The sequence below is a fragment of the Conger conger genome, chromosome 12 (genome assembly GCF_963514075.1).
Source record: "Conger conger chromosome 12, fConCon1.1, whole genome shotgun sequence".
In the NCBI taxonomy this organism is placed as follows: domain Eukaryota; kingdom Metazoa; phylum Chordata; class Actinopteri; order Anguilliformes; family Congridae; genus Conger; species Conger conger.
Genome location: NC_083771.1, coordinates 39,494,016 through 39,750,755, shown reverse-complemented (window position 1 = coordinate 39,750,755; position 256,740 = coordinate 39,494,016). Strand labels below are relative to the sequence as shown.

The 256,740-nt window shown below is 39.9% G+C and overlaps 5 protein-coding genes across 7 annotated transcripts; 3 read left to right on the top strand and 2 right to left on the bottom strand.

Moving 5' to 3' along the window:
* Positions 1-17,159: 17,159 nt before the first annotated feature.
* On the bottom strand, positions 17,160-23,125 carry wdr54 (WD repeat domain 54). 2 transcript variants are annotated; one of them, XM_061263281.1, is made up of 10 exons: positions 22,578-23,125; positions 20,379-20,618; positions 19,964-20,026; positions 19,827-19,893; positions 19,619-19,675; positions 19,314-19,441; positions 19,081-19,181; positions 18,754-18,916; positions 18,497-18,571; positions 17,160-18,414 (listed from the first exon to the last, which is right to left on the bottom strand). In XM_061263281.1, exons 2-10 carry the CDS (start codon positions 20,601-20,603, stop codon positions 18,283-18,285), a joined length of 1,011 nt encoding a protein of 336 aa, XP_061119265.1. In that variant the 5' UTR covers positions 20,604-20,618; positions 22,578-23,125; the 3' UTR covers positions 17,160-18,282. The 2 variants fall into 2 exon arrangements, with proteins under 2 accessions (XP_061119265.1, XP_061119266.1); XM_061263282.1 differs by having other exon boundaries at positions 22,990-23,048.
* A 270-nt stretch (positions 23,126-23,395) lies between these two features.
* LOC133142206 (uncharacterized) lies at positions 23,396-29,060 on the top strand. Its single transcript, XM_061263280.1, has 4 exons — positions 23,396-23,527; positions 23,939-24,199; positions 25,292-25,501; positions 26,843-29,060. The coding sequence occupies exons 2-4, from the start codon at positions 23,954-23,956 to the stop codon at positions 27,659-27,661; spliced, it is 1,275 nt and encodes a 424-aa protein (XP_061119264.1). The 5' UTR covers positions 23,396-23,527; positions 23,939-23,953; the 3' UTR covers positions 27,662-29,060.
* A 7,553-nt stretch (positions 29,061-36,613) lies between these two features.
* On the bottom strand, positions 36,614-40,416 carry LOC133142006 (aquaporin-3-like). Its single transcript, XM_061262914.1, has 6 exons — positions 40,309-40,416; positions 38,588-38,714; positions 37,888-38,025; positions 37,585-37,703; positions 37,084-37,301; positions 36,614-36,818 (listed from the first exon to the last, which is right to left on the bottom strand). The coding sequence occupies exons 1-6, from the start codon at positions 40,414-40,416 to the stop codon at positions 36,614-36,616; spliced, it is 915 nt and encodes a 304-aa protein (XP_061118898.1).
* A 77,384-nt stretch (positions 40,417-117,800) lies between these two features.
* Positions 117,801-227,147, top strand: LOC133105450 (netrin receptor UNC5D-like). Of its 2 annotated transcripts, none has more exons than XM_061215577.1 (16): positions 117,801-118,098; positions 183,321-183,533; positions 187,610-187,753; positions 188,345-188,448; positions 193,681-193,861; positions 194,387-194,554; positions 198,057-198,221; positions 200,990-201,094; positions 203,715-204,095; positions 206,060-206,144; positions 212,816-212,987; positions 214,997-215,224; positions 218,970-219,119; positions 220,470-220,634; positions 221,204-221,382; positions 224,527-227,147. In XM_061215577.1, exons 1-16 carry the CDS (start codon positions 118,014-118,016, stop codon positions 224,711-224,713), a joined length of 2,712 nt encoding a protein of 903 aa, XP_061071561.1. In that variant the 5' UTR covers positions 117,801-118,013; the 3' UTR covers positions 224,714-227,147. The 2 variants fall into 2 exon arrangements, with proteins under 2 accessions (XP_061071561.1, XP_061071560.1); XM_061215576.1 differs by having other exon boundaries at positions 200,990-201,175.
* Positions 227,148-236,561: 9,414 nt separating this feature from the next.
* Positions 236,562-254,031, top strand: LOC133105669 (tumor necrosis factor receptor superfamily member 10B-like). Its single transcript, XM_061215930.1, has 10 exons — positions 236,562-236,745; positions 244,990-245,152; positions 245,556-245,684; positions 246,419-246,530; positions 246,630-246,769; positions 246,937-247,029; positions 248,097-248,137; positions 250,289-250,561; positions 251,243-251,267; positions 251,724-254,031. The coding sequence occupies exons 1-10, from the start codon at positions 236,692-236,694 to the stop codon at positions 252,014-252,016; spliced, it is 1,323 nt and encodes a 440-aa protein (XP_061071914.1). The 5' UTR covers positions 236,562-236,691; the 3' UTR covers positions 252,017-254,031.
* The last annotated feature ends 2,709 nt before the right edge of the window (positions 254,032-256,740 follow it).

The following is a 256,740-nucleotide window of genomic DNA, read 5'->3' as shown; positions in this document are numbered from 1 at the left end:
CCACAGGTGTCGCTTGTTTTTATTGTTTTATTGTAGCCTACATACATCATCGTTTAGTAGCGTGGCAATAATAATAATAATAATAATAATAATAATAATAATAATAATAATAATAAGTAGAAAGTAGTAATAACATAATAATAATTATTATTATTCGAATTATTATTATTATTATTATTATTATTTAAATATATTTTTTAATAAGTTTTGTCATATTAGTAGTAGTATGGCTGTTATTATTAATTATATTTATATTTATTAATAATATATTCCTGTTTCAGAGTAACATAATGACCTCTATTGGTAGGTTTCAGCATTGCACAAAGCTGCCAAAGGATAACGTAGGTAAAAATGTATTTTCCGCTCATGGATTCATACTAGTAGGCTGCCAGAGCAGACTTGACACAAGATGTGTAAGCATGTTAATAAAGTATCTAAACAGTTAATACATTGGCAACATTAACCTGTGTACACACAGGGACCTGGACCAGGGTTCCAGCTGTATAATGCTGGGACACTTTATTTTCTATCCCAGCTCAGTAAGGCATGGAATGCCAATGCCCATCTCTGGCACGCGCCCTGAGAAAGCAATGCCCTCTGGCTCCCTTGGCACAGGCGGAATAGAGCCCAGCAGAATGACGCGGCTACAGTACACAGGGGAGTGGGGAGGAAGGGAGGATGTGGACCTTGGAACAGCTCCCAGCCTGAGCTCACAGGAGGAGTGCACTTCAAGCAGAGACCATAGCAACCATGGCCGCCTCCAAACCAGCAAGGCAACCACTTATTTCTATGGTTACATTATTGGCCCAAGAAGGGGGGTCCTGTGGAGCAGGCTCATTTTGCTTTTACTTATGCCCCTTGGTTTAGCACCACATATCATTCCCCTGGTGTGTATGGTGTGCACATACTGGAAAGGCACAGTAGCCATTCAATGACACCTTCACCCAAACAAGAATCCATTCCTTACCAAATCCAAGCCAAAATCAGGGCAGGCATCAACATTTCAGCAGGTGGGAGGCTAGATACTGCACAGTTGATGTGAAATATAATGAGCCTACACATTTGGATGGTTGTGACAGCGCCCCATCTCCCTCGCACTGAACTGGGGGACCCAGACAACCGTGCAGTCAGCACACAGTGTGCTCAAAAAAGCTCAAAGCAGTCAGCCTGAAAGTGAGCTTGTGACTGCTAAATCGAGCGGATGGGCTGGCGTTCTGCCTGAGCACTGGGGGTCTCCATGCCATGTCCAGCCCTGTGACAAAGGCCCCCATTTCATTAAACAAAACATCCCCTGGTCCTCCTCTGCTGTCTCCAAAAGCCACTACCACACAGTACCCTTGCTTTCTAAGTTGTGTTACTCTCCTTTCCCTGGGCCGATGTGCACATGACATATGCTATCCAACGTAGGTTTGCTTAGGATAATTATTGTAACAAATAATTGATAAAATCCCAAATCCAATAATAATTGTCCCACTGGCTGTTGTTGGTGAAGTGTGCGATGTATTGTGTGCTGAAAGAGTCTGTTTAACGTTGTGTAATGTACTCTGCCCTGGAATCGGTAGCTGAGTATGACCCCTGAACTCTATAAAGGGGGTGTGGTTCCATGGCGGGAGAAGAAGTACAGGGCAGAAACGGTGAAAGCTGAAAGAGGGAGATCCAATTTTAACTATCGGAGTTATTATTTGTACACCTACTAAACTCTACTAGCATTAGCCAGCTAGATGCTGGTATGCCACCATGGGACTTTTGTGAATGTTTCCGGGATACAGGTAGGCCATTCCGCTCAGTCATTGCATCCCTGCTCACCTAGAGGGTATACTGCCAGCTATAGTGAGGAATAAATCAGGCTATTGCCAACCCTAGACTGGTAAGTTGCGAGTCGGGATTCTGGTGAACTGTAGTGTTTTTGTAATTCACTTCTGAAAATAAAGTTAGGCGTCTCTTTAGCCATAGCTGGTCATTATAGTTGCCATATTCAGTGAGCACTCCCAGAGAAGAGTAGACCTCTCCTTTTATAGGTCAGGTTCAGCAGAATTATCTCCAAAAAGAGTGCAAGGTTCAATCAATATTCTCTCACTAAGATTTACACAGAATTCACAAGTAACTTCTTCGCAAGTGCAAGAGTGTTACATTTGGAGATCAAAACTCATTTCACGAAACCCTGCCAAACTAAATACATGACTGACAGACAATCTACATTATCCTCCACAGCAGGTTCTGTCCCATCCACCAGTAATGCCCCTGAGAGACAAGTTACTTGGCTCTATGACACCACTATCCATTCTCAAAGCAGAACAAACCTTCTTGAGTCTGGTGACACATCTGTTTATGGCTCCACAGGGTCAGGATCTCGGAACTGAGCTGTTGCCACGCCAAGCAACCAAGTATCAATTTCAACTTGAGATCTCCCAAGGGTCTTATCTTGATGAACAGAACATTCTGTATGAGGCAGATGATTGTAACCTGGGCATGAGCCCAACCTGGCTCTCTGAAGCCTTGAGACGCTCATAGACTGTAGCTGTTGTTTAGCCATTAAAACTTTGGCATGCGATGAAATCCTGGATTCAGGGGACCTGTTTTCTGGAGATGACCAAATCCTCAAAAATTTGATTTTTGAGTGTCCAGAATGCAGGAAGTCAAGCTGTGGTATGAATGGCAAAAAGGCTCCATTTTGGTCTTATTTGGCAGCAACACCCCGTCCGAAAATAAGTTATAGTACTGTTTAACAAACATTTGTTTGATGAATTGCCACAATAAAGGCTTCTTCAAAAAAAACTATTTACATGATGGGAAATGTGGCAATTGGCTTTTTCTTTGCTTCCCAATACAAACATTTTATCTGCAATCAAGCCAAAGGCAATGCCTGCTATAGAATATGTCACCATGCGGCAAAATGTATTACACTAGAATGTGCTGAAAAATACTCTCACCTTTTGCACACAGAGTGAGATTGTTATTTTTCCATTGTCAAGTCCTGGTATTGACCGGGTGTGTCAAAACACAAAGGCAGCACTTCTCACTACAGCAATGCAAAATCCTGAGCTGCCTGCCGCCCCCAACACAACACCTCCAGCCTGAAGTTCGGTGCAGTGACTCAACTGGCATGTCAACAATGTTGCTTCAGTATTCCCAATTTCAAGTTTTGGGTGGCTCATTACAAACAGGTCTCACCCATTTGTTATTAACTACTTATGGGTGCTTCAAATGCTGGTGTGTGGTGGTCTTGTCTTTCCCACAACCCTGTCCCACCCTTCCCATCGTACAGGTGCCCAGGAAATAGCTTCTGATTGTTTTACTTGCTACTAGCTACAGCAGTCAAAATGATTGGTCATTGCGTGACACCACTACTTCATAAACTCTTCAAACATGCGATGACTGTTGGTAAGGAATGTGATAATGTAACCTGGTTCTGTTCAGATAGACACACTGATGTGTGGTACAAAAAAAAGAGTGCACATTGACTAGAGGTTTGAAAAGGAATAAAATCCTATTTAGCTATCTATTTAGGCTTATGTGGCCCATATCGTCTTCAAATATCTGTCTGCCTTCCTCCCACTGGGAGACCATCCTACATACTCTCTCATTTTGGCCTTCTGTAGCCACCCCCTCTCCGTGTGGCAATGTGCAAAATTTAGCAAATGTAGGAAGAAATGCCATTTTAATGTTTTCACTTAAAGACAAATGAATCAAGTGCAGAGCAGCAGAACAAGGTTTTGTGTAATACCTTTTGTTTAATAAAGTGGTTAACAGTTCTCTCTCCCCCACCCCACCATTACTCCTTTCGCCTCTCACTCTCTTTCACCCCCTCGCAGCTGTTGTGAAGGTGGGCTATGCTCAGGGCAACTCATTGTGCCTCTTAATTCTAATTTAATTAAATCAATGTCGACAAGTTGAAGCTGTGCAGAAGGATCTCATTAAAGCCAACCAGGAAGCTGTGGATCACAGCGCGGCACCAGAATGGCGTCGACTTCCTTTCCGTGAACAACATTGTGCTTGTGTACCTGCGACTGTGACACCTGCAATCCTTGCCTGTGTTCACCTGAAAGCCCTCATCAGGCCCGACAAGAAGGGGGATGCCAAAATGTTTGAGAACGAAATGGACTGAGGATTGAGTTCTGTCAGGGCTTCGTCTGCCAATGAGCCACTACGGCGAAACTCGGAGCTAATCACATGCGTCACTGGCTCCTTCCTGAAAAGGAACCAGACTCAGAAATGTCAAGGCAAACAGCTGCCTCTCACAAGCCAGTCAGGTTTACTGATTTCAACTTTCTTGCAGGGATGGATTTTTGAATCTCACACAGGGGCCCTGTTCACACATGCAGCCTCACTCTAAAATGTTATGTAACTTTACCATCTAAGGGTCATGTGTGAGTAACAGCCAAAGTCAGCATTCGAGCTGCTCCGGCTATCTTCCGGCCTCAACCTAGCAAGATAAATATACTGCAAGCATGAATGCTGCATTTAGTGAGAACCAAGCCAAAACATGAAGACTTCAAGCATGCAAATCACAACTTGTTTCAGAAAGACATCAAACCAGTTCTTGTACATTGATGCTGACTACCACAAAAAAAGAACAACAATGTAACTGAAGCATGCACCAAACAAACAATAGGATGACTTACCAACTAGCTACACAGAAACCGACATGCTGTCACCATCACACATGAAAGTCATATATGTAAATAAACGTTTCTAAGGTTCCTGTAGATGAATGTACACATTAATGGCAGCATTTTAGCTGTTACGATTTACTAGGATTTTCTTAATCACTGACCAGCTTAATAGCTAGCTTCTCTGGTTAGTAAGACAAAATGAGGAAGCCAGACTGTATACATATTGGTTTTTCTCTTGACCTACTTCCATCAGTCCATATTTACCAGCCTCTTGTTCAGACAACAGAACTAGCACTGTCATATGCAAATGCTATCAATCTGCTACAATAATAGGTAGCTGTTGGTTGTGTGAACAAGATCAGCCACTAATTGTTGTCAGTAATGCTAATACAGCAATGCCCGCCCCATGCACCTTCACTTTCCATGTTTACGTTACACTTCAGGAGTACATTTTGATCTCTGACAGCTATGGATCGACATCAAATTTCCTAGGCCATCTTACCAGGACATGCGACTGGATTCAGGACACAGGTCTGACATAACCAGACATGGTGACAGAGACAAGGAAAGAGTGCACACCCCTGTGAGAAAACATTATTGAGATTATTATAGGAAGCGATGGAAGACAGGGAAGTGAACAAATAAACTACAGACTACAGCATAACCAAGGCTGTACAGACATTCTGCCTGATGCAATGATGCAAGATGGTGAACAGGAGATATGATTTAAAAAAAACCCACAAAAACAGTGTGCCTGAGGTCTTTGCTCCCAGAAGGCTGATGCTATGTGTGAGCAGCAGTTGGTCAATATGGCTTGTGTAATGTGCAGACCTTGCTGCAGTCACCCTGGGGCCAGAGAACACAATGTATCCTGCTGGTTGTCTGGAGTGCCACAGTGGAGGGCACATGTATGAGAGTTTCAATTAAAAGAAGAGAGAACACTCATTCCTCATATCTGACTCCATATGTGCACATTATGTAGCTATGCACGCATAAAAGGCATGACCAAGTGAAGAGCAAAATTGAGATGGGGAAAAAAATGTGAGAAATATTCTTACTCTGATACCCCCCTGTGTTCCCCCATAACCCCTAATCCTGCATTTCACCAGAGACCCTCCAGGTCCCAACCATTTTTGAGGGCAGTGCAATGTGACGAGAACAGAGGTATTTGACAGGTGCTTCAACGAATGCTGTGAGATGTTTTCATCAGAGAGCAATGTACTCCCCAAGCACCTGTCCTCATTTCATTTCCATCCCTCCGGCAGTTTCCCAACCCCCTCCCTCTATCCCGAACCCCGATCTGGACAACCGAACCCATTGTCGTTCTTTCACACGACTGCCTGTCCTCGTGCCCCCTTGTCCAATGGTCGGGTCTCCCTTGCCCCCGCTCTAACACTGCTCTTTGTACACAGACACACTGCTGAACAACAACAGCAGTGGCCAAAAAAAAAAAGAGAAAAAAGGGAGAGCTGTCCGACTGCCATGGCTCTCTGAGCAGGGTTCTCTCAGAGCTCAATTCCCCAACAGGGACATGTAACGTGTCATTTCAAACAGGCACACTGATGTGTTGTCGGGCTTGTGTGTGTCATTTGCTTGTGAGTACGTGCATAGGCTTGAGACGTTCCATCTCGGACAGAGCTCTGACTGTTGGCGGGGAGAACAATCGAGACATCATTCCCCTCTCCTCAAGTATCGGGGTATTCAGAGTTTACAGGGAGATGTTGCTCAATCGAAAGGCATGCCTTCTTGTACGGCTTCCAGCTGAGTAGGGCCAGCGGGGCTCTGGACACTTTATCAGGCTGGAATGTTTGGAGCACCATGGGACTGAAAACCTCCAGTCGCCATTGCAAATTCACTCTCGCTCCCGCTAGCAACAGAGTCCCCGGAACTGCATTCACGCACAAGTGAGCGGTTTGAATTCCAAGATTGATAAAATAAATCCATATTTCAGGACAGTCAGGTGGAGAGTTGATATAATCTTTTGGTGAAGAGTGCTGACACAATTGAAGGGGACACTTCAGGTGAAAAGGAAATTATGCCACTTCAAGTAATGCGGTTCAAACCCTGTCCCTGTTATCTCTCATTTTCTGCAGAAGCAATAGATTTTTTCAGTTCAGAGACTGCAACAAATGACCTTCATACATTAGTTTCACATTAGTAACAGTATGTGAAATTGCAGAAACAACTGTAACAGACATCCTCATCAAAGTACATTATTAATGATAGTTAGGCTTTTATGCAGGTTCCATTACAAGCTCTCGGTTTACTCAGTCCATAGTCAATTATAAGAATATTGATAAAAAAAAGTAATTTTACTCAATTGTACAGTTACTGCAAAGCGAAGCTGCATAAATACAGCAAGACTACATTTAGCCTACACAAGGAAATGAAACATAATTATAAGATTTGGTGAAGGTCTTTGCAGTGCTTAATTCCTCACTCACATTCCACCTAGGGCTCCCTTAAATTTAGCGGACTCTATCAACAAGCTGCTCCTACACTCACGTAAAAGTAGCCTACTGTATCGCAATGAAATCAGTCCAGTCTGCCAGACGGTTGATATTCTGTAAGTCACACATGATTACCTTTTATTAGAGATACAATTGGGTTTTATATATGAACGACGTTACAATAACAATGACAAAGAGATTAAATCTTGTTCCCCCTATTTTGCATATTTAATATAACCCAGCTTGAGATTGAATTGATTTACAGGCTGTGTGCAGTTGCAAAGCTCACCCAACACTTAAATTGATTATATTATTACGTATTATTATTATTATTATTATTATTATTATTATTATTATTATTATTATAGCATAATAATAGATCAAAATGTAAAAACAGAACAAAATTAAAAGATGATGACAAAATGCAATCACACCATCTTAACGGTACGTTTAATCGCAAACTATAGCAGGCTAATTGACCAATGATGCAAATTCAAATGTCGAAGCATAACCTTTCTATCAGTAAAAAGGAATCAGGATACAAAAATGTCATATGATATGATAAAAACATGTATTTCATGTAGGTCAGTGGAACTTATGCAGCTTGTTGTAACTCACAATTAATTGCATAATAGCAGACAACATGAAACACAAAAGCCTATCACTATATTTTAACAAAGGCTGGCATTTTTCAATGCACACAAAAGAAGCGACGATAGGCCTAATCAAAAACAGCCCTACTGGTATAGATTAATATAGTTTTTAATAGGCTATTATTATTATAAGTATTGTTCTCATCATGAATGTTGTCCGCTAAATGCGAAAAAAAAGTGAAGGCAGTGAGTTCCAAGTATTGGCATGCAGTAGCCTCAAGTCATCATTGTAAACGTCACAGTGTCTACTTGAGTAAAAAACTAAGGAGACCATGGGTGGAACGACATTCTTTTGCGTAAGCGAAGTGTAACGCGCTTGCCTTACCTTCAACCGGTAATTCACCTTAGAAATCGATCTCGGAGTTATTAGTCACGGCTTCCACTTTTAGATCCAATCCTTCACTACACCCTCCTCCCTCCCTTACACGGTCTTGGATTCCTGCTGTATTTCTTCTGTTCTTTCTTCTGCTCTTCTCTGCCCTTCTGACTACGATGTCTAGAACTTGCAGTCACTCTAGCTTCAACTCCGTTGCTAGCTGGCGTTCGGGTCATTGGAACTTGACCCGCAGCGATTCGGCGTCTATCGCTTTTCTTGTCCACTAGCTACTCCAGATCCAGAGGTTCGCACAACGCCGTAGCCAAACGCTGCTGATTTCCCACCGATTCTAGCTCAAACGAAGAATGCAATGTTTGAACAGTCTATAGCCTACTGCCAAATCTAGAAACGATAATCTTGCAGATGATGGTTGATTATTATTGTGTCTGTGTGCTGTGGTGCTGATGCGAGTTTCCATGTCCTTTTGTTGCCTCCACGCCTTAAAAGGGGGTACATGCGGGCGAGTTTATTTCTCTCACTTCACTCAATACGGACAGGCTAGTTGATGTCTATTGTTTTCCATTGACAACTTATAAATGATTACATGTCTGTGCTTTATTTCCTGACTGTTTTGGGGGGGTCGATGATATTATAGCCTAAAGCTATTGTTGTCAGTTAGCCAACAAGTGAATCTAAATTAAGTAGCTTTCAAATTTATCTAAATTAAGTCGCCTCGTCTATGTTTGCCTTACTAAATATTTGTAAAAAGCTAACGCTATTTAAAGGACATTGTTTCTCTTAACGAAATATTCATCGACAGCAGCTAGAGAGCACATCTGAGATATCGAAAGACAGCCCTTTGTTTCACTGAAGCCCTTTCAAATGTGTTTTCTCCTGTTATAGTTGCATTTCATTCTCGCAGTGCCTGATTGCCAAGCGAGACTCTTTATCACCTCACCAAAATTTGCCCGGAGAGTTCTGTCCTGGCTTCTCTGGTGGCGTTGTCTCTGTGGTTGCTGCGCCCAGTTGTACCAGCTCTTGTTCAGTGAAACACTGCCGCCCTCTTCTCCGTCACTCACAGTCACTGCCACGCCCCTCCATTCATAAAGTGGATCACCAGCCCTTGCCTTCTCACTGTACTCAAAACATAGGTCTAGTGCACGATTACAGCGAGCTCAGTACATGTTTAATTTTATCACGCAGTCTTTCGGAGTTAAGTTATTTGTAGCTAGAGCCTATACCGCGCGATGTTCTAATACAAATACCTTTCCAAATGAAATTAGGTCCACACCAAATAAAATACTATTTTATAATATACTCTTCTTTTTTATTAGTTATGCTACAATAATTATGACATGAGCTGACATTCTAGGGGTATACAGTAGTCTGACAGTTGTCATACACAAGCTCACACTTGCTAAAATTAATTAGATTAATTAGTGGTTGAAATAATAATGATTTACAGTGTTTGCAAAAGTATGTATTAAAAAATGTTGACAAGCTCATTCTATCACAATATCACCTCCGTCAGCACTACTGTATATTTGATGTGACTCTGTGAACAAAACCCTGGGTAACTGTTTTGGTCTGAAAATATGTAACTGTTCCAGCCACAATTAGGCTATCTGCTGTCCAATATGTGATGTAATAGCATACCCCCTGCAGTCACAGCCTGGCTTGAATATTAGTTCCAGGACATGTATAGGTTGCAGCATATTATGAGATTGTTTACTTGTTAAGCAGGTGTGATCACCACATCCCTTAAATGATTCGAAAAATGCATTGTAGTGATTCAATGTCCTGTATTAAAGAGAGCCCATTGATATACTGTAGAGAGCATGTCATTTCCTCTTTGAAGGAAAAAAACTAACAAAGAGGGCTAGGAGAGTTTTCATCTTCCAATTTTCCCTTTTTTCTAGATGTGTAGAAGTGTAGCTCAGCTCAGATGTTGGAATAGCAGGTGTTTGTGCCAATTGCGGAAAACACAATTGTAGCCAATCAGGAATTATTATGTCATGTCAAGATGAGCAGTTCTCAGTTCTCAGTATCTCAGTGCGATTTCAAAATATAACTATTTAAAGTGTTGATGAGTATTCACAAGATTATCATGGAGTGTATTGGAAGCCTTGTCATGTTCAACAGAGAGAGCTAGTGTGTAGCATGTACTATGTACTGTGGTGGTATTTCATTCAATAAGTGATTAGGGTCAGTTTAGTTGACTGAGATCTAAAGGGGCGACATTAGCTCAGGTGGCAAGAGTAGTCGTCTGGCTGTCAGATTGCCGGTTTGATCCCGCCCCGGATGTGTTGAAGTGTCCCCGAGCAAGACATCTGACCCCAAAATGCTGACGAGCTGATCGTTGTCTTGCATGGCAGCCAATCACAGTTGGTGTGTGTGTGAATGGATGAATTAGAAGCATCATTTGTACAGCACTTTGTATAAAGGCGCTATATAAATGCACCTGTTATAATGGGGACAGCATGGTACCTCAGAGCAGTATGTATATGTGGTCTTCACCCTGCTTTCATTGTGTTCTGAAATGATTGTGTCTGATGTTTGTTTAGCCCCAAATACCATTGATTATGACTTGGAATAATGTGAAATGGAAGGGGTTTGACTTGAATACAGTCTGCCTGCAAGCCACTGTGGTTGAGGGAGAAAGTGCTGATTGGAGCTTTGGAAAGGCTTGCGTAGGCTGATTCCAACAAAGTGTGGGTGGCCTGCTTCGCAAAACAGATGAAAGGGGCTGCTAATCCCAGACAGATTAAATTCACTCAGCAGTCTCAGTGTCCCCAAACATTGTTGTGTCCATCCTCACAATGCTGCCCTCACCGTGGCCTAAAGCCTGCACATTGTCTGTCCTGATCTCCCCCTACAAAAGGCCATTACAGAACTGCCAATTGACCCTGGACAAAGGCGCAAAAGTCGAGGCACGTGTGGGGACTAACCCTGACTCTTTTCATTGTGAACCTTTCATGTGCCCTCATGATCTCTGCACAATTCACCCGTATACCTGTCATTCAGACACAATGTTACTAATAATCAATAATAATTTCTGTGTGTGAAATAGATGTAAGGCTTCCCGGAAACCTGAAATACATATTTTACACTGTAAACCTAAATTCCTGTGAACTAGTCTGACTAGAAGACCATTGTCGAGGCATGAAACCAAAAGGGCCTGAAAAAACCTTGCACTTGATGGAAGTGATCCTAATTAATGTTTATCTTTGCTTTTAGAAAATGAGGCCATCAGCCAAAGTTCAGTGATTAAGAGCTAATATGGACTGCAGTTCAGAAGTCTGTCTGGGGGTCCAGATTTCATATTACAATCATGAATACATTTTCCCCCAGTAGAATTGTGGCTCTTAGTGTCACTTTCCATATCAGGACCAAGCTCAGAGCAAATGGGGGACCTGAGGCTACCCATGGATTTACCGTCTGCCAAAAGCTCTCTGTTTTCAGCAGGACATAATCTTGAGGGGTGTCATTCGCTCAAGCCTTGCCCACTACTGGGTGCTATTAATAGATGTTAAAAGAGGAGCCAGGTTTGTTGCGTGGCAGCCTCACTTTTCCAGCTGCACTTTGTGGTCACTATGGAAACGGTGATGAGTGCGGCTGCTGCCCTGACATTCTTGTGCAATCTTGTTAAAGATTACTCACATTTCCATTCTTTGTTTTTCTTTGTGACACCAACGGCCAATAATAGTGTGTGTGTGTGTGTGTGTGTGTGTGAGAGAGAGAGAGAGAGAGTGAGAGAGTGAGAGAGGGATAAGGAGAGAGAGATAGTGCCTGTATGGTGATGGGAGCGAGTGGGCCCTCATGTCACCATTGTCCATATCATTGTATTTCATTATTAAATCCAGTGCTGGCGGTTAATGTTCAGCAAATTTCCTTCTAGTCTGTTGAACTGTACGTGTTCATAGGATCAGAAGTGTTACATGTTGTATGTGGGAATCATGCAGTTAGCGGCCTATTCTGTCCTTTCCATATGAGTTGGGAGGCAGGATGGTGGCATAAGCTAACACTGAGTAGGTCCTAAGATGATGTATGTGTTTTGCCATGGCCTCCCAGAGAACATCATAAGACACTGAGATGGTAAATCTGTGAATGCACCATGTCCTCTAGCGCCATCACTCCTGAATGTCTCCCAGAGGATATGAATCTATCCCATCCTTTCTGGACTGACTGGCCTTGCACTCAGCTGATCTTACCATTTCTCCCAACAGACAGATTTATTGAAATGTTGCATTTCCCAAGACATGAAACCAAAATCCTGACATTGATCTGTATAAACCTCAAAGTTAATATAGCAAAATCACTACTAAAAGCATGTTATCTTCCATCTAAGTCAAGCTTTGCCTTCAGATGGCACACTAAAGCCATCTGATGCATATATACTACTGACAAACCACTCAACACTGATGTGATAAACTGTAAAAGCTTTTCTCAACAGTTAATGAACATTTCCTGAAATGATTAACCATTTTGGCAAAACGGTAACACAAAACCAAAAACCACACTCTGATCTGTAAAAAAAACTCAAACTTCTATGGCAAAATCATAGACTCAGTGTAATTCAAGACAGAACTGCAGTTACACAAGGGCTAATGAGATGCTGATTCAGCAATAAGGAAATGTTTTGGCAACAGGAGAAGTTACAATGATGCAGACATATTTGTCAGTTTGTCATGGGATTTATGACAGTTTGTCATCAAATTTAGTCCAAGACTAAGCTTAAACTGTTTCTGTGAAACTGGCCCTTTATGTCTCTTATGTTGTAAATATAAATAACGAATTGTCATAGAATAAATTAATGGTTGAATGAATTTGATTTAGTCTTGCTTATCTGAAAGGATGGAGGCATTTAAAAATATAAAAATATTTACTTGAAATGCTGTGTTGATACAAGGTGCAATTGTGGTCAACATAACGTTTTTGTGCAGTTCTGGAGAGCAGACCAATCACATGCAAAGCATTGTGTTTTCTCTCTTTGTGACGAAGGCAGTGATTGGGCGGGCTTCAGGCTCTTTACTGGGGGGCATTAAAGCGTTAATCCCCTTGGCACTGCAGACACTGCCATCTCTCACAGCTTCCTTGCCAGTTTCTTGGTGCTCCGCCTACAGCTCTCCCCTGTTGTCACACGCTTATTTTTGGGAACACTTTGATTCAAACAGGCATCAATAAGCAAGGTGCAAAGCCACTCCGATCATGGGCACCATGCTGACGAGAGCAATGTTTCATTTATCAATAGGTAAAAGGAAACTGGAATGTTTGGAAATGTGTCTTCTGTCCATTGCACCAGTACTGTATTTATTGTGCAATAGTTTTAATACAGATAGATCAAAATCATAATTAGGTTTTCTGCCAAACATTCATCCTGTTAAAAATGCGGCAGAGTTACTATGTAAATGAAATGTACTAAGCATCACAGATTAACTCACACTTTTATCCAAAGTGACTTACAGTTGATTAGACTAAGCAGGAGACAATCCCCTCTGGAGCAATGTGGGGTTAAGGGCCTTGCTCAACATTACATTACATTACATTATTGGCATTTGGCAGACGCTCTTATCCAGAGCGACGTACAACAAAGTGCATACCCATAACCAGGGATAGGTTCGCTGAAAGACCCTAGAGGGAAGTACAATTTCAACTGCTACCTGTACAACAAAGATAAGGATGAGGGCCTTTTTTTTTTTTTTTTTTTTTTGAGAACAAAGAAACAAACAAACAGAGCAAAAGTGACCAAAGTTAACTATCCAAACACTGCTTACCTAGCCAACTAAAAATACCGATACACAAAGCAAGTCACAGAGACAACAATTAAGGTTCACAGGGAGGTAGGGAGGGATGGGGAGAGGTGCTGCTTGAAGAGGTGTGTCTTCAGCTTGCGCTTGAAGGTGGGGAGAGATTCTACAGTTCTGACCTCAAACAGCTGTGCTTATCGTGGCACTGAACTTGTGGGTCCCAGTCATGCACATACATCATACAACATATTTTATAACCAAGCTAAATATTTTCATATTATAAAACAGATAATGCACAGTACTAATAGACAGTGAATAGATTCAAGAATGCAATTAATTATTTTGAAACAAGACAATGACAGTGTGTGAATTATCACTGCGATTGTGTTTATTAAGATTTCAGATTTTTAGGCCACCTGATATTTCTGTGGACATTCCTCTCTAAGCATTATATTCAGTTCAGACCAGGGGAAAGGAAACCCTTCTTGGTTCAACTATAATGCACATAATGTGGGACACTGCAAATCTGATTTGTACTGTTGACAGGACACTACAAAGGACTGACCAGGACTGACCACAGCAAGTACATAAAAGAATCGATTACGTCAAGGCTTGCATTTTAGGTTGACAGATCCATCATGAATTTACAAGTCCAAGTGAGGACAGATCGGAACAGACTGCTATGCAACCCTGCTATTCTAAAGCAGATGGCGGAATGTTCATGTTTATTTAGCAGTCATGCACATGAGCAGAAAGCTTCTCTGCTGAATATAGACTTGGTATGGCACTGGAAATTGTGCTCCCAAGGTGTTAGATCTCGTATTGATGCTTGAGTTTGGGATCATTTTAAGGGATCATTGCATGTATATTTGTTGGGCCTAACCAGCAGTCTCCACCCTGCTCCAGTTGTCCCTTCGGCACAACTTTTTCCTCTCTTCTCTTGTTTATGTTAATACAATGTGCTCTTGCTTACTCCCTCCGAGACACTCACTAGCTCCGTATGGTGCTATAGCACTATCCTCATCACTGAATAATCTCCCTCTATGTTTACTTCTTCCTCTTGTTCTCTGTTGCCATTCAAGTGAGGAAGAACCAGAAGCTGTTGTCAGCATAAAAGGACAGAAGTACATGCACACATTCCTATCCCAAGAGAATGATGGTTAAATCATGGCTACCCTGTAGAATGTGTGTTAACAATTACACACTTTAAGACGGGAGGACTGGATTGCATCAGGTAGTGAGCATTATAAGATTCAAATGAGACCCTCTGAAGAGTTAAGAGTTAAGTCCATAAAGTTGTATGTAGTCCAGGAAACAGGATTCAAATTGTGAATATATATATATTCCCAGAAATTAGGGTGGGATGGATAGTAAGTGTTCAGTAACTTACTCTTGACAGTGGTATAAGCGCCCCCATTCAGTCTGGCCATTATCCTGCATTAATGATTGAATTTGCATACCATTGAATGCTTAATATTGTGACAGAAGCTCACATTTCTTAGTGAAAATTGTCTTAAGCAGAAGATGCTTTATTTATAATATCTATTTCAGCCTCTAATAAATAAAAAATGTTGGTGTCCGTCTACTGGGTTTTGTTAATGGGGTCATTACTGCTAGTGAGTGAAATTTGAAACCCACACTTTTACCTTGACAGACACAAATATTAGGGAACAACTGGCCTCATGCAAGAACATGTATGAGTAGTCTTGACCTGTCATGTGAGTCATGTAAACAAGAGCCTTGCAGTGCATGTCAGCACACCTCACCTGGCACACCAAACTCGGATCAAACTTTCAAACTAAGAATCGAAGATCAAATATGAATCAAGAGGCAGCACCTGCATTGCTTATTTCTCACCTCAAATGTTTTCAGAAAAGCATTTCAGTAGATTGTTCAGGAAACAAAAGACGTTAATCAAAGGTTTGCTGTATCATTATGTTTCGCCAAAAACAAAGGAACCAGTCTACCCAATCAGGTCCCTTGTTAGTGTTAATCCCATTGGCTATCCATCCATCCAACGACGCACACTCGTATGAGCCCTTCGTTCAAAAAAGGTATGAGAAATTTTTGAAAAGAATTCAACTTTTTCATTGCATGAGGCCCAATTAAAGTGTACCAGAAATGGAAACTGAAATATCCATGAGGCCGGTCAATATCATCAAAGAATCAAATAGATGCAGGTTTTACACCAGTTTATCATGAGAAATAAACTGGTTTTATTTTAAAGCAAAGCTTTTACTTGCCATTTTTATTTTGATTAGCATCTAATTGTAGCATTCAATGCATTTCACTTCAAAATCTTCAGTCATGTGGGTCAACTGGTATGGGCAACACCATTGCTATATTTTGCTAATCACAATTTCTTACAAGTAAAAAATAAACAGGGTTGTGGATATATTGTGCAACACAAAATATGAGAGCATACAGTATGCAGCTGCATAGCAGAGGGAGTGTGTAGTGCACTATGAGTTGCATTGTACCCTGGGGGAAGGCACTGTGCCGGAATGGTGGAGAGCACTATTGGATTAGCATTGAGTGGGACAGCGTTTGTTACTCTCCTCCGCTGTGCACAGTACCCTTAAGGCCACCTTTCTGCTCCAGCGCTGCTGGGACAGGGTTACGCAACACCATCAGAGCCCAGCGACCTGGGGCTTCATCCATGTCCCGTCTGTCTGGAGGTCCACATCCACTCAGTCTGTCTGCACACGCTGTATTTCACTACTATATTCCATTAGATCAACTTCTCATTTCACCTCCAACCAACACTTACATGTGGCACCTCCCTCCTAGAGGCCGTCGACATATTTCAATTGGGAAACAACTTATCCGTCTGCTAAATGTTTCACCATAGTGCATCCATGGCCAAAGTGGAACAGAATGTACACAGAGTACAGGTCTACATCGCTGACAACATCAGGTCAGAATGGCTGACATGAACAGGGTATGTGCCACATGCTTCAGCCGCCTTAGACAGAGGCAAGATTAAACAGATTACCAACTGGAATAAAATGCACAATGGATTTCTGTAATCGTACAGGATTATTTTCTTGTATCTTTTTAATATAACATGTTGTTCTAAAATGTAAAATGTACATGTTTATCAAAAAATACAAAAAACAAGTTTTTAATTGAAATAAATAATTGAACCCTTCCATATCTACCTACTTTTGCTTTAAACCTTCTTCAAGTTCTTCAAGTACATTATCTCCATCTGCTGGTAAATATGTGAACTGAATCCATCCCACAGACAGGAATGTGTTTAAATAGTCTGTTTAAATATTTATTTGCAAACCAATGAAACTGAATGTCAGGTTTAAAAGCATTAAATAAAACCATAACCGGAATACCACCAAGGAATTAAAATAGCAAAAATCTGCTACTCATATTCCACAGATTTTATTGACATTCAAAGCACTATCATGACTAAACAAATATGTACCAAATCAGCTGTGCAATTACATATACAATTTCTAAAATAAATGTATTCATAAATATATTTTAAGGGTATATATCACGCATTTGGTACCTCTAAGTCAACAGGTCAGGATAAAATGAAATCCTGTGCTAAAATGTGGGTGACTGCTGAACACCATGGTACCAAATCTGCACTTCTGTGGACCATGACTAATAGGTACATCTGTCATAGAACATACTGCAGTCTACTTCACACTCACAGGTGCCAGCCAATGTACGCATGCCACCAGATAGAAGACAAAATTACCCCTACTTTCACAAGCAGTCTCTACCGTCTTCCTGATCAGGAAAAAATGGTGACCTACATTGTATTTTTGTTATCCTGGCCCTGCCATTTCCATTTCAGGCCAGGTGACAAGGGCCCAGTCGTTAAGTAGCCAAAATGTTTATCTAAATGTACTGGTACTACATTTTGTAAGGATTTCACTGAGTGTAACTAAATATACTGCATGACATATTCCCCATGCTGTTTTTCAACGGTATGGCGTTGCACTATGGTTGGACCCATAGATGGCTCAGCCTCCTCCTTCCAGAGAAGTCTGCTAGTGAACACATTCAGGGAAAATTCAGAAAAATGTATATTAAAGTACACTACATTCACAGGAAATATTCTCTACTTAACTTTTTCATCTAGTGTACTCACAGACTGCATTCATAAACACATCTTGTCCTTGTATACTTTGGCAGTAGGTTCAATAGACAGTACATATTTTGAAGACACAGTAGTTTCAGACATGGCCAAAGTCTCGATTAAACATCATAATTTGTTAATTAATTGAATCGGGTGTCATAGTGCTGGACTAAAACAAAAAACTCACATCAGCCGTTTTCAGATAAGATTGGACACCCCAGGTCCAGAATATGAAGCAGACAACCTTTCAGACCTGATCCCTTTTCTATGAATGTGGTATTCATAAATGAATGCTGCTCTCCAGGCAACCTTTCATGTTGTTGTGAAAGCATAACATCGCAGCATAAACATAGCACAAGTGTCACGCACACGCACACGCACACATACATACACACACACTACGCCTGTGTGTAGCGGATAATCTCGCTCAAGTCATATCCGGTCACAGCGAAAGCATATCCATCCCCATCGCAGAACTTGGCTCCGCAGATCTGGGTGTCGGTGACACACTCACTGTACAGGTGCTCAATCTGCAGGGAGAGACTGAGAGTCAGACGGGCGGTCTCATGAGGAGAGAGGGCAGAAGAAAACGCAGGAGGCATTTTTCTTTACCTCCACACTGTTCGTCTCTGGGGTTAGCGTGAGATGCCAAACTCGCACAAGGGAATCCTCAGCGCCAGACAGCAACTGTGAACAGCCAGAAATGAGGAGGGGGGGTTCAGACAAGAGAGGGGCCACTGATCCCATGCCTTCACCAAATCCTTCCTGCATGCTTACTAATAATGATCAAGATGCTCTACAGCATTTGCTACATTTAAGAATGGTCATCTAGTATGAATCTGACCAATAAAGAGGGGACACTGCCTCACCAGGCCAGAGAAGGGGGCAATGTCCAGGGAGTAGATCCAGCGTGCGTGAGCATTGACTTCCGCGTGCACAATCCCCGTCACAGCTTCATACAGCCGGATTTGTCCTGTGCCATATCCTGCCACCACTGTCCCTTTCCACAACTTCACTGAGGAGCAGCAGACACTGTGGCAAAGACAGTGACCATCTCAAACCACCGTTAGCCAGCTCCGTCTCCCTCGGTATCATTGCTCTTCGCCCTCTCTACACCATTCCTCTTTACAGACGCTCCTCAATCTCTTCTACACAACCGTTCCCCTCTCCTCTCTTGGCCTCCCATGAGTACTTACTCAAAGCCCGGGATCTTATTGAGCAGCTGGAAGTCCTCCCCAGATTTCCAGACACAGAGGATTCCAGAATCATCTGCTGTGACGAGGTCAGCAATGCACTCCTGGGTTACAATGAGGCAGAAATAGGAGATAGGAACTGAAATGTAAGTGAGATGGGAAAACGAACAAATGAACAAGGGCGGAAGGAGTGGAACAAGGGCAGATGTGAGTGTGTGTGTGGGCGGGGGTCGTACCTGGCTGCCAGAACATTCTGAGGCCATGTCTGTAACGGACTCCCTGTGCTCCTCCAACACCTCTGACAGCATGATGTTGCTTCCTTTACTAGGAATGTCAAACACCAGTACTGAGCCAGATGACACACCTGCACAGAAAGAGGGATTAGCAAGATGACGTACATGCGTGTGAGTGCGTGATGTGGGTGAGAACTGGACCAAAACAGGGCCAGAAAGTGATGTGGTATGAGTGTGAAATGCTTGGTTTTATGGGAAAACAGGGCCTGCCTTCTGGTGTCGAGATGAGGTCAGATTGGGATACTCACCCACGCAGATGTAGTTTTCCCTTACAGCAGCTATGCCCCGAGCAAACACTGCCTGGGCTAAGATATAACAAAGAGAAAATTCATACACCAGTCAAATTGAATCATTTTACTTATCCATCATAAAACATTTATTCTATTAGTAAGATCCCTCTTGACACAATTAGAATATTTTTTAACAACTGTGGGGGGAAGAAAATCTAATTTGTACCTGTGGGTGTTTCGGGAATGTCCAGGGCATGCCAATAAACCATAATGGATCCATCTGACTCATACATCTGGAAGAAGGATTAATTAATAACACACATTTAACAAATGGAGTAATTCTTAAATTAAGTGGTCACCCACCTGGATGCCCTTCTGGGAGGTGAGCACCAGAAGCTCTCGAGAAGGGAGAACACACCATGATGCCTGCAAGAAATTTAGAAAACATGATCACTACTCTCTTGCAAAGTCATGTAAAGGGTTTTTTAACGTTACTCCTTAAACTTCTATATTCTAAACGCTCTATGTTCTCTATCTAGATGTACTTACAGTAAATATGGCAGATTTATGGTAATCTGACCATTACCAAGAACAGTCAAAATAAATATATGGAGGGGGTTCTTTTCAGGTTCAAAATGGCTGCCAGGTGCCAGGTGCTGCCAGGTGCCACATAATGCTCTTTCCAGATGTGAGCTTCCACCCTTCATTGCAAAGCTCAGACTAAAATATATGATGCGTTATTATGCTTGTCCAAATTCAGCCTCAAAACCTGGCATACCTGCATGATGAGCGAGGAGCTGGCTGCGATGTTGCCCTCTTTGGACTGCAGCTGGCGATGGGAGAAGTTGAGGCCGTCCCAGGAGGCGCTCACCATGTTGACGACGTTGGCATGGACCACGGTGAAGTAGGTGAGTGAACGAGGGGCGATGCGCAGCACGCTCAGGTTGTTGTACAACGCAGAGGCACTGCTCTTGATCTGAATGCTCTTCTCTTTGTGATACATGCTCAGTCTGGTCTCCTGCAAAAAAAAAAAAAAACAAATACAAAAAAAAACCTTTTGTTCTGCGCAAACACATTTTGTCCAGGTTTATTTAGCACTGTAATCCACAATCTTAGATAATTAACATGTAGTTAAAGTGCAGATTCTCAGCTTTTATGAAAGTGTGTTTCTATACGTTGCAGTTTCATCACACAGAATGACATTATATTACATTACATTCATCCATCCATCCATCCATTATCTTAACCCGCTTATCCTGAACAGGGTCACAGGGGGGCTGGAGCCTATCCCAGCATACATTGGGCGAAAGGCAGGAATACACCCTGGAGAGTTTGCCAGTCCCTCGCAGGGCACACACACCATTCACTCACACACTCATACCTACGGGCAATTTAGACTCTCCAATCAGCCTAACCTGCATGTCTTTGGACTCTGGGAGGAAACCAGAGTACCTGGAGGAAACCCACACGCACACAGGGAGAACATGCTAACTCCTATTACATTACAGCCCTTTTATATTCTTATAATTGGTACAAATGGACAGAGGGGATAAAATATTAAGCATGACTATGTTTAATATACTATGCTTAATATTAAACTTGGAAGTCTAGTTCTACCGGTTAAGCCTGAAGTAAAAAACCTTGGCGTTATTCTTGATTCTGAGTTTGACTTTAAGTCACATATAGACTGCATTATAAGGATTTCAAGTATTACCTACCTCACACTGGAAGATGCAAAAAAAAACAAAAAAAAAAAAACACTGATGCCTTTATGTTCTCTCGCTTTGATTACTGCAATGCACTGCTTACTGGGATACCAAATAATAATAATATTAATAATAATAAATAAATAAAAATATATAATAATAATAATAATAATAATAATAATAATAATGGCAGCAACTCACACAAAATGCAGCATCCAGGATTTTGACACCAACAAAAAAAGAAAAAAAAAGAAAAAGAAAAACAGGAAAAGAAAACAGGACACTCAGGAGGAAATAACCCTCATCAGTCTATATTATTTAGCTCTATTGGGCTTTACCGCCCAAATATCCAGCAGTAATGTCAGTTACCATGCAATTGCCCATATCAGCTCAGGTTCAAGCTAATGCCTCAAAACAAATTGCCAGTGCCAATGTAAGCCAAATATCCCCCCAAACAAGCAGGAAGAAACAGCACAGGCCTGGTAGAGCATCACCAGAGAAGATCCACAGATTCTGGTGATGGGTCACAGACTTCAAGTAGTCATTGCATGAGAAGGATATGTTGATTTACCAAAAAAAAGCCTACTAGTAATACTAAACATGGCTACTTTAATTTATAATATGAATATGTCCCTAACATTAGTACAGTACAGTAGAAGGCTGCATAACGAGTTCTGTCATTTATACAAGGTAAAACCAAAAATATAAAGACATAATTTCATAAGATAAGAATCTGCACTTAATCCACACGTGAATTGTTTGATTCTACACGTAATTTACCTATAACTATTTATTAAGACAAGTTAGCTACCCATTTAACTTTTTTCATGCAAGCACACGCGCGCGCGCACATACACGGACGCGGCAGACAACACAAAATCATATCGCTATCTAACTGAGCAAATTCGTTCTTTGCGATTTCATCAGCTAACGTTTGCTAGTAATACAGCTAGCTAGTATTAAGATTAATGTTGATTCGAGCTAGTGCTAACAGTACTAGAACGTTAGCTAACGTTTGCTTTGACATATGATGGCTTGTCTTGGAACTTACCTGGATGGTTAGGCTAGCGATTTATTCGCTTTTTAATTATATTAACGTTAGCTTGCCAGCTAATAGTTAGCTACCTAGTTAGTTTAACTTACTTAGCTCTAGCTAGCTACCCAACAACAGGAGCAGCATACAAAACCACCGCTTCAAGCAAAGGATTACTTGGCTAACGTTATATTAGCTAGCTAGATAAACCAAAACGTATTCATGCGTTCATGCTTACCTTGTCGATATTTCAAGAAAGTAGCTAGGAAGTTGAGCTATATTAGCTAGTAAGTTAGCCAGTTTGCCAGTTTGCCATCTTGATAGGCTTAACGTTAGTACAAAGCCGTGATGATGATCTCAGTCATTTAGCCAGCTGGGTAAGCTAGCTAGCGCACCAAGTTACACAACAGGCAAGACGAACAACTTAGTTTGTTTGTAGTGTTCTGTGGAAATCGCTATTATTTATTACAAAAACTTCTAGACTATCCAACAGAGATGTTTTATGTTAGCTAGCCCATTGCTGTTCAATCCTCTTGCATTGCAACCCAAGCTATAACTGTAGTGACAGATGCGTAGCTTAGCTGGGTTCTGCTTCATAAAACGTCGTTGCATCTGCGCAGATCTAGCGATTTTAATATGATGTCGATTACCTGAAGACAAAAATGAATATCGCCTGAAAAACGGCTTGAAGGCAGCCAATAACTTCCTTCCCTTCCAGTTTTGTAAGAAGTCAGTGAATCTGCACGCGTGCGTTGTGGACAACCAGCGAAATGCGACCAATTACACGGATTTTTTTTTTTAACTGGTTGTTTCATGGAAACTACCAATTTCATTGAAATTCACGTCCCAAACACTTCTTGGTAACTGTATTTGGGACTGTAATTTGGGACAAGTACCTTGTCTCATTGGCTTGATCCCATTTCACAGGGGATCCTAGCTAGCTCGCTCAGTTAGCTATGTAGGAACGACGCAATGGTGTTGCTAGGCAACCGCGCTCAGACACAAGACTTCCCAGAATGAAGTCGCGCTAGCGCATAATACTCTTGTGGCATGGGAGACGAAGTACCGTTAGAGATTCTACTCCAGTGCCTTTGGAAAGAGACAACAATCGTTATAGTTTAACCCCTAAAATAGTTCGTTTTAGCTATTCGTGGAAAAACTATAAATGCTTGCTTAGCTACCTTTGAAGTAAGTTCGAATTTATTCAGGTTTCAATGACAATTCTGTTAACCTATCTCAGTCTAAATTCGTTATAACGCTAGTTTTGTAACGTTAGCTAACTTGCTGCTCAGTTATGTGTGCTTTGCTGACTAGCAAATTATTCAATAACTTGTGTAAGTGCATACATTTAATCTTGCACTCTGGCTGTGTAAAATTCAGTATCGTGTTGTAATGTATTTTATTTTAAAACATTGCTCCTTCTGCCCAGGAATAAGGGGCATTGGGTAGAGGCTTCCTCTCATGAAAATTGAATTTTACCTATGATATGTTAACAATAAAGAGTAAAGACACTTTCCATACATAGTATTTTATCGGTATCAGCATTGTTCTCAAGCTCTGTTGATAAAGTAAAGAGATTAATCATTTTTGCACCGACAGTATCTCCTAGTATCAATGTCACGCTCGGCTTCCAGAATTCGAGCCGATAAAAGTCGTGCTGCTCCCGCACCTGTGCTTCCACCTCCACCCTCGCCAGACGACCATGTTGACAGTGACAACATTGCTCCAGGCCACCTCAGCAAATCTGAATGGATGGATATGGTGGCACAGGAAGAGGGAGAGGAGGTGGTGGCTGAAGTTTTGGATGAGCTATTGTGCAATGTGATGAAGAAGTGCTACCAGGTTTACCTGCAAAGACAGGTGAGCACACTACAGTGAGGTGTTGGTACACTGAGGTGGTTTTGCAGTGGTTTCATAAGATGGTTTATTTGTTAAAATACTTGGAAACTGAGCACTCTTTCCAGCTCTTTTACTAATTAAATCTAATGATGTTTCTAGTATTGGCCAACGGTATAATGCCAGAGTGTTGTCTAGGTTTCTCATTACCTGGAGCAAAACATTAGTCACTTTGGTCTGTGCGACTTTTGTAAACAATAAGTAACACATTAACATGGGAACACACCAGCTGTACTGCTGAAACAAGTTGTAATAAAGCTTTGTTCTTGTGAAAGAGAAAACCTCCATGCATTGCATCCTTGACAATTATATTTTATGTTAAGGGCTTTCAGAGCACCAAGCATATATTTTTATTAATGAGTCCTTCACTTATTTTATAACAGAAATGAGTTGGGAGCTGGGAGATGAAAAATCATAATAATATTACTTATAAAAATGCAGAGGGAGTTAACTCTAACCTAATATTGATGTTTGAGAGATGAAAGTACTGTACATGCATTCACTCTTAGAATGTGGTGAAGTTATCTTTTTTTTTAAATATTTCAAGCTAACATACAGTACATTGCACATTCATAATATGGTATTATTTTATTATTTGACTTTCCAAACAATTGTATTGTATACTTCACGGTCATAATATTTTGGCTTTATCCATTGGACTTTATAATACATTGGAGTTTATAAGACATTTGTAAAAAAAAATACTTTTATAAGAATCCTAATAAAATGATCTTTTCTATAATTTTATTGATACCATGTGTAATGGTTCCTGCAATGGAATTTAAGCCACAATTTATAGGTAAAGATAAAGAGTAGTAATACTGTACAGTGTGTGTGTTATGTTAGCAATTTAACTTGCAGTAAGAATCACTTAAACTGAAATGTAGATATTAGTGCTGGGAAGGGAATTGGCATTAAGTATCAGATCAGTTGCAAAGCAGGTGACTACCTGCTTTGCAACTGATCTTCTTAAGTACAAGCAGAATTAATTAGGCTATCTTCATAGTGGTGCATATTGCAGCTCTATATAACTGATTCCTGCCTTTGTCCTGAAAGCTGGTGCCGTTCACAGTGGCCTGGGCGCAGCATTTCCTGGTTCACACATTGGAATGGCAGTTCCTGGTTCGGGATGAAGGTGAGGGGCATGACAGTGCCCCTGTCTGGGAGCAGGACAGCGAACCCCAGCCTGGTGACATCGATTCCTGGGCACAGGGCTGTGTACCTGTTGTATATTCCAGACCTACACCAAAAAATATCCTCTTACAGGTAAGGCTACAGTGCACTAACTACAGTGCAGGCTAGGTTCTTTAGTGAATTATTTTGGGATTTGTTCCTTGATTTTGATTTGCAGCAGATATAACATCCCCTGGGTTGATTTGATGGTGGTTTGTTTCACCTGCAGCTCAGGGTGTGGGAACTGGCTCTTAATTGGTCATTGAGAGCATTCTGATCATTTAGGACTCTTATGAATATTTTCTTTTTGCTGTAGTTACTGTCCAATTTGAGGCATGTTTTGCATCACTATTTTGTCTGCGTCTTCAGTGCTTAAGGATATCATTGCAAAACCACTTTGCTAGCCCTAATGATGGTCTTGGTGCTAGTTTTAGTTGTTTATTTGAGTTAATATACCGTTTAAGCACCAGGAACCCCATGTTCAAATTCTCTCTTTTTTATTTTTTATTATTGAAGAGGCATTTGTTAATTATTTGTCCTGCTTCCCTGTATTTTATGTCATTGGGAACTGATTCACAGGCTTCTTCCAGATCAGCTGAAGTATCAGTACCGCCTGAAAATGTATTACATTCCATGTTTTTAAAGTCTCTGAATGCACTTGTCCCAAACAAGTTCTGACAGAAAAATGTTCATTATGAAATCATTTAATTGATGTTATTAATGCATATCCTCCATGTTTCAAGACTGAATTCAAGAACATCGCAAATATAAGTATTGCCATTACATTAAATAATGTCATTAGACTATTCCCTTGGAACCAAAAGCAGAATCTTTCTTGTTGTTCATTTGTGCTGTTCTTGTTTTTGCTCTAGTGTCTCCAGGGTTAAACCCGAGGGAGATGGTTGCTTAGCAGCATTTACACATTCGTTACATGAAGCCATAAAGATTATGAAGATATGCAAAGCAGTAGAATATTTACTGTACCTATAAAAAGTGCATTTATTATTGTAGTACCAGAGGATTTGATTCGCATTTGAGAAGATCTCAATTTATTTTGTAGGACGGACGGTTGTGGTAACTTTCTTCTATCACCATCAATATACAGCACCACCTTGTTGATATAGCATATGGCGGCCTGAAAGATGGTGAATAGGCATAAGATATTCTGTACGCAGCTAAAATAACACCATTGAATGGTGAAATTTAGAGAGCCATATTTAGAATTTGGCCATGGTACAGAGCACATGTTTCTGACTAGTATTTTGGTTTTCCAAAAAACAGGTATTATCCAGGTTTGAAACCTACACAATGATTAATAACATGGCTGTAATATTAAAGCATATACCCTCTTTTGAGTGGTCTGTACTGACAATTTAATGTTAATAGGCAAATCCTGATGACTCTGTTATCGTCTGTAATCTGTTGTCTCTGTAGAGGTCAGTGGAGCTCCCTGTGGCAGATTCTGTAAATCCAGGTAGGCCACTGGCGAAGGATGAGTCCCAATCGGGCAGGAAAGAGGAGCACAATGACAGGCACCCCTGCAGCGCGGACAGGACCCAGAATGACTGTCAGACACTGAAAGCAGGAATTCTGATCCCCTGCCCGCCTTCCAAAAGAGAGAACAAGAAGAAGCATCCTCTACCACACTGCACTGTAACACAGGCTCCCCACACTGGGACCTCCCCTTGCATCTCTAGAGGGCCTGTTAGCCACTCACTTAGCACAGAGAAACACCCCATCCCAAAGAACCCGGCCATCTCTGTCTCCAATCCCAAACGCGCCCAGAAACTCCCAGACCTCTCTGCAGTGAAGAGGCTTGACCCAGCTAGCCTCGTCCGGCACCAAGTCTGGCCTGCGTTTGAGGTTCTAGAGCCCAGTGTGTCACACCCCCGTGTCCCTCCCATACCACACCAGAAACAGGGTAAGCATAACGCCAAGCAGCCAGCAGCTCTCAAACCGCCGGCCCATCCTCACAAGGTCCGCCGGAGGAGGACTGTAGATGGAGCCCTTTGGGTTTCCTCCGGAAAGGCAGACCTCCAGGATGTGGGCCAGCCCCAGGGCTCAAGGCCCATCTCTGCCGGTCTTCTGCTGGACACCATGGTGTTGTCCCCGGGAGTGTCCTTGAACCGTGGAGTCCATACCAACACTTATAAAAGGAGCCTGTCCCTGACGGGCCAAAGAGCAAGTCTGGAGCCCATCAGAAGCAGCCTGCCGGCTCCTCTCTTTTCTACGGACCAGCTCACCTCAGGATAATCCCTATGTGCTGCCTCTCACCCCAGCCCTGTCTGGACTCTGCTCCGTGATACAGTGATAGACTGGAGCCATTACATCATACTGGTTTTGTCTTCCATTCAGTACGGTACTAATGGCTACAAATGGTTTGCTTTTTTTGTTCACTAATATTTTTCTTAATCATGTTGCCCTATTTTTTTTCAGATGTTATTTCAAGAAAGTAGTGAAAATGACCATAAACAAAGTATAATTTCTGATTGGCTTTGGTAATTATCTTACATGTTCACTTGTATTACAAGTACATTATATGATGTTTTATGTATTCATAAGAAACTTTACACTCGTTTGTGTACAACAGAAGATTTTAATTATGATACTGTAGAGGTTAAACATCTTGCATGTACTGTATGATTTTGTATCACTCACATATTGTCTAAATTGTATTTGGTGATTCATTCAACGTTTTGACAATGGATACAATGCTGATACCATCACTATGTAATCAATGTAATAAAAACGCTGAAGTTCATTTACTCAGTTACAAAGTGCTTCACAAAAATGTAAAACATCACAAACTTTTAAATGCACAAAAAACCCCAGTGTACCATTCTAATGTTTTACATTTGCTGTTATGCTGGCAGGATACTTGTAAGATGGTATTGGGTGTGAACAGCTCTCTTTTTTTTAAATGAAAGGTATAAATAACAGATGAATAATAACTTTCAAAAAGTATTTTCCCATATCATCACCTAGCAGCCAGTAGTGTGCCTCTTGTGGGAAATGCAATGCAAATTCATTTTTTAAATGCAGCTTTTGATTGTACTATTGCTTAAGCAAAGGTAATACATGCTGCACATGTGAGATAAAATCTAATATTTTTGTACTTTATTGTATGTGTGCGTTTTTGTGCATTTGGAGAGTAAATATTTGTCAGTGATGCAGTAGATAGCTACTAAGACGGACAAATGCACCCTCCTACTATAAAAAAGTTTTGTCCCAGTGTATATTTTAGACATTAGTACAGTTTCAGTTTCTTTCAACATGCATAATCAGTCATTACCGCTCTGTACTTACCAGTGGAAGCACTATTCCATAGCAATGTGGTGGCAGTCATCAGTTTACTAAAAAGAACCACAATTTGATTTTACTGGTTACATTCTGTTAACCGTGGACAGAAAATGTACTACTAAATGTAATGTGAAAATGTGATGGCCTAAAACCCAACTCAAATCACACAAATATAAGGCATATACTGTTTACAGAGAACTTTACAGACATTTGCCATCCAGCATTGGCTAGTATACTGTTGTGGAGTGGGGCCAGTGCTGTGCCTATCCACAAGATGGCAGTGTGGCCACTGCTTGAAGGCTTTTAGCAGCATTAAGACCGCTGTGTTCTGAAAGGAGAGATTTGTGGTCCTGTGTGCAGTTATTTATTTTGGCATGCAGGCTCTCACTGTCCCTGATGGGTGCTCCTACTGGTCATGGGCTCTCTGACTTAACTGTACTTAATAATTCTCATCGTCTGATTAAAAACAGTCAAGAGGAACTTTGCTGATAAGACTCATGCACATCAGTCAGGAGGTAATATATCAGTATTGTAGACTATGCTGTTTATTAAATCATATTTTTGCCATAATTTAGTCTCGTATTTCTCTCATTTCATTTTACTGCTACAGTGTGGGTATCTAATTAAGGGGTGACCTGTGGTACCATTGCTCACCATTCTCCATTTTAATAAGCTGGGGGTCCTATTAATTTATCTGTTTACTGTGTTATCTTGTAGGTGCCATTTTACCTCTGTCTTTCATACCTACCACCCCACCTCTTTTTGCTTCTAATCTACTCTCAACAAGCTCTTTCTCAGAAAATCAAGGAAAATACAATTCTGAATCCTTATTCTAACATTTCATTATCCATTTCTTTATATTATTTTATTATCCTGGAAACACGGCGAACTAAGGCCAATGGCCCTGAATTGTTCATTGTTCGAAAAAACGAACAATAAAAGAAAGTCTCAAAAAAAGAAGTGGAAAAACAGCATTATAGACTGCCTCTCATGGCCAACAGTAAGCCTCCCGCAGAGATTGTGTGCAGAGAGAGGGGAGCAGAAAGGCCAGGCCTCAGACTACATTTTGGCGTGTCCATAGCTTCCAAGGTGTTCCTCTAAGCAGCATAGCATTGGCTGGGAGTGGTGGTCTCTGGGCAACCAAACCATCAGCAATATACCCACAATTTCCATGGTAACAGCATAGCAATGACACTCCCATCACTGCTGTCCTCTTGAGGTTGGTGCTTAATGTTGGGATAGAAGTGCCAATAACCTTTTGGTCTACAGGAGATGGGATTTACTTCTCAGACAGTCCTTTTTTCAAACATTATTTGCCCCCTTTGTTTTTTTTTCTTCTCAATTAGTGTGTCTCTCAAGTCACTACAGTTCCTGTATCAATCACCGTATGTGCAATCTGTAAGATCGGAGTACAGTTTCAATTTAAAATACATATAAATATGCAAAAATGCAAATCACAGTGTAAATGTATTTTACCCATCTTGGAGTCCGGCAGAAATATGTAGGTCGGTGCACTAATTTCCAGAAATTTGAGATCACCAGGCTGGATGAACAACAGGCTAAGCACCACAAGGCAAAAATACAATTTAAAAGAAACAATGTCCCAAACGATTTCAATGTTCTAAATAAATAACTGGTTTAATTCATTTAAGGCTCATCGCTGTTGGTTTTCACCTAAAAACCATTTCTGCATCCAGCTCTCTGCAACCATGCCTACTGTTACTGAATATTTACTTTGATACTTTGAAACAAGTAACAAGACAGCTGGTGCTGCATTAATTGGATGTCATAAATCTTGCATAGTGCCTAGTAATACTCTAGCCATATAGGGTGTTTGGCTGGTGTCAAATATTTGGCCCATGTAAAATTATTCTGATGCAGTAATGATTTGAATTAATGCAACATTCAAGGTTTAGAGCACTCAGTGCAAGAATTCACTTTGGCAAAATAACAATGGAGCACCTTCTTTTTAAATCTTAAAAAATGACATCTGGAAACTTTTAGGTAAAAAGAAAAGTTCTACCTGAAGGTGTATTAAAACGCAGGCCTTGAGTTTGAGGGCCATTAATTGCAAACCTCTACACACGATCACAGCAGTCTGCCTCTTGTCACCTTCTGTTTCTGATGGATACCATGGCTAATAGCGGAAATGCTGACTGACTGCATTCCCTTGTATCCTGTTGCTAATGTCTCCTAATTACAAGGCTTTGAAATTTTAATAGGGATTGTCACACCCCTGAAAACCACATGAAAGTCTTGAGACTTTCATGTACATAAAAATGTCAAATCTAAAAACATTTGAAAGGTTAATGTAGTTCAGGTAGGCCATCTCCCAATGACCCTTTGTCATGAATTTCAAGTCACAATCATTGACATGATTCCTAGGCTGTTAAATGTACAGTATGCACTTCATGAATTAAAGCTGTAGCAGTATAAACAAAACTGGCTTATATTTACACAGGGACATCTGCTAAAATGCACATACCCAATGTAAATATGCACAATGGACATTTATTTTCCGTCTACAGCAAATGCTTATTCAAGGGTTTACATGAAAAAAACGAAACAAGCCAAATTACCTATATGCCAAATGAGTGGCATTTTATTCCCATAAAAACACAAGTGCAATTTAGGTAATTGCTGGAACAAGTGAAATTGGATGACATTGGTGTTCAGCGGGACATGATGTTGGGGGGGATGGCTAACTTGTAGAAGAGAGAGGAACTGTCAGTGGGAAACCATGGCTGACAGAAAACATTTGAGCTATGGGACTGGAATAAAGAGACAAGTAAAGATGAATTGCGAGGGTATAGTATGCATGCAGATGAACACTATGGGGTAAGTCTGTCTCCCTTATAATTGGATTTATTGAGTGAAGAATACTTTATGGAAATTAAATAGGAGCTTTAAAGTGGAAGACAGCTTGCCATTCTGCCACAGATTTTCAGATTTCTCTCTCGCAGTGATCTACTTCACCTACCTCCACCACTACCTGCTCACGTCCTGCCAACAGGGAGCATGACACACTAACTTGCCCTGCTGCTCTCAGGAAGACTTGTGGTCCATGAAAAGAGAGGTGCATTAAGCCACTGCAAAACGCGCTGTGTGATTCAGTCCAATTCATGCTAATGTATGGAATCATACATTAAACAGCTATGCACTCAAACTGCATTTGACATTTAATGCATAAGTCTTGGGACAAAGGCATATTTGTTCCTTGATCTGGCTCTGTACTCCACAATTTTTGATTTGTAATTTACCATCTGGTTAAAGTCCAGGTTGTCTGCTTTTAAACATTAAAATAAATGGTTAAAGTGCAGGTTTTCTGATTCTATTAAAGAGTATTTTTACTCTTTCTACAAGGTTATCTCAAATACTATTAATAACCATGATCTTCAAGGTCAGGCCAACATGAAAGTCATTCATTACCTGGTTGCACAGAAAAGGGTTACTCACTCAACAGCAGATAACTGTTCAGCTTAACATTTCCAACCCATCAGACATCACAAGACTTCCAGCAGCCATTGAGGATGTTCGTGAATCATCTGCCAGCCAAGATGGCAGTGAATATATAGGTGAAGCGTGGGGCTGCTACTGATTGCTGTGCTTGTGAGGCATGTGAGAGATTAAACTACTCTCCACTGTTGTTCTGGTGCCTGGGGCTTGCTGAAGCTGGACAGAGCTCAGCTCTATTGGCAGGAACACATGGCTGGCACAGGCTCAGAACCTTTACTATGGCAGGGGTCAGTAATGCCCGGGTTGAGAGAATGCTAGTAATGCTGGTGGGATCCGTTCAAAATGATGCATAATTTTGAGCTACTGTTCTACATTAACACATGCAATACTTTATTATAATTTTTTGGGGGGTTAGGGTTGACCTCTCTCAGAAGCCTTAACAAATCTGTTGCAGTGTGTAGAAGAATTCAAATTTATGTGTGTCTACTATTAATTACTGTTGTGCAATACATCTGTATTACCAAGCCCGACCTTTGCATGTTTCAATTAGTAATGCGCTGCTATGGAGTCTAGTAGACCTCACAAGAAAACTTTGTAAGCTTCATTGCATCACAATTCACCATGCTAAATATAACATAATTGAGGTGTACGAACAATTAGTGTAAGGTGTAATTATTATATACACAGCTATTCAAGATATTTGCATGTAATAAATGGAATTCACAAATTCTCAGTAATTTAAGTTGAATACAGTACCGGCAATGTTATTATGCAACATAAGGAAAGAATATGATCCCAAAGTTTAGATTCCCCTTGCCATACAGAGGGTTAACCCTAAAAGCTACCTATTGTTTAGGCTTTCACAAGAGTAATTAGGCTGCCACACTCCCTGTAATTATCCCACCGTGTGTGTATTCAATCTCACTGCAAAAGAAAAAACAGAGTCCTCCATCCACAGAAATTATTTATTTATTAAGTGCTATTGTTTAATCAGTTTTTCAGCATACTGGATGTGATGATGAAACATTAATTTCATAGTATAAATTTCACAGGGACAGCTAAACAGATTTCCTTGTGGCTGTAAGTGTATATAAGCATTAGAATATATTGTTTCACAAAAATTAAGATGGAAATGACAAAGTATTGCATCTAGTGTTCATTATAAAGTTGAAATCAATTGTACAAGTAGTCCACCATTAGTGGCATCATGTTAGCATTGATAACGATGGGTCTAAATGGGTACTATATTATTACTCCTCTGGTTGCCCAACCCCAGCTTCAACAGAATACAATACAATACAATACAATACAAAAATCCTTGATTTACAGTACCACAAGACTATAATGAGATGATATTGCTCCAAATTCTCCCTCTCTCATTGCCCACCCTTTCCCTCACTTTAGTACCCCCTGTGTCCCATAACCATTGGTTTTGGTTTCTTTTTAAGTTCCCTTGTCTCAAACATATACAGTAAGATATATGGTTTGGCATAAAAGGCTAGCACTTTCTTTTTTCCCCTTTAATAGGTTGATTCTTTTTCTTTTTTTCTTTAATGCTTTCCCACATTTGACTTGAACATGAGATGGACTGTATTGTTGAGAGGAATTTAGCCTTTATTTAAGGCACAATAGACAACCAAGTTTGTGTAGCAGGTGACAGGTTGCACAAGCATGAGAAATCCTATGAGAGGAACAAGAGCAATGTTTATGTGGGGAAAAAATAGAAGAAAGGATTAAATGGAACAGAATGTACCATGGATAGTAGTGAGACCATATGTGTTGTATTGTAGAAAGGCTGTCACTGGACTGTATCATGAAATACAGTGATGGTATTTCAGTCAAATAAGACAACAATTATCCTTTATAACACGCACAGCAATAGAAATGCACGACTGATATATATTATATAGTATATATACTGTATATACTACCTGCATATCACTTTTCCTGCCCACACTCGTCTTCCCCTTCTAGTTCTCATACCAGGTGAGAGCACTTGCAAAACGGTGTGGCTTATATTAGCTGGCTAGTCTCTCACCCTCACTCCCCCCTGCTTTCTTCCTGCCACAGAAGCTAGATGAATGGTGCCCTGGTGCTTGGCATCAACTGGCTGCCTGCCGTAGGTCATATCCTGAGGTCAGAAGTTCCAACCTCACTGGAACATGCTGTGCATGTTTCAACTGCTTGATTCCGATATGGAAGGAACCTATACATGTCAGTCAAACGCTTCCGTGATGTGACAAAGCTCCGAGGCGGTCCTCTTTCATGCACTGTGTGTGGTCCACTAAATTGGGTCATTGATCCATTTTATATAAATGTTACACTACTCTTTTAGTACTGCATATTCCACCTCAAAAGTGGTAAATTCATGATGGTCTTGCTGGGTAGAGACATGTGCTGCCATATAAAGTGCCACTGTTAACAAAATCTCAGGTAATGACAGCAAAATGCAAAATTCACACCTACAGTACAATGAACACACAAGTAAACAAGCTAGTATATGCATGTTTTTTTCATTACTGTACATCTAAAACACTTGCTAGAAATTGAAAGAGGAAAGCTGTCAAGTACAGCTAGTCTGAATAGTTTGTACATGTTTGCTGTGGAGTCATAGGGCAGTTTGCAAAAGTAATCAAAATCTAAAATAGAAATTACTGGATGATCTATCATCACAATAAAAAACACTGCAAGAAATGAAAAAAAATGTTTAATGTGCAATTAAAGGACATTACATTTCTAGTTTTTTGTTGATGCTCTTCGCCTGGCCAGGATATGACCCAGGATTTTGAGAATAAGGCACTGAATCCAAATCAAGACAATATCAAACAGACTTTGAACATCAAACAATATAAAATAATACTGTTTTGTTTAAATATTTACGTGAGATATCAAAATGCAGCTGAAATATTAAATAGCCCAGGAATTACACTGGGAATTGTGAATCTCCATTTGAGTGTATTTCAGTGCCAGAGTGATTGTATTATCAATTTAAAATGCAAAGCATTTTTTAAGTTTCGATAAATATTGTATAATAATAAGGCATACAAAAAAAAAATCCAAATATAAACTCATAAAAATATATATCAATTTGGAAAAATATGAATAACATAAAATCATGTATTGATAAAATAGTTACACACTAACCTGAACTTTTGTCTTTCTTAAATTATGATTTAAGAAAATGATCTGCAGTTGAACCATCCATTAATATTCCTTAAATGTAGACCGATTTCTTAAATAAAAAAGTGAGTTACAATTCCAATGATTGTTGATATGAGCATTAATATTCAAGTACAACATAAATTGTAATATTAGTCTAAATTAGGTCTGACATATGTCCTATTTTTTCAATGGATTGCCAAATTAATATCAAATTAAGATGTCATCATTATCTCCCAAGAATGCATTTTGCATACAAGTAAAAAGCAAATACATTTCAACTTAATGAATAAACTGGTCCATAAATGTATTTGCTAGTATCTCTGATTGAGTATATTTGATTCATATCAATGCTGAACATGAACAATATGCATTTTACTGTATAGATTTGGCATTTTAGAAAACAATCCACTGAAAATCAATTTTCTAATTAACCAAGATTTTACAATACACTTGTGTCGTCAATACTCCCACCTGAAAAAGTTATGTAAGTAACCTCAAATAAAGTGATTACTAGAAATCAAAATGTACACACCTCCATACCTTAGGCCTGTTGTACACATAGTGGTCAGAGTATTCTGTATGTTTTATGAATTATTTCCTGCAGGTTGTCAATTTAAGAAATGTCTCTGTAGTTTTGCTGTCACTGTTAGACATATGCTCAAATGAACATAGTTTCCTTTGTTTTCATATAATATACAAGGTGATAAGTTTTAGAACCACAAAAAAGTTGAAATCCTAGAATACAAGAAAATTCAGGAAGTTTAGGAAGCAAATGTAAACCCTGTGTTCTCATTCATGTGAAGCCATTCAATATAATTGTGTATCATCTTTCAGTGGTAGTCCTCAGAAATGCATTAGGACCATATTATGTTGACTGAATTAGGTTAATCCTCTGTCAATGACATAGCTCTAGCCATTAAAGTAAATGTTAATTGAATTCAGGTGTAAAGGAAATAAGTTATCTGTTCCCATAATAGCTGTTCCCACACATTTGTTTTGACCTTACACTGAAAAAGAATGTGTGGAGATACCGCTAACAGCTTCATTGGTACAGGAGAGTGGAGATCCTGTTGCAGTCCGGTGACCCTCTCAGTTAATCCCCGTCGAGTAGCACCATTGCAAGGGCTGCTGGTGTGTTTCTGCTTTGATTCAGAAGACTGAATGGGTCTATATAGCACTGCTGGTATTGGCCTATCTGAAGATCAGAGGTCCATTTGCTGGTTGAAGTAGAGCGGGGAGGAGTTGGGTAGTGGAGGGGCTTGTTGTTAAGGACCTTATTGGGAAAGCTCAATCCGCTTCCTTGGTGCTCACATTGGACAGCTTGACGCTCTCCTCCTTCTCCTCCTTCTCCTCCTCCTCCTCCTCCTGCTCGGCCTTATCTCGCACCTCTCCCTCCAGATGGAAGCCCACCATCAGCTGATACACCAACACACCGACGAACGCCCCCAGCAACGGAGCAATAACGGGCACATAGAACCAGTAGGATTTGGCACTGTGAGAGAACAGAGTGAAGCAATGACCATTTTTACCACTCCACATTTCAGCATATTTACAATTCAGAAGCACATATTTGAATTACATTCATATTGTTATGTGAAAGAATATAAATAATTTAGTTTTGTCATCCCTCTCCTTTTTGACAATTACTGTAGCTGTTAAGTCACAACATAAAGTTGGCTTGACACATTTCTTACTTGAATTTATGACTTCAATTTACAAGAAGTGGACTGTGGAAGTTTTGGAGAAGAGTTACTTACGTGAAGACTTCGGTTCCCCAGCCAGCAAGAGCAGTGAACAGGCGTGGCCCGAGGTCTCTCGCAGGATTGACTGCATATCCGGAGTTGAATCCCATTGAGAGGCCAATGACCAGCACCACAAATCCCACAGTAAAGGCCTCCAGGCCCCGGGGAATAGGGTTATTGTGAGGATCCACAATGGCCAATATGCACACAATGAGGGCGGCAGTACCAATCATCTGTGAGAAGACCATTGTTACATTTTTCATTCAATAAATATACTGCATGACTCTGTGAGACAGCAGCAGTTGAGGGCACTTGCAGAAACAATGGCAGACAGGACCAGCAGCAGAACATAACATGTTAGTTTGCAGCCTTAAAAGAAAATTATCACAATACAATCACAATACAATATATACTGTATATACTGTACAGCATGTGTGTAAAATAAGTCTTGCTATTCCGATAGAGTTGTGCTTGTTCCTGGACACAGATTGTGGAGGTGGGAAGTGCTGGTCTGACCTGATCGAAGAAGCCATTGACCAGAGTGAGATGCTTGGAGGGGTATGTGGCGAAGATCCCGGCAGTGGCGTTCTCTCCCACCACAATCAGCTTCCCGTGGCCAAAGTCCCACAGTGCATCTGGAGTGAAGCAGAGACTGAACAGTGAATATGACCCATCCACAATCTCTGCTGCAGAAGCAGTGTGCGCACATCACGACACTCATAAAGTATAGAGGAAATAGCAACTCATGCAATATTAAACTATACAAGGAGGAATGCACCGCGTTTAGAGAAATTGAATAGTTTATTTCAAAATACTCACCAAAGTACATTCCAAAGATGATTCCAGAGCCCAGGAAGGCACCCAGAGTCTGAAAGAAGAAAAAGACAGGAAACTTCCTCCAGGGATCTTTCCCAATGATACAAAGGGCAAAGGTCACAGCAGGGTTGAGGTGACCTCCTATAAAAGAATAATAGCAATATGTATTACCTAACTGCTTTCTTGAAAAAAGTCTACAATAGGCTACAAGAGACAGATCAGTGCTTGTTTCTTGGATAGCTCTTGCTGAAACTATTTTTATTACCAGGAGCTTGCTTGGACATTTAGTACTTAACCAAGGTACCACTAGTTTCTACTTTTATGCTGCTGGATATTTCAAGAACCATTTCTGAAGGGTTGAACAACTGAATGTGGAGTTTGAATTGGCGAATGGTTTGAATTCCAGCTCAAAACCACTGCAACACTCTGCGATGCCTGTACACCACAAACTTTCGTGAGCTGTCCCAAGCTTATATTTATACTTAAGCAAAACAATATACTACAGCAAAGCACTGCATACGAGTGGCTTAAATAGAGGCTTTAAAATATACATCAACTCTCTGTAATCCTGCTGCATTTAAGTTCCTGTTCTCTTGTCATAATCCAAGCCATGTTTGATCTTACTTTGTAGTATATTCAGTATATGTTTAAAATACACTTTCGGATTGGCAAATCAGTTGAATTCACAAATTTTGCCCCTCACCTGAAACCTGTCCACACACCAGGATGCCCAAGGTGGCCGCAAAGCCGAAGGCGAAGTTCACCGTGAGGAACATCCCGTGGGAACCGCCGCTGAGTACCAGCTGGGCCACTGCACCACAGCCGAACATCTGCCCAACATGAAAACATACACTCTCTCTGCATTGCATCTACAGCTGGATACAAAAACCACAGCTACAGCAGTAAACTTCCCCATGCGTAAACACTGTGACATTCAAAATGCAAACCACTAAGAAATATGAAACTTCAGACAGTGCCAATCTTGGTCCTCATAGCCTCAATACACAGTAGTATGCCCGAGAGGTCCCGAGTGTATATTCATTCAGGGCGCTGCTGCTTTGTGTCAGACCTTTGTGTCTCAGCTTTTGGTTTTGGCAGTGTAAATAACTGATTTACCTCATCTTCTGTGGACCAAAGATTTTAGGTATAGGTTTCACTCAGACTATATAGCTTTTGAAACAGGAGGACCCTGCAACTGGATAGCACTTTTGAGACCTCATATCTAGAGCTGCGTCAAGACAAGCTTTCGACAAAAATACATGCAGTACCTTAAGCTGCTCAGTTTCAGTCATCAAGTCAATCACTTGAGTCACTTGTGTCATAAATGTATAAGAACAAGTTTCAGAAGCAATAGCTCATTAGAACTGACCTATTATAAAAACAGTGCAGCTGAATTAAACCACTGCAAAACAACCAGTTTCTACAGTGCAGTACATAATACGGTTGTATGTAGTGTTTGGTATCTATACTAGGACATTTTCCAAGACATTTTGCCATCTTTTGTGGATTCATTCAAAACGTATTCATCCCTAAAATGATTTTATTTCTGTCAAACATTCATGAATTCAATGGACACTCCTACTGGAATGAAGCTAGTCAGTATCACGTTAAACCATGTCACAGATCTTAAAAGGCACACACGTGTTCCCTTCATATACCGTCAATTCATTTAACGTTTGTAAAAACGTGTTCCTTCCACTCCAAATGAACAAGGTGCAATCTTCATTGAAATGGGTGTTACATTATAATTTAAAATTTTATCAATACAAAAATAAAATAAAATAAAATAAAAAGTGCATGATAGAAAACAAAGTCATGTAGTACAGCTAGTGTACAGGCCAAACAACTGCTGAAAAATCCACCAGGCCATATTGCAATATCCAATATGAAGAGCCTATACTACAAATGTTAATGTCCCATTTCATACCAAACTGCACACAATCTAACAAAGACCCAAATGTGACCCCTTTATGGGAGGTTTATAGGACTTCTGACAAATAATTATGTTAAATATGCTTGTTTAGTGTCTAGACTAGTTATATACATCTTGAAAGGACACAAGGGAATTATTGATCACAAAATGCATAAACAATAAAGATTAACTATAATAAAATAAACCAAACAGGATCTTGTTTATTGTTCTCTGGTGTATTCATGCTGCTTAGCATTATTGGCCTGTATTCATTAGAAAGAGCTCATTAAAAAAGGACAAACAGCATACCAATCAGTATTCTTTGTGCAGTTCAATTTGCACACTTTTGCATCATCCCACAGTAAAACTGATTATTTACTAAAAGTGTTACACAATCTTATACCAAATGGAAACAAATAATTTGTATTGTGTTATTTTTCTCTTCAGTTTTTCATGTTGACTAAAAGCTGGAAGTACACTAATGCAGAGACACAAAATGACATGACACCTACCACCAGGATGAGTGTCCCCAGACACTCGGCTAGAGCCTGGCGGATCAGCAAATTACGAATATATAAGATGCGTGCCAACTTGTCCAGGAGGATCTTCTGCCTTCCCATGATGCCACTGTAAGAAGCAGCTGTGGAGAGTGTTGTTATGTCCAGTAGGTATCTGTCAGTGAAGGCTCACTGCCTGCTCTGACTCTTAAAGCGCTGGGAGGAAACTCCCTCATCAAACCAGCCCCCTTGAATCCTTCACCCCTCCCTTCCAGTCCCAACCCAATACATTTACTGTCTGTTTTCATTCTTCTTCTACCATCATGCTATCAGCCTCACTCTGTTGCCATTGCTTTACTTTTGTGTTTCTTTTTACTTTGTCCTCTGCTGTATATCTCACAGCCCAAAATGTGTAGGATGTCTAAAATGGTTTTCTCCAACTGCCATTAGACTGAGTTTTTATTTTGAGTGTTTCTTGTAATCTACTGGCTTATTTTAGGTAGTATCATCATGTGAAAGTAGCATTAACTGCCATCATGCATGTGCGCGCACACACACACACACACACACACACACACACGCCCAATAATGCCAGGAAGGCAGTTGGATTACTGTCCACCAGGAGGCAGTGCTGACCCTACTCTCTGGTGTGGCAGCAGCTGTAACTTGTTAATCACTGCAGCTTCTGCCTAATCACTGGGCCTTATAAACGTTCTTGTTCTAAGGCCTTAAGGAGAACGTCTTTGCAGATGATGGCTATATGTTGGTGCTTTGATTGCAGTTTAGAACCTTTTTTGTGCCCTGCCTCAGGTTTTATTTTTTATTCTTGTTTTCACATTTATTGTATGAAGACATATTGTTTTCTGTTATTTTGGAGTCCGGGTTTAATAAAAAGGCTGCAAGCCAATCATAATTTTTGCCAGTCTGTCTCTTCACCACATGATGCAGAGGCCAGTCCTCAGGTGTGCATGACAACACACACAGACACACGTCCACAGATCCACACACAGACATGCACTGATCTGCACATCTTGCATAGTAGAGTTTGTGTAATATATTCATCATGTCTAGAAAGACTCTTTTTTATAACATGCAATTGACTTTTTCTGAAGAAGCAAACGTTGGATTCATCTATAAGAAGAAACTCATTGCCAAAAATCTGTTCTGGTCTTCATAACAGAAACTTTTATATTATGTTTTAAAAAAACCCACAGTTGAGTTTGATTAAACATGAAAGTCTAATTCTATTCCTAGTCTGGATAAATATTTTAAACAGAAATTAATAAATAAGCTAAACACTTTGATGCAAACATTTACCCTCCCTTTTCTGTACTGTATCAGAATGTGCATATAGCACACACTAACATCCACTGTGTGGATTTCTCAGAGAGCACTTCTCAAAAGCAGAAACTGCGATGCCTATCAGATCTCTTTCAGGTGAATTCCCTGGTTGCTAAGTGCTTCTGTAGATCTCCTACCAGAATCTGCAGTGCACCAGGCAGCTTGAAGTAAGTACTTTGTACTTCCCCCTCTGAGTCCACAGCAACTTAAAATACCTCCAGCCATAATGTTATGGCTGATGTACTTTTTCCTAAATATATCCTGACTGAGTTTATGCTCACAGGTTCAATAAGCTTGAAATACCATGAGACTCATAGGAAAATTGAAACTTTGTAGTACTGTGCCAAATTCAGGTTGTAGTACTGGAACTTAATATCTAAGACACTGTTTTGCAAAGACTTGAAGTGCACAAGCTATTGTATTTGCACGGGGTATGATGCCACAAATTATAGTTATGGGTGGGTATTTGTCACTGAAAATATTGACTGAAGTCATGGAGGAATCATGGCAATGTTGTTGAAAATCACAGAATAGCTGTGAAAAAACTAGAGGAAACCACATACTTTAAATTACATTGAAAAATAATCAATTATTAATGTATGTCTTGAATAGCAGTGGGAAACAATTGAAATAATGCGCAAATGTAAACTGAAGTTTCAATAAATCAATGGGCAGTAACCAGCTGCCAGGAACAAATAGCCTGTGAGTAATTAATTCAGTTCAACACAGAAAGAGCATGCTCTTTATGCCTTTAATTAAACAAAATGTTGTTAGAAATAGAGCATGGTCAAATAGCATCATCATGTCTTAAAATTTTGTTTTGGTATACAACATGTTGTACAATGCTAGGTTTGGTCTTTGATGAACTCATATTGTCACTGAATGTTACTGTAAAGTAGGAAGGAGTGCTGGGCATCAACTTTTTGACAGCGGCTTTTAAACATCTGATTACAACTGACAAGGATATTGTTACAATGCATATGCCTAACCAAATAACACTGTAGGCTACATAAAGGTTGAGTTGCAAATACCTCATCAATCAAATCATGGAATCACTGAAAATGGAGGACATTGGCATGGGAAACAGGGAGGTCATGGATCTGCCCAAAAAATGGCACAAATTACAGAATCTGTGACAACTGTGCCTTGTGTGACAAATACCCAGGCTTAATAATAACTTATATATAAACCTTTATTTGACTAGGAAGTCACCTTGAGATTGAAAACCCTTATACAAATGAGACCTAGCCAAGACAGGGTCAAATAGCAGCATAACAAAATCATAATCACGAGACCATAACAATACAGTTACGGATCACATGCTATTTGATTCACTCCAATACAGCTTTTAACCCCAAGCTTTTCCAGGATATGGCTAACCATGTCCTAGTCGTCTAGAACTTCTTTCACCCAGCCAATTCGAACCCAATATTGGCCGGGTTTCCACCTGAACACTAAGATGGCATTCAGCCAACTTTTCTCACAAAACATTTTAACTGGGTTGAGGCTTTACTTTGTTCGCATTGAATTCTCATTCTTTTCATTGACTATTGAAATGTATGTTGTCAATATCAAAGTGCTTTGTGAATGGATGAGTTAATCAGCATACTTTAAGCCGTGCTGTCGGCTTCTTAATGGTATGTGATCTCCAGTTACAATCTATTATTTCTTGTGGTAGCTGGCTTAATGGTATATGGGTAGCACCATCTTGTAGGAATGTCTGTAGGTTGCTAGAGTGGGCAGGGCTTAAGATCAGTCAATTAGCTGAAGAATCCACATACCTTATTCCCAAGTTCTTCATTTTTAGCTGACTGAAAGGAAATAATTAATTTCATCAGAGTTTGTACTGTTCCTCCCCTGGGAATTTGACAACACTGCCTTAGGCCATCATACTGCAACAGGAAGTACAATACTTGTTCAACATATGGTCTGCTTTTACAACACTACAACCCTATAATAAGCTCAATCTGTCTCAATCTGGCAGAGGCCAGTTATCTGTGCCAAAAGTAAATCTCTCTATCACATTGCAGTGGTCAATAATTGGGATAGATACAGTGGGCTCTGGAAATATTGGTACCCTTGATAAAGATTCACAAAAAATACTGTAAACTAAAAAATAACAGTTGTTAATTTTATTTTCCATCATGTGTAAAGCAGTTCAGACCACAGGTTTTTCATGGGATTTAAGTCTGGAGACTGAGATGGCTGTTGAAAAACATGGTTGTTCTTTTTACTTAACTATTTCTGTGTTGGCAGAAAAAACATCTTCAAAACATCAATGACCCACCACCATATTTGACAGCAAGTATAAGGTGCTTCTCCTCGTATGCATTCCATTTTGCCGCCAAACAGGTTCATAGTGTGTATGGTAAAAGCATTCAATTTCGGTCTCATTTGACCATAGCACTCTCTTTTAGTCATAATTTCAATGAGGTTTGGCAAACTGAAGAGGCTTGGTTTTGTTTATTGTGCTCAGAATGGGCTATCTTCGGGCCACCCTTCCAAAGAGTTTGTTTGTATGGAGGTGCCATTTTATGATTTTATTTGGACTTGGTGACCCCAAGACACAATCAGTCTTTGAACTGTGATCCTTAGATTACTTATGGCCTCCCTCACCATCTTCCTTATCGTATGTGGGGATAATATACACTTGCAAGTATTTTCACTTAAGTTAAATTGTATTGCCAATTTCAGTTTGATTTTATTTACAGTAATTGTTAGGGGTGCAAATAATTTTGGTTTCCACTGAAGAATATATTACTAAATAAATAACAATGAATCATGACAGTGAATGTATTGGAATAAAAGTATATAGGTTTCCTATATGTTTCAATGTAAAATATAGATCCTTTTCCATATTATTTATTACATACAGACTTTTTTCTCCATTTTTATTAAGGGTGGCAATGATGCTGGAGCCCACTGTATGTCATAGTACATATTTTCGTATTTGAAACTTAGTAGTTATAGTTCGAGCTATAGTTATTATTTCAGGCTATAGTTATTCAGTAGTTATTTCCTTGTGCACACTCAGCACAAGAAAGAGAGGGCATCTCAGATTATTTTTTATAGTTGTATTCTTGATTACAGACTAGTGCATGAGAAGCAGTGTGTATCCTCTGTTGAGCACTACTTTCACACTAGCAACACCATGCCAAGTAAAGCCACAAAAACATACATTGGCTCAGGATTCTGCCAGAAATAATTTTCCTGAAAAGGGCAAGCCAAATATAACAAGGGTGCAGTAATGTCCTGGAAATCACAGAGAACAGAAATATAACATTTCTATGGCTCTCATGAATCTTCTATTGTGACCATATCATCCATCATCAATCTGCTTTTGCTATATTCCTCGACATCTGATTTTTTATCTAGTATTACTGTATATATTTTAATAATTATTGGCATTTCTATTTGCACTTGTTACACAGAAGTTGAAGGTACTTCTTTTAACTTTTAAAACCTTTACTGACTTTTGGTATTTAAAAATTAAAAATTGGATGAATTAATTATGTTGAGCTTTCCTTTTTACATTTGCAAGGTTCATGTGACAAAATTGTCAAAGGATTGAACATTTGTTGTGCAAAAACCCCAATGTGTTGCAACTTCTGAACTTAGGCTAATGTATTGGATGCATGGTAGTGCAATATAATTAATTACATTCAGGTTCAAAGTCATGCAACTGGATTGTTAACTTATTTTAAATGTATGGCCCAAAATACCACTGCTGTCAAATGAACCTTTGAAATCAACGCATCAACACTTTCCCTCAGAATCACACAGCATCCTGGCCACTGCTGTCTGATACACATATCCAGTGTTGAAGGCAGCTTGACGTTTTCTCTATCCATTTTGCAAGATTGTTCTGCTTGCAGTTGAGGGTTTTGAGACATATAGATGTTGAGAACCTGCATTTGTTTACTTGAAATAATAAATGACAGTTGGAAAGATAAATTACGGTTTAAACAAAGTTCAGAAAAAAAAAACTGAAAAAATGCTAATTTATTATGCTGAAAAATAAGGGAAAAATAACATGGCATTAATAGATTGTGAATTATATGAATATTTTATACACTGACTGGCCCAAAAACATACTTTTTTCAACAACAAAAACTATGTTTTTCAGCAGCATTCAATAGGAATGATCCAATCTTACTGATCTTCATACTGACTTATTGTTACATCTGATATGACATTTGTCAGGTTCACATGCATGAAATGATCTTGCAAGGCGTACATGAAAATTGCAGGCATTTTGCACAATGTGTATATGCTCATAAAACTCTAAATCGAGGCTCAAGGAATTATCAGAATGCTAAAAGTAAAAGGTTAAATATTTAACTTGAAATGCTAACCCACTTTTAGAAAGGTTAAGAGGATGGTGTCTGGGGTCATCCTATGTCAGGCTATGTGGCAATTCATCAGTTGGAAAAACAGCTCTTCACCAGAGAAGTTATTTAGTGCATGTTGTATACAGGTATAAATGAATATTGTCTTCTGTATTGAAACTCTCACCTTAAGTTCCTGACGAAATTTACATGAGGACCTACATAGTCAGTGTATACAGTGTATACATACAGTGTATGTATTTAAAAAAGTTTACTTTTAGTGACAAAACCCTGTGTTGCATAAGAAAGCAAGCAAATACTTCATCTGACAAACTCATTGCTGTTGATAATAAAACTGCTGCTTTCTGGATTGTGGGTTTACCTCGAAGAGACATGTTCTTTCCCAAAACTGGAGAGCAGGTACTCAGATTGACATGTAGTTACCTTACAGTGTGGGCATTAGTCACGCCAAGTAATTCATTATCATACATTAAACCCAAAGTAAATGTGATGGGTTCAATGTGCAAATAATATCCATCTAGCAAAGCTTAGAACCCACAAAGAAGCAGAAAGTGTGAGAGGAACAGAGAGGCCTTGTACCAGTGGAAATGTAATCTGTCCCTTAAATGTAACATTGAGCCACAGTGGCTCAGTGAATGTACGCTCTATATAGAGCGAATCCTGAAAGGTGCGGTCAAAGTGCATATTTTGATACTGTGCCAAGAGAATACTGCTGACAACTGGATACATGTATTGGGTTTGTTAAGAGAGAGACCCCCGCTGGAGTTAAAGTGTCAGTTTTCTTTTTTCCATAAGTTATGTTTCGAAACCATTGAATATAAATTTAGATTGCCTGGAAAAACTGCCACGTGCATGTTTTTATACACAGTGGAGAGCAGACTGAATTATAGTGGGAGATTAAACAAAATATGTATCCCTCATAGTTTCAAATATTATAACACTACCACCATTTTAATCTCTACTTTCTGTCCCTTTCACGGATGTCCCTTCTCCAGGCACTGCTCCTGTGCTCCCCAAATTCATCCCGTCTGATTTACTGACAGCATTATGCATGGTGTGCAGATTCACTTATGTGGATATGTGGTCCTTCTGTCCTCTGTGAACATCCAATCTTGAAAAGTGGGGAAAAAAATAGCAGGTTCCACCTGTTTAATCAGAGCCAGTCTCTATAATGGGCAATTCTCTACTCTACCATTCCAAACAGGAAAATATTTGTTTAAGTGCCATTTACTTTGACAGGAAATTGAGATTCTCAAGAGCCATAATGATGAGGGACATGGTGATAATTCCTAGTTTGGATGAACATTGAGCCATTAGAGCCATTCACTTACACTCAGTGACCACTCTATTATACTGTAGGGATGTACCGATATCAACATTTTAGCCAATACCAAAAATCATGTCCTTGTCATGACTGATAACCAACAATTATTTATAATTTATGTCAATTCATTTGGTCTGAATTAAGAAATATATTATTATATTATATTATCTATTATATTATATTATATCATAATCTAGGTTTTGACATATTTTACAGTAAATGGTGAGCTATTAATACATCGTAGGGGGATAAAATCTATTTCCAAACATCTCGACCAGGCCAAAACATAAATCATATTTCAGTGTTTATGTTTTGCACCGCAGTCTGGGATGGAATCTGACCCATGCTCGTGCTGACTGTGGCTGGCAGCCCAGGGGAGCGGTGCAGAATTGGGCAGCCCAGGGGAGCGGTGCAGAATTGGGCAGCCCAGGGGAGCGGTGCAGAATTGGGCAGCCCAGGGGAGCAGTGCAGAATTGGGCAGCCCAGGGGAGCAGTGCAGAATTGGGCAGCCCAGGGGAGCGGTGCAGAATTGGGCAGCCCAGGGGAGCAGTGCAGAATTGGACAGCCCAGGGGAGCAGTGCAGAATTGGGCAGCCCAGGGGAGCAGTGCAGAATTGGGCAGCCCAGGGGAGCGGTGCAGAATTGGACAGCCCAGGGGAGCGGTGCAGAATTGGGCAGCCCAGGGGAGCAGTGCAGAATTGGGCAGCCCAGGGGAGCGGTGCAGAATTGGACAGCCCAGGGGAGCGGTGCAGAATTGGACAGCCCAGGGGAGCGGTGCAGAATTGGGCAGCCCAGGGGAGCAGTGCAGAATTGGGCAGCCCAGGGGAGCGGTGCAGAATTGGGCAGCCCAGGGGAGCAGTGCAGAATTGGGCAGCCCAGGGGAGCAGTGCAGAATTGGACAGCCCAGGGGAGCGGTGCAGAATTGGACAGCCCAGGGGAGCAGTGCAGAATTGGACTCCCAGCTCTGAGGGGTATGGGATTGTTCGTTGCTGTAGCGACTCCGGCGTGGCTAGCCTCCAGCTCAGCGGGTGCAGGACTTGTGGCTGCGGTGTGAAGCGATGCAGTTGGCTGGTAGATGGGTGAACCTCGGATTGCCTTCACCCTCCTGAGTCGACGACAGGGGCCACATATGAGCATGCTTGTGCATGGGTTGTGAAATGGATGCGGGATTGGAGATGCCAAATAAAATAAAAATAAAATAAAAAACACAGCTTTGCATTTAAGTTTCTGTACTGATACTGTACTGAGGCCATCAGGAGATTAACACTCCCAACATAAAGGAGTTTTATTGCTTGGAAGTCTTGCCAATTGACACTGGGGTATTGAATGAATTAACTGGGACATTATGCTAACTGAAGTTACACCCAAATGGACTGTCCAGACACAGTAACTAGAGTATGAAGTGAAAGGGCCAGACACAAACTGACACTCCCTCCCTCCGTCTCTTTGAAGCTGAATTGCCAGAATGTGCCAGAGAGAATGGAGACGGGGTATCGAGGGACTGGTGCTGATATCTAACGAAAGATTTTGAATGAATCTTGTTGTCTAGTTGTCTTATATTCAGTAATCATTAAACTTTTTGATTTACACACTTGTCAGCAATAAAGAAGTATGTCGTGGCATTTAAACTTGGTAAAACGACTGTGCTGCTGTAGCATGGTTAGCTCAGCTAGTTCGCTAGTAAGCATGGTGAAGTGCAGTGAAAGTGAAGGCTGGTAGCAGGTTATCGCGACAACACTCCCCGATGAAGTAACCCTCAAATTCAAAAGAACGTTGTTGCCCTTGGCTAGAAGCGAGTTTGTCTTTAGCTGACTGGTAACGCGTTCGTTCAACAACTATTTGGACAAGTGAGAGGCCGGGGTTAAAATCCCACCTCGGACTCGGCAATTTCTCACCTGTTACACTGCCAGATGAAATGTTTGGCATACAAGGGGTTAATAAAATGTCTTTAAAGTTCTGATTCACCTTGTGAAACACATTAATACACTGAACATTTTTATTGGAAAAGCATGGCCATTTCCATGTCCAAGTAAATCTTGGCATCTCATGGGGTTTGGGTTTGCGAAGCCTGCGTCAGACTGCCCACATGTCCTCTATCTTCCTGTATGACCTTTAGAAACAAATTGGAACTGGAACAGTTGTTCTGGTCTTGGAACCATTTTTACAGTTATTTTTTCCCGTTTCAAACTATTTTAAAGATCATGTGCTTTGAGATCTGTGCCATGGAACCACCTCAGCTCCATACTGCAATGTGCTCTTTCTTTTCTTTTCTCCATTTTGAGTCTCAAGTTGGAAACTAAGTGCAGCTGTCATGAGCCATTCCTTCCCAACAAAGCCGCCGCAAGCCAAAGATATTTCCACAACAGGCTTTTCAGACGTGGTGGCATCATTGTATCAAAACATGGCTTCTGTTACTGCCTTTGAGTTCTCTGTTTCTGTTCTCCAAATCCATAAAATCTTAGCCAAGGTACATTCTGCCGCGCCTTGGTGAAGCGCGGGCTTAGTGAATATCACAATTGGTGGAGCACTCCACTCCAGTTCTGTTCCAAATGTATGAAGCTGAGTGCTTGGTAAAAATTAAATAGGAGACTATTGGACTGTTGGCGACACTTATGAATGGGTTCTCCTTATTCATCCTCTAGCCTTCTTGGGAGACAAATTCAGTGAGGCAGTGTCCATGCCATTAAGTCGTTTCGTATTCATAGCCGAACTGTTCAGTAATCCTAGTACTCTTATTACTCTTATTTTTGCTATTTAGAAAAACACAAAAGCTCATTGTCTCTTATTTTAGGAAATGGCACAAGCATGCTTGGCATTACACCATGTGCGCTTTTGCTTCTGGCATGTTTTAGAAGGCAGTAAAAGGCAGATTTTCTTTTACAAGCCAATTTAACAAGGTACTCCCATGGCCTGCTCCTTTAAACATGCACTCTACAGATGCTGTAAAGCACTATATTCCTCCAAGGGGGGGGGGCTTATCTGACATTACCTTTTTTAAGCACTTATTTTAAACACAGATTTTAATTCAGCAACTTTCACTGAATCCAAGTAAGATTTGAAGCAAAACAAATGGGTTCTCATGTTTTCATTTCAAGATGCGTCTTTCTTCGACATCCATGAACAAGCTTATGGTGTCCTTATCCTCCTCAAATGAGAAGTGAAAGGTTTCCCAGATGCTGCAATCCAGAGACGTGAGAGATTCAAGTCACCCAACTTGGCATAGTGTAATCCTTGCCCAACCAGGGCAGTACTCAAAGCACAGGGCCATTTGGTTTACAATACAGGGGACCAAGTAGCCACGCCCATAAGAGGCAGCTGGCTTGACCACAAGTCTGTTCATAAATTCACACAGCAATTATTATAAAATTCACAAAAATCTTGAAAAGGTCACAAAGCGTCTGCAATGTTCAATCGGCCCAGTGAAGGAAAATAACCAACATTTCCTTTTCCTTTTCACAGAGAGAGTCTGATGGGAAAGGTGATCATAGGAAATGTGTCAGAACCAATGAGACTTCATGCTGTCCAGGTGGAAGTGAGGGATGCAGACAGCAGATCTGGGGAAATGAGGCTACGGGGAGCTTGGACAACATGGGAACAGATGAACAGTAGAGAAGTGCCATGGATTCAGAATCAACAACATCATACCGTAATTCTGAAGCTGAGAATCCCTTGATCAGTTCCATTGTAGTAAAACAAATAGGAGAGTATGGAAAAGTATGAAAAGCTGGTCAAAGATTTCTACTGACAACCACTTCAGCATATCACTGTTGAAAACCAGAGGGGGAAAAGAGAGTCTTAAAATGGTTCTGCATCATGAAGAACAGTGAACAGTACTTGGGCGCAAGATGTCACATGGAGAAACAGGTGTTTGCACATACACTAATAAAGGATTGATCTATAATAATAATACTATAATACTAAAAAAAGAAAAAAAAAGATATATATATATATATCTTTTTTTTTCTTTTTTTCAATGTCACATTTCCAAATTATAGGCCTATAGCTCAATTTGACTTATTTTTGGGTCTCTTATAAAAACTGTTTGTTTTTGTGTTGCCACATGTTTACACTATACATCAAAACTGTTTCCCACATTGCATTCTATAGCAAGCATAAGTAGCGACTCTTTGTACACTCTGCTTCATAATGTGTTTGTTTGGCCATTTTCTGTAGCCCTGAGCTACACACTGTATCTCTGAGATTCTGGTATATATCCTGAAATAGATGTCATTTTTAGCCTATTTCAACCCACAACATTGCCCGGTTAAAGGCTAGGTAGTGATTTTCTTGGTGCAAACATAGGTCTCCTATACAGAAAATTCACACATGACATGGTTGCTAAATGAAGGCAGGATGTCTAACAAATGTTGATATTCAGGTAATTCATCTTTAAAATAGATACTTCACTGAATAATAGTTTTTGCAGAGATAAACTTAATTGAGCCTATTATTCATAGACTGAATTCATTCTGCAGTTCTTCTCTTTCTTACAAACAAACATCTCATGCTCTTTGACAGCGTTCCTCTGTGTCCTTGTCTTTTTACATCCATGCTTAGCAGTCATGGTGTGTCTCTAAGCATTGCCCCCCCATCTGACATTTTTGCTTTTGAAGTGCACAGTTTCAACCTCCTTTTTTTCATGAATACTGCAGGTTGCCTTTTATGAACTCTATTGTTGTGCAGTTGCGGTTTTATTGGTTTTATGTGATTTAACAGAACACCTCTAACCGGGGGTTTCAGCCTTTTTGATAAGTGATAAGTGTTCAAGGATAAGTTAACATATGGATGTGTGTGCCCAGTGGTCACTGTGGAATAGATTTAGCTCACACATTTAGTGCTGAATGCACTCATCTTTAAAGAAATAGTGATAGTACAAGATTAAGTAATACTAAGCTTTGAAACACACTGCTTCTTCAACCTGACCACATATTGTATGATGTATCTAAAGCTGGATCATTCCGTGGTCTGAATTTCTTTCCTTTATGCAGAAACATGTTATCATTAAAAGTTGTATTTCACCAGATACAATGCTATTTCTCTCTTGTTTCTCTCAAGTTGACTAGTGAATACCAGCACGCTTATAGGGAAGGTCACTCAACATGCACAGCGCTTACACAAATGACAGATGATTGGCTGAAATGAATTGATCAAAAGAATATTGTGGGGGAAGTAGTGTTAGATTTCAGTGCTGCCTTTGATGCGATTGATCATAAGTTATTATTGAAAAAAACTCTGTGTTATGGTTTTGCTCCAGCTTCCTTATCATGGATAGGAAGTTATCTAATAGAACACAAAGAGCTGTCTGTAATGGAAGCTTTTCAGAGGAAAGACAAGTGGAGTGTGTAGAATTCGACAAGGAAGTTGGCTTGCCCCTTTACTTTTTTTCTGTTCTTACTCATTATTTTCCACTTGCTTTGGAAAAGACCAGTGTGTCCCATGTATGTAGATGGTTTTGTTTTGTCTGTAAGTTCCTCATCTCTTGTCATGTTTTTTATGTTTTGTGTGGACCCCAAGAAGAATGTTTTGCATAAGCTAATGGGGATCCTAATACGTCCTTATAAATCCTGATGAATGAATAAAGAAAACGGGTATTTCCTTGGAATGAGAACAGCTGTGAGGTGTGAGGAGATACATTAATAACGATATCTTCTCCAGGATTGTATAGACAGGGTGGAATGTAAGGCAGCACACTGCAGAATAATGCCAATCCAGGGCCTGTCATGTGTGTGTAACTCAGGGCATGTGTAGTGGCATTCAGTGAGACAGCGCTCATCCTGCCAGGAAGATGGCTTATGATTAACACGGTCATACAGAATGTAAGAGAAAGCATATACGATATATCACTGTGCCTGGTATGCATATCACTTTTCACTTCATGTCGCTGTGTTGTATCCCACCAGTAATTTTGGTGAATGCATTCAGAATCTTGCAGCCAGGCTAGAATTGAGATTTCTGCAGATAAACATCTTCATGTAGCTTTTGAATAGTCTTATCAGATCTTTGATTATATTAAGAATTGAATGCATTACATATGCATTGCGAATCATTGTACTGAATATGTATGTATCATGCACTTTGCCATATTATCTTTTCCTCGTATGGTTATTATTCCACAGTTACATGGTAAGTCGTGAAGTGTATAAATAACCATTAGAAAAAGACAGCCGCCCCCATTGTATCATTTATTAAGAATCACAGCCAACACATCTCAGAGCTAATGCTCCTTTATCAGTGCATAAACAGTGACCTTCATACGTATTCACATAATGTACATGTATAAATAATCATACACACATCCTAAGACAAGGTGCTGGGCTGAGATACCTCATAAATTATCCTCTTGAGGGAGATCCAGACACTGTCTTTTTTATTGGGTGCATATCACCAATTAAAGGTGTGTTAGAGTTCAGGCTTTCTTTTGATTATCGCCTGATAAGTCTCAGGGTTTCGAATAACATGAGCTGCCAGAAACATGACCTACAGTATTGCCTATTCCCTGTACTAGACACATTCCATTCTATTGTCATATGTTATTTGGGATTTCACCTGCATTTGTTTTGCAGCTATGAGCTATAGAGTTTACTAAATAGTGAATAGAATTTTTTGTGTTTTCTAATGCCATTTTATAGATTGCAATCACATTCCTTTGGAATTGAAGGTTAATATGATCCTTAAAAAATTTACTTAATTAGTTCAAAAAGTTCAATATGAATTGAAGTGCTGGGGATCCATTGCTCTCTTATTGTCATACTTTGTCTTGCACTGACAGGCTCACTGGGAAAGTGAGTAGAGCAGCTGACATTCCCACGTCAGTTCCACTAAATCCCTTACTGTAGTGCATCGCGAACATTCCCCCAATGCTGGAATAGCTGTGTTCAGACCTCAACACTGCTCTCTAATAACCATTCATTTGTGCATAGCACAAGAAAAACTCATGTTAGCTTCAGACTGCGAGGAAGAAGAGTGCAGCAAGACATGAAGAGCTCACTCTGTGTAGGGAAATTATGGGAGTGTTCTTCATAAATATCATGTTGTATGAAATAGCATTACCACGACAATATTAGATATAAAAAGGATTTTTTTATTTTTATTATTGAGAGCCACAATTTAATGTGAAATAAAAGGTAATTGAATTTGCCATTTTTGTTGATATTTTTAATGACTACTTACTGAAGGCTTAGGCTACAATGCATTAAAATGACATCAATATGCTCATGAGCATTGGGCGATGTTTAAACCATGAATATTGATAAGCAAATCTCTTTTTACCCCACTCATTCACTGCAATTATTTTAATGGTCCATTGCGACCTCCACATGGGATCATCTTTCATATTCAGCACAGTTTCCACTACATTATAATTCATACATATTTTGACTGTATCAAATATTTTTTTCAGCGTGACATTCTATTGTTCGTCCTTGGAGTTGTACACATCATAAACGCTTCAGTGTTGTGAAACACTGTGGCCACTAGGGGGAAGCATCTGCTTGACATTTGGTGCCGTACGCTCTCGGCACCCCTGCGCACAGTGGAGCGGATGTGCCCACTCTGTCCTTGGGGTGTTGTCCTGGTTAGCCATGTGGGCACAGCTCTGCCGCTGAGCTGGACTGAGTACTAACCAATGCAGCTCCCAGTTGCTTTTCTGCCTCTTGTAATGGCGTATTAAAGATAACAGCCTTCTGTTACTTTTGTCCCTATAGGAAAACTGCAAATAATAAAAATGATGGTTTTTTTTGGTTTTTTTTAGCATGCACACTGTATATCCTGAGGGGTCTGGACATTGTTTGCTGAGGAGGCAATTTGTATTTCGCAATCTACAGAGTAATGGCAGAAGAAGTTACTGCCCAAAGATCCTTCAGAGACAGATGATTAATCTAGGACCACCCCGATGAGCAGTCAAATGCTTTACCTCGAGGAATAAAGCACCTCTTCTTCATTACCAAACATCAGTGGGCAGGTGGGGTCCTTATATTTTTAAGAGGAATTTACTTGCCTCTCGATACTGGAAAAAATCACATTTTTCCCCCTTACATAATCAAAAGATGCACAGTATGTGGTCTAGACTATGATTAATTCCATGTGGTTAAGCACTCAGGGGTAGATGCACAAAAAATATATGGAGCGCAGTTTGTGCTGCTTATAACAGAACAGCTGTGCAGGCTGTCCACGCCATATTAATGACCGTCTCACTAATGCAAAGGCTGTCAGCATCCAGCCATGCCCCAATGGACATGAAGCATTACTTCAAAAACATGCTTGGGCCATCAGATCAGACTTCAAAAGGCCTTTTGAGGAAGGGCCATGCCAAGTTTCACCTTCTCTGCTGCACTCATTTATACATGAGGCTCTGCCTGGCCTCAGCTGCATGAGCAGAAGTCCTTTTTTACATTTAAAAAAGTCTGTTTTACTCGTACCATTCCTTTCTGAATAGTGCTGATTCATTAGCATTAATTGCAAAGTGCCTGTCACTGGATTCAAATTGGCCTCATTAATATTTTTTGGAAAACTTAAATTGGGCCATTTTAAATGAATATTTTTTTAAATCAAAGTGACATGGTTAATAGTTGCCTAAATATGTCTCAGTACAATGAAACAATCTACTTAAGTTACTGCAGAAAACAAATTACTGCTGTAATTTACATATCATCTTTGTCATCAGGCAATTCCAGCATGCGTGTAATGGCTGTCTCTGTTAATACAAAGAAGGATAGCCCTTGTACAGAAGTCCTGCATGCCTAGCAGCTCAGTTGTGTATTCCTCTTGCAATTCTGACAGCTGCCATGGTCATTGGCAAGTGCACCGCCTGGCTTTTAAATAGACTGTAGCATTTATGCCAGATTTCAGCTTGTCCACGCAATCCATCCATATTGTGAGTGATCATTTTCAATCAGTTTTATGTATCATACATGCTCTCTATTGAGTCCCATTGGCATAGACATTTGCCATTTTGATGCTGAAATTGATGTTGATAACTGTTTAAATATGTATGTATGTGCATCAGTCTAATGGGTACAAAGGAAGCAGTCATTTTGTGGATTATCTTCCCTGTGGATATCAAAACATACTTAACTAAAATATTATCCAGCAGTAATGTCCCTTTTCCATGAGGTCTCACTGAGGTTTAATCACCATAGAGTTCATAAATACCTTAATGGAAGTCTGCTGAGGATTGTGGAGACAACCACAGTCCACAAAGCTACTGTATGCAGTTTAGCCAACTTAGCAGAATTGTGAGCTGAACAAAGGGCAAAAATGTTCCCTTTTTACTGAGATAAGCAATTCCACTGTGAATCATGACCTCCACACTGTATGTGGAAGGTGAGTGTTCACCAGCTAGATTGTCATCTGGAAGTACCGGTCCTGAGTAGTGATTCAAAACACATACATTTATATTGTGCCATGTTGCACTGCACATGGTTTAGAGATCAATTAAAGGTTTTATACATTTATTGAATAGCTTCTATTCTATTTATGCAAGGTTTAATTCCAAAGGCGTTCTGTAGGCTATATCTATTATGAACATTGGCAATTTTACCTCTACCATTGATGAACCGAATGTTGAATAATCAAGACACGCAGTAACATTTCTGGAAGGAATACTAAATGTTCCATCCCTGTTGCGATTAAAAGTTTAAAAAATGAAAAGCCAGAGAAGAGTGAGGCGGTACTCCCGCTGTGTGTCGAGAGCAGTAGTGAATTGCAGCCAGTGTTACCAAGGAGATTAAGATTTTCACTCAGCAGGTGAAATATATACATATACTGTATATACAAAGGAACATATGTTCTCATTGCTATAAATATTTTTTTAAATTTATCCCTGTGTTATCTTTGGTAGAAATTAAAGACAGAAGTGTTGTGACTGCTACATCAGCATGTGTATATCTCTTCCCTGGGCTGCGTTGCCAGTGATGTATGTGTTCATGGATCTGGCCCTTAAGGAGGCTAATTATTGCGACACGGGGCTGTCTCATCTGGCACAAGTGTGTTCTGAGGGTTTTACAGAGATGTCACCAGCCTCCACTCGTCAAACACAGGTGCTGTGTCTGCATGTGTTTAGGAGCTAACCTCTTCCCTCCCCCTGTTCTGTTGTAATTATTCTCTCTCTCCTGAATAGCTGCCCTGACCTGTGCCGTTCTGTCCAGTCCAGCGTTCTCACTAGGATTGCCAGCCTTGTCATTGTCTCACAAGATATTGTTATCCTCAACAGTACTGTATGCATTTCAACATACGGGTCAGACTGAATTTATTCAAAGGGCATGATGGTGTGAGAGCAGAGACAGTGTGCGAGATCCTTTAAGATAGCAGCGATATGTATTGTATTTCCTGTCTGAATTTGCGCTATATGTTTGCGATACCAGTGATGAATCCCACGGATACTGCACTCTCACTTTAGCTTGTTTGTGTCTCAGTATAAAGTTGACAGCACAGCATAATAAATAAGATCTTTACTGCCACATATTTTGTGTTAATAGGCTGTGTGTCAAAGGAGCAGAGAGAGGCAGACCCGTGAATCAGCCATGTGCGATGGCAAAAGGACAACAAAATGAATCGTAATGGCAGCACTTGCAGATGGAGGGCAATGGGATGAATAGGCTCAAGAGGCTAACTGGCCCAGCATTCAGAACATGTGGCATCATGGCCGTGATTTCATATAGATGTATCTACACCTAATAGTAAGAATCTTTCCAACTTTCATAAAATTAAATTGATAAATGCTGTACCACATCCTGCTACAGTATTTATCTGTCTTCAGCCATCTTTCTTCTGTTTTCTTTATTTTATTTCAGCGGGATACAGATCCATTTTGTTACTGTACATAGGTACTGTACAGGAATAAAAAACCTATACCCTCCAGTGATATAAACTTACTGAGCACTTTTAGGTATTTACTAGACTTTGTTTTAACTTATTGATCTTCTGCTGCTGTAGCCTGCTTAGAGGTTTGGCCCGTTGTGTGTTCAGAGATACTCTTCTGCATACCACTGTAGAAATGCGTGGTTATTTGTGTTACTGTCACCTACCTGTCAGCTTTGACCAGTCTGGTCCTTCTCCTCTGACCTCTCTCACTAACAACACATTTTTGCCTGCAGGACTGCTGCTCACTGGATGTTTTTTTTGTTTTTCTCACCATTCTCTGCAAACTCTGCAGTTCTGCAGGGTCAGCAGTTTCTGAGAGACTCAAACTTCCCTGTCAGGCACCAATAATCATTCCATGGTCAAAGTCACTTAGATCACATTTCTTCCCCATGCTGACATTTGGTCTGAAAGACAACTGAACCTCTTGACCATGTCTGCATTCTTTTATACATTTAATTGCCGCCACATGATTGGCTGATTAAATATTTGCCTTAACAAGCTGGTGTACAGGTCTACCGAATGAAGTGCTCAGTGAGTGTGACTACTCTATTGATCCCCCTCCAAAAAGTTCCACTCTTCTCGTTCTTAAATGGGTCTTATTGACATTTATTCATCAGCGACGCATTGTGAAATATTCCCCGGTGTTAAATGTAAGCACCCCACAGTGAGGGGCTGGACTGCGGCTCATTCCAGCGGTGCAGTGACAGGCCTGTGGCATGCTGATAATTCATTGCAGAGGGAGTGTGGATGTCAGCGGCAGCTCAGCGCACCATAAACACCGGATATGTCACAGGTTAAGTGACGCCTACCAGTCCGTGTTCTGATCCTGATGCTTCCAATTGTTAATTCTCTTCATTCTACCTTTTTTCCTTCCGCGCGATAATTATTCAATGTGCGTGGTATGTGCCTACAGGTGTTTGTAATTATTCCATGATTGACTATCAACTGCTGCCTGCCCAGGATGTAAATATGCACATTAAGTTTGTTTTTGCATTAAAAATGTACAGATCGTTCCAGGCAAGCAGAGTATATTGATTAAGGGATGTGCTACTGTTTCTTTGATTCAGCCATGTAACTGGTGACCAGTAAGCGTAATGTCATACCAGTGTCTCCCCTGTGCTGGGTGCTGATGAAAAGGAATGCTGGAATGCACTAGGGTCAGCACAAGCACACAGAAATAGCTGCAGTGTCAGACTGGCATCATAGTGACCTGGGGCAATAGTGTGATGGGTGAGGCTGCATCGCCAATGGCGATGAATTGAATTACGTCTCTTTCACATACCTCTGGAAAATATACTGCAGTCTCAGAGGGTATGCGTTTGCCATTTCATTTTGTTTTTGTATGAATATCATTGGGAACATGTCTGTAGACAAGTGTTTTAACAAAATACTGTGATACAACTCAAGGTCAAGTTTCGTTGAGTGAAGCACACTTCACAAGATAGCTTAAAGGCACTCCTTCCAAATTCCTTGCCTCATCCCTACCTCTTCACCAATGTTAGAAAAAACTTAAAATGTACCTGAAAATGGTTACTTAATCCTGAGGCAGAATCACTTCCATCTATATTCTGATGGAAATTCCCTGGTTATACTGTATCGATTGCTGCTGCATTTCAAGGACTGCCTACACTCCCCTGCCTTGTTATTTCAATATTTTGTTCCCAGCTTAGAGTTCAAATTTAATTAACCTGCTCACTTTTCTGCAAATGCTCATGTAGATCAGGAAAACAGTTGTTGTTTGACAGCGGAATGAAATTACAACAACAGTTTAGCTACACTTGTGTACACCCGAGCTCAGAGTGTAAAAAGGGCAGCGAGCACAAAAACACAAATGCGGTTTGGGGAGAGAGATTGACCTTGATTTTCCCTGACAAAGCAGCAAAACTGTCAGAGCGTTTGCCCTCAGTGGGTTTGTTTGACTGCAAATAGGGATTAGGGTTCAATGCTCTTGTGTGTAACAGCTGACCAGTAAGGACCTGTATGCATATGTGGAGCATTTGAAATAATGAAGGGCTGTAACATCAGCAATAACCTATGGTGTGATTTATCCCCTATATATTTTTAAAACCTTTTTATAATGCGCAGGGCTCTACTCACTACTTAATAATGCATTTGTAAATTCCCTGCTTTCATCAATGAACATGTAACCATATCGCTCTGATTATGCTATACGTGCTGTATGTAATGCAGTGGCTCCTTGATTTCCACACATTTGCGTGATTGAAACGAATCATTCAGCATCTCAGTTTTCAATCAGTTAACAAACACTTAACCACTCTTAGAGCAAAACACTTAATTTGCCGCCGAGCAAATGGGTCAGTTTCACAAACACAGATTAAGCCTAATCCTAGACTAAATTCACTGTTGAATGGGGATTCTCCATAAAACTCAGTTTAGTCTGTGACTAACCAGCCCAATATTATTTACAATAACCTGAAGACCTGTTTAAAAGAAAACTGTCCCTAACTGTACCAGTACACTGAAAACAAATCTACACGTTTCACACAGTTTATACAATAATTGATTTTGTAAAAATATTTAGGAATTAGAATGCTTATTTTAATTTATTGAATTTGATTCTGAATACTAGTATCTCAAGATGCCATTCTTTGCAGTTATTGGAAAAACAGCACAATACAAATTGTATTCCATTCTAAATTACATGATGCATGCAGATTAATTTAAAACAGTTCCAATTATAATTGCCAATAACTCCAAGAGGCAGTTATGGCATCAAGCACAAAATGGGTAGTAATTGACCTAATTATTTCCCTGAGATGAACAAGAAGTAAGTAAAAAGTAAGAGATAGGAGTATGTTAATCAAAAATGCATGCACTTACCGAGCTAATGTTTAATCATAGGATAAAACTATGAAAGGTCAATACTAGCAATCTACTTAATTTAGCAATGAGAATCATAAAACAATAGACATTATGGAACACAGACAAGATAGGCAGACAAATAAGCAAAGGATTGATGACTGGACACACTGAAAAATTGTTTCAGTGGATAAACATTTTTTATTTAATTTCTGTGGATGTCTCTTCAGGTTGCACCTTTCCCTCCCTACCTCACCACCATGATTAACCTTATATATGCCATAGATTATAATGGCACTTATTTATAGTTATATATAGATATTATTGTATTGTATTAGATGTTGTATTGTTGTACTCAGGGTATTCTAGCCGCCAACGTGGTATGCTAGTTTAAGTTGATGTATTCTTCAAAGGTTCTAATTGTATCTGTATGGTCACGTTAGGACTCGGAACTGTACTGTCCTCTAGGGTCTTGTTCCTGTGTTCGATCTGCACTTCAGTGTATGTCGCTCTGGATAAGAGCATCTGCTAAATGCCTTGTAATGTCATGTAATGTGATGTCATTTCTTTACTTAAGAAAAAAAAAGTAAATCTCTCATTTACATAAGTACTCCGACCCTTTGCTGCGGTGGTCAGCTGCCTTCTGTTTGCTTTAATTATCCTTGAGGTGTGTATCTGTGAAATGTAGAAAGGCACATACCTGTGTATATAAGGTCCCACAATTCACACAGCATGTCACGACCAAAACCAAGCCGTGAAGTCCAAGGAACTCTCTGTAGCGATATGCGATAAAATAGTGTGGCGAGGCATAGATCATGACAAGGGTATAACCCCACTTCTAAAGCTTTGAGTGTTCCCAGGAGCACAGCGGCCTTAATAAGTGTGAAATGGAAGTCTGGAACCACCAGGACTCTTTCTAGAGTTGGCCATCTGACTGTATTTTGGTTGCATGTTTTCAAGTAGAGGTGCTATAAGGCCATGTGCACAGATTAGAGAGTACACACTTAAGTGTTCATCATTCACATCCAATCAAGCACTTTGCACGATTTGAAGGCAATGTTCCGCAGAGCAAATTTGTGTTTATCAATTAGCATGGCATCTGTAATTATTCTTCACAGTTCATCACCTTCTCTAAATGTACTGATATTTTGATGAAAGGAGAGCAAGAGTCAGCCACTTTGGACAACAATTCAGATCTTCCAAATTGCCATACATGTAGTAAAATTAAATTACATTAAAATGAACTGCTGCTAGCAAAGCTGTTGAAGTCTTCACTGAATGTGCAATGTTGAACAGTGTTCAACAGTGTTTGAACTAGTTTTCGATTAAATATACATTTTTTTGATGTGGTGGTGACATTATCTCAGGACGTAAGAGAGGTCATCTGGCAGTTGGAAGGTTGCTGGTTTGATCCCTCCCTGGGTGTGTTGACGTGTCCCTGTGCAAGACACCTAACCCCCAATTGCTCCCGACGAGCTGTTTGGTACCTTGCATGGCCTATCGCTGTTGATGTGTGAGTGGTTGAATGTGTGTGTGAATGGGTGAATCAAAGTAAAGTGCTTTGGAAAAAAGCAGTCCATTTACCATGATGTCATCATCGCTTCTCATTGGAGACCTGAGGCAGGTAAAAAGCGAATTGCAGTAATCAAGGCGTGAAGAGATGACTGAATATGGATAATCTGCTCAATCTGCTCATTTGGTTTTCAAACATGACTTCATGAGGAATTTGGACATCATTAACCACCTCTAGGAGCTGCTGAGCAATAACCTTTTCCAGAATCTGAGATTTTCGAGATCAGTCTGTAATTTGACAGGATGGAAGACTTGAGGCCAGGGTTCTTCAAAAGATGCTTAAAAAAAGTCAGGAACACATCCAATTTTCATCTATGTTGGCCAAAAACAAGCATCAGCTATATATGGCATCTGATTTATTTTACGCCACATGCAAACCATAACTTAACATTTACTAAATGATTGTATTATTGTTTCGGCAGACTTTAGAAAAGCAATAAAATCTTTATGTTTATATATACTCTCAGAAATAAAGTGACAGTGGACTCCAAGGATTACATTTCCCAAATGTACCCTGAAAGTACAGTAATGTTCTCCCAAGCAAAAAAGGTGCAAATGAGTTATATATTGCTGCCAGGGCTACAATTTTATGCACCCCAGCGACAAGCATTTATACCTTTTTTAGGCAGTTTTCGTACCTTTATTTCTGAGATTGTAAGCAACATTCATTATTTACAACTTGTTTCTGAATAATTTAGTGCTGCCATATTTAAAGTTTATTAGAAGGCCAATGCTACATCCCTGTTATAATGAGGACGCACAATTTTCACAGTGAATGGTGTGTGGTAAATAATACAGTATGTAGAGTTACCTGTTCTTTTGGGTGGACATGCTCTAACCAAACAAATCCACTGCTTACCCAGTCTGACATGTTCAATTTTCAATTCGAATCCATTCACTAAAGGTAATATTACAAATATTGTTGGTTTCATGGAAGAACAAGGAATTGCATTTTACCATTTTTCTTCATATATGTGATATGTAATATACCAAAGTGGTCAAGAAAGTATTCAAGAAAAAATTCAGACAGATGTATTTAAATCATGACTACTATCTCACATTTTAAAAATGTATCAGGAAAGCATGAATCTAAGAATCCCCGTGCCCGCCATTGTAATTTGGTGTAGGCTTAACATTCATTTAAATGTTAAAAGGTGAATCTCGGCAATCATTTTGGCATGTGGTGTTTTTTTTTTATGTTAAAGCGAAATAGGCTTTAAAAGTGAAAAACACAAATTATTGTAACATACAGTTTTGCATTCAAGATCAGGACTCAAGGATGCCAGCTAGTGGCCACAGTAACTGCTTACAGCAGTGCCAGCCCTCATTCAAAAATATCTTAGATCTTCTATCCAAACCTTTGTTTTACACAAGGTACAATAGTAAACATGGTGGTTCTGATATGTAAAAATGTTATCAATAGCATATGACATGTTAAATCATTTAACCTGTAATCATGTTACAGAATTCAAGGTCAGTGTTCTTGTTTTATCGCTGGCCTGTGGACACCTCGCTCTTACCCGCAGCACTGAGCCTCCCCATATAAATCAGAACCCGTTGCTGGTGATGAAAATGTCTGATAGCAGTCAAACCGCGTGGACCCTGGCAAGAAGACAGTTCCCCCAATGTGCTTTGGAAACGACATACTTGCATGTTTGATGAAAGGATAAGAAGAAAGGCATGACAAAATGGCAGCATTTAAACAGGCTGCACGCTCCCTTTTGGCAATAATCAACAACAAAAACGACATTCGTGAAATATAATTAGAGTGTGATTACCGTGAGACTTAGATAGAGTGAAGGAAAGTCCATTTTCCTCACTGGCGTATGGACTGGCCAGTGTAATTACCTGCACAGTGGAACCGGCTCCACTGTGCAGATGCCCTCAAAGAGACAGGCAGTCACTGTGAAGACAAAGTAATCCCTGGTGTAGCAGCACTTCCTGGGCCTTGGGTTCAGGTGTGGAGGTCTGAGGAGCTCCTGCCGTGACGGGAGGTTAATTGCCTGGAGTCCCTTGGCCTTTGCTCCTCTGAATGTCCTTTACTGGTCTTTTTTCTCCCAGAGGAAAATCAACCCAAGCAGATTGCCCTGACATGCCAGCCACGTTCCTGTAAAAGGCGGTCCTCCACAGCTGACAAGCTATTTCTGTGCTGAAATTTGTTCTGAATGGAAGGCCATTTACTGAAGTACTATGCTGATCTCTATACAGTACATTAGGCTGGTGAAAAATGAGGAGGATGATGGGAGTATGTGCAGCTGTAATTGGCCCCTGTTCGTTGCTTGGCTTGGGTGCTTACATTTTTCTCCTGGGTCAAGTGGCGTGCAGTGCTGATTACTGTTGATGCACATGGCTCAGGACATGATAAGTGGTAGAAGATGGCAACTCATTTCCAACCATTTTGTGTGTCTTTGTGCTTGTCACATTGGTACAACAGGTTCAAATCTCAAGAGATTTTTCTTCTTTGTAAGAAGTTAATGGATATTGCTACTATAGCTATGGATACGTTTCTACTGTAACTACACATCCGGTTTTTTAATGATTTGTTGCAAACAACGACATTCATTTTTATTTTGTTCGCCATTCTAAAATTATTTTAAAGCAAAAAATAACCTGTCATTTCATTTTCATTTCAAAATTAGGCTTTGCAGTGGCTTTTTGGAGGTAAAATTCAATCTTCCAAAAAGAGCTGCAAAGAGTGATTATTATCTGGTCAAAAAAATAACAAATCAAATGAATTACATTTCTTTTTAGGCCAAACCATCAATTTAACTTTGATTTACAAATAAATGGAAAACAAATGCAATTTTCTCTTCATTTTGGAGAATGCACAGCTTTAGAGAATGAAAATAATGCATTTGTGAGACAACCAAATTGTAAAAGAGTTCGCTTTCTGGAAACAAACTCCTTAGCGCGGTTGAATGCGCTTTGCATTCGGCATTAAGGTGTGAGCAGTGTTCCCCTCATCATGAATGAAGGGAAGGTGGTAGAGATCCACGAACACGCTGCGATGCAGCATGGCACTGTGCTGGAACAGCAGTCCTCCCCGGGCTCAGTGACCCCTGCTGACCGGAGAGTGATCGTGAATAATATGACGCTCTTCCTGCTAGCTCAGACCACATGTTCCTCACCAGGTCATGGGCGACCTTCAAACGTGAGCAAAGTCACCGAGTGTACATATGCACGTGCCAAAAACCTTCAGGTGTGGGCTCTGAAAGGAAAAGACTAAATGATAGATGGGTGCATGGTTGAATGGATAGAAGGTAAACTAAATGTCAAGGATGCATCTACTGTATATGCAATCAGCGCAGGATAAGTAAATTATTACAATAGGAAGGGCCTGCTAATTCATTGTACAAAAATATTAGATGTAAACTAATCCAAAAAGGAATTATATGAATGTACATTTTTTGCTGTGAGAGATGATATGTTAGCACAGACCTTCATTGGCATTAGATTATACCTTGATTTTTGTTCTTATAAAAAACCTTCCGTGATGCTTGTAGCCATGATCAACAATTCACAAGAAGGTGAATAAAGCTAAATTAAAAATCATATTCCAGTAACTCCACAGAATATGGAAGCTCATAAATAACATTTGGAGAGACACACAGGCTGAAGTAGAGTGAATGTGATGGCTGAGTTAGGAATGCAGGTGGTGGTGCTTGCTGGTGTGTTAAATCTGAAAGGTGATGCACCTCTTAGTCCTGTGTCTCTCCACGGGAGCGTGGGGTGACTGGCCTGTCTGAGTGTAACATGTTCATCTGCTCAGCACATTCTGCACTTCAGAGCCAAGGTCACAAATCAGTAAACGTAATGAAGGTAAGGACACTCCTCATCAAATAGTTATACATATAAAAGCCTGCAGAAACGTTGGCCAGAGAAGCCAGTTTGTGCCCTGTCTTTGTCATCCATCACATGTGGGAACTGTGGAAGGGAAGCCAAGTGACTGAGCATCAACTTTCACCATATGACCTATAGCCAGGACTTCTGCATACTGCAATGCTGTTCTGTCTTACAAATCAAACAGGGTTATAGATATGTATGGTCTGTTACTGCTCACAGTGCAATGGCTAAGGCTTGTTTGGACTAGATGTGCATGCCATTAGAAACCCTCCAATAAATGTGGTCGGGCTTGATAGAGAAACTATGATCAGAGCCCATTTTCATTATTCAGTTGACATTCAGGACTTGAATGGAGAGGGGGTCATACTGAAATGTTAGAGTCAGCTTGTATATAATAGGCAATACTGAACAATGAATCTCATGCAGATTTATGAAGTAATAAACCTACAGTATATCAATTCATTAGTGTAATCGGTAGTAATGTGGTATAACTAAAATATTGTTAGTTTATTTAATGACCATAAACTAGGGGGTTTTGCTGAAGACCCCGCAATCAGTTACATATATTTATTACACGCAATAAAAGATTTATCTTGATTGTCTCCTTTTGTGACTGCCACAGTCAATATTAAACCACAGGGCCATCCCTGAAGCCTGCAGAATGTGAGTGAAGACAGATGCAAAGTTGATGGTTCCTGAATAATTTCACGCATGAGATCAATACTGGAGATAAATGAGCAAAAATCATATTGCTGCCAGCCAAGCAGCTACATCATATAGAAACACCCAGTCATTTCCTTCTTACCTCTGAGTGAGAAAATACTGACTGTACTTCATAGTCCCAGGATGACACACGCCAGAAGAACCTGAAAAACCACCCCAAAGAAAAATGGAAATTAGAAAATAAAGATTTAGTTACGTTCCTCAGGGATGTACTTGTCCTGTGAAAGTGCTAATTGTGAAATCAAATTACAGTATGAAGCAACACCAATGCCATCTGCACAGTGCCGCCTTGCTCTTGGAGACAGGTTTCTGGTTTTATAATCATTGTACCGTTGCTCTGGATACGCCTTGTAATGTAATGTAATGTAATGTAATAATGCAGTAGGTATAATATCAAGGTATAATCTTCCTTCACAAATGCAAAATTATAGTGTTTGTAATTTTTCAAAGGAATGTTAAAGAAATGTAGTCAAGCACTATCCATAATCTGCAAAGCACCAGCATGGGTTTAAAGGAAAGCTGCGTGAGTCCAAAAATCAGTTCAGGTGGTATGGGTTTTGAAGTACAAATACAGCACTTGCATTATTTATCAGCTAGATTTTTACATGATTGTATGCAGTGAAACCTAACTTCATCCAGAATGAGGGGCTTTAGAGTGTAACCAGTTTGACTTTGAAGGTGAGGTTACATAAAAAAGATTATCCCATATATCCAGTCAATAGATTGATTGACTGGTTGATTGAATTTGACAACCCACAATTGCTTAAAAAATTCATCAAACAGAATAGAATATTAATTTTGTTATTAAAAATGGGGATCCAGGATAAAACAATAAAGATCAAGGGATTATTTCCATTGTGGACTTTGAAAAATGGACAAAAATGAAATTATAGTAAGACATGTTTCCACTAACCTCGAGTAGTCGCTGTCCATCCAGATTGTTTCGCTGAAATGTTTTGTGTTTTCAAAATATTTGCTTTAGTTCCCCTGCTAAAGCAGCCTGTAAGGTTCCTTCATCCTTCAAATTGGCAAAAATGTATATTTATAAAATTCAACAGCAATGTTTCTTTCCAAATATAATCCAGCGGTTATCGACAAAATGTATTTTCTGGTTTCATCAAACTAGTTACTTCTTCTGAAGTTCATCAACTGTGTAGCTGGCAGGCGGACTAGTGTGAAATAAAAGTGCTGGCAATGGGACATTTACTTTGCAAAGTAAAAAGTGTTAAAAATGTTACTTGTGCACCACATTCCTGCTACCATCTTTCCCTATACCGCTATTTGGATTTATGTGCGATTTCATGCAAAATGCTGTAAAAGGGTGTTTTATTTTGATGGATTGTCTCATTAAGTATCATAACAGACTCCCGGTTGAATGGGTTTCATAGAATAACATTTTTACATTACTCACTTCTACAGCTGAATGGCCACTGGAGTTATGCAGTTTAAGCACTATAGCAATAGCAACACCCAATATTTGAACATGAGTAACCAGACTGGGCAGAGCATGCAGTCAAAAAAATACATTCGCAAATTTCGCAAAACACATTGAGGGCTGGTTACAGAATATGCTTTCAGTTTGTTCTCCATCATAATATCTGTGTTGTACACCCAGACATGTTTGGTTCCCATTTCCTGTTCACACAAGAGGGTCCAGGTTCACATAGCAAGAAGCAGTTTGAATTAGCCTGCCATCCTCCAGGTCCTGTCAAAGTTAGAGACACACTGTTTAAATCGGTCGTGTAATCGGTTTTAAGATCTGCGCTGTAGCTACAATCTGCTGAGTTTGTTCCGGATTTCAGAGGGAGGAAGGGTTCCTGACGCGAGAAGTGCTGAAAAACTTACATTTGCAGAACATGCACCTGTTATAGCCTCACAATATCTAGTAAATTACTGTAAATGAGATGTAACACTAACAGCTTTTAGAAACGCATTTCCTATACTTCCAGATATGCATGATTCATGAACTACATGAGCATTGTAGGCTATTTATATCATTATCCTTCAACACCGTATCCGTTTCTTTGAGATATGCAATGCTTTGCTCTGTGAAATTGACAGTAACAGGACGCAGCAACCTTCACCATTGATTTTTATATTTGTAAACTCCGCTAGAATTTCAATGAGGTTTAAAAGGATATTCCATTCCTTCTGCAAGACTAATATTTAAAATGCTTCATAGTGCCATGTGTGAAGACATGCTTTCATAGATTAGTTGCATAGTTCCATTGAAAAGTTCAAGTCTACCTGTTTTGTTTGTTTTTTTTTAATCTGCTGAAGAATACTGCATTGCTGCAGAAATATAATTCTCTTATCCTGGTACTGTTATCACAAATCATGTCATCTTCTGCTATTGACACCATGGCATTCATTCAACCATTTGTGCTAGGTACAAATATCTGCTGCTTTGATGTAAAAACTGACTATTTACCCCATTTGCTCCCTTAAAAGGAAACCATACCATCAGACTTTAATATGCAGGGGACGTAACCATTACAAACTACTGGTGACATGATTGTGTCGTCTTTCAGATTTCAAATACACAATGGAGGCTTAATGAATGCCATTTGCCCTACCATGCAACTGTTTTTCCATTTCAAAATCCCATGCCCATGCTTATCCTCTTCAAGGCCATAGTGGAAATGAGGAAATAGTTGAGTGGCTCTTGAGGAGATGAGCCTCATGGCCATGCACTGGGTGAAGGACAAGCTCATTCTAGAAAGAAATGATCCATGGCTTCCTCCCTGCCTAATGTCTCAATGCAAATCACATGTACTTTATTAATTTATTGCAAGAAAGCTTGCGGGAGAAAGCTTGCAGTACATTATGTCCAGATCCTGTCCAACAGTGCTTTAGGATATACACTCAGTGATCACTTTATTAGGTAGACCTGTACACTGGCTCGTTAATGTAAATATTTAATCAGCCAGTCATGTGGCAGCAGCTAAATGCATAAAGGCATGGAGATGTAGTCAAGAGGTTCAGCTGTTTTTCAGACCAAATGTCAGAATGGGGAAGAAATGTGATCTAAGTGACTTTGACTGTGGAATGCTTGTTGGTGCCAGACAGGGTGGTTAGAGTATCTCAGAAACTGCTGATCTCCTGAGATTTTCATGCACAACAGTCCCTAGTGTTTGCAGAGAAAACAAAAAACATCCAGTTAACTGCTGTGCATACAAAAATGTTTATTTAAATATTGGCATTGCTTTGTCTTAACTCACTATAGAGGTTGGAGATGAGTACTGTGTGTGTGTGTGTGTGTGTGTATTGCCCCCAAGCCGCCACTGCTTTTCATATGTGGTTTGTGCATGCAGGTCACCGGTATGCAATCATCCAGCAGGGGTCACTAGATAACGATGAACACAGACCCCTAATCAATTGAACCCTGCCCTTGGCAATGAAATGGGCAATTACAGGTCGCACTATGGAGCTACCAGTGTTTGGATACCGGTTCAGATTTTATCCAACTTAAAAAAACAAAACATGTATTACATCACTTCTGTTTCATTGCTAAAGGAAGTTACTAACTCAGTTATTCTCAGGCAGCAGTCATATAGTCTTAAAACCCCACCCCCAATCCTGAAGTATGAATTTTACACAGCTTATTTTAAACTTTCCCCCCTGCTTTACATTCACTCAGGGTGAAGATAGGGTTGAATTTAGAGTGAGAAGTGATGTCAGCAATGTCTGGAAAAATGAAGTCTTTGCATCTTCCTGTCTCTCTGTCGGGGCAGAACCCTGCTATGCTGCAAGAATGCCAGTGAATAATTTTGTGTATTCTGGCAAGGTATGGCATTATCATTCAAAACAGCACAATGGATGGGAAATATATATTTCAGCAGTTCAACTATGAAAGCAAAAAGAAACCACCAAAAATGCTGAAGTGGAATAAACAAGGTCAATGGTGTCATCACAGTCAATTACAGTATTTTTTCAGAAAATTCCAGTGCAATCAAACTCAATTTATGAATGAGACTGACATTGATTGGCATCAGTGCCTTAGACATGAACTTGTGTGGTGCCATGTTAGAAAACCCAACTACTTCACCACACAACTTATCATTATCAAAAAATAATATTGCTTCTAAAAATGGACACTTACATCAAATCAAAGCTATTTTTGAAAGTATTATTAAAGATAAATACATGAAATGCACATTACCACTTTCTGTTCCATGTTAATATAGACTTTTCCGACTGAAATGTAAAAGCAAGTTTTTGGCTGGCGTTAGCAAAAATAAATATTTGCTTGTTTGCTCTCCCTCTTTTTCCTTTTGGAGTCATCGAATGACATTACATTACATTATTGGCATTTGGCAGATGCTCTTATCCAGAGTGATGTACAGTTGATTAGACTAAGCAGGAGACAATCCTCCCCTGGAGCAATGCAGGGTTAAGGGCTACATTGTGGCTCTTATTGTGGCTACACCAGGATTAGAACCACCAACCTTGCATGTCCCAGTCATTTACCATAACCACTACGCTACAGGCCGCCCAATGACATTATTCACTATACATAGGAATGAAACTATTTGCATTGGATGACAAAACCATGTGCGCATATTGCCACAGTCAAGAAAGTGAGATTCATGTTATATGACAGGTATACTGTACAATGTCTGATGGCCGGTTTCCCTCTTCCCTTATTACTGACCAGTTCTCAATTTTGCAATCGATGCGGACACATTCAGTTTTATTTCATAGTGCAGAACTGCATCTTAAGGATGTAATGCATGCACATTTGGATTTTCTATGTAAAACTCTCTTGATGTCAGTGCATAGAAGCCAGGTTCTTAAACATAGGCCAGTTCACTGTAGTTTCATTTCCCTTTTATCTTCCTGATTCATTTAATGTCTGGCATTTCTGGAAGCCAGCCAAGTAGAACAGATATGGAAAGGTTATGTTTGCTACCAGCTATCAGGCAGAATGATTATCTATTCCCTTACTTTGCATATGTTTTGGGACATTCAATTATTGAACAAAGGCAAAAGAATGTCACATGTATAAACTGGATAGCTGTATAAATTACCTATCACAGCAGGCTCTGCATGTTACATTTCTGTACACCTACAGCAATTCTGTGTTCCTGTAAGACTTTCCAGATGGCAAGGTTCAGGATGATGGTTATCAATTAAGCTATCTCTGGCCACATGGCTTTTCTCCTGTCTTGGGGCGGCCTGTAGCATAGTGGTTAAGGTAACATAGCTTTTAATGGTAAAATAGCTTTTCTTATTATAATGAGAAGCCATGATGTTTGATCTAAAGAAGAAAAAACAAATATGATGATTCATGATCACCAAAAATTCTGAATATCAAATGCGTGGAATAATTCATTAAAAAGAGGTAACAAAGAGAGGCATTAAATTCCCTAGGAAATGAGTATGGGTCCATTTGAGCCCATGTCATATGTTCTAGGGGAAATTGTACAAAAACACCTTTAAACGTAATAATTAAAACAATGGTATATGAATTTTGAAAAAATACAGCAAAAATAAAATTGCCCAGGTATATTTGGACCATGTTATGCATTCTACAGTTAAAACTTTAAGAACCTTAAAATAAAACTTGACCTAATGTTATGTCATTAACTGGTGACGCACGATAGTGAGGGATGTACAAAGCATTCAAAAAGCAACTAATAGAAAACAGTCCATCCATCCATCCATTATCTGAACCCGCTTATCCTGATCAAGGTCGCAGGGGGGCTGGAGCCTATCCCAGCATACATTGGGCGAAAGGCAGGAATACACCCTGGACAGGTCGCCAGTCCATCGCAGGGCATAGAAAACAGTCAATAAAACAAATATAAAACATCAAGACAAAACGTACATGACACCTCTCTAACAACTGTTGACATTGTTGTATACAAGCTGGCGAATATCACGTGAATGTTGATCTTACTATTTTTATGATGATTCAACATGTCAATAAACTGTTTCAATGTGTGTACAAGAGGGAGCCAGAGCATCTGATTTAGAGATAAAAATGAGCACAATCAAACTGTCCATGAAGCCAATTCTTTTCCTCTTCTTCGCAATAACATTGGCTGTCTGCATTGGGCCAGTCGACATATTTTGTTTTAAACCCTGTCATGTTTTATTGCACAATCGCAGACCTCTGGTTGTTTCTTTCTGTGTTCTCACATTTTTTTCACCTCCAGGCAGGATTATAGATCCTCATGCATCGTGCACTTTTGACACTCAAAGCTGTTCTCTGCCCGCAAAGATGATTTATGTTTCTAAATCTACTGGTGACGCTAAGTCACTACCACCCAAAGGGAGAATATGTGGAGTTTGACACCAGACATCACAATGGTGTGTACAGTAATGAAAACCACCCACTATTGCCACAGGAAGCTACTGTTTTCAGAATGTATTCACATTAAACCACTAAAATAATTTTAAAACCTTCAGTGCCTTCCAAACACAATAAAATGTGTACAAAAGCATATTCAATCAGGAATAAAGCACTTCTACAGTATTTAATATAAGGCATAGATATTCTCAAAAGTGTTATCTAAAAATGACTACTTTTAAAATGTCAGGTCTAGTAATACCATAATTATTTATTCATTGGGCCTCTACCAAGGAAGACATGAATGCTTCTCCATGTTATTTAAGCCAATCCTTGGTTGCAGCTACAGTGTGCTCCAGAATGAAATCAGATACATTTGCACAAAAAGTGCTGTTGGCCTAAACTAAAAAATAATTATTAAAACATTATTGACATATGTTTTATTACAACATGTGTAAAGCAGGTTCCACAGGTATTGGAAACCATAGTGCAAACACCCCTGGCATAGAGGACAAAGTCTTTTCATATAATTTGAGCTGTTTGGAAGCTGAATATTATATCTCCAATGTTTAGTTCTATCTACTACTAATGTTTAGGTCTATCTACTAGTGTGCCACTTAGTCCCTGCCCAAAACTTAATTACATTCTTTTTTTTTCTTTTTTTTATGTGTATTGCTGGGACGATACTTGAAGGGACTGTTTAAAATAAAATAAAAACAGATATTAACCTTCAATTTATGCAGTGATATTTTATTGGAAATAAAGTTCAGTTCACTTTTCCTGAAGAAGCACAAATTGGGACCCTCAAGAACAGATTGTGGGGTCAAGAGCATACAAACACATCGTTCATTTAAAAATATTTATCTACAAAAATATTTTAAATATGTTCAACAATGCGAACGAGGGAGTATGAATATATCTGTTCATTTTTTACATTTTTCAAGAAGTACTTTCATACACCATGGAGAATGTAACATTTGCCCCTGTATTGCATATTTTATTTCTGCATTCTACAATTGTTATTTCAGTGATACTCTGTGTATTCTCTATTGATTCTTGTTCATCATATGGGCATTTGAAATGATGGATTTAATTATTGTGTATGAAGCCGGGTCCTACTAGCCTAGTTCATGGCTGCAAATGGCAAGTGTCACAGGACTGCTGCGGCTCTTTGATGCTTTATGACTCCCCAGAGACTGAAATGACAAAGCTAATCTCTGAGTCCAGACTAGCTTGGGGAAGCTCGATGTCAGGTAAGGACAGCTTGATTCCTAACCCAAAATACCCCACTCCCCAAATGTGCCTGCAAACTGGTCTATGCTGGCATGGTCAAGTTTCAGTTAGTTGGTGTGTGAAGTGCACTTTTGTCTCAGAATGAGGTCTTGCATAAGTATGAATGCCAGGTCATGTCTTTTTCAGAAGAAGCAGCAGAGAAAGGGGAGGACAGGGGTAACAGGGCATCACATTTTAAAACTCAAAGTGCTTTTCATTCCCCTGAGGCTGCACTAATGAGATGAAGTCCTGCATATTTGCATAAATTCTATCTTTATGTAAGCAAATAAACACAGACCCCCTGCTACTACTGTCAGTCAAACTGATGACACCAACTAGGGAAGGTCACGGGGGAGGAACCAACAGTTAAACCACCATCTTCATTTCTAAAGAAGATTGCACTTAGGATTGCATTTAACATGCTGCACTCTCTATCTTAGCCATCTTAACGGTAACACTTTGGTTCAGTAAATTATCACTTCCCTCATATTAAGTGCACATAAAAAAAATAACTTATTTTATATTTGAAATGTATCATTAGAATTTAGATTTTAATGTGAAATGACACCTGGCTAGGACACACTCAGTGAGCAAGTTATTAGATTTTTGACGCATTGTGTGTTCAGAGATGCTCTTCTGCATACCACTGTTGTAATGTGTGGTTATTTGGGTTACTGTCATCTTCCTGTCAGCTTTGACCAGTCTGACCATTCTTCTCTGACCTCTCTCATTAACAAGGCATTTCTGCCCACAGAACTGCAGCTCACTGGATGTTTTTTTTTTTTTTTTGCACCATTATCTGCAAACTCTAGAGACTGTTGTGCATGAAAATGCAATATTTAGAGCACATCTTTTGAGCACACTTGATGGTTATTTTAGTGAATGTGTAGTACCCTTTGGGTGCTAAAGAATGTTATAAGGACTTGAAGTTTACAGGGCAAGGCACACTTTAAGCACAGGAGAGCACACAGTGGCTTTGCTGAGGCTCTCAGCATTCAGTGTCACTTGCCAAAAAATGCGAATTCATTTTTGTAATGTACTAAACATTGACAATGACATCGGCCTCTAGCAAATCATAAATTAAGATTTTCCCTCCCTGAAAAATGATCATGACAAATGCTTGGGCTCCAGAACAAACTCTTAGCTGCCAGCTGTGTTACCTCTGCTAATTGCCTTCAAAGGATATTGCAGTGGTGTGATTTTTATTTTTATAAATAGACGAAGAACCGGCAAATGTTGTGCTACCACCTCCATTTATATGCTTCTCAGAGTTGACAGTGATTAAAGGAATCTTACACAATTGGCAATCATGAAATTCTGATCGGAGCTATTTATCTTGAAAGTCATACATTTTGCTCAGTGTATTGTTCACACTCTCTTTAAAATGATCAGCAATTAACCTAACGATTTTCATTGATTAGGTCTGCTTTTTGTCAAAAAATGACAATTTGAACATGGGAAGGTATTTATTAAGAGGTAATTAGGACAAATGAACTAAATGGACCTTAACAATAATAATTTTCAATGCTACCAAAGTTTAAATTAATATTTCATTAGTGCTATTTAACAATTTAACAAACTTTATATTAACAAATATTAATCATAAATATTAACTGCTAATGGTTTTTTTTTCTTCCAAAGGATAATAGAGCAAAGGCATGTATCACCAGATACCAGTCTAACTTCCTTTATTTATTATTGTAATGGCCACATCGTATCATGCTGCTGACATTTCTCTCTTTCTCTCTGGCAGAGTTTGCAAGGGTGGAATTTATCTTCACACTAGACTCAGCAGTCAGTGACTAAAGTGGTACGGAGGGGCCGTTAATCCCAGCCAAGCACTGGAAGTGACACGAATGGTCACCAGCAGAACATTCACCAAAGCCCTCATGGCTCACAGACAAACTCTAACTGACATGGTTAGAACAAGGGTACTGGGAGAGAATGCCATCACGGTCTGGATTGGCACTTATATCGTATCAAACACTCGCTGGTTTCCAGGACTGAGGCCTAAGGTATATCCCGGTCATAGTAATCCGGACCTGACCACTGTAGTCATTATTTATGCATATAAAAATGGAAGCATCATCTACTAACTCATTCGTACTTCTAGGAATACATTTACATAATCCTTTGAATGTTATTCTTACAGGCCACTAAAGTTAATCAATTCATTTTTTAAGTGCATGTGCCACTTCCCGCGATTGGTGAATGTGCATATATCAACATATCCACCTTTATAAACCCATCAGACCCTTCAATGCCCCCATTCCTGATGGGTAATGTAGATGTCTTGACAACTTCTCCAACGGCAACGGTAAACGGGTGAGTTTATTCTGTACTTCAGTGAGTGGGGTCACTGATCAGGGGGCTGCTGTAATTTCTCTGGAGCAATAAACGGCAGTGACCTTTGACTGACCTCTTTCTGTTCCACTCCCAAGTTCCGTTATCTCAGAGCCAACCCCTCGGGCCAAAGGCAAATATAAAAAGGCTGTTTTCATGCTGAAAGAGCTGGGCCCGTTCTCCATTTCCTTTTCTCCATTTTTTGTCCAGTAAATCTGATGTCAGTTGAATCATTAGACCGACCTTGATATATGCTGTCAGCAAGGACTAGGCCATTATGGAATAACATTCAACCAGTGGTGAGAGAAATCATTCCATTTGTGTAATAGATATTTATACTGTATTTAATCTACAACAATGAGAAAGGTGGTATAACGTATAAATAAGTCAAAAAAAAAATAAAATGAGGATTGACACAAATATAACAAGGGATGCTTACCTGTTACAGTATTTCATATTGTGTGTGTATGACAGCCTTGGTGATGAAATGTTTCTCACCCTGTTTTCCCCAAGTCTCAATCTATTTTTGTGATAGACAGTAGATGGATATAAATGAACAACGTATGCATAAGATCAGTTGAATCATTCAATTTTGTACTCTTACAGTACTATTCCCTTCCTAGAAGATACACTATGTTTTAAGGAAAGTCATGCTTATTATTTTACACTCAACATTACATTTTATAAAATATAAATCACACTAGGTGGCACGGATGGTGCAGTGGGTAGCACTGCTGCCTCACAGCAAGGAGGTCCTGGGTTTGAATCCCGGTCGGGCGGGGCCTCTCTGTGTGGAGTTTGCGTGTTCTCCCCGTGTTCGTGTGGGTTCCTCCGGGTACTCCGGTTTCCTCCCACAGTCCAAAGACATGCAGGTTAGGTTGATTGGAGAGTCTAAATTGCCCGTGGGTATGTGAGTGTGTGTGTGTGTGTGTGTGTGTGTGTGTGTGTGTGTGAGTGTGTGTGTGTGTGAGTGAGTGAGTGAGTGTGTGTGTGAGTGAGTGAGTGTGTGTGTGAGTGAGTGAGTGTGTGTGTGTGTGTGTGTGTGTGTGTGTGTGTGTGTGTGTGTGAGTGAGTGTGTGAGTGAGTGAGTGTGTGAGTGAGTGAGTGAGTGTGTGAGTGAGTGAGTGAGTGTGTGAGTGTGTGAGTGAGTGAGTGAGTGAGTGTGTGTGAGTGTGTGAGTGAATGGTGTTTGTGCCCTGTGATGGACTGGTGACCTGTCCAGGGTGTATTCCTGTCTTTCGCCCAATGTATGCTGGGATAGGCTCCAGCCCCCTTGCGACCCTGTTCAGGATAAGCAGGTTCAGATAATGGATGGAATGGATAAAGCACACTCCCTACTTGATTCCTGTTGTATCTGATGAATGAAATGCATTGAAAGGTTCTGAAATCAGGGCTTCCAATATGAAATAGGCATTTGGGAATCACATGAATCGTTTCACTGTGTATAAACACATTTATAAATCACCTGACTGTACTTAACAACAGTGGGAACCAAAAAATTGTTTCATTACAGTAATGTACATATGCGTCTTACCTTACCATTTGCTTGTAAACTTTGTAGTGACACACATCATGAATAAATCATGTAGGCATTAATTCACAGTTCTTCAATTTGGTCGCCTTCAGAACGAATTCCTCATATTTCTCTTTGTTATCATAGTAAAAGGCTATTTGAGTGATGTAAATTAGTAACAGCATGTTGACAGATTTTGGATGCTGGTCTCAAAGGCAATTGCCATGAGAATATATCAAAGGAAAGTTTTTGCTTCCCACTGCAAAGTTGTATACTTTTTCATCCAACTTCTGCATTCAAATGGGTTTTCAACATCTATGGCCTCAGTTGCTCTTAGGCCTGACTTTGGTAAAAATAACAACTGGTTTTCCACTTAAATAGAAGCAGAAAACATGCAAACTTTTCAAAAATATTATTTACATAAAAACATTTACATATATGGAATTACATTAGTTTCATGAATTAAATGATCTATGCATGCATGTATTTACAGAGAATATCATAGATTCATTGATATTATAAATACTGTATATTATTTATTTATTTATTTATTTATTTATTTATTTATTTATTTATTTATTTATTTATCTATTTACATTTAATTCCACCTGATAGGATGACAGTGTAACCTTGCAACTTTCAGAAAAATTCACTTTCCATTATCACATTTTTTATTTTTGAAACTCGTTTTCTAAAATGCATAATTTACCCTAAATGGCATGCTTGGAAGAGCTGGGGGAGTATAAGTGGCAAGTGTCCTTAACTGTGAGGTCTTCAGGTCTCATATTATTTTTGAGGCTTTAAGTTCCCTGATTCATCTCAAATCCCTGGACAAAGAAAGGAATATGAATCACATTTTTATCATGTACCCTGCTGGCCTATGAAATATAGACCAGGTCCCTCCACCACTGAACCATATCTAGAGGATGTTACCTCTCTCACATATTCTTTATCACCAAGTCTGAATCTTTCAGCAGGCCTGCTTGTGCAGCAAATGGAATGTCTTTCCTGGTAGCCTACAGGAAGTGTTGGGTATATTACAACACCGATTACAAGTTGCATGAATGAAAATGTAATTAGTAATATAACCTTTTAGATTACTTAAAGGGTATAATCTAATCTGATTACTGTTGGATGGATTACTTCTGGACTATCATGAAATAACAATGGTTTATTTATTCAGTTCCATATACTGTATTTTACAACATTTAGTTCCGACCTCACAATTTCATTGGCCGAGAGACAAATGATTGTGAGTGATCATAGGATAAGTCACTCCAAACTTAGCAAAACCAAACATGGTTAACATGGTTTTCATATAACATTTACATTCGCACTATAGGTCTAAACGGCATACAGATTGGGCAGCCTGGCCTCAAATGAGTCCTCAAATTAACCAAACTAAACATCATAGTTAGCAGTCGAAAATGAAACTAACTGGGTTTTTGATAAAATTCAATGATGAATGGTATTCACAAACTAGATTTTTATGTGTCTTTGCATGCCATGGGAAGCAATGGAGGCAACTAATTTATACAGTTTTTTGTATAAAACTTTTGCCCGCATCAGGGTAAATTTGTCCAGCAACCTGGTCTCTAAACAATGCACTACCCATAACCATAGCGCCAATATTCCCTCGCCTGCATGGATACTCAGAAATTGTTCATCAAGTTCATAATGGTGGGAAAACAAGGATGTGATTTTCTAATTGTTTGCCTATTTTCACCAATAATTCTTTGTTCCTCTGTGATAAGCTATTGCACCGTATTGGAGAGCTTTATGATGCTGCCAGCACATGTAATCCCTAGTTATTGTATACATTCTTTATGACAAGTCCATAAAAAACAGACAAGTTTCACTGCGAAGATACACGGATTCTGCGCTGATGGCCGTGCCAATATAGCATTAGCATCTCATTTGTATTAGCTCTGAGAGGATGGACACACATCTCTTTTTCTGCCTCAGTCACCAATTCTTATTAATGAGTTTAACTCCCCAGCAACCATTTAGCCAATTATTTATACTGCCAAGATTGGTATCAGAAGAAAATCATTTTATCATTCAGAATGTATCCCCATTGGGGATGACACAGCTTGAGGAATAGAGAAATAACCCAGTCAGCTGTAATTTGCTCTAGTTTCAGCTGCTTACTGTAGCTAACAGGCTAAAGCCAGTTCACACATCCCATGCTTGACTAAGGTTACTTAGAGTCTGAAGAAAGACTAAGGGCCAGTTTCACAGACACAGATTAAGCTTAGTCCTGGACTAAATTGTGGTTTGTAGAATGAGGTGTGAAGGTATCCCTTTAATTGGAGAGGAAATGTAATTTGTTGTACTGTATCTGTTTAGTTTTTGGTTATATGCATGGGCCATTCAAAAACAAACCCAAATATTATTTGAAGCATTTACTTAAAATCTGATTCAGTTATATCTTACATACACAAATCTCATGAATGACTCTCAAATTCTATATAATGGTTTAGGATTCCCAATGACCTCAGTTAGACCATAGGATTATGTGAAGAGAGAAGACAAGAAAGTATGCTGTGCTCAGAACAAAATGTGGTTCTGGGAGTTACCAGTTTAATGCCAATGTCCTCTTTAACTGCTAATACTGTATTTTGTGCATAGTGCAGGCATCATCATGTCTGAATGAAACTATTGTACCTCTCGCCTTTGTTTGAACAGCCACCTCTAAACTTTTTATGAAGGTCTCCTGTTCCCGTTTACCTTTAATAAATCTCAGACCTCAAGGCTTACTCTGTATTCATGGCAGACATGCTTCTCATACCTAATTTCTGCACATTTCCCAACGTGTTCTTGGAAACATTATCTGGCCCCATGTCAAAGGAACTGAGTTTGGACCTTTATTGATCTCTTTACAGTGAAGGTAAAGGGGAGTACAAACAGTAATGTTTATGTACTTGCAAGAACATGCTGAATCAAATGTAGCCCTATGTCATAACATTTTGGACCAAGGTTAAAATATCACAGGACACCCACAAAAAGTGAACTTTGGAAGCACACATATTAATTTGAACAGAAAACATGAACATGAAAAGACTTTATTAGGTACCCCTTTATTGTGGTGTGAATAACCACTTCATGCAGTACACCTGTACACCAGCTCCTTAATGCAAATACCTAATCAGCCAATTATGTGGCAACTCAATGTATAAAAGCATACTGACATCGTAAAAAGGTTCAGTTGTTTTACAGACCAAACATTAGAATGGGAAAGAAATGTGATTGACATTATTTAACTGTGGAATGACTGTTGGTGCTGGGCAGGGTGGTGGTTTGAATATTTCAGAAACTGCTGATCTCCTGGGTGCATTATTTCAGGATGTCAGTGATTAGATAGGATTAAATCTGAAAATTGTGCATTTCAAAACTAGAAGCTGTGATCCTGATCCTAGAATTTGGGATAAGGATTTATTAATCCAATCCTACATTGAATCTAGTTCAAATTTCAAGTGTTGATACTTAAATCAAGATAATCTTGATCCCATTGAAAGGGTGAATTCAGGATAGATTAATTGTCGATGTAGGGACATGTTACTAAATAATCACAATTATTGCACATTAATTAACACAAACCATTCTGAAACAATATCCATCATAAACAGAAAATAATGTATTTTTAACATGGATCTAAAGAAAACTGCAAGCCTTAAAAAGTGTAAATGCTTGATTTATCTATTCTAAAATAATTGTTCATTGCAGTTACACACCGAGGACCGAGGTTCGATTCTTTGTCCTGCCAAAGGCTGAGTTTGGCCGGCTCACGTGGAGCAACATAAATTGCTGCTCCAAGGGAGGGGGGAGGACTCAGCAGGGGGAGGCTGGCCGCATACAGCAACAGCGCCCTGATCGCCTTGGAGTCGCGGTTGGAGACGATGCGGATTGGAGAAGGCGTGTTGCTCTCCGGATCGTTAGATCCATTCATGCTGCCGGAGGACGTGGACGTATGTTTGCGGTATATCCTAGACACCATGGGTCCTTGGTATAGATAGGGTATAATTGGCAACCAAATTGGGAGAAAAATGGGAAAATCTGAAATAAATTAGAAAACCAGCATGAGACACACTGAGTCTCCTGATCAGTAAAAACCTTATGCTCTCAAAATAGTTGTGTTTGGAAGTTATTTTTATTTGTGTTTAATGTTACAGTGTTTGAAATTATTTTGTATTATTCAATGAGAAATTTAATTTGGCTTTGGCCCATGTATTGTGTACAGATGAATAGGATTAATATCCAAACTGAATTACATGTTTTCCCAACATGCTCATGTATGTTTGACGAAATTAAATGTTACATTATTTCACCCAACAGATAGAGACATATCCAAACACAGCAAATCTAAATTCTGTAATCCTGATCTTGTGGTATCTGGATCAGAATGATCCTATCTGAAAATTATTCGGAAAAAAAGGAACAAAACCCATAGATTAAAAGTTTTGAAATACTGGGCCCTGGGATTTTTATTTCAAGAGTTTATTAAGAATGGTGCGAAAAACATCCAGTGAACAGCAGTTCTGTGGGTGAAAATGCCTGGTTAGGGTTCCACTCCTGTGAGTTAGGAACAAAAAACTGAAGCTACAGAAGGCATTGGCTCACCAAATAGAGAATTTTTTTAATGCACTGCCTACCTGTTGTTGAGCATGTACATCCCTTTTTTGCCACAATACACCCATATGCTGAGAGCTTCGTCCAGCAGGATAACGTGCCACGATGTCACAAAGCACATCTTATCAAGCTGCTTCGTTAAACATGACATTGAGTTCACAGTACTCCAATGGCCTCCACAGTCACCACATCTCAATCCAATTGAGTACCTTTGGGATGTGGTGGAATGGGAGATCCACAGCATGCTATCACGTAAATTTGGATCAGAATCTCTAAGGAATGTTTCAAGCACCTTTTCAAATCGACACATATAATTCAAGCTGTTCTGGGGGCAAAGGGTGGTCCACCCCCCGGTACAAGAAAAGTGTACCTAATAAATGGTGAGTGTATATCTCAACACAATACTCCAAACACAACACTGTACGGCACTAAAATCTGCTATTGGGTCAGAAGAGAGCAGTCAAGCATGAGTTCTCCAGCATTAACCTCAACTTCTTAAATGCAGTTTGCAAGATGGGCTTGCCTGAGAATGTCCTGAGAAACCAATTCATGGAGGCTGCCATGTTTGACTATAGGGCTTTTTGGCACCAGATCATGTGCACTGGGGCTGTTTTTGGCACCAGAGTGCACAGGGTACTTTAATGGGAAGGAATGAATAGGAATAAAGTGAATCGTAAAATAAATGGCACCACAGGCTTAATAAGCTGCAATACCTCTGGTAACCACTGGGGTTTTCAAGCTCCTGGGGGAATGTTAGTCCCGGGCCCCTGTGTTAATAAATTGTGCCAATGTTTCTTGTTGGGCTACAGGACATAGATGTGACTGGAACAGTCCAGAATTGAAACCAGACCACATGGTCCATCTATGCACTGGAATACTGTCTTAATTTTTGTTGATTTGCAACAGGTGGCTTATGCATGGAGAATACTTTTTTCTGAAAGTGTAATTTGAAGTATGTAATATATTTAACATCATATTTAACATTTCAAGATTAATTAAAATGTTAAGCAAACAAAGAGCGTAGGTTATACACAGAGATTATAATTCCCTGACACGACTTGATTCACATTTACGGAAAGCACACTTCATCTACGGTGGATTCATTGGCAAATGGTGGATTCATTTAAAGGAAAATATTCATTAAGGGGCTTGCAGCCCTGTAACTAACAAAGCTCAATGTGTAAGTACCGTGCATTCCCATCTGGTGGTTCTGTGCGACAGCATGTGAAGAGCGGACAAGAGTACCCAAACCAGCACCACTCATCAGTTCCTTATGTCCATAAAAACATAACTGAACTCCCCAGCTAATTGCGCACATTTCAGAGGTTGAGTCACTAAAATGGCTGTTGATAAAATGCATGTCATTTAAACAAAAAAGATGTATCCCTCATGTTATCGCTGGGTAGCAGGCCATATATCAATATGGGAGAATTAAAAGAGCATTAGCACTTTTCTGTTTCCCTTTAGTAAGATTGAAGAAGTGCTCTAATGGAAACTAAATTGCTAGACATTCACTGCACTGAATAAGTAGACAGAAGGCAGAAGATGAGTAAGAACAGCAATTGATGCTAAACTACAGCTCTTGTCTATACATATGGTTGTGTGATTTATATCATAAATGCCACTTGTGGAATGGAAGCTGTTCAGCTGACATACAATTAATGATGGACTCATTTTAAATAAAGTGAGCTATTTAGCTAATGTTCTTCAAATATAAATGCAATTCATTTTTGGGCATTATTTCTGGCTGAATTGTGAAGGCGATCACTTCATTACAATGACAAAGCTCTGTTGCTTCCTCAACCTATGACCTTCAACTGTCCCTTATGTACTGAAGAGGCACATACCTTTAAAACACAATCATCAATACAATGATCCGGTCCTACATTTTATTGTGACATCAATATGGCCTATTCTTTACAGCTCAAATAACCTGAAATCAATACGCAGCCAGGAATCAGTGCACTCTGTGCTTGTATAGACTCTGGGAGGTGAAGAGTCAAACACCCCCAGGGCCTTTTCCACCAGTTCTCATAAAAGATGAAATAGATTTCTTGTAGGTTAATATTGGGAATGTCTTAATACAATAGAACTTAATATTTTCTTTCACCACCAGACCTGTAAAATTTTTCAGTCTGCAATCCATGTTTTCTCTCCTGGCACATCTAAAATATAAACTGATTTCACAGTGACAAAATAGGTTATTTTTCCATGAACACGTTTGATTGCTAGCAGACCTCTAGACTACCTCTGCGTGCCTCCACTTCCGGGTCACCTCTCCTGTATGTTCTGGCCCTCCCTGGGTGCATCCCAATACTCCAAAAATACATCTTCCTTTCCTCCATTATGACCTTGTCTCCTCTGTGCCCCAGAAACAGATCTTTGTGTCCTCCCTCCCTTCAATGTCCCAGTTTTGTTACACAGCATATTTCAATGTTATTCATGAAAACATAAACCTATTCAGAGGATGGTTTCATCCTGCTGTGTAATGTTTATGTACATATTTGTTTATTTGACTCACACCAAGTTATGTCTTCTGCTCTGGTTGGTCTCGCAAACATGTTGTCTTTGACAAACAAGACAATACTGCCACCACTTCAAATAAACAAGTAGCTTGATCAATTCCTGGGCTTTCCAGATTGTTTACTAATACAAAACAGAATATGATTCATGCCTTCAGAGAACAATCATATGATGCACTCCAACTAGACATCTCCATTCAACATCCTCCCACCAGCTGTCTGGCCCATCCCTTTGAGTACCCAGCAGCAGCTCTGCCCCAGCTATTCCCTGCTCAATGCCACTTCTTACCATAATATCAAAGCATCTGTTCAGTTAATTGTAATTTATAGTACTAAAACCCTTGTTTAAAAGGTTCCTTGTTGGAAGATGACTTCTGCAGTCTTGTCTATTTGTTAGAGAGGCTCAGCTGAAACCCAGGATGAAATGCATGACCTTTACAGAGTGGCCACATAAAGTTATCAAGGAAATATTGCATGTTTTTTGAACAGATGAAACTTTGCTTTTAAAGGTTTTGTATTATCTTTCATCTTGTTCACTAGATGTTTTGGATGACTGCCAAAAGCCTTTTTATAGATTTTTTTTTCTTCGCTTTATCTCTCTTCAACTCTATCTATAAATGCATTTGTTTTCCACAACAACGCATTTCTGACGGGCTTCTTTGAGCATAATTTATTCCATCACAGAATTTATTGAAACTGCACAATATGAATGGTTATATCCATACATTTCCATCTTTGACTGTCCCAGTGCCCTGTTGCAGTTAGCTATTAAACTATTTAAAAGGGATACAATTTGGATAGTAGCTTATGCACTACAAAGGCTTAATTTACTTTATAGATTGCAGTAACCATGCCCAGAAGTTAATAAGTACTGATTTCACTGCTGATATGATTAGAATGATATTCATAATATCGACAGTTCAACACAATTATAGCTTCATCCATGTTGTGGATGTGTTCATGAGCCAGTTTCACAGACACAGATTCAATTCGCCATACAAAACCAGATTTATTCCTGATTTATTCCAGATTTATTCCAGGGCTAAGCTTGTGTCTATGACACAGGCCTCAAGCTTGCGTTATGCTCAGTATATTTTAAAGAACCAAATTGATGTATGTTTTCAGAATATCAGGGATATGATATTCATAGAATGTAAACCAGGATATGTTTTAAAGATGTGTCATGCTCTAGACATTTTTTTTTCTTTTTTTTAAATAGCTCCACTACAAATGACTTTTCTTTTCTTTTTAAGACGAAATATGAATTCTTAAGGTTATCTTTGCAATGGTAAGAACTAGTAAAAGAACACACTGCAAGAAGAAAAGAATACATAATAAGAACTGGATCTTTACCCCATGTGGACTCAGCATTTCCCTAAACTCAACAGTGTACTCAGCACAGCCTGGATTTGAACAACCTCTGCCTCTACCAAATGCTTGGAGAATTTTCAGGCAGTGTTATCTATAAAAATGTCTTAACATTGGGCCATGTTCTTCAGAGTGGTCCTGTAACTTGGAACTTGGAAATAAAGTGGTTATTGTGAGTGTTACAGTACCTCCCTCTAAAACAGCATTGATGGGTTAATGCACTGGTATTATCAGTCGCAAACTTCCCTACAAACTCACAGTTGATTTCAACCTGTTTTAATCAATTACCCTTAAAACTTTGTAAACCATTGGCAGGTAAACACGCAGCATATTTCTAAATACTATGCAAGAGAAATGAAACTATGCATTGCATTTATTTAAAAAAATGAATCATTATGTATTTCACGGTGTCGACACAACATGATGGTTCAACACAGAGTGAGGCAATTAAAGAAAATCTTAAATAGCCTTGCATGAGCTTGAATAGGTTGGTTCCTCATCTGTCCAAAAAAACATGCATAGTGCATTGACAATAAATCAGTCCGCATGATTTACAGCTAATGAATCATGTGCAAAGTATGGAATGTTTATACCATGTATAGCTGTCTTACAAATTCGCAGTCGAACCGGCAACCCTCAGTCTGCCAGACGACTGCTCTTACCGCCTGACTTTAACTCTACACAGCATGAATACCAAGCTGGAAATATATGCAAACATATGGCATTCTTTGAAATTTATTACAACATTCAGTGAAAATGTAAAAAATACCAAATAAACGTGTGAAAACATTTGGAAATATGCCATTTACTGACTTTTGCAGATTAGCTACCAATAGAGCTAGACAATGGAGCACAGTAGACAAATGGTATATTTCTGCCATTGGGTCAGTGCATAATGTGGACAGTTCATGTGGTTATACACTTGCCACATAGACACCACCAATTTCTCATGGCTAGCCATGGTTTTTGTTAACATTTGGCATCATGCTTGGACATTTCAACTGGGAAATTCCGATCTATGATTGTGAATGGAACACAGCATAATTTACCACTTAGCCTAGAAGACTGAGCATCCACAGACTCAGTCAGTCTCAGTTTTTTAGCTTGAGCATTGCATATTAAAACCTTTTTTCTGTCATATTTCCCTGTCATTCAGCTTCGGTGCTGTGCAAAAACATTAATTATATATATATTGATCTATATTTATTCCAGGCTGGGAGATTGCACTTGCCATGATGTTATGTTGCATTTTGATTTGCGCACGCATTGAGTAGCCTAGGCTGCCACCAGTATTATTTAAAACATATTGCTTCATTTTTAAAACTGCAACCATGTGAATAATTAAAATTACATTTAAAAATAAATACAAGTTTGCCATGAAAATTAAGGATTCATCACAATTCACCATGATTCAGCCACGTCACATCAATGCAGTTGTATCGTGACATTTGCATCGCGATGCATGAATGTATCCTTACACCCCTACACTTATCCATTACAGAGTACAAGATAATGGTTACAAATTTCAATATTTTATTCATAAATAATATATAAATATTCATAAAGACTTTCTTTTTCGATAATGCTACCGCGCTGAAACATTGAATTATATTATTTGTAATCTGCAGTTTTCAAAATTACAGAATTTTAACAAGCCATTTACTTTTCTAAATTAGGTACTTGTGGTGTTTTGATGGAATATTTACCCTCTTAACCCTTACATTTCTGTGCAAGGCCCATTTATTGGGCTGATTTTGCTATATTGCAAACATAAAATGAGGTAACATTTTTTTTTTTTTGCTGAAAGATTCCTAATTAGGTTGCTGAACACATGTGTTTAAGTTCTTTCATAATTCTTTCCTTCAACTGACTAACACGATTCAGGTTTGGCTCATTATCATTTTATTTGTATTCAAATACTTCATTATCTGGCCAGGTGTCTACACTCTCACCAATTAGGACCCAGCTGATTCACCTCAGTGTTTAATTTGATCAGCTACATTTTTATTTGTATCTCTCCTTATGTAATTGTTTGCAATGCACTGTAGCAACATGTGAAAATTGATTCTTCTTCTGATTGCATGCCTAGCAATTTCCTAATTTAGAAAAGTTAACAACCTGTTAAAACTTTGGGGTTCTGATTGCATACACAGTGGTCCTCCAGGACCAAATTTGAGAACTGCTTTTCAAAAATAAATATTTATATAAAATTTGTCTAATATTTGTTCCCTTTTACACACATGCATATTTGAGATTTGTACTGTTTCTTCTGGCACCTCCACTTGATCAATTGTTGTGCACGTTTCCCCAGGCGTCTGCCCTAATTGAACACACCTGTACTAATCACCTGGCTGCAACCTATGTATAGAGGCAATCCTGCATTGTGCTTGCCATTTGTCTTTCTTGCCTGATTTTGTGCTACTTTTACTGATACTTCAGCTGGTTGTTCCAGCCTGTGGCAAATGTTCTTCATTGTGTTGTGCTTTGAGCACACTAGCTGGCAGCACTCACTCTGGTTGTAGTGATGGGTATGGGAGCTGAACACGCAGCAATCCTGGGAAGTGAAGTCAATTTTTCCACCTTTATTTTATCAATTTTATTTATTGATTTATTGTTCACAAGATCCTTTCATCATTGTCCCCCTTCATTTTGTCCTCATCCTCAGCCACGTAGTTTGATCTTGATGTCTTTGTTGCTGATCCTTCTTATAAACGGAGACTAATTGCTGCAAAAACTAATGCTTGAGAGCTGAACATGAGCATGAACAAGCTAGGTTTCTTTTCAGCTGTCATTGTTTGCTTTAGCTACACAAAGTGCTTCCTGTGTCTGAATCAACATTTTTATTTTGTTTATTTCTCCAAATTGGCTGCACCTGCCACAATGAGAGCTTGAATTTATATTTAGAGCTTGAGCTTAAATGAAAGTCAGATCTGAGATTAACTTTAGAAAAAGCTTCATTGGGCCATTCGCCTGCTAAATTAACAGTGAATGCGTAGAATGATGTGCATTTGCATCAAGACTGATTGACTATGATTTTGTTGCAACTTTAGGTGCTGAAATGCTAACGCTTGCTGACTCCAAGATCATTCAATGATCCGTTCTGCACGGAGCCACTCAATTAGCACACTGTAATTCCGGCTGCTTCATTGTAACTTTGTGAACCGTTTGATGTCAGTGCACAGACCAGCCTCTTCTGGCAAGATGGTCATCTCATGTTTCAATGCCTTCCATCCAACAACTTGCTGTGATCTTAACTTTTAAAAGTTTAAAATAGATTGATTAAATTGTTATAGCAAATATATCCATCTTGCAATCTAGCTGGATGGATATGTATATATATATATATATATATATATATATATATATATATATAGTTGCTGAAATGTACATAAGTGCATGTACATATAAGTAAAGTGTAAAGTAAAAGGTTTACTTGCCTGACCTTTATGCAACCATGCCTGACAGTCAAACTGAGCCTGGCTGCTTTATTTCCCATGCACACAGAGAAACCATTTTCTGAGCTGTGACTATTTTCAAAGTGCCGCAACTACCCAAATGAGGGTAGTTAAGAGGTTCAATATAAGATATTACAGAGCATAAAATGTTTAATTAAACTTCAATTTAAGAGTGGTAAAATCTAATTTCAGCTCCCTTGCTACTTCATAAGCAGTTCCATTAAATGACACGAAGTGAAAGCACAGTCGAAGCTAGAAAATGCCAAAATAATTAAACCCATAAAACTGTACTGTTCGATTGTACCATAGGTGTGTGAATCTGTCTAAATTTATGACATGAATTCAAATGAGCACCTTGTACTGGTATAGTGTCTACTCACATCAGATTTTTGGATTCAGGATATGCTTTCAATATGCTAGGATTCCTCATGATAATCCTATTTGAAGATGATTTAAAAAGGTTTTTTTGTTTCTGCCGGTCTGTGGTCACCCCTCATCTGAAACCAGCATGAGGATGCTATCTGCTGCAGGATTCTAGGGATGTCTTATTTCAATTGAAAAAAATGTTGCATAGAAACCAAACCTCAAAATCAAGAGGCAATGGTGAATATTGCATATAAAAATAATTTCTGGACTGTTTCATAATAAGAGCAATAAGCTTTTATTTCAAGAATTGGAAATCCTTAAGTACTACTAATGTACTACTAATTGTACACCTGGAAAGTATCACCCATACTTAGTCTTAATTAAAAAAAACATATTTGGAAACTACAGAGCCGTGAAGGTATTTGCTCTCTTCCTGATTTTCCTCTGTTGCATATTTGTCAGACTGAATGTTTTCAGGTCTTTCAACAGAAGGTAATATTGTAATAAAAATGTAAGATGCCCAGATTGGAAGAAGGTAATATCCCTAAAAGGGATAATACCCCAAGTTATGGTACCACCTCTTTGGGGCATACAGGTTCTATTTGGTACATATTGACACTTATTTATGAGTTAAGTATGTAGCTTGTCAGCTAATGTAAGTCAGACAAATTGCTCTATGAAAATGAAACAAAATAGACTGTCAGATAATTGGAAGAGTAAAACATCAGATGAAGGTACAGATCCTATGGTACCTCCTGTTCACATTGATGCATTGGCTTTTTAGACCGTCAAACAGCCATGGGGTTATGTAAAATTAGAAACCAATTTGTTCACTCAAGTCTCTGAGGGCGAAGGAACCCGGAGTTATTGTGAAGGCCCCTGCAGCTAGACTTTAATAAAAGATGATTGGAAACAGAATCAATTGTATAATTACAGAAGCAGAGCAGTCAGTGGTGTCCTTGCTCCCCTAGGAGCACTGTGGTAAACAGGTGGGAAATTAGGTGCTGTTATGGGGGACTCTGGAACAGCACACGCACCAGTTATATAACTGTTTTCCAGTCAGAATATTACTGGAAATGCATGTTTCACACCAGTATAAGAATAACTAGCTACCCAGAAAGATGGCAAATCAATCTCAGATGGCAAATCAATCTTGTGTTGGTGGACCAGACACCCTTTCATCTCCATAAATATTACTGCCTTAGGATTTCTACATTTAGAGGCTTTTGGAATGGATGATTAAGGGCCTGTTCCTGACCTGATGAACTTACACCACACTTATGTGCATCAGAGATACAGGCAACCTTGCTTGAGGAACGAATGCTTAAAATATGAATAAAAAATTCAATGAAATTGTTCAAAAAGTCCTATTGTTCCCTTTGTTACTTAATCCAGTTCAATTGTTTATGAATTGAGCCTACTGATTCATCTAAGTCTTTAATTGGGTCAGTTAAATGTATATGTGTGCAGTATAGCACTATAAGTGGCCTACGGTCCAATAAACATGGGACTTGCATGCATTGCTATTTCTGACATGGCTTCAGCGGGAAATAATCCCTCTAAACATGAAAAGCACCTAATTAAAATTTGCATGTGTGGTTGGAAATGAGGTGGCACGGATGGTGCAGTGGGTAGCACTGCCACCTCACAGCAAGGAGGTCCTGGGTTCGAATCCCCGTCGGCCGGGGCCTCTCTGTGTGGAGTTTGCATGTTCTCCCCGTGTTTGCGTGGGTTTCCTCCGGGTACTCTGGTTTCCTCCCACAGTCCAAAGACATGCAGGTTAGGCTGATTGGAGAGTCTAAATTGCTCGTAGGTATGAGTGTGTGAGTGAATGATGTGTGTGCCCTGCGATGGACTGGCGACCTGTCCAGGGTGTATTCCTGCCTTCCGCCCAATGTATGCTGGGATAGGCTCCAGCCCCCCTGCCACCCTGTTCAGGATAAACGGGTTAGGATAATGGATGAATGAATTAATGGTTGGAAATGAAAACCAACATACACCGTAGTCCCTCAGGATCAAGTTTGCTTGTGGCTTGGCAATGAACATTGTCTGTCTCACATAAAGACCATACCACCATACCATTCAGCACACCAACCGTGTCAAATTACCCTGGAGTCAGCTTGTTTGGCCAAGGCTAGACAACGTAACAGGGGACCGCACAGGGTAACTGGTTTATAATCCTCATCCATCCGGTGTGCTGCACATTTGACCCTACTGTAGGAATAAATGCATGCATGATTTCATTCAGTGACCTCTCATGCCCTGCGGATGGGACATTGTCATCCAGGAACAGACCACTCCCAGCAGGATAGACATCCTTTATCATAGGAAAGCCTATCACTCCCGATAACTTTGTATTGATTTGCAGCAACTCAATTTCCTTCTCCACTCCTTTTAATGTAGCAATTATTTAATATCATAATCAGTATAGCTTTCCTTAAATGTATCTTCTCTCTCCCAAAAAAGGTGCACTGCAATTTGTGGGCGTCAAACTAGCCGCAGTTAAAGTAAAATTTTGATAGCCAGATGAACAAATTCCTGTCCTTTATTTATGCCGTTTGATTTGATCAAACCAAACCTTGGCAATTTCTATGACCCCAGGTATTGAAACTCCATAACCAAGGTAATTTCTCCACCTAAGCAGAATCCACCGTGCCTCATGGTTTATCCAACGAAACAGAACCAAGGCTTTGTATCAAGGTTTTTGTCACTCTATTTGATCTTGTAGGTTACTGCATACTAGTCCAGAGATCACTCTGCAGCTTGCTTCTCTTGGTGATGAGTACATTAATTTCCGAAGTATAATTGGGTTCTGCCTTCAGTTAAGTAGATGTAACATTAAATTACTTGAGATTAATTTTCCATTAATGTGATAATGTGTTCTGTAGCAGGTCATACCTTTCTGACCTTGAAAAGGAAGCATGTGATATTATGCAGCCTTACCTTCTTATTTGTATATGGCCATGACTTTCATTTTCATAATTTGCAGTACTAGCAGTCTGAGGCCTGGATTCAGTAATTTGTCATTAACAATCAGAAAAATGTCTTCCCCTCACAAATGGTTAGACACTGCAGGCAAATGTAAACATGTAAAAATGTAATAAGCATTTTAAATCCAAGTAAACAAATGTGGGTTGAACCTCAGGGAAATAATCGACTACATTCATATTAGCCTAGTGAGGATTAGGTTTATTTGGCAGATTATTAATTTTAAATTTCATTAAGATTGAATCATTTCCATTTTACCGTCAAGGTAAAATGTACATCTTGATCGAATTTCCTTGGAGTATGCTGTATTGCCAAGTTTTCATAACTTTTCTGGAAGTACTGAATTTCCTTGATTCGCCATTAATAAGACTATTTATTCCCGGTTTAATCTGATTAACCGGTTGATCAGTTTAAAATGCCTCATACTGTATAACCACTCAATAAATACATTATCCTATTCCGATTTGAAATTCCATTCCATTTAAAAGGGGTAGTCTAAACCTTTGAATCAGTTTAAAAGGAGATTATATTGTTACATGTTATTTGTCTGATGCTTTTATCCGAAGTAAACTTAAAGTTGATTAGACTAAACAGGAGACAATCCTCCCCTAGAGCAATGCAGGGTTAAGGGCCTTTCTCAAGGGCCCAACAGCTGTGTGGATCATATTGTGGCTACACTGGAGATTGAACCACTTGCGTGTCCCAGTCATGTACTTTAACCACTACGCTACAGGCCACCATTTATATGGGCCATTTAAACAATTACATGGACTTTTTCTTTTGGATTAAAAAACTGTTGGAAAAGTTTGAAGGCCACTTAGTACAAGGCTAAAAGCCAAAATAAAGTGGTTCCGACAGCCTATTTTAAATCTTACGGAAGAACTAATTGTAGATTGCAGTAAAGCTGCTCTTGCTCTTGCCTTCTTTCATTTAATAGTTGCAAGATAATTTCATTCAGCTGACACTGCTGCCTTAAGTGACAGCAGAAATGCAAATATTGTACATGATGCACAGCGCATATTTGGAGATGTGAAATGTGTATTGTGTAGTTATGCGAGAATGATTCTGATTTAAATGCCTGTAATGTAAACATCATTTTTTTTGCATTTATTCATTTTTATTCTTGGTTCTAGCTGTATAGCCTATTTTAGGATGCCATTGCATTAGCAACACCAGTTCCTTATTTTCTAATGTGGGTAGCAAAACAAGCATGGAGAGATCTCACCGCTTTTGCATTTTGGAAATCCACAGACTACACCAATCAAGGTAATGTCAGTGTCCTTTTCATGGCAAGGCTCCAGCAACCAAAATGCACAATCATTTCTCATTCTAAAAACTCCTGAGAAATGTTGATAGAATGTCCATTATTTACTTTGAATTTCTCTGGAGGAATTATCATTATTTGTTTCGCCGTTGCATAGTACTACAAAAATACTTGTACATGCCAATATTTCAGTTTTGTGTAGAGAGAGGTATGTGGTTCTCTGACCAGTAACTGTAATGCAGTTGCTAAGTATAAGCGTTCTCCCCATTCGTGAGCAAAAAAACTACTGAATGAATTCAGCTCATCATACAGCCGGCCAGGGGTATTGTATTGCCAACTCCACTGCATGTAAACGCGGCTATAGTAATGGGGGGCCATGCCATAAACAAAACTTACATTTTAGGCTTTCCAGAAAATGTGTATATACGTGTATATAAGATCCCATACATCATTAATGCATTATGCTCTCCATTTCACTTGATTCAAAGTATGTCTATTTTTGACCAGAGTCAACAAATAAATGGCGTAGTCTCTTGCCGCAGTACTGTACATGCTGAGGACATATCTCTGCAGATCCTTCATGCATTGTCATGAAAGGATGAAAGTGAATAGAAGGCACAGTATATGATTTGCCTGCTGACAGCATACAGTATGCTTGCTGTACCTGAACATATGAACACTTGCTCTGAAGCAGGAATGCTTTTTGTGTATTAGGTGCCAATTCAATTAGTTACCTTATGGCTTATTAATGAATGGGGGTTTCACATGAATATCTGATCTAGTCTTTCATCATTTAACAAAAGGGAATGTATGTAGGGGATAAAATCAGATGTCAATCATTTCAGCTTTAGCCTACATGATTTATTATTTGTGCATTTTTTCACCATGGTAAAGTCAGAAACATGTTTCTGATGACAAACTCTGAGGCAGATGTCTTAAAATGTAGTGTCCAAATGTCAGGAATAGTGCCATGTCTGAAAGATTGCCACTTTGACAACTTGGGACTGATGTGCCGGAGGCCTTTTTGGCTTACGGATGAAACAGAATCGGGTGACAATGCACGATTGATGCCTTGAAGGCTGAAGAATAATTTCAGCCTTCTAAGCTATGTTTGGTGACAACTTTTGGCTCAACAATGTTTTAAAATGGATTCCAGACAGCATATTTGCTGTGCTCCACTATATCTTCAAATGAGTGTATTTCAATTCATTTCCAGAGGGAGAGCAAATGAGATGTGGTCGAAGCAGCAGTCTAGCTGAAATTCCCACTGCCTTACAATTACAATGCTTATGTGCTATGATCCTGTCCTAAATATTGTCTATTGTGGTTCTAAAACTCTGTCCTGGGGGACCCCTGTTTAGCCGGGTTTTCATTCTAACCACAATTGTAATCCCAGAATTAACCTATTTTTTCTTTGTTTCTTATAGTACTTTTCACATTTTGAGGGTTATATCCTCTACCCTCTTAAGCCACATTGTCAGCAATAGCATGCCATGAAGAAAAATCCCTTATTCACTTTGTGCTTATTGTGCTAGTGCAGATTGCAAAGGAGGTTGCATATAAAAGCGATATCGTTCCAACACAGATCACCTGATATGGATGCTATACATATACAAATTTAAGGTGACAGTTTGCACGTTAACCTCATTCATGGTTTAATTTCAAATCCACTTTCATTAACGTATAGAAACTAATTTATCAGTACCCTCCATTGTAACTCCTGGTCTATTGTGCCATTTTACGGGTGCATTAAAAAAAATGTTTTATTCATAAATAAGTATAGATCTGATGAGTGTTAGATTCTCCAATAAGGAGGCTCGGTTAGATTGAATGAAAGTGAGGGGTGAGTGCACAACATCAACTTCACTCCATATAACTGTGGAACTACCCTCAAAATGACAGGCATTGAAATCTGATCTTACCTCTCTGCGTGGAGGTTTTCCCCCACAATGGAAGACATGCATGTCAGGCTAGGCATCATCCTGTCATGGCCCTTGACCAAGGCACTGGCCTGCACTGTGGCTGCCCACTGCTCTTACTCTAAGTAGCTAGGATGGTTTACATTCAGATGACATGGGGTTCACAAAATGGAATTGGCCCTGGTGGTTTTGGAACAAAAGGGGACAAACAGACATTACCAAATATGTTGGAGACTAAAGTCATCCATGTGATGTACATACCGAAGCAAAGTCAGGCTTGACTATAACTGATGTACACTGTATTTTTAACTGTAAGTGATGTACACTGTCGCTGACTAACTGATGTACGCTGTCTATTTCACTATAACTGATGTACACTGTCTTTGAGCAGGGAGCAGTCAGGAGAAATGGTAACTGCTCTGCACCTGAGAGGTATGGGTTAAACTACAAAGCAGCAGTGTAATAGTGCTCTTTGCATCTGCCCATCTACTCTTCCCTCATATCTGGACTGGATTCATGACCCCTTACATTTCCTATGCATCTTCATTAAAGTCATTACTGATAATTAGGTTTGAGTTCTCTCTTGACCTGCATGGTTCCATGAAGGGTAAGAAAAGGTTTAATCATTTCAGAAGGCAATATACCTCAGGCTCTGAAGATCACAAAATGTATAAAGGTCAGGTTTTTTTGGTATACAGAATATTGGCATGAATAAGGGATTTGGCTAGGGGAATATGCTAGCCCAATGCTTTCAAAAATGAAAAATAAGGTAGGATGAAAGTATGCAACTACATTAAGCTCAAATTGTGACATCTTCAGGTATAGACGGTTTCCTTCTTGTTTCTCTCTATTGCTTCTCACTGTAACAGTGGGAGGATTATTTAATTTGTCAATTGACATCAATCACAGGGCAAAAGCTGCAACAGACTGAAGGTTCAGCAGTCATTAAGAAGTATTGCACTTTATAGATCCATTCATCTAAATCAAAAGACTGGGCACCCTGAGGGGCAAATACCTCCACTTATCCTAGTCATGAATCTGAGCCCTTTCTGCTGTGCTCAATCAATCAATGAGTGAATGGGATGTGAGGAGGAAACCACAAAGGCTGTAAAAAGTGACCGAGGCAAGAACAAATAGAAAGACAAATGCTCATGTGTCTATTGAGAGGCTAGCATTAAATGGTACATTTGAAGGTTTTATGAACAAGTAGTAGCTATTATTAAAATCAATCCCTTTTTCACACGATTAAGAAACTTAACAATATTTCTTGAAAATAACATAGATACAGATAGAATCTCTCTGGATGAGTTTCATCATTTTATATGCGCCAAATGCCGCTTCATTTGCTTAAAATTAGAACATTGTTAAAGCAATTTCATTGTAAATGTTTCTATCATTGATTGATTGCCACAATTATATAAGTTATGGCCAACCAAAGCATGGCATTGTCTTAAATGTGATTCTTATCTCTTCTGAATTACATTTTTGGAAGCACCCACAAGGATGGAGGAGGAATGTTGGCTGGACATTTAGTTGCTGTGCTAATTTTCTCTCCTGAAACACAGAATCTCCATTAACCCTGAAGTTGATACTGGAAAAGATAATTGAGTTTTCTATTGACCTATCTGCGGTGAAATAAATAAACAAACAAAAAAGGGGATGTGAACGTGTGGTATGGCAACATACGTATGTGTGAGGAGAAGAGCTACTTGTTACAATTGCAAACACAGCAGGTGAAATCATTAGACAGCAGAGATTGCTTTTAACACCTCTTTTAACATGCAGTTCATGATCTCAGGCCGTTGTTGGTGATCCCTCTAACACTTTCAGTTTCAAAAAGCTCCCTCCCTTCAGTGGATGCCTGTGACCAGGAGTTTTTCCTTCTGAAAAAGCTGTCCCAATTTTTACAGTTCATTGCAAACTATTTTAAAACCATGTCTCATGGCCCTGAAAGGCGTGTTGCTGTACCACTATAATTGTTTTTAGAACTAGCTTCAGGAAAACAATGGCAAATGGATAACTGCCACAGTTATTTAATTTGTAAATTGAATAATGCATGCATGTGTCGTATATGGATCTTGGCTTTTCAACCAAAGCAATAATGTGAATATGCCCTTGTCAGTGCTTCACTGATCAACACTTGTCGAAAGTGCAATTTACAACAAAATGAACTTGTATGGTGCTAAACTGCATTTTAATAATTTTTGTACTTCCATTGAGTGCTCTCTTTTTTATCCATTTGTTTTGTAAAGATCCTCCTGTAATTCTCATGTAAGCATTGGAATCATAAGGACAGCAAGCCAACTGTAAGAGGGTTGAATGTTATTCAGAGAAATTGGGTGTGGTTTGGCTTCTGGAAGGCCTGGGGTGTATTCTGGCTTTTAGCATGGATGAGTCCACACACCTTATTCTAAAGTCCTTAATTGACTGCTGATTGAAATTAAATCCACAAAATGCCTGCAGACACCATGGCCCTCCAGGACTGCAGGTTGATACCCTGTTTTAGAAGGAGGTGGCTAATTTGCCCTGGAGATGGTCATTATTCCCACTTCATTATTCCCCATGAGGCCTAATCATTTAGGATAATTATTGATCGAAGGGAGACCTTTTCATTTTCATTCTCAGCATTGTTCCAAGATCCCACTCCCAGGTTCCAATAATTTACCATGGTTGTCTCATATTTGCCTCTGAAATCCAGGGTTTTCACTGTACAGGAATCTAATTATTCATGACTGATGTGCAACAATATTCATCTTTGTACAGGATGCAGTGATTACATGGAAATTTGCAAATCAACTAAGTACTCCTCTTGATTGATTGTCTGTTTATATGGATTTTGCAATGTGAACAAATGTAATAATGCATGGCTTCTTGAAACACATTGAAATGTGAATGATTGCTACTTGTGGACAGTGTCATTTGTTTTGTGAAATACTGAATGCTGACAGTTTCTGAAGCTATTGTACAGCTGTATTGGAAGTCCAACAGCTGTATTGTCTTCCAGAAGAAGCAAGAGACTAGGGCAGATCTTAAATATGTACCTCTATCCGTTGTACACATTTATATTTGATCTTTTAAGCTATTAAGATGTGTCTAGTCAGTGTTACCTTTGCTGACAATTGAAATTAGCTTGCAAATATTCTGTTAATCTTTGTTTTATATGATGCCCTTGTAGATGTGGTGTAAGATCAGAAATACACTACTTTTCTGACCGTTTGGTTGCTTGTAGGACAGTAAAAACATGTCCTTACAGATATGTGTTTTGGTTGTGGCGACAATCCAGTTTACCGAAACACATATTTTTGTACCTTGCACTCAAGGGGTAGGTATTTTTTCATATCTTTTCATGCACTCAGAACCATTCACTCTTTTTTCCATTTTGTCCTTCCCCCCAACGTGGCCTAAGATAACCACTTAAACTTAAGCACTTTTGGCTGAGTCACAGTTGCATGTTTTCTAAGCTGGTATTCAGACCCTGCAAAACTGTTTACCTTTGATATTGGGAAGAGCTTCCTTGAACACTGGCAAAAAAAAAAGTTCAGACAAAAATACAGACACTGGAATTATCCTTATACTGCATTCCAATTTCTCCTTCTCTAAACACAAAATACATTAGTTATGGAAAACCTAAGCCTATATTGGTTCTTCATGCTATCCAAGCAGTTATGCATCTGCAATTCTTGTCTCCTTGGATTTTCAACTGACGATACAATGTGTATATGGGTGCCAGATGAAAAGTCACATGTCCTTTGTGAACACCGCTTACCCTATCTGCCACAATTCCCCATCTGAGCAATCCATCATGTGGGGGGAGTTCAGAATTATCAGTATATCAGTATCAGTATCGGTATTGGCTTTGAGATATCTAATGGTGGCCTGTATCATAATGCATCACGCTTGGTTGTATGTCAGGGTAAAGGGGCGAGGTGAAAAATGTTTAACCTGTATTTTAACCCCTTAAGTATTTTAAGTATGCGTATTAAACCCCTTTTCTTAACACGAGCGTGAAAATTACATACCCAAAATAAAATGGTTACTATTCTTGAACGTTTTTGACTCTGCTGGGAAAGTTACCCTTTGGGGTTTGTTTTACTCAAAGTACTGAAGTTGCAGAAGCTGAAACGGTGGACATTTGGAGACTCCAAAATGGCACATTGAAACAACATTATATTATGGGTCTTATTGCACATAAAATACTGTATTTTGCTCAATTATACAACACTTTATCCTGAAGAAAAGTGTTTGCACTTTTACCCTGCCTGTCACGCTCTCCCTACCTCTCATTCTCAACCTCCCTATCCTTGCTCTCCTCAGACAGCAACAGGTCAAAGAATAAGTCCGCTAAACATTATAAAAATATATTGTGTTGGCGCAACAGGCTAAGACGGGGACTGGGGTTCGCTTCCCGGTCCTGCCAAAAGCCAAGTTTGGCCAGCTCACGTGAAGCAGCATAATTGGCTCGCTGCTCCAGAGGGAGGGACTTGGCAGGGTCAGTAGATCGACGCACTATAAAGCACCTCGGGCACCTCGGAATCACGGTCACGAGCATGAGACGAGACGGCTTGAAGAAGGTGTGTCGCTCTCCTTCGGGCCACTGAGGGACGGGGTGTGGGCGGTGTATCTAATACTAGCTCTAATTGAATCAGACTGGGTACAATTGGCTACCAAATTGGGAGAAAAAAAAAATATATATATATATATAGTGTACTAATATTCAATGATGTGCCCTCTTGTGGGTGCATTATTTAATCCAGGTGTGTTGGTATCGGTGCCAGCCATTCCGCTGGAGCAGGTTGAGTACAGATTTTTTTGAGTGCTTTGAGCTAGTTTGTTTTATCTGCCAGCTGCTAATGGCACCCCACTGAACTTCCTCGGAGACTTCGACATCCACCTCGAAGCCTCCCAGGCTGCTGCCTTCCTACCGTTACTCTACTCCCTGCAACACTCTCCCCTAACCAACAACAAACTCACGCTTACCACTCACACTTAACCCACTTTTGTCTGATCACCTCTTCATTTCCCCCTCTCACCCGTACTATTTCAGCCCGCTGTAACCTCCACTCCATCTCAGCATCTTCATTAGCTCCCACTCACCACTTCTCTCCTCCCTCTCAAATCCTTCTCCAACTTCCCTGCTGACTCTCCCATTCTGCTGTCATCTCTCTCCTATGTATTTTACTCACTCTGCCTTCTTGCCCCAAGGCCACCCCAACACCCTATGTACCACCAGGGCCAGCCTTCGCTCAGCTGAGAGGAAGTGGGGGAAATCCAGGGACCCATCAGCCCTCTCAATCTTCTAGTGTCCTGGCGTCATTCACTTCTACTGTCACCACTGCCAATGTAAATTACTATCAAACACATTCATAACTCCACTTCTAACCCTGTTCTCTATTTTTTTTTCTCTCCTCAACCCGCCCCCTCCTCCTCCACCTCAGTGCTTCTTTGCTGCTGATGACTTCAGTTTTCTTTGATGAGAAGATCAGACATCCACAGCTCTTTCTCAAGCTGTTTTTAATCAATTCTTTCTTTTCCAAGAACAACCTGCTAGACCCTCACCAGTCTGGTTTCAGACCCAACCACTTGGCGGAGACCGCCCTACTCTCCGTCAATGAATCGCTTCATGCCGCACAAGCAGCCTCCCTCTCCTCTGTCCTGATTCTTCAAGACATTTCTGCCACCTTTGACACTGTGAATCACTCCATCCACCTGTCCTTGCTGTCGGCAACAGGGATCTCCGGCACAGCCCTGAACTGGATCGAGTCCTACCTTTCTGGTTGCTCCCTCCAGGTTGTCTGGGCTGGTACAGTATCAATACCTCAGCCCCTTGTCACAGGAGTTCCCCAGGGCTCAGTCCTTGGCTCACTTCTTTTCCCCCTTCACACTAGATCACTTGACCCTGTTATTACTGCTCATGGATTGTCCTACCACTGCTATGCTGATGAGACTCAACTCTTTCTCCTTCTCACCATTTGACACACAGGTTTCAGCCTGCATCTTTGCTTGACTGAGTGACATACAGAGCTGGATGGACAACCATCAACTAAAGCTCAATCCAGGTAAAACTGAAATGATATTCATCCCTTCTCTAACCTCACCCCTACAAATCTCTGCATTTCCCTGGAGGATATCCCAGTGCCGCCATCACCCTGTGCAAAGAACCACAGAGTGGTTCTCTCCGAGAACATTGCAGCAGTCACCCGGCCATGAAGATTCTTTCTATACAGCTTTCGGAGAATCTTTCTTTCTCACCCCCCACTCGACCCAGCTCCCTGTCTAAGTGATGGTTTTGTCCCACCTGACTACTGCAACTCTCTCTTGGCTGGCCTCCGGTGTCTGCCATCAGACCCCTCTAACTCATCCAGAATGCAGCAGCTTGTCTGGTCTTCAACCTTCAGACACTCCCGCATCACCCCCCTGCTTACTTCCCTCCACTGGCTGCCTTTCCAAGCAGGGTCAGCCCCAGCTTACCTCCAAAAAATCATCAGACCCTACACACCTGCCAGACCTCTTCATTCAGCCACTGCAGGATGCCTGGTGCTTCCCCCTCTTATCACTTCCACCTCTCTGTCACAAATACTGTCTGTTCTGGCTCCGCGGTGGTGAAACAACCTCCCCGTGGAGGTCAGAACAGCAGAGACTCTGACCACCTTCAAGTGCAGACTGAAGACACACCTCTCCCCAAACCTCCCTACCCCCCTGTAATCTTTAACTGATTTTTTGGTTCTCAATACTGTCATTACTTGCGCAACTTGTTCACTGGGATTATATTTTTGCTAGTTTTGTCTGGCTATGTAAGCTGTTTATTGTTCTGGTGTTTATTCTTGTATTGTGTTTTATTATTGTAATAAAATGGTTTTAGATATAATCCATTGTCAGATTTATCAAATTGGCCCTAGTACTTATCTTTGTTGTCTTGGCTCTGGAAACTGTACTTCCGTCTAGGGTCTTTCAGCACACTTGCTCCTGGTGGTACGTATGCACTTTGGACTTTGTTGTACTTCGCTCTGGATAAGAGTGTCTGCCAAATGCTAATAATGTAATGCAATCTTAAAATAGGTTATACAAATAGAACTGTGAATTTCAATGCTTTTATATCCTCTTACCATAGTGATTAAAAATTGCAGCGTGAAAAAAGGAATGAATGCAAATCAGTCCCAGCCCTGAGACATTGTGTATCCTGGAGTGCTTGTTAGTTCTTCCTTATTTGTCACTTATCTCATGCACTGCAAGGCATTGTGTTATTGAATAATTGGCCTGTGAGTCAAGAGATTTTCAAGAAAGAAAATTCTATGCTGAAAATAAAATTATCAAAATATTTGTGGTGTCTGCATCTTCACTCCTTCCATGAAAGGGTAAAAGTTCTAAATTCATTAATATGCATTTTCAGATTCCACTGTGGACCACAATATATTCAGTCTAAATGCATAAGGCGAATCTGTGTTCAAGGGTTCGAGCATTTTAGTATAAAACCGAACAAACTAATTGGCCTCAGAAGAACTCATGTGTGTAACAAGCTAGTAAGACTTTCTTTCATTTGGCTGTAATGCCGCAAGCAGAGATGGAACCTTGCCCAGATACTCGATCCTGTGAACTGATATGTGCTCTTCTGAGATTCTTAAAAAAGAAACGGTTCGGTATTCTCCTATAGGGTAGTATTATTTGCACCCAATTTGTTTTCATATTCCTCAAGCCTTTGTTATGATGATGCATCGGGGCCACCAGTGACACTGTACATTACCTCAGACATTCTTCACACTGGAGGAAAATTCCAGAGAGGGATAGCAAACATGAGACCTAACTCTTACTTTGAATGTGTTGTTTCTTACCATCTATAACTGATGTGGCATTATCCTTTATCCAAAGGGGATAAACAGACCTAATTAGAACAGTTTCAATTAATATTGTTCAATGTTGATGTTTTTCTGCCTCAGTCTGAGCTGAAAGTTCTCCAGCATCATATTCATTTTTTTATATAATTAGATGAGACATGTAATGCAATATGAAATACAAGTGTGGTTATTCAATATGGAAGAGGGCGCATAACCATTGTTTGCTTCTAATGCATTGGCAAGGCATTGTGACCCCGGTAGAAAATTAATTTATATTAAGCAGTACTTCTCAGTACTTGATTTATGAACTTACCACTGAACACCAAATGCAGTAATATCAGATTACTTTATTCTAGAATGTTCACATTAATATTGAACTATCACATGCTGTGAGTTCTTACGTTTTCGTTGTTGCCTAGCATAAAAAAGTATAGTAATATGATCAAATTCCAATCAGTGATTCATTTTAACCTCAGATAAAATGCGTTTCGCATTTCTTTTTTTTTTCTTTACTCCAAATGAATTATCCAAAAATAGTTCTTGCATAATAAAGTTGAGGAATAAAAGATACATCTGCATATTGCAGCTCAATGACAGTGATGCACATACAGTACCATCTTTTTTTCTTTGCCAATTGCTTCAGTTCTACTGTGGATAACAATATACATTGTGTTAGCTAGATTAGCAGACAAAGGAATGGTTCCCAGCAAAGCTTTTCCCCAAATCTGTTTATAAATCAATGACGCAAGAAGGCAACTCGACCTATGTGGATTTCAGTGCCCTTTTGCGTTCAGAATGCTGTAATGTCAATACCAAAAAAGGCTCCACAAGTGCTGCTCCCTTGAGTCTTATTACTGTTCTAGCAGCTGTCATTGGAAGATGTGGTGTCGGGGCCTGAATCTGTATGACAAATCTCCAAGGAAGTCCTGAAATATGCCCTGCTTTATGAAGCTCTCGTAATTGCCTTAAAAAGCATCGGTCATGAGAGAACAATCAATTTGCCCCACCAACCTGAAATTGCATCTATTCAGTGGATGAGAATATACACTTGATTCATATTCACTGCTTGCAAATTGAGCATATTTCCCAAAGTAAGCCCATGTACTTCCACTACTTGTTTCCCTCAGGTAACTTGCATCAACTTTGAGATGCTGGAACAAGTACCCCTGGACCTCTGGAATTGAAACTCACAAAATATCACTGACCCACCACCATATTTTACCATATATGCACATCTGCTTTTATACAACCAGTACCCCCCCCCCCCCCCCCCCCCCCCCCAGTACCCAGTACCTGGGTTATGCAAAATCAATTGTATAATGGATTCCACCATGTATCAGGCAATTGTGGCTGACAATCGTGTTGCCTCTACCGCAAGGCTGCGACTTGGCTGTTGGTGGACTTTCCCGCAAGACAATGACCCAAAAAATATGAAATCCAAACAGAAATGATTCTATGACTACAAAATTTGTGTTCTCCAGTGGCCATCTCAGGCACTGGACAGCAATACAATCAAAAGTATGTGGGCTGAACTGAAGAGGGCATTTGATATGAGCAAACACAAGAATGTGGAGGATCTTACAAGGATCTGCACAGAGGAATGGTCCATAATCCCTCAAAGTATTTCTTAACCTCATCAAGCATAGCAGGAAAAGACTCCATACTGTTATCCTTGGCAGAGGTAGGGGTGTCAATAACTATAGAACCTTACCTTTGGTGAAATCTAAGACTTATTTGAATCCCAAGAGGTCAGTAGTTTCAGAGATACTCAAAGCACCCTGTCCGGCACCAACATACATTCAGTTTGTCAATAATCAAAGTCACTTAGATCACATTTCTTCCCTATTCTGACATTTGGTCTGAATATCAGCTGAACTTGTTGACCATATCTTCATGATTTTACACATTTAGTTGCTGCCACATGATTGGCTGATTAAATATTTGTATCAACAGGCTAGTGTACAAGTCTACCTAATAAAGTGGTCACTGAGTGTACACGTACACTGTCTAACCAGCCTCCCCAAACCTCAAATTGTAGCTATACTCCTGACAGTAGAGGTCTTATCATTCCCAATTCACCATTCCTGCAAGTAATCCATCGCTGTTATGTCCGTTATTTACCCACATTCAGTGATTTACTCAGTGTTCGTTATTTTTTCCATGTTTGCATTCAATAAGTAAATTAAAAAATGGGCTCTACAGGCTGCTTAATACATTTTGCTAAGCTGCACTACACATTGAATTTTTAAAATTATTTTTATTTTTTATTGCCCAATGTGTAAAACCTGTTCAATCACTGCCAAATCCTTTAATGTTCAGAAGGAACACATCGCAAAAAACGCATGCAGGCAGCCGCTGCTGCTTTTCACTGCAAAATCCACATCCTTAGTGGCACAGGCAGGCTTGTATATAACGTGTATGATTAATTGTTTGTAAAAATAAGACCTATGTTAATCAGTTTTTTTGTCAATATCTGTCAATGTATCATTAAGTTTTATGCTATTGACGTACTCCAAACCAGAGGAGCTCCAAGCACCTGCATTGAAGGGATTACCCCCCCATTGGCATTCAACCCTACATTTACTCAACATCTAGCTTTTACATCAGGTGGCGATGTCCAAAACTTTACATGCATGGCTGTCTTTTATCATTCTTGCAAACGTTGCTATTTCGTTATGTTGCAATTTCATGTATTTCAGTCATATGAGTACCATACACAAGCACTGTATGAAGTTGACATTAATTAATCTCAACTGTTTTCAGGGTCTATGCTTGTGCATGGTTGTGACAATTTGCATTTCTGAATGGGCTTTCTTGACCAAATATGGTGAAAACATTATGAAGGCTTATAGGAGCTACAGTGTCAGTTCCATGAAATGAAATGGGGGCAGGGAAAAGGAAACTTGAAACACATAAAACATTGTTCTAAATGGTTTCAAATAGTCACCTGAAGTGAAATTGGCATAGCAGCTTGGAATAAAAATTGAGGAATGGATTTCAGAAGCTGTCAATGCTGTTCCCTCTGGATGCAAGTTGGCAACTGAATTAAAAAAGAATGGTATAACATCAAACTCAGTGCCAAAAAGCAAGTTATCACTCATTGTAACCACACCTAGAAGGGACCAGACTAAATTTCCATCTCGAGTGCCGGTAGTCATCTTGTAGAGTTGTCTGGGTCATCTAAAAATACCAGTTGCATGCAATTATTTATATTATATATATTATTTATATTATTATTTTTAATATTTTAATGACGACATCTTTGAAGTCGAAATGGTGGTTCTACACATTCTCTGTGTGTTGCTGCAATTATCTCTGCATAAACAATGGCACCCAGGGAGAGTTCATGCCAAGATGGGTGCTGACCGTATTCAATTGTTCCTGTTAAGTCCATTTCCAATAAAGAAAGGAGACCGTCAGAATCCACTTCTGGAGGACTGCTGTGTTTTTGCTATGTTTCAGCACCAGTGATTCATTTAATTGGCCACTGGCTCAAACCTGCGGTCCAGATGGATTCTTTACTACAGGTTCCAAATTAATTTTCTGCCCAGTCCACTTTCTAGGATTCTCTCTTTCAATGTAATTTAAACGTTGCTTGCAAGCTTGCTGTAGCTGGCTATTGTTGAAAGTGCGTTTAGTTGTGAAATAGTGTTTGCTCTCCCTTCGTGTAACTTCTTTCATAATACTCAATTTCATAATAAGAGCAACGACTTTTGTTATAGGTTAAACGTACATTTTTGTTAGTTTGTTTGTTTGTTTGTTTTGCATTTGATTTATAGAATGTTGCACTATACATACATTTACACATGTATGTATACAGTATGTATGCCTCTCAGTCAATCTCAAGCAACAGTTCATATTGTTCCTATTGATAAATCACCTGACTTGTGGTTTACATATGTGTGCATACACCCCATTCATAAATGTTGGCTGAGGTTGATACTAATATACTAATTTCATCAATGGAATTCCGATGAATTGGCATCTGTTATAATTCAATCACACCTGCCTTTATGATACAGAACTGCTGTATTCATGATGAATACAAATAAGCCATTAAAATAGATCAAGCTAACATTTGATATGGTTTGATATGGTGTTTTAAATTATTGCAGGTGGATCTACAGGTGCTGAATGTGTCCATAAAATCAGAGAAGCTTGAAACAAAAAATGTGATTTGGATACTATTTGAATTTTCAGGAATCTGCCTTATTGACCTGCACCTGCGAAGTAAAGACAAATGAGAGAGAGTGCTGTTGAGAGAGCACTCTCTTCATGACTAAACAAGAACAAGCTCTCTGAGTACAGTTTTTAATTTGCTTGATTGATGTATCTTGTTGAACGTATATAAATTGCTTTGATATCCATGGAGTATGCATCATGCAGTTCATTAAAACTACTTTACATTTTTGAAAGAAGAATAGTGGTTTAAATTTAGCCTGAAACAATCAAATGAACTGCCAATACTGCTCTGTGCCTGTCTGTTCCATTGTTGATAACCACTTTCATGGTGCTCCTATATATTTTTTTATATTAGTTTGTCGCTTGAAGTGATGCATGTTTGCATGTGATTGCAGTGTTAATAAAGTTTGTCCTTTGTATGGCTTTATAGTTAGTGTAACAATTGTGTGTTGCAATAGGAAATTGGCAAAAAAAAAAGAGAAAAGAATTTAGACTATTTTATTATCTGAAAGCCATGCTGTCTGATGTCTCATTACATCACATTCTCCAGAGACCCTTCTGGAAACCAAAGCAGGATTCTAGTTTGGCCTCAAGAATCAAGATGTCTTCCTTACAGGAAAAAAGTCATTAAGTTGAAAAAACTAACTCAGAGAATCAGCGATTAGAATGTCCATTATTTACTTAGAATTTCTCTTTTGAATAAAAACAAGACAATGGACAAAGCAATATGTTTTCTATAGGCTCCCTGAACACCTTCGACACCAACTACAGGGTTATCCATAAAGAAGTCGCTAAATATAGGTAATGTCCCTCTTTGTGAGCATGCTCTATAAAACTACAGTATACAGTAACTTTTGCTCAGCATACAACCATCTAGGAGCACAGTATTAAAGCATTTTAGCCCATGGAATTATGTTGGCAATTTATAGTTGTGATGTGCGGGTTGGCCCGAAACCTGCGGTTCAGTCAGGTTGGGTGGGTTCCAGTTGAATTACACCAAAAAATTACTTAACCTAAATTCAAGTGAAAGAATATCATTCCATGTTTGTTTGCAGCCTAAGTGGCTATCGGCCAACCAAAACAAAACTTGGTGCCAGTCGAATCCCAGCACTATTGATAAGGCTAGGTGATTGTAAATTGAAACTATTTATTCAAATCTTGCAAAGTGCATCATTGATTCATTCAAGATCAGTTTTCTCAAATAGCCTGCTGTCCCTGAAACAAAACAACTTGGCTAGTTCATGAGAAGAAAATAAATGTGCCTACATGGTAGACATAACCTACTGTCATAGGCTAGGCTAGCTAATTGAGTGAAATTACTAGGCATTGCCATACATCTGTTCTAGCTTATCATTTTATGCCTTCTTAACTCAAAAGTAGGACCTCCTTGCATTCTGGAAGGAGGACCAATCCACCTTTCCTCTGCTCTCCATGATGGTAAGAGTGATGGTGTGCATACCAGCAATAAGCACACTTATTAAGCACACAAACACAGTGAAATAGACAACAGTCGAGTCAAAGCTCAGAATTTCCCAGTTGAAAATTCTAACTTTCAACCTCCAAGCATTCCAGTTGCATGATAAAAAATGGAAACAATGTAACAATTCAAGTGGATAACCACTTGAACTGTACGCATTCTGCACTGACACAGCAACAGAAAAATGCCAGGATGAAATATGGCAGTCACAAAGTGCCATTCTGTTCTGATTTATGGAAAGACAGGGAACAATTGTAGTCCCTTGCTCCCTCATTCTTTCTCCTTCTTGCCAAGAGCATAAATTGAAAGCTTCCAGCAAGATGGGAGTCCCACAATGCAATGGTCCACAAGTGAAGAAGAGAGGACAAGTCGGTGCATATATGGCTTGAACATATACAGTGTACCAGTTGATTTATCTACACCATGGTTGTTCACTTTTCTGGAGAGGAAATGAGGAGTGCTGATTTAATTACCAGTCAGTTTACCAGTCAATGAAGAAACTGTGGGGGGAAAAAAACATTCAATGCCCACCCAAAATCAACCTGTTCACTTCAAAGGGTAAGTAACTCACAGATCTTTTAGATTTGTTGCAATATGTTTTGTCTGAGGAAAAACCTCATCTATGCGTTTGTTATGCCTTGTGGAATAATATAAGAAATAAATATAAATACATATATATATATTCCGGGACCTTGGCAAATCTACAATTTTCCCGGGTGTCAAAAGGGCTGCAGTGGAGACACTATAACCATCTCATCAGATACTAGTTTTTGGTCCATTGGTGGCTGACCATTAAGTTACAATGGACAAATCACACAGGCTTCCAACATCACCTACCAACTCTAATCATAGGTTCCCACATGCTACAGAGTAATGCTACAGGCATTATCGATTATTTTCAGTATAAAATCCGTAAAACGTTTTGGAAGGACGGGTGCCAAATACCACCGGCCCCCTGTAAAACAAATTTAGTGCAAACCAAGTAGTGATAGGGAAAAAATATTTCACAGTTAAGTTGACAGTTCATAATTAAACTCAGTGGAAGAAAAGTGGAGCGAAAGTGCAGCCACTAGAAAGACTAGAGGGCAGATCTACATCCAGTTGAATTTCAGCATACCTGCACATTGTTAGAAATTTGACATGGGTCCAGACAAATACTTCCATTTGCTTGCATAAGGAGTAATGGCTAGTCCTGTCTCCAGGTAATGTAGAACTTTGTGCTTAACCAAAGCCACCTGTCCTGAAGCAAAATTCAACATGGAAAGAATACTGTATGATAGTCAATTACCTGGGAAATCTATATCTGTGATTCACCTCCCTATGAATCATGCTAGTTGCTGGGTTTTACTGCAGAGACTCTGCTACAAGGCACTGGAAAAAAATTTTTTAGGTGACACCAATCTTGTGATTATTGTGCAAAGCTACTTCCGTGAAATGTCACAGTGATGTACGCATTAATAGATTTGTGTGTAAACGGTGCACAACACTGTCATAAAATGGCACCACACTGAATATTTCTATAGGTGTTCTCATCATTCCTTTTGATTTAATAGTAGCATTTATAATAGTAGCATTTGCATCGCTTCAATGATTCAGTAAATATATCTACAATAAATGGATGAGAAAATAACAATTCTCAGGTTTAATTTAGTCAGTTTTTGAGATGTGTGACAGCATTTAAAATGTTATTCAAATTGATTCACACGCTTGTGCTGGTGCTGTGAAAATTATTTCCGGAGGCATCCAAACCTATTCGCCTGCTCAGACATTGAAAACATTTTATCATGATTTGCGTCACTCCCCTCTTTGACCTTCAGGTGTCAATAAGATCACATTTCATTCAGTGAGTATATGAATAGCATTATATTATTGTGTGAATCCAATAACAAAATGGCTCGCTTGTTTTACATTCAGAGTGACATTCTTGCATTCTTCTTAAGGTCTTCTTAATGTTGTTTCAGTACAAAATCCATATTATATTATGGATTATGGAGTCATACACAGGGGCTGAAACATAATAAATTTAATAAAACTAACAAAAGTTTGTTTAATAAGCACTGTTAATTTGGGAAATGAACAATATTCTCAATTCAAAGATACGCTAATTAAAATGTCACCAGTGTGAATATAATTTGCTCATGAAACCTCTAATAAAACCTGTTGCCTTGACAAGAAAATAACACTCAGAGGGAAAACATTCCTGAGTAAATATACAAATTGCAAGTAAATGTGATTACTTCTGCTTCATTTAACTGAGATGAAATCAGTTGTCGGTTCACTGTATATACAGAAACTCCCTCACTCGATTACAATGGATCATTAATCGGTATAGAAACAATGCAGCAATGAAAGTACACACGACAATCTCTCCTACACATTTGGACATTTAAATGCAATTTACTCCAACCCTGTAAATGCAATACAGTCCTCGTTCCACAACTTTTCATAGTTGGGCTTGAAAAAGCATTGACTCTGAAAATAAATACTGTATAGGCAATTTGTACTATTCACAGAAGCCCATTATCAACCAATAGGTACTGGTATCGAGGTGTGAATGCGTCACTCTCCTCCTATTCAGCAACTGAATGACAGATGCTGTTTGATGCAAATCGCTCAATAGAATACTTTTGTACATTTAAATAATCTATACTAATTCATTGCAATTGTTTGAAAATGATAAAGATTGTACTCGCGAATGAATAACTGTGGGCATGTAGAAAGTATACTCATGTTTAACTCAGAGAACGCCTCCGACATTCAAACATCAGTTTGAAGCCACATCAGTTACAGACGTGGCAGATGGGGAGAAGGTGGATCCACAGTTTAGAAGAAATACTTCTGCAAAGGATGTGCTGATGTTTCCTTGCTCAAAGAAATGTTTGGAAGTGTCAATGACTTTGAAGGTCGATGATTGTTTTGAATGCTTATTTTTTATATGAATTTCATTTGCTTGGTGGGAACTTTCAAATCTGAGCCACGTTCATAACAGCGATTATTCTAGCAGGAAATAGGTCTAATAATCCTGGTTCAGGAACTTCTTAAAACACTCAATTGGAGTCTACAACGTTGTATGACAAATCACTTTAGTTCCAGCTCCAGGCTAGAGAGATGGGTTGTTGTATATTTTATTTCTGGGAAACAAATGGTTTCTGTTGTCATTGAGAATGTTACCCTAAGCACAACGGACAGTTGTGTTTGCTTGCTGACCAACCAAACAGACCAACTATAAGATGCATATGCCAAAGGGTTATTGTTCATGGGGTGGTCCCAATGAAAAGGCATTTTAAATTTTGGTGTAGCATTACTTTTATTGGAACATTGTACACTCCTGCAATCTCACTGGTCCCAAAAACACAGGTAGCATACTTCCATTCATCTGATGATTATTTTCACAAATATAGGACTATTGTAAATAGTAACTGAAATATCAGCACTGCAGAGCAGCAATGTTTTGAGAACTTTGACTAAAATATTTGAATGTCAAATAAATATTTTGTGAAACACACAAACAAAATAAGGACTTATCTACACTCAGTGAGCACTTTATTAGGTAGACCTGTACACCAGCTTGTTATTGATAATATTTAATCAGCCAATCATGTAGCAGCAACTAATTTCATCAAAGCATGCAGAAATTATCAAGAGGTTCAGTTGTTTTTCCAACCAAATGTCAGAATGGGGATGAAATGTGATTTAAGTGTCTTTGACCATGGAATAATTATTGGTGCCCGACAGGGTGGTTTGAGTATCTCAAACTGGTGATCTCCAGGGATTTTCATGGACAGATTGCAGAGAATGGTGCAAAAAACTAAAAACATCCAGTGAGCAGCAGGTGTTAATGAGAGGCCAAACTGGTCAAAGCTGACTGGAGCATGACAGTAATGCAAACAACCACACATTACAACACGTCAATCTCTAAGTTGATAGGCTACAGCAGCAGAACAAATGTAATTAAATAAAATTAAAATACCTAATAAACTGAGTGTATATTGTTCCTTGATACAAACATTTCTGTGGGGTTATAAATGCTGAAATCAGTGAAATTATAGGTCTCCAGAGGCACCAAATTACAGAGTGCAGATCAAGTAGGCCAGAAACTACATTTCTCAGCAGTGTTGCAAATACTAGAACTTCTCACACTGGCTGTTGCTAGGCACTGAACACAGCTTGATGTTGACCCTCTGTGCTCTGTTTACCAAGAGGCTTCTGACAATCTGCTCACACAGTGACAGAGGAATTAACTATCCAGGGTTGCCTCAGGCCTTTTAAGTGCAGTCCGTATTTGGACTGTGACATTTTTTTTGTTTTTAATCTGTACTCCCGAAACTGATGCTTTCAGCTTTAATTTGAGAGTTTTCTGGATCCCTCACACTTTGTCTATAATTTGTGATTCACAGTATTAATGGAGATATTGGTGAGCATCAAGCCATCCAATGAGTTTGTAGGCATTTGATATAACTTGAGCTGATAAGATGCTGATATTTCAGAATTCATTCGGCTGCTGCTTTCAGATGATACATTATCAATGAAGTGAGCCAGCACCTGTGGCAACCATACATGCCCAAACTAACACCCTCACCACCAATTTCCATCCATCCATTCATCCATTATCTTAACCCACTTATCCTGAACAGGGTCGCAGGGAGGCTGGAGCCTATCCCAGCATACATTGGGCGAAAGGCAGGAATACACCCTGGACAGGTCGCCAGTCCATCGCAGGGCACACACACCATTCACTCACACACTCATACACTCATACACTCATACCTTCGGGCAATTTAGACTCTCCAATCGCCACGCCTAACCTGCATGTCTTTGGACTGTGGGAGGAAACCGGAGTACCCGGAGGAAACCCACGCAGACACAGGGAGAACATGCAAACTGGCCGACCGGGATTCAAACCCAGGACCTCCTTGCTGTGAGGCGGCAGTGCTACCCACTGCACCATCCGTGCCGCCTACCAATTTCCAAACAGTTTAAATTGGTACGCCTACATATTATATGAGTTTATTAAACTCATAACTTGGTATGCCTGTTTGGCGTGTATGTCTGTTTTTTACTTACTTCTGAGCCTCATAATTGTGTCCCTGACATTGGCACAACTCTGGTACTCATGTTGATGAACACAAAAATAACAGACTCCAAAGGTATTAACATGACATTACTGCAAAAGAGCACACATGCTCAGTCAACTTACCCTGTTTAAATGAGGGTTAAATAAATAAATAAATAAAAGCCTAGAATCAAACCTATATACTGAAAGTGTCCTTATCACTGTACTAATGTGATGGAATACACCTGGCTAATCAGTAATGGCTGAAGCCAATTGTCCAATTACTTTTGGCCCCCTAAAATGGGGGGGACTTTGTACAAAGAACGGACGTAATTCCGACATGGATCACCCGATATGTAAGTAAATACTTTAAAATTAAGGAGACACACTTCCTGACATTCACTGTTTTATTGCATGTGCTGGTGAACAGAGCCAAAATAATAGATGTTACTGTCCAAATAGTTATGGATTGCATTCTTAATATTGCTAAATTGCTTTGAATGTCCCTGAGTGACATCCATCCATCCATCCATTATCTTAACCCGCTTATCCTGAACAGGGTCGCAGGCGGCTGGAGCCTATCCCAGCATACATTGGGCAACCCTGGACAGGTCGCCAGTCCATTGCAGGGCACACGCACCATTCACTCACACATTCATACCCACGGGCAATTTAGACTCTCCAATCAGCCTAACCTGCATGTCTTTGGACTGTGGGAGGAAACCGGAGTACCGGGAGGAACAGTACCTGTGTGACATGCAAGCTGGAATTACCAACCATTGGCATGTCAGTTTTCTGGTTTAAAAAAAAAAAAAAAAAACTTTATTAAACTCATAACTGTAGGAGTCATCTTGAAATGCTTGTCTGTTAAAGTCACTGAATGGGCTGGATAAGGATCTTTGTGACCATGCCCTGTCATGCCCTGTCAGTGGGCAATGCATTACAGTTGCAGTTAAAAATAATGGAACTGTATTCCACATAACTAGTTCTCTAATACAATGGCATGATGCTCATTCCTCTGGTGCCCTCTACGGCCACAAAATGTTTTAAGTACAATTTGTCATTAGATACGTTCTTCATCGTTTTAACCACTTAATCTAATCCAGTCGTCTGTTTTTGACTTGGACAGTAAAGTCAAACTTAATCGCAATTGATACAATTGCGTAGGAAATGATTAAGCAATGCGAATACTAATAGACCGAGGTCAGGTGCTGTAACATGAATGACAGAACAGGTTCTCACATCTTCTCTGGCAACCAATGTATCGTTGACCTATTAAATCCGTCCATACCATTCATCGGCTTGTTCTGCATTTTGTCTGTGGTACACTGGGTGGATTTAAAGAATAAAGAAATGAGCTAACAAATAACTGCCCTAGCAAATGTACCTTATAATAGTGCCAACAGGTGCTTTCAATGCCAATTTTAGTATCTGTATCAATTTAATTTCTTCCATGCTGCTGTAATATTACATTATGATTCAAGTAGGCTACGCTAATACACATCAACGCTTTCTTGTGTCATAGCTATCAGTTAGCCAGACATAATAATGATATGTCTCATTGTCTAATGCTAATTATCTAACGAGTTCCTTAATGAACGCGCATGTTGTGGCGTTTTAAACTACGATCTATGTGGCCGTATTATACAGTATGATGAACTAGTAGTACAACTATCATATTCGGAAGTTTTTGTCTTCATTCCCGAACGCACAGGGAAATCTTGATATTTTTATTTGAATCGTCTCTGAGAAAAGGACACATATGGCATAATAGTAACGTACGTTATAAATTAATAGGATATTCGGACATTGGCAAACACACGTAGAATATCGCCCATACATATTATTGAAGCGAGTGCCATAAGATCGCATTATGTAGGCTATTTCTTTAACGACCCATTTAGAATTAACGTAAGATTAACTTTGCACATATTGCTGTAATTGTCCGTACGGGTGAGATATCACATTGGCGAACTTATTTTAGCATTTCCAGAATTTAATCTGCCAGGGTCGTTCTCATTCTCGTACTCATCCTCCAGCAAACGAAGACTGTGATTCAACTAAATAGAAGCAGCGGCTACTGTGTGAGTACAAAATCATCCATCCCCGCCCACCAACGTGTGCCATTGGTTAACACTACTGGTTAAATTATTTCACTCCACGGTACTTCCACATGATGTTAGTAATTCAGTGCAGAATTAGAGAACGTTCTGTGCCTCTGAAGCGGCAGCGACGAGCGACGTGGTAGGGAGAAATTGGATGATTGATCCAAGATAGTGTTAAAGACTGGCTTGTTCAGAAAACACAATTAACAGCAGATGAACTTGTGATTGCCATCGTGTCAGTGTTGGCACATGTCTGAATCTGGGGGACAATCTCCCCCACTTTAGTTGGGAAAGAAGACACGAACGGCCATGGGACGGGTTTCGAAAGGACGTTTCTTCTGTTTGGTTGTTTTCACGTTCCTTGCGGTTGGCACTATACCTAAGACAACTAAAGGTAGGGAAGCGAAACGGACTACTTATCCCGTGTTCTCGTTTTATTTAACCTCTATGCACATGCACATCTAGTGGCTGCAGTTATTTTGCTTTTCATCACAGGCAATTTCACCCTAATCTGTTATCGATTTAATTTAATCCAGGGCATATCCTACATAATGAAACACGCCTATCGACCGTACCTTAATAGCCTGCTGTAACCGCCGGCTTTTTGGTGTAACAATTGTGTGCCCAAAAAGTTGCTGCAGTGCGTGTTTGTCGTGACCGATGTAGCCTACTGTGGATGAGAAGATAAAGGCTTCTGTACCAACCTGCTCCCCCCCCTTGATAACGAATCCCATGCTTTCTCACGTGTAAACACACTTATGTTGGTTTTAGATCAAGTACATCGGCGAACCATTATATTAACAAATTGGGTATTATTAGGCTGTTGTTGTGGTTGTTATTATTGTTATTGTTATTATTATCACTTGTCTATTTCAGTTCAGAATGATTGTAACAGACCGATAGCCTATTAATTAACCGCAGCTAAACTGTAGGGAGGACTGCGAGGGAACAGTCCTCCGAAGTAACAATAGCCCTCTATTTCCTTCTCGTTGGATAATCTAAGACTGGTTACCTGAAATTTCAACTTTGTGGTATTGTCTGAAGGCTGCATTAACATTTTAAACGGAACATTGAAGTGTGTCTTTTCACATCCCCTGCATGGAAGTGTTTTTAATTATTCGATTTGAGGAGCATTAGGGACTGTTTAGCGTGGAATGCAAGATGCAACAGGCTCATATTACGCAATGCACGCGGTTTTTAAACGAATGCACATTTATATTATCTATGCTGTATATGCCTCTATGCTGTTCACATTTTATAAAAACCATTTCAAAACCTCTTGACGTCATGCATGCATGCGGAACACAATTTACAATTATTGGGTGATAAATATTCCCATGGGCTATCCCGGCCTCAACACTCAAACATCTGTTGTATTTGTGCCAAATCTGCAGTTAGGCAATTCTGTGTTTTAATACAACTTTTAACAGGTCCCAGAAAACATCCTTTCTTTGACATGTAGCTATGTAACAAACTGATCTTGGAGTACCGTGTGTGTGCTAACTCGCTCCATCAATATCATCTTGGGCCAAGATCTTCTGTCTTTGGTTGTTTGACAGCTCTTCCGGTTAAGAGAGGAACATACAGGGATTTTTGCATTGAGCCCGCCTATCTTAATACTGGCCAGGATGGGATGAAGCTAGGCAGGCAAATCAAGCCATGGATTCATCACTGTACATACAAAATGTGTATGTCCCAAAATCTACATTGGCTAGAGAGCCCTTAAATACTGAATAGCTGAATGCAAGACCTCAATCCACACTAAAATGTGAATTCTGCGACTGTGTGGCATTATGCTGAAGCCAATCGTGACTCTGTTTCTTTGAAATTCTGGAGTATTATGTAAAAAGTAACAATGTCGCACAGAGGCGGGGATATGATTAAGAAATCACTCCACAGAGAGGTATTTTGGATACACACTCTTGATTGTGTGGAATCTAATGCCCCCTCAATGTTTTTTTGTGAATTATGTTTGGCTTGGCCAAATTTTTATGCTTCTTTTCTTTACCCCATTGTAACAATGAAAGACACTAGGTACATGTAGGTGAAGCCCAAACATTTGCATTACATTAATGGCATTTGGCTGACGCTTTTATCCAAAGTGACTTACAGTTGATTAGACTAAGCAGGAGATAATCCTCCCCTGGAGCAATGCAGGGTTAAGGGCCTTGCTCAATGGCCCAACGGCTGTGCGGATCTTATTGTGGCAACACCCGGGATCGAACCAGCGACCTTGCGGGTCCCAGTCATGCACCTTAACCACAACGCTACAGGCCGCTCCCTGTAACAATATTCTAATGTATAATCATCTGAACTGTGTCATGTTGAAGCGAAACATTTTTGGTCACTGATACAGTATGTGTCTCGGTAATAAACGCATTAAAATATTGTAATTTATTCATTATACTAGAACTGAAATATCTTTATAAATATCCCAGTCAAGCAACTTAGCCTCTTGGCTACAGGCTGCCCCCAATTTGCAATGTAATTGTAGCAATGTTGATGGGATGAAAGTGTGCTAATTCTTGTGTGGTAATGTGCTAATTCTCTAAAGGGAAAAGTATAGTCCCAAGAGAGGCAGCAGGTGCTTCCTGCACAAGTGGAAGGTCATTCCTCCACAGAGGGGTGGGGATAGATACAATGGTAGACACAAGCAGGAAGTGGGAGGAGCCAGACATACCAACATCCTGGAACAATGGGGTCTGGATGGTTTGTGATGGGTATCATTTTACAATTCATCTTTATGATAATTTTTGTTTTCAAATGGGTTTCACAATCAAAAATACAAGATTTAATAATGGACGTAGCCATTTGTCCATCAAACTGAAATCATTGGACCAAGGACAGAGTTCTGGAGATGCCTGTAGAGAGGCTATGAGGTGTTGATACAGTGCTTCTGTAACAGGGCTGACTCTGCGTTGTGTATGAGATGAATTAATTGAGTCTGATGACGACTGGATGGAAGCACTCTTCATGTTACCCCCCTGCACAGAAGTAAATAAACGCTGCTGAATTTGCTCTCTGCAATATGATGGTCGCTACACATGGCACCTCACTTAAGAAAGGGCAGGATACAAGAGTTTATATGAATAAAATAATACAGTGCATCCCTCACAGAGTGAGTATACATACCCACACAGTACTACAATGTAATACAATTTGAAAAAATAATAAATACTCAAATGGTAATAACAAAATCACAAATTAATTTACCGGATGCACGTGCAATATCATAAGGCATTTGATATCTGGATGCACCTGTGATATAAGGCATTTGAGTGTGATAAATAACAAGAATATTCATAAATGTTTCAAATGTGTAATCCTCAAAAAAATAAAACAATGTCCGAACCAGATAGAAGTAAATAAATACTTCTGAATTCGCTGTCTTTGCAATATAATGGTCACTGCACACAGCACCTGCCAAGACATCGTCACACAAAACCCTCAGTGCATGGACGGGCAGTATGAAAATGAGCATATCATACTGTCATATGTAGCTAATGAGTATATCATACTTCCTATTTCACTTATTAATTAAAAAACTATGGACATAAATGCAGAATTGCAACATCTGAACTTCCTAACAACCTTCTGACACATGCATACCAGGAAGGGGGAAAGATGGGATTGCAGTGAGTTCACATAACATCTGCCATCTCTTAGCAGAACACATATCAAAATAAAAGTGCATTAGACTGTGGTAAACAGTGGCAAATGCAGCAGAGAGGACAATAATAGTCAGAACTGAGGAAAGGGAGGCCACCTAGGCAGAATGTAAGGCCTCAGTGTCAGCTCTGAAATCAGACTGAGAACGTTGTTCTGTATGAGGAAAAAAGTTGATTAGAAAGATGATGCTGTCTTGCATATTATTATTATTACTTTACATGCATGCACTATATGCTACTATCTGTCCACCATATTACTGTATGTGTATCATTACTGTACCTCTATGAATTATGAAAATAAGGGAACCATTCTTCATCTGCGATGGATCTGTAGTGTGTGTAGGGTGTATTCCTGCCTTTCGCCCAATGCCTGTTGGGATGGGTTCCAGAACCCCCACCCCTCATGACCCTTACCAGGAATAAGCAGGATAGATAATGGATGAATGGACCAATCTTTGTCCCAAAAGAATACCCTTCCTTAAATACAGAGATCGCTGTAATATATAATGACAGAGATTAATCCAAAAGGGCCATCTTGATAATGATGCGCTTGGTCAAGCTCGAAAATGGACATCTGCATCACATGAATATGGATGGATGCCTGTCCGAGGATAATTTGTACAAAAATATGCACATTTGCCTTGCCCAGCACTTGATAGATTCTCTTGCTAAATTGATTAGTGTCCTATATGTTTTTAATGGATAGATCAAAATCTTTAGTAGAGGGTTTATTGGAACGACTACCCATATTGAAATTAGGGGGCAGATAATTTGGCAGCATGGCAGGTAGTGAATTAATTTAGATTTAGTTGTTCTCTCTCTGGCGTAGTAATGGACTTGGGCTGAGAATAGGATGATAGGTTTGGTCAGATCAGCCAACAACATTTGCCAGTACTAGACAACTACATGACACACACCTGCTCTTTCAAGATCAGTCATATTGAGTTTTAGAAACAACTTGAAAGAGGTTAACATAAGCTTTCTAACAATACCAAAGTTATCTCTTTACTGCAGATATCAAGGGAGTTGTTCCATTTGAATTTGAGTGCCGTCAAACCTTGTTTAAGTAACTGCTTCAAAGTTTCAGCGCTACCATCACTTACCATCAGAAAATGTTCCAGTCTAAGTTCATTCTTTCCACTGGTCAATCATCGCCAAAAAGAAAAGGTTTGTTCAGATCTACATCAGCCAATCACATTTGCCAGTACTAGACAACTACATGACACACACCTGCTCTATCAAGATCAGTCATATTGAGTTTTAGAAACAACTAAGAAACTGCTTCAAACTTCCATCGTGAGAGTTACATGAGGTTGGGAGACTACCAACACTGGGCTGTTTTTTTCATGCAACTGTAGTCATTTCTTAGAGGCAAACCAGGTAAATAACTTAATCATATGACAACTTAATAGGTTTATGCAATGTGTATAACAATAAAAGAGGCAGGTTTTTATTATCAGCAGGTGGACAAGTCCACACAGTTGTAAACAATTCCACATTCTACGAATCTAACAGGACATGGTAAGGCTCCGACTGACCCCCTGTGGAAATGACACATATAACTATGGATTCGCTCATGCCAACAAAAGACAAATTTACAAATACATTTTCTAGGCTGGGCTGAATAGGATCTGTGGAGGGCTAAAGTCTCAACCAAAAATTGTCTCGCTACACCACTGATTTCACACTTGGGTAGGCAGGTTATTGCAAGGGCCATGTAATTTCCAAAGATTTGGATTGTATTTGTATTTATTGGATTGTATTTTAATGTGAATCATGTAATCAGTGTGTAATAAATAATGTAGTGTAATTAAGACAAGTTTGAGGTATTTGTGCTTAAAACCATAAGTACAAAACAAAACCATAGATTATGTCTTTATATTAGAAATACTGAATGGGAACCTTCAGTAGTCAGCAATGTGTAATTGCTCAGTTTTGATGGCAAGTTGAGTTATTTGGTCTTGTTAAATTAAGCCCATGTGAATGTTTTAATCTTAGATTTCTACAAAGTGTTACTGTATACACACTACTACCCTACAATGTATACATTGTATATACTGCCATGAAAGTATTTTGTCCTGATTTCCTCTTATTTTGTATTTTTCACACAGAATGGTTTCAAATCTGAAAAAAAGAAACCGAAACACATTTTAAAAATGACTATTTCATTTCTTTAATGAAAAGTTATCAATAACCCATGTGAAAAAATAATTGCTCCCTTAACATAAAGATGAGAACAGGCCTTTCAGCCCAGAAATGCTCGCCTTTTCCTACGACTAAAAGGTACTTACTGCTTGGTTTGCCTAAAAGCTAAATAGTATCTAGCACCTTATCAAGCCTGGTCTTGAAAACCCCCAGAGTATCTGCCTCCATTACATGTCCTGGCAAGCTATTCCACAGTGACCACTCTCTGTGTGAAAAAATACTTCCTAACGTCTGTGCAGAATTTATCTTTTGCTAATTTCCATTTATGCCCCCCTCGTTCTGCTATCCAAGCTCACCCTGAATCACCTGTAGTTCACCAAGGCTTTTAAATTCATTAAAGGGATTAACTATCAAATCACCCCTAAGTCTCCTTTCACATGGAATCATCTGGTTAATCTTACACTGGTTGCAGCAGCAATAACTGCAATTAAACACTTCCATTAATTTGATACTCGTCTTTCTCATTGCGAGGAAGATTTACCATATCTCTGACCAACACTCAATTCAAAATAGACAGGAGATCAGCAATAATTGAACTTAAAAGCCAGTCTATGATCACCTCATCACAGTGAGAATTCAACGCTGTTAAAGGAAATGGTCATCAATGAATATTGCAAAAAAAAAAAGAAAAAAAGCTCATTTAAACATTTCAAAGTCACACCTCTTAAGAGGCACTTTCAAACACATTATGCAGCCGTTGCTGATAAGCCAATACTCAGGTTGAAAGGGTGACTGAAAGTAATACTGATTCCTCTTCCCACTTTTCTCAATACATTAAAGAAAGGCATTGTTTACATTTTGTTAGCCCAGCCAGTTGACCTGTTTATCCCTTTTTATGCCGATGTTTTCATTAATTTCTCCATGCTATTAAAGCCAAAATGATCTCATATGCATGTCTGAGCGCTAAATCATACAGTACACGATGGCCCTGTGTTAAATCACTGGGCTCTTCATTCTCCAACCTGCCCTTTATACTAGAGCTTTAAAGGAATCTACTGTCTTGTAGTGTTTTATTGTGGTTCATTCTTGAGCTTTAGTCAAACTCTTTATCAGTTGCAGTATGTGTTTGAAATAATGTCAGTTCCCATGTTTGTTCGAAGAAGAATGTTTATATAACACCTTGAAACATTTATCATGTATGTGTTCAAATGCCTTGTCTCCTTGGTAATGAGAAAAACAATGTAAAGTAAGCAGGCCTTGGGCCTACTCCAGTGGATATGTTTTTTGGTAAGCCATTTTGCCCCTCTTTGTATGCTTACCTAGTATCTTTCTGTTTAAACACTGAATGTACACCTCATTCATATTTTAGACTGGGTCACTGCTTTTGTCGCCTTCAATAAATGATCTGTGTCATGTTCTCACAAACAACAAGGATCTAAGGGGTAGAAGAGCCATCTTATTTACTCTTACTCTTGCTGTTCTCACCATGGGCGAGCTACCACACATTTATAAAATTCTAGTCAGTTGTGTGATAAAACCCCACATAGAGCAGTTAGTGCAAGCTTTTGCAGTTCTAAACTTTACAGGCTGCTGAAAACACCGCATCAGATTTGATTTTGGTAAAAAATGAGAAGTGCATATTCTGGAATCTTTAAATATTCCATTATGTGTCACAATGTGCAGATATTACTCTTTTTTCTTTTTCTTTTTTTCTAGCCCAGTCCAGTCACTTTTCCCATCAGTCCCCCATGTTCTTTGTCGGTGGAACAGTTGTAGTCTTCGCAAATGAATGCAAGCCCTTTTTCCTTGCTGCATTCACACTGTAGAAAAGCCATGTTCAGTTTGGTTCTCCACAAAAGTATCGAGTTTACACATGCACCTGACAATCAACAACAACAACTCTGGGGGTGACATGGCTCAGGCAGTAAGAGCAGTCGTCTTGCAGTCGGAGGGTTGCCGGTTCGATCCCCCGCCCGGGCTGTGTCGAAGTGTCCCTGAGCAAGACACCTAACCCCCAAATGCTCCTGATGAGCTGGTCGGGGCCTTGCATGGCAGCCAATCGCCGTCGGTGTGTGAGTGTGTGTATGAGTGGGTGAATGGAGAAGCATCAATTGTACAGCACTTTGGATAAAGGCGCTATATAAATGCCTGCCATTTACCATTTACCAACAACATGCAGATAAAATGTGGCTATTTGTCTAAACTCAAGAGTTAGGCTAATGGATACGCTTCTATGGGCTATGCTAGACAAGCGTTCATCTTTTACAATATTAACCTGGTTGCTATTCAAACAATGTATTAGCAAGTCAAAGAAAAGGACCGACTTTATCATAGACCTGGCATGTAAGCTGCTTTTTAAAGTTTTAAAGTTTTAAAGTTTTATACCGTTTTCCTCAATGTGCCTATGCTATGCCTCATTTACTTTTGTTTTCAAGTTGACTTTTAGTTGACTCTTCATTGTTATTTCTTTTAGGGAGCATTATGGGAGTCTCTTGCCGTATTGTTTGCTACCCCAACTATTCCATACCGAGTGGATGACTGGCTTTATGGTGCACGTGATTGTACACAAATTATTTTGTAATATTCATTATAGGGTCTAATGCTGAACAAACATATCCCTAATAGGAGGTTTTTTGTTGGTAAAAAGTAGTATTAAAACATACCTCTCCACCTAAACCTTTTGCACACATTATGCAGCTCATAACCGCACCCGCAGACCTATTGTCCTGCCCCAGACTACCCAGACCTCTGCACAGGGGTGGTCGATGGGCCAATTCTTACACCTAGCTCACTTCTAGGTGAGAATCTGTTACAATTGCTCACAAACGCTTCGAGTTTTTGTGTCTCACTTCCATCAGACACACATACTTTAACAAGCCATATCTCAAACAGATTGGTCAATCCAAACAAGTGACATCTCATTTTGTTGCCCTGTCCCCTAACATCTGCTTTATCATACCGCCTTTACTGCATCGCGTCACGTTATGCATGATGGAGGCTAAATTATTTCGATTGTTGATGGAAAAGGTACAGTTTCCAAAGAAGGTCAAACGTTTTATTGTTTGTAGGCTACTTTTCATTTATGTTTCCAAGCGTCAGTCTAACGTTTTCTAAGCTCTGATCTAATATAGGCTAAATAAACAAATAAGTTTAAACAAAAACAGTTTTATTCATAAAAGTTATTCTGATCAATGTTTCATTTTCTTATGGAATGCGAACTTGATACCTCCATTGTTGTAGCCTATTAAATTCAATGGAAGTTGTGTTTACATTGTAGTTTGCTGATTGACTAGTTATTAATTTGTCAATGCCATGATAAAGCGACAAGGTTTACCTTTGTATTCAACTACGCATTACTTACACTAGCTAAGACATTACTTGCGCATCAGTGGAGCAACCAAATTTAATGAGGCAATAGTTTGAAACTAATTAGCAGTAACTAAGGACCAAGTAAAGGCTTAATCATGAACTTACGTATGACTGGTTCGAAGTTTGTGACTGATGAACCACATAGGGCGCCGAGGTAATCTTCCTTCCTTTCTGCTGCTTGTAGCCATCTTTGATCATAAAGTTAATTTAATATTCTGTCATTGCTCTGTGGGCATCTCGATAGCCTGCTGTAAATTAAGTGCTATGAAATACTTGATTTATTTAATAAAATACTATTTTATATATAAATGTTATACTGGCCCTCCTTGCAATAGGCTATCGTGCTGAAGTGTCAATGGCCTCCCTTGAGTGGCCAAAGGTGCCTGAAAAAGCACTGCTTGGCAGGCTCAGATACACCCAGTCACAACCACATTGGAGGCTAATTGACCTTTCAAAGAGGATTGATAATTGGCTGCCTTATAGAGGTTTTACTTATTTGCCATGCTGTGCTACTTGTACTGGTTAGAATATTACGGTATTTATGACGACCCTGTTATTGCACTGGTATCCTGACTGCTGACATTTGTTCTCATTAGAGGAGTGTTCCCCTGTGGGCAATAATCCAGCAGTGTGCTAAAAGATTGCCCTCACCCCAGCTAAAGCTGTGGCCACGGACAAGTAGTGTGGATAATCTCATTGCTGTAATTGACTTTTGCCCTTTACCCCTTGTTTACACCGTTTCCACGTGCCGCAGAATTGCGGGTGAGTCAACGGTAAGTGCTTCCCCCGGAGAGCCTGTGCTGCCAGGCGCTGACGAGGGAGATTTGGCTCTAATACGATAACTGCACAATGATCACGATCCATCAGTGAGGTTTGAGAGAAGGCAAGAGGCTGTCGCTCTGCTTGCTCACTAATGGGGAATTATGTGTGCATAAGCAGGCATGCGACGACCATGGGTCCCATTTCTCCTAATTCTGCATTATATTAATGGGCAGCATTTGGATTTTGTGGCATGAGGGGATCGGGAGCAAGCAATGACTTCATAATGAAAAAGTAATGACATGCCACACGGCCTAAAATATGTAATTATTTGCAGACGAGTTCCTGCTGATTGCTGAAATAAGTGGCACACCTGGGTATTGAGAGACTGAGATGAATAAATTAAGTTTGATATTTTCTGTATGGGAAATTTCCAACCTTGTTTACCTTAGCAGGATGGTGCAAAATTAAATTGGGTATATTTGTGCCAGAACTGGCCACACCGCAGTAATGGTCAAATTGAAAATGCAAGGGACAATTGATATGGTGTTCAGAAAAAACAAGAGCACTAATAAAATTAATTGAAATAATGATTACCAATTGAAATCATCATTGAATTGTTTGTACGTATAAAAAAGTCTCTCTCAGTCACTCTCAGTATTAACCGTTTTTTCATAATTTTTTTCACATAAAATTAATGCTGTCATCGACTATTATCGCTCCCTAAATCAGGTCGGAGTGTGAGTAGGCTGTGGGGTTTATTTCTCAAGATGACAAGTGCTGCCAAACACTGCAAAAAATAAAAATAAAAAAGCTAAAATACCCAAAATCTAGTTTTTATTATTCAGACCAGTAGCCTAGGCGTCACACAAAGAGGTCGGAATTTAAGTATCAATTCAAGATCTTGCTGGACTGCTGTATTTAAAGCACTGCTCCGTTCTGCCCCTACTTTCTTCTTGATCTTGCCATAGAATTTAAGCTATTTTTAATGATTCCTGTGAATGGCTCCTGAAGAGAGATAATTTTTTTAAATCAAGAACTAATCAAGAACTAGGCTTCCTTAGAAGCACCAATAAGTCCCAAGACACACTGTCAGGGCTGTCAGTGGTTTAGACTACAGTAGTCCAAAGTAGCAGGCTACTCTTTTGCTATAGGGCCTACTACACAAGCAGGGAGGGCTACAGTATCATACACTTTCCGTTTATCTATTGTGCTGATCATGGTCTATGTGACTAACTGTACTGAGCCAGTCCCCCCCCCTCCCCCTGTGCTACTAATCACAAAGTGCTTCCTATAATGTAATCGTTTAGAACGTTTTCTTGAATTACATCACACTTGCCTTCACATGGTTGAAGCAGGCCTTCATATGAGTCCAGATAATTATTGTAAATATAATAGCCCAATTATACTAATATTGGCATTCTACTATTATAATATCAATAATTATAATTGCCCATTAGTGGGGAAACTGCCCCCACGTCAGTCGATACCAATCACCTTCATCCTACAAGGATGCATTGCACACTGTTTAATAGTTGCAGTTTATATTTTTTTTAAACCTAACTATCTTCTAACTATCATAACTATTTATCCTCCATTGGATATCTGACAATGTAATACAGGTAAGTGATAATCCACGATGTGGTGGCTTGCTATTGTAATGATTGACATGGAGGCGAAGAACTCCACTGGTGATGCAATACATTGTAAATTGCAATTGTTATTAGAGCATTTATATTGTGGTGTCACCCTGTAGTTTGCTCATTGTGACAGCTTGAACAGTCTAACATTAGCTATCTATCTGGATAGCCTACTAAACCTGCATTTATTCCGATTCAACTGTTGCTACTGGTGGGTGAATCGCAAAGCACGGAACCCATCAAAAACTACTACATGGACTGAAGTAAGAGACTGAAGTGTGTTTTTACTCTGTGAAATTATACACCTAACTCAGTAATCTTGCTTGTGATGTACCCCCAGAGCATGTGGACATCTACATAAACAACATACTGGCATCCAGTGCAGTGATTTTGTGGCAAATAACTACCTTTAGTCTTAGAAAGGAGGTTTAGTTGTTGTGTCATTCATAAATAGACATTCTAATCTTCTTCCACTGTATGTGTCAATGGGTTAAGTCAGAGCCTACATAAGCAGTGTGAATAGAAAAATAGAAAAATAACCTCTTAGAACTAAGTTCTTCCACAGATAGGGTCGCATTAACCTTTTGGCTTGATTGTGAAACTAATCTGAGCGATTGTCCTCAACAAGTACCTTGCCTCTGGTTCTCCCCTCTGAACCCTGCAGACAGACCCAGAATGGGAGCTCTCTGGAGAAGCTGGCTTTGATCTGCCTGTGCTTTCTCCATCCTCCCAGTCGTACCAGGACCTTTGAAGAAACTGGAGCACACATTGAGGGAGGGGTAAACCGTTAGCCTGTGAAAGCGGAGCATAATTGCCGCGACAGGCTTTTGCCCACAAAGCTAACTTCAGCAAAATTGCCTCACACCATATTTGGAAAATAAGCTATATCTTGAGAAAGCAAATGACGGAAGGACAAAGCTGTTTGTTCACAGATTAAAGTGTATTTCAGAAGGCTCTGTGTGGAACTTACTACTCAGACTAATTAAGCCCTTGAGAAATTTGAAACTGTATTTATATTGCATTCTCTGTCCAATGGTAACCTTACTGTGCAAACGTTTTTATAGATGCTATAACAATAACGTATAGGTAATATAACTTTTGAAATGGCCCAAGAGTAGCGATAAAGCAAATACATTTAAGGTTAATGGTGCAAGAGCCATTTCTCTGGCTCCAGCTGTTTTATCATGAAGTTTTGTTATACATTGTTTGGGCATAATTAGTGCTTTTTAGCATAGACATTCTGGTGAGGCACCAGTCAGCTTGTCAAGCAGTGACTCTTGTGAGCCTCAGCCTTGACATAATGATGAAACCATTATGACACACTATCACTAGCTGCTCACTCGCAAAACATGGCTACAGGAAAGTAGCGTACCTGGGGAGCATTTTGAATACATGAAGTTCAAATGTAAATTCGGGATGAACATGAAATTAAAAAGTAATTCACGGTCTGGCTCATCATTTCCAATTTAGTATTTCATCACACATGAAGGTAATCAGGGGAGCTGGCATAATTATCAATTCAGCAAGTTTGCTGGTATAATTACCTGTTTATATTGCGGGGAAACTGGTCTGCAACTGTACTATGCAGTGAGGAAAAGGTGAAATAAACATGGACAATTAAAACAGATGAAGGGTCATTTCAGTATGCTTTATTAGTTGAATATTGGGCAACCACCCAGAGTAAGAACAAGAAATAAAACATTAAGTAGGCTACAAAATCTGCTCAATCTACTTGAAATTATGTGTAGGCTACACCAACTATTTAAATTAATTTTGCAACGACGCAACAAACTACTCAGCATTAATAGAACAAGCTATATCGTAGTATTATTCAGTGAAAAGAAGTCCAGCACTGCAAGCAATCATAATTATTTTTTTAGTGTTACTTTCTGTGGTGTAATTTAGAAAAGCACCGCATGTCACTCATCTTGCTATTTTAAAATGGGTCGTTTGAAAGGATTTGACAGTTAGTTTAGCCTACCACATCCCTGATAGAATATCACTGTTTGCACCACCTTTAGCAGCAATAATTGCAACCAAATGCTTCTGATATTTGATATCGGCCTCAAAGTTACTCACTTTGTCTTCCACACTGGTGTGGAGGAATTTTAGCCCACTCCTATCTGCTGAACTGTTTTAATTCTGACAAATTGGTGCATTGTCAAGCACGAACTGCTTCTTTTAGCTTCTATATACAGTATCGGTCCTATAGTTTTTGCTTTGCGTATTTAACTTTTTCTCTGAAGTTCATTGCTTTGTTTGCATTCCCTGATTTCTTAAATATGCTTTAATTAAAATGCCTTGTTATGGGAGTCATCTGGTGGCATAGGTCTTTATAGAAGTGTTCACTTGATGAACCTGAAGTGGTGTGGAACTTTAATCTAATGTGTAGAATACTCTAGTGAATGTGACATTTCACACAATATGGACCTTTAAGCACTAAATGAAATGTGAAAAGGCAATATTTAAATGCTGTTGCAATGTCAAGGTTTGCAGAGAGACAGAGACAGAGAGCCCCTGAACAGATCTTTGTAAGTATGCTAGCTATGACATTGAAAGGCCCGTCCCTGATCTAGCCAAAATGGGAGTGGAGTCAGAGGTGATCTCCTCAGAGGTGGTTTCCAAATATAAACATGTGACTTTGATGGCTTGTCTAAAAACCTCACCATCCAAGGAAGTAATTGCTTCATCATTATCTACTTTCTTCGTTTGCTTGCTTCTTTGTGTGTTGAAGTTATAACGTATATTGGTGGGGGTGTACTGTTGCGGAGGTGGCTCATACAGAATTGTGAGGATTGATAATGAATGTTTATCTTCATAAGACTCATGTATGGGGCCAATTATATGAGTGTAGCAGTTTAACTGTAAAAAGTAATCAGTTGTAAATCTGTTTATCTAAAATATCTAACCAAAAATGTGATTGATAACCTGAAGGTTGGCGTTCTTTGTAAGACTAATTTGACATCAAAAAAGACACCGTGTTTAATAAAATAGTGTACTAAATGAAAATGTATTGTCATGTGCGTGTGCATGCAGTGTGTGCAATGCAGGCATCAGTCCGATGCAGTTGCACACCGAGATACATGCTCCAGCACTCCCTGTGACCCTGACCAGGAATAAGTGGATTAGATGACGAATGAGTGGATGGATGGCTTCAAGAGACTAAATGGAAATGTATTGGTTAAAACCAGAGACAGATACAGGCTCTGTGGTTGGAAGGTATGCTGCTGTGTGTGTCTTTTGGTTTTGTGAAAAATAAACATCCTCTGTATTTGTAAAATTGTGCACATGAGTAACCCTCCCCATATTCCATTTCTCCCATTCTTTTCATATTCTCATAATAATTGCACACAATTATGTACATTATGTGTAGAATAATGGATGATGCTTGCTGCAGCAGGAGCTTTTCAGCTTTGATCACCATGTGTGATATCCGTTGGTTCAGTTTGGTCTAAGCAGGTCCAGAGGGGATTGTGTCACATGTGACTAGACACAGCCAGTTGTGTATTGTCACATGTGACTAGACACAGGTAGTGTGATGTTTCTAACACGCTTCCCATTATCTTATGTATTCTGTTGGCTCCAGCTACAGAATGATACTACATTCTCCCAGCTGTCCTGAAGGCATCCTTCAGCTGCTATCTCTCTTCTTACATTTTTGCTGATCCAGTGTCAGAGACTGTAGAAGGTGGGCCCTCTGTGGTTTCTGCCCCTTGCCTTTATTCTGCGCGTGTTGTGTTCATTTCAGTCTCCCAGAGTAACAAGGTGCTTCTTTGATTTTTAGTTTTTATTTTCCCCCACACTTACGCTGCAGGTCAACTGATCCTTGCTGTTTGAAGCTTCATTTGCGAATCACAAAGTTGGAAGAAAAAGAAGGGGGGGTGGGGAGTTTAGCAGGATAACTTTTGAAAGCTCTTTGTCAAACCCTAAGGAAATAAACAGGATTACAGCATCACAAAATTGAGTTGCCTCAGAGTTAAAAAACCTGAATCGAGTTATCTTTCATACTTTTTCCATGTCGAACCATGTGACTGCTTGAAATGGGGCTTTTGTTTGAATTAAAAATATTTATTAATCAGTCAATCATTGACAATATTACAATTGCTGTATAAAATGTACTTTCTGCTGTATTTCTCTATCACCCAGGCTTTGTTCTGTTCTTTTAATGAAAGGACTTATTAAACAAAAAAACTAACTAAAAACTAAAAAATAGAGGGGAATTCAGATACAGAAAGATGTCCGTATGTAAGACAATGGGTGGATGTCATTCTGTCAAAGGTCCAATGGATGCTGGTCCTTCAAGCATTCTCCTATTGGAAAAGCCCTGTTGGTATTTCTGAATACCCACTGGGCGGATATTCTGTTGAATGTATATGTATATTAATCTTGGCAAAGCTTCTATGTGGTGGTGATGTAGGGAGGGAGGGAGGCAGATGCATGCATGCAGTCCCAATGGGCTCCCCTGTGACTGTTCAGCGCTGGTGTAGATTTTATCATGTGCCAACATTTTTTTAAGGAACATTTTGCTCATTCAAGAAAGTTCCATTGGAGTCTGCAATTGTACGTACAAACATTTGGAGAGGACCAGTAGGATAAATGAATGACAATTAAACACAACAACTCTAGAGGCACAATTAAAACGGTTTGCTGAAGGATAAAATTGCTTGGCAACTAGTACAGGATAGAGGCATTAGGTAATTACGTGAAAAGTCAACAGATCCAAAAGATAAATGGAACCCAGTGGTAGAAAGTATCACAGATTTAGCTAAAAGTCATGCCAGGAGATTGGGTTCTCAGTGCGCATAGGTCTGACATTCACACCACATGCATTTACATTTCAGAAAGGTCCGTTCTGTTTTCTGAGGCGATTCTAGGGTCTGTGGCGGGCCCCACACAAAAAAAGTTTTATTTTATTTTTCAAAATGTTATCACCACAAGAGGAAATATTTAACTCAGTTATCAGTGTTGAGAATTGGCCTCGATATATCCTTTTTGGCACCTCCGTATATCCTACGCGTCCAGATGATGGCGTTAGTTTTGACTATTTCAAACACGTGTGTATGGATTATCAGCGACGATCCATACAGGTCACATGTGCCTCCAGCACAATCGCTAGCTCACAGGGATCGCATGAAGCAGTTGGGTCAATGGAAGTACCTGGCTCACACACAGCTGTATTGCCAGCTTTCACACATGATCGTCACCTTTTTCTTGTACCGACTGGCAGCACATTCTTCACGGATTGTGTCCAACTCTCTTCTCCTTTTCATGTACAAATATTGTTGGTGTGGCATCAGACTTTAGTTTTGTTCTCTCATCCTGTAAATTATACTTTTAAGTTTTGTTCTGTAGGCTTGAAATGCTCCTTGCAAACGGGTTCCTGCCGAATGGGAACAGTGTGACCTGTTCCTATCTAACCACTTTTTGGCAAGTAATTCCTTTTCTGCTGTCACTGGCTTTGGCACGTAAAAGTACTTTTTCTCCTTGTTATTCCGCTTATTACGACAACCACACATTGGCTCCTGGCTCTCAATGACTTGACGTCAGAATTACCTTGTCCTTTGTTCAACAATATGTCTGCTCACTGGAGTGATACGGGACTGACGTAGTCCTGTAAAATAAATTAAATATGTCGTAATGTGTGACATATTTAGCTTTTGAGAATGGGAAAGTAATTTTTATGATATATTGAACAGATCTAGGTATATGCTCATTCAGGGTACAGGTACCCTTTAATTTCTCCATTATCTCCACTGTCCTGCTTCCTCTTTTCCTTTTTTTTTTCTTTTTCTTTTGAGAACTGCTAGGATAAATCTTTTTCATTTTGACAGCTGTCTTTCAATTCAAACAAACACATGTCTTTTGCTAGCGACATGAGGCCCAGCCTTGGGGGGGTTTCCGGTGTAGGTTACACACTGCACTGCCCATTGGATGTTTCAAGGGGGATCCCACTTTTTGAGATGATCATTGCCATAGGACTAATGTTATCAGCCTTCGGGGGGCCTCTTCAAAGCTCGGGCCTCTAGGCGATTGCCTGTCTTGCCTGTCCTGTTGTGTCGCCCCTGGATGCAGTTAGAAGTAAGGGCATATGAACAGTGGTAGGTGGCATGTGTCAAATTGACATGAATGCCCGGTTCCGGAGCTTCCCAGTAGTTTGCCTTGAGCATCACACTTCTCACAGGGGGCGGCCTGTAGCGTAGTGGTTAAGGTAAAGGACTGGGACACGCAAGGTCGGTGGTTCTGATCCTGGTGTAGGCACAATAAGATCCACACAGCCGTTGGGCCCGTGAGCAAGGCCCTTAACCCTGCATTGCTCCAGGAGAGGATTGTCTCCTGCTTAGTCTAATCAACTGTACGTCGCTCTGGATAAGAGCGTCTGCCAAATGCCATTAATGTAATTTAATGTAATGCATCCTAGTGCCATCTCTTCCCCATGTCAATGGCGAACACATATCCAACCATTCACATGATGTAAAAGAAAACGGGACTCATTGAACCAGACAAACTTCTTTCATTGCTTCATTGCCCTCACACATCGATAAGCCTTGGGCGTCCAGCACCCTGTCAACAGTTTGTGGTTTGTCCCTCCTCGGACCACTATCGATAGGTACACACCACTACTGACCCGCAAGCCGTGCCGTTTCGAAAATGCATCGACCCAGTCGTCTGGCCATAACTATTTAATCAGCTGCCCATTTCTCCTGCTTCCAACACATTGACTACGAGAACCAACAGTTTGCTTACTTTCTAATACTGTACATCCCAGACCTTGACATGTGCCATTGTTACATGATAATCAACGTTATTCGCTTCATCTGTGAGTGTTCATAATGTTTTGGCTCATCTGCAATTAGGCTCATTTTGTGCTATTGTGTTGTGTTAATTTCACTGAGTATCCATGTATTATAAACCACAGGCAGACCTAAAGAGGCAGAGTATGTGGCATGAGCATTAAAGCCTGTGACCTCATTTTATGGAAAATATGTTACACCAAATATTTTTCTTTTGAATCTGTAGCCATTGTTCAATTCGTATTTTAGTACGACACTGTTTTCTTAGACCCCATGCAAAATATGGATATACTGTATATTTTAATCTCCATGCAAAGGGAGCTTTTCTTAAGAATGTTAAAAGCCTTAGGAAGTTTAACTGCACTTCCAGTTGGTCTTTGCTTAAAGTTATTTTAAAAGTGCTAGTGCCAGTATTTAAATGCACTGCCAGCATTATTGGAATGGCTTTATTTTGTTTGGTATTCCAAAGTGTGGTGTATAGAATAAACATGCATGATCTGGGCTCATAGTTTTGTTTGTAGTTGTCTGTTCCTCTGTGAAAAAATGGGGGGCTCTGTGCCTTCTTGATGCCTTTTTGTATTCCTGAGAATATAAACATGTTCTCTCCTATTGTACTATATGGCACTCTGAATAAAAGTGACTGCAAAGTGATTGTAGTGTAATGTAAATGTTGACCTACCTACTAGCTATTAGCACACAAATGATCGTAACACTGCCCCCTGGGATAAATGCTTTCAAAGTGTGAAGTCTGGAATCTGAATTTGAATATTAATTAATGTTTTGTCTGTTGTCTTTGTCTAGTTTTGTTCAATGGAAACTGAAGTCTAGTTTCCATTTGCTTAAAGGTCTAGATGCAAATGTATCCTCCTTGTCAAAACAACTGGAACCCATTTGACCTTTTCTCATGTTCACTATTAAAATAGTTGGTGATTATAGTGTGCCATATGTTGTGGGGGGGGGGGGGGTTGGGTAAAGCTACCTGTCTCAAACACGCTTGGATTACACTACAGCAAATATATGTTATCTTTTAATCCTTTCCTCTTTATGTCAATAAATGTTCGATATAAGGTAAGCGCAGTCGTCTGGCAGTCAGAGGGTTGCTGGTTCAATCCCTGGGTCTGTTGAAGTATCCCTGAGCAAGACACCTCACAAATTATTATTTATTTTGTTCACCCAGGTCAGTAATCACACCACATGACTGAATATGTAACATTTAATCAAATTCTTACTACAAGCAATGTATGGGCAGTGACACAGGTTCCACAATGTGGTTTGCCAGGCAGCTCAGCTAGGTAGCACCCAAGCTCATAGTGATTTAATGTCTTTTACTCGGTGGAGGAACACATACTGAGATAAGAGACCTCTCTTTGATAGCAGTCCCAGAGCAGTCATTTCATTACACCAGTGCATGTACAAGCCATGACCACTCTGAGACCATATCCCTAGAAACAGGGATTCTTCTCAGGGAGTTTTTATTTGTATATTTACCTCGCATAAAAACTATTTTACTATACTGTATATGAATATCAACACAAACATGCACACGTACACATTTATTAGCACAACCCAATACCCATGTGACATGCAACACATTCACTGAATAAGTAAATTGAAGGCAATTATAAAATGTATCAAAACAATGTGTGTATATTGAAGTAGTTAGTCAAATTTATATTGGGGAGAAATAAATTAACAATGATGTTGGGTACCTTGTGTCTGCCCTTCACAGTATTAGATTATATGACTAAACTAGAAGTGATTGCAAAGGAAATTGGGAGAAAGGCATAATGATTTATTTCAAGTGGGGGTTTTTTTCTGGACTTCAGCAGAAAAACCTGCAAGCCATTTCTCAAAATGGCTGATTCACATGGTTGTTGCAGAAAATCTAATATTTCTGGCAGGTAAATAGGAAAATCGATCGGTGTTATGTAAGTCTCAGACAACAGAATGTTAGTTTTTAAGATATATTTTTACTGCATAACTTATTAAATATGAGGCAGCTGTTGTCACATAATCCTGTCTAGTATATATATATATATATGTATATTTTTATTTTTTATTTATTGTATGCATTTACTTTGTAAACATTAGGTTTTAATGAAACAATAGCCTTGGTTGTAGAGTAAACACAATAATTATTTTTTTTGTTATCTATAAACGTGACCATATTGGCATCGGAACCAACCGGAATCCAAAAAAATCCAAACAATACCCAGCCCTATTAAGTTTGCTTATCTATTAAGAGCATGTGTTATTGTTGCATGTGTGACTTGCTGATGGGAGTTGGGGTCTGGCAAAAATATAAATCAGTGTACCTCGAGATGTTATTGTAATTATTGTAGTTCTTTTTTACAATTTTCTCGATCTGCTCTCCAGAGGAGAGTACAAGGAGATGGAGGCTGAGAGGGAGAGTTAGTGGGAGGATGACAGGCACAGGGGGAGTGAGAGACTGTTTTTCAGGAGCCTTTCAGTACACCCATTCCAGGATAATATACAATATACTGTATAGTATTTTACACCTCATAATACCCATAATATAATTTGGTGAAACCAGCCAATCTAATGCTGATGCTTATTCCTCCTTTAGCTAAGAGGTTCCTGTGCATGATGGATCACATATGTGCAGGAACACTCTCGGGCTGATAGTCCTGCTGGTTTACATTCTTCCCAGGGACTGATTTAAATATGATGATTTACATATGATGCACCAGGTGAGTAATCTCTGACTAATCTGTGAAATCATTGGACTATGGGCTATCAGGCATAGGAGAACCAGTTCTACTGACCTTGAGGATTTCATTGTCCTTGCCTTAGGTAAAGGATCCCTTCTCGTTGTTGCCCATGGCACTAATTTAATGGTATGCTAAATTAGAAATAGCCTGTTAGAATCACCGGTGCGGCCTGATGCAGTATATTTTGCATATTCCTTTTTATAATGTCACACATCCTTACCAGTCATTAGGTAATTTGCTTTAAGTAATTCAGCGAGGAAGCAATCAAGTAACTGGCAAGTAATTACATCACAAAAATGGCTTCATGAATATATTGGCTTGAGCCTATCGTCATTTGAGCAAAACTCCATTAGCAGAGAGGGGAGATTGTGAATTTGGTTTATAAGCCACTTGCTTCACAAAGATGACCACAGGGATTGGTCTAAAATGGGTCACTGTGTGTAATCCACACAGATCCCTATATGCAGTTAGTAGGCTTATATACATTTAGGGAATTCTGGCTGGTTAAAGCCTCAAAATTACTAGATGCAAAAGAGAGGCTCATTCCAATCCCTTATTTTTTCTCAAATTTTTTTCATTTTCTCTCCTTTTCTTGCCCTTAGCTCCACCCAATGGGAGAGGCTAGAAAAATATGAAGGAAAACTGTATAGACAGGTAAATTGAGAAAATGTGAATTTGGCAAATGGAATGCCCTTGCTCCTTCAAACGTCAATTACAGGCGTGGCTTATGCGCGGCAGATGGAGAGAGGTGGATCCACAGGTCTGGAAAATAACTTTTGCAAACGATTCACTGATGTTTTCTTGCTCAAACAAAAGATTGGGGGTTCCTAACTTCTACTTCGAGCTTCTTGAAGGAACTTTAAGGGGTTGGAACGTCCTCAGACCTCGATTGATTTCCAGGTCAGGAGCAAGGAAGAGGGAAACAAGAGGAGAAAAATAAACGATCGGAATGAGCCCATAGTAATAAAAGGTCCTCCACTCCGTTTGTGATTATATACGGAAGCATCAACCTGGAATAGATTCCAGGCTAGCATGATCATGTGCAGAGACACAAGACACCAAAGTGGATAAAGATAGAGTGAAACAATGCCATCCTCTCAGCATTTAGGGCATTGAGATAAAGATATTCTCTGCAGGGTGACTGGCAGAGGGCAGGCACACAGTTTGAAATTGCTTGATGATTTATTCACATTGTGGATTTGCCTGTCAGTTAAACACTAGAGGAAAGTGTTGCTCTCAGATAAATAAACTGGGGAAAAGGCACATCTGCTCAGACTGTTCATCTTTTCTGTAGCCGTATGTCACTTTTATTGTGCTGCTCTGGCTTGCAGCATCCCCATAATTGCAGTTGGTGCTGGGCTCTGCTGACTGCCTGAGCCAGAGGTGTGCATGAGGCTCCATGACTGGAAACTGTAGATCAGTTGCTAATTAAATCTCTACTTCAAAACGATAGGCTCTTGTCAACATGCGCTAGCGCTGTGCAGCTAATCGAGAAAGAGCTGTGCTCGGTACTTGAAGAAATGGGATTCGCTCGGGAGGAGCTCTGCAGCTGTGTCCTTGAATGCAAGGTTCTTAACCTAAATTGCCTTATTAAAACACTTATTTACAATAAGGTGGGCAGGCTGTCTGCTAAGAGAAGAAATATATATATGTGTGTGTGTGTGTGTGTGTGTGTGTGTGTGTGTGTGTGTGTGTGTGTGTGTGTTTAATCTAAGGATCGTACTGGATTCATGACACTGGTCTCCAAAAACTGCAAAATACATTATTCAGGTCTTCAAAGCATTGTCATTTTGAAGAGTATGTGGTCTTAATCTGTCTCAAGTGCTTCAGTATAACTTCTAGTCATGTAAATGTTATAACTGTAATTATTAAGGCCACTGGAATGCAGATGAAGCCAGACTGGATTTATAATAAATAAATCCTGCTGGTCTTTAATTTCCTATAAGCTTCTCAGTATAAGCTGTGCTGTGGTTCTCAAATGGACTACTTTTTCTGCTGAAAGGAATCTCATAGCATCCAAAGAACTGGCAAACTACACATCTCCTAATGATACAATATTCTCCACTCTGCTGTAACTACTGATTGTTTTCATTGTTAGTTGAAATAATGAGAAATGTAAGCACAACTAAATGAGATTCTGATCCTGAACCGAAGGTTATGGGACTAAAGTAATAATAATCAGCAATTCCACAAGGGAAAACAAAGTGCGGTGATTACATTAATTTCTACCAACCCAATGCAGCAGCTCCTGAGGGAGAAGAGCTCTCTTTCTGGAGACAGTCCACCAGTCTTCAAAATGTCTTGTGTTCCCTCTTCATTCATGCTGTTTCTGAAAAACAGATCACTCTGTCGCCATCCTGTGGGAATGTTCTGGTGATACATGTTGAATTTATCTGCTGAAGGGCTTTTTTCTTTCTTATTTAAATTAGGTTTGAAAAGGAAATAAGATCTGCTCTACCCTGAGGAGACTGGTTCATATGAAATATATAAACAATAAAACTACTGTCGGAACTGAGATGTTCAAGCATTAACCCACAGTTTTCCACTGGTCAGTGAGTTTGCTAGCTTGGTGTTCTTCTCGTCCTGATGAGTACCTGTTTATATTAGTTTGTTAGGCATTATAAAGTTAGTTTTAGACTGCTATAACAAACTGCAGTAATAATATATTGAGCAGGAATATTAACACTGTGTTTTTGTGGAAATGTGAAAAAATATATATTGTGCTGCATTCTGAAAAGGGAAGTATATTGATTGTGACATTAACTTCAGTCTCCAGTTGGAAGAGGTAGGCATTGATTTGTGATATCTGCCATAGTTGTGTATCTGTGTGCAAAATAGACTGAGAAGGGAATGGGTTGACAAGAAAATTCCAAATGTGCACAAGATATGGTATATCTAAGCTATCCACAAGAACAGAAACAGAGTTGACCGATGAGAGAATTTTAAGTTGTCCACTTTTTGATTTGAATCAAACATGTAAACAAAACAAGTACACCCTACCAGCAATACAAGCAATAGCCAAGATTTCTTAGTCATTACAGAATACTTGGCAAGCTAACCAAATGATGACACTGACCGTAAAATGTAGGCTAATACACTGCTGCCATGGATGTTTATCTTACTATGGACCTTATTACCTATGTGTGAATAATATGTGTATTGCCCTCAGGCATTCTGTTAATGGTCTAGATAATGCAAGCAAGATGTGATAGCTAGCTAGCTAGCTAGTTCATGAACTAACATTGGTTTACACAAAGATGGAAAACTAGCCACTATATTAATTGGTTTGTGTAATATTACAGATGGTTGGTGCCTTGCATGGCAGCCAATTGCCGTTGGTGTGTGACTGTGTGTATGAATGGGTGAATGAGAAGCATGGATTGTACAGCGCTTTGGATAAAGGCGCTATATAAATGCCAGCCATTTACCATTTATTTAATATTACAGAGAAAACAATAGAGGGAATGAATGTTGCACATAATGCACATAAACTATGTAAACTACGGTAGTACAGTATATATTTGGGTGGATAGCCAATAGCCTATCCCATAGGGTCTCAATCCCACTGTAAGGCTTTGCATTGCATTGCTTCTCAAAAGGAAAGCCAGAACATGGTACTGACTACTGAGCCTACATTCAGAAGTGAGTACATGAGTTACGTGGTTGTTTCTAATGTAATGCCTTGGGTGTAATTTATTTAAGACTATACTGATAATAAATATTGTATCACTGGTTCCAGTTTTCCCTGCGGTAATTTCCATAGATAAGAGAACATTGGTAGACCCACAGCAGACTCTCAAACCATATATACTAATCCCGCGGGTAGCCGGGGAGTTGATTTTCCGACAATGGTATTTTCTGTATGATGATCCATTTTATATCTATAACCCTCTCTGCTTGGCACTTGTCAGAATAAGCCAGTGCTTAAGGAGGATGGATTGTCAACTAAAATTCAAGTTACACTCAGAAATAAAGGTACGAAAAGTGCCTATAAAGGTACAGGTTTTTCCATAATTTTCAGGCATCTCTGATTGTAGCCTTGGAAAAAATGAGTGTGCTTTTACCACTTGTTGATCATGAAATGTTTCATGCGTAAGTGTTTATTATGAAGCTATACATCATATTGTCATTTTGCACACGCATGGCTCAAGGGAGTGTTTTTTCTTTTTTTCTTTATAATGGAGGTGATTTGGAACAATCAGCAGTCTGTTAAATGTAAAACAAAAAACATCAGTCCTTTTCATTCAAGGCTTGATTGTGCATTGGCAGGGAAACTGAGCAGAAGGTTTTGGAGTGCTGGAGGCTGGGCAAACTGGACATGATGAAGAGGAGAGCAGAGCCCAGCTCTTCACACAATGTAGCTAGAGAATGGAGAACCTGCAGTACATCTTTCCCAGGAATAAAACCTGTTCACAATTCACGTTGCCTATCTTACATGATAAGCTACCGTATTCAGCCCGTGCTCCCACAATATTGACTACCCTTACATAACTTTGCAATCGTTCTTTTGTGAAAGAAACATTTGAAAGATTTTCAGTTTGAACAACTTGCTACGAGTATTGTACATTTTGCAATCTGGCTGTAGCTTAGCTGTAGCTGTAGCAGTCTGTAAATTCCCAAGAATACTTTCATCTTATTTTGTAGCGATGCTAATTATTTTCTTAATACTCACCCTTGCTGTGAAATGGCTATCTACATTGTTTAAGAACAAGTGAGGAGAAGGCTGCAGTTAATTTAACATTTAACTTGCTGCTACATGTGGCTTGGACATCATTCGCCACAACCATAAGGGCAAGAATCTGTAAATAGTCATACTGCATTGACCCCATGTCAGAACCTGTAGAGAGGTATTGGAAGTTATTGAATAGCCAGAGACCCATTCAGACTAATGGGGATTTGGCAAAGCCCACGATGCTGTTGCCACCTGCTGTTTTGGTTTGCAACTACACTGTCAATGAAGCTGAGGGAGCTTTGGAACAGGTACAGAGATGCCTAATCTTGGCAGCGAGAATGGATTTAAATTTCTCTGTTCACCACAGAGCATATTTCATTAATTCATAAGTCAATGCTGTTGGCTCTCCATTCCTGAGAAAGCCCAGTGTAAGAACATCCATTTTGAGTCACAATGGCAGCATATCGCTTTAGCAGGGAAAAGAGATTCTGTGAGATTTGGCATTCTGTGTTTTCACAGCCAGCTATTGGCAAAGGTCACAGTCATATGTTTTGCCAGCAAGAAACAGGGCAGGGGGAAGGCATAATGTGGGACCTGTTTTTTCAAAGAAATGCTTGTATTTCTAGCATGGAATACTGTGTATTCGGGCGTGCACAGCATTTCTACCTTTCTGTCTTCTGCTTTCTTCTGTCTATCAGCCTGCTCTTGTTTATGTTAAATTATTTCATGGCATTTGGATTTTCAAGCTTAGGATGCCATTTATATGAAGTCAGCATATCTTAGTTGTTAGAGTTTATCCTATTGACTGGCTGTTGTAGAGCATTATATATGCATTGGCACTGGTATTAATTCATGACCATTAATTCATCATCAATTTAGGGAAGTGACATACAGTAACTGATATAATCTACTGAGTGTACTGTTGCTGCAGTTAAGGGCCATAAGGGGATCTGGGATTTCTGGTGTCGTGGTTAGATACTGACATCAGTATTGAGGTTTGAGAGATTTGTGAGGTTCATTTCCCTGAGTACTGTATGTGTATCCTCCCACTAGTACTCAACACAAGAGCCCTTACATACTAATAAGGATGTCATTTTAGCTGAGAGGTATTCACGTCTTCAGCAAAAGATGTGGAATTTCTGAATTCCCTGGTGGGGCATAGTGTCCCTGTATTAGCAGTCTTCTGAAGAAATGTTTAATGTTAACCGGAGGAGTTTGGGCCTGATTCACTTAGCATTTGCAGGTGGTAAAATGCACGGGAAAGCATCATCATATGCAATAAAGCACCTGTCCGAATTTACTAAACCGGTGCACTTGCATTTAGTGTACCATAAACTTGAGTTTCTCTAATGCTAAAATGTAATTATTACTTTAACGCTTTACTTTTTTTAGTGTACTGTGCTTTCCCATGTTGCTGTTTGTTATTTTGTATTCTAACCACACTCGCAAGATGAGATCTGAATTGTTTTAATACTGTGGTTTTCTCAGATGCGAATCATTGTTAATAGTTACACCACCCATCCCTCCCCTGCTCCATTAATGTAGCCTCCCAGTGGAGTTGTTAAATGAAGTTCCTTCATCTTGAAATTGATAGTTTCTCATTCTGGGAAGTTAGGCAGTGTGAAATGTAACTTTTATGATGGCTGGCATTAATGTGCATGCCTCCCATATTATTTTTCTGGTGTGACAGGGAATCCCTTGGATGGGCAGGTATTGAGTTGAAACGCTGGAGCCCCCAGGTTATGTTTTAACAGCCCAGTGGCGTGTGCAGTTTGAGAGTGAGGGAAGTGGAATGGCAAACGACTGACTGATGGAAGGCTGTTATTCATATTTATTTTCTTGACCAAAGCCATTGTCCTAGGAGACATGTTGGAGTTCCTGTGGAAATGTAATGCTGGAAGTATACATGTCAAACACTCAAATGTTCCAGCAATTGCACCAGCTCACAAAGAGGCTATAGAATGCAATGTAAACAACTGTTAAAGCAACATGCATTTTGCTCCTTCATAAGAAATAAGTCTCTGGCTTACTGTATACAAGTGTTGGGTTGAATATTTCAGACACTAACTTTTGTAGTGAGATTACAGGAAAGGTTTGCGTCTCTAGCTCTTCCACACAGATTATCTTATATATTTTATAGTGCACCACTACTCCTGTGTCAGCTAAACCTTTAGAGTGATATGTGGGATGACTGATTGATATTAATATGCCACCTAACTTATTAATGAGCATACAATCTTTGTAATCAAATTGTATTTTCATATGGAAATACATTGCTGAATAAGTTGTGATTTGCAAGAATTTGAATTGCTGCCAAATGTTTTTCATAAGCTTTCAGCTAACTGCTGTCTGTTTTGGCCATTATTTTTGCAAGGCTAGATTTAGGTTTTGAAATGTTCACAAGATTAATTATGAAGTGCTTAACTGCTTTACTCATACCTTTCTATAATTGTTGTGTTTTGTTCTGTGCAGTCAATTAGACAAAACATTTTTTTAAAGCAATATGTATCACTTCCGTTTAACTTGAGCTTTCAGTATCTATTCTTGAGTGTAGATGTTCTCCTATAGAGTCTGATAATAGTGGCCCTGCGCAAGGACATGGAAAGCGTATCACCACCACCCTCCAGGCTACGTCCCTCCTATAAGTTGGCCAATGCGTTCCTCCATAGTGCACAACTGGACCTCTGATCTTCCCATGCAGCTGATGTGCTTCATTTGTGGACAGGTTTTCTCTTTTGTTATTTAAAATTACATCCTTATCAATGTAAAGAAATTGGTGGACATTGTATTTTTGTTTAAGTGTATATCTCCAAACATGTTTAACTGGGCCTCCTCAATAGCTGTTCATTGTGAAGTCAGTAAATTGATCCAGGGCAAGGCCCTACATATTGAGTAGGAAGGCACTGAGATTATGTGAATTTTGTCATAGGCCAATGGCTTGGTGGATTTGCAGGTTAATTGGAACAAAGCTCCAATCTGTCCTGTTAGATGTAGTGTTACAAATGAAATGTAATCGCCGGGTAACCACGCAAGCCAGCCGGGCACTTGACTATGGAATCAGCCTTCTGAGCAGAGCTGATAATGATGGCATCTGCAGAAGGTCACTGCAGTAATTTACCAGTGCGCTCCATTAGGTATCATTGGCTACATAGGAATTTTATTTCTTTTTGAAATGGTCAACCTCACTCCAGCTTTATTCCTTGTCACTGTGTGTTATGCACTAAAATTAGTCAACGCACCCTCAAAATATCTAACATGATTGATTGAGCTGTAAACAGCCCACCAGAACCAAAGGCAAATGCATTTGGTTTTACAGATTCTTAGGTATTATACCATGTACAATATTTGCAAGAGGTAACACTCGACACAACACATGCCAGAGAGATGAGACTTGAACATTTAAGACATACCCACCAGAAGTTTGTTCAAATTAACCTACCCAGTGGCAGCTCAGTTTAAGAGCCTGAGGTGACAGAGGCTTTGTCTGATCCTCATTATTTATAACCAAAAATCTGGATTTTCCTAAATTTTGATTCAATAGATCCTATATCTTGCTAATACCTGGTTTCTAGAAGGGACCCCAGGGCATGGCTAGATTGGTAAAATGTTTCCATATATCTAATGTAGCTATTCTTCATTATTCATTCAGTAGGTTACTGCTGTCATGCTGGCTGCTATAGGCAGGTCTGTGTGTGTGTATGTGTGTGTGTGTGTGTGTGTGTGTGTGTGTTGGCAGAATGGCAAGTCTGTTTCTATATCTAAGAGTGTCTGGCAGAATGTAAGGGAAGTGCCGATACGGATTTTTGTAATGGGAACATTACATAGGGTGTGAAGAATAATATTTAGCGTCCTGATCAGGGGGACTGACTTGCGAAGAGGCGGGGGAGGGTGCTGTCCCACCGGTTCTAGGTAAGTAAGTCCTTAAAGGAGTGTAACAGACCTCCATGTTTGTTTTGTTTAAAGCCTGTCATGTGATTGCAGGTTCAACCCACAGAACAGGTCTAGCGTTTTAATTCCTGTTCAATTGTTGTTGTAGCTATATGCTGAGCTGTGCTGTGATATCCAGGAACCCGTCTGGCTGCTAGGACCCTGCGCGTTTAAAGCTTGATGTAAGCACTGATTCTGCAATTAAAAAGAAATGGAAAGACAGCATGACATTCAGTGTTTTGGTTTGTCTGAACTGGGTCATTTACATCTGCAAACTTCAATAGCTGCTGCTACGAATGTTTATTAAGGTCTTTTGCTGGTCTTTGAGCAGCTGGCAGTTCAAACTGCTTTCAAACCGGTTCAAGACAAACCTTCAGCAGAGAATTAGCTTGCAAAGAAAAGGGAAAGGGAAAAGAAATGAGCCGTCAAAGATTAAAGGCTGCTGAAAAACAGCCATTTTCATCTACGGTCAGCATTCAAGAGAATATGTATTCTATAAATGCATATATGTCTTATGTCATACAGCCTCAAGGCCAAAGTTTCCTGTCCATCCTGAAATGTCTAACCTATGGGGTTCTTTCTGTTAAAATGAAAGAGAATGCATGTTTTCATTATAGGGTGATGAATATAAAAACAGAAGCAGATCGATCTACAGAAAATCTACAGCTGTACCTTTCTTAAATGTGGTTTACGGAAAGAGGAGCATCTCCAAGTCTTTGGTGTAAGTGAATGTGTGTTTGTAGCAGAGGAAGTTTGTTCTAGCTCCTCTGGATATTGAATGGGTCCTGTGAGGATTGTGTGCTAGCATGTCGATGGCCAAGCTGGCAGTTCATTAATCCTAGCAAATCCCTCCAAAGTTACTGAAGTGTGGATTCCATTTTCAAAATTCTCATTAGTTCCTCTTTGTGGATTAAATACCAGTGTTCACAAGCGAAAACCCTAGCATGATGGATGTAATTGGGTTGTAATGGATTTTGGTTGCCTTTGCCACCATGATTTGAAAAGACCAGCATCGAAAACCCATTTTCACTCGAACATTTTTGCATTTTTTCATCTCTCCATACAGTACCATGTTTCCCCTTAACAAACTCGCAACCTTCATATGGTTTCCAGAAGAAATACTTGTATGTCTTGTAATACAGCCTCAAGGCCTTTTCAGAACTCCCTTTAAGCCTTTTTATCATTGGATATAAAGCATTTTACAATTAATATCTAAGTGAACAGAAGTGAACCTGTGCTCTAAATGACCCAATGTTAAACATGACACATTTATTCAAATTTTAAAGCAAGATTACTTATTATTAAAAATGTTTACAGTTCCAAAGTAATGAAGAAGGAAAAAGGCCCTGTGCAAAAATTTGGGAACCCTGTCAGTTGGTACCTTGTAACTCCTCCTTAGGCAACTATAACTGCTTGTAAACACTTCCTGAAGCCAGCTAAGAGTCTATCAATTCTTACTTTACTCAATTTTTCCCAATTCTTCCTGGCAGAACACCTCTAGCTCAGATATATTATTTGGCCTCCTTGCATGTATGGCATGTTTGATATCTCTCCACATATTTTCAATAATATTCAAGTCTGGGGACTGTGGTGGCCATTCCAAAACCTTCATCTGTCTTTCCTGGCGGTACTTCATGGTTGATTTTGATATATGCTTTATATGATTTTATCCATACATTGTGCAATTCCCATTCAATGTACTGTTAATGGAGGAGAGGGATTTTTATAAAAGGGGAGACAAATTCCTTGATTGCCCATGTACTGTACTGTCAACAGATATCTTCTAATATCAATGGCTGAATAGTTTTATTCCATTCCCAAAATAATTATGTCTGTGTTGTATTTGTGGGTATTACAAACCTCTGCCCATTACTCTATCGAAAATGTCATTCTGTCTACGGAAAACGTCTCAGTCTATGAAAAATGTCCGTCAGTCTATGGAAAATACCTGTCAAAGTTTCTTCTAGAAACTCCTCAGTCAAATGTTGAGATGCTAGCATTTTGCAAGTCATCACTATACTGTGGACAGTTGTTGCAAGGTTGTCAAGATGGAGATCAACTATTGAAGGAATGCTAAATGATCAGTGAGGTGAATAGTCCTGCCACTAGCAGACTGCTATAGTGAAGCCCTGGCAGACTGAAAGTGATTCAATGGGTGCCTGCTTTCTAGGTTTTTTCCAGTTGATGTTTTCTTCTTCAGTTGCTTTTCTGCCTGTAAAATTCTAGACTTCCTGCCCTGAAATTATCATTGGTTGGGAAACGCAAGGACCGTTGAAGTCATTTCCTGTTGTCTTATTGTCACTACCCCTCATTATACAATAAAAAACAGCATGGGCCACATCTGACTAATGGGCCAATGTAGATAGCCTAATGAGAATACACCGTAATGCCTCATTTATACTTCCAAAGCTGATTGGCCATACCAAACTATCCCAAAGATAATGGACAAGTAAATTATGAAAAGTTAATGTAGACCCATTTATTCATTTATTTTGAATGTAGAATGCACTCATTAAGGGAATTGAATAAGACTTGTCCAACAAACAACCCAAATGTTTTTAAAAAAATCATTTTTTTGTCCTTTGCGGGTTGGAATTTAAACATTCAATCAAACTCCCAGTTGCAAGACAATGTGGCTATTTACTCATGATTTTTTTGACATCCTTGGCATCAAATTCTTTCCTTTTACTTCATGGTTTATGATCACTTTTCATCTGTATACTGAAAGAGACAATTTTCCTTTGATTTAAATAGGGTGACATCATCCACAACCTACACTTACTGAGCACTTCATTAGGTAGACCTGTACACCAACTTGTTAATGGAAATATTTAATCAGCCATTCATGTGGCAGCAACTGAACGCATAAAAGCATGCAGACATGGTCAAGAGGCTCAGCTCTTTTTCGGGAAGAAATATGAAGTGGCATGACCGTGGAATGATTGTTTGTGCCAGATAGTTCTCAGAGACTGCTATGATTTTCGTACAAAAGTCTCTTGAGCAGAGAGTGGTACGAAAAACAAAAAACATCCAGTGAGCAGCAGTTCTGAGGGCAGAAACACCTTGTTAATGAGAGAGGTCAGAGGAGAATGGCCAGACTGGTCAAAGCTGATGACAGTAAAGCAAATAATCAAGCATTACAACAGTGGTGTGCAGAATAGCTGTACTGTAAGTGGATAGGCTACAGCAGCAGAAGACTAAGACTAACAAGTCTAATAAATACCTAATAATAGTGTACTTATATGGGTGAGTAGTGTGTAACAGTAAATTGATTTGTATCCGAGTTGCTGGTTAAAGTTATATAAATATTGGAATTAGCAGATTGAGATCGTGACCCTTTTTATTGGAGGTACCGCCAGTTGTGGGCCTTTTCTAATGATGCAGCAGTCTCCCCATCCATTACCTTAGCCCAGATCAGACACACCAGGTTAAATACTAGAAAAAGATTTCGGAGAATTAGCATGCAGGCAGCATGCCATAGCACCTGATCCTTTCTGAAAAAAAAAAGCCACTAGTGATCTGTGAGGCAATGGAATTTGAATGTGCCTCACTGACACCTTCCTTGAGAAACATTTAATTTAACAGCCTTTTTCCTTCACAAGGCTGAATGATGGCCTTAGTATTTATTCTATTTCCAGAACAATGATGCAAATTGCTGAACATCAGCATGGATTGTACCAAAAGTTCCTCCTGTTCTATTGTATACGTTTAATTCTGTTCTATAATTTGCAGTTCCTTTTATTGGAAAAGCCTTTGTGAAAATGCATGATCGGTCCTGAATACTCTCACCTTTGGTGTTCTTTGTTATAATTTAAGAAAATGCACATTTTAGTATAAATCAATTTACAAATGGGATGTGTGGGGTTATTGACAGAAGAGATTGATATGATACAATATGAAAAAAACATTTGTTAATTTTGCCTTAATTACACCACATTTGACTTATTTGTGTGCTTAAGCATTGAAGCTCATGCAAATTGGCTCCCTGCACAACATAAAGCAACTGTCTCCCATCCCATAAAGACCCACATTCAACAACTAGCCATCTTGTATTTATTTGCAAGAGGAGTCCTCTTGAGTACAGCTGAGTTAAGGTCTCATTCCAACAAACTGTCTATTTTAGGCAATGCGATTATTAGGATGAATTTTCTTTTTGCTGTGTGACTTTGCAATAACTCTTCCACAGAAATGCAAAAAATTTTGATTATTAGTCTTCTTCATTCATTTAGATATTCCGATTAACATATTATAATTAGTTATGGACAATTGGCCTCCAAGATATTTCATTAAAAAGTATCACATTGGTACCTCATTAGCAAATGGATTTAAGGGGTTTCTGTCAGGCCTGGTTAGCCCTGATGAATTATAATTCGGCTCAAATAGAGATATTGAAGCCTCCAGCAGTCCTGTAGTGGAATGTGTACTGTACCAAGTCAGGTAATTTGAACTGACTGTTGATAAGGATTTCTATAAAAAGATGTCTTTAAAACCATAACCCGCTGTCATTGCTCGTCTGCCATTCCATAACTTTTGCTGATGTTCTTGGTGGTTATTTACTGACAGGTGCATTCATCATGGAGACACAGATGAATTTTTCTGTCAGTAAAGTTGCTGACTTCTGCCTGTTCTCCAGATCAATATCTGTTTATATGTCACAATAATAAATTGACCTTTTTTTAAAGAGTGCATGATACCCATACTCATTTGAAGCACACATTTAGTGAACAATGCTTGCAGTCTGGTGTTATTTTATGAAGCCTGTCTATGAGCCGTTTGGTGTCCTAGAATAGCCACTTCCAAAACATAAATATATATAGTAAATAATGTATCGGTTTTGACCGCCGTATCATTTTACTTGATGGTACATTGAAAAAATATTCCTTACTATGCATATTTATGGAGACCCCTAGGTCTCAAGGGAGAACATTTAATTCATTCTTCCCTCAAATTAGAATATGTTCTCTGGAATTATAAACCGCTCCCTCAATTTACTAATTGGTGCCTTCAAATGACCAATTTGTTTCCTCAAATTAGTAATTCATGTCCGCAAATTACATACTGTTCCCTCACATTAGAAATTGTTCCCTTGAATTACTTATTGGTGCCCTCAAATTGCTAATTTGTTACCTCATCACCACCCTAACATGTAATGTTATCAACACTTGGCGAACATTAAACACTTCACTTCAGTACGTGCATGGAACACTGCACGATACCAGATGAGTTGTCACCGTGACCAGAGTAATGGAAATGGAAGGCATTCTATGAGAACGTCAGTGTAAACGAGGGATCAAATTATTCGTTTCTGGCTACACATTACTCATATGAGAGCACCGATTATTTATTTGGGGGAATCGTTGTATTAGGGCTGCTCAATTATGGCAAAAATCTGAATCACGATTATTTTGGTCAATATTGAGATCACGATTATTTAATATGATTACTCATTGACTTTGGGAACAACATGCCTTTATTGATATTTTTACTGTAACAGTGGATTGAACTTATATAATATATAATAATTTAACAATTTGTGTTTATTTAAATGTTTTTTATTGCTAGTCTTTCTTTGACCAAGTGTATGTTTTTTAATGCTAGTCTTTCTGTTACCGAGTGTATGTTTTTTAATGCTAGTCTTTCTGTTACCGAGTGTATGTTTTTTAATGCTAGTCTTTCTGTTACCGAGTGTATGTTTTTTAATGCTAGTCTTTCTGTTACAGAGTGTATGTTTTTTAATGCTAGTCTTTCTGTTACCGAGTGTATGTTTTTTAATGCTAGTCTTTCTGTTACCGAGTGTATGTTTTTTAATGCTAGTCTTTCTGTTACCGAGTGTATTTTTTTTAATGCTAGTCTTTCTGTTACCGAGTGTGTTTTTTAATGCTAGTCTTTCTGTTACCGAGTGGATGTTTTTTAATGCTAGTCTTTCTGTTACCGAGTGGATGTTTTTTAATGCTAGTCTTTCTGTTACCGAGTGGATGTTTTTTAATGCTAGTCTTTCTGTTACCGATTGTATGTTTTTTAATGCTTGTCTTTCTGTTACCGAGTGGATGTTTTTTAATGCTAGTCTTTCTGTTACCGAGTGGATGTTTTTTTAATGCTAGTCTTTCTGTTACCGAGTGGATGTTTTGATAAACGATTGGCAGTTTGACGGTAGAATGCAGCAAAACGGAGGCTGGAAAGAATCGGAACAGTGCATTTCAGTAATGATGGACAAGGTCAAAGAACAGGATAGGCTACTCCTTCTTCTCCTCCTCCTCCTCCTCCTTCTTCTTCTCCTTCTCCTTCTGTATTGTTTTTATTTCCTTGCCCATGATACAGTGAGGATCTTTCTTTCATGCCAACAATCTACTTGATTTTAGAAATAGTTAAACTTTACAGACATGGATTATGTAGGTAAGCTAGCTCAGGCCAACTCTAGATATTTATGACACAACACTTGAAAACAACATTGGATAGTGATTGCACTATTAGGCTGTGTAAGTTAGACTCAAACAAACAAATACACAGTTGGATTTAATAAAATTACCTAAAACTTGCCTAGTCAGTAATGTTGTGTGCATTTGTACAATGATGTATTGCTTTCTGTTTCTAAATATATATACGACATAGTGGTAAGCTACATTCAGTTTGCCGGTAGTTTGAATTCACGTGTCAACAAGTTCTCTGTGAACCTTAAGAAATGCCATACAATATGCCATAAGTGAACCAACAGCTACAGATTTAAAACACATTACTTGATAACTATAATACTGCAGCATTCAATTCCTTGTGATGTTTGCCCCCTGCAATATCCAAAGACTGCTTGCTAGGACTAGCCTGATGGAACTAATTACGCAGGCAGAATCTTTCTTTTAATTGTCCTCCAATTTGTGTGTTTTGTCACTGGTTTTAGAAGGACATTTATTTAATTAAACTGAGCTTACCATTTCAGCTTCAGAAAAAAAAAAATTGGTTATTGGTTAGTTTTTCGTAAACGTGGACAACTCCTTTTCAGTTAACCATTTAACCATTTGCACCCCTAGTAAGGTATCAAATGAGCCTCAAACCACCATGCTGCTGCCAAGTGCAGTAGATACTAGTGCTAGATGTTTCTCCTGACACATTTTCCTGTTGAACTCAATGGAAAAATTATTCAGGACAAACAATTAATTATTCTTATTTAAACTCATACTGTTATCCCTCGTATGCAAATATCTGGCAGTTTTTTTTTCTTTCCCCAGCTCGACAACACTGCTCCTACGACTCTTTGACTGTGTTAAAATAATCTAACTCTATTCCTAATGTGGAATTAAATTTAATATTTGCTGTGAAATACCAACAAGGTCATTTTCTGCAGAAATTTTGTTGGCAGACCATCTGTCAGATTTATTAGATTAGATTATTAGAACATCACCTTGACCACATCTCTATAAGAATAGGATTCTTTGTTTTACGTTCACCTTGTGTGTTTATTGTCATCTTCACATAGGACTGTTCACCTACTACCTATTAGTGTTTGCTGGCACTAATCATATCTGTGGCTAATCAGAAAGACAACAAAAAGGTTATAAATTCATGCACCATGACTAAAATTGGAGCTGGCATTTGAAGGAACTGTAGTGCAGTTCCTTAATTATTTATTGATCACTGCATGGTGTTTAAAGCAATATTAGTTTGCATGAGGAGGAATGGCTGAGAACATTGAAATAACTATAATACTAATGAATAATTTTTCTAAGAATTACTAGAGAACATCTACAGAACATAAAGGCAGGGCGCTGCTAGATAGAGAGGGTGCTTAAAGTGCAGTTGTTCAATGCAATGTTTATTCCCTTATGCACCAGCAGTCACAGAATGGAAAACTTCAGTCAAAAGGCTAATGGGTTTCTGAGATTAATTTCCACACATGACTTCGCCTCACAACAGTTTGAATGCTGCCAAGAGAAGAGCTGAATGCTGAAAATGATGCTTTGCCATGATTCATAATGGCCAGCTGCTGAGTTTTTCCTCTCCCGTAACTTTCTCAGTTGAGATTTTGTTGTATTATTTTTAGCTCTTCTGAAATAGTTGGTCTCAACCCCAGTACCTAACATTTAATTAGAAGCTTTTCAGATTTAGTCTTTCTCCACCCTGGTTAATTGTTTATTGAAGAGTTCTCAAATTTATTCTGGCATGGTAAAAACCAAATTACGTGAGCACTCGCACACCTACACGCGCTTGCACACACACAAACAAACTGTCGTCTACAATTGCTTGAATGATTTGGAGTCATTGCTAGCAACTTTGGAGTACATTGGCTGGGTACTGCTGACCCTATTTCTGAAGGGTGATGTTCTTTGTAGTTAGGAATGCCCATCCATCCATCCATTATCTGAACCCGCTTATCCTGAACAGGGTCGCAGGGGGGCTGGAGCATATCCCAGCATACATTGGGCGAAAGGCCGGAATACACCCTGGACAGGTCGCCAGTCCATCGCAGGGCACACACACCATTCACTCACACACTCATACCTACGGGCAATTTAGACTCTCCAGTCCGCCGAACCTGCATGTCTTTGGACTGTGGGAGGAAACCGGAGTACCTGGCGGAAACCCATAAGAACACGGGGAGAACATGCAAACTCCACACAGAGAGGCCCTGGCCGACCGGGATTCAAACCCAGGACCTTCTTGCTGTGAGGCGGCAGTGCTACCCATCCGTGCCGCCTAGTTAGGAATGTGCAAAAGTAATTTGTGATAATCGTTTTCATTCTGTTTGTCTCCAGTAGTTCATGCACCATAGTAGTTTGGTTTATATATACGTAGGTTTCAAACAATGGTGGCATATATGATTTTTTTTACTTGTGATACTGCACTGTTGTTTCTCTCAACTTTTATACTTCGACTGGAGCATGGTTAACCAGGTGAGTATTAATTCGATAAAGTCTACACATGAAAAGTGCATATTCATTATTGAATCCTCAAGGAGAATGTTATTTTGTACTCTCCAATACATGACTTGAATTAGGACTAGGGATTTCCATAACTTATTTACTCAAGTCAATTCTGTTCGATGAAAGAACAGTGCCATGCAAAATTATTCAATAAATGCATAGATTCCCAGGTGCAACAATTAAGACTGTTGACTCAAACCATTTATTTATTTATTTAATATTCAGAGCAGCTGGTTATAATATTGTGTGTCCATAGATTGCAGAATACAGTGAACAAATGTATAAGTCCCTTGGAAGGGAATTGGCATGTATAATGAGCAAAATGACTGCAAATCCTCAGAAAATTTGCAGTCAATTAAAATACAGGCTGCTATGCTCTTATGGTTATCTATTAGTATGCATATCTGTAAAAGGTCATCTTGTTATTGTAAACATTTAATATGCTACCCATTCCTGGCAGTCAAATTCAACTGGTGGTTTCAAACTAATCACTGACTTGACAGTGAAGCATGTGACAGTAGTGTATGGGTGAAATAACTTTATGGTGTATGATACTCTACTGAAGTTAATGTTAGGAGTCATGTCTTTCATGGGGCTGATGCCAGGCTTTTGGCAGAATTTCCCCACTCTCTATGTCTTACTGTGGCCTTAGATCAGTTTGTGTAGCACCACATCTTTCAACTGCCATGCATTTTCTTTACACAAAATAGACAGAGAAAATAACTGTAAGCTGATCTAAGCCCACTTATGAGAGGATATTAATTATACATCAGCAAGGGACGTTTAACAGCTTCATCTCTGCAACGGGAGAGCAGGGAAGCAGGCTTAATTAACGGCAGAGAGAGGAGGATTGAGAGAGATGAAGCTGGGGATGATCTTTCAGCAAGGAAATGGATACTGTACAATCTTTTGCCTGTCCAATACTTATGTATGAAGCCTACCCGCACAATATTTCTGTTTTGAATTCAGCTGATTAGTTGTCGTATCTTGCCAGACGTAATATTACGATGTCCAGATCTCTGAGTGTGGAAAGGAGGTGAGGAGCTTGATGTGTCCATCTAATGCTTCAGGATCAGCGGGTGTACAGTCAACTCAGGGGAGGAAAGCAAATAACCAAGATCAACACCCAGTGTCCATGAAATAAATGAGCACAAGTGATTTAAAATATACACTCACTGAGCAGATACCTGTACACCTATTTATTCATGGGATTATCTGATCAGCCAGTCGATGGCAGCAGTGCAATTCATACAATCATCTATATACGGGTTAGGAGCTTCAGTTATTGTTCACATCAACCATCAGAATAGAGAAAACGTGATCTAAGTGAAATTTGACTGTGGAATGATTGTTGATGAAACTGCTGATCTCCTGGGATTTTGCAGAGTATGGTGCAGAAAAATGTGAGCGCCAGTTCTGTGGGCAAAAATTCCTTGTTAATGGTAAGCGGTAAATGGTTGGCATTTATATAGCGCCTTTATCCAAAGCGCTGTACAATTGATGCTTCTCATTCACCCATTCATACACATATTCACACCAACGGCGATTGGCTGCCATGCAAGGCACCGACCAGCTCGTCAGGAGCAAATGGGGGTTAGGTGTCTCGCTCAGGAACCCTCCGACTGCCAGATGACTGCTCTTACTGCCTGAGCCATGTCGCCCCCATGAGATGAGAGAGGTCAGAGTAGAACTGGTCAAAGCCAGACTGGTCAAAGCTGATAGGAAGGTGACTGCAGCACAAAGAACTACACATTGCAACAGTGGTATGCAGAAGAGCTTCTCTGAACACACAATGCTTCAAATCGCTTAAGTGGAGACCAATAGGGCTAAAAAATAAGTGTAATAAATACCTCATAAAGTGCTCACTGTGTGTATATGTTGTATACTTACAAAGGGTGGTGGGTATGCATTTGCATGATATACCTGGCTGAATTGTTCATACTAAAATACTAAGTTACGATGGGTTGTGGTAATGGGCACATGTGCTCTTTGCAGTAACTTGTCTCCCTATCTATCTTGTAATGCACGCACTCTCATGAATAAAACATTTTAATATCTTTTGATATATGAATAACACCATGGGTTTTGTAGCCCCTGAAAATACTGAAGAAGAGGTTGTATAATAGCAAACTTAAATGCAATATTCAAAGGGCAAATCACATTTCAGACAGACTGCAGAAAGCCCATGAAACAGAAATAAGACACGGGGTAAACTTCACTCCTGTGTTACTACTGGTGACAGAAGCTTCCACCTGTGGACCGAGGCAAGAAGCATGCAGTGGCGTGTGCTTGGAGTAGCTGGTCTGGAACCTGTTAATTAGACATCGGGAGGGCTTTCTCACTGACTTAGCAGCTCATTTGCATTTCGTTATTACACACCACACCATAAAGGAGTGATGCAGAGTAGGAGATAATACATTTTGTGCCAGGTAAGAGGGGGAGTTGGCAGCACTGCAGTGTATAGGGGCCCTACTTCATGTTGAGCCAAAATCTACAATTTAGTATAATTCCCAGGTGATTACAGCTGCAATCTTGAGTGGACCAGTGGTTCTAGTGGTGATCACAGTTGCCTTTATACAAAAGATAAAGATTGTTGGTAATTGTGATGCACTCTTGTTTCCTCCTGAGACAAACATCTTTTTTTTTAGCACTGCATCTTCTGTAATAAAATGTTACATATGCAGTATGTCAAGTGAAAACAAAATAGAAAATGGCTCATTAAAAGTGAACTCTGCTTGAAAGAAGCACAGTCATACATAACTAATTTAGACTGGCTTAATAGGACACTTGATCGTGCACACTTGAGCATTTGCTTTATTCATTTTCAGGCATATTTTCAACTCCTACGAACTTGATGGTTATGTAATGAAAAAACAATGATATTAATGGGGTCTATGGTCTAATGAAGTGGTGCATGGTTGCACAAACATCAACGATGAAAGTGCCTGGCACAAGCCCCCTCCCTCTCGGTAAGGGTGTTCTGGCCTAAATGATGGATTTGCACACCGAGAGATAATTACTATAGGCAGCATTAGGCTGGAATTATGATTGCCTGGCCGAGTCATTCACCCCCATTCTAACTTGCTGAGTGTGCACTGATACCTCCGCCAAAGGACGCGTCCCCTGTATATAGCCCCCAAATAAACCTTTGAAACGGGTGAGGATATCTAAAAGCAAGTGAAGCTGACAAAAGCACACATGATGGAAAGGGCCTGTGAATGAAGAGGATGGGACATACAGCACAGTACCATTTCAGAGAAATATGCGTAGCTGAATAAAAGTATTACCTAATTATGTATGTTTGTGTTACAGTACATTTTGCTTTGCTATGCGATAAGATGGAAATGAAGCAGAATGTTTGGGGTTTTTATACAACACTTCTGCTCTCTTCTTGATTTGTGGGGCTACTTTTATTGTGATGATAGATCAAGCTGCATTGGTCCAGAGACCCTGACCTCTGGGTAAGGGGAGGGAAATGGGACCTTGTATGTCACCGTGTCTTGTGGGAGTGCCGGTGTGATGCAGCGGTGAAGGAGGTGATCTTAGTAATACTTCAGTTCAGTGCACAGGTGGAGGATCATTATAACAAGGTGCAATCATAATGCTTTTACTGTGTCTACAACTAGTCCAGCCACTCTATTGGGGGAAAAGTCCATATTATAGACTTTTTTGATCCAGTAGCCCAATATGCTGACTCTAAGGCATTGTCATACTGTGTGCAGAGAGGATCTCTTTGATTTTTAAGGCATCCATCCATCCATCCATTATCTGAGCTCGCTTATCCTGCACAGGGTCGCAGGGGGGCTGCAGCCTATCCCAGCATACATTGGGCGAAAGGCGGGAATACACCCTGGACAGGTCGCCAGTCCATCACAGGGCTCACACACTCATACCCACGGGCAATTTAGACTCTCCAATCAGCCGAACCTGCATGTCTTTGGACTGTGGGAGGAAACCGGAGTACCCAGAGGAAACCCACGCAAACACAGGGAGAACATGCAAACTCCGCACAGAGAGGCCCGGCCGACTGGGATTCGAACCTGGGACCTCCTTGCTGTAAGACGGCAGTGCTACCCACTGCACCATCTGCCCTTTTAATGCAATTAAAATAAATTAAAATAAAATGCACTGCAAAAACAGATTGAAGGATTTGTGAATTATAAGAACAGGAAGGTTTTCAGAAATATGTAGCCCCCCTTGCTTTAGTACAAGACACACCGACATTGCAGTGATCTTTGTTTTAAGATATAAAGTCCTTCTCAGAAATGTATCTACAACAGATGTTCAGAACGAACTGGGACAGAGAGAACAGAGGGAGAGCTACAGTAAGTGCTGTGTGAGCAATGTGGTCTTTTGGAACTGATGCCTATTGAAATACCACAGTTTGTGGGCCCTCGTGACCTCTCTCCCAGCCATTTGTGGCCAACAGAAGGGGTATCAGTCTGACAGATGTGCCATTTTATTTTTATTTATTTATTTCTGCCAATCCCTGCTGGCAGATGAAAACTCTTAATTAGGCCATGTTGGCAAACAGCAGAATGCAGCCATGGACAGCCAGTTGTCCTCTGCTGTTTCCACAGCAGGCTGTGAGCAGTAACTAGGCCTGTCAGGAAGACTGTCCTCCAAATCGCTTCTGTCCTACACCTTGTGTTGATTTTAAGCACTACACATCAAGAAACCGCCCAGTTAACTGCATTCTGCCCCACTTCTGTAAGCCTCTCCCTCATACTGAGGCTTGGCCTCAACGTGGCTACCCACTGGTTCCCCACTTCTAACTCATTCAATACATGTTCCTAAAAACAGTTACACTGCTAGTGCATTATCCCCTGCTGCATTGTCCTCATTCACCAAACCATACCAAGAAAGGAGGCTTTCTGTAATATGATTATATGTTCATTGCATTCCACATACTACATTTTATTAAGCTGACGCTTTTATCCAAAGCAACGTACAGTTGATTAGACATCCTTGCGGGTCCCAGTCTAATGTTACATAGTGCCCATATCAAGCCTAATAGCATTGTGTTCCATGCGGATCCAAATTTGTATTATATTTAGAAATATCCCAAACAATATCTCTGTTGGATTTGAAATGATAACATTGGAATGAATATAGTGTACATAGACAGATAATGAGACATTACAGTTTGTGACAGGAGTGGCTCCTGATTTAGACTAGCAGTGTGGCTTATGGTATCATCAGATTGGAAGTGTGAATAGATGGGCTGAAGTTTGAAAGCTGTAATGCTCAACATCTGGAAGCTGTTTTCACTTCAAGCCTCTACCTGTTGGATTCACTGCACAATATTTCAAATTAATTGGAAAATGTTGTGCTTGTTGTTTCCTAATTACTTTTCCAAATGTCCACGTGTACCTTGTAAGTATTGCAGTTTTGTTAAGTTCCAGCTTCACAGGGTATATTTGGTGTATGTGTGCATGCGTAATGTGTGTGTGTGTGTGTGTGTGTGTGTGTGTGTGTGTGTGTAGATTTGTGTGAATATTCATACTTCCTCAGAATGAACGCATGTTGCAAGAACCAGTGAAGAATGATGGGATTTATTTTGTGATATTTCATAAATTTCACATATTGTTTTCACATTACTCAGCTCATGGAGAGAGTAGCCATGCTCTGGCAGGTGATGTCATATTTATTTTGGGCTTATAAAGGGTGTCTTTCACTATGTCTCTCTGCACTATGTTCACACAGTAAATGCCACAAACGTGTCACAGACATCACAAGCAAACAGACAGGAAGCAGACCAAAGGAGGGATTTTATTGCTTGTTTTCATTGCATGGAATACTAAAACATAGCTGTGGAATGAAATATTATTTTTGAAAGCCTCATGCCCTCAGGTTTATAGGTTTGAAAACTTTAAATATGCTTAATTGAATTCCATTTCCTCCATTTAAAACAATTTGAAGGCATCTGAATGCAATTAGCAAATTCAAGGGAAATTGTCGTGAATCGACACAAAGATTTTTTCACAAAGCTGAAATTTTTTTTCTCTGCACACCCATTTCATTTCTTTATTTTTAAATCTGAATTAACTTTGTCTCCTTATAATTGTATTATGATTACATTTAATTACATATATATTTTGCTTGTCTGAGTTCTCAAGCAAGCATTTGTTTAATTAAGAAAAGGTTACTTCTCATCCAGGAGCGAGGAAAAACAAATGCAAATTTGAAAATGGTTTTAAATAAGAACATCTGAAACCAGCTATTATAATGAATATAGAAAGTAGAATTTAGCCCAGAGCTTTTGAACCATCTATTCTGGCAGGGTACAGAACCTAATGAACTGCATTGCATTTCTGCAGTTTAGTCACCTTGAATTTGATCTTTGCTTCCTCGACCTCAGTGGGAAGACTGGAGAGTTCAATTTATGTTTTATGGATTTTTCTTCTTTTTTTCTAGAAATCTAGCCACCCTCCTGTCTTCAAGTAAGTTCTTTACTCTGCACATAATCACCTGCATACAGAGTAGAGGTTTTAAATAAATTATTCAAAGTTTTAAATGTATGCTGTGGCCAGAATAATATTGTGGCTGTGATTATGTAGCTCTCATAATGTGTTGTAGTGTATTAATATAATCAAATATGTATTCCACTTAATCAATGCTGATAAATATGTTATGAAAGAAGGCAGGGTTAGAGGAAGGTTGGCAAATTATTTACATTCATCCTCACAAGATTGCATTTATATTTAGAAAATGGATATCACTAATTATAATTACAGTCAATAGAATAGATTGCCTTTTTAAAAAGAAAAGCACAATACAATGTCTAATGGCTTGCAACAGGGATTCATTTGAAAGTGGATTCCCTCTATCATGTGAAAAGGTATAATCCATCTTGAATGATGCAGGATATGACTATGTTTTTGGCAGTCATTAATGCAATGCACAGAAGACTATCTGGCTCTGGCACAAATTCTAATTTATTTGTTGATTTATTTATTACAATGATTAAAAGTTAACTTTGCAAAGAAAGAAACAAAAACATCTCTGTTTTAAACAAATAAAGAGTACATCCATAGCAATCCATAAGAAGAAAACTGGAAATGCCATAAACTGAATTAGTACAAAAGGTGCATAGGATAAGGAAGGGAGTCTTCAGTCTGCAGTGAATGATGTCCACTGTTTTGCTGCCCACTTTACGAGGTTAGTTCTCATTTTTGGAGCCAGTACTGATAGTGCGGGCAAAGTGACCACTCAGTGAAGGGAGAGTGAGTCTCCTGTTGAGCTGAGAACAATAGAAACGGTGCTTCAGCATCACTTTGCTGACTCAAACCGCAGACAGACATCAAATGAAAGGTTTTCAGAAAGCTGTGTACAAAAATCGGCCAGCTCACTTTTGAGTTTTAGCCTGGAGAATTGAGATATTATGGCTCATTTTTACAGGACATGTTGTACCTCGGGCCTGATGCTTTACTGTATCACAGGAACACACAGGAGTGCAACAAATGTGCATTCTTATTGGCCTAATTCATAGTATGCTGGTACCTCTGTGGAAGCAGGAGAGTTCTCCACTTTAAGTTCTCCATACCAAAACCATGAAGTTCACGACTCCTAATATTTCCATGCAAAGACTTGTAATTCACAAGTGATGGCACACATATGGTCATTTACAGTACACCATTTAACAGCCACGTCTTCATTTGCTCTCCACGATCATGAAATAAAACATTTACAACATCTTTACATCATACGCATCTTGTAATCTTGCCATGGTTACGGTTTGAATGGGAAACATTAGGTTATCATTTTTGTATATCCTCACATAACAGCGTAGTTTGATTATATAAATTCAACATATTATTCATTATGTGATGGTATTAACCTGTATCAAAGCACTCTTGACACAGCATATGAGTAGAAAAAAATGACACCTCTCTTATTAGAGTGTATAATCCATCTCGACTGATACAGGATATGATAATGTTTTGCAGTTGATGCAAATTGAATTCACATCACATCAATTCATTTTTTTAATACTCGCACCATCCAATTAAGTGTTAGATGGTAAGATTAAGCCAACTCTAGCCAGTTGTGCCCAAAACACCCAGCTAAGACCATCCTAATTCAGTGTCAGATGATAATAGTAGGCTAACTCTAGCAGGTTGTGCCTAAGAACCTATCGAAGACTAGTCCTTTCATTTAGTAATTATATTTATATACATCAGGATTAAGTGGCTGACTGGTAGAGGTTTTCAAAATATTCACATTTGTTAAAACAGTATCACTCTACCATTCTAACAAATCTGTTCTCCATACTTATTGTACACTATTAATATGACGCAAAACAAGTTTGCCTTCATTTTCTCTGATTAGACTTCACACTAATTAAGGTCTTAAAGTGGTAGGTAGTATATCTGCTTTCTGCTTAATTATATGAAACATATTGTATTTTTGTGACATTTGTGATTATCTTCATGGAATTTTTTATTCGGCATGATGTCATTACCAAATCAGTGGCATTTAGATTGCAGGCCTGAGGCAAGTACATGAATGCATGTTTGATTTGTGCATTTATTTGCTTATTCTGCTTGATGGTGAGAAGATACTGTTGATGTTGATGAATTAATGCATTTCCTTGTAGGTATAATGCATTATGTTTATAAGTCTCAGAGCAAACACCACTGATTTTAATCTAGAGCTTTTCTGTGGGACCTCTTGGTGGATAACAATGGATAACAGTAGTAACAAAGTAACTATAAATTAATTTAAAGTACACTATAACGTATTCTATAGTATACTATTCATCATTAATTTAACACTCCTTTTCCAATTTTGCCCTTGATATAAATATCACATGCCTTCTACCACAGTTGTAACCGCTTCCGGGTAAAAAGTGATTTGCACATACATTTTGTTTTCTTTTCCCTGCTCAAATGTGGGGCTTTGGGAAGGCCCTGGGCAAATGTAGCAGTGCACCATTTGTCTGGTCTTCCTCAGCTAATGAGGCGAATGTCAGGTAGACTGGCAGAGCTCTCCCTCTGTGGACTGAGAGTGGGACTCTGCCTGTCGATATAAATGGCAAAGGCACCTGACATGTCAGACATGCTGACATTCATTACACTTAATAATGCAGCTCCAACTCCCTCCTCCTTTTCTCCACGGACGTGATCCAGTCGTCTCTCTGATGTCATTAGCTCTCAAAGTCGGGGGTCAGCCTTGTCTCTCATAGTGTCGGTTGGACAGTGAGCTCACAGAGCACAGCTCAGTCATTATGTGTCATATTGGCCATTTAAATCCTGCTCTTCCAAATGTTCCCCATTCTTCAGCATTGTGATATCGTATGGTCTGGAGATGGCAACATCAGCTGCTGCACAATTATGATGTGATTATGCTTAATAATCACATTGTTACTGTGTCAGCAATATAAGTGAAGGAACATGTCCTGTAGCAGGGTACTGAACTGTTTTGATATATTGAAATGTCTTGACAAATTACTGAAAGCCATATTATAGAAATAGATTCTCTAAGATTCAGTTATGATTTCTCAAGTGACAGTCTTCATACAACTAGAGTTTCATACAAGCACAGAAATCCCTACACTACTTCATTGCACAGGAAGAAAATGGCCAACAAAGAAAATGGCTCCGCGGTGATGTTCATGAGAACCCTAGGTTGAGATGAGGACGCCAGCGGCCATCAGGGCGAGTGAAAGTTTGGCATTCAGTCATCACCGTTTCCAGATGTCGTCCTCACTTCTCGTGGGGCGCAGCACCTGGGCTGCCAATCAGGTGCCCCCCCCCCCCGCTGCTCTACCTGCAGGACCACCCAATCGGGATGTGGTGCTGTGCCCGCGTCTCCTTGCACCATCTGCCAACCTGTCATCCTCAATCAGGGCCCGATGCTCCAGCGGGTCCATGCAGGTGGGATCTGCGTTTTAGCAATGTTCTACACCTCCGGCGGGGGCTGCAGGTTCTTCAGAAAGGTACGCAGGGAGAGACCGGCTGCAGTAGCATCCCCTGCTGTCTCAGTCGCTGCCACTGCTGTGCTATGGATTATATATATATGTATATATTTATTTTTATTAATTTTTTCTTCATGCCCCCCGTCTGCCTGCCATTGCAGAATGCAGCCCACAGTGCTAGATGCTACGCCTGTACCTTGCCAGTGACAATGCTAATGCCATGCTTATAACATTCCAGGCCTCTGTGACATTGTGGTCTTGTTATACTAAAGTCGACCAATCTAAATAATATGCATATTATGTTTCTATCAATCGTACCTACAGTCTTGAACCAATCATCTGGGCAATTTAAATCAGGAATATGCCAAGCCGACAGATGCCGGGTAACAGGGGTCCCAGCTCTCTGATGGAGGGGTCATACTGTTGTCTCCTCATTTGCACATATTTGAGTTCGTTGCTTCAGGCATCAGGCAATCAACCTGCAGCTCAGGTGATGGTGAACAAAACCACGGTGAAGGCTGAACTGTTGACTTGTGTGCTGTATACACAGCAGGAGAATCGGCAGCGAAAGAACAGTGAAAATAACATTTCTGCATGTAACTGCAGTTAGCTGTGGCTTTGTCAGACATAGCCTTGCTTGTAATGGAGATTAAAAAGAAGCTGAAAATGTGTAGGAGGCATTCCATGTGGGTTAAGCCATGGTTGCTACAGCAATAAGCACAGGAATTTCTCCTGGTTCTTTCCAACCAAATTTTGCATGCTAGAAGAGTTGGCGGCAAAATACGAACTACAGAGATTGCATCTCAGTTGAAGCTAATGCTGATTGGCATGAAGGGCTGACCAGGGGACCCTATTCATTTTTTGAAGCGGGACACTGACTGGGTACAACCGCAACCGACGGTACACACACACCAGGCAGACTGTACCCCAATATTCATGATTGTCACCTTAACACACACACACACACACACACACACGCAAATAATGCTACTGTAGTTTGTAAAAATGTGGGCGGCCCTGATCAAGGTATGCTTTGGATCATTGTCTTGCTGGAATACCCAACCTTTTTTCAAAGTCTGGACTGACCTTCAAAAATTAGCCTCGATAATTTCTAAAGCACATTGTTCCAAAAGGCTTCAGGCTTCTCAATGTTTTCTTTTGCATAATTCAGACGCTTAATTTTGTGTTGAGGTCATTCTTTTTGGCAACTCTACTATGTAGGTCTTTGTTGTTTAAAGTATGCTGTATTTTTGTCCTGTGACCAGCTAGACCTGTGTCTGATACTCTTTTTTTGCGGTTATTTTGCAGTGATGTGAGGATTCTTCTGAGCAGGATTTCTTACCAGGTCTCAGGCCATTCTATCTGTAATCTTTCCTGGTCTCCCAGAGCCTGCCTTGACTTCAACTGTTCCATGTATCCTCCATTTCGTAATAATGTTAGTCTGACGGTAGAAATAGGTAGTTTGAAACATTGAGCCTTTTTGTCCTCCTTGGTGGAAATTAACCATCTTCATTCTGATATCCTTGGACAACTGTCGAGAGGAACCCGTGGTGGTTAACACCAGACAGAACAGCCACCTCAGTTAGATACATTATAAGGCATGGAGTTACTTCAGAATAAATTGTCCAGCCCTGGAATTATATTCACCTGACTCTTGAAGCCCTAACATGTAAATCCACTGGGTCTGGGCCTTCGTAATCATATTTTTTAAAAGTAAGGAATAATCCAAACGGGGTTCCCAAAGTTTTGCACAGGGCTTTTTTTTTTTACAGTATATCATTTATAAACAGTAAAAAATGTAAATAAAAAGCAATCTCGTTTTAAAATTTTCGGAAAGTTCTCATGTTTAACGCTGCACCATTTAGAGTTGTGGTTTGCTTTCAATAACGTACAGATTCATTGTAACTGACATTTAAACCAGGGGAGCCCAAATTTTTGCACCACACTGTATTTACATGTCTTACATGAAAATATGAAAATATGATTATGGCTCGCTCCATACTTCAGATACATGTTTCATGATTCTGATACATGTAGCAAGCACAACAAAGGAATGGGGAAAAGTTGAGCAGATTTTTTAATGCACTGTGGAGACACAGTACAATACAGAGTAAAACAAGTCTCAGATGGAAACAGCTGTCAAAAAGCAAAAGCACTGGGAAATGGTACTGAGAGATTGAATTATTTCATTTATTTCATTTATCAAAGGCATTGTTCAGCATACGGTAAATGTTCTTTTTGAAAAAGTGGATCACTCAAACTGTGACTGTAGAAAAGAGAACTTGGAATTCTGCTGCAGAGTGCCATTCAATATGCATCAGTTTTCATTAACGTTTTGAAGAGGGGAGACAATCCTCCCCAATACATTGCATTGAAGAAGCTTCAGACATTGTTAGATGACATGAATGGTTTATACGAACAGCTCTTTGCAACATTGCAAGAATCTAATTGGCAAATTGTGAATAGATAGCTCTTTAACATAGCAATATAATGCGTGTGGGTGCTGAAATAAACACACGGTTCAATGCAAAACAGAAAGAGTAGGAAAAGCACGCCCAAAATGCTATGATTTATTTAATTTATACTGCAGTATTCCATGTCTTCACTTCTTCAGTGTGTCGCAAAACCTCATACAACCAGTCAATATGACATGCCTGTCTGGTGTCTGGTGGGAGGATTTTGATTACATTTTGACTACTTCTCAATGTGTAAGTATCGGGCAGTGTTGCCACAACTGTTGATGTGGTTCTGTTAATTGAATATGCTGATTAAGTGTATGATAGTTTGTACTGTACTGTATGTGAGATTCAAGACCTGTGATAAATTAGGCCATTTACTTTTGGTAGACAAACAGGTACATTACACTGACTGTAGATTATCTGAAAATGTTACACAGATGGATTCTATAGAGTGGGTGTGCAAGGGAATAAGTGGGAGGAGGAAATGGAATTTTACCATGGCATTTATTCAGATAATCGATATCAAAGCTTTAACAAATAGAGCAAATAATATGAAGGATAATATGCAATTCATAAAAGGAATAATTGCTAATGAAACAATCAAAGGGGAAGGAGAATTTGAAGGGGTGCTTTGCTGGATAGATAAAGGAGGCATTTTACAAGTTTGCACATTTTTAATTAATGTTTTTTCCCCTGTCATATAGACTGATGTATCTGCTGTAAGTGAATTAATTTGAGAGCAGGCAGAGAAAATTCCTCTGTGTCTGACAATAGTGTGCAAATCTGTTTGGTTCATGATAAATTGAGTCAATTTATTTTAATCTGAGCAGTTTCTCAATGGTTATATCACTGATTTTATTTATTGTATAATTTACTTTTTTCAGGGATAAATAATGAAAATAATCTATCACAGAGAAATGCTGTAAATGTAGCAGAGGGACATTCTGATGTTTTCAGAACAATATCAAATTGGCTGAATAAATGACAAACAACTTTGGACAAAGGACAACTCTGTCTTGAGAGAGATGAGGAGATATTATCCCTTATTATTTTCCTTTTAGTCGCTGACCACCGTATCTCTTTCACCATGTTGAGATAAGAGCTGTAAAGTGGACAGGGGGCATTTATAATTACTTCCCTCCAGACTGTCCATGCAGACTTAGAGAACAAAATCATGAACATGTAGAGGTAGGATTATTTGAAATAGTTCAGAGCCATTTTTGTGGATGCACATTGACTGGATCAGTCGTTACCCTTGTAGTCTTTGGTTAAAAGCCCCTCAAGTGGAAATGTGTTATTTGTAACTACAGTACTTGTACAACTTGTACAGTATGAATTTGCTTGCATCCCAGTGCACTGGTTTAACTGCAGATGGGGGCACTCTAAAGCCAGGTTCCATTGAGCTCTCCAGTTAGTTCCATGAGGTTAATGGCGGTTCAGAAGATGAAAGATTAATCCTTAAAGCACATTTCCCTTGTGTACATTTGCCCTCTGAAGAAATAAAGCTCAGCTCTTCTTTGCTGTATTGCAATGAGTAAGTGCCAGTTTTCCTTTCCTGGATCCTTTTGTAATGCGCAGTTTACATAAACAACTTATATATAACTTTAAAGCAGAGGTGGTTCAAAGCTAAAATTAGTTAAAACCATAGTTACTGTACATGATCAAATGTATGAAACATTGTGCATATTAACTAAGCCATCATCATTGCATTCATAGATTATTAATATTATCTTGTTTGCTTACCTAAAATTACATAATGTTAATATGTTCATATTAACACGTTACTTAGTCTTTTTTTGTACTTCTGTCTCCAATGTCTTATAATCCCACTAACTTTGGGCATATGCTGTGCTGATAACCAATGATTTCTGACTGTTTCTGCCAAATTACACTCTAGTACAGGTGGGATGTCTAAAACTGTAAATGACATCCACACTAACCTCTCTTGGGGGACTTATAACTATGCAGTTAGCGTAACAGGTGTTGCCCCTTAAAGTCTGGTAGGACTATTGGCTGGACAAGAACAAAAGATTTCAGACAGCTATGAAATAATGACAATTACCACCAAACCACTAGAGTTTGCGATACTTATTTTATGAAACACAAACTTCTTCAGTGATATCTTAATTTACATCAGCATTTTGACCAGCATTTGCACCTGATAAAGCTTTTCCCTTCAGACGTTTCACTTCCACTATTCTGCCATTCTCTTGGCAGTCCTGGTTAAGTCTTCAAAAACAAACTGCATACTGTGGGCTAGTTTTTTTTCCTGCATTCTATTGGGAGGCAGGCAAGATGTCTCAATTCAAAACAATAGTTTTCAAACAAAGTGATTCCGGTGGCTTCAAAGCAGGGATGCGATAAATACTGCATCTTGTGCAACAGTCGACTCGGAAAACAATCTTCTGTATACTCCATGAAAGCAAATCACCAGGTTACCATCCACTCCACTGATGCTATTTTCGTTTATATATAATACCAAATTCTTGCAAGAGCATTTTAAAACAGGATATGCAGTTCAAGGGAAAATCAAAGCTGTGTTAAGTTCAATCTGGTTCACTTTGTTCCAAGCTTTCTTCAAGATTACAGAAAAGACTGGAAACATTATATCACTGTTTTAAAACTACTTCTCCAGGGATGGGAGAGTCTCACTCACCCAGGAAGACAGTGTCTAATCATACACCAGAAACCCAAGCTGGTGGATCAGGCCACTACAAGTCATGCTGAGATCGCAAGTTGTCACATACAATATGGTAATGTATAGTGAACCTGAGCTCGCTTGTAGATTACAATGTCACATTTTGCTTCTAAACATCCCTATTGTGAGAAACATAAAAATACTATTTATTCTCTTCTATGCTGGAACACATGACCACATGATGTGAAAAGATTCTCAGCATGTTTATTTCAGGGGGAAAGCAATCTCTCTCAATCTAGGGATGGAAGCACACAGAATGATTCTGAATTAAAATGACACAATGGGGCTTGTCACTGGCAACATCTTGCTCAGTGGAATTGGCCATGAAAGATTATGCATCTCCATATGAGATATGCGCACTGTTGTGCATAAGCTACACTTTATAACTCTCCCAGATGGAAGAGGTCACTCAATTTACATAACAATCACACGTCCTCCTGCAAGTTGCACTCAGGAATGTTGTTGGCATTGAATTGTGTGTTTGGTGCCTCTATCTCATTAGCCCATGTTGTTTCTCAAGGAAGGTCCTGTTCTTCCCTGATAATCCCAAACTCTCCCATTGTTGGGTGTGATAATATTCTATTTCACTTCAACAATCTAACAATCAGGGACCACCATGTGATCTTTTTGTTGACATATTTTCCTTCCTATTGATGCTTTTTGTCCAGTGGCATGGAACAAATTTAATTCAGTAGTTATAAATGACCAAATCCAAAAATGTCCACCTTTAACAGTTGCATTGGTCTTAGATTTGTTGCATGACAGTGTCAGTAATTACATCGCACATACTATTTCTCTGCCTTTAATTTTGTGTTGGTGTTTGCATTGTGGTTCAGATAAGCATCTTTTACATCCTTTTGTTCAGATGGTTTCTAATTCTAATGTTGCATTAAACATCTATAATACAATACAACTGGCAAACTCATGTCAACTTCAACACAATCAGTCGTAGTGCTCAAAGCATTGGTGTCTAATCTGTCAAAGGCATTGTTGAGTCTTGATAAAAGCAGCAGGCACTAATCCTAAATTTGAGGTCGTCATCATGTGTAAAAACCTCATCAATTGAATCCCAAAAATCTATTTTAATATTCTAGAAATCATGCGAGGGTTCACATAAGCATGCTCCACTCTTCGCATGATGAAGCCCTGCAGGCTATAGCTGGACGGAACCAGCGGCAATAATGTAAGGGACCCCAACCCGAGTCCTGGGCATGTAGCTTCCGTGCGTTTGTAGAACCTTTTGTTTACTATATTTGTACACTCGGCTGCAAGGCTAGTGGCGAGATTCATTGAGAAGACTACATTTGTACGTGTCAGCCATTTGTAGAGTGTGCCTGGGGTGCTTATGCTAAGAGTGGACCCAGAGGGACGAGATCGGTGGGGCAGCCCGAGCTGAGCTGAGGATAAGTGCACCCCTCTCTAAACCTTCCTTAATGAGTTTTAATCTCCTCCTCCTGCGTCACAAGCACGGCTGGCAGCAGATGTGCCAGTAAAGTGGGCTCTGCTCTTCAGTTGGTCCCCAGAGGATGATGAGTTTGAGGTGTGCTGCATTTATTAAGGGTAACACTTTACTTATTTATTTATTTATTTATTTAGTTTGATAGTTAGTTTTTCTTTTATGTAGATATAAGTACAAAATCCAGCATGCCACACATTATGATCACTCTCTTTTCCTTTAAATGACTGACCAATAATCTGGCACTTACAGGTGGGTTTCATGAAATGAAATGTCAGGTGAAAATACTGACCTGGTGGTTTTTGGGTCATTTTGGGTCCTCCTTTGTGTGTGTGTGTGTGAGTGTGAGTGTGAGTGTGAGTGTGAGTGTGTGTGTGAGTCTGTGTGTGTGTGTGTGTGTGTGTGTGTGTGTGTGTGTGTGTGTGGGTGTGCGTGTGCGTGTGCGTGTGTGTGTGTGTGTGAGGGTGAGTGTGTGAGTGTGTGTGTGTGTGTGCGCGTGTGAGGGTGAGGGTGAGTGTGTGAGTGTGTGTGTGTGTGTGTGTGTGTATGCGAGTGCGTGTGCGTGTGCGTGAAGGGACTGTATACATGCTCACTGTGCTTTATCCTGCTAAGTCCAGTAAAGGAGACCTAAAAATAAAAAGGCATTCAAGCACTCATGGTGTGAAATCTCATGGCCAAAAAAGCATAACCTGAAAACCTGTTGGTCTCTGTATCATACGAGAGAAGAGCGTAACATCAGCCAGAGCCTCTGCTCATTTTTATTCATTGGTCGAATGCTTCCAATCAAGGGACTTGCTTTCTGCAACTTCTATACGTCTGCAAAATATTGACATATTTAGCATCTACAAACTGTATATTGCAGAGATGGAAACATACAAACACTATACACTGTGTATATTTCCCTGGTTATAGGTATCTAAGTAAATGCATGAGCACATTTTGTGGCAGAAAGAAAATTCTGTGAGCACCACCACCATAATTTAACTGGTCCTCAGGTTAGCCTCATGTTAACTAAGCAGGTTGTTTTACTACACAATGTCAATGTTGTTCAGAATGTAATTTTAAATTTTTAATTGATTATTGAGCTGAACTTCTGAAATTGCTTAAACCCTCACCCCAGCCTTGCAGTTATGCTTTTTATTTCTTCACAGTGATGCTGTTATTGACAGCAGAGCTAAATCTTTTTCAGTTCAGTTTTATGGGCCATGAGAAAATCATTTAGCAAATCTCTGTATTGCTGTGCAATTCATGGAATATGCAGCATCAGCTAAAAACACATTAAGTTTGAAGAAGCTGAGTATTAAGGTTAAATGAACCATACCAGTATATTAAATAATTATCAAGTTCAATCGAAAATTACAATTTGATTTGCTTGGGAAATGCCCAAAGTTTTTATATATACAAGTTTTTAGTACCTCCCTGCACAGTGATGTGTTTGAATGACTCCCTCCTAACGGAAGAGCTGCTGATGTGGCTGGCAGTTTGAGTTGCTCCTGCTAAAGCATCCATTTGAATATCTTCAGGCTGTCCTATCACTCTGCAGGACAGAATGAAAGAGGAGTTATCCTAGCCAGCCTCACCTGTGGCATATGGGCCATTTCCTCAGCATTTTACCCTGGGCAGTCAATATCACCCAATCACAAACGTTGTAAATAAATCAGCCTCAACCACAAGGCCTCTTTGTGGATTTAATTTACTTCTCTACTGCTGAGCCAGTGCAGGTTACTTTCACATACTGGAGGAAAAGGTGTGGAATTGAGCGTTTGAGCACCACAAAGGCGGATAGAGAAAAGGGAAGGGGGCCTTCTGGGGTAAATGAAACATTTTGTTCTTCGGAAACGGTTTAGAAAAGGGATGTTTTGCCAAGCCATTCATTAACCTGCCGTTGATTCATCTGGTGCTGGGTCCTGATCAGAGTACGTCAGTATAAAATGTTGCCAGTTTTGCCAATCCTAGTCGTAGACTAAATTCAATTGTGAATGCAGATTCTCCATACTAAACTCAGTTTAGTCCGGGACTTAATCCGTGTCCATGGAACCTGACCTTTATTTTTTATTATTGTTTTTTATATGTTGGTACCTTGGTCACCATATTTTAATAAAATGCACAACTAACAAGGAAATTAATATTAAGATTTTATTAAATTACACCATAAAAACAATATCTAAAGACATAGACAAGTAACAGTCACAAGAGAAAAGAAGGAAACGAAGTGGCAAACCCCAGTGTGTATCCCAAAACAGTCCCACAAAACTGAAATTAAAGTCGCAAAGACCAGAAGGCAGATGAATCTTCCTGAAATCACTGATGGAAAAATGCCAGAGCAGCCGTAAGGCAGAATCCAAGACTCAGCAGCAGATATCAACCCCCCAAAATGTCCACTCTTGCCTCCCTGAAAGTGTTGGTGTGAATAAACCCCCAAGTCAAGGAAGGCCTGCATTTCATGTGCTTGAATAAAAAAAAAGGGGGGGGGGTGATCTTGCACAGCTGGAAAGGTGTTGGAGAGGCAGAACTGTCTCAGATAAAACTGGAAACCTACTTATTAAAATTCCCTTATGTTGTTAGAAGCAGAACTGAGCAGTATAATATTGTCATTAAAATTTTCATGATTCTCTTTCTAAGGAGACCAAACATGAATGAGGTACTCAAGCTCAGTTATTGTATTTCAGTCCAACAACTCACAATGAATTAAGCAATATTTATTGAGGTTTAATGTAATAGCAAACTTTGGCATCAGCTCTGCCTCTTATCACTCCCTGTTGTAGCCTGCCAAAACAAGGAGTTACTACAAACCCCCCCCTTCATAGGGATCTGAGAAGCTCACCGGTGGATGCTGGGGTGGTGGTGAATTAGGAATAGCAGGATCATTTGAGCAAAAGCAGCTCGCAAAAGGGGCAGCATTCCAAAACAGCCAGTGCAGCAGAAAATAAAATAAATATCATTAATCAGTGTTACAATAAGGCACAGCTGATGAAATGTGACTTGTTGGTCACAGCCAATCGCTGTTGGTGTGTGAGTGTGTGTATGAATGGGTGAATGAGAAGCATCAATAGTACAGTGCTTTGGATAAAGGCGCTATATAAACGCCAACCATTTACCATTTACTATTGACTTGTTAAATGTCTGCTGAAACCTGATGAAGACCAAAAAGATCAAGGAAAGGAACTAATATCCTCTTCTTATTAGGGATATGACCTTCATGCCATGTTTTGTAGGCTGGTCCACAGCTAGTAGTGTATAAACTAGAAACATAGTATTCAGACAACTACTATGTCTGGTGTGCCCCGGGTCACAGCTCTTTGCCAAGCTTGAGGCTTCATCTTCATGATATTCTCAGCAGCAGTTCCAATGTATCAAAAAGGCATGGCTCATGCTTATTTGTGTTTTTCACACCTAATTAGTTTTGTACAAAAACAAAAGCCGGTCCAGGCTGTAGCACATAGTAATATTGGCAGAAGTCCAATTGAAGGTCAATGTTCAGAAAATCTATTCACACAAGTCCTTGCATCTACTGTTACATTTGTAGGTGGTTTTGCTTTCTGCTAAATCTCAAAAAAAGATATTTGCTTTTTATGTTCTCTGTGTGTGCTTATTGTGGATTCATATAAGTTAAACCAATGGAATGGTTAATGGAGTGTGCTGTGTGTAGGTATGAAGGGCTTGTAAACAAGGTATAGTATATTTAGTAGAATGTATTGAAAAGATGTAGTCAGTGTTGTATGTCCAAGTCCTTCATTTAAATGTGATGGTTTTTGATAAGCAAAAGTATGGGCTTATTCTTCTTTCAGTTCTTTCTTAATGTACGTATTCACATTTTCAGTTCATAAGATAGCATTACTAAAAAGGGTTTAAGAGGCAAGTGAGTTCCATTATTCTGCTTTAGTAGTAATTTGAAAGTAAAATATATTGCCATTATTATGCTATCAGTAGATACATTCTGCATAATGAAAGAGAAAGATACCGATCTTGAATGCAGGATCATACACTTAGTAATCTTTAATTCATGAAACAAGACATTTAACCTGTTGTCTTCTGGACTGGCTCTCTATTGACTATGTACATAAGGCCCTACTCCTTTGAATCAGTGACCGCAGTACGCAAAACTGTAAATATATCACTTCTCACAGTATGTTCCCATTCATATTTGTTATTTCTCTCAGTATCTTGTAATTTCTGGGAAGTAGAAACAAAAGGCATAGCTGGATTCTGTCTTCTGCAGTACCCTTCATATAAGCTGATGGTTTATTCATCAGGAGGCTTACATGTTGCATTTAGCTTTCTGGTGTGGCACCATACACGTGTCTGTCCTACGTCACTCTACAAGGGCATTCAAAGCCATGTTGATAATTCATTACTGGATGTGGAAGGCAGAGAAGGAGGCCATGCTTGCTCCTGTATTCATGCACAACAGCAGTCTGGACGACTGTGTCATCTCTCTTGGTGGACTAATTGCTGGCTTGGGTTTTTTTGAGAAAAGTGAGGAAAAATAACTTTGTGGTGGTGAGAGGTTGGAGTGAACCTCCCTGTTCAATCACACGATCCAATCCGGGAACTAATGTCCCTGATAAGAGGTGATGACATTCCTAATGGATACTTGCAAACAAGGAGAATACATCAGTTTGGAGGGGAGGAGTCGATTAGGGAGCTGGTGCTCCCTAAATTGCCCCTGCCAATCAGCAGAGGCAGATATTCTGGGATCAATAGGTGTAAGCTGAGATCAGCTACTGATCTGGGTTTGTGATGGGCAATGGCATATCACATATAAAAGCCTTGATAGCGCCTCAGCAGGTCTGACTGGTAGGAGATTAAACATGTAAATGATTGTGGGTTAAAAGTCTCTGTGAAATGTTACTATACTATAGGTCAGTGAGTGGGCGAAGCTATGGTCTGTGAATGTAAGTGACTCAAAGTTACACTGTCAGGTTGACATCGAGGTAACCCACTTCTTTTGGATTGCTTTTCCTTTGATCATGGCGGGCTGAAGAAGCAGAATTCCTAAGTGGGAGATGGGGATGGCAAACTGCCAAACGGAGAGGAATGAGAAGATTCAGCCTCTGCTACAGGCAGGCTGTTATCCTAATTGAGCTGTAATAATAGAGTGGGTACTGTTTTCAGACAAAGTGCAGGAGCAGTACCGTGGGTACTTTTTTACCCTATTATTCCTATTGCCCAGGAGACAAAAGGTGTCCAAAAGGTGTCCTATTCTCCTTCAGAAAGAATACGGGAGTTCTTGTCACGCACCATGACAGGGACGACATGCTCTTTGCTCTGGTCTAGGTGTCTCGCTAGCTGGGCATGAAAGCTATGGTTTCTCTTTATTTGCTCGATTTCTATTCTAGCTTGAGGGCTGCTGATTTCCAATGTCCTGGCCAACTCCGTTACCAAAACTCGCACTTACTTTATCCGGCCGGGGTGTCAGGGTGTTGCATGGCCTATAAAGAACCCGTCTGAAATCCTAGCCTTCCTCTTGAAATGTCCAAAGCAAGCCATTATGTGCTCGGTCTACCTTCCTCCATAGGCTGTATTTATCAGCAGTGTTTCTGCATCTTCACACCCTGAGATCATGCGGCACCGGAGACTGGAATCAAAAATGCACAGCCATAATGAACAAATGACTGACTTACTGCCTCCGTGCCTGTCACCTACTTTAAGACTCATATTTACGAGAATCTATTCTGAAGGCTGCACTCCAGAGTGGAGTTTACGGACTGCGGAGTGTCACCGTTTTCAAATGATCCATTACCTCTGGCTGCTGTAAGTGCACACGCAGCATGCAAAGGACTGATAATTACCGTTTTGTTGGGGAGTGGATTTTAACTCTGACCCAATCTGTGGAATCTTTTGGCAAAGTTGTTTTTCCTTTATTTAGCCTAGTGATTTCAGTGGGGCCTCAAGGACTAGGCAGAGCAAAAAGGTCCCAGGTTGTTACCATTGCCATATGCGTGTAGTCCATACATTTCTATGTATCGCTTATGAATAAACAAGGTGACTAACAATGTAAATTACTTAGAAATATTATTTGTCTATGTATTACTGTAAAATGCTGTAGCAAGGTATGAGGTTATTTATAAATGTAATGCCTGAATACTTGAATTCTCTTCTATTAGAGAATCATAAACAACATGTAGGCTGTACAGTAAACTTAGTCCTAAAATTAAACTTTCCTAAACTTGGTGTTCCTTGGAGAATTGCCCATATATTTAGTCTACAGTCAGTGAGCACTTTATTAGGTAGACCTGTACACCAGCTTGTTAATGCAAATATTTCATCAGCCAATCATGTTGGCAGCAACTAAACGTATAAAAGCTGTTTGGCAGACTAAATGTCTGGTTTGAGTATCTCAGAAACTGCTGATCTCCTGGGCTTTACAGAGAATAGTGTGATCTCTTGGGTTTACAGAGAATAGTGTGAAAAACACAAAACATCCAGTGAGTAGCAGTTCTGCAGGCAAAAACACACTGTTAATAAGAGGTCAGGGGAGAAGGGCCAGACTGGTCAAAGCTGACAGGAAGGTGGCAGTAACGCAAAAAACCACACATTACAACAGTATGCAGAAGAGCATCTCTGAACTCACAATGCATCTAAAGTGGATAGGCTACAGCAGCAGAAGACCAATTAATCTAATAGATAGCTAATAAAGTGCTCAGTGACTGTATATTACTTTTACCAAATTATTACACATGGATTTTGAAACTTGCTTTTTTCTGTCCCCCGTGTTTATATGGATTTGATGTGAGCTGTTAATTACTTTAACATGCCATTCATTTTCATGAATAAAATGAAGCCTGATTGTGAGCCTCCTGTCTGGCTCCTGCATCTCCCTGACCTTGTTAATCTTTCCACCGGAGCCTCTGTGCCAGAAACCTGCTTCTTTATTTCCCTTCTGTGTGGCCATGTGGAAATGTTAATGTTATGTCAAAGAGTTAATTACAGCTCTCATCAAAGTTCACCGTTTTAATTAAAGCGCTTCTGGGTGAGCAGTTCCAGGTACTACCAGATAAAGTTACGGCAAGGAAGGTGCCTCTTTCCTTACTCAGAGTTCTTCCCCCCGAGATGCTCAGCTAGTCCTTATTATTGTGACAATGAAAAAAACCCAATGTTCAGGTAAAAAGTAAACTTCTAGACAGATATTCCTTTGAATTCAGTCATTATGCACTTAACCAGGTTTGGGAAATATGCAATTCAATCAAAGCAGACTTTAGCGGTTTACACAAAATACACAAAATTATGTTTTTATATCACTGAATATCTCAGTTTCTAAGTCAAGGACCAACTCGGAACTACTTTATATTTGTGCTTTATATATGCTTCCAGAAAATGCCAGGAACAGAGCAGATGTTGAGTGTGTAGACTTAAAGGAAGGGTGAGGCTTTCACAATCTGCTTCCATGGACAATCATGCAAAATCAGGGGGGGGAATTATTATTATTATTTGTTTCTCCCAGTTTAGTATCTATTCCAATTGCCCATGTGTTAGCTAGGGATACACCGTGTACACCCAGTCCCTCAGTGGCCCAGATGGATCAGGTGATCCTGAGAATGACACACCTTCTCCAAGCCACATCATCCTGCCCACTACATGCAGCGATCTCACTAACCCCCCTTGCTGAGTATCCCCCCCCCCCGCCCTCAGAGCGGCAAGCCGATTATGCCAACTCAGTTTTGGTAGGACCGGGAATCGAACCCTGGTCCTCAGTGTGCAACTGCAATGAACTAATGCCTGCATCAAGGTCCGTTACTTTATCGGTGCACCACCGCGGCTCCGGAAATTGAATTTTATTAAATTAAATTTCGCAATATGCAAATGCAGCTCATAGCAACAGCCAAGCCATGTTGCTATAACAAGGGAGGGAAACACTGCTTAGACATCAATTGTCGAGCAATTAAAGATATGTCAAGGGTGATTTCTGAAAGCCATGGCAGTATTGCTACCCTACTCCAGCAGGACTGTGTTTAATAAATTGTTCTGTGCACGGTAGCCCCTGTCTTATCCACCACTCCTGCTGTGGAACACCGCTATAAGAAATGCATTTTATGTCAGTCAGCTTGCAAAACAATTTGCTTCTTGTCAACAAAGGTCCTGTGCACTGTGCATGTGTGAGGGAGAGGGCGAGAGGGAGAGCTACTGCTTGTGTTCTAGCCTTCACATTCAATCCACTGACTCAACATTCTTCTCAGTGTGAGACTAAATTCCCTCTCTGTCACTGGAATCTTTGTGGGGAGCTGTAGTATTGTACAGGCTCATCCCATAGCACTGTAGAACTGCACCACACACAAAATTATTAAAACAGCAAATATATGAAAGCTGCACAATAGCTACAATATGTTAACTAAATTGTGAAATCAAAAATAAATGCTTACACTTTATATTTTATAGGCATTTAACATGTAATCCTATAATCGTTGTCTTGTTTTGGCCTCCATTAGGAAAGCATATTTACTTAATTATCTGCCAAGCCCTTTAATCTTTTAAATAGCAAAAGCTGAACAAATCTAAGGGCTCATATTTACTGCAGGCATCACTTCTCCAAACAGCTGGCAATTAGCACTCAGCATGCCATTACAGCAGCTCGCTCATTTGTTGTTTAAAATGTAACCTCTCTAAATGAACAAACCCTCCCATCCCATCAGGGCATTCATCACGCGCTGTGTCTGTGTCATTGTCTGTCGGGCCATAAAGTGCTGCATTAAATCTTCTGTAAAGCATTCCAAATGTACAAGGAAATTTGTATTTGTTCACGGTTATTGTAAACTGCAGCTGATTTACTTAAATGTCGTGCGAACTATCCACGTAAACAGCAAACACGTGAAAGATTACGGTAGGGTGTGTAGTTTAGATGCAGGAGGGCCTATCTAATCAATGGGTGGAAGAATTTCTCCTTTCCACATAAATTGAGAGATATATTCAACCATATGTTATTACCACAAAGACTAAATGGTCAGTGCTCACCACTCTGCACCATGCTCTCTGGCAGGTAGGATAGTGGACAGAGTCTTCTCTGTCAAGTCACCCTCTTGCTAACAGATAGCTGGAGATGCTAGTGAAATATATAAATAGTTGCACAGCCCCCAGCCCAGAGTAAAGAGACAACATATTATGTCCCTTTATTTCCTTCTGTCTCTTTATTGCCTTTCCTTCTGAATTAGAGCCTTTATTTTGTCTTGTTTTACAAGGGCACTGCCCTACGTGTGGCTGTGTTTCATTTCTGTGTAACCCCTGGGAGACAGAATCTATTAGTGAACAGGTCTCCAAAGTGTGTGAGGACCACAATCATAAAATCACAAATCAGTGGAAAAGGAAATGGGTTATAGATGACCGGTCCATCAGAGGACACATGAATATATTTAGGTAAATATACAGTACTATGCTGAGGTCATTCTCCCATTGACTAAATTAAACAGTGGACAGTAGTGGACGCTTGGTAAGTAGTGGACAATGGTCAATAGAGCTAAAGGTGTGTGACTATTGTAAATGGATAATGTACTCCACTCCACTTACACTTTTAACATGTAAATATGTAATGCTTAGTAAGACATTGGCCTGCTCTCTCATACATCTTTGGAGAATCTATAAGAGAATTGTAATGGAGGGAATGTTATGTACTCAGCAGCATCTCTTCCCCCCCCCCCCCCCCCCCCCCCCCGCCTCCTCCTCTGTTCTGAAGGGCCAGGCGGAGCTGATTGGATTTTAGCACACACAATTGGATTTGATTGGTGGGACATGCCATTATTTCAGAGGCTTTGCAGTACCGCCCTGTTTACAGGGAACCTTGATGGATTCAAGGTTTTATTCCTACATGAAACCTGGTGATTATATGAGCGTAACCTTTTATTAGCCTGTATTTTTTCATCCAGAAATGTACTTTTGCTTCATGCAAGGGCAGCATTCCTCTGTTGAAAAATACAGATTTTTTTAAATCACATTATCCAGTTGCAAAAATGATTTGGCTTATTGCACCCAAGTATGATTTTGTTTGTATATTTAACAGCAGCACAACTTGATTCTATATTCATTTGATTCCATATACTTAAATCTTTGTTTCCAGTGTTTCTCATCAACATTACAGTATACGCTGCCAAAGGCATAGCTAATGGCACCCCAAAGACAAGACTAGCACCTTAGTGTATACATGCAGTATGTCAGGCAAGTGTCTCAGAGCAGATGAGTTGCTACTTTTTTAAGGCTCATATGGGTGTTGCTTTGAGCCTAGCTTTGGAAGATTGAAGAATATAGGAAACAGGGTTCCAAACTACTTTAATCAAATGTATAATCCTGTTTCTGTACATAAACGCATTCCGTTAAGCCGGTCGATTAACGTTGGTGTAATCTGTTTTATATGGTATTTTATATGGTTCTCCGAATGTATTGGTTGGTAAATGAAAATTCAACTTTAAAAGCAGTGGTATAAAACGTGTCTGCGGTTTGATATATGGTCTTTGATATGAGGTTATTTGCTCTGGGATTTGCAGGAATCAGCAGCGAGGCACTGCCAGACTCCCTACCTTCAGTTCCTGGTACGCTCCCTCACTTCCTGCAGGAGCCCGAAGATGCCTACATCATCAAGAGCTATCCCATCAAGCTACACTGCAGGGCTGCACCTGCCTTGCAGATCTTCTTCAAGTGTAATGGCGAGTGGGTCCATCAGAACCAGCACACGTCCCAAGAGTACATGGATGCAACAGGTAAGAGGCCTGAGACTTGCATACTAGTATTAGTATACTAATATCTTATAATACCATGCATTTTAAATGTTTCTGTAATTATACCTCATTCTGAGGGAAACAAAACCATTTAAAATGAGTTAATCTGCTGACTTTGGTGATGGTAAAGGAAGGCAATGCTTTGAATCATCTGCACTGAGTCCACATTTTAGATAAAAATAGAACATTACACATACTAGAATCATGTCCATTTATGCATACGTTTTCTATACAGCAAGCATTTGTCTGCAATTAGCATCCCCCACCCCAATTCTGTGTGACTTTGGAAACTTATTTGAATGTTGCATTGATGCTGCAATATGCAATAATTAACTAAAGTTAACTAAAAAGTTGATACATCTAGCTATCTAAATGGATGCTTTTTGCTAACTTCAGACCTTCTGTAAGGCATTCATATTCTGTTTCCTGTAGAGGGCATGAGTCTTGCCATTCTTGGTTGCATGTTTTTTTTTTTTACTCATACCCATCTTGAGATATTGCTGGCTAGCTTTCACAATGTTCCTCATTAACGTGCAGACAAGAGGAGGTTAACGGCTACATGTCTCAACCCTAGACTAAAGTAACACTTGCACACAAGTCATGCATACTAGCCATTCTCCAAGTTATTAACCTTCACTGAACAGATTATTCGTGTCATTTTTGATTTGCTGCTTTCTTGTTAAAATGAGATAAGAAAGTATGTTGCTATAATGAGGAAAAGATCTTGTTTTCAAAATGAACCCTTATAACATGAAAAGTTTCTTATTGGTAGCAATGTGCAATTCACCTCAAGGAACAAAGCATCTAACTGCATGCTTTTCAAATTTCTTAGTTAATCTGGGCTTGTTCCAGCTCAAGGAAATATTCAAAGTGAAAGGTATAATAAGTGATGACATTGATTTAATCTATTTTAGATGGTTTGAGAGTGTTACAGATTTGTAACCACTATTTATGATGTCTCTGTCTTTAAGGCAGTGTCTGTTTATTGCATGTCTTATGGAAAAGTGGTGGCCTTAATTTGGCCGAGTTTGGCCATGTCTGAGTCCTCCCCCATGAAGAAATGTATGTGTTAATGAAAATATCAAATTCCAGATTCAACAATTTTTTGAAAAACACATTAAAGTTGGCGGCACAGATGGTGCAGTGAGTAGCACTGCCGCTTCACAGCAAGGAGGTCCTGGGTTTGAATCCCTGTCGGCCGGGGCCTTTCTGTGTGGAGCTTGCATATTCTCCCCGTGTTTGCGTGGGTTTCCTCCGGGTACTCCGGTTTCCTCCCACAGTCCATGCAGGTTAGGCTGATTGGAGAGTCTAAATTGCCCATAGGTGTGAGTGTGTGAGTGAATGGTGTGTGTGCCTTGCGATGGACTGGCGACCTTTCCAGGGTGTATTCCTGCCTTTCACCCAATGTATGCTGGGATAGGCTCCAGCCCCCCTGCAACCCTGTTCAGGATAAGCGGGTTAAGATAATGAATGAAAAATGAATGAATGCATTAAAGTAAAATTATGAGGAGGAGGAGGGAAAAGGTTTCCACTCTTATTTTCAAATGCATTTTGAATTAATATTTTGAACAGCTTGAATTGTTGCTTTTGGAAATGCTTGCCTAATCAGCCTTTTATGGTTATCACCATATCATTTCCATTGAGTATGCGCAAGTATTCACACACTGCTCTGGATAGTCATTTGAAATGTTGATTGCAAGCCTGAACAAGTATGAAAGTGCATCTTCAGACTGGGCCAAACCATGGTTTTCTCAGATTGAAAAGAGCCCCAGTAATTCAGTGTATAGTAGTCGCGCTATGTATCGCCTTAGTTGCTGTAAAAAACATTGGCTCTAGAATTATTGGCACCCTTGAAAAATATGCAAAAGAATTCTGTAAACTATAGCTGTAAAAATAAGTTATTGACATATCTTTTATTTTCAGACATAAAGCAGTGTGTAAAGTAGTGTGCTTTATTTATAATGCAATGGAATCAAACAAAGTCTTACATTTTTCAAATAAAACATGCATTTCCCCAAGAAACAAGTTCTACAATTTTTGCCCCCCTAGTTTAATACTTTGTGTGAACCCCCCACTGGCAATGATGACATCCATGAGTACTATAGTTTGTGATGAGGTTAGAGAACACATTTGGAGGGATTTTTGACCATTCCTCCATGTAGAATTTATTTCAATTCATTACCCTTATTTTTTAGACTTATTGCTCTTCTGTTGCTGTAGCCTATCCACTTCAAGGTTCGACATGTTGTGTGTTCAGGGATGCTTTTCTGCATACCACTGTTGTCATGTATGACGATTTGTGTTAATGTTGCCTTCCTGTCAGCTTGGACTAGTCTGGTCATTCTCCTCCAAACTCTCATCAAGTGTACGGTGTATGTAGTGTGTGGTGCACCAATGCCCCTGCAGCTGTAGAATGGGAAGTGTGAGGTGTAAGAACCTGCCGAGTAGAGATGTGGATCAGAAATCTCTTTTATTCCAGTGGCCCCAATCCCTGTTCTTCCGACAGAACTCAGTGGGGGAGAGAGAGTCCTGTAATGTGTATTAGGATCACCGCTGGCCTGCCGTGCAAAGCCATCCACGTACAGTTTCAGGTTGCCAAACATGGGTAATGCCCCATAAGAGACAGGCTGCTGTTTTATCAGGTGTATAAAATGAGCAGGGTGAGCATGCTGGATAGAGGCACACTGCAGAAATCAAACCTTCTGAAGGATACAGCAACTTACGCAATAAAAGCAGTTGCATTGATAAGGTAACCACTGTGCCCAATGGGCTGGCTGGCTGATGTATTGATCTCTTTATTTACAATGGCGTGTTACATCTGTGAGCTGTGTACAAAGCAGGGCTTCAGATATGCAGGGCTGTCAGGCGTCATTTGTTGGTTCTGGTTGTGTTCTAATGTAGGACAGCTCATGTCTGCTCTCTTTTTTAAACAGAAATGTTATTGTATACATTCTCAAGTCACTAATCCCTGAGAAGTGCATCTAATACCATTTCACCTCACGCCTGTCAAAGAATGCTACATGCGAGGCACAATGCGAACATCCGGTTGTCCGTGGAGTGTAAATCGGTGCCCGTCTCTCCATGTGCTCTCCTCATGGTGCTTCCTCATTTCAGGTGCACCAGCCGCGCTGTAGCCTGACAATGGATGTCTTCAGGCTTGTGTTTGGCTCATTGCCTTAGCCCTTTTGCTTGCAGGGTTTTATAGTCTCTTTTCCTGCTCTTTGTAACTGGGTCTTTTGGATGGCTTTTCTGAGAGTCTTGGCAAGCTGCATAAGAGAGAGAGAGAGGGGGAGGCAAATGAAGAGGTTTAGTTTTATACGGCCTGTCACTACTGCTAAGCCTGTAAACAAATGGGGATGACAGATGAGGTAACAACATTGCCCACCATATTCTATTCAGTACACTGTCTAAGACTGACAATTTTCCCTCAAGGATGCATACCTTTCACTGGGGAGATGAAGGCTTTCCTCAGTACCGTCTCAATCGTGTTTTCAGATACACTCATTAGATGGTATTTCCTTTCATCGCATGTTTTCTGACATACTGGGTTTGCAAACTAAACTTAAGTTTTGGGAAAGTGCAGACAGACTACTGGAGTTCTGATAAATCTAATAAGTGTACTATGTATTCTGATGAACTTGGGCCATGTTATGCTTTGCTTTTTTAGCAAACACAATTTCTTACACTCTTTGCTCACCAGGGAGTCCACATGCTTTTGAGAAAACAGCATATACCCAGAATGTTATTTTTTTGTAGGCCTGCTAACATCTCTGAATGTTTATGTTTTATGTGGGGAAATACAAAAAGCTGATGGCTTTCTCTGAGAAAAAATGGCTTCATGCTTCTCTACTAAAGATATTCATACTAAACAGTCAGTCAGATGATCATCCCTGTTATTTTACTTGCATTTCATGGAGTGGGCTAAGAAGTGAACTTTTCTAACAAATATCTTAAAGGAAGTTATTAATTTAGTATGATCTCATCAACCCTTTTTACATGTCTGTAGGAATCCGTAGTATGGATGATGCAGTGTATGGATTAACGTTTCCGGTCTGCAGGCTTGAAGATCCGGGAGGTGATGATCAATGTTTCTCGGCAACAGGTGGAGGACTTCCATGGCCCAGAAGACTACTGGTGTCTCTGTGTGGCCTGGAGCCATCTCGGCACCTCAAAGAGCCGCAAGGCCACTGTCCGCATTGCATGTCCGTACTGCTTTCCACCATTTTGTTGTATAAATACAATTATATTCAATTAAATTATTAGTTAAAAAGATGCATTTTTTTTCATTGTATTAATTGGACTTCACTCTATTAAGGTGTTTTATAAATAAACTGTGTTTATGAATTGGAATGTAATTGATGTATTTAATTTTGAAAATTTCAAACAAATCGTTTTAAAGGGGTATTTTAAGGGCTCCTGTGCATATCAGATTCAGCAGTATTATTACTTTTCTGACCATATTGTGTTATTGTACCATAATAATAATTATAACAGTATGGGCATCTACACTGAATGGTTTCAGAAATAAAACTGAAGACACTAGTCCCATAGGAAGATGCATCTACCAACAATTATATAATGGACATAATTATCTGACATTTGGTCATTGTAACTGAAGCCATTGCAGCCCTGTGACACTGGAGGCCTGAAAGGGTGGTGCTAAAAGCACTAGTCAATGTCTGGAAAGAGTCCTGATGCCCAGGATCTCACAGCTACTGCTGATGTTGGCGGAAAGTGACGGAGAGAGTAGGGGACGAGTGAAATTGACAGGTTCTTCTTATCTCCACAAACAGACCTACGGAAGAACTTTGAGCAGGACCCCCAGGGGAAAGAAGTACCAATACAGGGCATGATTGTGCTGCACTGTCGCCCCCCAGAGGGAGTCCCTGTGGCCGAGGTAAAGCCATTACTCCCCCCTCTGCCCTGCGCTTATTCACCCATGGAAAACATTTCTGGATTTACTTTTCTGTTTTTCTGGCTGTTTTTTGTGTGTATGTTTTCTACTGAAGGTCTTTTCTTCTGACAGGCTGTTGGTGTGTTGGAAGGCCATTTTTTCAATGTCAGTGTCACCTGAATTGCTGGAGTGCTTTTTAGTGCTCTAGTGTATGTAATCACATTCAAGGATTACACGTTAATTATTTATTTCAATGCCATAGATAAAATGGCTGTCCTCGCATGTCATGTAATGTCACTGGAAATTTGGATCTCAAGTATGCATCACGAAAGGGTTCTTATGCCTGTGTGGTTTTGGAGGATTTATAGTGGGCAAGCAGTGCATAATGAATACATCCACTTTAAATGGAAGGTTTGTGTAGCAATGCTCTCATTCCTTGCACTGTGGCCATCACATGCGTAATACTTTATAAATTATTATATGAGCCTAGCAAAAGAGACAGTGTGAATAACATAGAAGCAAACTATAACCCAGTCATTATAGCATATAGCTCAAATTAAATATTGAAACGCCAGCTCGGAAAGTGGTGGTGTGAACTTTCAGTGGCACTTTGAGGCTTGAGGGTCGAGAACAGGCGCTCCCACTCAAATGAAACAGAACATGACTGGATGTCTTGATAGGCCTTTTCCGAATCCCTCAAATAGATTACGGCTAGGTCAGAGATACTGGGTGTGTGCACACAAAGGAGGTTTACATTTTGTCTGGCATTGCTTATTTAGCAAACTCACAGAATGAATTGACAATTGCTTGGCATTGCTTCTTTTTTTTGCTTATCTGTGAATCTTGTATATGTATATAGGAATGATCAATCATTTTTTGAAGTATGAAGAAAATAGTTTAATTGGCATTGGCAGGTACATAAAATACAATTAATTTTTTAAACCAGTATATGGTAATCATCCAATTTTACTAAAATGATTAGATGACTAGCAGTCTATCCAACTATAAAATTGAATTGTTAACCTTTCTGTATTTTGTGTTCAAATCAAAACATAGACTTGTCCACAATCAAAATGCTTGCAGAAATATCTTGCAGAGCATGAAAAGGGAAAACTCATTAAAGGCTTCGAAAATGTGCTTAGGAATTACACACGTTGTATGTGTGACAATATGGTCGGCAAATGTTTTTTCTATTGTACCTTCCAGATAACAGTAGCTGACTATCTTATATTTGTGAAGTGTAATCCACAGAGAATGACATTATGAGAGGTTTGTAGAGCTCTTAAATTGTGTTTGAAGAAAATGTTTAATCTGGAAATGCTATTGAGTGATCCCTGTACCAAGTATGTTCACTGATTTGGCAAATATAAGTCATTTTCAGTGGCACTAAGTGAAACTATGCAAACCGAGGGAGGTGTCTTGCTGTACTGTATCGTCTTCTGCAGTTTCTTACCTGCTTGCATAGTCTAGTGCTGGATAGAAATACCTGCTCACTATTATAGCAGTGTGTTCCTCCTTTCAATTCCCTAAAAAGGAATTCATATCAGATCAAGAAAACACCTGCCCTGCCACTGGTGTGCTAAGATATTATTTCTGTACTGTATATCTAACTCAAGGGGAAGTAGTGATAGAATTGGAGTCAGTAACATTTTTTTGTACATCAGAAGTGTTTTGCTATGTGAGAAAGTAAACTAAGCTCCATAGCTGTGCTTTTTTTCCTAAATAAAGGTGTAAATAAATAAATAAATAATCTGAAAAAGCCTTTCACCATTTTTTATGATGTGCAATTATTCTTAACATCTGAAGATACATTTTAAGTGCTTGAGCATTATTATTCAGATTCATATAATATGGAGAGACAGCTTAAGAGAGAGTCCAAAATGTCTAAGATGTCTTACTTAACATTTTCCTGAAGAGCAATTCAATTAAACAAATTTGGAAATTGCACCTTACTCATGCTACATGTATGCTTGCAACCATACATGGAGGACAACAACACTGATAATATCATTGTTTGAGTAATTTAGCAATCCCTGTCACTCTGCTGAATACTTTCCAATACTGGAAATAGTAACAGAATCGAATGAGTAAAAGACTTGGACAAATCTTGCTTGAAGAACTGATTTTGACAGTGCAAGGCAAAGGCAATGCATCTTCTTTTAAATCAGCACCAATAATTTAATTTAGAATTGCAGTATATGTCAATAAAATAGCCTTTAGTACAAAGCAAGTACACTCACTGAGCACTTTATTAGGAACAACTGTACACCTACGTATTCATGTGATTACCTATTGAGCCAATTGTGTGGCAGCAATGCATAAACGCATGCAGATATGGTCAGGAGCTTCAGTTAATGTTCACATCAATCATCAGAATGGGGGGAAAATGTGATCGAGGTGACAGATTGCCGTGGAATGATTGTTGGTGCCAGGCAGGGTGGTTTGAGTATTTTAGAATCTGCGGATCTCCTGGGATTTTCACGCACAAACAAAAATATCCAGTGAGCAGCAGTTCTGCAGGCAGAAATGCCTTGTTAATGAGAGAGGTCAGAGGAGAAGGGCCAGACTGATAAAAGCTGTCAGGAAGGTGACAGTAGCACAAATAACCACACATTACAACTGTAGTATGCAGAAGAGCATCTTTGAACACACAGCATGTGAAACCTCCAAGTGGATAGCCTACAGCAGCAGAAGACTTAAGTCTAAAAAAATAAGTCTAATAAATACCTAATAAAGTGTTCACTGAGTATTTATCTATCATTATAGAAATTTACTATGGTGTAGAACTACAGCCAGATTTGTGCATTACTGCATGTGGTCATGGAATGCACCCATTTGGATAAAGGCGCTATATAAATTCCAACCATTTACCATTTACCATTTCACTCAATTCTTCTGTTCAGAGAGCTTTGTTTTTATGCTTGTGGAGTATATGTTGATTAGAGCTTTCATATCATCAAAACCAACTTCAGTAAAGATGACAGGGTATGTCCCTGCCTCTCGTCTGTTTGAAATAATGACCATTACAGTAACACTTCTGCTGAAAGGAACTTAGTCGCTTGATAATATATGAAAGCCCTGCCTCCAGCTTGGCACGGACAGCGTGATTTTAAATCAAACAAAAGTGCTAATTTGGCTAATTTAATTACATCACATCCTCAGGCACTCACTTATGAGAGTGATTGTATCTATGCCCTTGTATTCATCATGCAGTAGATGAGCTTGTGGCTTTCTCTATAGGAGCATCCAGCAGCAGCACAGAGAGCTGATTAATCTGCTTAAGATGTGCTTCATCTCAGTAGTGTCAGATTAAACTGAAAGGACAAAAAGGAATATAGAAGCCTACATACATACATCATATTGAATACTATTATGTTGTTGTTGTTACTTTTGTGCTTTTATTATATTATTTTATTTCTTTTTCCTTTGCAAATTGGTTTTTATTTGTCAAGCCTTTATTGAGCCACTGTGCCGGCATGATGCAGTAAGACAGTTGACTTCTCTTTATGTCTTAACTCCCATCTGCAACAACTCAAAACATATTGATAGTCTAGTCTATGATCGTTTTCACTAAATTACTGCTCAGCATTGCATAAAATACCAACATTTTTTATGGTTATACGTGCGTTTACCTTTACTCTCTGGTTTATCTTGGCAAATAGATGGCATTGCCTGCCTGTTTACTTGGGGCTGAAACTGAAAATGAGAGGACATTTTTTTAAATGTTAATGTCAATAAAACCCTGCATATTACACATATGCTTGGAGTAATAACTTTAGTATATGGCCTTACATGGCCTAGCAGCCATCATAGTAATTAATTCTACTATGTGTTTATAGGACACAGGGTAATTTCATGGGGACCTAGAAATATAATAGTTTTTCTTTTCATTTATAGATAAGGGCTGCCTCAGTGGCATAGTCCCCTAGCTTCTGTGCATCCATATCCAGATCCAAATTGGAAGAATCCAAATAGGAGGTAGCAGGAATGGCCTAGAGTGAGATAGCCGCTGCATTTCATTCTCACGTTAAACAGTCGGAGATGAAGTCTTCAATGATATCTCAGGGTGAAAGAAAGAACAGACAGACGGCCCGTATCCCGTGACATCTGCAGAATAATTGCTTCTGATGAGGCTTTGTGGTACTAAAGCAAAAAAAAGATTAATTCAAATTTTAAAAAATGTGTTTTCCTGCAAGCTATTGTCTAATATTGTGTTTTGTAAATAATACGTATAAACATGCATGAGCATTACAGATTACAGATTACTCTAAAAGTGGATTCACCAACCTTTGACTTAGCATTTTTCTAGTCCGTCTTCTGGCATTTCGGACGCTGTTTAATGTGCCCCATAGTCGGGGTATGTTTGAACAGTTTCACTTCCTATGATTAGATTATATTAGATTAGATTAGACTGAACTTTTTTGTGATTGCCTTCTAAGGTAATGAAATGCATCCTCTGCATTTAACCCATCCTACTTACTTAGGAGCAGTGGGCAGCCTGTGTACTCAGGATTGTGTTATGCAAAAATAGTCAAGGTATTGACCCAACAACACTGCAGAATGAAAAGCCAGGCCTCGCTCCCAGTCTCAGTTCTGTGAGATAACAGCAATAATGGGGTCATTGAGCATAGTGATAAAAATAAACACAAATTAGCCACAAGGGATGAACAACTTTTAATTGGCTGGTAAAGTTGAGAGGCCAGAAGTATGGGAGACTGCCTCAGTTCTCAAAGTAGCCAGGCAGGAAACCAAACTAATCAGCGGATTAAACTAATAGTACAAAATAAATGTGTTCTCTGCTGTTTGGAGAAAAGATCTTACAGCAAAAAAAAAAAAAGGAGCTTGATTTATTGATTTCCTAACGACTATTGTTCCTCTGGGGAATACATTTGGATCAAAAAGCACTGCGACTTAACTCTAAAAGTATTCTCAAGGTTGATTGGCAGACACACAGTGTTCCCTGGTGTACTGTATGCCTGGAATGGGTTGAATTCACATGTCTATGAATCAGTCTTCCCCATCATCCTGTCTGCCCAGGAAAAATACAAAATATGACCCATTGGCAAATTAACTGAAATTCACAAGATGAGTGATGTGGCATTGTTACTGGAATGAGAGTAGAAAACCGTAACTTTAATTACTACCTGATTTAGCTTTCAGCCACAGGGACGGCAATCATTGCGGCGGGCTTGTATAGAGCAGCGAGGATCCGGCTGATTGGCTGTGTATTGGCAGGTGGAATGGCTGAAGAATGAAGAGCCAGTGAGCTCCCTCAGCGATGACAACATTGACACCCGGGCCGACCACAACCTCATCGTAAACCAGGCCCGTTTGTCAGATTCAGGAAACTACACCTGCCTGGCCAGCAACATTGTGGCTACACGGCGCAGCACGACCGCCACGGTGGTGGTTTACGGTGAGTGTCATGAAGTGTGAGGGTTTGAGCCTGCTAGAGTTTGGGAATCCACTGCAGTGGGATGCACATATCTCAGATGTGTGTAAGTCCCACGCAACTGGGAGAGAGCGTAAAATGACTTATTACTTACAATGAATTATTAAAGTTCCACAAGTCTGGATAAGGTCCTGAGAGTTAATGTCAGGTTTGCTTAGATCTGTCAAAATTAAAGGCTAGGACTTGCAAGGCGATTCCATTGCCAAAAATCCTCAAGTTGTAAGAATACTAAAAAGGAGAAAATCACAGAATTAAATCTGTGCGGTGAAGAAATGTAGGATATCAGCTTTTCCAAAAACACTGATTGCTGATTGGTATGTTCAAGCTTTGTAAGTGACATGAATGGTAACATTACGAGTGACTACTGACAAATGAATTGCAGCAAGACTTTGTGTAACAGTTACAAATTATTGCTATACTTTGACCCCCTTTGCTAAATCTCTCCTCGCTCCTTCATCCCATCATGCATTTCTTCGGGTTTGATGTCAGTGAATGGCGGCTGGTCGTTGTGGACTGAGTGGTCTTCCTGCAATGTGCCGTGTGGAAGGGGAATCCAGAAGCGCTCGCGCACCTGCACCAACCCTGCACCGCTCAATGGGGGCGCTTTCTGTGAGGGCATGTCCGTGCAGAAGATCACATGCAACGCGCTCTGTCCAGGTGAGCTCCCCTAGCCTGGGAGGACTGGGGCAAGAGCGTGTGTTCCTCACTCCCACTCCCACTCTCTCTCTCACTCTCACTCTCACTCCCACTCTCTCTCTCACTGTCACTCCCACTCTCACTCTCACTCTCTCTCTCACTCTCACTCCCACTCTCTCTCTCTCACACTCTCACTCCCACTCTCTCTCTCACTGTCACTCCCACTCTCTCTCTCACTCTCACTCCCACTCCCACTCTCTCTCTCACTCTCACTCCCACTCTCTCTCTCACTCTCACTCCCACTCTCTCTCTCACTCACACTCTCACTCCCACTCTCACTCTCACTCTCACTCTCGCTCTCACTCTCACTCTCACTCTCACTCCCACTCTCTCTCTCACTCCCACTCTCACTCCCACTCTCTCTCTCACTCTCACTCCCACTCCCACTCTCTCTCTCACTCTCACTCCCACTCTCACTCCCATTCTCTCTCTTACTCTCACTCTCACTCTCACTCTCATTCTCGCTCTCACTCTCACTCCCACTCTCTCTCTCACTCCCACTCTCACTCCCACTCTCTCTCTCACTCTCACTCCCACTCTCTCTCTCACTCTCACTCCCACTCTCTCTCTCACTCTCACTCTCACTCCCACTCCCACTCTCACTCTCGCTCTCACTCCCACTCTCACTCCAACAAACAATCTCACTCCCACTCCCACTCTCACATTAACCAAGTCCAAGAGCCAGCTTTCCTTTCACTAACAATATGCTTGTTTTCTTTGAAGCAATGAAAACCAATATATTAAAAGATATTATTCCAGAAATAAAATATCAATGTATTTCATACATTAATATATTATAGATTAATATGTGAAATGCAATTTGGCAAAAATAAGAATAGGAAATGGGGGAAATGATTCTTTCATTGTCTCGTTTAGGGAGTATACTGTTTAATTAGTTTTTGTATGATTAAATTAGAATAAAATGAAATAAAAACATTGCAGAAATTGTTCACACCATTTCCTCAGCACTATTGATCAGCAGTTCATAACATATGGCTTGTCATCACATCCAAAGACAGGAAGGTTAGGTTAATTAGGTTAATTAAGTCTAAATTTCCCCTTGGTGTGCTCCTGCCGTTGCTCTTGAGCAAGGCACTGGCCTCAGAACTGGAGTTGGTCTCAGAAGAAATTGAGAAGAGCGAGGGCTAAATAGGACCGAATAAGTCCATGGTACACATTAACAGTTATTGTGCATAATGCATTTATAATAGGTCGGGGCATGTTGGAACAGAAAACCATCATTTTTTACATTACATTACATTACGTGGCATTTAGCAGACGCTCTTATCCAGAGCGACGTACAACAAAGTGCAAATCAATCACAAGAACAAGTGCAAAAGTAGACCTGAGAGGACAGTACAGTTCCGAGTCCTAGTGTAAAAATGCAGAAATTCAGAACCCTTGAAGAGTACAATCAACATTCAAACTAGCATACCACTGTTGGCAGCTAGAATACAACAACAGCCAATAAAAAACAACAATACCTATACAAGTAACGATATCTATACATAAGTGCCATTACGGTCTAAGGCTAATCACAGTGATTGTGAGTTGGGGAGGGAAAGGTGTAGCCTGAAGAGATGGGTCTTCAGTCTGCACTTGAAGGAGGTCAGAGACTCTGCCGTTCTGACATTCACCGGGAGGTCATTCCACCACCGTGGGACCAGGACAGACAGCAGTCGTGAGCGTGAAGTGCAGGTGTGGCGAGGGGGAGGCGCCAGACGGCACGAAGTGGCAGAACGGAGGGGTCTTGTTGGTGTATAGGTCTTGATAAGGGATTGAATATACACAGGGGCTGATCCTTTAACTGCCTGGTATGCGAGCACCAAAGTTTTAAATTTGATGCGAGCCATAACAGGCAGCCAGTGGAGGTTGCTGAGCAGGGGGGTGACATGTGAATGTCTGGGAACATTGAATACCAGACGGGCTGCAGCATTCTGGATGAGTTGTAGGGGTCTGATGGCAGATGCTGGAAGGCCAGCCAGCAGAGAATTGCAATAGTCCAGGCGGGACAGGACCATTGCTTGAACACAAACATTTGTTGTGTGAATCCATATGTTTTCAGACTTTATTTCCTCAAGGTTATTTTGCAGAGTTACTGTAATGAGTTTAATGAATCTAGTACCTTCCTACAAAAAGAAATGCATTCACTGCTACAGAACAAGTGGTTATTGTTCCTACATCTCTTGCACACATTCAGTCAAAAGCTTTGTTTCCCACACGCCAGTGCTGCCCACGCAAACATAGGCAGCAGTAAAATTGCTTTGCACTTCAGATTTCCATTAACTGCCCTCTATTCTGGCACATTGATACTTTCCTCACTCTACGGAGGACCATAGTTAAAATGTGATAAAGAATGTCTATGGAATTCAGTTATTCAATGTCAGTGGATTGATGACTGTGGCTCTGGGTTTTCTGGTTAATTTGTTTGATGTTGTTGAGGGAATGGCGCTTACATGGTTTATAAATGCATTATCCTATATACAGGGTGGCCTGTAGCATAGTGGTTAAGCGTAGTGGTTAAGGTTAAGGTGGTTAAGGTAACTGACTGGGACCCGCAAGGTCGGTGGTTCTTATCCCGGTGTAGCCCTTGAGCAAGGCCCTTAACCCTGCATTGCTCCAGGGGAAGATTGTCTCCTGCTTAGTCTCAATCAACTGTACATCGCTCTGGATAAGAGCGTCTGCCAAATGCCAGTAATGTAATGTAATGTAATGATACCAATTTATGATACCAGTATTAGAAAGCTATTCCTGCATCCTGTGAAAACATCTGACTGCAATCTTGTAATCTGTGCTGTTTACTGTGAGTTTTCACAAAAAGATTAAGGCTTTGCCAATCACAGCAGAAGCGCTTGTCATATTTGGGGAAAACAAACGTTAAGAAAGCAATGCATGGCCTAAGTCATAAACTACACCCTCAAACCACTTGCAGGAGGACTTCTCTGCATTGGCCTCAAGGTGGAAACACATCATTTGCATTTAGATTAGGCGAAAGGAGCCTTTAGAAACTGTGGTGACGTTATTGTGTGGGCTCAAATGAACAAATCAAAATATATATTCTTTTCCAAAGCTTGCACAGAATGCATGCCTTATATCTGTTGGCAGAAAAGAAGGGAAATATCCCAGCAACACTCTGTCTGAGTTGTGGGTTCATCAGTTTAGGATGCAGTACCCCAGGTTGTAATACAGGAAGGTTGAAAGTGAGGGCAAGCAGACTTGGCCAGTAAAACTTTATGAATGGTTGGAAATCTTTTTTTTTTTTAAAGAAGCAAAGAAGCAGTACAGTGACAGCGAGCCCTCGGCGGTCTGGATGTGGACCTTCACTGGTGCCGTGTTTCTGCAGTGGACCTTCACTGATGCCGTGTTTCTGCAGTGGACCTTCACTGATGCCGTGTTTCTGCAGTGGACCTTCACTGATGCCGTGTTTCTGCAGTGGACCTTCACTGATGCCGTGTTTCTGCAGTGGACGGGGGCTGGGAGGAGTGGAGCGAGTGGTCAGCGTGTGCCTCAGAGTGTCACAGACAGCGCCGGAGAGAGTGCAGCGCACCGCTTCCAAAGCACGGAGGGAAAGAGTGTGAGGGGGCTCCGCAGGACACCGAGAACTGCACTGGGGACCTGTGCACCCACAGTGAGTCCCTGCATGCTTCAACCACACCTTCACTATCATCGTCATAGCTGCTGCCAACCAAAAACTACCCTTCTGAATGTCAGCAAAAACACAAAAGGCAAAATCCTGAAATGACAAACGCACACAGATGTCATTGGATGACACAGCAGTGTGAATGGATATCAATTCATTCAACTTCACATTTTTATTTTTAATTCCAGTGATCAGAGTCAAAATCTCTGCTAAAATGGGAAAATCCAAATGAATGCATATCCTCGTAATTCAGTCTTTGTATGCAAGACTGATGATTACAGTATGTTGCTAATCAGTAGCACAAATGTGCCTGGCAGGAAGCACTGGCAGAATCTGCTTCACCACATGGGCTATAACCTCTGACACAATGTCTCTGCTTTTGCAGATCGAAAGCTGATTCATGACGTAAAGCCTCAAACTGAGTCAAGCTGTTTGTTTTAAATTTGTCACATCCCCTCAAATCCGTAAAAATATCATTTGCAAAAAATAAAAATGAATAATCCCCATACTCCAGGCACTTGATAAGTCCATTTGCCCTTATACACTGTCACTGCAGTGAGTGCAAAATAGTCCCACCCAGCCAGACAGGTGCATTTCCCTGATTGTTCCGTATGAAAAAAGGTTAATTATCCTTTAAATGGTCAAATCTCTCAGTCAACTTAATTACCCTTGTTTCTGTCATTGTAACCCTGTGTATTTGGAGTATGCATTTGTGGCAGTCATTGTTCCCCTTTAATTTGATCAGAACAAAGAGGTCTTCAGCTCTGAGAACATGCCTACTACACACACACACACACACACTCACATAAAAATATGTATATCTATTTCTGGAAATCTACAGCATTTAAATGGTAAATGGTAAATGGTTGGTATTTATATAACGCCTTTATCCAAAGTGCTGTACAATTGATGCTTCTCATTCACCCATTCATACACACACTCACACGGCGATTGGCTGCCATGCAAGGCGCCGACCAGCTCGTCAGGAGCATTTGGGGGTTAGGTGTCTTGCTCAGGGACACTTCGACACAGCCCGGGCGAGCCCGACTGCCAGAAGCCTGCTCTTACTGCCTGAGCCATGTCGCCCCCCCCCCGTGCATGTGTGACAACCATTGTGCAACCAATGGTTTTGGCAACCAAGGCATGGGTTATTCTCAGGCCAATCAATACAAAAAACTCTGACATTGTTAACTGTGCTGTTATGGTGAACTCTGCAAACTGATTAAGCTGTTTTGTAAATGTAAAGGTTGCATAAGCCTACCAGAATTCATGCCAGTTCAGCTCTCCTTTGGTTGCATATTTACTGTGATGTAAACACCTCAGTTAATAAGAGAAAAAAGCAAACCTCTAAATTGTTAATAACATTACGATTGCATATGGGTCAAACTAAAATCCTTAGGAATAGTATTTGTCACTGCTGCCATTTCTATCTGCATCCTTACATTCCATAAATCGTTTTTCCATGAACACTGGCTGCATTATCATTACTGACTCAAGTTAATATGGATTATATGAGGATCATGTTGTATGTTACAGTTTTGGGTGGCAAAAGCCTTTTTCTTTTTCAAAGATGTTGCATTTGTATTTCCAGCAAATGACTAGTAGGTGCATGTGTTGCTTCACAGGACATTTTAAGCCTGAATGTTATACTTTAGATAATTTAACATTGTTATATTACCCATGAAATCTCCACACCTTTCACTTCTTTGATTTTATACATATGCCGGTGCTAAGCGGGAGTGCAAACACATTTATCTTCCTAAACTCAATTACAACACCCAGCCTTCTGCATGAAATCATCAAACACATTCAACACGCTGCAAAAAACCCAAAGATAATTCCATTTTAACATGCATTTTAATCTTATATATAGACTTATTTGATATACACAATAATAATCTTTCACAGTGTAATCTTGATATGTTTATGCATGCCCCTGGGTGTGTGTAACATAAAAGAGGTTGTACATAAGCGCGTCACACACACACTGTAGACACATTAATTATTATCTTAATATTGCGCTCCTTAAAATAGCAATGACAGCTGCGTCTGTATGAAAATAACAAAGTCCAATAAGTCTCAAGAATAAACTTTTTTTTTTGTAGTGCATAGACCATGTTCTTAGTAATTTTTTAGAACAAAATGTTACATTGTTGCATGTTAAAACTACACAAGCAGCACACACAATACTGGGACGAAGAAAGCAAAGCAGAAATCATTGAGATATGGCTCCAGATTAGTGCTGTACAGTTTTTTTGGTTTGATTGAATTGCATATGCTCTAAAAGAGATTATGTGAATTTGACTGAATCCTACTTAGATCTGGAGGAAATTCCATAATGAATGGAGCCACTTATTTGCAGCACGTACAGTGCAAAGGCTTTACGCTTCATGAACTTGGTCTGTGATACCTGGACCCATCTGGATCCTGAGCAGTGTGCTTCTATTTTCAGAGCAGGAAATTGCTGAAGTTGTTGGCTTAGTTCTGCCATAAATCCTTGACCCGGGGATTATGAAAAACATGTTTACTGGAGGCCTTCCAGGAAAACGCTTTTGTGATACTCAGAGGAAGACATTGGGACAAGATATTGATGTGCTCCGGTTCAACTTGCTGGTGTAGTTGTATTGATCCAGGACTCAAAACACAACGTCCCTCGGACTTCCAGCTCAAAGTTCTCATTTAAATATGTCTTCCGTCCTTTGTACGTACGTAATATACCAAGTAGTTCTCTCTCTTTGTATTGTCTCGTACCGTAGGTATGGACAGCACCAATGATGTGGCCCTGTACTCAGGGTTGGCGGCTGGAGTCATTGCCATGGCTGTCCTGTTTGTGGCAGTCATGCTGTACAGGAGGAACCAGAGTGAGTACGGGGTAGACGTCATTGATTCATCCACACTCACGGGGGGATTCCAGTCTTTCAACTTCAGGACAGCCAGACAAGGTGAGCAAAGGGGCTTGTGGGGAAATGTGGTGGAGCTTGACTGAGCCCTAATTGATTTGAAGTCCAGCACTCAATAAGCCAGAAATAATTTTTTTGTTCCTGCTAAAATCTTGGGAAAAATGAACCAACCTAATCAATTTATCTACAATATTCCTGATGGTTCACCTATCCGACACAGTTAAGCATGTGAACTCCCATGAAAGAAAGGAAATTACTAAACAATATAACCAATGGGAATGGGACTGTCATTTCGTTATTTTATTTTGAACAGACTGTGAGAGCAGTATGAACCAAAAAAACACCAAACAAATGACCACGCGTTTGCTCTGAATATAATTTTTATATATATCTTTTTTTTAAATCTGAGGATCTGCAGTATCACTGCAATTTATGGGTGAATAATAATTGGCAGTACAGGCTGTTAAACAGCAAAGTAGAGAACTGAGCAAATATAATTAAGAGGAATTATCTTGAAACCGTTGCTGTTGTTTTGCACAATTGACAAATGTGTCAGTCTAAACAAGGCCTACAGTAACTAGAAGCTGATTGATTTGCTTACATTGCATTACATTGCATGTCATTACTATCTTAACCATAGGCAACATTTACAAAAACTTAAAACTGTGATTTTGTTAGTCTGGATTATTTCTTTCTATACAGAACTGTCAAATTACAGTTTCTTCATTCTGAAGAAAAGTACAAAAAACAATACCTTTATCAGAAAAAGTATGTGCTCTGACCAAATTTACTCAAAGAACAATAATGGACATTTCCTCTCACCTCACATCAGCCATCTTGTGTACCAGTCCACAGCAGAGTTGGTGAAATGGGAAGACCATGGAGTTCCATCTTTGGAAGCTGTTATAATTGTGTGGCTGCAGGTTCACCTCTCCCAGCTGCTGTGCCAGTGTTATAAATTCCAGTTCTTTTCAACAGGGCTGCACATAAAGCCCCATCTGACCTTTGGCTGACCTTCCTGGGGTGGGATTTCACTCATTCGCACTATGCTTCACCATTCCAAGCCTGTGCTTTATTAGACTTAGTTTTTAGACTCATTGGTCTTCTGCTGCCACAGCCTATCCACTTAAGTGATTTGACACATCGTGTGTCTTCTGCATACCACTGTTGTAATGTGGGGTTATTTGCATTGCTGTCACCTTCCTGTCAGCTTTGACTAGTCTGGCCCTTCTCCACTGGCCTCTCTTATTTATAAGGCATTTTTGCCTGCAGAACTGCTGCTCACTGGATGTGTTTTGTTTTTTTGCACCATTCTCTGAAAAATCTAGAGACTGTTGTGTGTGAAAAATCCCAGGATATCAGCAGTTTCACTCCACCGACAAAGTTACTTGGTTCACATTTCTTTCCCATTCTGACATTTTGTCTGAAAAACAGCTGAACCGCTTGATCATGTCTGCATGCTTTTATGTATTTAGTTGCTGCCACATGATTGGCAATATATAAATTCTGCAATAACTCAAAACCCATACAAAGTATGAAATATTGATTAAATAGCAAGTCAGGGTTTGAAAATATTCCTTGTTTTTTTGTAAAATTTCCCCATCACAAGTCATGACTTGGGTCGATTACAGTCAGCATTTAGTACAGTAGATAGAGCCATACATGCCTCTATCAAGGCTTTGACAGCACCAAATGATGTCAGGCAGTTCACTGATTTCCCTACGCATCTCAGAAACCGTCCGTCAGAACCTAGTGGCATAGATTGCTGGCTTCTCCTAGGTTACCGGAGTTATTTACGGCACACGTGTCTCATGAGATGAGTCTCGGACAAGACCTGTGGCTCTGACATTCTCATCATACATGAAGTAGGCTTCGTTGTATCATCTCTCCTCACATTTTTCTGGAGTTTGTTTAGTTGAAGAGAAAGAGCAATTAATAGTTTGCAAGATTTCCTGCCATGCTTTTTGTCATATTGCATTCTTCAGTTTGAAGTAATTAATGATTTCTTGCTGCGTCAATTAGATCTTCGCCTTGTTGAATCCATTATTATCTGAGCATATCACATATATGCTACAGCTCTTAACAATTAGTTGTGATATGTTTAGCGGACATTCATTTGATTAATTTTGTATCAAACTGAGATCAGCACTGAAGAATATCTCTTATTCTTTGCAAAAAAAGGTTGTAGCACTGTTATGCATAGCACTTAGGTCCTACTTTTTGGTGATAATTTTTTTGGCTCCTAAAGTTCGAGTAATTCTGAGAAGCTTTATATATATATGGCCCAAGATTGTTAACTGGGAGATTCCATATCCGTTCTCATTTTCTCCCTCTCTTTGCATACCCTGTTTTCCATCTTTGATATTGTGATTTTTTTCAATAAATCTATAGGCTACCTCAGGGCAGTGTGTTTTGTTATTGTATTTATCATGACATGCATAAATCAAAGGGGAACTTCTGTACTGTTTATATTCAATTTGTCATGGTCCACATACACATTCAAACTGCATTGCATGAAATTAATCTTTCCGTTTGTTGCTCCTGTGAGGATGACAAAATTGCCATTTTGCTCTCACCCCAGGAAACCCTCTGCTGATCAGCTCGTCCACGCCTCCTGACCTCACGGTGGGCCGCGCCTACAGCAGCCCCATCTGTTTCCAGGACTCCATGGACAAAGAGCTCATGTGTGAATCCTCTCTCTTTGACCCCTTGCCAGACATCAAGGTTAAAGTTCAAAGCTCCTTTATCGTATCTTTAGGGGTGTCGGATCGGGCGGAGTACCACGCGAAATCCGTCCCCGAGGCCCTCCCTCGGGGGCTTCGCCATGGAAACTACAGCTTCACAGAGAGTCAGGAGAAGAGCCTGCTCGCACCCAACTCTTTAAACAAGCCCGCCAAGGCCCCAATAAAGACATTTGGTGTATATGGCCATGCAGGTGGACGGCTTGTGGTGCCAAACACAGGTGAGTTTCGCACAAAAGAAGGTGCTATGCCTGAGATCAATAGTACTTGACGATTTAAGATTTTCATTATTTTGAGTAGAAGGAGGACTTGCCTCACACCTGCCAACACAGTAAATGTTTCTCTTTGTGACTCTCTTGATCTACTTTGAGTATAGAGAGACTGCAGACTCCCACATGCTTCCTTTCATATCAGCCTTTTTCATACATGCTTCTTTGCAGTGTATGGACACAGACAAATGCTTGAACTTCATGCCATTTCGCCATGCTTCGGATCCACGGAGTGCATTAAATTAGCCTGACATTTAAAAGAAAAACTCAAGACTGTTGAAAGATTTCTTACATCACTTTCATATTAACACTGGTACAAAGGCAGAATTGTAGGCAAGAGCGGTGAAACAAATCTGCTTTTGTGTTGCCTCTGAATCTTAGCCTTGCACACTCTTCAGTAACATTCCAAAGTGCATCTGAGAGATTCAAAAAACATGTAGGCAGCTTTAGAAAGACACGCTCTGCTGTGGCAGTGAATAGTCAATCAGCACTAGCACCAGGGCCGTTCCTTCTCGACCCAAATGAAGTGCACTGCAGCATCTCTTCAATTTCTTTATTTTTCTTCTGTGTGTGTGGTGGTAGGCAATGATGAGGAATAACAATCCTGAAAATTTGAGCTTCACACACTCTTTAGTTTCTCTGCTAGAGTCTTCTCAAATTTAGGGGGCCATCACTTCACTCTTGTAAAAACTTGCATGCAATTCGATTTCCAAATGGCCATAACTGCCAAATCATTGGATATTTGGTATCTTGGGAGGACTTAAAAGTGTGTATAATTCAAATCTGCGGTCAAAGAACATCTATTTTCATTTTGAAGATATTGGACCTTAGAAGTTATATTTGTTTCCACAAGAAACCTTTTTCGAGGCGTCATATCTCAAAAAGTAAACACATTGTTTTTCCATTTTTTCGTTTGTGGAAGTATTATGAGAGACCTGTCTCCTATAAAAAATTGAAATACATCAAGTGATTAACAATGACTTGAAAAATGAAAAATGTGAGTTAATTTATGCATATTTTGACACTCCAAAAGGCTGCCTTCCTCAACTTTGGAAATATTGAAGATTCACTCAAGATCATTATTCATGAAACAAATCTCGTGGTGTCTTGATAGGTCTGGTTTCTCCCACCCCTGCATTGTGGAGGATCGGCTAAACTGTCATGACTGGCATTCAGGGAATCCTGCGCAATGTTTTGTTGGAAATTCTGACCAAATAAAATATCTAGAAATTCTAACCGTTTTCTCTCATTTATGAGATTTGCTAGAACTCATTTTCTTAAAAAAAAGTGACATCTGCCACAAAAGAACACACACATATGTATTCGCACGAGTCCACACCCACCATGTTTCCCTCTGGCACATCTCTGTGCTGGCAGATGAGTCTGGCTCCCTGGAGAATAATTTTGGGACACTGTCGCAGTCGGTGAATAGTGAAGATTCACGCTGCTCGTCCTGCCACCTCCCTGTAACAGCCCTGACAGGTAGAAGGTGTTTTCTGTTATTGTTTTTTTTATGAAATCTAACCGTTGGACTGGCACATTGGAGGGGAAAGAAAGCATGCGTTCTCTCCAGTGTATGCACCAGTGGAGGCACAACGAGCAGAGCTTTTCCTCCCAGTGCATCCCTTCTTGATGGGCAAGTTCATGCTGAGGTTCTAGGCTGGCTATTTATGCCTTTATTACATACAGTATGTCACGTGCGTAACTGCAGGTAGTTTTAATTACGTAATTTACATTGGCATCACATTCCTTAGTTATTTGCAGGTATATTGTATTGAAGTATAGTGTGTGTTCTGGTGCATTGTCTGCCATAATTTCAGCATTTTTATTGCAGTAGCCCTGTTGTAAGTGTAATAGGCCTGCTATAGATGCTGCTCATGTTCTCATCCCAGCTAACCTCCCATGTCTTTCCACAGGAGTCAGCCTACTGGTACCACATGGGGCCATCAATGAGGACACAACATGGGAGATGTACATGATCATCAGTCAGGAAGACTGCAGGTAGGGATGGAGGTAGTACAGCAAAGGAAAACTCTTCCTCTCTCTGTCATTTAATCATACATTCCTCAACGTTAAGGACACATGTAAATTGAATCCATACTGTATCTCTGTCCCCTTATGCTAATCTGTGCTGCAACTAACCAGTGAGATGCAAACAAAATACTTCAGTCAACCTCTTCATAGCTTCTCCCACGCAGTGTTGATACTGGTGGTACATACAGTACTTACAATGAAAATAATGTGTGCATTCTTTCTGATGGTTAAGACGTATATCAACCTTTACCATTTTACTGTATAATTATTTGCAGTAGCAATTTTATTGCTCTTATCCTGGGCAATTTACACAGCTTACTCCAGCTGTATATTTACTGAAGCAGTTGAGGTTAACCATTATGATACACTACCACCATTTATTTGGATGTTTTTAACCCCTTATGGTTGGATACGATCTGCAAGTTACATCTCCCTTAACACATGGATACGACCTGCGTGTTACATCTCCTTTAACAGATGGATGCGACACCAGCGTTGTATTTGATCATATTACCGTTTTTCAAGAGACATGACTGTTGAAATGCACTGTGATTCGTAGGCCTTTCTATGGATTTTCTTTCGGGCACCTTAGTCCATAATGGGTTAAGGAGCTCAACAACTGCATGCAAATTCTGACTTTTTTTTTCCTTAAAAAAAAGAATCATTCAAGTGGTCCTGTGAATCATTCAATTGCTTTAAAGCCTTTCAGTAATAATGCAAAATAATGCCTTTGAGCAAACGGCGTGATTGAGGGCTGAGTCTGACAGAAGTGTTTCCCTTTAATCAGTGGCCAAAAATCTATAACAAAGAGTTGACTCACTCCCAGTTTATATATGGCCCAAATATACCCATGTGAGTACTCTGTGGACTGTCAGTCCACATTTACATTTACATTTTAGTCATTTGGCAGACGCTTTTAGTCCAAAAGCGACTTACAAGTGCATAGGTTCTTCCACAAGTTAAAGCATCACATCCATAACTAGTAAAATACACATGAGGTGCTGTTCTAAACAAAAAATACAGTCATCGTAAGTGCAAGTTTTTGGGTTAGACAAGCGGGATGGGGGGACTGGTGATCAGGCAGACTGCAGAATTCTGGACCAGCTGGAGGGGCTTGATGGCACAAGATGGGAGACTGGCTAGGAGGGAGTTGCAGTAATCCAGGCGGGAAATGACGAGCTGGGTGGCTTTTTCCATCAGGAGATCCAAATACTTGTCTTTGATTATTTATTATTTTACTGTATTGCAAAATCTATCTAAATAAACTATACTTAAATTTGCTTTATTTTTACTCTTCTATAATAATTATGCATGATGTTAATTACATTGAATTACAAAGATAAATACTAAATTACTAAAGATAAAAACATTTTAAAAAAAGGGTGTGTACACTGTAGCTAGTTGCTTGCAGTAGGGGTGCTGTTATTGCTAGCAATAATAAGTCAGCTATCTGTGAGTGGCCTGGATATTTAAATTAGTGGTGCATGTAATAATATATAGTTTTATTGGCGTAGGTTCATTTTTCAGCTGGTGGGGGCTTAATCTCTGCCCATGAGTGGGGTACCACCATTATTACTACCTGGGGGAGACCCTGAGACCTTCTGGATGAGAATTTAGTATGATGAGACTAAAGTTGAGCCAATTTAAAACTAAGCTATATGTGTGGCACAAACTGAAAACAGTCTGTCAGGTGGCACCATTCCTAACATCAGGCATTGTGATCATGCTATGGGGATGTTTATCAGCAAGAGGCACTAGGAAGCTTCTTTCCAGCAAGTAGTAGATGGACTGAGTCAAATACAATCAAATCCGTGAGGAATGTTTGAAAACACAATCTGCAAGATGTCTGCATTTAGGGCTAACATTCACAGTGCAGCATAACAGGGACCCAAAGCACATGGCAAAGAAGTTATGGTTTAAAGGCAAGACTGTCTGTATTCTAGAATAGTTCAGCCAAAGCCCAGACGTGAATCTCATTGAAATTCTGTGGTATGGCCTGAAAATTGCTGTCCACCCCTGTCCGTATAACTTGGCAGAGATAGGGACTATTCTTGCTGCCAAGTTCTGTCTATATTGTATTGACTCTGGGGGGAGGAGGCTCAAGGTGAATATCTATGAAGGCATTGTGCATACATTGCAAAAACTGTTTTCAACATTTGAATGTTGACCTCGGAATGTTTTACATTCTTACTATTATTGTTGGAAATATTACATGTACTTTGCAAGTAATTCTCTATGGGGGCTTAATCATGTGTTGCAATAAGATGCAATAGGATAGAATTGAAATACTGTTGCAAGAGGGTTTTACTTTTGTAGGAAATATGCAGTATGCCTCCCACTGGTGTTAGGGTCATTTACCACAAGCGGGACCACAAGCATGCACTCAGATTTTTCCATACTATTTGCTATTTGAAGAAATAAAGTACAGGACAGTGGTAACCTTCTGTTTTTCCTTAGACACGTGTGTGTGTTGATAAAATAATGTTTGTGACAAGGGCAAATAATAGTAATAATAATAAGAATAAAAATACTCTGGTAGATATAACTTGAATGGTGTGTGTTGGATAAGTAGTAAAGCTTAACTGGTTCAGAAATGGACAGTCTGTGCAAAGCTTAATCTCACTCAGCCTCTACCTTTGGACTGCTGTTTTTCCCTGATAGGCATAGTGTGGTTTACTCCCTTCCCCTGTCTGTCCTGCTTCTAGGGATTTGAAGCAGAGAGCTGTCAATCACGGTCTATCTTTGACAGTTATAGAGGCGTTTGGCGAATTGAATCCATTCTTCTTCCACAACCAAACCATCTAAATTCGACAGTACTCACTATAGCAAAATAGAAATCAATTTGATACAGTAATTTGGCATTCGGTTGAATATATAATATAGCTATGGCCTGTAGCTATATTGCTTTGTTATACTGTCTTACCAAACGCAGGAGAATATCGTGCGAGATCTCCAGTGAGCAGTGGGTTGCTGCTGAAACAGCGTGCTGGATCATCGGTGCCAGGCTCTTGCTTCTAGATCAAGTTGAACATGAATGCTTTGGAGCAGTTCAGGGATTGTGTTGTTGGAGGTGTCCTGTTCTGAGTGGCATATACAACTAATATGGCCTTTACTCAGCTTTATAAAAAGGGATCGGTTGGAATCTGTTTCAGACACACTACCAGGCTTTCTCAATGTCCTGTCCGTTATTTTATAATGGGTTATTCAATCCCTGGTTTCCTTTGTGTGATACCCTCAAAACTCTGCTGAGGAGGTTATCTGCCTGATCGGGAACAGCATGTCTTTAATGGTGCTTCATTTGTGTCATCAAATAATATAAATATCCTCAAGCAACACTTAGCAAGAGCAGCAGGAAACATCATACTATTTGTTTGTGTGTGTGTATGAACAGAAATCTATATGAACCGTAGTCATTTCAACTGTTTTAAGCTCCAGTGCCTGTTCACATCCCTACGTATAGCCCCTTCACACCCACCTGAAATAAATACAAAAGCTGGCTTACAACCGTTTTCTTCTCTAATTCAGAAAGCGGGTGTGCCGCCAGACTCCAAATTAGGCAGATTTCCCGTCTGCCATGCGTCCCTTTCATTGTGTGTGATATATCTGACATCACGTACGGTGAAAGAAATATTAAATAGCTGTTTGTTCAAATGATGTGGATGATTAAGGAGCATCAGTAGCAAATGCATACTTTTCTTGCAGCCCTAGAGTTATTTGCTATTTTTCTTTGGACAGACTACATCAATAATTGATGACAGTTAATGTGTCCTCTTGTAAGAGAATACAAATTTTGGCATCATTTTTCATTAGCTTGTACCATACTACCTGGCTTCATGGTATCTGCTACTTCTAACTGTTGTATTTTCCCATTTCCTCTTATATTTGATTATTAGTAGTCCTGTGGATGGTTAGAATTCTCTCATATTGTATGTGGCAATCTATCCTGCTGCAGTGTCAGAAGAGTGTGAATGCCCTATTTCTATGCCAGCAGTAGCCTAGTAATAATGATCCCATTTCAAGCCATTGTAATGCACTATACTGCAAAGGTAGTAGAGTGAATGAAATTAAACAGATAATTTTATGCCATAAAATAAATTAATGTAATAAATCTAAATCAAATCAATATTTGGTGTGACCACCCTTTGCCTTCAAAACAGCATCAATTCTTCTTGGTATACTGGCACACAGTTTTTGAAGGAACTCGGCAGGTAGGTTGTTCCAAACATCTTCCAAACAACTAGCTACAGTTCTTCTGTGGATTTAGGCAGCCTCAAATGCTTCTGCCTCTTCATGTAATCCCAGACAGACTCGATGATGTTGAGATCAGGGCTCTGTGGAGGCCATACCATCACTTCCAGGACTCTTTTTTCTTCTTTACGCTGAAGATAGTTCTTAATGACATTGGCTTTATGTTTTGGGTCGTTGTCCTGCTGCAGAATAAATTTGGGGCCAATCAGATGCCTCCCTGATGGTATTGCATGATGGATAAGTATCTGCCTGTACTTCTCAACATTGAGGTGACCATTAATTCTGACCAAATCCCCAACTCCATTTGCAGAAATGCAGCCCCTTGCAAGGAACCTCCACCATGCTTCACTGTTGCCTGCAAACACTCATTCTTGTACCACTCTCCAGTCCTTCAGCGAACAAACTGCCTTCTGCTACAGCCAAATATTTCACATTTTGACTCATCAGTCCAGAGAACCAGCCGCCCTTTTTTTGCACCCCAGTTCCTGTGTTTTTTTGTGCATAGTTGAGTCGCTTGGCCTTGTTTCCACGTCAGAGGTATAGCTTTTTGGCCGCAATTCTTCAATGAAGACCACTTCTGACCAGACTTCTCTGCACAGTGGATGGGTGTACCTGGGTCCCACTGGCTTCTGCCAATTCTGAGCTGATGGCGCTGCTGGACATCTTCCAGTTGCAATTAATTGGAAGTAAGCATGATGTGTCTTTCATCTGCTGCACTAAGTTTCCTTGGCTGACCACTGCATCTACGGTCCTCAATGTTGCTTGTTTCTTTGTCCTTCTTCAACAGAGCTTGGGCAGCATATCTGGAAACCCCTGTCTGCCTTGAAATTTCCGCCTGGGAGAGACCTTGCTGATGCAATATAACTGCCTTGTGTGTTGTTGCTTTGCTGTGCTCAGTCTTGCCATGGTGTATCACACCTGCCTAAAACTTTTGCACAGTACTGTATATATATATATATAATCCTGCGTGTTGGGTGGCTTACATAGTTTATATTGATGCACCCACGTGTTACCATCTCCATGACTTTACAATGCTGTCCTGAATGTTAAATTATTGCTCTGAATGTTTGAGAGTTGCACTGTAAACTATTCAGTGTGGATAAAGGTTTAAATGTAATTAAAGCAAATTACTGTGCATGGATGTCAGCAATCTGTGACCTCCACAAAGTATATGTAATTAAAATCTAACTGCAAATAGAATGCATGGTGAAAACACAAGCTCTTCACCAGCAGTGCCTAAGAAAAAACATTATTGCCATTTTCTAATGTTGACATTTTCACACCCCTGTCACATTTAGGCAGTTTTCGACAGAATAAATAAAGTTATAATTTACCTTACTGATTTTCAATAAAATTGCAATTGAGAAAAATGCTAAGAAAAGCAATGATTTTGTCTTCAGTAAAACAATTTTCATTAAACATCACTGTAACCATGGTGAACAGCAGAGGAAGATACATTTTCTTTGGGGATCGTAAGCACTTTATAGTTACCAGTATACGTGGTTCTTTGTCTGCCTGTATAAGTTACATATTGTGCAATTATGCAAAAACTTCCTGAAAATCCATAGATAAACAACTGCACAACTCTGTAAAATGTTACCATGACTTGTTTCTTGGATTGAACCAGAATGCAATTATTACGTATATTAAACTGGTCTTGAACTGTTCAGAGGTAAATAGCCCAGTAATCACATTATTGTCCTTTTTTTCTTTTCTTTTCTTTTTTTCCCTTTGATTTCATTTTCTACAATAGGCCAATACTCATTATTAATTGTTCCTCGTTCTTTGCCTTTGCAGTTGTCTGAGGTGCAGGTGAAATGAAAGATAATGGCTGAAACATCATTACAATTAGGCCTTTAAAGCAGTGCTAATACTGTACCATACCAACCACCAAGCTCTTTGGTACAGAATTGTATTATTTTATGGCATAAATAGCATAGAATAAATGGATGCAATTAGGATCTATTAGACATGATCAAAAATATTTATTTTGGGAGTTATGTTTTCATCTTCAATGGATTAACATTTTCCTATTATTTGTTTTTGAAACTCCCCAAACTGTATTTTTGGAATGAAAGCTGCTAAAGTAAATGGATAGATAGCTTTTTGGTTCATAGGCATTGTCCATCAAACTTGCAGTGCCAAAGTTGACAGCTTACAGGAAATGTGTCCCTGGCTCTAATCCTCCCTTCTCCAGCTGGGGAAATATATTGTCCAGCAGTCTCTAGAAGTACAACCTCAGTGACTAAGTGACTATTGCTTTAAATGGTGCTGTATGTCCTTTCAGTCTGCTGTCATTTTTATCAAACACTTTAAGAAGCATGGCCCGATGGTATCTGCTCGCATTGGACCCCCTCTGCAGCACTTTGACTGAGTGTGTGTGTTTCCAGCACTCAGACCACTGACGGCTGTGAGATACTGCTCAGCCCCGCCGTAACGTACGGCCCCCCTGGTCTTCACCTTTCCTGCCCGGTTGCTGTGACGATAGCCCACTGCGCCGAGGTCAGCACAGAAAACTGGAGCATACGGCTCAAAAGACTAACCCAGGAGAAGAAGTGGGAGGTGAGATCATGTGACCTCTTACTATCACTCACTGCTAAAAATCATTTCATTTCATATACACTTTATGCCTGAAACAGTATCTTACACCTAATCATTTGGGATTGTATGTGATGATCGAATATTGGATATAATTGTACAATTGTGCATTTTGATCATTTTTGTGGTAATTTTTCGTATTGCGCATACATTTGTTTAATCCTATGTATCTGTATCCGATGAGTCTAAAAACACGCAGATCTAATCCATCCTGCCTCAACCAACCTGCAGCCACTAGGTGCTTCCTTGCAGTGTCAGTGTTAGTTCTGTGTTAGCTCTGTGTGCCAAGCCTGAAAAGAGAGATTTTGACCAGTAAACACTTTCCCACCCTCATGGAGAAGGACTAATGGCCTGGAAGGGATGTTCAGGAGAAAGCAGTCCTGCCTCTGCCCAGCCAACAGCAGGGTGACACTGTGGGAAGTGAAAGCCTTACAGCATGTGACAGCAGGGCACCAGGCGCGTGTCAGTCCGACAGGGGTAATGACAGAAAAGTTTATCCAGCGGATTAAGTAGGACAGAGACAACTGAGCACAGACACACGGAGGGAAATCAGTGGAGAAATCACGGACATGTTATTTATTCCTTATTTGGATAGTATTAAATGACATCAGGTTTCTGTCAATGGATTTACAGTATTACCAATGTAGAGACACACTTTCTTGAAATATTGAATAACTACTGGGAGTGTGCAGTCTGTTATCTGTCTGTTAGCTTTATGATAAGCCTTGTAACCTGGTGTGGTCTAATTCATCCAAACCTCTGGGCCTTGCTTCCTATCCCAGTAATGTTTTTACAACCCATTTAGCTGCAAAGCATGTCCAGGGTAAGGTAATTACATCTAGGGGGCAGGGACCTAAGCATCCACCATAGACTGAAAAGCTGTAGCACAGATTCCTATCTTGTCGCAAGGCTGCTCTGCTGTTGCCCAGAGTGCATAAACACAGCACTACTAGGCTCCAGTTGCATATCTCTGTTTCATATTTTCTGAAATCTTTCTTGCTATCTTGCACATATGCTGTGCATTGCTCTAGTTTATAAATCCTGTCAGGCTCTACATAACTCTGTCAGTAGGGAGATGTTTGGAAATTTTCAAAGTTGGCTGTTTTTCATTTAAAGATATGGCCTCTCCCAGTAGTTAACACAGTTTAGTTTTTAATTCAAGAGAAAATTTAAAGGAAACGTATACACTTTGTGTCTACATTTGATATTTGATTAACATCATCAAGGCATGGGTGAAGTGGTCCAAGGGATACCGTACTGCAATGATAATAAAGCTTGTTCTTTTCATTCTAACTGACATTTGTGCAAGAGGGTAATTCTCAAAAAAAATACACAAAAAGAACAGGCAACATGCAGGTGCAGACCCATGGGATGATATCTCTCAGGCAGAATGGGAAAAGCCATTGTGAATCCCGCAGGTACATTGAAATAATGAAGAAAAAAAAAATCAAATGTAAAAAAACGTGACATTTTTTAAATTTAGTTTATATGCTCCAGATTGTGTGCAATGGTGCTTGACTGTTTTTCTTCAGCCACTAGTTTGACAAAAAAAGAAATCTACTGTGCTTATACTAATGACTCAGCCTGATGCTGCCACTGGCTTCTGAATTATACATCCCGGCTTTGAATCGCAGTTACTCCCAGCACCAATCAGTCCTCTGAAATCTACCGTGTAACATGGTCTTTGCCTTCATTCACACATACCCTCTAATACCAGCATTCTCTTTCATACAAGCCAGAAGACAGTTATAACTAAATGTTCATCTGGAATGAAAGCAGTAAGCAGGCAACTACACAATACAAGGTAAAATACTCAAAGAGCAACTAAATACACAATGGGATGATTGCAAACTATACATTTAATTGTAGGGTTTTCCCTGTGTCATGAGCACCACTGCTCCATACTTCTGGAAAAATCTTTCAGACATTTCCTTTAAGCTTACATCAATACTGTGTGGTCATGTATATTGCAGGATGTGATGTCAGTAGAGGATGAGACCACTTCCTGTTACTGCCTGGTGGACTCCCAGAACTGCCATCTGCTACTGGACCAACCTGGTTGCTATGCGCTGGCCGGGGAGCCCTTTACCGAGGTTGCTGTGAAGAGGTTAAAGCTGGCTGTGTTTGGAAGCGCTGGTGCCAACTCCATGGACTACTGCCTGCGGGTCTACTGTGTGGATGATACCCCCAACGCCTTTCAGGTGCTAGAGTTTGGCTTTCAGACATGTGTTTCCACAATATGTTGTCATACTTTGACTTTGAGAAATGTGAGTTATTTTAGCATAGCTTCAATCCCTGCTTAGCATAGCTTCAAAACAGCTCAAGCTAGGTTTTTTCAATGGCTCGTTGCTGGTTGATGAGTTCAGACCACCTCCCAGCTTGACACGGTTTGATCAGCTCAAGCTACATTCTATTTTGAAACAGCTACCTGCTACCAGCTCAGACAAGCTACTGTATCAGCACTAGCTGGTTCATCAGCCAGACCAGCTTTATGGCCAGCTTGGCCATGCTGGTTACCCAGCTTATACCCAGCTAGACCAGTTTATGGTAGCTTGACCAGCATGAAAATAGAGCTGTTCAAGCTGGTCAAGCTGGCATAGCTGGATTTTAAAACAGGGATTGCAACAGATGGGCTTGAACATGTACACAGACACTAACTAAGTTGCTGCTTTTGTAATGCTTCCCGTTAAAACCGTTTACGTGAGGACTGTTGTTTTGTTATTGTGCTCCAGTGAAGATAATCTGGGCCAGTCATGCAAATACCCAGAACATTTAATGCCAATTACATGGCAAGGAAATTTTTGATTACAAAATGAAAAGAAGCTCCAAGGTTGCTTCCTTTCCTCTTATGCTTAATTGAGTAATTTTGCCACATTCATTAAATTTGATTTAACATTGTATTATGTGTGACAAGCCGAGTGATTCAATTTCCAGAGGGAAATATCTCAAGTGTTACGTGATATGCCTTTTTCCTGAACTGCTTCCATTAAATGGCGATCCGTATCTGGTCAAGCAGTTGGCATTGTAAAGTGTGAAATCTGCTGAAGACACAAGCCACTAATAATCAGAGGGACATTTTACACATTTCCATCCATCCATCCATTATCTTAACCCGCTTATCCTGAACAGGGTCGCAGGGGGGCTGGAGCCTATCCCAACATACATTGGGCGAAAGGCAGGAATACACCCTGGACAGGTCGCCAGTCCATCGCAGGGCGCACACACCATTCACTCACACACTCATACCTATGGGCAATTTAGACTCTCCAATCAGCCTAACCTGCATGTCTTTGGACTGTGGGAGGAAAGCGGAGTACCCGGAGGAAACCCACGCAGACACGGGGAGAACATGCAAACTCCGCACGGGGATTCGAACCCAGGACCTCCTTGCTGTGAGGCGGCAGTGCTACCCACTGCACCATCCGTGCCGCCCATTTTACACATTTGCATAACAAATGTTCTTCCTGCACATCTTAAATCATTTTATTGATTGATCAACAAAACTGGGTGTGCACTAAATAAATTAAGGTAGAGCGCCACCCAATTGTGATTCATATGTGTGGCAGTATGATGAGTTTCCTAGCGACTACTTCACAAAATGGCCCCATATTGTAAAGAATCCTCATAACATTATAGGACAATACACTTCAAATTAGGTTTGACTGAACATTGCTCAACTGAGGGGAAAAATAGAACATTTGGAAAATCATAACGGAACAAAAATCACAGAAGAGCTACTGAAGAAAAATAGCTGCATGTATTTTTGAAGTTTAATTATGTGAAAACTGAGTAGTGCTATAAGCTTGAGCGGACTCCTCACCCCAGGCCACTTCATATCCATGTGCCGGAGTGCCTCGTTGTGAGTGAGCTCTGAACGAGCCTGCAGGTCTGCCTCATCCACTGTTATCAGCAGCGGAGCTGATCACACAGCATGGACCTCGCCTCTGATTAAAACATTGGATTCCAGCTCCCTGTTGCTTCTGTCTGCTTTCACGCTCGCTGTTGTTTTTGAGCTGCCGTTGTCCTACTGAGAGGTGGCTGTGCCCAAATTAATAGTGTGTCATGGAGAAAATTGTGTTTTTGCTATTTCTGTTGTTGTTATTGTCTGAGTTGGTTTCTAAGAACATGGCTTGTCTGCACACGGCTTTAGAATGGTGTCTGATCTCTCCTGAAAGTGGGGTTTATCCAAACATATTCAAGCAAATGATTTATTCCTCTCTCCTCTACTGTACATCTGACAGTTGTTCAATACTTCTTCCCTTGCTGTGTCATCCCATTATTGCAAATGTGTTGTGGTCGTTTCTCTTTGGATACAGAGATCCATACCAACCGTTATCAGACCTGTACTCACTCATGGGTCGATGACCAGATCTAGTGGCCTAGCTAGTGGCCTAGCCGTTAGTGGTTTGACATACATACACTCACTGACCATTTTATAAGGAACACCTGTACACCTATTTATTAATGTGATTATCTAATCAGCCAATCATGTGGCAGCAGTGCAATGCATGAAATTATGCAGATATGGGTCAGGAGCTTCAGTTAATGTTCACACCAACCATCAGAATTGGGGAAAAATGTGATCACAGTGATTTCAGCCGTGGCATGATTGTTGGTGCCAGACGGGTTTCAGTATTTCTGTAACTGCTGATTTCCACGCACAACAGTCACTAGAGTTTACTTAGAATGGTGGAAAAAAACCAAGCTCAACGGAGAATGGCCAGACTGGTTCGAGCTGACAGAAAGGTAACTCAAATAACCACTCTGTACAATTATGGTGAGCAGAAAAGCATCTCAGAATTCACAACATGATGAACCTTGAGGCGGATGTGTTACAAATAGACAGTTGACGACTGGAAAAACGGTGCCTGGTCTGATGAATCTCGATAGGCATACATATGGTAGGGTCAGTATTTGACGCCAACAGCATGAATCCATGGACCCAACCTGCCTTGTGTCAATAGTCCAAGCTGGTGGCAGTGGTGTAATGGTGTGGGGAATGTTTTCTTTGCACTCTTTGGGCCCGTTAAATACTAATCAATTATTGCTTGAATGCCACAGCTTATTGGAGTATTGTTGCTGACCATGTGCATCCCTTCATGGCCACAATGTATCCATCTTCTTATGGATGCTTTCAGCATGATAATGCACTATATCACAGAGCAAAAATCATCTCAAACTGGTTTCATGAACATGACAATGAGTTCAGTGTTCTTCAGTGGCCTTCCCAGTCACTGGATCTGAATCCGATAGAACAACTTTGGGATGTGGTAGAACGGGAGATTAGCAGCATGAATGTGCAGCTGGCAAATCTGCAGAAATTGCGTGGTGCAATCATGTGAACATGGAACCGAATCTCAAAGGAATGTTTTCAACATCTTGTGGAATAATTGAGGCTGTTTTGAGAGCAAAGGGAGGCCCTGCACAGTATTTGTTCCTAATAAAGTGCTCAGTGAGTGTGTATATAGTGTGTATATATATATATATATATATATATATATATATATATGTGTATATATATATATATATATATATATATATATATATATATATATATATATATTACAGTATCTGGTGTATCTGGTTGAAAATATTTAAGTTGATAGAATGTGATGTAATTGTAAGCATCTAGAACCTTAAATGCTTGTTTTTCTGAAGAATTATATTCTGCTGCCAGCCTGCCAGCGGCAAGAACAGACTGACTTGTAAAAGACATGGGCTGTTGTGAACAAGACTACAACTCTATCCTGACAGTCAGAAATTTATCTTGGTGCTTTGTTTGTTTTATGTCCGCTTATTTCCTGCAGTGTGAAACCAGTCAAGGTCTCATAAAGACTAAGGGCTGAATTCACCTGTGTTTTATAAATGAGCTTCCAGTCACAGTCATATCGCAGACCACGTTAGCCTTTTGGGAGAACCAACGCTACCGTGTCTCTGAATTTTCAGGGGGTGCTTGCTATGGAGAGAGGCAAGGGTGGACTGCTCCTGGAGGAACAGAAGACGTTACTTTTTAAAGCAAACACCTCTAGCCTCCAAGTCTCCATCCAGGACATCCCACAGTTTCTGTGGAGCATAAAGCCTTTCACCACATGTCAGGTACAGTACTGCACATGAGTGCCTCTGCAGTGCCTACACCAAAGACAATTGAATGGAAAGAGGAGCAGGAATGGGAGTTATGCTAGATGTCTCCCTGGATCTTATAAACCGGTGCACAGTGTTTTGCTAAAGTGGAAGTCATTGTACTGCACAGGCTTTTGTAACCATGGCAGCAAAAGAAAATTGGGCATTTAATTTGCCTGAGTTCCTTCGGAAAACAGAAGGTATTGTTTTTTTTTGGGGGGGGGGGGGGGGGGGGGTTTACACTCAGTGTATGGTTATAGTAAATTATTTAACCTTAAGCTTCAAGCTTTCCTTTTTCATGGTGCCTAGCATGTTCATCCCCATCATTGAAAATGTGTTGTTGGCTGTTGAAAAAAATCTAATGTACAGTATGTATCTACTCGTGTGGTAATCCAATTCTCACAAAGAAGATGGGGATCGAGGCTGACTTTATTCAATATGGGCTGTGATGGATGTGGCTGTTAAAGGTGAATGGGGCTTCCAATATTGCAGTCTTGTTAAATATATGCCTGTGGTCACATCTCAGTGCAGACAGCTGTCCTCTTTCTTATGTCATGTTGCATGATTTGTGTTGGTTGCACCAAGGTTGCCTCAGCCCCAGAGGCTTACAGTAGGTTGGTGGACTGCGGCCACTAAATTGAGCAAATGATTTCAGTCAAACAATTATCAGACAATATTAACTGGCCGTTAATGAGCCTGCCAAGCTTCCAAATTTTGTATGTTTTCTTACTGCTCCAATAGCTGTGGTGTGCCAAAATGTTAAGTCGTAGTATTAAGCTGTTTTAGTGTGCATACGTGTATTTTCACCCGAATGCCTTTTACTGGAAGAACAGGTCACCTGTATAGAGAGTTACATGGGTCAATTCCAGGTCAATGAAATTCACTCTTCATCCTCAAATTAGGCATTTAAGACAATCCATTTCTTACTCTCACTAGTCCCATCAGTGTGTTGCTTTTACCCTGTGACTAAAGGTAGTCACCAAAGAGCAGAACTAGCCCATATTACAAGTCCAGAATAGCAATGAAGCTCTCCTTTCTAAGGATGAATGCACATCATAGGACTAAAGTGCTGCTTTGTGACAGCAAAGCAGTTTCTGGCAAGTGCTATATTTTTCCTCAGGTATATCTGCAACCTCAAACACTCTGTCCTGCTTTTTTTCATTGTGTGCACTTGTTTGTGTTAGCATTGCCCAAAGCATGGAGTGAAGAGGAATCATCTTTGCGCAGAATTTGTTTGGCTGGTTTCTTTCTTTTAAAGCTGTGTTCATTCAGGTTTGGCTGTGCCCCCCCCCCCACTCCCCCCCACTCCCCGCCCCTGCCCTGTAGGAATTCTCCTTCTCTCAAGTGTGGCGCAGCAACCAGCAGCCCCTGCACTGTGCCTTCTGCTTGGAGCGATACAGCCCCACCACAACCCAGCTCTCCTGCAAGATCAGTGTGCGGCAGGTCAAAGGTCACGAGCAGATCCTCCAGGTCTACACATCCATCGCGGAGGTGAGGCCCCAGTGTGTCTTGGCAGTGAGCATCATGACAGCACGTGCCAACTCCGTTGCTTTATAGAATTTTTAGTATCGCATCACAGATGGGGCATTCCGTCTTCAACGGTTCTCTGTGGGCAATGTATTTATGAATTCTTAAAGAGCTGTGGCAATAGTCAAAGATTTGTAATAGATGCTGAACGATGTAATAGAAAGATAATCGTTATGAGTTTTCCTACATTCTGACAGCACACCTTTTTCCCTTATGAAGAATATTTCTTATGTGAATGTGAAATTCAAAACATAAGTATTCCATGTTGAGTGTATGTCCTAATGTACTGAAAATGCTAGAAAATGTAATGTATTATCCTAATGCATGTAATACATTTTAACAGTATGTACCATTCAATCATATGAATGAATTCAATTTTCTACAATAGGATGCAGAAAATGATTCAGTGTACCATTATTCAACGTTATGTGAGGTGATTTCCGGTGGCCTGTACATTGTGTAACTGCCTAGGGTGTTGAATGCACACAGGGTTATTTCAGCACAGTTCATATTAGCCTGACTTTGTTTTCCAGAGGCAAAAGGAGTCTGTCTCATTCATTACTCAGATGGACTGCTCTACCACATCTCTGCATGGCCCCAAGGCTTTCAAAATCCCCCTCTCTATTCGCCAGAGGATCTGCGCCACGTTTGACACTGCCAATGCCAAAGGCAAGGACTGGCAGCTTTTGGCTCGGAAGCTTCACATTGAGAGGTGAGTCTCCATTGCTGCTTTCAAAGGGTTTCCAAAACGGTTTATGGAGTGTTCATAAAATGTACAAATATTTTAAATATTTCTTTTTGGCCAAAGCGGCCTAAAATCAAAGGTAAGACAATTTCCTGTATCTCTGCATGTTCATAGTGCAGAACAATTATCTGCTAGAATCAAACTTAAAGAACTGAGCCCATAGAATAAGTAAGCTAATAGATAAAGCTGTTTGTTCATCATTATCTGCTTCCTCTCATTCAAGGCTTGTTTTAACTGAGGGAAAATCATCATGACCTCCAATTGACTCATTCCACACTCAACAGTTTCATAACAAAACAACTTGAAAGGCCTGACTGTGAGTGGGAGTCATTTGTTGCATGCCCACCAGAGATGCTTCCTACTGTAACTGGAAGAGTCACATCCCATTTTAACAAAGAAAGTAGGCTACTAGAAAGTTAAAACTATATTAGAATGTGGAATTTAACTACCCATTTTGAGTAGAGTCTATGTTGTTTAGTGTTGCTAGTTAGCTATTGTTACTAATGATAATAAAATGTGGATAACAAATAAATGGATTGGTTACTTTTAACATATGGCTGAGTTAAAACTCCTGGGGGAAATGAAATAGCACATAAAGATACTGAAAATGCAGTTATGAATATGCAGGTCCTTCTGAGATAATTTCAACATTTGTCTCCTAGAATAGAGAATGTATAATGTTATTCATGGCCTCTCCTTCTGCATTTATAATCTCACTCTTCCAATTCTACCCATTTTGTTCAATTCCATATCATTAAATGCTTTAGCCCAATCATTAAACTCAATGCAAATAACACTGAGCTATTAACTGTCTTTCAAACTCTCCTTGTGTGTGTGCGCTTCCAGAGAATGTTTTAAAATTAAATGTTTTAAAATGTTTTAAAATTAAATGTTTTAAAATGTTTTAAATTAAAACATATTTTAATAAGTAATGTATCTCTCCAGCGGTGTTATAAGCCTTATGCTTAATTTATCATGTAGTTGAATGTTGTACACTACAGAAGAGCCTCCAAGACTGGGAATTGAGATTGTTTGGAAACCTGAAATGTTCTTAGCCACGATGTGAAAATAAACCCACTAATTTGAATCTTTTATTGAGTCCTTTTTCTGTATAACGATAGTGCTATTGCATCATAAAGATTGAAGTGTTGTAAATCGTGTTTGTTTTCTGTCTCTCCTGGCCTTGGGGGATGAATGAAGTTAAAGTGTATTGATGTTGCAAATGTTATTGTTACAGAACAGGTTGCAGAATAAACCACCGGGGTCTCATTTTAATTTAGGTAGATCGAAATATACAGTACATACGATAGGTACCACTGATTACAGTATGGTGTGTGGGAAATAATCAGTATATCAAGCTTCGTCCAGACTTCCTGGTAAGAGTATCCTTTGGCATCCTCCAGGAACAAGCTCTTAACACATTATGGACTAAGGCACCCTATAGAAAACCCATAGAAAGACCTAGGAATTACAGTGCATTTCAATGGTCATGTATCTTGAAAAACGGTCATATGATCAAATACAACACTGGCGTCACATCCATCTGTTAAGGGAGATGTAACGCGCAGGTCACATCTGTCTGTTAAGGGAGATGTAACGTGCAGGTCACATCCTTCTGTTAAGGGAGATGTAACGTGCAGGTCACATCCGTCTGTTAAGGGAGATGTAACGTGCAGGTCACATCCGTCTGTTAAGGGAGATGTAACGTGCAGGTCACATCCGTCTGTTAAGGGAGATGTAACGTGCAGGTCGCATCCGTCTGTTAAGGGAGATGTAACGTGCAGGTCGCATCCGCCCATAAGGGGTTAAGTTGCACTCATAGAACATCAGGACACCAGCAGAACAGGATTCTCTTTAGGATAATACTGCACCCATATCTCCTGTCATCATCATCCATGGTCAATGGTGCATCCCTCATGAACACTGTCCCTCAGTCCCGCAGTGTAGATTTAATTATAGATTTGCACAGGTATGAGCTTGGTTATATTATGTGAAAATGGAAGTTATTGGGCCAATTTTTGTGATTTCAGTCCTGTACCCGTACTACTTTAACCGAAGGGATTTGTAGATTTTGCAGACAAACATGAGGATCAGTGAATGCAAACAGGAAACGTTTTTGCTGGATTGTTTTTAGAAAAGATTTTTCAGTGGAAAGAAGATAAAACACGACTCAGGCCTATTGTTGTTCTTAAAAAGCCCATTGTTTTTAAGGCTGTATAATGCTCAGCTTTCATTGAGAGAAACGTGTTACTGGGTGGCTCATCCAGTCGAGGCTGCGTTTTCATTCAGGCCTCATTCTCCATTGTATTCAGGTCCACTTCAACACGTTCCCTTCTCTTGCCTCTCTTCCCTTGAGCAGCCATCTTGTGGCAAAATTTGTGTTATGCAACAAGTGAGCGTAACGTGCCGTGCGAGGGAGGATAGACAAGGAACCAGCTGGAAGTTTGCATTTTATACCCATGACAAGAGGGTGGAAAAACAAGGAAATATAAGTTTAAACCGAGCACCACTTGGTGTGGCTGCCATATTTCCTCCAGACATTTTGGCAGTTGTCCCTTCAGCTGTCCAGTTATGAGTGCTGATATGGGGTGAGCGAAAAGGGAATGTTATAGTTTCTCCATTATTCTTTAACCTTGGTGTTGTGGCAATGGATAAAGTGTAGTGCATCACTCTTAGCACTGTGTGCAGGTTTTTTGGATTGCAGGGATTTATAGCAGGTTTCAACCGAGTCGAACCGGCTGCTTTCAGATAATGAGAATGTCTAAGCCTTGTTAAGCAGATTGAGAATTCATTTCCTCGGGTCTGAAGGTGCTTTAGAAATAAATAAGGAAACAATATGTGTGACTTGGCTAAATGGTAAATGATAGTGTAAAACTGCCCTCTACTGGATATTAGTACAAATGCACCAACAGTCATCATGGTTCTGAGGAAATGTTTTTATTGTTCAAAACACAATTCCATAGTGTGCCATGTCCCTGAGTATGTGCCAGGCCATTGAGCATACTGATTATGACATTTTAAACATCAAAGTGCAAAAATATGTGTTTTGACACATCATCTCTCAAGGAAAGCAAGCAGTCGAGCTGAAGTTGCCCTTTTCCTTCCTTGCAGGAACCTGTCCTATTTCGCCAAGCAGAAGAGTCCCTCAGCAGTGATACTGAACCTCTGGGAAGCCCGTCACCACGACAACGGGGATCTGGACTCGCTAGCCAGTGCATTGGAGGAAATCGGCAAGGTCCACTCCAGAAGCCCGGCGAATGGCAGCAGCACAACCCAAACTCGCTCAGAATTCACTTAACAGAGGACAGAATGGCAGCAGCACAACCCAAACTCGCTCAGAATTTACTTAACAGAGGACAGAACAGCACCAGCATAGCCCAAACTCGCTCAGAATTCACTTAACAGAGGACAGAATGGAAGCAGCACAGCCCACACTCGCTCAGAATTCACTTAACAGAGGACAGAATGGCAGCAGCACAACCCAAACTCACTCAGAATTCACTTAACAGAGGACAGAATGGCAGCAGCACAACCCAAACTCACTCAGAATTCACTTAACAGAGGACAGGATGGAAGCAGCACAGCCCAAACTCGCTCAGAATTCACTTAAGAGAGGACAGAATGGAAGCAGCCAGAGAAGAAGGAAAGAGCTCAAGCTACGCCTAGAGGAGGATCAGCATGGGGAGGGAGAGTACAGAGGAGCCAGACTAAGACTTCACACAGTGAAGGGCAGGACCAGGTAATCAAGGTATGTGGGGTTGCATTGACAGCCGTGGTGGGAAATCAAATCCACAGGCTACACTGCATCAAAGACGGCTTCCTGCTTCTGTTCTTTGATAGTGGAAGGCAGTGGGGGGGGGGGGGGGTTGTTTACAGAGAGAATCCTAACCTTTTCAATCAAGCTAAGCACACAAGCCAATATAATTAGAAAAGTATGTTCATCGACCGGCAAATGGAATGAAAACTCAGCGGCTGTGCGTTTTAGACATGCCCCTTTGAAGCTGCCAAACAGACTGGGCTCCGGTCTGCATCGTTACAGGAACGGGGTGTTGCCAAGCGACAATAACTCAAGCAGAGACTCCACTGCCTTCTCATAACGGCATTTCTGTATTTTCATTCAGTTTCTCCTGTACTTATTCGCAACTACATTGCTTTGAATCTGATTGATTTCACTGATTAATATTTTGTCTTATTCTGATTTTGATATTGCTTTAATAATAAGAATACGGATAGTAATGTTGCCTAGCTAAGTCTCGGAAATGTCTCATATTGCAGTCTCCCAGGGGAAGTGGGGTAAGATATAAAAGGATTTATGTGATGAGACTTTATTCAATGCCTGTCTTTCACACTATAATGTGCTACTGTCTGTTATAATCCAATCTTAGCCATCACTCTGCTGTAATACACAGATATCCCCATCAAAGCCAGTGAGCACCCACACATTCCCATCAAATGTCCACACTGTGCTGTATGTTTAGAATCTGTAAAGTAAGGATCAAAACCTCAGAAAACAGTGGAAATGTGCATTAGACAAGCTCAGGCTACACTGTAGTGAGAGTCATGGGATCCTAAAATGGTCTCTCTACCAATGTAGAGGCAAGACTGGCTGTAAGCTTGCTGCCGGCACTGAAGACATTTCTCCAGTGGCCTGTATGAGGCACTTATCTGCTTCAACAAATCCACACAGTTCAGTCTTATAAACAATGGAGGAACATGTATTGGCAGTCAGAACCAGATGCAATTAAAGGCAGACAAAGCTGGCAAGCTAAAGCTTGAGTCTGCAGGGATGCAGCTTGGTATGTTTCTTCCAGTGTTGAACAAATTATCCAGTTAATTTATGTCAGTGCTCATTGGCATGTGCAATTTGAAGGAGCCTACTAAGGGGTGATTTTAAGATATTCGAGTAGTTGGGTAGTTTTCTGAAAACAGAGCCAATGTTTTGCAGTTGGACTTAAACAGGTTGTCACAGCAAACTTTATTAATGGCACTCAATGTTTGATGTGCTGAGTCTGGCCAATGATCTGTGAAAGAATGACAGCCCATCCAGGATTACTCCTCACTGTTGCGGAGAAACATGTTCAAAATGATCAGAACATTTCTGCAGTTACAGGAATATGGGAGTTATGTTGGCATGCAGGGGTTTGAATTTGGTATTGAGAAACAAGTTATGGATATTCTGCTATACTGATACAATTATTATTGTAGTAGAATGTCTACTAACTTAATGCTTACCTGGTGGGCTCAATATACTGTAAAAGATGAAATATTGAACTGTGAACACTGTTAGCCCCCCCGCCCAAAAAAAAACATTGTACATTGATTTAACCTTACAATAATACATTTCTCTGACACCTGGCGTGGCTTGGTTATACCGAGTTGTATAACAAAGCCTTTTATACACAATGTGAGTTGTAGGCTTTGAATGAATTTGCATATCCCGTGCTACATCCTCTATAACAGCACATAGTCCCCCTCAAGGTACTGACAGCTTCAGCAGTGAGCAGTGAGAATTATGTGTGTTGCTGTAAAAAAGAAAAGACAAAAAAACTACAAATACGATGGTTTGTGATTTGAGTTCCTTCTGTGTCTTTTGTAACAGCCAGCCTAGTAATCGTATTCAAAAGGTTATCTGTATAAATCTCGTGTATCTCTCACAAGCTATCTCTGAATAAATATTATTTTGCAAACGACTCAACAATGTTGAGCAGAATAAAGTGTTATCCATTTGCAAAGGCCATGTCATTTTTATTTTCCTGACCAAAACATTTGCTTTAGTGTTTATCTTGTCGTGTTTTACATTTCTGCAGACTGAGTACAAGGTTCCTTTGCAGGTGTATCTCTGGAAAGTTCTGGAAAATGTGTTCATTCGCTTTTAAGATGCAGCTGAAGACATGAGGGCACTCCAGTCTATTTTCCGAGTGTGAGTGCAGAGAAATAAGACTACGTGTCCCAAAATGATGTTGATAAAATGTGCACAAATTTGTAATGCACAAATGAAAATAAATGCATAAGGCATATGCTACTAAACTGCCTAATTGGGGAGATCTGGCTATATCTGATAGTACTGAATGTTTTTCAAATGAATCGTAGTGTTGATCTTGAAAATGTAAAAATTGACAGTCTCTGCTACTGCTCCGTAATGAAAACAGATTTTTCTAAATTGTATTTATCATTTAATGCAACGTGAAGAAGCTGCGTGTTAATTTCCGATTAATTAATCAGATCATTGGCATGCTTGTTAATCAATGAAAATTGTCTGAGATCAATAATTAGTTTACAGGAAGGTTTGAGCTCACCAGACACCACTGCACAGCCTGTAGCCTGTAGCCTAGTGGCTAAAGTACATGAGGAGGACCCAGTTGGTGGTTCAAGCCTGGTGTAGCTACGATAAGATCCGCACAGCTGTTGGGCAAGGCCCTTAACCCTGCATTGCTCCAGGGGGATTGTCCCTTGCTTAATCTAATCAACTGATGAATGTGTCAGCTAAATTATATTATTAATATTATTATTATTATTATTCATACTTTATTATTATTAACAATAATATGGCTTCACAGCACCACAGGAGCAATAGGGCACCAATTAATGTAGAAATTAATGTTTCAATGACGACTAGTAATGTGAAGTTCATTCTAAGGTTTTTTAAAGGTATAATCTTTCACTTCTCACATCATGTTGAATCATGGGTTGTAAAAATGCATTCCTCTAAGACACCAGTTTGGCAGTGGGAGACACTGGTTACTTTGTGAGACCTATGTTGCCTACATCCTGAAAACTTGCCTGGGCCTTCCTTTATGCAGCCTATTAAAACTAGAAGGCCCATGCAGTCGTTGTATTACTGTTATGACCATGTTTATGAATTTGCAGTCTTTGCATAATGACATTATGTCTATATAGTGGATCTTTTGAGTGAACTGCACTGGACAAAATGTACTGAACTTTAGACTCATTGTTAGCTCCCAGTAAAAAGAATGAATCACTCAAACCAGTCTACCATGCATTGCTTTCTCAAATGTTGCCTAGAGGCAAATACCAGCATTGACAATCAGACACAACACTCCAATTCCCTAAATTAAATCATTCAAATAAAATTAGATTAATTTGGCTGTATTGTACCATGTGGTTTCATTTTAAACTTGTAGACAGAATGAAAATGACTACCCTCTATAATATTGATAATCTAGATTTTGTGTACCATAATTTACACTGATCAGCCACAACATTAATACCACCAGTTTTTAATGATTAAAAATATTAAATTGTATAAACTTGTCTATAACACTTAATATTTAATTATATGATATGTGTGCATATATCATCAGATAATCTTAAATTAATTGCATTGAAAAGTTTTTTTAATGAAAACGGAAAGTGCATTGGGGGGTGCTTGGGGGGGGGGGGGGGTGCATTGTTTTGTTATTTAAATATCTTGTGTTAATGATCATGTCTATCTTCACATGTGCTCCAGGACCTGTAGAATTTTTCTAATTAAAAAAATAAATAAAGACCACCCGCTATATTTCAAAATGCATTGGACATATTCCTACCAAAGTTCCACAACATGCAGTACCATGTAATTCCAATGGAGGGAGGAAGGGTGAAACTGATGTCTCACCATCAATCCGTTTCAAATCTCAGAGGTGCTGTATATTTATGGCCAGAAGGTGGCGGTGTTATGTCTATTGTTGCATACTTGTCTGAAATGTCAATAATAAAAGATATGGAATAGTTGCACAGAATGCAATAACTTTATGTTTTGTCAATAATTCAGTAAATTCAGCTCTGTGTTTCTGCACTTCAAATAAATACATGAATTAAATGAGTAAGCTGTTCAAAGTATGGAAAGAATGTCCAGACCTCATTCCTATATATAAAAAACCCTCTAATTGTAAGTGGTGGAACTGGAACTCATTTGGATACCTTACTGTCAGCGCTCACTGTCTATAAAGGATCCACATATAGAGAAATCTCCATAGAAAATCAGACCCTTTTAAGCTTAATTTGTGCCGCTGTACTGTAGCAAGCCGTGTGCACCAGATGTCTGGAGTGTCTGCAGCCGAGTAGGCAGGAGTGATCTCAGCTCTGGATCTGGTCAGAACCAGTTGAGACAGAGTCCCCACCCTTCCTCTGTGCTTCCATGTAAATTCAGCCTGCTTTCTTTGATAAATGTTCCATTGCCGGGACAACTGCATTCACTCAGACGCTCGTAAGATGTCACATCCGTGGCCTCCCAGCCGCCCACTCGCCCTGCATGCCATTCGATCCAGAACACACAGGAAGTCTGTGTGCTGCGCCGGAGAGGGAGGGGGGAGGGGGCAAAGTGCACAGACGCGTAATGAGAGTCATGTGAAGCGCATGGGAAGAGTGGAGGTCGTCTCCTTAATGAAGACATGTGGAGAAAGTTATTTCTCAAATAGATACGAAACCCTCACTTGTGTTTTAAAGAATAAACAATGTTTGTACACAAATATTTCCTCCATTTGTTTTTTTTACAACTTCTCTGTATTTCCCAGGTGTAATATTTTAGAAATTATTTTCTCGACCATGGAGGAGAGCTGCTGTGTCCTGAACATTGTTCCCTTCCTTTTTAATTGGTGGGCATTATGAAGTTTTCTATTTACAGAGCAGCTCACAAAGCAGAAAATATCAGTGTTACCACCAGGAATACAAATGTGCAGTAGAACCACAGAGAGGGCACAATAGGCACATTCATAACCAGCATTCATAGCCTTGTCAACTAACATATAGAATACAGTACTATATTAATATTCTGAAAACAGCAGCAATAAAAACAACAAAATAAGTGTTGGATTGAAAAAAGGGTGGGGGCAGGTCTTCAGTCTGTACTTGACCTACAGTATTTGTGTTCAATAACTATCCTAAATCTATACCTAGATAATGTGATACATCATCATATACATCCAGGGCACAAAGCAGAGCTGGAAAATTTCAACAAAGAAGACATCATCTGTTTGGAATCTGTGGAGAGGTGATTGTTTTATTGTTTGGATAGTCTACATAGCTGCTTGACGTGTGCAGTGAAGCAATAATCTCAGATCAAAGTTACTTTCCACAAACTGTTTTTGAGATAAGAATGTCTGTTGTTGACTGTGGTTTTAGGGAATTGGTTTCAAAATGGTACTTACACAACAGAAGAATATTGGAAAGTACCATGAAGAGAACTGGTCATTCAACCTGAATTTGGTTAAAACAATTATCTATAAAATGCAGTGAGTTATTCCAGGCATTTATACTTCTCTTTGTGCTGAAATCAGTGTGGCATTTGCTTTTACAGTAACTAATTTCCACCTATGCCCTGTCTGTTCATACAGCTTAGCCTGATGTCGCTTCAGCAGTGCACCTTATTATTCCTTTACTAATACGTAAATGTAATACCACAGGTTTTTGCTGAGACTAAAGGGATTAAGATGAAATCTCTCCACATACATTTTCTGGTCAGGACCTGGACATTGTGTTTGGAGAATTATTGCACCATCTGATGCTTTGAATAGTAAATACCACAGTCAAATCACTGTAAATATCTGAAATATATATATATACACTCGGTGAGTACTTTAATAGGTAGACCTGAACACCAGCTTGGTAATGCAAATATTTATTCAGCCAATCATGTGGCAGCAATTAAATGCATAAAGTCAAGAGGTCAAGAGGTTCAGCTGTTTTTCAGATCTACAACATGACTTTGATTGTGGAATGATTATTGGTAACAGACAGGGTGGTTTGAGTATCTCAGAAATGGCTGATCGCCTGGGACACAACAGCCTCCAGAGTTTTCAGAGAATGGTCCGAAAAGCAAAAAATATCCAGTGAGCAGCAGTTCTGTTGGCAAAAATGTGTTGTTAATGAGAGGTCAGAGTGTTATTCCGGGGGGAACAGAGGAACCAGTAGCAGATAGGGGTGCAGAAAAATGGCAGGTTTTAATACAGCAGGGGCGAGCGTAGTCAAAAAACAAGCCATGGTCCAAATCCAGGGGGTCAGTCCAAACAGACAGAGGTACAAAAATCCAAAACACAAAGAAGAGTCCAAGGAAGCAGGCAGGGGTCAAAACCAGAAAACCAGATAACCAGATGACCAAGGGCAAGGGAAAGGACTCAGGAACAAGGGCAAGGGCAAGGGTTCTGATTATATGTATGTTTACACTAGGACTCGGAACTGTACTGTCCTCTCAGGTCCTCTTCGCACCTATACTTGTGTTTGGTTTGCACTTTGTTGTACATCGCTCTGGATAAGAGCGTCTGCTAAATGCCATGTAATGTAATGTAATGTAATGTAATGTAACAACTACACTAGTTAATGACAAGTCATGTAGCCTAAGTGTTAGCCACATTACAATACAATGCATTGTACACTTTTTAGCAGTATGTTTGGGTGCTGTTCAATCACTGGCAGAGGCATTTGATGGAACCTAAGGTCTATAAAGGGGGACTGACAAAGGGGCTGCCAGGCCAAGGAAGAACTACAGTTGATGACCGAACAATTCTGGCCATTAAGAAGAACCCCAACAGATCAGAAACGCTCATCAGACGGCAGGTGTGGATGTGTCAGTGATTACTGTCTATACTGTCTTTACTGAACTACAGAGGTTACACTGCAAGAGTTCTGGAAAAAAGCATTGTGGACAGATGAGATTGACGTGTATCTGAGTGATGGTAAGATACTGATACTGGATACCCCGAATCTTAACTAAATACTGAAAACACCTGTCCCAGATATTATGGCACCCTGTAATGGAGGAATTGTGTATAATACTGCTGAATTTTCATGCGTAAAATATTATTTAATAAAAGATGAAAAATCTCAGTGTAAGCAACACATAGCTAATTTCACAACAAATGCAATCATGTGTTTCACTCAGTCCACCACAGACAGTGTTGTGATTACATAATGTGGTGGAGAATAAGAAGTAATCATGCTGTACTCATTTCTCACATTTGTACATGGTCTTGTAAGCTTGGAGAAAAAACACTCCTATACTCATATGGAAAATGCTGTTGTCCATTTCCTTATTAAAAGACACACCCCAAGCAGCCAGACCTTTGCCAACACTCCAACTGTTATAATCTACAGCAACTGCATGAGTCATTCTCCATTCATGCAGCAGAGGAAGGGGGAGGGGTTAAACGGATCTGCTAAGCTTCAGCCTCTTGTGTGCTCTGGCCTGCCTGGTTCTTCCAAGAGTAAGCAGAGCAGCTGATACCCACCTCAACTTGTGGTTGGACTTGAGCAATCAGATTTTTACAGACAGAGGAAAGAACTGTAATTTACAAATGTAAAACATTGTTGATATTATTTCTTTATTTTTTTTGTACATTAAAAGATTAAAAATTACCAAAATAATCTCAGATGAACTTTGAATACAATTAATACAGTTCAGGTCAGAACAGTATATCCTGCAGCACCAATTCCCATGCTGTGGTTTATTTCTGAAAATATAATGTGTGATTGTTAAAATGAACTCCAGTAAGTGTATGTAATGCATTATTTAATTAGCTTACATTATTTCATCTCAGTATTTCTATCCAACTTGCAGAAATACTTCTACCGAATACTGTATGAAGTGCTTGTATGGCATCCTTTTGTATAATATTGCCCTGGGGTGTCCAGTGTGGATTTTAGCTTTTCCAATGCTTCCTTTTTTAAAGAATGAGAGGTGTTAGCCATTGGCAGTTACCCCTGTGCTGAATGAATCCTACATTTTTTATTCAGTACTAAACTTCTGCATTGAGCTACATTGTTACTGGCTTACAGATGTGCTCTATCACATCAGGATAATTACAGTAAACAGATTCTGCAAGCAAATGTAAATTATGTGCTCTAACCGTCTTTGGAAGTTATTCAGCATCTACAGTATATGCGTACTGCATCGCCATTTGTATTATAGAGTATGCTTTCACCAGGCGTGCCAATTACACAAAGAAACACTTTTTTAGTGCCAGCAATTGTCTCATTTTGGTGCTGATAATTCTGTGCTATAAATAAATATTGTGCCATCTAAAATATGGAAATGTTAACATAAATATAATTGTAATAAATTACGTATATACAGCAATTGCTACTGTATTGTAATTCCAGTTAAGTTTTGTGGAATTTATGTTGCTTCCTGTTCTGTTGACCAGGTAAACTGCAGGGTATGTTGATTTTTGTTTTCACTTGAAAATAAGCAATCAGTTTTAACCTAAAAAAGAGGTTACAACGAATTTCATTTAGAAAATTTCAATGCAGAGAAGAAATATTGAAACATATTAAAGGTGTTGGGGTCCTCTCAGTGTGAGTGTGTGTCCTTGGTTTCAAATATTGAGTGTGAGTTTGAAGGTGTTTTGAAGTTATATTCTTCTTATTTTCTTTTTCTAACCAAATATCTAGAATAAAATAGTATGACTGAATGACATTTCCTACAAAGCACATTTCCTACAGTCGGTGCAACTCAATGTGTTGTATAAGGGCACAATGCCTGCCTGAGCAATATGTTTTACTGTATTAAAAAAGTGCTTATCCTCAGTGATTTAGTGGGTCAGTGGAGACCCAATATTCATATTTGGCCAGTGTTGCCTGAAGGACCGGTTCTAGGCATAGAGGACAAGGGCGGTCACCTTGGGTGGCAGTTGTCGGGGGGGGGGGGCACATTAAGGGGAAAAAATAAATAAAATATAAGAAATAAAAATCCATGAACTCTGTCCATGATAGTGGGCTGCATCAGAGTCAGTGGTCATCCAATATCAGCACACAACCATCAGGACATAAAACTCATCCACACTGGCATGGGAATCCCATGGCATGCTAGCAGAATATAATAGACAAAAAGGGGCTGCAGTGAGCTACTCCTCACTATCACATTTCACACAAAAGTGGAAAGAACAAAAGACTCCCCATCCTATTTAAAGAGAACAGTTCAGTACAATTTGAGCTGCCCCCTCCCTCTTCCTTTCAATAACTTAACCCCTTAAGTATTGCTTGAAAATGACATACCCAAAATAAAATGGTTACTACTCTTGAATCCTTTTGACTTCGGGCATAATCCTGGTCTCTTCTGAAAGGTAACCCTGTTGGGTTGGAATTACTTGAAATATTACTAAAACAAAGAAGCTCAAAAGCAGTGGAAGAGGAAGCTTTTTTTCTCATTTCCAAAATTCAGATAACGTGAGGCCCCTCACATTTGATTTGCCATCCACATGGTATAAAATAAGGAACTGCTATCACTAAAGCAATGGCATCTTAAAAAAGGTTGTATATAGAGAACCTTGAGTTTTAACACTTTTAAGGTAACACTGTTACCATAGTGATTGAAAATTGCACCGTGAAAATATCAAAGAATGCAAAAATCCCACACTGGCCCAGCCCTGGGCCAATAAGACTTAAGGGGTTAAAGCAGATTCCTCAAGGACACAAAACAAACACATACACAGACACACACACACACACACAAAAGGGCAGGCACAATTAATTAACATCCATCCATCCATTATCTGAACCTGCTTATCCGGATCAGGGTCGCAGGGGGGCTGGAGCCTATCCCAGCATACATTGGGCGAAAGGCAGGAATACACCCTGGACAGGTCGCCAGTCCATCGCAGGGTACACACACCATTCACTCACACACTCATACCTACGGGCAATTTAGACTCTCCAATCAGCCTAACCTGCATGTCTTTGGACTGTGGGAGGAAAGCGGAGTACCCGGAGGAAACCCATGCAGACACGGGGAGAACATGCAAACTCCGCACAGAGAGGCCCCGGCCGACGGGGATTTGAACCCAGGACCTCCTTGCTGTGAGGCGGCAGTGCTACCCACTGCACCATCCGTGCCGCCCAATTAATTAACATGAACAATAAAAACAATATTCCTCCTTGCTCCAGCCTGTGGGGAATTATATTTGGAGGTGGGCCATAGTAAACCACGGGCAACCAGCAGTCAAGAAGCAGAGATTCTATTTACACTACTGAACATGCTGTGTGTGCATAGAGCATACTCTGAAAATGCCATAGGGAAAGCCACACATAAAGCACTTGTAATAATGAGCTTTATCTACCCCTCTTCAACAGCAGTGACCCTAATGACCACTGTGTCAAAAACAAACTGAAATACCTTAGACACCCTAAGCTGCACTCTCTAACTATCTTTGACACCATGTGTTCTTAAATTACATATTTATCACCACAAAAACAAAACAAAAAAAGCACTAAAATGTGTGACTGACCCCTGGAAAGACTTCAGCTTACAGAGATGGAGCCCAAATTTCTAGCCCTCATTCTGGCTCTGCCATTTTAAAGTTTTTTTCGCGAGTCCAAACAAAGCAGGCACAGGTAACAGGCAGTATTTAGGGTTGTCATCAGTGGGCAAGCAGCCATCGTGCAGACTAGCCCACCCTTTCACCACACATAATATTGAATAAAACTTTCCTCAGTGCAAGAAGCAGAGACTTCACCAAACTACTGTCCTGCCACCACCCCCAGCAGAATTTTTTTGAGGGCTGCTATGTGTGTGTGTGTGTGTGTGTGTGTGTGTGTGTGTATGTGTGTGTGTGTGCGTGTGTTTGTACATGTGTGCACCTGTTTGGACAACCACCTAGATAATGTGGAGAAAATCTGAAGCAGAAGCCTTCCACATTACAATGTCTGGGACTAATATGATGCACAGCATCTAGAATCCATATGTCACACTGCATTTGTTTTTCCTAGTTCCCCAAAAGGGACTTTGTATCCTAGAAAAGCAGTAAATGCTTATTGAATATGTTACGCATTTCCTGTGTGTCTATATAAGGCCATGCATACTTAACCTTTTAAGGTGTAAGATCACAAATATGTGATTAGAATGCTCTTCCAAAAAGCCTACTCTTCAAAATATTCCTAGATTCTATCCTGTCCACTTCGCTAGGCTCACTACCTCCTATAGTCTGGAACAAGTGGTCTACGCCACTATTAACTTCCTAGACGATTTCACCGTCTAGGAAGTGAATAGTTTTACACCATTGGTGTAAAATTCCCTTGTGGTATAATTACATCCAATCACAGACGAGTCTGGTTTCTCGCGAAGAGAAAAGCAACTTCCTTTTAGATGAATTTTTTTGGACGTTGTCATGGGAGTTTACGTCAGGGGGTGTAGCGCTCAAACTTGGAGAAAAGTCTGGTCGATGACTAAGTACTTAACTACTTACATTGAGCAGGCTACTGTGCGTTACCCACAGCTCGCAAGGATAAGTTTGTTGAAAGTTTGTCTAAGAAAAAAATCTGGATATATATTTATTCTGTTTTTGATTCATGTCGCGTTGGGATTTGGGACCTCATTTTAAAATGAACTTTCAATTGAACACGGTAAGTCTTGAAGCGGTGTCTTTCTATCCCGTGCCAAACGTTTAGCAGAATGATAGTAGATAGGCTATGGAATCGTATTTGGAGATATGCATAAAACGAGCTGGCTTGTTGGCTACGATGGTACATTAAGGATACCGCCTTTGGCAGGAAAAAAAATAGTCGAGTAATCTAGCCTACCCAAAAGTGACTACATTGAAAATACTCGTATAACTACTGCGAATTTGTCAATAATGACGCAACTATCTGTATTACATTGTAACGCTTAACGCAAAACGCGGAACTGTGCCGGAATGCAGGAGTATGTTCTTGGTTGGCAAAATATGGACCGGCAAGTGGCCCCAGTCGGATGAACTGGAACTGGACCGTGCGTACGGCTGTTCTGATTAACTTTCCAGAACCACCTTTCAGACAAGGAGCGATTTTGCGAATAGATTTATATTCATTTTAGGTCATTTCAACTCGTACTGTTGACTTGATACACTATATCTATCACTAAATAAATTCGATTTGAACTCAAAATTAGGCTAAGTTTATTATCTAACTGCTAATAAAATGCAGCTCAATTCGATTGATGTCACGGTTTCCGGAGGAAGACCATACATGGTCAAAACGAGTGTGAGGCGATGTATTTAGATGCTAACATCTTGCTTAAAACGTTGTATCCATTTTTTCTTGCCTCTTAAACAAATGTGTAGCTACCAGTAAATTCGATTTACATTAATTATTTTCTTAATTTACTTGCTTTTTACTTAAACATGCTTTCCTTTAAGTATATTTGTAGCATTCTTTCCAGCGTCTATTACTGATTGAGCAATTTCACACAATCTACAGTATCCTCCTCGATACCTGATGCAAACATGCAAGTAATGTTAATATCACAAATCGTGAAAAGTGCTAAAGACAAAAAGTATCCAGATTTTGTCGAACCATGATATGTACCTATGGCCTGGCTTTTCAACAGGGAGTCCTTCAAGGTACTGTTGGTCGCCGGCTTGGCGGTCACTTGATATGCAATGACTATACACTCAGTGACCACTTTATTAGGTATTTATTATACTTGTGCTGCTGTAGGCCAAACATGTTGTGTGCTCTTCTGCATACCATTGTTGTAATATGTGGTTAGTAGTTACTGTGGCTTTCCTGTCAGCTTGAACCAGTCTGTTCATTATGCTCTGACCACTCATTAACAAGGCCCGCAGACCTCTTGCTGACTGGGTATTGTTGTTGTTGTTGTTGTTGTTGTTGTTGTTGTTTTTTGCACCATTTCCTGCAAACTCTAGAGACCTTTGTGTGTGAAAATCCCAGGAGATCAGCATTTTCCGAGATACTCAAACCACCCTATCTGGCATCAACTATCATACCACGGTCAAAGTCACTTGCATGACTTTTTTTCCCCATTCTGATGTTTGGTCTGAACAACAGCTAGACCACTTGACCATGTCGGCATGATTGGCTGATTTGATATCTGCATTAATGAGCTGTGTAAAGGTCTGTTTAAAAATGATCACTGAGTGTATATACATTTGGGAAGATGTCAAAATATACATTCATTATTATTTATTTATTTATTTATTTATTTAAATTCAAAGCAACATAGAGTACTTACTGAAGGTATAAAATACAACCTTCAAAAAAGTTTCAGAACCAACTTATGTTAACCTAATGAAATCCTGGGCCTGCAGGTACTTACTGTATGTTGCTTGGTCTCATGGCTTGTAATTATTTGAAGCAAGTCATCCTACCTGAGGTGCTAGTTTAGGGTACGGTATTAAATTCTTAATGAAATAATCTGAGGCTGGAATTAAAGGAACCATTCTTGTCACAGTACAAACCAAATTCATATTAGAGTCCATTGGCTAATAATCATGACTTTATTTCCAACACTGTGCACAATTTTCCGTGATGCCTTAAATGAGGACTCTCAGTGTCTTTCAGTCAGCAGCTACAGTATGGTACTTAAGGCAGCAGAAACAAGGTCACTTTAGCCAATCATTAACTCAAAGAAAACCCTTAAGTATGGGAACACACCAAAATCAACAGGCCCTGCTGCCCTCCAGATTTTGAGATTCCCTGCCTTATATCTGATTTCAATTGCAGAATTATACATTAATATAAAATTGTATAGTAAATAGCTCTTTTCCGCATGTTCTACCCTGAATTTGACAAAGAAGGGCTAACTAAATATTAAATATTCTAATTACTGTTTTTACAGTAAGCGGAATTTAAATTGATAATCTCAGTGCATGAAACTGGATTTTATGCCAATAAGTGACACCCATAAGTACAACTTTCAAATGGACCATATTCACAATTAGTACAATGCTGAAGGGACGTTTTAATCCACTTGTCTGAAAAATTACATTTACACATGTATACAATGAATGCATGCTGGAATTGTCTCCTTATCAAATGTGCCATAGTCATATAAGTTTGCATAGTTAGTGAACTATGAGCTGGATAGTAGTTCCCATTGAACTCTTGTTGTTTTGATTAGAAGGTGACTTTTCTGAGGTTGCAGACAGCATTTCACACACTCGAGGCCAAACTGATAAACACTGAATATAACAGCAGGAAATCTGGTTACTTCTCAGTGTTTGCTTCCATGAGTTAAAAATATCTTCCCCACATGCATCCATGAATTCCTGTGCATGGAACCTTCATTGTTTCTCAACATCCTGTGTTCCTACAAAGGCGGATCCCAGATCTAGCTTTTCAGCTTTTTCACGTATTGTGAATCTGACTCCCCCTATTTAACCTGGTTATTTTAGTCTTTTATTGATTTATGTGCACTTTCTTCCCCGATCTAGTATTTATTTACGTGAGGCATTCAGATTTTGTCATGCTTATGTTAACTTTTAAGAGTTTTGTTCAACAGTCACGGTGTTTATTGCTAGAAATTCACATGTGGGCAATTCCACAGTAATGTCAACCTGAGCATGAAAAAATAAACTTACTTACTTACCCAATTTTGTCCGAAATAGTCGATTCTGACCAGTTTAAAATCTGATAAAATGTAGACTAACAACAGGAATATGCTTAAAGTGTATTTATTATTCCCATTACCATTGAAATGAATGCTATTTGGCAGCCATCTTGAAAACATTCAATACAATTTCAGATGGTTTTCTGAATGTCAAAACTGACATTCAGAACCATTTCAAATGTGTTGTGATAAAATTTAGTTGGGAAGTAGGTTGTGATAATATGACAATTATTAGCATTTTTCGTCATGTGAAAAGAGTACTTTTTCTGAGGGATTTTGTTTGTCATTTTGTGTCTAAATGTCACATCCATAATGCTGGAATTGCCCATGTGCTCAGATGTGTGATGAAGGTGTACCTCAACAGAAAATTGCCAGAATGAAAGCTCGTAATTCAGAGGACGTCCAGTTTGGAATTATTGAGCAATGAAGGGCAGCATGTTTTTCTTTATCTGACAGATTTGATAGAAATCATCTGCCACAAATTAAAAGGTAGTTTTTTTTTACTCAATTTCTTAGAAATAAATAAGCTTACTGTACTTGCAAACCTAATTTAATAAATCTTTTAGGGGTCTGGCTAACTAGATAGGGCCTTATAATTTAAGTGAATAATTGAAAGAGTGAATATGGCTTCCTCAGTTTGCCAAGCAGGAATATAACAAAATTGAAAGAGATTATTCTAAAGCACTGTAGTGTTTTAGACTGGAGTCTGCAGCATATTCAGTGAGATCTCACATCTCAGAAGACTAGCATTGTGTCATGGTAGAGAGCCAGCTCTAAGTGATTGTGGGTTTGAAGAATTGTTTTCATTGAGGTTATGGTTACAAGTTTCAGTCTTTCATGTCAACTTTAGGGAGGAAATCCATACCACATTATGGTTGTTGATGAAAAGGTTTTTTGTGTGTATGTGCCCTGCCATCTGTCCAGTCAGTCAGTCAGTGAGTTCTGATATTTTAAACATTGTTTCTTTTCACAAAATAGTAGCCTTCATGTGTCTTTGTTCGTCACAAATTGAGAACTTAGCCTATACGCTTGTAAGGGAGACCCAATGGGAAAAGTAATGCTAGCAGTGTGTTGACTTCAAAAAGAAATGACTAACAATGAGGAGAAAGAAGTCTGTCCTCTGAAATTTATATTTCGACTATAAAGGCAAATTGTTGACCCGAGGCTTTCGTCAGCCCAGTCCGCTTGCTATAGAATTCTGTTTAGGCGCATTGGTTCAGATAAATATTCGCGATTATTTTTTTCCTGATTGACATGGTGTGCCCGTCTGCCTTCAGAACCTGAATAACAGGTTTCCTATCATTGCTGCATCAAGGCGTCATGTGAGTGGGGACCGGATGTGACGTCACCTCACAGTCCCTGTCTGGGTCTTGTGGGGAAAGGGGGAAAAGACAGCTTTACTGAGCTGGCTTCATGGTGATGAAATAGAAAACAGTGACATGGACTCGACATTGTGGATGTGACATTTAGGCTAATACTTTGAAAAACGGCGTGCATCCATTTTGCTTGTAGAAATGTGTTGTGAGGTCATTTAAACATTTTTAGAGGGGATCATTTACCCACAGCGGGCTGGCCATATGCTCTGGGTTTCTGTGTTCTTGTTACGAATGAATTGTGCTGTTGCCTTTTTATCAAGAAATAGGCTAAGTCAGGGGTCGGCAACCCTGGTCCTGGAGAGCCGCAGGGTGTGCTGGCTTTCGTCTCCTCCTTAAAATAAGCAACCGATTCAGACCCAAGAAACCAGGTGAGGTGAGTTAACTGTGTAATCAACGGCTTTCATTGATCAATTAATGCCAAGTAACAACGAAAGCCAGCACACCCTGCGGCTCTCCAGGACCAGGGTTGCCGACCCCTGGGCTAAGTGACAGTAAGCAGTAAGCAGATTCCAGGATAAGGGGCTAAAGAGCACTGGTGATCTCTACTTGCACATACTTTAACTACAAGTAGGCTATGAGCTAAAGTAAAGTTTATTACAGTATAGCATATTGGCTACACCTAATATGGAACTAATTTCCCACAAATTAGAAATGAACGAGGAAATGTTGACTTACTCAGTAGAAACAGCCAAATAACAACAAGGCTAATGATGGTGTTTCAGTAATGCTTTGATGTGATTAGTTTAGGGTTTAATCCTAATGTATGATTGATTGATAATTGCTGCTAGAAAGTAGGCTACATATTTAGTGCAGCATAACCATTACTTATCAGGACTGTGTCCATTGGTTGATCTGAACAGAACACAAAAGGTGGTATTCCTCTCAGTGTGAGCCAAAAAAACAAGTCACAATATGTTCATGTATGAATTTAATAATCTGACATTGTAACTCAAAAAGGAGAAAATGTAGGTAGATTCATATAAAACAGGGGTGTCCAATCTTATCCAGAAAGGGCCGGTGTTGTTTTAGCACAGGACTAAAACAGCTGATTCTACTGATCAAGGTCATGATTAAAAACCACGATTAGTTTATTAGTATAATCTGGTGTGTTACTGCTGGGTTAAAACAAAAACCTGCACCCACGCCGGCCCTTTTAGGATGAGATTGGACACCTCTGATATAAAAGGAATAGGGAACAGTGGTCCAGTGCTTTTACTTCTGCAAGAAGATACCATGTCACATGGAGCACATTCAGGTCAGGGTGATTTGATACAGTGTAAGGTATAATCTTTCACACCTCGCATTTAACTTAAGAAACAGAAGAGCACAATGGATTATGTGAACATGGCCTAAAATAATAATGGCTATTGTGGAGGAAAACACTGATATTGCTTCTGAGAAAGGGCTTTGGTGCCTTGTGGTAGAAAAAAAAAAAGGAATAATAAGCTTATTCAGCTGTCATATATAAAAAAGGGAAAGTTTATTTTTTTACTTACAAAAGCCTTTTCTTTTTCATTTGATGTTGTTCTATGTCTGGACAACACAGACACTTCTTATTAGCTACAGGAGGAAAAAGCTCTGCTTGGTCCCTCTAGCAGCCCACGCAAGCACCCTCATTGGCTCTTGGTCTCTGGGCTAAAACATATCCATGAGTCTGTAGCTATGTTTTCAGTTGCTTCCAATGTCCCAAGAAAGGAAATGAGCTTTTTTTCCCCTCTCCCTTCCCCTCCTGAGTTGTGAGCACTCGCAGATTATTTGGATAAATCAGAATGGTGCGATTGTAAACGCAGCCTGATTGGTCCCTCAACTGCAACCAGTCTGTGGAAATTCTGACGTCCGCCGAGAGGCAAGCATGGCGTTACTGTCTAGGAAACTCCCTTACAATAACAAGGCATGGCTGCATTCCAGAGCATGCCGCTGGAGCCATGGAGCTAATAAGGCCGCAATGCAGTCCCGCTTCTGCGTCAAGCCTTTTACGCTCACAACGGCACCGCTAACAGAGCTAACGATTGATCTTCTCAAGTGTGTCGTGTGTCACTGCAACGTGTCGCCCAGGAGCGAGCAGTACGGGAAAAAATGCTAAATGAACACGAAATGGTAACCGTACAGCTCAGGCCTATACACCAATGGCCTGCACTAGCATTTTCAGTGTAGAATGTTGGCTAGATTACTTGTGCCAAGCCTAATGAGAGAACATAGCCTCTCGTACCTCATTAATACCCTGTCTAGCTGTCTAACCTAAAGTCTGTGTTTAGCCTGCATGCAGAATGGGTCACAAACTCATTTGGCTGGAATTTCAAGTTGTCAAGCTGCAATATGCCATGCTAATGTAGTGTATCCCAAGTCTGTCAGGAGGTCTCGCAGTTGAATATGAGTAGCCCAACACACACACTATCACTCATCCAAGAAATTAACGCAAAGTCTAGGTCAGAAAAGTCAGCTGCCTATTTTCCAGTGACAAAGAAGTGAAGGTTGGTTTGTAAAAAAATAAAAATAAAAAATAAAAATAAAAAAAAAGTGACTCAAAAGATTAAGCTCTTCTTTTTCAAAACCTTTGAATTGTCAGTAAATTAGAAATGGACTCACAACATATATGTTGTCCAATAGACTTGATTATTTATGTCTGTCTAATCTTGTCTTTTGAATAGAGTTATTACTATTATTAGTTCAGGACAGGGCAACACCTCCTTGTTCACACTGCCAGAGATGTTAAACACAGTTTGACCCTTTCAGTAATGCCAGTCAGCGTTCCCTACCTCAGTTTGTTTGTGTGGCCATAAAGATAGCTGTGAATTATGCACTTTCTGCACAAAAGGACTGCCTGTGTGCTTATGGACTCCCTGCCACATATCTTCCACATTGTAGCATAAGTACATGAATAGAAGCACACAAAGAGCTCAGATTGTGTACACATTAATGTGATGAGCACTTGAGGCTGTAGGTGCACTGGTGACTGACTTACTGCAGCTGTAATGCCCTGACCTGAAGAGAGAATGCAGGCAAAGATCACATTCAACAGATGCTCTAATCCAGAGTGACATAGGACATAAACCACACACAAAACACACATGGTTTTTAGTTTGAAAGCTGTTAAAATGTCAACATTTGCCTCTTCAACTCGAACGTGAAATAATTGTGTGCACTTTATGTATCAGATCGTTTATGGTGATTTCATGCAAACATCAGAAAAGTGAAAAACCTTGTTTTGCATGCACCTCAAGGCATAATTTTAGAACCAGTATGTGGTTCGTATTGCAGTTCCATGATCCCCCATAACAATTCTTAATTAATTGGAATGTTTTATAATCAGCATTGAGCCCAGTGAGAATGCAGTCAGCATAGTAACTGGCTATATGGCAGGAGAAAATGATACCTGTTTTTTCAGGTCTTCCCATCCCAGCTGCTGATGCCTGATGTCAGTATGTATTTGGGGGATGATGGAATTGGCCTAAATTACTGCATATTTTATATGGGTTGCTATTGTCCTAAAAATGCAGTTACTCGTCATTTTTCTCCCGAAACGGTAAACAACCCTTTACTTTTGTACTGGAGTGGGTATCTGCCCTCATTAGGGTCTTTTATGTTAGCTCAGTGGCCCACAGAGGGCCATGGCAGTGTGTGTTACTACTAGCGATCAGGATATATGGGTTGTCCTGGATTTCACTAAAGCTTTATCACTGTGGTGTGCCAGATGAAATGTGCATTTAGCCAAGCCCTAAACGGTGCTCTTCTTATTTAGTTTATCTCTATTTTCTTGATTTGCTTTCCTACAGACGCTCAGGTCAGATGCTTCACATTAAGGGGGTGATTGCTCCCTCACAGTTTGTTATAAGACTCCTGAGTTCCTATTGGCTGGTAAAGGAGACTGAATATTCTCTGTCCCAGGTTATCGTTGTGTGCCTGACCCTCTCCGTGACGGCGAAGCCGGTGGACCAGGATTTGAATCGGCCATGGAACGGAGAATGGAACAAGACCGCCCCGCAGATTCAGTGTGTGGAAAACCAGCAGTATGCTCACGACGGCCACTGCTGCAGGAACTGCCCAGCTGGTGAGAAACTGCAATGCATCCTGTGTGATGTCGAGGCACATGACCCTGTCTTATGCAAGCGTGATGCAATATGTCCCAGGTGCAACATCAAGGCCGCTGCAAAATCTGGCTGGATTTGTTTAGTCCAAATAAATAAATTGTTCTTCCCTTTTTTTTCTTCAATTAACAAATTGCTTTATTATAATTCTATTTTCTGTTTTTTTTTTTCTTCTTCTTTGGCCCGTAGCAACATTAGTAGGGAAAAATCAAAATTGACAATCAAACTTTTTTTTTTTTAACCTCTACTGGAGTTAATTTAATAATCGGAATTTCGCTGTGCCATGGATATTATGAGATATGATGTCTTCATTTTAATTGAAAGCAGTTATTAAAGCTATAACCTGTGATTGATGTCTTGTGACAGGTACCTATGTGAAAAGGCCTTGTGTTCAGAACTTTGAAGTAGGAATCTGTGCGCCCTGTGGCCCTGGAACATACACAGAACATGCCACAGGGATGGACCGCTGCCTGACCTGCACCCCCTGCCACCTGGGTAACTGCAGACACACTGTCACAGGCTTTATATTTATATTAAAATGATCATTTCCAGTGTATATTTAAAGTATTATCTGGTGTGGTCTACTGTTCGATGGTTTTTCACCAATGTTGCCACTTTGACAAAAATAACAAGGGCCCTCACAATGACCAGCTTTAAAATGATTGGCTTTCAGAAAGCTCAATATGAACACATTCTACCCAAAAACAGAGCACTATAACAACAGAAAATATAGGAGTGAAACTAAATAATAAATGTAAGCACGTTTTATTATGCTTCTAAACATGCAGAGTAGTGGAAAAGGACTAAACACCAATCGTGATTACATGGGCTGGAAATTTAATTTAATTTAAATCCAGAAATGCCAATTGTGTGCTGGGTGTGTTGAAGGAAATACTATGTATTATATGTTGGAATTCCCCTTAAAAGAGTTATTGCCATAAATACTGCACAGTAAACGGTGAAAGGTTGTAAAGTTCTAAGCCTGGGGCCAAATGAGTCCAAATATTTCTCAAGCAAGATAACCATGGTGACGCACAAATGTGTTGAGCAACTATTTACCAGCACGCCTTCTTACAGCTGTGTTAAATAATAAATACCAAACAAAACAAGTGTAGCTTTCTGTATATGGGCATACCAAATACAGTGGCATCTGTAACTTCAGCCAGAGTTATACCCAGATGACAGACTTTAGAGAAATGCTCTTGAGCTAAGTGACTGTCTCTCTACAGATCAAGTGGAGACAGTGCCCTGCACCAAGACTCAGAACAGGCAGTGTCAGTGTAAACCGGGCTCCTTCTGTGAAACGGACGGACCATGTGAGGTGTGCAAAAAGTGTGCCAGGTAAATTTCCTTTCCATGCTCATGTCTTGTCACAAACTCATGTTTCTGCACAGCTATTGAGACCTGGATTTATTTGTCTGCTCATGTCCTGTTTTACAGATGTAAAGTGGGTCAGGAGAAGGTTCGGAACTGCACCCCCACCTCCAACACCCAGTGTAGGCCTTCAGCCCCCCCAAGCCCCACTCCCTCCACCCCCACTGCAAGCCCCCCTGCTGAGGCCACTGCTCCACATCCAGCAGGTCAGGGGTCTTACTGCGTCCATCATTCCCTAGACAGTTCAGTTTTACAGTATTGCGGTGCTGCATGGTCCTCAGCATTACTATCTCATGTTGTGAATATAGTCTAGTATCTGCACTGTTACAGATCATATTTAATAACGGATAACTCTTTTATTCATTTTATTCAGCATACATCGTACCTATACTGGCTATTATACTGGGTATCGGAGCTGTCGGATGCTATTGCTTTTGGAAGAAACGGCAGTCTGGTGAAAGCACAGGTGAGAATAGCCTTCATGCTTTGAAACATGTATTGTAATCCTGCTGTTTTATATTCTTGGTACTATTCCTGGCCTTAAAGTATATTTGAAGCATGTTGCAGTGACTGGGGCTTGAAGTACAGTGATGTAGTTTTTCATGGTTAACCGCTCTTGATATAAGGGTGATTTGAGAAGCTCAGAATCACCCATGGGAGGTGTAACTGTATAAACAGTTAAGCATCCCTGTTCTGCATGCACCTTTTTCAGACGGTTATAGCAAGGATTACTCATGCCCATACTCAGCTCAGACCATGGCGGCCTGTAGTGTCTGCTGAAGTGATCAAGTGCTTAATTAAAGTCAGTGATTGGCAAAACAGTCCACTCACCTTTTGCCCAAGTTCCTAAGAATGAATCATTAGGCCTAAGCAAATTAATAATTGATGTATAGCGGTGTCTACATATTTGTTGAAGATGCGAAATATATTCCCCCATGACAAAAACAAAAGAAAATTTGAGCTAAATTTGTATTCCTAACTAATCCATGAATTAGTTAAAAATGGAGAACACTTCAAAGCCATATTGCATTGAATTTGACGGAAGTAGTTCTCATCCATCCATAGTTTATATGGATAGTTTTTAGGCAAAGTGTAATGTAACTCCCACAACATAATATCTGGAAGATCAAAATATAAACACCCACCTGACATACACACACACACACGCACGCGCACACACTTGCAAAGTATGATTCAGGGTTGCGGGTGCGTCACTCTATTCCCTCACATGTCACTGTGTAACGATTTTCTCGACCACTGTCTAGTGTAAGAGAATGACTGCCCTTAGCGCATTTATTTTCAATACGCGGCAGGTTATTATAGCTCGTCCATTTAAATATTTTATTATTTTCAGGTGATAATATTATTAAGCCCTCAAAACCATTTCAGTGTTATGAATCTTACTTGCAAATACAGATGGTTAAAATTGTGAAACAAGTTTTTAATACATGGTGGCGCATCTTAGAAATTTCAGGTCATTGGGATTTTATCATCTTTTTCTGATCTGTTTAAATCAATTTTCATGTGTTATAGAAACCTCAAGTGGTTCTAATGGAGACGTGAAGAATGATATGGTAAGCAGTCTGGAGTATTTTTTATCTTTGTTTATTATTTTTCTTATACCCGGATCAAAGGTTCAACCCACCCGTCTGTACCAGGGTTGGGTGTAGCAGATCACAAAATACTTATGGCCATCTAAAACTCCTGATAACATCCTTTCTGTTTCTTGTAAACATTTAAACCTGAGAATGGTGACACCATTACTGACAAAGATTTGCTACTTCAGCTCAGTCGTTCTTTGTGCTTGTAATTTGATAGCAGGGCTTCTCATCTTTCAAATATGCGTGGCTTTGTACTGAGAGAGACACACCCGATTCATGTATTTAGAGTGAGACTGATCGTCTTTTATTTGAAACAGCAGTGTGAATAACTGGAAATGTAGCAAGGTGTCTGCTTACAATCTAAGCCTAAATCTTTTTTTAAGACCAGAATGGGTAACACAAAACTGTTTAGGTTGTGTTTTACCCACAAGTTCATTTCATTTGGGTCTTCATTGCCATTATCTAGCATGATTTGAGGGCTGGCTTGACATAACACAGGAAATATTTGGATTAAAGGCGGGCAGACCAATGACTAACAGGTGCCACACAGGTTTAAAGGAATTGGAAGCATTTGTGGTGTTGTTTTTGGAGAGCGGCGGGAGCTGGTGACTGGTTTATCGTGTTCTGAGCTCAGGCTGGTGGGAGGAGCCAGCTCCTCATTAGATGGCATCATCTGGCGGAGCTGGTTTGATTTGGGCCACCTGTTGCTAATCAGCCACAGGCTATATAAGCTTGCTTTCTGTTCTGAGAGCGCTGAGAATGGGGTGAGGGGAGGGGCTTAGGCTGCTGGTAGTGTCTGAGCAGAGATTGGAGGAACGAAAGTGTTTGTGAAAAGAACTGCAAGTTATTTGTTCGAGAGATTTTAGCTAAAAGACCTTACATGTATGTTCTCAGAAAAGATGAGTAGAAACACAGTGAAGTTATGTGTGTGAATTGACAGACCAAAGTCACAGGTTTAAGTTACAAACAAGATTCTGAGTTTAATGATAAACTAATTTGAAAAGAGAAATGTACAGTTAAGGTCTTATCTTATCTAGTTTTAGTTTAGGCAAAGTCCTGCCTCGCCTCCATTTGAGCCTGGTGCACACAACAGGACAAATCCTAACCGATATTAAAAACATGGGAGAACCCACATTTAACAACAGATTCACATATGCCGAGACTGAGCATCACACGTAACATATACCCTTACGACCAGAGTACCATCGCTCACAAACTGGAATCTCACAGAAACTCATGACTTTCGAGCGAAATAAACATTCGGCTTTCGTCATCTCTGCTTCCATTGGCTATTGCGGGTTTATAATCAAATTTATATCACTGTTCCCCTCACATTACAGTATATCTTACTTTAGATTTCCCCTTTCCCTACACAAGCTCATTTAGAGCTATTGTGTTAGTTGGGCTGTGGTTCTCAATCTGGCCCCTTGTGTATGCTTGTTTTTGCTACTGCCTCATCTCTTACTTAAAACACATCTGTTGAATAACCTAAAAATTACCTTAAATTTAACATTCATGCAGGTTTTCACTATTTGTGTTTGAATTTTTCATTGCCTGCCAAATGGTTAGTGGGCTCTTAGGATGGAGTTCGAGAACACTGCAGTAGGGCATAGCCAGTGGTTAGGAGTGGGAATGTGGAATGTTATTTGGGGCACCCTAAGCTGTTAGCACAGGGGTGCCCAACATGTTCCTGGAAGTCTACCATCCTGTAGGTCAGCGCTACTCCATGTCCTGTGGGCCACAGTCTCTGCAGGTGTTTGCTCCGGCCTTGCACTATACCACCTGATTACACTGTTTATTTAACCTGCTTGCGTCAGATAATTCACAAATTTGTGAAATCCGGTGGTGTATAGCATGGTTGAAGCAAACGCCTGCGGCCCGCGGTGTTGAGTAGCGCTGTAGGTTTTCTCTCTAACCCTAACAAAGCATACCTGATTCAAAAACAGGTGTGGAAACAGGTGTGTCAAATTATGCTGGAAATAGAAACCACACATTTCCAGGAATACAGTTAGGCAGCCCAGAACTTGTATTTAAGCCACTATGGCAAATAATTAACACAAAATAAAATCTGCTTACACCAGGGGTGTATCGGGGTCTGACGCAGTGTTCTCCTCGGCTCTCCAGGTCCGCGGGGGCGTGGGCACGCCCGAGGAGGGTCAGGGCCGCCCCAGCGCGGGGACGGAGGAGCCCCGGCAGGAGTCGCAGCCCCTCCTGCAGGAGACGCAAGCGGCGCGCGTGAAGTCCGTGCCAGTGGAGGACGAGGACCGCGGGCTGGGCGACAGCCTGCCCAACACCACCAACTCCTCCCAGACCAGCCTGTCTGCCCCGGCCACCATGCCCTCCTGCGGCAGCACGCCTCGCCACAGTCCCGCCCCGCACAGACAGCCGGCCAGCAGGGTGGGTCTCCCGTCCCCATACTCGCCCGTTAATATCCTTTACAGGCCCAGCCCGCCATTTTGTCATTTTAAAAGGACGGTAAATTGTTGTGGTTTTGATCCGGGAGCTAAGTGCTGAACGTGGCACATTTTATTGAAGTGAAAGTGTAAATTTGGTGCTATTGAGGCAGTGCTTGCATTGCTTTATTGATTGTCTGCTGCAGTAATGGAATAGCCTGCTGAACCGTTTTGTGGGTCCTTGTATTTGATGAAGGAGGACCTTGAAATGACTTGAAAAGGCCTTGAATTTGGTGACATAAATAGGTGTAGAAGAGCTCCATTGTGCACAGTCCTTAAGCCTTTCTTCTTCATGACTGAGTAAACCCATGAACAGATGAGGACTACAGCAGCCACTGCTTTCTCTACTGAGTTCCTGTGTGGGGGATGGCATAGCTAATAGCATGATATCTGTATGGGAGAATAAGATGTTCTGGACTGCAAGAACATTGTTTTTGGGACCTAACTGGATGAATATTACAATGACTTGCTATCATATTGTTCTCTTGGAAGGGTGTTTGCTTGTCCAAAATAAATTACTTTTCTTATTTTTTAATATGAAATTGTATTTTGGAAACCGTTATGCTCTAGGATTGGGTGAGCAACATAAAAAAACAAAATGTTGACATTTTGCTTGTTTTTGCAGGGGGAGAGACTCATCCCTTTGAATGGTAAGGCAGCAATGTCCTTTATTGGTACATATTTCTGGAACATGTAAAGCAATGCTTTCAGGGTGGCTTTTGTCTCCATCTTTGAAGGATTTTAGAGTGGCTCTTGCTGACTTACATTAAAAGCTGTCCCTCCATGAAATACACAGTGGGTTAGAGAATGCCTTGAGACAGCCTTTTTATAATTGATTTTAATATGAATTTCCGGAAAGGAATATAGTAATAATGGCTAAATAATTAGCCCCTGTGCACCTTCTCTGTCTTCTCCATTTTGATTTCACCTTTTGATTTTATAAAAAAATGGTTTCTCATTTGGTTTCTCATTATTTGCATGGAATTCAATTGCACAGTGTGATTAATGCTCCTGATTTTTTTATTATATTGAATTAATATCCTATGAATGAAATCTACCGCATAGTAGCCTCTTGTGTTAAGTTGTGCCCCTTTTTTCCCTTTCAGGTGACGAATCACTAAAGAAGAGTTTTTACATTTTTGAAGATTGCCTGGATGTAAAAATTCACAAAAGGTTCTTCCGGGCGATTGATTTGAGTGATAACGCGATTGAGAGCGCTCAAGCTGAAGATAAAGTATATGAGTTGCTCAAGGTCTGGATGCAGAGACTGGGCTCCGAAGCCAATATCAACGACCTCCTCGACAAACTGTGTGCTTTGGATCAGAAGCTTTCGGCTGAACGTATACGTTCCCGCGTAGTTAAGAAGGGGTATTACAGATATGACGACGGGAGCAATTAATTGTCCATAAAGAGAATAAGCAGAAAGAAGTAAACGGTGGAAAGGGAGGTGTAGATGAAAATTTGTGTGCAGGAACTGACGTCCTGTGACATGGAAAACAACCCTTAGGTCAAAATCCCCCGATCGGTGAATGACCTTTGGTAGAGGAGAGCACACTTCTGTGTCTCTCCTATAACTCATGGATCCTGAAGCTACACAATTGTATATTGTGCAGGCTTCAGTGACATGAAGATTTATGGGGAAACTACCTCAGGTAGAGGAAATATTTCTCCTACTCTTTCTAGCCTGTGTACTGCACTGCACGGTGCCAGTGCACAAGGCATGGGTATACACTGGCTCACAGCACTGCTGTTGCCCTGGATATACTTGACACATTGGGATTTTAAACCCATGTGCCATTATGAAATGGCAGAAACTGTGGATGTTTTGTGCATACTCTAGCTGTAGTTACTTCAGTAGTTTCTTCAGCAGTGTGTGCACTGTATTCCTAATGTCCCGTGTCACAATGCACTTGTGGGAAATTGGAAATAACGTGAGTTTTCAGACAGGAATACATTCTTTGGTGCAATGGCCATGATTCTATGAGATTGTAGGCTTTCAGTCATGCACGTAATGTATTTATCTGTCATAACGATCTGTTTATTCAATCCCTCTTAACTTTCAATATACAAGTTACAATATACAATATACAAACTTGCAATTTTTGTTATTTATTATGAAATATTTATTTGTAATAAATGACTTTCAATGAAGGTTAAATCCATTGTTAGCACCATACTGAAAGTGTTGAAGTATTAGTGTACAGATTCCTTCTGTCCGTTATGTGTACTTTTTATCAAAAAAAGTACATTGGGCATACTCTGTTGGATATACAGATCGCTTAGCAGTTGCATGAATTGTCAGGACTCTGTCAAGTTCTACAGACTAGCCAACTGTTAGATATTGTCTGTGGTTGACATGTGAATAACGCAGTTGATTTGACTGAATTCACACCCTTTGCAGATTGACATGCTAATGACAATCAAAGAAGTACGTATGGATCTCTCCATATTTCCTTATTTGAGGAAGACTGGATTTATCCCGCCACAAAGGAAAGAGACAAATATATTTTATATATAATATATTCTTTGCTTTTTTTTAGAGTTCACTCTTAACATGGAGTAGGACTGGAGACACAAATCTGACCTGTCGCAGTGTTCTATTTTAATTATGTTCACTGCAGTGGAATTTTATTTCCATATCCTGCTTCACAAGTGAATATATGACACAAGGCATTCAGTTGGTGAATTCAGATTTTTCCAGAATAACAGTTTGTTCAACTGGATCACATAGAGTAGCGCAGTGCAGGGAAATGTTGAAGCAGTATAGAGGCTGTCTGGAACATGCAGGTACTGCCACCTATTGTACAGAATTTTATATCTTAACAAAAACACGGCCCCTAAGGCAGGGACCAGCAACTCACGATCCACCCGGAGCGAGTACTGTTGGATATGCACCTTCCCATTTCCTGGGAGTCTGGCCATCAGTAGCACTAATTACCTGGGAGAAAAGAAAACCAGGACTGGATTTGGATTCAAGGGGCAGAGTCTGATCCCTGCCATAGGGCTTTGAAGGTTCCATGTTCTATAGGTTTTGTCAGCGGTTCTTTTTTATTATTATTATTGTGACAAATTATTTGTTCAGAAAATTCTATTTATTGTTAAGGATACCTTTTAGTTTACATGTTTAAATACTTAGTTTTTCTTGCATTGTTCTGGTTTTACGTGTAATAGCTTATTATTATTGTCAAATTCAAATAGAGATCACATATAGCCAGCTAACAGTCAGTCTTACAGGTTTTGAAAGAAAATGCTTAGATTTTTCTAACCAATTTCAATTGTTTTTTAATAAAATCTTAATGCATCTGTTAGTATTCTAACCCTTTGACGGTTGTTTACCATTGTGTACACAAACCTGTATTTTTCAAGACAGAGTTGGTACTGCCTATTTGAAATAAAAAAGTGTATATAAATGTACTTTTGTACTGTCTATTTTAATTTGCAATTTCAGTGTGTGTGTTATTAGCAAACAGTCTGACTGGTTATTAGAGCCACAGAAATGCATCTACCATTGCTATAAAAGACACTACACATTTTTACGTCCATTCCTCATTGCCATATTATTTGATTTTTTTCAATGCTGATGGAACAGGTGGAGTTAAGGGAATCAGACCTCCATTATTCCATTCGTTTTTGCATTATTATTTTGTGTTGATGTGACTAAACATTTAGTCACAAAAATAATTTCTATACAAAAATAAGTAGATTTGTCTGGGGAAATCCAAAATGTCATGTTGTCAGATAGGAGGAGCTGTTTAAAGGGTTAGGGGAAAGGAACTATGGGGTTTTCTGTACCAGAGCAGCCTCCTTGTAAACCCATCATCTCTCAGCTCCCTGGAGAAAAGGCAGAGCCAGAAAATGAGGACTACATGCAGGAAGTGAGATTTGTTAAGTGGAAATGCCTATTAAACTAGCTCAAGTCTGGAAAACAAGATTCAGGAAGTGTCTGTTGATCTTTAAGATTAAATTTGATATGCAACTTTGGTCCTCATGTGGAGAGAACAGCTATAGACCCCATAGCCATGCGGATAGTCAACTCTAGACCTTTTGTTAGATTCCTTGTGCAGAAACACATGATGCGTGACACACAGCTATAAATGTATAAGCCTGATGTGAAACGATGCATCAATCTGTATATCTCCTCAAATCCTATTCCTGAAGTCTGAATCGCAGTTCCTCTTTTGGATAGAAGCACTGGCCTTCTGTGTCCGTGCTAACAGTGCAGAGGCCGCTGGGTTTTAGGTGTCTGATATAAAGGAGTGGGGGAGGGTCAGTAACATGCGTACTCTTTAGAGTATGCCATGAACAGGTGCATTGGGATTAAGGCAGTCGGACTGGCCTGTAGCAACCCCATTCCCCTGGTTCAGCTCCACCTCCTGTGACACGTGACCAGGGGCTCACTCATTTTCTGTTAACCGTAGTCTTCTATAATTCCACCAAACTGCCCCGACTGTGATAAATCAATGTAAACAGGAAGTACTTTCAAAATGTAATTGGATTCTATGGACTTTCGGCCACTGAATTTGAAAGCATGAGAGTAATCACCATTTCCTTAAAGGCATAGCATCATAGCTGCATATGTGAACACATCCTTACAATACCCATGAAAGATAAATATGTACATAATTGTGTTCTTATTTCTTTATTTTTTATTTTGTCTGTGTGTAGAGATACCAAATAAGAGAACCCCAACACCAAACAGGAGCACCACAGTAACCATCATTATTTGTGGGCTTCTTGTTGCTATGGGGAAAAAACATAAACATCCGTACACAGTCTCCCTTTATCATACCTGAACTATTTCACAAGCTCACCAAATTAATACCTGTGGGTTTTAGCAAATCACATGAGCTGTCCTAACACAACTTTTTTGGATTAAGTGTTTGTATTGAGTGATTTTAAATAAACATGTTGGGACATGTCCCGTCTTTTTTAGTGTCTTATACCAGACAATGGTAAACTGTTTTGAAAGCTCCTGCAGTTAACTAGTCATAATCTTGGAAGCCAGTCAATGAATTACCTGCTCTCCTGGTATTTATCTGGTGGAAAGGTTCTGGCTCTACTCCCATGATCCCTTCATCTATAGAAACATTGACCTTTGAATTGTATTTCATGAGTGACGTAGTTGCACTAAACAGGTTTAGACCAGGCAAAACTCGAGCAAGTCTGACGCTGTTTATATCATTTTCACTCTAGTACTTTCCACCCTGCATGTGGTATTGTCAAAGTGCAAAGATTTCAATAAATACCTACATTACATTATTGGCATTTGGCAGATGCTCTTATCCAGAGTGACGTACAGTTGATTGAGACGAAGCAGAAGACAATCTTCCCCTGGGAGCAATGCAGGGTTAAGGGCCTTGCTCAAGGGCCCAACGGCTGTGCGGATCTTATTGTGGCTACACCGGGATTGACCCAAAACTCTGTTCCTCATGTAAGACTTTCTTTATTGAATTTAAATTCTTCTCCCCTTTCAGATTGGGAAATGACTTCAAAAAGAACTGAGGAGTGAGAGAGCAGAGAACTGAGATTGAGAGCACAGAACTGAGATTGAGAGCACAGAACTGAGATTGAGAGCACAGAACTGAGAAGTGAGAGAGCACAGAACTGAGAAGTGAGAGAGCAGAGAACTGAGATTGAGAGCACAGAACTGAGATTGAGAGCACAGAACTGAGAAGTGAGAGAGCACAGAACTGAGAAGTGAGAGAGCAGAGAACTGAGATTGAGAGCACAGAACTGAGATTGAGAGCACAGAACTGAGAAGTGAGAGAGCACAGAACTGAGAAGTGAGAGAGCAGAGAACTGAGATTGAGAGCACAGAACTGAGAAGTGAGAGAGCAGAGAACTGAGATTGAGAGCACAGAACTGAGAAGTGAGAGAGCACAGAACTGAGAAGTGAGAGAGCACAGAACTGAGAAGTGAGAGAGCACAGAACTGAGAAGTGAGAGTGCAGAGAACTGAGAAGTAAATGAAACCGAAATCGCTCAGGACTGAGAAACTGAGAAGTGAGAGTACAGTTCTTGATTCTGTGCTTTTTCCTTGTTTTCGCACTATAGACAGTGGTTTCACTCCATAGACTTATGTATCAATTTCTAATTCTTCATGCTTACTGTATTTGTTTATTTT

Coding starts and splice junctions, on each gene's coding strand:
- LOC133142006 (XM_061262914.1), bottom strand. CDS start 40,416: ATGGGAAGGCAGAAGATCCTCCTGGACAAGTTGGCACGCATCTTATAT. Junction 37,302..37,584: donor TCAATGGCTTCTTCGATCAG/GTCAGACCAGCA, acceptor GTCTTCTCACAG/ATGATTGGTACTGCCGCCCT. Junction 36,819..37,083: donor TGGGGAACCGAAGTCTTCAC/GTAAGTAACTCT, acceptor GTTCTCTCACAG/TGCCAAATCCTACTGGTTCT.
- LOC133105450 (XM_061215576.1), top strand. CDS start 118,014: ATGGGACGGGTTTCGAAAGGACGTTTCTTCTGTTTGGTTGTTTTCACG. Junction 201,176..203,714: donor CTTCAGGACAGCCAGACAAG/GTGAGCAAAGGG, acceptor CTCTCACCCCAG/GAAACCCTCTGCTGATCAGC. Junction 219,120..220,469: donor AGCCTTTCACCACATGTCAG/GTACAGTACTGC, acceptor CCTGCCCTGTAG/GAATTCTCCTTCTCTCAAGT.
- LOC133105669 (XM_061215930.1), top strand. CDS start 236,692: ATGTCGCGTTGGGATTTGGGACCTCATTTTAAAATGAACTTTCAATTG. Junction 236,746..244,989: donor TGAACTTTCAATTGAACACG/GTAAGTCTTGAA, acceptor TCTCTGTCCCAG/GTTATCGTTGTGTGCCTGAC. Junction 248,138..250,288: donor GAGACGTGAAGAATGATATG/GTAAGCAGTCTG, acceptor TCGGCTCTCCAG/GTCCGCGGGGGCGTGGGCAC.
- wdr54 (XM_061263281.1), bottom strand. CDS start 20,603: ATGTATCACAAAGAGAAGAGCATTCAGATCAAGAGCAGTGCCTCTGCG. Junction 19,676..19,826: donor CATTCCCGAAACACCCACAG/GTACAAATTAGA, acceptor GTTATATCTTAG/CCCAGGCAGTGTTTGCTCGG. Junction 19,442..19,618: donor GGAAAACTACATCTGCGTGG/GTGAGTATCCCA, acceptor CTTTCTGTGCAG/GTGTGTCATCTGGCTCAGTA.
- LOC133142206 (XM_061263280.1), top strand. CDS start 23,954: ATGTCACGCTCGGCTTCCAGAATTCGAGCCGATAAAAGTCGTGCTGCT. Junction 24,200..25,291: donor AGGTTTACCTGCAAAGACAG/GTGAGCACACTA, acceptor TTGTCCTGAAAG/CTGGTGCCGTTCACAGTGGC. Junction 25,502..26,842: donor CAAAAAATATCCTCTTACAG/GTAAGGCTACAG, acceptor TTGTCTCTGTAG/AGGTCAGTGGAGCTCCCTGT.